Source organism: Condylostylus longicornis, unplaced genomic scaffold (assembly GCF_029603195.1).
Source record: "Condylostylus longicornis isolate FDR11 unplaced genomic scaffold, ASM2960319v2 ptg000004l, whole genome shotgun sequence".
Lineage (NCBI taxonomy): Eukaryota > Metazoa > Arthropoda > Insecta > Diptera > Dolichopodidae > Condylostylus > Condylostylus longicornis.
Window position 1 is genome coordinate 11,626 of NW_026577973.1, and position 288,358 is coordinate 299,983.

The window sequence follows — 288,358 nt, forward strand, 5'->3', positions numbered from 1 at the left end:
TGTCGGTCTGTGTGTGCACGCGTGTATCTCAAGTTCGGCTGAACCGATTTTGACGAAATTTTATATGTAAGTTTATTTCGACCATGGCACGGATTAGAATATGTTAGGCCGGGGGAACTGCACTTTTTAGCTGGCCTGTTTTACATTTTCACCATTTTGAAGAAAATATTCAACCGATTTACTTGAAATTTCATACATAAGCCGCGAAACCTCCTAACTTTTGGAAGAAATCAGGTGTCAGCAACTGGACGTTTACTACGGGCCAAATATACATTTTTGCGTATATAAAGAGAAATAACCAACCAATTTAAAATTTAACATTTAAATTGTTCGTATTAGAACAATAGACTTATAAATTTTTTGAAAAGATCAGACTCGAAAACTGATCTGCGGGCCAATTTTACATTTTTCACCATATCTGCGGAACGAATTGATGGAATTTCTTGAAATTTGATGTTTGAGTTCTGGTTGTTGCCCAAACTAACTGGCGAGCATTTCGCGGAATTCGGGTAGCACAAAGCAAAATTTTACTAAGAGCCAAATTTACATTTTTCTAGGTGTGTTACCTATGTGCTTATTAATGTCCTAAAAATTGGAAAGAAGTATTTAGCAGACACTTTTATAATATTCTGTAACACCTTCACTTAACTAGACAATACACATTGCGGTCGGTTATGTGCTGACCACATCAAATTTTTTACATTTAATTGTTGATCATGATGTTTGCCTTTAAATATAGGTTACAAAGAAGGGAAAAAAAGAAGCGGGTTAAGTTAGGATCATGGTATACAGGAAACAAAAAGGAATGTAAGAAAACAAAAGAGGAAACAAAAAAAATGTTTCTTTTCTTTTTCTTTTGGTTTTTATACCCTGCACTTCGTGAAGGGTATTTTCACTTTCATATGAAGTTTGTTACTACTTGAAGGAGTGGTCTCAGGTACGGACATATACGTTATATATATTCTTGCTCAGCCTAAGATTCTGCTATGATTTAGCCATGTCCGTCCGTCCGATCGCACGATAACTGAAAAACGAATAATGCAATCGACACCAAACTTTTAAAAGTTTTTTCTTTTGTGCCAACAACGACTGCAACTCAAAGAGGTTTTTATAAATATTTCAAAATAAAGATGTGTCCAATTACGTTCTAGATGTATTCTGAATATTTTAATGATTCGGGTAGCTGAAATACAACTCCGAAAGTTAATTTTAAATATTGGGAAAAATAATAGCAGTCGGTTTATACCGACTGAAACTTTTTACTTGTTCTCTTTTTTTTCTTTTGTATATTTGTTTAAGATGAAAATGAAATAACGTCGAAAATTTTTAATGGTTTCAAGATGAAGTTTTCTTAAAAAAGAACAAAAACAAAAATTCTTTGCAATTATATTTAAAAAAAAAAACCTTTAAATGATTATATACGACGAATACATATTTAGAGGTTTCATTAAAAAAAAATATTTCAAATAAATATAACCTAAATTTTGTAGTTAAATTCATTTTAGAAAATTTAAAAGTAAAGCCTCTTCCAAGTTTAATTTACAATTTATTATGTTGCCTTTATATTTTATGATTTTTTAAGAAATTTTTCTTAAAATTTAGGAAATACTGACTGCATGCTTATACTATAATACATATTATAAGTAAGTCTTCATTTCAATTAAATTTTTGAATTAAGAAAGAGAGCAAAAATGATAAATTAGAAAAAATCAAGTTGGGTCAAACCAATGGTTTGTATTGCAGCACTTTTCCCTTCAACAAGTGAAAATTCTGCTTTTAAATACAGCCTCTGTATACCAATCACAGTATTAAAATTATTTCACTCATATACAAAACTATTTCCAGGATTGCATATATTTAGAATGAACGATTTATGCAGTCTTTAAAATAAAGCAAAAATTAATATAAAATGCTCGATTTTAAGGGTTAATTGTGTGAGTTAAGAAAAATAATTATATGTCATGGAATTTACCGTTAGCTTTTTGCGTTTATAGAAATTTGAAAAAGCTTGCGGTTTCGGAAATATAAGGTGTCAAAAATCCAAATTTTACGAATTTCAAGAGGCGATAACTTGAGAGGGGGTAGAGATGGAAAAAAATTTGCTTCTAGCGAAATGAACTATTTTGTTAATGTCTAAAAGCCCCTTAAGTTTCAAGCTTCTACAGGCTGGGATCTAGAAGAAAAACGAAATCAAAAATTTGGAAAAAAAATACTTTAGATAACGGTAAATTTGAACGGCCATTTCGTTTTTCTAGAGTGTAACTATAATATACCGCGCTAGGAGAAGCAAGCCGCTGACTTTCTGCGTTTGCAAAATTTCAAAAATGCTTATGGTTTCATTGCAACAAATAGTTAAAAAAGTCCATTTTTAGGGTTTTGGGGGGGTATAACTACTATAGGGGGGAGATAGGTAAAAATTTTGTTCTACGGAAATAAGTTTCTAGTAAGTTGAGCTAACTTTTGAATTAAATCTAATATATTTGATTGAACTTCAAAAAAAATTCTAAGCAGATATTTTAAAAATAGTCAAGTTCCCACTTAAAGATAAAAAAAACACAAATATTTTCAGATTAAAATATTAATTTATACGATCCTTTTTATCGACCGTATTGTGTATACAATAGGTAGGTTATGTGATGGCAACAATTTTTGCATATCCGGTTTTCGGTTGGAATGTACTTCTTCATAGTAGGGAAATGTAAGTAAACTATTGCAACCTGTCAGTCTGTGTGTGCACGCGTGTATCTCAAGTTCGGCTAAACCGATTTCGACCATGGCACGAATTGATCAACTTTTGATATACATCAGTCCTCGGGCCTTGCGCTTTTTAGCGGGCCTATTTTACATTTTGACCATTTTAAAGAATATGTACAACCCATTTGCTTGAAATTTGGGTGAAATCAGATGCCAGCAACTGGACGTTTACTACGGGCCGAATTTACATTTTTGTGTATACGAGAAAAAATAAGAGAAAATAAAAGAGATTAGAAAGAAGAAAATTTTTCTCGTATAAAGAGAAAAAATGAACCGATTTCGTTGAAATTTAATATTTGAATTCCTCGTATTAAAACAATTAACATATAAATTTTTTGGAAAATCAGGGCTTGAAAACTAATCTGCGGGCCAATTTTACATTTTTCATCATATCTACGGAGCGAATTGATGGAATTTCTTCAAATTTGATATTTGAGTTAATGCCCTAAAAATTGAAAAGAAGTATTTAACATATATTTTTATAATATTCTGTAACATTTTCACTTAACTAGACAATACGCATTACGGTCGGTTATGTGCTGACCACATCAGATTTTTGTTTCTCTGAACGCATAAAATTTAAAATTTTAATTATCCAATTTTTTTGAAATTTTATATTTGAAATTGCTTGTGAATTTATTTTATGTTTTACTAAAATGTTTTATTAATTTTATGCAATAGTTGAAATTTGGTAGTTACTAGGAAAAATTTTGAATTAAAATTTATATATACACATAATATTTTTCTTAAAGGATCTAATTTATATTCGACCTAAATGATTGGAAATTAGTTTGTAATTGCAGGGAAATCATGGGCTTGTAAATTTTAAGGATATTGGAAGCCTAGTGGAACAACTTTGTACATTTGGTGAATTACTACATTTAATTTGGTGAATTACGGCATTTAATTTAAGTAATACAGAAGCTAGTTTCGATAAAATTTCAATCTATTAAAGAATTATTATTCTTAATTTGATCGTATAGTGTTTATTTAATATATATTACAAATTTTCAGTATAAATTTTGTTGGCTTACAGTGCGTGATTTAATGAACAGAAGAAAGTTATTATGTATTTTTTATTATTATTATTATTATGTTTTATTTATCTCAAAATGAGCCCAATCGCTCGAAAAGAGTGTATATACATATAACATTATTTACAAATTAATATTATAATTATTAAAATTCAAAAAAGTAACAGTTCAGTGCAAAAATAGAATAAAGAATTAAAAATATAAATACTAAAAAAAAAATACTATATTATCTGCCTTTCTGGTATTATAGGAATGTTGATTTTTGTTAAATTGTGGCACAATATTTGTGTTTATTTTATTTAACAACATTGTGTGTGTTTGGATCATTAGTTTGTGTTTTATATATAGATCAATTGGTAAAATCTTCTGCATTTTACTTTATGTGAACATGAGTTTAATTGAAGTTATATTTTATAATTCTAACATTCAATTGAATAATAAATAAATGATAAAATATAAGTTCAACGTATATTTCGCGTATCTTTAATTGATATAATATATCTATATAACAAAATTTGTTTTTATTAATTAACACAAATTCTAAGAAAAAAATTTAAATTTACTCAATTAAAAACTTAGAATGGGAATTAGTTTCTTTCAACTTAAAGCTAATATTACTTGCATTTAATTCTTTTATTATACCCGTACGAACGTATGTTCGAAGGGTATACTAAATTTGCCTTACCGTTTGTAACGCTAAGAAATAACGGTCTTAGATATAGACTCAAGTGTATGTTTTTGATCAGCGTCAAATTCTGAGTTGATTTAGCTTTGTCTGTCCGTCCGTCCGTCCGTCCGTCCGTCCGTCCCAACGATAACTCAAAAACTAATTGAGCTAAGTTCACCAAATTTTCACAAATGATTTATTGTAGTAAGTGCCAGAACCCTATTTAAATTGGACATGATCGGGGTACCGGTTCGGGTAGCTGCCATACAACTTCAAAATTTATTTGGCTATATCTCAGAAACTATAAAAGTTATGGTATTGAAATTTCACACAAACGAATATATTAGTAGGGCCAATATGCCCCATAAAATTCGTTGAAATTACTTGGCTCCTTCTGGTACCTGCCATACAACTTCAAAAGTTATTTGGCTATATCTCAGAAACTATAAAAGCTGTGATATTGAGATTTCACACAAGTGAATATATTAGTAGGGCCGATGTGTCTGGTAAAAGTCGTTGAAATTACTTGGCTCCTTCTGGTAACTGCCATACAACTTCAAAAGTTATTTGACTATATTTCAGAAACTATTAAAGCTATGGTATTGAAATTTCACACAAACGAATATATTAGTAGGGCCAATGTGTCTTATAAAAGTCGTTGAAATTACTTGGCTGCTTCTGGTACCTGCCATACAACTTCAAAAGTTATTTGGCTATATCTCAGAAACTATAAAAGCTGTGATATTGAGATTTCACACAAGTGAGTATATTAGTAAAATTTCTTGGCTCTTTCTGGTAGCTGCCATACAACATCAATAGTAGTTTGGCACAACCAGTATTTTGAATAACACATAGTACTGAAATTTTGCATAAATTAATATGGTAATACGGCAACTTAAAGTCATAGTCTACCCCATAGTTAGTTATGGCACATTAGTTATTCGCACATAGGATAACAAATTCGTACGGGTATCACAGAGTTGACAAGGTCAACTCTATTTTTTTTCTCGTTTTTTAATCAAATTCACTGTAGAAATTTGTATTTTCTACAAAAATATTACAATGGCAAAGACCTTTATTTTCCTCTTTCGTAATTATTGTAAAAACAATTTTAATTTTCTGCAGTGAGCATTTTCCTATAGTATACGTTATATCTACAATCATTTGGTCATGTAGCTGAATTATCTTTAAAAAATAACAATAATTTAGAAAAAGTATGGTGAAATTTTAAAACGTCCACAAAGTGCAATTTTCATAGTGAAAAGGTAACATGTTGACAAGTAAGAGGTGAAATGAATAAATCAGCTATATAATGTGTCTGATACCATAATAAATTACAGTATGTTTTCTATTTTTCTTCAACGAATGGTGAATTTTCCTTAATATAATATATATTTACATAAGAATATATGAACTTAATTTCATAATTCTCCATATTAATTCTTACATTGCATATGCAGAATAAACACTTTGTGCGCAGGATTTTTTTGTTCTCTTATTCAGCTCTCAAGTTTTATATTATAAATTTTTTTTTGTGTAATAGATTTACTATTGTTGTTATAATTATTGTTATTATTATCCTTTTTATTTTAAAGAGAAACATGCATACATGCAAATAAAACTTTAACATGTTGTATAGATATTGTTATGTGAGAATGTGGTGGAATTTTAGAAAAACATCTGTGTTGTTTATATAATATTGTAAATAAGGAATTTAAAATAATAATAATAATAAATTAATAAATATTAAAGTTGGAAATATTATGAATTTTTTTTTTATTCCTGATGAATGAAAAGTGAGGAGAAACAAGCAGCAAAAATTACAATAAAAAAAAAAAACAAACAAAAAAAATACACATAATATCATTCTATATAAAAACACAGACAATTATCATTATAGCTATATGAATGGGGTGATATACGAAAGTATTGTTGAAGAATCATAGAAAAATTTTTTAAAGAATTTATTTTTCAAGTAAATATATAAATATTACAGAACACATTACATATATTACACAATGAGTAAATTTGCGTGTATTTTAATAGGCAATTTACACACTTATATTAAATGCTTATATTACTTATAATTTGTACATACACACATACCATATGCATAACAATAAAAACAAATTTTCTTTTTTGGTACTTAAAAATGAATGAATTGAGGACAATTATTATTCTTTTAGAATTGTTTCATTGTGAATTGAGATTTGAAGAATAAAAAGAAATTTTTATAGGTTGATTATTAATACCATACATACATACATAAGTATATGTTAATGTGATATTACGACGTAGTAAATTTTATAAGTTTTTTTTAAAGTTTTTAAAAATTTTCAAGACTTTTTCTTTTCTTTATATTTAAAATTATTTACTATTTGAGATCTCTTTTGTGACTTATAGATACAGAGATGTACACATATAAACAAAAAAGTTTACGTACTTAATTTAATATATAATTTTATTTATTTATGTGTGTTTTCATGATTATTCATATATTTGCATTTCATACTATTGAAATAGTTTTTGTTTTTCTTTTCTTTTCATATATGTACGAATTATATTTTTAAGTATATAACATTTTACGAGTATGTTAAATCTTACGAGTTTTCTTTTTGTTATGTTTTTGCATTAAATAATGTTAAAATATTAACACAACCAGTGAATATTGTTATGAGAGTAGTTTGAAATTAGTTTTTGAGTATAATAAAAAAACAAAATGAAAAAAAACAGCAATGATTGCGAATTAAAAATAAAAAAATTAATTAAATAAAAAAGGATACACACACGCATTTTCATTTGTATATACGTACATATAAAAATATTTACCTCTTATTTTTAATAATATAAATATTCAAATTAGATTTAGAAGGTGTGAAAGGCGTTAAATTTTTTCATTGTAATTTATTTAAAATAAAAAAGTTTAAGAGCGAGTAAATTTTATTTTTAAAATAACAAGCACAATTCACAAGTATAGTGATGGTAAAGGGGTTAAATAAATATTGTGATAATTAATTGAAATATTTTTAAATGAAAAATTATTTAAAATTTTTTTTTTATTTTCTGAATTTGGAAAATTTAATTAGAATTTTGATTTTTTCTATTCCTAATTGACGATATAAATATACATTTATTTAGTTTTAAATAAAAATCAAAAATAAAGTCTATTATAAGTAACAAATATAATATTTCTGCATATATATTTGTGTTTTTGTACTTAAGATATGCGTTATAGTCAGATTCACACTACTATTGTGTCAAATAAATATTAAAAATTAAGTAAAAGTTATGAAAATTTAACAATACTGGTGTGCCTTTAGTATTGAATTAAAAATAACAGAAGTAATTTACCATGATGGTGGTTTTTTTCTTAATTTAACCAAATTGTCAAATCCTGATAAATTTTAAATGTCCATTCATAAATGTTTAACTAAGGTATTTAATTATAGCTACATGACGAACTATTAGTAAAAATGTGGCTATACACCAAAGTAAAAACAATTATTTAATAAAACGTGACTTAATATGCACATAATTTGCCTCAAGGGACACAATCTCAAAAAAAATAAATGTCAACGAGTATTTTGTTCATTTTCTTAATAAGTTTTTAGATTAACTTACCTTTGTTAAGGTTCCCTTAAATTTATTATGTTGTTAAATTCATTGTGTTGTTAAGTTTTTTTTGTAGAAACTTATTTATTTAAACCTCTTACGAAGAAGCTGTAAATTAAACACTTTGAATTGTCATTTATATTTTAGCCTGTGAAAATATAATATAAAATTTAAAATTTAAATGTTTTTTACCACATCTGTGCTTACTTTAGCTATCCTATGTATGTGTTGGTTGAAATTTTGCAGATTTACGATGACAATACGTGATTTGATAGTAAAATTGGATTAATAGTCGGCGATTGAATCCGTCTTTCGTAAGCATTAATAAAATCTAATAATTAACTCAATACGACCAAACTTTAATGTACCATTTCAGTACACGCACTTCTAAATATATAATATAGATTTATATTCATCTAATATTTATATTTATCTAATAATGTTACCGTATCACCCACTTAAAAATTTGTTTCCCATTTTTAGTCCATTCCCTTATGTTCTAATTTCCAATACCATATACTTATATGCCTGGTTTTTTTAAAAAGCAATTTTTTAGAAATATTTATTTATGGATTTAAAGTGAAGATATCAGAAAACAAATAAATAATTAGAACAAGTATGCTAATTAATAAAAAATTTAAAATGTTTAAAATCGTTTTCATTTTCAAATGTTCAGTACTTTAAAGAAAGTTGACATACATATATGACATATAGCACATTTCTGAGAACAATGACATAAGTCAAGTCTTTTAGCCTTCGTTTGTAATTTATACTCAGTTATTTCTAAATACTTTAAATTCCGGAAGTCTAAGTTATATTTTTGAGTTGTGTCGCTATGTTCCAATGTGCGACATGAATGTAATGAACTTGATTATTTATAATCACCAAATTTCTAACAAAATAAGTAGTTCTATAAGGATGTAAACATATATTCCAGTTTTTTAAACATTTTTCAGCTTAGACAGAAATATACTCGTAACAAGGAGATATTCGTCAATTTTATTAGATATTGCACTATGATGTATTTAGTGGTAAAAATCCAGAAATTATGGCAATATTAGTGTCATTTAATTTCGAACAATATTAATTAGCACAGATTGAATAGATCCTATTCAAAATCCAAATTTTACAAAAGATTTCGTAGAAGTTTTTGCATATTGCTTCTAATAAATTAACAAAATATTATTAAACTGAAACACCTTGTAAAATTTTGTTTTGTTAAAAAATATATTTTAATTATTAATACAGTATTCGTTTTTTTTTTTTGTGTTTTTAATTATTTGTTACAAATTTTAATTTTTTTTTTTCTTCAGTTAGTTTTTAATTTTTTTATTCAATATTTTATAAGTTTTAGTTTTTTTTTATATATAATATTATGTAAAATTATATAATTTGAAATTATATTACAAGAATACATTCATGATAATTTTATTTTTTTTTTTTTAGTTTTTTTTCTCCTTTTTATTTTATTTTCATAATTATTACATTTTTTTTTTTTTGTTTTTGTTCATTTATTTAAAATATTTAAGAGTAAATTTTGGCATTTTATTTGAATTTATAAATTTATATTTTTTATTAATATATATATATGGATGTGTGTATAATTAAGTTTTTATTTCAATGTATATATAAACACATTTATACATATACGTATATGTAATATGAATATACATATGTGATGTATTTGTAATTATATATTTATAAAGTTTATTAGCCAAAAAGAAGCACAGCAGAGTTATTTTAGTTTTTTAATTTTTGTTTTAACTACTAAAAATTTTTTCTGTTTTTTTTTTTTTACAAGTATGTATATGTATACTGAATTTTATTTTTATTTATATTTTTTTTTTTCTTTTTTTTTTAAATAATACCTAGGCTTTTAAAAATTCAATTTGTTTTTCAGTTTAAATTGATTTCAATAATTTTTTTTCGAATTATTTTTAAATTTAGTTTACAAAATATTTCACTTCTTTTTTTTCATATTTCTATATAATTCTTATAAATGTATGTACAAGTACATACTCACTTGTAGAAAATAAAACGAAAAAAGAAAAAACAAATAGTATAAAAAAGGATATTTGAATTTAATTATTTTCATTTCTTTGATATTCGGGTATCAATTGAAAATAACATAGCTAGTTAAGTTTTATATGTTGATTCGGATGATTTATAACAGAAATGTTAAAAATCTATATGTAGTTCAAAAATTGTTTGGCTACTGAATGGACGTACTTTTGTAAATATTTTTTCATTGATGTTTTTTTTTTTTTATAAAAAGTTTAATTTGTTTAAGCATTTCGTTTTTTTGTATGGAATTTTTTTTATTTTAAATAGTACTTTTGATGAAGTGTTTTTTTTCCAAATATATTAAAATTTTAATAGAACTTAATTTTAATTAAATAATTTTTATTTTTTTTATTAGCTTTGAAAAAATTATAATAAAAATTAAAAATAAGAAATGTTTGCATTTAATAAGTAAATATTTTTTAGAAATCCAACTTTGGTTAATAAAATTGAATTCCAAAATATAAGCTGTATAAAAAGGTAAAACGTAATGATGTTTGTATTGATGCCGATTTTTGTATTAATTAGGACAGTTAGTTAAAGGACATGGTTTTCTAAATTTGTTCTAAATAATTTTAGAACTGTAGTCAATTTATGAAATTTAAAAACTGGTTAAGCCGAGTATCGAATCGTTTATTCAAAATTACTTTCTTTTCAATTAGTTTAGGAGAATTATGTTTTCATAATTATTTTAAGATCCTTAAAAATATTTGCATAATAATATGAACCAGAGAAATCGTTTTGAAAAAAATTACTTAATACTTTTGTCATTGAAAAATGAGTGAAAAAAACCATATTACGTAAATATCGTCACTATATTACTATCGTACGAATAACTATATCGTATAAGTTTGTTGAATAATAATAAATATAACTCAAATTTATAGTAAATTTTTGTTATAATTTAAGAAATTCAATAAATATGTGAACCAAATGAAAAGCTGCATCTATGTATAATATGAATAAAAAGGGGCCAACTGTCCAATATTGTGAGAATAATCATTCCGACATCAAATTTAAATTTAACAAATTTTAAACGGAAATGTCAAATTACCGATTTTATCATTATAGTTATATAATATGATTATGTATTTTAAAAAATAAAAATTGGCTTGATTGGTAAATTTCCAATAAAAAAAAATATGTAGCCACATATACCTTTAATTTTGCATAGTTGTAGGCGAATCCATGCTTGGTTCTAAAAAATTTTTGTAATAGTAAATTAATGTGTAGTAGGTATACGATAATTTAATTTAATAAGTTGATATGATTTATGATATATTTTTTTTTTATTTTACTGTTATAAATTCGAATCAGAAAAAATATCTCCTTTATTTTATGTTTTCTTTTCATGTTTTTTTCTTTAAAGATCCAATAATTTTTAATCTCACATAATTTGTGTTTTTTTTTTGTATTTAAGTGTTGCCTTCAATTAATTAAATTTGTTTTCTATTTTATGTTTAATTTAATTTAAAAAATATATGTATATCATTTTACAGTAATATTTCAAAATTAATTTAAAATATAATTTAATTAAATTCTAACTAACTAAATTTTCTACATCTGATATCATAACTTCCAGATCAGATGGTGTTATTGAATTATCATTATTAATATTTTCATTGTTACCATTATTTTGTTTTAATGATGCTGATAATTTATTATTAAAGTTTTTATTATTACTAATATTAAGATTATTTTTTTGATCGTTGTAATTAGAATTATTTGTAGCGGTAGTGGTTGCAATTGTTGGTGTGGTAATTGAATTACTTATATTAAATTTGTTCTTATTATTAACATTTATATTATTTGTGTGGTTTGTAATATTGGTGGCTGTCGGAATTGAATTAGAGGGATTAATAGTGGAAATTGGCTGTAGTTGCTGTTGTTGTTGTGGTTGCAATAATTGTTGTTGTGATTTTGTCATAAAATTATTACTACTATGATGGTTAATAATATTATTTGACAGAATTGCTGCATTCGAAGCAATATTATTTGTATTATTTATACTATTACTACTATTACTACCATTACTGTTGCTAATGCTATTATTTCTACTGCTGTTACTGCTATTGTAACTGTTGCGATTACTATGGTTAACAGAAGTTGATGCTCCATGCTGTTGTATTTGCTGTTGATGTTGCAATGGTACACATGCATTGGTAAAATTTTTTGGCCATTCAAAAGGTGATGATTTGTGAAAATCATCACAACCGGCAGTATGTGGTTTATTTAAATTATTGTAATTAAAATTTGATAATTGATTTCCTAATGCATTATAATTAACATTAGGATTATGTGATTGTTGGCGTAATAATAAATTTCCGTTGTTTGTATTATTGATATTTGCACTTACTAAATTGTTCGTAGGTGGTGAGGGTGTTCTTTGTTTTGTTTGTTGTTGCTGAATATGATATGAATTATTACTGTTTATGTTACTTAAATTGTTTAACTGTTGGGATGCTCCAACTAAAAGCGCATGAGTATTTGCATTATTCGATAATGATGCTCTCGGTATATTTTTCATAGTTCCTTTAACACCATTCGATGATGATGATTTTAAAAGATTATTGGTACTGCCTTTTTGTTGTTGTGGCAACGCAATGTCAGCAATATCTGATCGACGTAAATTTGAAGAAGAATTTTCTCTTCGCAAATTTTGATTAGAACTGCTACGTCTTGCTGGTGCTAATCCGATTGGGCTTGTTATACCATCAGGCGTCAATGGTTTTTTAGAAATTGAGGGACGTTTTGTATCTGAAGATGAAACGCTGTTATTCTTTAAGTTAAGACTACTACGTTTTTTTGACTTTGATAAATTATTATGGCTGTTTGGTATAAGATTTTGGGTACTACCAAAATTTCGACTTAAATTTACTGAGGTATCACTAGCTTTACGCGAGGATGAAATTGGTCTTAGAGCGGCTGCTCCCGTATTGTGTGACACTGAGTTACTACGACTATAACTATGTGGCTGTTGATTTTTGTTCGTATTTGTTTCAGAACAATCTATATGTGAGTTACTAGCACTACGGTTAATTCGAAATACGTCGGGTGGCTTATTGTTTTTATTTGATGATTTGTGTAGGTTTGTAATATCTAAGGTATCAATTGATTTACTCAATTCTCTTAAATTTTCTGTACTATTGACTTGCATATTTTCATAAAGTGGGGTTTTGTCTGACATTTTATCTGGATGTTCCAATGTTTCGTAATTTGGTTCCGAATTTTCCATTAAGTTTAATTTTAATCCATCGGTTTTATCTGTTGATCTTACTAATAGTGCAGCTCTACGTCCACGTTCATCAGATGATTTACTACTAGCAATAGGTGCTACTCCAACTTTCTTTTTATCAATTCCAGTAGGTCTACTTTTACGTTTGGATTTCCCTAATCCACCACCAATTACGTGAGTTTTAACTGCCGAATTTTTTGATAATTTCAAAGAGAATTTAAATGGTGGTTTGTAAACGACTTGCAACTTCACTTTTTCATTACTTAAATTTCCAACAGATTTTGTTTTTTGTGGTGATTTTTGTATTAATCTGTCTGGTGTCGACTGTGATTTTGTCATTATATTACGAACTTTGGACGAATGTTCGATATGAGATAAAGGTTGAGCGACTATAGGAGAATCAAGAAGCCATTTTTGAACTTTTCCAAATGTGTTTGTATGTGCATTATTTGGACCGGCAATGCTTTTAGAATAATCTATAATTTCATTTTTCTTTTTTAATTTTTTACTTTTCTTAAAATCGCTTAACTTATTGCTAACTTTGTCGTCTAAACTAGTACGAATTTTTTTACGTGATACTTTTTTGAGTACTTCGCCAGATGAACGTTTGTTTAGTACAGTAGATGGTATTTTAGGTATAACAGTAGTTGTAGTGGCAGTAGGGGAATTTTTATTGGCACTAATTGAAGTTGTTGTAATGGCAGGTGATACAATATTTGAAGTCGATTGCGTGGGAGGAACACCACCACTACCACCCACAGGTGGAGGATTACCATTACCAACCTTTGTATTTGATTTCGAACTGATCTTTTGTTGGGTAGATTTTTTGGTTATTATTTTTGTCTTGTGACTTCTTTGACCCCGAACTTTCTTTTTGAATGGTACTTTTGTTCGGACTGCTGTATGTACTATCACACCGTTGTTGTCCTCCGGCAATCGAACTGTCTCTGTCGTTGCACTGTGTATTATTGTTACTGATTTCAGTTTCACATTTCGTTTGCCCAATAGTTTCGTGCTCAATATCTGCAAGTAATTTAGAAAAGGAAAATTATTTTATTGAGGTATAGAAAAATTTAAAAATGAGAGAATTATTGGTAAAAATATATTTATTAAGTTTTTACTTATATTAGCAGTAAAATCATTATTAAATTATTTGTTTAGCATATAATAATTATATAAATATATTATTGATTTAATAAAAATGAATACAATGTAATTAATTGAAATTTTCATTTTGTAATTTTGTTGGATTTTGGTTTTGTGATCCTAAAAAAGTTTTCAAAACTTTTCACTTAAATCGCTAAAATGTTGATATTTATCATTCATGTCGTTCAATATAAAACAGATATATATTATTGAATTGAGTTCGTTTAGTTTGTAACACAAGAATTTTGTACTCTTAGCTATACATGAGTATTAATCTGACCTTCTTTTAATTCAATGACTATAATAACTTAAAGTCTAATATTTTATTATCAGTTTAAATGACAATATTTATGTGGAATAACTCAGTTTACTTTATCAATTATCAAAATAAATTTAATTCAATATTTTCCATCAGAAAAAATTAAAAATGCTGTACAAAAAGTATAGTATTGGAAGATTAACGAGATCATATTATTTTCATCTTATTAAACATAAAACTGAAAATAATGATTAATAAATTTTTATACGTAAGAAAACAATAACTAGAGCTTATTTTTTCATTTTGGTTCAACCAACATTAACAGCATTTTCTTGTTTTATTATTTCAATTTTAAATTCCACTACAACTATTGTAAAAAATAATCTTATATTTTTCCCCTAATTTTATGAAAAGGACAATAATATTAGTATTTGCAACATACATTAAATCGTATTATATACTGACGAGAATATACAAAGGTTTGTATAAATATTGTGTTCTTGCATATTATGTCCACATTTTGAATGCAAGACACATAACATGTTAAGGAAAATTAAAAGGACTTTTCAAGGATATTCAGTTTATTCTTTGTCACAGAAAATGTTGTGTATTTTTTGGATTTATAATAAAAATGAATTCAACAATATTCTTTTATCTTAAATTCGCACATCTTGTTGTTGTTGTTGTCATTTCGTTTTATGTGTAAAGTTTTTTTATTTTTTTGTTTTTTTGTGAACATCTTTTCTTTATTATGGTAATAAAATTAAATTATAGTTTCCGTCTGCATTTTATGACACACAAGTAAAAATATCCTTATTTTTATATTTTCTTTTACTTTTACTACACCTCTTTTGTTTTCGTTTCTATTATTATTATTATGGCTTTGAAAAGAATATGCCATTTTGTTTGAGATGAAATTTAAGTAGTGATTATTTGATAATTTCAAAAAAAACCAACAAAAATAAAAAGTTCAAAAACTTCAGAAACATTTTTTCTTGTCAAAAGAAAAAAAAAATTCATACGACATAAAATGAAGAGTTTTTTTTCAAGATTCTAAAAATTGAAAATCATTCAATTTATTGGTTTGAAAGCCCTCAATATTGTAAAGTATAAGAATTTTTTATGTGCCTTATGATATTTGACCAAGTACAGACATTGAATAAAATGACTGTAAAGAGAATTGTTTTTTATATAAAAGTGCTGACAAAAATTTCCTAAAATGAAAAAAAAATAATGTACGTATGCATGTATATTTTCAATAGAGGTCTGTTAAATATGAATTTTATTACTGTTATTAAAAATGAATGAAAAATGTAAATTTTTATATGACATTGTAAAAAAAAAATTCAAATGTATGTATATTCTCCTAAAACTGATTAACAAGAAAAGAATATTTCAAATTTTGCATGAAAAATAAAGGACATTTTCTCTTTAAATAAGACCATAACTAACTTAATAAAACGAAAAACATTTTTGATTACATGAAAATTTGAATGTTGAAATGATTATCAGATGTACAAATTTTATGCATGGACTTAATAATTTTTAACATATTTAGCATATTTTGAGAACAGAACAATACAATCACAAGACCAAATATCTACATGTTATATAAGCAGAATAATTGTATAAGTACAGCATAGAGCTGGTATTTTATACAACAATAATTTGAAAAACTGAAATTCTAAATTTATAAAATTTTGCACATCTCTCATTCTGTCATTTATTGAGCGTTACAATGTAAAATATTGATTTTTACCCTACTTCCGCATAATTAGCAATATTTTGAGGAAAATATGGTTTATATATTATATACATTATGTGTATTATGTATACATGATATTAGATTTAGGCACAGTATTAGATGTAATACTAGATAATGAGTAAAAGAATATTACATTTTATTTTTATTAAAATGTAATTTCGATTAATATTTTTCTTGAGGATATTGTACAAGTATAAAAATTTAAACTGAGTCAGCAAGGTATATTGGGGTGCAAATTGGACTGCATTATTTGGAAAATTATTTAAAACTTTAACTTGAATGTTGTATGAAAAATTACGGGCAATTATATAAAAGAGCTTACAAAAATATTTAAAGTATTGTTATTCTTTTTACATAACACCAAAATATTTCACAAAAATATTGTTTAGTTATAACATTGGATTTAAAAAAAAATTAAAATGTTGTGTATATTTTAATGAAAGAAGAAATTCTTGATTCATAAACTATACAATAATGTGAAATATATTTAAAGAATTTATCTTATGAAGGAAAATCTTATGATTTTTATATAACAACATCCCATGAATAATTTCATTTCATTCCATTTCATTCCAATTTTATAATAAATGTTCTTTTCTGGAAAAACTCTCATTTGTTAATAAATTATATAACTGTATAAACAATTTACAATTATTTTATTTTGAAAAAAAAATGCTATTTAAATGAAGACATTTAAAAACATTGTCGCTATTCAGTCAGAAATTGTAAAATTTGTAAATTTATCAGAAAGCAATTATTCATTATTTTTGTAACATTATTCTAATTTCTAATTTTAAAATTTGTAATATTCATAAGTTATTTATTTTTCAAATTATAATCATTAAAAATATAATTTTTAATTAAGAAAATACTATCAATATAATATTACAATTTTATTTATATTTAAAAGAATGACTGCATTATATGAAAATTATATTTCGAATGACAAAAAAATAATGGAAAATCTAAAAAAAAATCTTATATTGACAACAAGTATAGCAATATCACTACATTCTTGTATACAAAAATAGCAATAGTGCATATTATGTAATTTGAAGAAGGATTTCTTCATACCTTCGATACCATTAAGGGCAGCATCCAACATAGAAGTCATCTTTCGAAATATCTTTTTTTGTTTTTTTTTTTAATTTTTTTTTATTTTGTTTGTTTATTTATTATTTAGAATTTCATTTGAGTTTTAATTAAAAATTATAAATATTAAAGATTTTTATTATAGGTATATAATGTATATAAATTTATATATACAAATATATTTAATATAAATGAATTTATGAGTGCAATATACACAATTAAAAATAAAATTCATTCGTTTTAATAGGTGCTATTGTGAAAATAAAAATTTATTACACAATATAAATATTGTATATTCTATATGAATATGGAAAGGTGAAATATAAATATTAAAAAGTATAGACATATTATATTATAATATTTATAAACGTATATACATTTTTTTATTAAAATATTAAAGGATTTTAATATTTATTTTAATTTAAGGAAAAATTTTAATTCATATTTTCTTTCGTATAAAATTTATTATCCTATTATCATGTTTTATAATAATTAAAATTATAATTGGACTAAAATTTTATGCTACGTATAAAAGGGCTAAATTCTATAAAAAAAAATAATGAATTTTTTAATTTCTTAATTTTATTTCTCGAATAATAATTTCAAGTTTTTGCTGAATTTTATTTTAATATACATATATATTAAAAATTTTGTGTTTACAGCAAATAACTTCGAATTAAATTTTATAAAAATTTTGCACTCAATGAAATAATCATTAGAAAAGAAAAAATTTTAGAAAGTTTTTTCGTGTTCGGATCAGTTTTCTTTTTGTTCTTCATTAAAATCAAATTCAGCAAAATATTTGATATTCCCCAGAAGAAACAACGAATTTTCAACTGTAGAACTAAAGTTCCCTTAACAAAAAAACTAATATGTCTTGACAATTTAAAAATTTGGAGAATAAAGACATAATAAAACTTGTCGAAATTCAACTAAAATCGGTAATTTTAAAGAAGAAAAACTATCAATTGCCAATATATTAAATTTTAATTGATTTAATAATGTTTTTTTTTAAATATTCGATTTCCAAAACTGTAACTTTAATCAAGTCAAAAAATTTTATTATTTATCATGCAAAAATTTCAAAGCTTTCAAGCAAATGTCTTAATTAAATACTTTTATTTGAAACTGCTGCATAACCCATATATCCCTTTTATTATAACTCAAACAACACTAATGTCACTTATCCAATTTCCTTAAATATTTGAAAATTGAGTTTTTACTCTTCATATACTTAGGTACATAAAATACAATATGCATCTACATATATCTAGTAAAAATGTTAAGGTTTTCTTTGTTAAATAAAAATAATATACAAAGCATTTTTCAATAATTTTTATGTGATTTTTATTTGCACTAAAATTCAATACAAAATTTTATATAATGTATATTCCTATGTACATTGTAAATATTCGAAAAATTTTTCTATAAAATATTTTTTCTGAAATTATGTTCTTTCTTGTTGTTATAATATTGTTAGATACCGGGGGATGATTTGATCGGTTCCGTATATTACGTAATTTATATAGAAATTTCTTTATTAATGTATAACATATTTGCAAAACTTTGAACTACATGACTGTGTATAATATTATTTTTAATGATGTTAGAAAATCTAGAAATTATACATCTATTCGAGTTTTATATTATAACAACGTATTAAAAAATATAGAGAAACCAACTTGTAATAATAGAATTGTGTACAAGAATAAATTCCAATTAAAAAATAATTAAGTATAATCTATAATTTTAAAAATTTTACAAGGTTCTTTTTCAATCATTATTTATATAATTTAAATTGGAAATGCAACTAGAAAAATCAAATGAGGAAAAGATCTTAGATACAAATTCGAATATTATTTTTTAATTTGCAGAACAGAAAATTATATACATACATACATGAATGCATGTACGTTAAAGCGTACTCAAACCTGGAAGAACGTAACGAAGGTAATATTTTCTAAACAAAAAATACATTTTATATGATTTTAGTGTATTTTATTCCTGCACTTCAAAATGTTCATTGAATTTGATTACATTTAGTTGGATTTTTTTTTATTAGCGAAAAATTTACATCAAACTAAAACTGAAGTATTTTGTGTACAAAAAATTTAATGTATTTCCTTTAATAATATCACATTTCGAAACCAACCAAAATATATGAGAGAAAATTTGCTGGAATTTGCAATACAAATAATTTTAATATAATCTTTCGTATAGAAAATTTTGAATTTATCTAAATGTAAGACATGTGTTCCTAAAATTTTTGGTATAAAAATTTTTCAGTTCAGAATCGACAAAAAGGAGTAGAAATTGCAATAAAAAGGAGTAAATATAAATAATATTTACTAATTTTTAAATTGCCTATCCTGCACCTCGCCGGCAGTCCTTAAGTAATCTTAAGTAAAATCTTAAGTAAAAGATGTGTTAAAATTAAAAATACATTAAAATTTTTGATTATTTATATTCAGTCGATTTTAACTGATGAAAATTACTGTACAGGAAAGATAGGTCCTGAATTAAAATCAATAGTTAGGGTTCACTTTTGACAATAGGAAATCAAAATTTAATTGAAAATTTCCAGAAAAGCTACTTCAAATAAATATTTGCTTAATATCACATTATCTGGTTTTATTTAAAGGTTTCCATATAATTTTCAAAATTCATAAACATGCACAAAACTTTTCTATCACCTAAAGCAAAATGATATTTTTCTTTTTTAACTCCAGTTTTCTTTTTAAATCTTAAAAAAATCGATAATATTGTCGAAAAGAATTTGTATATTTTATTATTTAATATATTTTATATTGATATATATGCGTACAAATATACATATATTTATGTACATATGTTACACTTAAATGAATTTGAAACTATTATATAAAATAATCTTACCAAAAGGACAATAACTCCAACAGCAGCTAATGCAACTGTATACCAATTCGATTGAATCCATTTTTTGAAAGAAGCAATACTCTCTTCAGATAGTAATAATTTTCTAAGAGTTGCCAATGGTCCAGATGGATCAACTTCTCGACATTTTTGGAAGACGTCACAGTATCTAGAAAAAGAAAAAATAAAAAATTTTATAAATATTTTAGAAGTATCTATATACATATATGTATGTATATGTTCACGTAAAGAAAATTTAAAAATAAACAAAATTTAAAAATAAAAATATTTGGTAGAAAATATAGAATTATTCTAAACTGAATTGAAAATATCAAATAATGGAAAATACATACACATATGTGAGTGGAATTTATTCATATAAGTATATATGTACGAGTACGTTTGTATGTAAGCAAATAATAAATATTAAAATATTAAAGAAAATATTCTTTTTTTGTTAAAATAATAAAATAAAAATAAATATTGAAATTTTTTTTAGTCAAATTTCGAAGGAAAAATGAATGACTTGTATTGTCGTTTTTGCTTTGTCTCCCTAAAATTATGCAATGTGAATATATTTTTTTTTATTTATTATTCATTATTCGAATTCGTATTTATTTGTCGATAAAATAATATTTGATATTTTCTATTTATTGAGTAAAAATTTCTTAAATAATAAATTGAAGAATAAATAAAATAATTTTTTTTATAGCTAGTTATAGATCATAAGGAATTTTTTAACAAAATTTGAATTAATAATGATAAAAGAATATTGTTAAAATGCGATATTTAAATAAAATAAAGTTATTATTTTTGACTGCAATGAAATATAGGCACAAGAGTAAATTGTAAGCCGAATTTTAGCGTTTTTTTAAAATTAAATTAATTTAGATTAAGAAATTGAAAGTTTTATAACAAATGTTTCAAAATTTTAGTCAGTTTTAATTCAAGAATAAATTAAGCAGAAAAGTGATTTTATTAGGTTCTTGTTGATTTTCACAAAATTGTTGATTTATTAACGACTCATTTGCAGTAATTCAATAATATTTTATTGCCATATACCTCAGAAAATATATCTAGAATATGTGAGTATGCTTTAGTGTTACATCGGTGACGAAATACGTCACATTTTTCATATTACAGGTATTACAAGTGTCACCAAAATATTAAAGAAAATATTAATTTATAAATACTTGTTGCGACCTTTTAAAAATTTGATAATGTTTTCAAAATTCTAAGAAATAAGAAATCAACTAAAACTTTAAGCAAATTAAAATTATAAAAAGGACTATATAAAATGAGGACTAAATCTTTTCATATTTAAATGAAATCTGATTCAAATCGCTCATATTTTAAAAATCAATAAAAAATCGTACACAAAAGAATTATCTTATTTATTAATTTTTTGGAATTTCAATTGATTATTGCTAGAAACGTATTCTCTTATCTTTGAATATAAATATGTACCGTATATATTAAATAAATTGTTTAAATGTCTAGATGGTGAAAAAAGCCACTTAATAAAATCGGTAAAATACTTTTGTGTTATTAAAACTTCAATTCTTTTATTTTCATATATTTTTAATTTTATTTTAGTCTACTTAAAATTTTCTGCTCATACATATTTATACTTATGTGAGTTGTTAACCGAATATTTATTATGCACACAAATGTGCATATATCGGAAATATTGTGTCAAGGATATTTGTAGAGTATAAATATATTCGTAAGTATAATTTAAAACATAAAATTTATTGCACAAAAAAAGTAAAAATAAAAAGAAAAGTGAAAATTTTTTTTTATTTTTATTTCTTCATTTCCATTTGCGAGAAAGTTGCAAAGTGACTCTTTAAATTGAACGTTAATATGTTTTCATTTTTATTTTTAATTTTTTGTTTTTATGATTTTTTATTACTACCACACTTTACTTTACTGCTTATTCTTGTGTGCTGGTTATAAAATGGTAAATGTTTCATGAATGATATAAAACATGAAGTAGGTACTTTTTAAAAATTAATACAAGAAAAAACGAAAAAAGAAACAACAAAAACAATGATAAGAATTTGAAGAAAAGAAAGAAAATGGAACACTTTTGGAAAATAAAATCAAATCAATTATCCTTGAAATACTTTTCTTTTTATACATATATGTAGGTATGTTTAAAATATGTGCTTTTCAGCCATTGATATTTTATGCTTATGGAATATGAAATTATAGATATAGACAATGCTAACAAAACAAGAAAAATAATGTATGAAAAACAGAAGCAAAAAAAAACTTTGATTTTGTTTTTTTTTTTGTTGCCCACACTATACCACAAAAATTTTTCTTTAATTCAACTGAAATTCCGTATTTTACTTAAAAAAAAAAATGAAGTTTATAAGCAAAATTAAAATTACAATGATATCAGAAAATGATAAGAAAGACAAAAGCAAAAAAAAAAAACTAAAGGAAAAAATTGGGATTAAAAAATAAGGTTTGTATAAGGATGAGAAAATTACAAAAGAAAAAAAAACAGGAATTTCGAATTTTTCACATTATCCTGGCTAACAAAAAAAAATAAAAGATTTGTTTTCTTTTTATGATTTTTGAATATTTTTTTTATGTATGTTAATGTTTTGTATTAATTTAAAATTTTTTGTTTTATTTGGTATTTAGAATATGCATAATACTCGTATATACAGTAGAGGATCAATTGTAAATTTCGCAGACCGAAGCCGAAATTAATTAAGAGCTACCGCATATCGTCTGATATAAGACGGTACCGCATATCGTCTGATAGGCTTAGTACAAACATTTATATAAATAATAAGAATACAACTACAAGATTCTTGAAAAGATTTTGGAATCTTCGGAAGAAATCGGAATATTTTCCCACGCATAAAATATTTAAGAAAATTGCTCAATTAAGTTCTACCAATTGTAGTTGAATTTAATTCCATATCTTTACGCTTTATTATTTACTAGTTCAGTTGTTGGAAGGAATTTCATCACGTAATAATTTTTGAATTAGGATAAATTAGCTGGTGTATCAAATTATTGAATAATATAATTGTTATAGGTAATTTTACTTTATCAATAAATTATCAATAAATCTTAATCAAAGACTCGTAACTTTTATGATCTTGAACTCTTATATATCTCAATTTGAACCCCGTGTTCAACAATACGAAGAGTTTAAATGTCCACCATTGTAAGTTCTTTCAGAAATTTGTTTAAATGTAAGTAAGTATGTGTGAAATAAAATTTTCATTTAAATTCTTTAATGCATTTTACTTTATTTTTTTATGTTTAATTTTCCTTTTTTTTTAGAGTTTTTTATTACTTTTTGTGTTATTATAACTTACAAAAAAAACCCTCAAAATGGTATCAGAATATTTTCATTTTTTTTTTCTTGTACATGAGTAGAAAAGTTTGTAGAGTTTTAGAGTGCATGAATATTAATGATAAAAGTATAAAGTTAAAAAAAAGCAAAGTAAGAAGCATATAATATTTCCTTTTGTTTTTGTAGTATTAAAAATTATTTGTGTTCTAACCAAATGTTGTTTTCTGACCACCTATTAAACTATCGTCTGTTTTTTTCTGGTATCTACACTTTTGAGAACATGACGGAAAAGTTTTCGAAAAAAACCATTTAAAATTTTTGATTCCATTTACATTAGTAACACAATATAATATTAGATCATGGATTCTAAGATGTTAGATCCCGACAAGGTAATAGAAAATGCTAGTTATTAGTTTAGTTAAGATTTTTGGTTCTCTTTGTTATTTGTGCCAGAAAATTTTCCTAATAATTATTTCCAATTTTTCAAAATCCTTAATACATTTGCAATTTTGTTGGAACATTTTATTTATATTATAGTTAAGTTTTTGTATATGTTATCCTAGCAAATTTAGTACGAGTATTTAAATTTTTTCCAAATTACACAATGTGATATAATTGTGAACACAATGTCGTTGTGAATAATAACATTATATTCTAAAACTTACCCGTTATAATCATTGCATGGTGTTCCTGGTTTAGCAAACATATCTGGTACATCGTATGGCTGTTCATTCCATTCAAATGAACTTTTACATGATTTACCTTCACCCGGTTCTTTACAACATAATTCACATGATTTTGTTTTTGGATCATTTGGACCAGGAAGACATTGACATGATTCTAAACCAAATGCTAAACATATTGAGCCAGTACATTCACCCATATAACATACGAATTCTTTATTACATATTGTTTTATTTGGTTTATTAACACTTGGTGGACATTGTGGTTGTCTACCATCACAGAAACTTGGATCACGGCAACCATTGTCATCTCTACATTTATCACCAAATTTTAAATTACATTGTGTTGTACAACATGGTCCCTGTGATGGACTACACATTGCTCTCGGTTGTAATGTACACGGTCTTTCATCAATACGTGGATGTCTTGACATTGGAAAACAACAAACATCATTACAATCTTCTTCCCAACCGCAATCACATTCTTCACCAGGTTCAACAACACCATTTCCACATATTGACGTTTGTGGTTCTGTAAAACAGCCTTTTGCACTGCGCGCTTTTGCATTTAATACTGGTTCAATTGATTTCAATGAACATGGTGAAAATTTATTGTTGTTTCGTTTATCACCGGATGTTGCACGAGCAAACATTATATAATTACCATCTTCACCACCTGGAGTGCATTGTTCAGGATCATGCTAAATATTTAAAATATATATTGAAAATGAAATTAGAAAAATTAAATTATTTAATGATTTTAGGAAATTTGAAAATTAAAATAAACATTTTATGTGAAATAAATTAATTTTGTTTATTTTTGTGGATATCAACAGACGAGATATATTGGATAAGTACATTATATGTATGTATATTTATATTGTAATAATACAGTTATACAAAAAATCTCATTGGATTAGCATTGACTTTAGTTTTCATTAGATTTTTCATGATTATTTCTAAAGATTTTCTTACTGATGCAGTAGGAAGAATTTTGACAACAGTTGCAATAAATCAAAATTTTTTATTCGTTTTCGATTTAGCACGCGGTTCTTCCTTTTTTGAAAAAGAAAATATTAATTCGAAACAATTGCAAATTTCAAACTAATTTTATAAACCAAAAAAAGAGAATATTTCGATTTACTTATGTCTAAAAATTCATAATAAACAGTAATAATTTTCAAATTAATTGATTACTGAACGCTTTCACAATTATTATGCGGTTAGATTACTGAATAAAAATTATATTTAATTTCCTAAGTGATAATTAACCGAAGTTTCCTTAAATAAATTTTTTCTTTTTTCATGGTTAATGAAAATAATTTTTCACTTTTCGCAAAATCACTATGAATTCCACCCAAATTTTAATGAACAGAATGGAATATCCTTTAATTAGCAAAAATTCTCCATATTTTTCCGATTTTTTTTTTGTTATATTTTCTTGCTTGTTCTTCTTATTTATTCAAAACTTTTCCCTTATAATCAATCATTTATTGTAAATTAACATAAAATATTAGAAAAATTATCCTTTTAATATTTTATTGCTAAAAATTATAATAAAAGTAGATTTTAATTATTTTAATCTTGTCATTATTTTTTTTTTTGCTTAAGAAATAAGAGAGAAACAAAAGTTATGAACAAAAGTTGGCCAGTCTATTTGAAAAATACTTTGTTTGTTTTTCTTTGTAATTTGGAAAAACATTAATTACACAATTTACAAATTTAAATACTTTTAAAGGATGGAAAAGTGTTCTTATTAAAGTGGGGTAAATTATGTTTTAAGATTTTCTAAGAAAAGGAAAATTATTTGAAATGAGAAACACAATATCAACTCATAGTAAGTATTGTTAGGTGATTTTATAGAATTATGTCATCACCTGCTTAATCAATAACTGCATGTGTTGAACAAAATTTTGTTGGTAAGAAAGGTGATAAAAGGAAGTTTTGAATTTACGATATTTTATATGATTAGAATATGTACACGCATTCAAAAATATTTTACTGGAAGTAGAATTTTCCAATTTAATTGATTTTATTATGTTAAATAATTAAGCAACAAACTATGATTATATCTGTCCTATGTCCTAATTTTTCGGCATTGTATACGAGATCATATTAATTTTCTGTATAATGGCTCTGCAATTCGATTTCCTTCTGATTTTATAAAATATTACGAATGAAATAACAAATTAATGTCGAAATTTTTTAATTAATTTTTGTTTTTTTTTTTTATGGATTTCAAATAAGAAGATAGGAACAAAATTTGTTTGAATAGGACTTTCAAAATGAGTCCCTAAAATTGTTGCAAAATACTTTATTATTCCTTCTTTTTTGTTTAATTATTGCTGAACGATTAAAAAAAAAACAAAATGAAACTTTTCTAATTTTGTTCAATTTTCGAAAATTAATAAAAAAAAAAACACTTGATTCGATGTTTTTAATTCAGAGCACGATTTTACTATGAGTTTTTATTTATTTTACTTTTTTAATGAAAAAAGGAAAAAAAAACACCCTTGTTTATTAAATTCTATAGCTACGAGTACTACTATATTCACTGGTATATACAGTGACATTTCACAATATATTTATACCTATAAGTGCGTGTTTATAAAATTTTAAGGATTAAATTTCGAGGTTAATTAATTTATCTTATAAAACAAAGAATTAAGAAAAAAATATTCTTTTTCTTCGTTCTTTTTCGCAAAATTTCAACTTATCAAAATGAGGAAACAAAATTTATTGTTGTTTTTTTTTTTAATGGAAGGACGGATATTAAATGAAAATTTATTCTTACGAAAAGTTATTAGAAAAGTTATAAAATTGCTCTAAATGGATTAAGTAAAAAAAAACTAAAAACAAAACAAAAATTAAACAAAAATAAAAATGCAAAAAAGAAAAGAGAAAATGAAATCAAATCATATTGGAGTTTGTTATGATTTGATTACGGTACTGGACATTTTCTGAGATGTAATCCGTCTTATTTTTTTTTCCCTAATTTTTTCATTACATTACTCTAACTCTTCGTTTTATTTATATAGGTATCCATAAAGATTCAAAATTTGAAAGATAAGAATTCCTTAAGGATGGATAAGAAAATTTATTTTTAATTTAAATTTTTTGAAAGACGTAAAAATATGTTGGTATTTTAGTAAAAATTTATTAAAAGACTTTTGAGAAGCCCATTATTCTTCATGGTTTAAGCATAAAATCTTATATTTTTTTTTAGATTTTAAAAATTTATGAAGTACCTAGCCTTATTTTGTTAGAATAGTTTTGAAAATTTGTGTACGGTGTAATAAATTTTTAGTAATCAGACTAATATGAACATTCAATTATATTTGAAAATGAAGGTTAATATAGTAGATTACAAAATTTAAATTGAAGTAGCTATTGGAACGGGATTTTGTTTCAATAATTTTAATATTCTATTGTGTTTGCTAAATATTTGATTTCATAGTGTTTCCTGAATACTTTGTACATTGAAGCGATAAATTAAAACTTATTTATTTAAGCTCTTTTTCGTGGACAATGCATTTTAGTCCTTTTATTTATTGTGTTTTTGTAAAACTCGTAAGTATTAAAGTAATTCTCGTACTCTATAATATCGAAAATCAAGTCATTAAAATAATATCAAAAAATTTTAATTTAGAATTGGAAAAACGAATAGAGTCCACTGAAGGAATTAATTCTAGAAAATAAGTGAAGTAATTTTGTCGAGTAAGAATTGTAAAACATCTTTGATCGGCTGAATCAGTTTTATTCACAAAAATTTAATGAATGAAAACGAAAGATTATAATTGAAAATTTACAACTTCATACTATGAGAATATTGTTATTGAAAACGACTTCCTTTTGCAGTTTTGTTCATGTCAAATATTATAATACAGAAACTTGAATTGGTTACGAAATATTATTACGATTTTACACAGTAATATTTTTTATGCATTTGATATTTTCTTACAAGGTTGGGAACAAAAATTGGTTGAAAAAAAACTGCACCTATAAGTATGAAAATTTATAACTTGTTTCAGAACAAATTATTAAATTTGTTTCAAAATTATCAAAATGTTTAAAAAGTATTTGACTAAAAAATTTAAAACTTAATCGGGAGAAAAATTCTGATTTACATTCTCCTTTAGCCTAAATACAATATTTTTGTGACTTAAAATAAAATATTTGGATAAAAAAGATTTTTCAAGATAACTATCGTGAGATTTTGCATGTAAAAGGTAAAAAAAAATAAATATAATATTTAAAACTAAATCTTCTTATGTTTTACAAAGCAAAGGATAAATTCTTTCAATAGTAATTTTATGCAAAAGCCGGTCACTAATATTCACTTCCTTTTATTATTGCCAAAAGAAAAGAACAACATTTTTAATAGTTTTACTTGTGTTGTGCTTTTGTGTATATGAAGATGGTTATGTTATGCTTGTAACACTACTTTATATAAAAACATTTTTAGAAAACCGGTTTTCAAATTCTTGTGTTCAAATATGAAAGGCTTTATAAATAAAAGAAAAAGCATTAGCAAAATATTGTACCTACTCTAAAATAAGAGTATATAAAAATTTTATTACAAAATTTTTTAATGGCTTATCTTCTATTTGTTCATACTTTTTTTCCTCTCGAAATTTATATATTACATACATACGAGTACAAAAGGATTATAGAGACAAGAACATGTAGCAAAATATGTGGATGTTATATAGGATTCTGAATGAAAACAAAACCTTGCGCGCAGCGTCTTCAAGATGTTAAGCTGCTTGCTTGTGGATGACGAGCTTCGAACAGAAACAAATTTAATTAATTTCTTACTACTTACAGAGAATTTTTGGAAACTGTGTATCCTAAATAAAAATTTCAGGAATTTTGTAATCTAGCGGAAATAAAATCATTAGTTTGACAAGACTTCAAAATTATTGTTTATTAAAGTTTTTACTAAAATATTTTTCAAAAATTTTAAACAAATAAGCAAATTTTATGCTTTTTAAGTAATATTTATGCTTTTATTAAGCATTTAAAGAGAATATTTTAAAAATAGTCAAAATATTGCATATTTTTGGGTCATTTCTGGTAAAATAGGCTTTTTTTTTTAATACGAGTATTAACGAAAGTAAAACTGAACAAAATTATCATTTTTGGGAAGAATGTCTTCCCAAAATCAAAATGAGTAAACATAGATAAATTAATGATTTTAGAAAATAAATAAATTATTTGCGAGATTTCTCATTTAATATCGTAAAAATAGAATTTTGGCATTACGTCGTGTTCAAAAATGTTTCTGGAAAGAATTTTATAAAACTCCCTGTTAAAAAAGCCTTAGTGCTTGATAATAAAAAATGTTTTTTTTTTCCTTTTTTTTAAATTGAATGTTAACTAGTTGTTTATGTCAGTATATTGCCTTAAAACATAAGTTTTATTATCCTTCAACGATTTTTCTATACGAGCTTCATTTTTTTTCTTATAAATAACAGTATTTTATTCTAAAGTCTGTTATTGTGCTACGTTTTTAAAATAAGAATTACTATGCGGTTCATGAGCTTGTGATTTTAAGCCTCTTTAACGAAGCAAAAAGCAAGTAAAATTTACATTTCTTTCAGTATTGCACGAACAGTAAATATTAATATTTTGAACAGATGCTCTTATTTGTTATGATATTGCAAAAGTTGTATTTCGCTAATGGTCCGAAATAAAAGAAATGGCGCAGAACAGAGTCAGATGACGAAGCTTTGTAGATGCCCTATGCTCCCAAAGGAAGTAAAAAATTAATTGTAAAAATTTCGCTAGAAAAAAATTTTCTTAGCGAAATTCAGAATATTTCGGTTTTAAAAAATTTTTCTTTAAATTTTAGAATACAAAAATCAAACACAAATATTGTATAAGGTTTTAAGTTTAAAAATGTTTTCAATTTATATTATTCATCAAAACCCATAATAAGAAATTGGAAAACTGTGTAAATAGAAGATCACACAGATGGTAGGCAATGTATTACAAATATTTGCGTATTGAAAAAAGTTTATTGACTTCACTTCTTCAATATGATTTTGTTATGTGAATATGCTTGACCTAAGAAAATTTCTGCACCAATATCGAAAAATATTAAAGGTTATTATCTCTTATTTTTTTTCTATGCTATGCACAGTTAGTCATTAAAAGTTATTTGTTCGTACATACGTGTATATAGTAGCTGAACAACAATCCTTTTGTCAGTATGATTTTGTATTACATTGAAAAATACACCATGCGTTTTGTTCTGAAGTCGCTAAAATGCTGTATAACAATATAAAAAAAAATCTGATGTGGTCAGCACATAACCGACCGCATTGTGTATTGTCTAGTTAAATGAAAGTGTTACAGAATATTATAAAAATGTCTGTTAAATACTTCGTTCCAATTTTTAGGACATTAGTAAGCTTATAGTTAACATACTTAGAAAAATGTAAATTTGGCTCTTAGTAGAGTTTTGCTTTGTGCTACCCGAATTCCCTGAAATGCTCGCCAGTTAGTTTCGGTAACAACCAGAACTCAAATATCAAATTTCAAGAAATTCCATAAATTTGTTCTGTGGATATGGTGAAAAATGTAAAATCGGCCCGCAAATCAGTTCTCGAGCCCTGATCTTTCCAAAAAAGTTATATGTTCATTGGTTTAATATGAGGAATTCATATATTAAATTTCAATGAAATCGGTTGATTATTTCTCTTTATATACACAAAAGTGTATGTTTGGCCCGTAGTAAACGTCTAGTTGCCGATGCCTGATCTTTCCAAAAAATTTACATGTTCATTGTTTTAATACGAGGAATTCATGTATTAAATTTCAATGAAATCGGTTGATTATTTCTCTTTATATACACAAAAATGTATATTTGGCCCGTAGTAAACGCCCAGTTGCTGACGCCTGATTTCTTCCAAAAGTTAGGAATTTTTGCGTATGATCGAGCAAAGCTTATATATGAAATTTCAAGTAAATCGGTTGAATACTTTCTTCAAAATGGTGAGAAATGTAAAATCGGCCCGCTAAAAAGTGCAGTTCCCGAGGCCTGATATATACCAAAAGTTGATCGATCCGTGCCATGGTGGAAACAAACTTACATATAAAATTTCATCAAAATCGGTTCAGCCGAACTTGAGATACACGCGTGCACACACAGACCGACAGACCGACAGACCGACAGACCGACAGACCGACAGACCGACAGGTTGCTAAAAATAGTTTATTTACACTTCCCTACTATGGAGAAGTACGCTCCCACCGAAAACTCGATATGCAAAATTTGTTGCCATCACATAACCTACCTATTGTTTACACAATACGGTCGGTAAAAAGATACAGTGGCGGGAACAAGATTTTCTTTTGTTTTCATTGCTTTCATTGTTCTTATATTTTTATTTTATTTTTTAGAATAAAAGTTTTTCTATTCAAAAACTAAAACAAAGTCAATTTAAATGGTTGAGTTTCCCTTTTATTCGCCTTTGACGTTTTCAATTTGTTTCAACATAACTGAGAAAAAAAATGGAAAGGAAAGACCTGCTTATAAAAAAGGCTTGTTGCTTTAAAACTTTCGTTTATACAATAAAGTTATATGAGGGTGATTAATGAAAAGAATTCGCTTTACGGGTGCTAAAGATCCGAGACTTTCAAACGAAAGTTGATAATGCACCATACTCATTTCACTGATGTTAAGCTTTTTTCATATTTTTTGCATTAAAAATGTTATTCAATCATGCAAACTTTAGAAATTTATTTATTTCTTGCAGTATACTTATAGAAATTGTAAAATGGTAAAGAAACTACACATTTTCATTTTAATTACAGAGGAGCAGCAAGGAATTGGTTTTCTAATTATTTGCTGTAATTATATTGTATTTAATTTGTGTGTATTTAATGAGTATTTTCTCAAGACTTTTGATGATAAAACTCTCAGAAACATTCTTAAATATGTCCGGTATGATAAAATATATTGAGTACGCAAACATAAATCTTTCTCCTGTACTCAATGGTCTTATTTAATAGAACGCTGGATAATAAAAGCTATCTAGAAGTTTAAAGTTTTTCCAAAATGCAGAATTCTTCTTTATACTATTTCATTAATTACTCTTTCTTTGACTTCCGAAAAATCAATATTAAATAAATGGTGTGCACAATATTTTAAACAATTTTTTTCACAAACTCTTATTTAATTTATGAAACTTTTATGAGAAAAATCAAAGGGAAAAATACCAAACTAAACTAAATTTAAAAACTTCTAAAGCATAAAATATGTTTATTACTTTATATTACGTTATTATATATATATATATATATTAAATATATATATATTTATAGTATCAAAGATATTATTATATTCAAAATCTATTTTTATAAATTATGCAAAATTTGAAAAGTTTGAATGAAAAGTGGCTTTAGTCATCCTTGAAAAGTTATAAAAACTTATCCTTTTATATATAAAAATATTTCTTAAATTATTGGCTTTCAAATAATATTCGTATATATTAAAATATTTAAGTGAATGAAGTTTATTTAATGTTCATAAACATTTTTAATTTTATGTTTGATAATTTTTTTCTTCAATAATGTTCTGTTATATTGTTCGCTATAAAATAAATTTTAAAAAATAATTTTATTATGAACTCACAGGTGATCCAAAATTATGTCCGATTTCATGAGCTAATGTAACATGCGACACAGCTGGTGGTACATGTTTTCCATAATTTAATAATGTTACAATTCCAGTGTTTAATGATTTTAATGAGCCACGATAGTGCTGCAAAAAATAAAAATAAAATTATTTATTAATATTAAGTATAACAATATGCAAATTTTATTTTATTGACTTTATTATATATTGGATATACTCGCGTTTGTAGATTTGTATGTATTATATTCATTATTAGACATAAAATAAATAATTTTAAACAAAAGGGTTAAGACCTTTAAATAAATAATATTTTATTTGAACGAATATTTGTACATAAATATATTAAAGTAATTTTACAAAGGAGCTTCGAAGTATTAAGGATAAAATATTTTTGTATAAAAGGAAAAAAATGCTTGCTTATATCATATACTTAGATTGAAATTTGGAATTCCCTGCTGGTAACTGTTGAATAATCAGAAAATAATCACAAAATATAATAATGTTGAACGTGTTTTTTTGTTTTTTATGGAGGTGGTCTTGTATAATAAAATTTTAGTTTTAGAAAAACAGTAAACTTGTATAAAGGTTTTTTTAATATAAATAAGAAAGAAATAGTTTTGACGCAAATTATATAAGAAAAATAATTGGGAATACAATGAAAGTGGCCATTGTTTCAGAGATTCCTGAAATATATATGTTAAAAGTATATGTAGAACATAATATGTTTTCTGTAGTCAATTAAAAGTTAGAACATTGCTAAAATTTTATTCATTGAACCAAATAAATAGCTTTATTGTATTATTATTTCGTTCTTTGACTTCCAAGAACTTATAATTTTACAAGAATTTCATTGAGTCAACATTTTCAACTTTTTTAAATCTGTTTTAAAGTGATTGGTTCTTATTTATCACTATTCGCTATCATTAATTTAAAATATTCATACTTCCCTTCTTATTTTTCTTATTCAAACTTAGTTCATTGATTTTATTTTTCTGCTTTACACATAACATTAAGTATATTTTGAATAAATTAAATAGAACGAAATAATTATTATTAATAAAATCGGAAATTAAAACTAATCTACATAATATGTAATAAACCTAATTATACATTTTCAATTTTTTTTTTCAGATTTAATAAAAGTAATAAAGCAAAAACTTATTAAAACGCCTATATACACACACTTGATTCAAATCTTATATAAACCACTTATTATTTAAATATTATATGAGTTAAGTATTATTTAATATCCGTTTCTAAATCTGAAATCATCTACATATTATTATGGTATAGTAAAAAATGTGTGTACTATATTTAATTGACCGGAAGTAAACTTTCATCTTAAAAATTTCTATTTATTTATAACATATAAGTGGGTTTATTATAATATATTATTACAGGGTCATTCTAAAGGTAAAATTATATACAATAGCATATTACTCGTATAGTCATAAAGAAAACGCATAAAAAAAGTGAAATATTTAACAAATATAGGAAATGAGCCTTATTTAATAATAAATATTAAATAATTATTTTCAGGAATTATTAAATTTAACACATTTAATTTTAAATGCATTTAGATATTTTTTGGTATATATACAATACTGGGAGTAAATAATATATAGCTAATAATGAATTTGAATACTAATAAATCCGATTGGAATTCACAATTTTTTATTGAAGCAAATATTTGTAGACAATAATAATAATTACTTAATGACTGAAGCAAAAATTAGAAGTTATTCCCTATACTTTTGAACACTTTCAATACAGAAAATGTAGTTTCATTGAATTGTTCTCAGGAAAATTATTATACAAATTAGTATAAAAACAATAAATGTTATCAAGCGCTTCGAAAGATTGATTTAAAATGTTTTAAAAAGTGTAGATAATCGACAAATGGAACTGGTCATGAAGGCACTTAAAGAACAAGAATAATTTTCTAAAGGAAGGAATTACTCGCTCTCAAAGAAATATTGAATATTATTCCACATTTTTCATTAGATAGCAGGGATCACAAAAATATATTGTTCTTTCATACAGACATAAGTGTGGGGACATTTGTTTCTTAAAGGAAATTATAAGGATTAATATGCAAAAAATCAATGAGAAATAAAAAAATTTTATATAATTTCAATTTTGTATTTGGATTTGTTTTTTTGGTTCTCAAGATTGAAATATCTGCTTTAATTATGGGAAGATAAAAAGGGTTTTAATTTTTCTATGTTCACTGTAAACAGAAATCGAAATAGTTTAGGAGAATCCAAAGCAATAACTCTATTTGAATTGAGTTAAATTAAGTATTTGCTAATTATTGATAAAAATTTTACTGAATCAAGAAATTTTTACTATATTAAAATATTTGTTCTTGCAATTTCTAATTTGATTTCATTTCATTCTCGCATTTCATGTCCAAATTACGTGTCTACCTATATGTTCCTAAATACAAACAAGAGTTAATATATAAAATTTACATGTAGATTCAAATATTAAAATTAATAAAAAAATTGTAAACTTTTTTCTTGAATTTGTTTTTATATAATATTTTTTGTGTCTACATAAGTCACACATTTTCCAGTATACAAATAAAATTTTTTAGTTCTGTCAATTTTATTTTATGCATCATTCATCTTCCTATCATACTTTTGCGGGCCCTCCTTATTACGATTTTAGTTGAATATGGTTTTTAATTTAGTTTATTTACAAAAGTATTCTGATATTAAACACATTAATATTATTATCATTTCAATGTTATGAAAATATAAAAGGATATATAGGCACTTATGTTTTAAAAAGAGGAAATAAGAAGGATTATTATATATAAAGACCCTATAATATATAATTTAATATTGGTATGAGTATCCCATTAAAACGGCCACATATTTATACGCTTCACATAAGATGTTTCCTTATATTATAAAAACGATAATTATACGCTTGAGAAAAACTTGAGGGAAATTTATATATAAAGAAGAATATCAATGTAAACTTTTTATACATGTATGTAAGTATCAGAGTCGCCGGCTCCATACATTAAAGAGAATAAGTGCTTCTCTTGGAGTTTGGGCAAAAAACCATTGAAAATATTTGAATTCTTCAAAAAATTTTATTTATTCTTCATTTTGTATAAAAATTTACCGAGCTCCTCGAATACTAATAAATTTTACTTTTAGCCACGTTTTTTACTTAGTTCAGAAAAGTCTGTTTATAGTTTAGGTTTCTAAGATATGAATAGTTTTTCAAAGGTAGCTAAAAGGCATAAACATTGGACAGTTCACATTTCCGTCTATATGAAGTGTCTAAAAACTTTTCTTTAATATAGAAAATTACTCTTTTTCATTTGTAATAATTTAAAATTTTTCATTTTTATTGCTTAGTTTAAAGCATGGAATGGTTTAATTTGGTTTAAATCTGCATAGTTGAGAAACTCAATGGATCTTTTTCTAATCTTCGTTAAAAAATTCATTTTACTTTCTTTATATAAAAAATGTGTGTTCCCTCTCAAAATTTCACGCCTCGTCACTGATATGTATATATGTTTGCACTTTATATATGAATATATGTATCCATATGTTTATAAATATAAGGGTATTAAATTATATATTATGGATACTCATGCAATTTAAGGGGCATATGCTCTCAACTTGTTTTTTTTTTCCGTATATATGTATAACTTCTATTTACCAATTTTATTTTCAGGTTGATGTTTTCAGAACATCTATTCCGTATAACAACATAATATGTATGTACGAAGATTTTTATGAACTTGTATATTTAGAAAGAATTTGAATTGAAAAAAAAATTAAAACGAGATTTCATTTTCCTTTCTATTTGTTTTTTTTTCCTATAAATGTGTTCAAAATCCAGTAGGAACTATGAAAGATCTTGTTTGTATAGGATTAATAGAAAGTATTATTGTACGTGGTTTTAAGAGGAGCGGCACATTATGACGAAATATTTCAATTGAATATATATTTGCATTTAATGTTTAATATAGACAAGGATTGGTAGAGATATGCATATTTAATTTAATGTACATAAATATTTGCATATGCCTTTATTGATTAAATAATGTTTGTCCATGTGCAGATATTATATAGGTTTGCAAGCATGCAAAGATGCAAACTGATGATAGAGTTGTGAAAATTTTAAAGTTGCATTTGAAAACAAAATTTATATAATTTAAATTGACATTTTATGTTATTGAATTTTAAGTTTGAAGTTTATTCTCCCAGAAATTTTTGCTTATTATAATCAAAAGTTACTTTGCGGATGAGAAAGAAGGCAAAATTTTCTCCGCCTCGCTCTAATATTGTGCTTTGTTAATTTCGTCTGTTACTGAGGAACAGTAACTTCGGTTATTTAGACGCAACTAAGGATAAATTACGATTACCAACTAACGATTAGTAATCAATGGAATTTTTAATTCTTAATGCTTGTCATTTTCACAAATAATTTCTTTTTTAAATTTCTCGATTCACCTTCGATTAAGAAATTTTTGTATTGAAATTGTTCTCAGTCAGCTATTTATTTCTTCGTTGTTTAAATAGTTTTTCGCTGTCACGTAACGTTATTGCAAGGACATTTCGGAAAAGTAGTAGTCCCTGGAGTGTGATCAAACGTGTTAACACATTTTTTTCATTAAAAGAAAAAACCTTAGATAAAATCAACAAAATTTTCAGATTTTCGATAATTTTTATTATTGTTGAAGGTCAAACAATGATTTTTATTTCCGTTTTAGTTTGTTACTGCAATTTTCTTATTTGTTTAAAGAATTATACATTCACTTAGCATATAAGGCCTTTTACAGCAATAAAATATTAAATTTATTTACTTATAGTATGTATTTTTCAAGAAAAGATGAAATATTAATAAAAAACGAAAACAATAAAGGAATGTTTTTGCAAAAAAAAATCATAGCAAAAAGCAAGAAAAATTTAAGCTGGGAAGGATTCGAAATCTTTTTCTCTTTTTAATCATACAGATCTTTCTTCAGAATTATTTCCTAAAAATTTAAAAGTTCATATTTGAAATTTCAGTAAGAGGCGGTCTAATATTGACCAGCTTGTTAATATTAATTTTATCGTAGCTTTACAATACCATCTTTTTTTAAAAAAACTTATAGTTGTTTCTAAACGAATTTTTAATTATGAAAGCAGAAAATTGTTAAAAACTTTTGTGTAACATTACTACAATAAGTGACAAAATCTTAGTGTCTTAAATAATAGTACAATCAAAAGACTCAATAGATATTAGAAAGTTACACATAATTCAAGAAATCAAATGGTTCTCGAAAATATCTTACTAAATCAAATGGAAAAATCATGCTTGTTAACAAGAATTTCTCCACAAAAAATTATGATTCTCACTGCCTGAATAAAATCACGTTTGTTCTAAATTAATTACTAATAGCTTTTCTCAAATTTACAACTAACTAATTTAATTAACAACAAAATTTCTACCAAATCGAATAAAATTTACTCTAGTGTACTGGAAATTCTACATAAGTTTCATGTAATTTACTTTCCATATTTTGGGTATAGTAATTCGTACTTGTTCCAGTGCATTATTAATTAAAATAAAATTGAAAATTGTATGCCAAATACTAATATAATTTTTTTATAATTTTAAATCCATATTCTTTTCTAATTGCCTTTATATTATGTGATTTTTAAAAATTTTTAAACAAAGAATTTGAAAACTTACAAAAACAAAAAACTAAGTGTTATTCAATCTTTTTAAAATTTTATTATTCTTCATTCAAAATTGTACACCAGATAGGAAATTTTCACTATATTTAACAAAATTTATTCTTCTACTTATCTCTCTCAAATAAATTTTAATATGAAAAAGGAAGTAGAAAAATAAGGAACAAAAAAAAAAAAAAATAAAAATAAAAACTTTGTCCATTATCTTTCACCTATTATAGCTGTTATTTTACCAAAGGACATCAAATAATTTGGAATTAATATAGATTTATATAAAATGTGTTTTGTATAATTACTATTATTTCGAATAACAAAATTTATTTTGTCTAGACCTATAGGCATCATTTAAATTATTATTTAAAGTATAACATACATACATATTTACATACAAATATATACGTATTTGAGCGAAAGATTTCTATTTCAGTTAAATAAAGAAAATGTTGGAGGGACGCCCTTGGTTAAATGAAGAAAAATTTTTACAAAAAAGAGAACAATATGAAAAGGAAAAATTAAGAATGGAAAATTAATTAAATTACGAATACGTAATAACTTCAGTGGATTACAAAAGAAAAATTATGAGGCGGAAAATGGAATAAGAAAATTCAGGGAAATAAATTAAGAAAAAATATAAAAAGTGATTCGTTTTAATTTTAATTTGGATGAAAAATACTTTTTCTTTTTTCAAGGATTCTTAAAATAAATTTGCAATGTATATATTTAAACTACTATAAGGTAGTTAATTAAATGTGGCTCTTTTACAGGAAAAAATTTCGGTAAGATTTTTTAAGAAAATTATTTAAAAATTTAAAACCAAAAATTAAGGACTCTTTTGATTTCAGTTTTAATTTGAAAGATTATATAAATTTAGGTCTGTACTATGTTATGAGAGAAAGAATGATTTTGGAAACTTTAGTTAATCGAAACTAGTTTAGTTTAGTTATAAGTAAACAAATAACTAAATATTAAAATTTTTAATAAAATCTTTGAATACCACTAACAAGTGAAATACATTGTAGTTTCAACATAGCAATCATACAAAAATATCTACAATCGTTTTAATATTAATCCACTTTAAAATAGTACAACAGTTTGCATAGTTCGAATGAAAATACTTCTTTATAATGACATGCCTATACAATTATACATAACATAGAAACGAAATAAAAAAATATAAAACAGTTTATACTACATAAATGTTTGACTGATATACGTGATTCTTAGGGATATTTGTGCTATATTTTGTGTAAAAAAATTCTTGGTAATATTATTAGTAATTCAAGGTTAAAGATGAAATAATGCACTCGAATTAAATAAATTTATTAACGAATTGCTCATATTTTTATTCATATTTATTAAATTAAATCTCTTATGAATTTAAAGAATCTGTAAGGTCTTCATTTTTATTTTACTTGTATCGAATTCTAAAGTTTTTGAACTGAAAGAGGTACATATATCTTACGAAGGGTTTCGATTTTAAAATCATCTTGTAAAAATCACATATATTCAAACTTAATTTACTTGAAGTCAGAACTGTTTAATACAATCCTCAGAATGCGATATGTTGATCAATTTATCATTTCAGTTTGTATGTAACGTAGAAGACAGAATTATTAACCGATTGTAATAAAAATAACGTACTTATTAATATGCCAATAATTGCGTTTGATTGGAAAATAAAATTAAAACGTTTTCATTAAAAATTAAAATTAATTTTTTTTTTTTAATTAATTTCCTTAAATCGATTTGCAACTACACTTTTTCGTTTTTCCATTTTATCTGAAAATTAAAGGATTTTCTTTAAAAAAAAAATAACAGTTTATTTTAAAAACATGTATAATTACAAACGTATTAAAATAAACGTTGCCTACACACATCCTTTGTACATGTTTAAAAGACTAAAAATAATATAGGCACTCTACAATATATCCTGGACATTTTGATTGTTATCCTGAGAATTAAATTTATTTATTATATTGAGAATTTTATATACATGGCTTAAATTGACTGTTTTTCCTTTCAATTTTGTTCGTTTATTTTTGTTGTAAAGGATTTGAATTTAACACGCACATCGTACAGAGTACACAAAAATCCAATTGAATTTGAAAAAGTAAACAAAAAGTACGTGTAACATGAAAAAAAAAAAACAAAAAGAGGAAAAAAAAAGACAACCAATATTTTTAACCATCGTACACCACTTTAAGGATAATAAAATTATTATATTAGGATACAAGTAAAATAACAGGCAGGATTCACTAAAAACACACATCACATTCAAATTAAAATCCATGTTTTCTAACCCATTTTAGCTTTTTTTTCTATATAAAATTATTTTTTGATAATTTTTATTGTCATTTTTTGTTATTTTTGTTTTTTTGGATAGTTGAGGGTTACTGTTTTGTGTTATGTTGTTTTCTCTTTGTGGGCGGAAAAATTGGGTAAATCCTTTTATTTATTTTTGATTTTTTTGTTTTTTTTTGTGTTTGTATTTTATATTTGCTATATATTTTGTATTAAACTCATTTGTATTTTTTTCTTATTTGTTTTTGCTTTTATACGATAATATGTAGATAAATTGTTGTTTAACAAAAATTGGAAAATTGGCATAAAATTTTGTATGTTGACATTTTATAGGTTTGCTATCAAAAATGACCACAATTTACCATATAACATACATATGTATATTGTATAATTTATATTATATGTCGCTTATATTTTATAGCTGTATGCATGTGTTCATGTTAAAAAATTATATATTTTAAGATTGCCAAATATTTAAAAAAAAAAAATTTTACAGAATATTCATTTTTTATTCAGAAAATGTGGTTAGCATACAATATGTAAAATCACTCAAACAGCACTTGAAAATATTAAATCGAATTCGAATTAAACTCGACTTTTAATTTCATTCGTATTTAACACTGCATAATTTAGAATAAAAGTGTGAGTGGATAATCTAATTGGTGTCCGCGTTAATATTTTAAAAATTCATTATTTTTTGAAATTTTATTGAAATCAAATTAAAGTTTAAAATTATTTTATAGCATTTTAATTTTAAAATAAATTTTCAATTTTTTGAAATGTTAGTGTTATAATTCTTATTTAAGTATGCTAGTAGACCTGCCCTAAACGATACCTTATATTCCAATTCATAAGAAGACTCGTGATTTTGTCTTATTTTGCGAGACGTGATCAAAAATATTAATATAAAATAAAGGTTTAAAAAAATTGTTAGCAATTGGAACGTATAAGATTTTTCACAATTATTCTGGTTTGTTAAAACTGGTCAAAACCTTAAGTTAACTAAAAATTGAATAGCTTAATTGAGGTTGTACCCTAGTATATTAATATTGACTTGCACTGTAAAAAAAAATCAAAATTAGAAAAAAAAAATATGTTTGTTTTTTTTCTTATTATTTGGAACGAACATATTTGACAACATTAAATTTTAAATTTCTTCTGACCTGTCAACTCTAAATGTATACACAATATTTATATTGGTTATCCTCCTCTTTTTAATACCGTTATTGTGTTGTTAAAAGTGTTAGAATTAGCATGACTTACATATACGAGTATAATGGATGTTGTGTTGTTTTTTATGTACTTTTGAATATTAGGTAACATTTTTTTTGTTATTGTTGTTGTTTGCTATTTCTTTTGGTCAAAATTGTTATTTTTCTTGTTAGGCCAAAAAAAAAAATGAAAATAAAATATAAAAAATTTCGGCAGGACTAGAAAAATTTGTTGTACATACAGTTAAAATTGCCTTTAAGGATATACAAATAAAATAAATAAACAAAATGTTTGCCTTTGTTTTTTTTTCTAATTTTTTTAATATTCGTTCTCTCTAAGTATGGTTGTGTTTGTTTAGAATTATTTTATTCATAAGTTTTTTTGTTTTGTTTATGCTATTGGTAAACTATTTCTTTGTTTTTTTTTCTATACATAAATATTTAATTAAATTAAATATAAAATTTTAGGTTATTCAATTAATAATAATATAAAATTTTTGAGAAAAAGAAAAAAAATCTGTGGATTCAACCCTTTTTGTATTTCGTTTTTATGCTTTATAATTTTAAAATACACAAAAAATGTGAATTAATATAAAAATTATTTTTTATCAGCACAAAACAAAAAAAAAATTCATAATTTTATAGATGTATAAGTGTTTATAATGTGGTACTTTGGGGAATGTAAATATTTTCTTTAATTGAAAAACTCAATGAAATTTATGTAATTGCAATATTTAAAATTAAGCCCTTGTAATTATATTTTTAGGTTCTTGAATAAATAGAGAGAAAAAAGATTTTTTTTTTGTAGGTAATTTTTTTTTTTTGTTTTTTTAATTTTACTAACCTTGAAAATTTACAATGAATTTTTTTTAATAATAATAAAAACAACATTTTTCTTTTAGATTTCAATTTGAATAAGAGTATGGTTGGCTTTATATTGGGTATGAATTTAAAACAGAATTTTAATAATGAGTGCTTAAGGTGTGGAACTATACAATAATAATGCAGCAAAGTAATTTGAAAATCAATCAAATCAATATTTTAACTATCCTATATAAATGTTTACATATGTATAGGTAATATTCTTGGAAAATCCCTAACTTAAAATATGAAAACAGAATAAAGCTTTACTTTCTGTAATTTACTAATTTTATTCTAGTCCTAATAGCTTTGGAGCTTTAATACCATTAAATAATAAAGCTGGAAACAAAGGATCACACATTATTAAAAATATTTTTGTTTAAAGCTTAACCTATAATTAAAGCATATTGTTTAATGTATTAGAAAGCAGTTTTCAAATTTTCTCTGTATATAGAAGGACCAATTAATATAAACATGGTAGAAAATGCTAAAAATTCTAGAAACATCACTCTACAAAAATAAATATTTTGTTTAAAAAATTGAATATTTTAAACCAACGCAATAATAAAAATTAAATTCAAAAATTGTTAACTTTTTTAAATTTTCCTTTTTGATTTAAATTTAAATTTTAATTTAAAAAAATAACCTGTCTGCAATGAATTTAATAAAAAATAATTTTTTATTTCAAATTTTTTTTTATTTCAGAAAACAAAATTCATTCTGCTTTTTGAACAAAATAAATGGAAACCTTTAATTTGTCCTTATTGCAATGTTTTTTAACCATCATTGTTTTGTATACATTTTTTTTCATTATATATGAAACTATTTTCTTTATTTAAGTAGATGGACAGAACCAAAATTAAAATTATTTTTACGGTACTTGATTATAAATTAATTTTCATTTGAAAAAGTCATTTTAAATATTTAAAAAAAAAAATTTTACAAATACATGTCCAACTATAATGTCAAAACATTCATGAAATACATACATATATCAAAACGAAAATGAGCTACATGTAGAGACAAGCATATTGTATAAAAGTAATTTTATTTGGATTAAAGGATTAAACAAAAATAATTTATTTGATTATAAGTTCTTTATCATTTTTATTTTCTTAATTTTATTTTGATTTTCCTTAACGACGAATTTTTTAACCCTGCGACTGTTATTATTTTATTTTCACCATTGCTTCTCTCTCCGGACATAACTTTATTTATTTATAAAAGAAAAAATAAAACGACAAGAAAAATATATATATACGAGTACATACATATACATCTTATACCTCCATGTTTGTTCTGCTTATCCCGGTTTCATTTCTTTTTCTATTCATTTTTCCTTTTCAATTTGTAATTAATTACCGTTACTGACCCTTCTACTGTTTTTCTCTGTTTATAATTTTTAGAACATTTTTTTTTTCAACAGTACACCTCATATACCTCATCTCATTTCTATTAAGTCAATTCACTAAATACCTATTCCATTAAATTTCGTTCTAAAACAAAACAAAACTACATCTCCGTTCATTCAGATTTTCAAAAAGTTAAAATGAAAGTATACAATGAGAATTTCTAGGGGGCCATAACACAAAGAAAGAGTATACGAAAAACAAAAAATCTGATGTGGTCAGTACATAACCGACCGCATTGTGTATTGTCTAGTTAAATGAAAGTGTTACAGAATATTATAAAAATGTCTGTTAAATACTTCTTTCCAATTTTTAGGATATTAGTAAGCTTATAGTTAACATACCTAGAAAAATGTAAATTTGGCTCTTAGTACAGTTTCGCTTCGTGCTATTCGAATTCCCTGAAATGCTTGCCAGTTAGTTTCGGTAACAACCAGAACTCAAATATCAAATTTCAAGAAATTTCATCAATTCGTTCCGTAGATATGGTGAAAAATGTAAAATCGGCCCGCAGATCAGTTTTCGAGCCCTGATCTTTCCAAAAAGTTTATATGTTCATTGTTTTAATACGAGAAATTCATATATTAAATTTCAATGAAATCGGTTGATTATTTCTCTTTATATACACAAAAGTGTATGTTTGGCCCGTAGTAAACGTTTAGTAGGCGATGTCTGATCTTTCCAAAAAATTTACATGTTCATTGTTTTAATACGAGAAATTCAAATATTAAATTTCAATGAAATCTGTTGATTATTTCTCTTTATATACACAAAAATGTATATTTGGCCCGTAGTAAACGTCCAGTTGCTGATGCCTGATTTGTTCCAAAAGCTAGGAATTTTCGCGGACGGTCGAGCTGAGCTTATATATAAAATTTCAAGTAAATCGGTTGAATATTTTCTTCAAAATGTTCAAAAATGTAAAACAGGCCCGCTAAAAAGTGCAGTTCCCGAGGCCTGATATATCCCAAAAGTTGATCAATCCGTGCCATGGTGGAAATAAACTTACATATAAAATTTCATCAAAATCGGTTCAGCCGAACTTGAGATACACGCGTGCACACACAGACCGACAGACCGACAGACCGACAGACCGACAGGTTGCTAAAAATAGTTTATTTACACTTCCCTAGTATGGGGAAGTACATTCCCACCGAAAACTGGATATGCAAAATTTGTTGCCATCACATAACCTACCTATTGTTTACACAATACGGTCGGTAAAAATAACAAAATGGACGAACCAACAGAAAAGGGGAAGGTGCAGAGAAATAAAAATAAGTTAACAGCAATTACTGTAATTAAGAAATCAACAAAACCAAAAAGAGAAAACAAAACAATCATAAAAATAAAAAAAAAAACAAAAACAAATTGAAATGAAAGGAATAAGGATAGAAAATATATAAAAGGATTTGTTGCAATACAAAAACATTCTTCAACAGTCAGTCAGCATAAATAAACACTGCAAAAACAAAAACAAACAAGAAGAGAAAGAACAAAACAAAATACGAAATGAATTTGAAAATTAAAAACAAAATGAAAATTCAAAAGAAGAATTGAAATGGCATATAAAAGAAAATAGAAGAAGAACGGAATGTGGGGTACAAGAAGTGAGAGAAAATGCAGAAAGCATATTACAAAATTCATTCATAACTTATAGAAGAACAGAACTCTCGAATGAAGTACAAAGTACTTATTTATACATTATAAGATCTGTGATCATTATAAGAGAATTTATTGGTTCAAATCCCTATAGAAAAAATAAGGGAAAGTGTGTTGGGTGTGTGTTGCATATATCACAGTAATAGAATAACCAGAATATTGTTTAGGGTTGAAAAAAAAATTGTAAAGTACTAGACGTCAATGTAAAATTTTAAAAATTTAAGTTTTACCTTCCAACCTTAAAGTTCCTTTATTTTCATATTTATTTGGTAATTCCATGTGTTGTAATTTCCATTTTAACAGTTTAGATATTTAATATATTTTTGAGGAATTATTTCACACTATGTGTAATTTATTTCTTCCAAAGTTTACTAAAATTCGCATAGGTTTTAAGGTTGAATTAAGAAAATCGCAATTCAAAAAGTGCTTATATATGCCACAAATTTTCAAAAAGTTGCTGACAATATTTGAACATTGGAAAATATTGAGAAAGATTAATCTAAAGAAATTTATGTGAGCGACAAACTATAAATTGTTTCATGAATAAAACATTGCGAAAATTTTTTTACCATTTTAAAAGAAGAAGTTCTAATTAAAATAAATATAAAAATTAGAAGAAAATTTCTTGGTGTTTAAGAAAATATTGTGTTTGGGAAAACTATTGGAAGAATAAAATAACTAAAATAACATATTGGGTATTACTCCGTAATATTTAATAAACCATAACAAAGGATAATTAATACTTTTCATAAAATTACTTCAAAACTACATAAATAATGAAAATTGTAAAGGATAATAGAATATAGTTTTTTTTATTTTGTATTCTGTACGTATGAAACATTCAAATACCTGAAGTAATCCTTAAGTATAATATTAATGAAGTATAAAAGTATACAATAGATGGAATATAGAAATAATTTAGCTGTATGTGTAGGACATATTACAAGATACGTACATTTGGAGAAAAATATCCTTTTGTTACAAAAATATTTATTTTCATTCTTCTGAAAAGAAATCTATAAATTTTTTTGGAATTGTATTAAGTCATATATGTGCATACACACACTGAACTATACAATGGACAAATACAACGATCATTATTCTTAAGTATGAAAGTATACCGTAAGAAATTCTGTAGAAACACTAAGCTTTAAATTATTTTTATGGTATAAAGGTAAAATAATAAAAATTTTACTTGTTCTGTTTAACTTTAATATTCAATATAGCGTTAAAATCATCATCTAAATAGAAAATCTAATAGTGATTTCAGAATATCACATGTATACCTTATATAATATACTGTCAGGAATACATAACCTTTGGAGAATAGAGAGTTGAATTAAAAGGACAAAGGATAACCGGACTAATAATATATCCAATTATACTCGTTTTACAGCATATAGACTCGTTTTCCGGAAAATGGTTCCATATTTTTCCTGCATATAAATAAATGTTTATATTTTGGAACCGTACAACGATAGAGTAATTATCGAGGGCTTATTTTTAGATAATTGATTGTTTTTTATTTTCTGTCTTACAATCAATTAGATTTGAGCCATAATTTTAGAGATAAAGATCGTCAAAGTCATAATTTTTGTTTTTTATTTGAAATTTTTTTTCGTAATTTCTCGAAAATTTGTGTTATTTTTTTTTTTCGATACGCCACAGTGGGAACTTATAGTTAACCCATATATCATTTTCCTCTATCTCTCATAGTTTTGCTAGTTTATATCTGAGTTACTATGGAGAGCAGTTTAAATAAAGGGAGGCGAAATGTTTTTAGGAATACAACACTTTGATAGCAATATGAAAAGCACTTTATAGACTTTAAAAAAAAAATTAAACCAAATTATCCATTAATGGGCTAAATTAAAGTTCAAGTACTCAAAATTGGTAAAAGGTTTAGTTTTGCAAATAAGTGCAATTTCAATTCTAGTTCAATTGCAATTTTTTTATTTCAAACTTAAATTAGGTTGCGGTGTTAGTTGTAAAATCCTGAGACTTCTTTATTCTCTTGCCTTTGTTTCTCGCACAACATGAATATTAAGCCATGTGACCAAAAAATTTCAAAAAAGCAAAAGTGGTTACGTTTGGTCCATTCGACCCAAAATGGCAACTCTGGTCACCGCTATATAGATAAAAGGGTATAACACTTATATAGGAAGAATTTATTGTCTGCTATATTGTGTAGTAAAATAATATGCTCACATGTATACTTGGAGAAATAAAAGTAAGAAAGAAGAGTACATTATGGGTTTATTGGTATATGGTATAGGTACATTTTATAATTCAATGTAATTCGGAATCAATGAATTATTCAAAGGATTCATTAAATGTTGATTGCTTTTCTTTGTCTTATTATATTGGAAGAGATTTTACAACAACAGGTAAAATAAGAAATAATATACATACGTGTGTATAGTTGTGTGTACAGTTACTTAATCAAAAGAAAACAAAAAAAAAAAAAACTAAAAATATTTTTTATTATTTACGGTTTTGTGTCTTGCTTTCTTGTTTTTATTGGATTTTTTTGGAAATATTGTGGAAATTCTAAAATTTATTACTTTTTTTTTTGGGAGCAGCTTCTTTATGTAAGTGAATCAAGGCATAATATCTTTATACATAAAATAAAATTTATACACAGAAACCAAAATGGTGCTATAAGATTATTTTTACATGTAAGTTAACATTTTAAAAATATTTTCGAAAATTTTTTTTAATTTTCTTTTGATTTTATTTTATAAAATAATTTTTAAGAATTTAATAGAATTGTTTTTTACGAGTATTAAAAATCAACCTTTCATCTGCAACTGTATGAAATAATTTAAGGAAGTTTAACCAGTTTGTTTACCCAAGACACAGTGAAATTCATAGTTAAACGCAATGCTCCCAATACGAGTAGCAGCTTCATTTAGATTTTAAATAAATTGTTATAATTTAATTAATTGTTTTTAGAATAGCGACAAAAATAAGCTCAATGATCAGCGTCATAAGAGAGATGGTTTTGAATAATAAAAACTGACTTTTTGATTTAAAAATGCCGTCTAAAAATTTTAACTCAATTAGTTTGTTGCAATTCAATCTTGCACACCGCTGAAATTCCCACTTAAACATGAACAAAGTGATATTCGCTGAAATTGAACTGATTACTATGTTGTGATGATGTTATTCGTAATTTAACACTTTGGATTTTTGCATTCTGGAATGAAATAAAAACTTAAACGTGATTTGTGTTAAAATGTTTGAAAATCACAACAACCTGCATCTTGGAACTATTGAGATGAAATACTGGGCAAGATATGCGATTCAAGAATTAAGAAATTAAAAATCTGTAGTTCTATCTGTAGTATATTAATTAATTTTCTAAAATAATTTTTGTTAAATTATTTGTAAAATTTATTTTGCTTGTTTTCTTTAAGTATAATCAATGTATAAATATCTATGTACAAAATCAGCAAAATCTGCTAAAAATAATTTCAAATTTTAATATAGTAAAATATTTTTATAACAACTTTACTTAGTTAGGCGATAAATATTTTTCAGAAATATGATGTGACATTAATTTTCTTTTTTTTTTTTTGTTTATCTTTTTTACTAAACTCATCAATTTTGATTTTATCATGAATTTTATGAAGAAGACTTAATAATTTAAAAAGTTAGTCGTAAGAAAAAAAGAAAACTTTTCAAAAACTTTATAAACTTTAAGAAAATGTCGAGAAGAACGTATAATTATTAAAGTAAACTTAATAAGTTGATCTACTTAATCATAGGAATAGGAGTTATTCTAGTGTTTACAGGTATACAATATGTTATTTAAAATTTGAGACACAAATACTTGAAGAATCGAGTTATTTGAGATAAAATATTATTAAGAAAGAAACTTTTATAATTTTCGGAAACTTCTTATAGGAAAATTTTTCAGAAATTTTCTTTAAAATTTTATTTACCTATTTGACTTAAATGTTAATTTGATTAACGACAGAAAACAATAACAGGGGATTGACCTGACCATATAAGCGATTATCAGCAATTTTAAATTTAAATTTAGAAATCACCCTTTTTTCCGAATTATTTACGCATTTTTAATAATTTCAGTAAATATAAAAACAAAAATTTTTAATAACTCAAATATTACGAATTGAATTTCTTTAAGTTCAATGAACGTTTCCATTTTTTTAACAAAATAAATTTGTTAAAATTTCAACTTTTTCATTATGATACAAATTTCTTTTATGCTATCAGACATACATACATATTATACTCAACATATTCAACATGTTTTTGTTTTGTTAAAGTGGGCTAATTTGTTCTTTGTTATGTACAATTACAACATACGCCATGTTGCCATAAACATGTTGAATATAGAAATATTTTTTTATGTATGTATATACATACATACATATATAGAAACAAGAAGAGCAAGAATAAACTTTTTTATTTTAAAGTCAACATACGCCACTTTTTAAAATTTCGAAAATTTTCTAAAGTCATGACTCAAAGCCAAGTTAGAAAATATGGAAAAAAGAAACAAAAAAAATCCATGCAATCATACAATCGGTATGAAAAAAAGTGAAGTAAAACAAAAAAAAAAAAAAAACAAAATCTAATAAAAGTTTTGTAATGAAAAATGAAGTAAAAAACTTAATGCTAATAAAACAAAAACAAAATAAAAAAAAAGTAAAAATTGTCCTTGCAAATCCTTTATAGCGCATTACAACATTTTGTTTTTTTTTACTGAACTTGTTTTGGTGGAACAAACTGCTGAAAAGTTTTCTTGTTGTTTTTTTTTTATCATCTAATATTTATTCGGAGTGTTTTCACAGCCCGTTTTTGTTTTGAGTTGTTTTTCTTTGCATTATTATTTTTATTACTGTTATTATGATTATTTTTCCTTCTTGGACCAGAATTTTAATAAATCGTTTTTTAATAATATTATAAAATTTTTATGCTCGTTCCGAATGCATATATGGACTTAACATTCGTATATACATAATATTAAACGTATATACATAATATATATGTATATAAATATATATAAATGTATATTTATTACCTATAATGTTTAACACACACATAATATTACATATATAAAAAGTTTTACGTGTAAATGAAAATAACCTTGTCCAAATCAGCCATTAAAAAAGTTTTATTGAAAAGAGAAAATAAAAGTAAACCAGAATAAAAAAAAAGTTTTTATTATTGTTAAAAAAAAAATTTATTTATAAAAATACCGTTTGTTAGTTATTTCACATCAATTTTAAAATTGTGACTGAAAAGTGCTGGAAAATGGTTGATAAATTATTTATGGCCCTTATGTTTACCTTAAAAAATAACATGCGATATAAATTTGTTTTTTAAATTTTTTAAAAATTTTACATATGAAATGTGACAAAAATATTTTTGTCATTTAATTAACAAAAATACTTATTATAGATGTTAATTGAGAATGACTGTCATTCCTGTTTTCATAAGAATATAAAATTATAATTAAGTTAACATGAAAAAATGAGTAATTTCTTGAGTCTGGCCTTAAAGAGAAATAAAATAAAAAAAAATTAAGATAACTTGTGTCTAATATTTTTATAATTTAAAGTTAAATTTTTATGTTAGTAAACCTGCATTAGTCTCGGCAATGGAACTCAACAAAAGCTTTGTATGGAAGCTTATATAGACTGACTCCATTATATTGTGTTTAGTTGTGCTAAGTTTCAAGAATTTATTGGAAACTCTTATAATAAGAATTAATTTTTTTTTATCGCAAACTAAAATTTATGATCCGTGCTTTTATGTTGTTTAGTACATTTTTCTTTTTGTTTGATTGATTTTTCATGTCATTTTTATGTTCGATACGTTATTGAATTATTCAATTTATTCGTGTTATACTACATTAGTAAAATAACAACAAGAAAAAAATGTATAAAAATAAAATATCGAATTTAATGGAAATGAATAATGGAAAACCATTTTCACATAGTAGCCATAAAAATTTTTCATTACTTATACACATATCCATACACTGGTATGGTAGGTTTTTAAAGGAAAATTTTACTTGGACAAGAAAATAAAATAGAAAATTATTTTTGTTGTGTAAGTGTAGGAGTGCAATTTCATTATTAATCTCTCTCTTCTTATACGTTTTTATATGGAATAATTCACTACAAATTTTTAAAATATTTACTTTTTTTTGTATATACATATACATTATAGGTACGGGTGGAGTTAATTCGTGCCACAGCACACACACAAATAAACTTTGAATTCTGAGCAAAAATTAAAGGTAATTTGCCCGATTATATGATACTGATAGTTTTAATTTTGCCATTGATAACAATTTATATTCAAGAACCACTGATATTCGATTTTGTTTTAGGAACAATTTCAGATTTATTTTGAGATTTCGACAGAAATATTGTGCGATTTCAAATAGCATCTCATCAAAAGTTTACACTCTCTCTTTTTCTGATTTAAGGGACTCAAAATTACCAAAATTAACTCCAAAATTTCACTGACCTGACATTAGAAATTTTCATATGTTACACAAATTTTTTACCCTAAAGGTCGGTTAGTTTTCTTTTTTTTTTTTTGATTTTTTAAATTATGAATTTTAAAAAGGTGAAATGAATAATTCATTAAAGTAAGTCTTTGTTTATTATACGTGTTTTTTTTCCAAAAAATAAAAACATTCTCCCATAACTTTTATTATGAATATGTAAAATATTTTTATAACATTTTGTTTTTTTCTCTTGCTGCTTTTAAAATATTATTATCACACTTATTCCTCTTGTGCATTTAATGTGCATTTATTTTTTCATATTTAGTTATTATTACTTATTTGCCTCATCTTGTACAATATGTACGTACGTACATAATTTATCCTATAAGTATGCAATGCTGTGTATATAGATTATATTAATGAAGAGAAAAAGAGCAGTAAAATAAAATTAAATTACATCATAAATGGTAAATTTGAATCCTTAAAATTCAGTGTACTAAAATAAAAAAAAATGTAAAATGTACAGGTGAAAATTTTTTATTATATTTAAGGTATTTTAATTCAGGTTAATGACATAATTTTATTCGACCTGTATTGGGAAAAAAATATTGTATGCAATAATATAATCATTGCTGTGAATAACGTTATTGGCATAAAGAATTTTAAGAGAATGTGTTAATATATAATTATGTATATTGTAAAACTGAAAAAAATTCAAGAGATTTTTTTTGTAATTTACATTAAAAACTAAATGGTTTCTGCAAATATAATAATTTCCTCAAATATAATAAAGAAAAATTAAATTAGATTCGGTGTAAATTTAGTTGAAATACCACATTCTTCAACCTTTGATTTTTCAGCTTAGGTTACTCAACCATTTGTAGTACTTATATTCTCACTATTTATATTGATGCTTTTAAGAAAGTCGGTGCCACGGTTAGAAAATCATTTTTATATTTTATAGGTTTGCATCGAGCTCTCGATAAAAAAATTTCGACTCAAATATTATATTCTCTGTTCTACTTTCAAAATTTTAAATATTATTGGATTTCTCTCTTACTTAAGAGCTAAAATTTTTGTGTTCGAGAGAAGATTGCGGAGGAGGTAAAATGTTAGCTTATATTTGCAAATTAAAACAATATACCCTTACACTATTGAATCGAATTGAGTTTATATGAGCGTATTATGTAAACCGATTTCATGTGCTTTAAATAAAGGGAAATATAGTTGCTTTATGGATGAATAAAAATATTTTATATAATATTTTTATTAAAAAAACAAAAATCTGCTTTTTTTATTATTTGGAAAGTTTTAAAAAATTTTTGAATAAATTTTTATCTATACTGAAATAGAATTGATGTTGATTAACGTCCTATAGTTGAATATGATTATAAAACCAAAAAAAAAATAAAACAAAAGTAAAAATATAAAAAAATTTAATAAAAAATATGAAATAAAAAATTTTTTTCGGTTTATCCAATTATTTGATATGAGGTCCAGTACCGAATAATTTTTCATTATATAAAAAATTCATGAAATCATATTATTTTCAATTAAAAATTTTTACAAGCTTAGAATTAAAGTTATTGAAAAACATTTTCTTTTGTTTGGTTTTTACGTACATATGTAAAATGCATTTTTTTAAACAAATAAAGAATGTATTCGGCAATATAGAGAATTATGGCAATCTTCAATACATGTACCGTAATTGATAACAGAAACACAATAATTGTATTGAGAATAAAAATCGACTTTTTATCAATTTTTTGCCTTTGTTTATATGCTTAACTTTACAATATGAACTGTCAGAGACGAGAAATGGTAGAGTGTCATTTGGGTTCTGTACTTTTGAAATTGCATTTTGTTGCTTATTTGTTTTTTATTAACATTCTTACGAAAAATGAATTTTTTCAGTACGAAAAAAATTGATATAAACCATAGAATTCCACAAAAAGAAAGGTTGTTTTCTTAGAACACAAAATCTTTCGTGGAAAGAACCCTTACAGTTTAAAAAATTTCAACTATTTTCATATTTTACAAAACCTCTAGTAAATTTTTGTAATTTTCTTTGAAAGATGAAAATATATAAGGATCAAGAATTTAAGAATCAACAGTAAGAATTTTTATGCTAAACAATTAAAAATTTTGCATATTTCTAGGTTCGTACGGCACCAAATGTATTTTGAGATTTTAAACAAAAATTCAAATTGTTCAAATGTTGAAATACATAAATTCTTAATTCACTTACTGCTTTGCTAAACTACAATTTATTACTAGGACACACTGTGCTTAAATAAAAATTTACTTATGACTGTTACATGGGCACGAATTTTTTCATGTGTGTAGAAAAATTGTAAATAAATTTTGATGAAAAAGTTTGGAAACAAAAAAAAATTTATGGAAAAAAAAAAGTTTTACAATTTTTATAAATAATATAAAAAATAAAAAAATTCTAAGCAAATTAAAAATAAAAGGAGCTTCTTATTAATTCAATGAAAGCATATAAAGATACTTGGAATTTTTCTCCATAAAACTAATTAAAATAAAAGTATTTAAACATAATTATATATAATTGTATATAAAGTTTATTTATATGGTAAAATATATGTGTGTGCTGCACTACATTAATAATGGCTAGAGTTGCTATGCAGAATACCCTTTCAAAGTTCTGATTGGCCTGAGATCAACGTAAATTTTCTGTACTTAATTTTTTTTTTAATTTTTTATTGATCTTTAAAATATTAAATAATTATAAAACTCAGTATTAAACTATAACAATTTTTGAAGTTATCAAGGTCCATTAGATTTTATTTTCATTTTACGCATATAAAGACTTATAGTGAAGTATTTTTTTTAATTATTAGAATAAAAATATATAGATAATATAAAATTAGTTACATTATTACCACTTACTTTTTGGCGTAGGTATAGAGAAAAAGAAAAGAAAATTATATTTTATTGAAAAAATGTTAAATGTAATGGAAATTTTCATCAAAAAACGCAGACGAAAAAACAATAATCTACAAAATTGAAAACATAATAAAATATATAGACCAAAATTTAGATAAAGAATACAAAAAAAGAGACCACAAGAGTTTGAGACCCTAATTTTGTAGAAAATTCTTATAAATTCAATGATATTTTCTTTTGTATTTACTGCTCACAATTCATCTAATTGGTGCAGACACCTTTAAAAAAAATACATAATTATCTTTTGGGATCAATTGAAGTGAAAATAAATGTATTGCATTTCACTCTCTCTCCTTTAAGTTCTTTTAATGGTCCTTTAAATTGAAGAGTCTAGAATTTGTTTGAACATTTTAAAATATTATAAATCAGTGTAAAATAATATTGTAAATAGAGCTCTATTTTATAAAAATCCTGCTAGATACGAGTTCATATACTAACTTATAAATTAAATAATTAAAATATTGAAAATTTTGTGTCTTACATTAATATTAAAATGTAAATTTTACAGAATAAATGTGCGTAAATATTCCTCTCATGCATTTTATATGCATTCCTGTACACAATTATATAACTGAGAGAGTTATACGTTTATAACCCTTTTAATGAAGCGCAGTAATAGGCCGCAAATTTATTCAATCTTAATAATGTGAAAAAAATATAAGACAGCATAAAATGAATAGTTTTGTATAAAATCGCATCAGAATCCAAAATTATTTTCTAATATTAAAATTTCAAATATGCTTTTGAGAAGTTTTTACTTAAATGAAAGAACTTTTTATTTTCTACTATTTCATAAATATTCACTAAATAGTTATTTAAAAAATTTCAAGAAATTAAATTAAATAGTGAAAAATAGAAAATATCGATCTAATGGTAAGGAAATAAATAATTTTCTTTTTTCAATACATAATCAATAAAAATTTGATTTGCAGTGGTAGCGAACAATTTTTCTACAGTTAGCATTCTCATTCCAATTATAAATACTTATTCCAAGTTTTTCGAAATATAAAAAAAGACAAAAAACAAAAAAAAATAATTCAATGAAAAAGTTTTTCCATTTGTACATTTAGTGTACAAAATTTTCTCATTTTCGCTAAATAAAAACCACATACAATCAGTAAATATTCGCCCTTAAATTGTGTTAACTACATTTTCATTTGAAATAATATAAATATGTATAGGCGACTAGATACAATTATACAATACGTTATGGAAAATTATTTTGTTATAAATATTAAGGATGTTTATGTATATTACATAAGTTTTGGGTTTTTTTAGCATTATAGAAGTTTTTCGATAAGAATTTTCTATGGAAAATGCAAAATATGTGCGAGTGTATAAAATATATATACAGTTGAACCAGAATAAAATATATTCCAAATAGAGAAGCTACTTGTTACACTTGGAGAGATAAGACTCTTATTTGTTAAAGCCTCAGTATCGAGAAATTTGTACCTATAAAGCTTTAGCCTAAATTTCTCTTACCATATTTCTCAATAAAATTATATAAGTGTGCATTAATCGAATACGCTTAATGAGTGAACCTAATATTAAATCTCATCTAAACCTAAATGTCACCTTAAATAAATAACATCTTCAATTTTTCAGTTCTCGAAGTCTATTGGGAAAGTGGAATGGAGATCATATACCATCAGTAAATTGAAGCGATCGGTTATCAATAAAAATATTTGGCATTCATAATCTCAGTAATTGGGGCACAAAAAATATGAGACATTAGTATAACTAAGGCCATATTTCGTTAATAATGTTAAAAAGGTTCTCCTCAGTTTAAGTTCCTTTTATTCTGATTTAACTGTATTCAGTTCAATAAAATATTTGTATAACATAAACTAATTTTTCACTATGTTGAATTCAGTGTGGATAGCATCTGCGAAAATTTGAAATTAAAATTCATTTTCTACTCAGCTTTTATGTTTTTCGCTTTTCATTTCTTTATAATTTTATTATAACTGTTTTTATTTTTTTTTTTTGTGCTCCACAGTACAGTGAAATGCGGAGTGAGTCATTTACAAGGTTTTTGGTTTTGTTCTAAATTTGAAAGTACAATTCACACGTTTACTTATTATTGGTAAATTTTGGTTTCATGGCTTGTGTGGCTAGAATGAGTTTATAATTTATAAAATTATATATAGAAAACGTATGCATAACGTATACAGATTTTACTTATAGTTTAATCAATTATAATGGGTATATAAAATAATATTGGAGCCATTCGTATTGATTTTGCAATAAGCATGAATATAGCAAATATCACGGTTTTTTGATACAAAAACATTTTAAATAATTAGAATATTGGTCTAAGAAATTCATGTGTTCCATGAATTTCTTAGACCAATAATTTGACCAACGAAAATTGTAAACTATTGATAATCAACAGGTTATATTTTTTTTTAGATAAATTTTAAAACTTATTCGATAGCCTTACTTTTATATTTAGCAGCAAATTCAAGTTTTATTATAGCCAGTGAAAACCCAATAGTAAATTGTTAAATGAATGAATATTCTTACATATTCTTACATACATAGTTTTACACATGTATATTTATAATTATTCTGTAATTCTGAACGAGTTAGGAGGCATATTGCATATATATATTGTATATATAGAAAACTATGAAATAGAATAATAAAAATAACCAAGAAAACAAGAATAATAATATTTTAGTACTTAATTTCCACGAATTCATCCTTTTGATATTTTCAATTTTTATTTTTGTTTCGGAGTTTTTTTTTTGTTTTTGCATCATTTCTATTTTTCCCCTTTTAAATGAAACTTTAATTTTGCAAAAATCCCTTCGAGTCAAATACTACTCATACAAACGTACATACACAATTTATTTGAAAACAAAAAGAGAAAAAGAAATAAGCAAAATATTTTTGTTGAATGAATGCGAGGGCAAAAATAAGTAAGTGAATAGAAAATTTATAATGAAAAAAAAAACAAGAAAAAAAAAGAAGAAAACAACATCACCATTTACGTTGCTCCCTAAAAAACAAAAAAATAAAGTCTTTAATGAGAAAAGAAATATATACGTACACAAGGAACAAATAGAAAAAAAGGACAAAATATAACAAAAAAAAAAAAAATTAAAATTCGAACAGAAAAAATATATTGAGATTTTTTTTTCTTGTTGTTAGGATAACAAAAAATTGTGTAAGAAAATTGTGTTTTAGTTCCATTTTGTTCCAATTTGTGTGTTTTTTTTTGTTCTTTTAAAATCCTTTGATTACAACAATGTGTAAGTTTAGGGGCGATATCCAGAATTACAATATATAGTACAACATCTATACATGAAACAAAGATAATCTAATTTGCGTTCTTCATACATAATATGCTTTTATACAAAGCTCTAAACGTACACTAATAAAATTCACTAACACTGTTCTTTACTGAAGCGTATGCATGTTTATATGAATAAAAAGGATATAAGTTAACGAATAGTGTGTCGCTAGAAATTTTATCCTTTTTTACCATAATTTCATAATATTTGCGATATACAAAATTATGCATTTGTACAAATATAATTATGTATGTATATATTTTATATAGTTACAACTACTTAATTTTTTTTTTTTGTTTGTAGCAAATATAAGAATTAAACTATACAAAATGGTGTTAAGAACCTTTTTTTGTTTCTATTTGGCATAATATGTATAGTGTTGAGAAAAAAAAAGGATTAGATTTCGGGATGAGATTGCATATATACAATATTATAATGATGAAAAATAAGAAAAAGAAACAAGAGAAAAATAACGAGGATAAAAGACAATCAGCAGACCGCATGTATAGCATATTAAATAGGGTACATAATAAGTACAGTTTTTGTAAATTAGTTGTCCTTGAACTTAACAGGAATTTCGTTTTTGATTATTAGAAATTCCCTTATGGATTTTGATGAATCTATTTTTCCTCTTCTCTTGTTGCATAATATCAAGGAAAATTTTTATTTGATTTATAAGAAGGTATTAAAAAAGCTGAAATTTATATTATTTCATTGGAAAAATAAACCTTTTTAGGTAAATATTTCATTCAATTAATGATGTTAGTGTAAGATATTACAGTTATTATTTTATAAAATTAGATATTGAAGTAATGATGCTTCTCAATTTGATTCGGGTTAGAATTAAATCATACTAAATTTTTTGTTTTTTATTTTTGAAATTGCCATTTTTAGAAGTTTCTATACAATTGTCATTTTGGAATAATGTGTAACTTATAGTTCGACATTTGCAGTGTAATTGATAGCTATATAATCAAGGAAAGAATAAAGGGAATTCAGAAACATATATTACATTTATATAGATAAATATTTATAAATGTTAAATATTATTAAATATATTTCGTGAAGTCAATTTTCAGCAAATTAATTAACAGAAGTTCTAGATTTTACACCAATTAAAGACCACCAATATAAAAATTTTACCAAATTTTTTAAGGACAAGTTGGATAAGTTTAATAAATTTTTCATAACAATCACATTCTAAACTTAAATTAATTTCATAAAGACATTATTTAATTATTTTATATTTTAGATATAAGTAAAGAAAGTGATATAGAGCTAAAAAAGAAACCAAAAAAAGAAAAATATTTTTAATAAAATGAAAGTATTATATTTTTTTATTTCTTTTGTATTCTGTGCTTAAGAAGCAACGAAAAATGAAACCGCCAAATAAAAACATGCCATACTGAAATTGTGCCAAACTTGTGAAAATTAAAATTAAAACAAAAAAAAAAAATAAGTAAATAAAAATGGCCAAGTATATTATGTAAAAACATTACCCTATTATTATTCTTACATAAATATATTTTGAACTGTAGAAACACATAATATACATATGTTTGTGTAATTATACACATTGTGCTCATTTATGTGGTAGATAACAAGTACTCTAACTGCTTATATATACATCCATATAATGTAAGATATTAATCCTTGAAGGGAGAGTTTTAATTAAATCTAATCTTGGGAAAAAATTTAATATTGGTTTTTAAAAGACATGATAATGTTTTGTTTCAAATTCAATTTGTTTCTATTTTTCATTTCATATCATTTCTATTTGTATATAAAACTTTTAAAGTTTGGTTGTATGTGGTTTTTACTATTACCCTTTTTATTCATCATGTTCTTTTAAAATATTTTCTGCGAAAAAAGGATAAAATGTAATTTTGCTATATAATATAAATGTAATTGTAAATATATAAGAAACCAAAAAAAAATATAGAAATGAACACATTAATAATCACCATTTTTAATATTATGTATTTAAAAAAACTGAAAAAAAAAAGGAAAATTTTTTCCCTTTTTTTATATTTTAATTATTATTAATATGAAAACGCGAATATTTTTAATTGAAAGTTGTGTTTTTTGTTTTTGGTTCTGTTCTCTTTTGTTTTGTATCTATATATACCCAAATAATTTGAATAAAAGTTTTGGTATAGAAATTTTTCTAATAAAATTTACCATTTCCCACATTACAATATTGTTGAAAAGTAATTTTAAATGTAATTTGAAAACAAAGAAAAAATATTATGTTTAAAGTTAATAATAATTGTTGATTATTCTGACTATTTATACCCGTACGAACGTATGTTCGAAGGGTATACTAAATTTGCCTTACCGTTTGTAACGTTGAGAAATAACGGTCTTAGATATAGACCTAATGTTTTTGATCAGCGTCGAATTCTGAGTTGATTTAGCTTTGTCTGTCCGTCCGTCCGTCCGTCCGACCGAACGATAACTAAAAACCAAATTTTCACAAATGATTTATTGTAGTAAGTGCCAGAACTCTATTTAAATTGGACATGATCAGGGTACCGGTTCGGGTAGCTGCCATACAACTTCAATAGAAGTTTGGCACACACAGTATTGTACTGAAATTTTGCATAAATTAATATACGGCAACATAAAGTCATAGTCTGTCCCATAGTCAGTTATGGCATCTTTATTCGCACATATGACAACAAATTCGTACGGGTATCACAGAGTTGACATGGTCAACTCTATTTTTTTGCTCGTTTTTAAATGAAAATGGCCCCTTGAATTAATTAAATAAATTGAATTAATTAAATTTTTAAATTAGTAATTAAATAATTTTTTCGAAAGGACATTGTACATATGTACAATCATAATGTTTTCAGGAATATAGACCTCAATCATAAGTGAAAATAAATATTTGAAATGTGGTTTTAATTTTATGAAAAATTAAAATAATTTTTTATTATTTCAAATTACTTAAATATCAAAATTTCATTTACAGAGTTCTAGTGTTTGTGCTGTGATATTTTATTTAATGCACAGGAAAAATTAATACTATATTTTTCAGATTTTTAAATAATATTTTAAATTAAATGAAATTATAAAGAAATTTATTTGATAGACGTGGTAAACTAAAATTTTTTCATCATAAATCTCTATGCGCTTATGTAATATACTTGTACATAATAATATCGCATTTATTTGGCTGTTCTTTGTAAATTGAGTTGCAGCTTCAGTACAATTTACTTTATTTATGATTGTATTAACTCTCATGTTAAATTTTACGGTTAACATTCGATTACATTTAATTATAATGAAGTTCATAATATTAGTTCTTATTAATTTGGTTTTTTCAATTTTACCAATATCATTAAAATAATAATTACGGTTTTTATTTGTTTTTTTAGCACTTTTCCAAAAAATTTTTGAAAAAAAAGTGGTTATTAGTTTCACTCTGTCCGTCCGTCCGTGGACACTTTTTTTTGTTTACAAAACTTCTACATTCTTGAAGATAGAAAGCTGAAATTTTATATGTAAATAGATCTTTACTAGAAACTTATTTCCGTAGAACAAAATTTTTACCTATCTTCCCCCCTCTAGAAGTTATACCCCCCTAAAAACTTAAAAGTGGCCTTTTTTAACTATTTGTTGCAATGAAACCATAAGCATTTTTGAAATTTTGCAAACGCAGAAAGGCAGCGGCTTGCTTTCCCTAGCGCGGTATATTATAGTTAAATTTTAGAAAAACAAAATGGCCGCTCAAATTTACCGTTATCTAAAGTCCGTTTTTTCCAAATTTTTGATATTGTTTTTCTTCTAGACCCCAGCCTGTAGAAGCTTGAAATTTTAGGGACTTTTAGACATTAACAAATAGCTCATTTCGTTAGAAGAAAATTTTTTTCCATCTCCACCCCCTCTCATGTTATCGCCCCTTGAAATTTGTAAAATTTGAATTTTTGACACCCTTTATTTTCGAAACCGCAAGCTCTTTCAAATTTCTATAAACGCAAAAAGTTAACGGTAAATTTCATGATAATAAAAAATATAATTATTTTTCTTAACTCACACAATTAAACCTTAAAATCGAGCATTATGTTAACCCCTCTTTATATTAATTTTTGCTTTATTTCAAAGACTGCATAAATCGGTCATCCTAAATATATGCAATTCTAGAAATAGTTTTGTATATGAATGAAAATAATTTTAATAGTGTGATAGGTATACATTGATTGTTTTGCAAAGTAGTATTTTCACTTGTTAAAGGGAAAACTGTTACAATACAAACCATTGGTTTGACCCAACTTTATTTTGTTTTATTTTCAATAAATATTAAAAAATTATAATTTTTTTTTTATTTCTGACGCCTTTTCGTAAAATATTGTTTTGTTTAATTAAAAATATATTTTATGATAAAATTAAATTTATTTATTCATATTGCAAGTCATTAATGGAAAACTGTAATAATTATTATATTTTGTTTTTATGAATTAAAAGAATTAAGGTAAGTGCTGGACTTAATTACCTCTATCAATACAAAATTGGAAAATAATATTGTAAGGGAAGTTAAACTAATTGTCTTAAATAGACTAAAGAATCGATATCTTCAGACTATAGAATCGATGGAAACATTCTTACAGTATCTTATAGTAGCATAAAGAAACAAAATCTGATGTAGTCGGCATATAAATCGACCTTGAGATGTATTGTTTAGTTTAACGAAAATGTAGCATAAGATTATGGAAATGTCCTTTCAAGACTTTTTTCAAATTTCAAGGAAACTAGTAAGTTTTTAGTGTACATATCTAGAAAAATGTAAACTTGACGTCTAGTAGGATTTCACTTTATGTCGTCCGGATGAGAAGTTGATTAATTACTTCCGGTAACAGACTGAATTTAAATATTAATTTTCACCGAATTAGTTCTTTATATAACATGGTAAAAAATGTAAAGCCGGTTCCGTGTTTGGTTTGCTAACCCTGATATTACCAAACATTTTACAAGTTAATGGTTTTATCACTCTGAATTCATATATTAAATTTTAAGCAAATTAGTTGATTACTTTTCTTTATTTGCACAAGAATGTAAATATGGCCCGTGGTACACGTCTAGTTGCTGGCACCTGATTTCGTTCAAAAGTTAAGCTTTGTTCCGTATACTGTCGGCTGAAGTTTATATATAAAATTACAAGTTAAAATGTTGAATATTTTCTTAAAAATGTAAAATCGACCTGTAAAAAGGTCCAGTTCTCGAAGACTGACTTATGACAAGAAGTAAACAATCCGTGCCATAGCCAAAGTAAGCTCATATATAAAATTTCATCAAACTTGGTTCAGCTATACTTGAGATACAATGGCGGATACACAGACCTTGTTGGATACATCTTGTTAAAAATATTTTATTTGCATTTCTCTACCATGGAGAGGTTGTATTTCCATTAAAAACTCGATATGTGAAACTTGGCGTGATCAGATAACCTCAATTATTGAAGTTAATGAGGCCGGTAAAAATCGTATTCCTTAATATATAACTGTTTAAATGAACTATGTAGTACGAAATACAACACTTTCGCCTGAAGATATGCAAATTTTTTATTGGAATACTGATATTTAAGAATTTGCTAAAACTAAATATTTCCAAAACCTTGTGATCGGAGATGTCGATTAAAATAGACGTATTTGTATATTTTTCTTATACAAACACGAAATATATTATTTTTGTTGATATTAAAATGTGGTGAGAATAATTTTTTCCCTTCTCGTGTTTTTTGTTTTTTTTTTTTTTGTATAAATTATCATAATGCATGCCTCACATAATTTTTATAATTACATAATTATAAAATTGGAATATTAATTCTTTAAATAAATGTTTTACATATGGTTGTGTTACAATTTTAAAGCTGTATTAATAAATTTCGTTTCTCCCTTTGTGTTTTTGGTTTGGTATTTTACTAAAAAAAAAGAATAAAATAATTTTTTATTTTTAAATCGCTTGAAAAATATTGTTTTTACTCAGGTGCTGGAAAAGAAGTGTTTTGACGTTTTTTAATTAAAGTACTTAAGCTCTTATATTTATTAAAATTTTTGATAGGTTCTTAAAACATCGTATTTTGTAAAGTATTATGTGTGTTTGCAGATCGAGGAAATAATTACATGATACAAGATTTTATTGCAAAAATTAATCGAAGAATTTCATAAAATTATTCAAACTCTTTTTTGCGATAAATTTAATATAAGTACAGGTACTTAAAAAATGTAATTAAAAAAATTCGCATATTATTCACACAGCAATTTAAAAACTGCTTAAGTTTAATATCTTAATAGGGCTTGAATTTTAATAGAAGAAATCTAGAAATGCGATTAACATTATAATAAAATATTAGCAGGAGAACTGTAGGAAAGTTTTTGTCAGAAATCATATAAATTTTTTAAAAGTATTTGTACGTGTATCACAAGGAATTTTATTGAATGTAGCATTTTCTGTGTTATACTCATTGTTATGTCCACGTTATCTTCCCATAGTCAGTGCAATATCAGATTAAAATTTTTATTATATTTTGCCTAAAATTTTCTATATGATACTATGTTTAAAGAAAATTATGTCCAAATTCAAATTAAATTTGATGAAATTGAATATTTTGATGTTACTAAGAATAACCTCATAAAAAAAACAAAGTTATATATTGGATAAACTCACTTTACATTGAAGACAAAAACATCCTTAAAGAATTTTACCTTAATATTTGATTACATTCATTTATTTTTGGTTTTCCAATAATGCCATATATGAAATAAAATATCAAAAAACTCTTCATAAAAATTTTTTATAACATTTTTTTTTTTTTTTTTTTTTTTTTTTTTTTTTTTTTTCCTTACTCCTCTTGGGAGCATAGGGCTTCCACTTGACATCTCCATCTCGTTCGATTCTTTGCTGTCTGCTTGATTTGACCCCATGTTAGACCCGATTTTGTTAGTTCTGACCTTATGGATCTGCGCCAAGTGTTTCTGGGGCGCCCGGGTCTTCTCGAACCTTGTGGGTTCCACTCCAAGCTCATCCTGGCGATGTTATTGGCGGGTTTTCTTAGAGTGTGCCCAATCCATCTCCACCTTCTTCTACTAATTTGCCTACCGATAGGTTTTTCGCCTGTTATTATCCAGAGGTCCTCGTTGCTTATCCAATTTGGCCAGAATATTCGGCATATTATTCTGAGGCATTTGTTGATAAATACCTGCAGTTTTTGGCCGAGGGACCTTGATGTTAGCCAGGTCTCGCTGCCGTACAATAGGACCGATTTTACACAGGCCCTGAATATTCTCAGCTTGGTTGTCCTGGATATCTGGCTGCTTCTCCATATCGGTTGCAGTCTGCCGAATGCTGCTCTTGCCTTCTTCAGTCTGTTGTCTATATCTTCTTGGGCCCCGCCCCCATGTGTTATGATGCTGCCCAAGTAGCAGAAGCTGTTGACGAACTCTATTGGTTGGTTGTTGAGTTCCAGACTGGCTGTGCTAGTGTTGTTTATTTTCATCGCCTTGGTTTTATCGATGTTTATTTCTAAGCCCACACGTCTGGCAAGTTGTTCAAGATGTTTTAATTTGCTCTGCATGTCACTGATCTTGTGGGAGAGAAGGCAGATGTCATCCGCATAATCCAGATCTTCTAGGTGTTGAGTCAGATTCCAGATTATACCCCTTCTTTGTGAGCAGGCGACTTGTAATATGTTGTCCAGCACGATTGTGAAGAGCATCGGCGACAGCGGGCAACCCTGCTTGACTCCTGATTGAGTGGTGAAAGACTCGCTTATTTTTCCTCGGTGTAGTACTGCGAGCTCGGCTTCTGCGTACAGCGCTTGGATCAGGCGGATAATTTTGTCTGGGGTTCCCCTGTCTTTGAGTGCTTTCCATATCGCATCGCGTCTGATTGTGTCGAAAGCCTTCTTGAAGTCCACGAAGAGCATGTATAGTGGTGTTCTGTATTCTATTGATTGCTCGACTATTATTCGGAGTGTGTTTGCTTGATCGACACAACTCCGATGCGGTCGGAACCCAGCCTGTTCTTCACGTATTGTATTTTCTAGTTTCTCTCTTAAGCGATTCTGGATAATTGTTGCCAAGACCTTGTATGATATGTTCAGTAGTGTAATGCCTCTCCAATTATCGCAGTGAGTCAAGTTGCCCTTCTTTGGTAGCTTGATGATTAGGCCCTTCTTCCATGACTGCGCAACACTTTCTTCACTCCAAGCTCGGGATATATGTGGTTCTAGCAGCTGGGCCGTAGTTTGTGCGTCCGCCTGAAGAAGTTCCGCTGTTATACCATCACTCCCTGCGGCCCTGTTATGTTTAAGTGCTCGTATGGCTGTCTTTATTTCACCGATGCTTGGGGGATCTTCAGAAATTCTTAAGTTTGCTTGTCTTCTGATTGGGTTGCTGTCATGTGTTTCTTCGCTGGATGAATATGTTATGTTGCTAATGGATTCGAAATGTTGTTTCCATACTTCCAGCTGGACCTCCTCATTTGTCACTAGGTTGCCATTTCGGTCTCTGACAGGGCGTGTTGTGTTTTCTTTTTGCCCGGTAAGATTGCCAATTATTCGGTGCAAGCTGCGCATGTTGTTCTGGTTGGCGTGCTGCTCCGCTTGGGACGCCATCTGCTCAAGGTATCTCCGTTTGTCCCTTCTAGCGGCCTTCTTAACTTGCTTTGCTAAGCTCTGATATTGTGGAGATCTGTTATTGTTTTCAGTGGTCGCTAGTTGCTTAGCATTTCTCCTTTTGTTGATGAGGTCCCAAGTCTCGTCAGAGATCCATTTTTTTCGTTGGCCCTGTTCTCTACCCAGTGTCTCTTTGGCAGTTTCTTGAATCTTCGTCACAATTTCTTCCCATGGGTGCTCCTGGTCAAGCGGCAGCCTTTCCCGCAGTCTACTGGCATATCTGTTAGCAGTTTGGGGGTTCTGGAGCTTCTGTGTGTTGTAGCGCTTGTTTCTGGTGTTATGTTGCCTTTTCCTTTCCATTTTTAGTCTGATATCGCCAGTCAGCAGTTCGTGGTCGGTGTCTATATCTGCTCCTCTTCTATTTTTCACATCCATCATGAATTTCCTCCATCTTCTGCTGATACATATGTGGTCAATTTGGTTTCTTGTTTTGCCATTTGGCGAGGACCATGTATATTTATGTATGTCTTTGTGGGGGAAGATGGTACCACAGATGCTAAGTTCGAAGGTCTGGCAAAGTTCTATCAGTCTTTCTCCATTGTTGTTTCTACGCCCTATGCCGTGTGTTCCCATAATTTTTTGTAGACCGCTGTTGTCGCTGCCAACTTTCGCGTTCAGGTCACCCATAAGTATGACTATGTCGCTTTTGTGAATTCCAAGCAGTGTGGCTGTGAGTTTGTCGTAGAAGTCGTCTTTCTTTTCGTCCTCGGCTTCTTCTGTTGGCGCATAGCATTGTATGACAGTGATGTGTCGGACTTTAGTGCGGAAACGAGCCTGGATAATCCGATCGGAGATTGGATCCCATTTTTCCAAAGCCGCCTTGAATTTTCTGCTGATGATTATGCCCACACCACTCTCACCCCCCTTATCTTTCCCACTATATACCAGGGTGTTGCCATTTGCCGTAATCGACTCGCCGTGACCATTCCACCTCATTTCACTAATACCCAGGATGTCAATTTTGTAGAGATTCATTTGTTGTTCTAGTTGTGCAAGCCTTGATGCTTCACGGAGGGTACGGACGTTCCATTGTGCTATTCTTGTCCTTGTATGCGTTCTGATGTTCGTTACCGTGAGATCGTTCTTATTTCCGAGGCTATGTCTAGTTTTGCGTTTAATCTATTTTGTACTGTCTAAGCAGGTGATTGGCCTACTGTAGAAGACCACTTTTTTCGTCGTGGTAAGACGTCGCCAGTTTTTTCCGCCAGATGTCGCTGTGGCTATACCCATTCCTGACGTTTAGATGTTGACGTTGACGTGGTGTTGTATGTCAGATGTCAGTGTCATTTTATTTTACATATGTTTATTATATTATTATATTATTTAGATAGGTTATATTTTGTATTATTTATTTGTTGCTGCTTGCATATTGGATATAGAATTATAGGTAATTATTTTATATTAATTTTATACTGATATTAGATATTATTTTTTTTAGCTATATTGGTACCGCTGTGGCGATAGAATGCATCATATAATTAATGCGGCACCCGTGGGATTTGAACCCACGCTCCCCCGGTTGGTTACATATCTACAATCGAGTGTTTTACCACTACACTGAGCGAAAAAATGCATTTTAGAATTAATTACGAACGTATTTGAAATAAAAATGTTGCATTATAAAACATTTTTTAAAACTTTTCACGAAACATTTTTAAATCAAAAATGAACATTTTTATAATAAAGTTGAAATATTTTAATTTCTTGATAGCATTTTCAATTCAAAAATGAAAACTTTGATATAAAAATGTCATTTTTGATTTTAGATTGCTGCAATTTTAAATTAAAAATGAACCTATTTGAATCTAAATTTATTATGTTTGGTATACATCCAAAAATTGTCAAAATAAAAAACATTTCGTTCATTTTCAATATAAAGTCGAACGTTTTTGATATTAAATTGAACGTTTTTGAAATTAAGTTGAACGTTTTTGAAATTAAGTTGAACGTTTTTGAAATTAAGTTAAACGTTTTTAGATTAAAATTGAAATATTTTGACATTACATTGTTTTGAAATGTACTGTTATTTTTTCATTTCTAATTGAGACTTTGTAAAGAGTTGAGGTGTTTACTTATTAGTGTATATAAAATTATAAAATTAATTACAAATTGAAAAATTAACTATTTAAAAAAAATAAAGTGTGGCAAAAGTTATTTATATTAAAATAAAGTTATTTATGTTAATTATATTAAAAGTGCAAAAACTATTAAAAGTAGAAAAAGGAATCCCAGCGGAAAATTGTACAGCAAGTACGTCAATGCCAGATCGAAGAGACCCAAAATTAATTTAATATCTCAATTAATTTTAAATAGCGGTGATGAGATGATAAATGAAGTTCCAGAAGTGGATGAATCAATTGCACAAGCACTAAAAACATCTTTGAGCAGGGATAGCTCTGATTGGAATGAAGTTTTAGATAAATGGGAAAAAACTTATAGCCTTCGTCAGCATGACCTTAAGCGCTTATCAAATACATCGTTTTTAAAAGACTGGCCCAAGTATTGTGATTCAAGAGCACCAGAATTAGTATGTTTTAAATTTAGCTAATATTCGACTTTTAATATTAAAAATCTAATTTTATTTTACCTTTCAGATCAATATTGACTTTAGAATCATGTACCCTGAAAAGGAACTTCTTTTATATTCGAAATGGAACATTTTTAAGGAAAAAATTAAAAATTATTATGAAATCAATATAACAAACGATTATTATAGGAAACTATTTTTAACTGCTAAATCTACCACAAATATAGGTAAAGCATTATTTAAGTCAGACATAAATTTTTATAAAGTAAATATTATATAGCTGTCATATGCAAATTTCAAATGATTATTTAATTAAATTGTTGCCCCATTTTTTAATTATTTTTAGATGCTGCAGACTATATTTTGACTACTTTATTGAATGCAGTTATCTTACCCACAGCAAGATTTAAGGACAAAACTGGAAAGAATAAGAAAAAAGTGACGATTAGTGACGCTCAAGAGAGTTTCGTCCTTCGTTTAACGTCAATCAATGATTACGAAAGGAAAATCAGCGAGCTGATAAATAAATATTATTCAATTGGACTTACAATTCAACCATTTATCATCGTTGAAGGGATATCCGATGAAGAAGTAAAAAGTTTTTAGATTTTTTTTGATAAAACCTTATATAAGTTTGAGTCATTTCTAGAAGCTTTAAATGTATGTTTCAAAATTTTTCAAGTGCTATCTTTAGAATATCCTCAAGCATGTAAATTACCGTGGCTATTTATACAAAAGTTTTTTTTTGATATTTCTACTATTTTTGATTTTAAATCACCAAGTATCACTTCTCTTTTAAATTATATGAACTGTTAAATCAAAAATGTATTTATGTTTTAAATGTTTAATAATAATGGAAAAACTTACATTAGAAATAAAAGCATATAATGTAAATAATAAGTAAATATATTTAATTGGAAGTTATATTATAAGAAATCTAATTAAGTATGTAACATTTTATAAAAAAATACAAGCTTTAAAATAAAAAAATTATTTTGTATTTTATTATTTCCATATGCAAAAACTTTTAAAAAAGTAGGACCCTTTTTACATAATTGAATTTGTTTTACAGCATTATTACAAATTTAATTTCGAAAAGTAAGTATACCTATTTTCAAATGAATATTAAGCATTTTTAAATCAAATACAAACATTCTTAAATCAAATACAAACGTTTTTAAATCAAATGCGAACATACTTAAATGGGATAAGAACATCCTTAAATCGAATACGAAGCTTATAAAATCAAATACCAGCATTTTTAAATCAAATACGAAATATTTTCAATTAAATACGAACATTTTTAAATCAAATACGAACATTTTTAAAACTATATCGTTTAATTTTTGAATTAAAATCCAACATTTTAGAAACAATGTTAAATCGTTTTCAAAATATTAATGTACCATCTTTAAATCTTTATGAAACTACTTTAATTCAAAGTTGTTTTTCAATGCAAATTTAGCATTTTAGAATCAAAGTTGTTCGTTTTTGAATTAAAAAAAAACGCGTTTACTCGGAAATCATATTGATTTCACTTTGATTCAAAGTTGTTTTTTTTGAATTTAGGTTGTTTTTTTGCTCAGTGGGCTACCGGGGCCACTTTTTATAACATTAATTTCTTCTTAATATATTCTATTTCCTGGTCTTTATAATTTAAGCTATTAGGTGGACAGGTGAAATACTTTAAATAATATTGAGGTGAATGAAAATTTTGATTTTCTTATATTCATCTTTAATTGGTTCCAAATTGCATTCACATTCAGGAATTATGTACCTTAAAAATCTTATGCCACTCTAAATTTTGATCCAAATTAAAATTTTTTTGATTAAAAAGATCTAAAATGACATGGAAAATTTTAAACAAGAAAATCCTATTCTTCTTTTATTTTTAAGTAAATTTCCGATTCATCAGGAGAAATAATGAAGAATATTATAATGAAATTGGTGATAATATAAAACTCATATTGCATTATACGGGGGCCATTTGATCTTTAAAAAAAATTTAAAGAAAAAACAAAATCAAGTAGAAATCTGGTACTTGAAGTGAAAAAAAAAATTCTTTGAATGCCATAAGTTTTTCATGTGTAGTATCTTCTGTTTCATATCATCTTTCGTTCTAAAAACAAAAAAAAAATAGAAAAAACTAAACAAAAATAATTTCTTTTTTTTTTCATTTTAGCTCTTGTAATTGAGACCACTAGAATTCATGACACGTTTCGGTCATCGATTTTATTTTATGTAGAATTTCGAAGCCAGAGGAATAAAAAAACAGAAAATTTTAAATAAAAGCAGAATATAAGAACAAAAAAAAATTATTCTATGAATTTTTGATTTTTTTTTTTCATATTTTCCATTTTGTGAAGAGCTCAAGGATAATTTTCGTGCCACTTTTCTATGATGATAATAATAACAGTATTAATAACAAGTAGAAAAGAATAATATTGAAAAAAAAAAGAAAAATGAAAGATACAAGTTTTGTTATAGCAATCAGCAACTCCCTTCAAAGTTAATTGTTCTTTATTGGTTATACCATAAATGATGGTTATTCCATAATAAAGAATATAGTAAGAATAGCAATTTAAACAGCTACATAAATAAAATTCGATAAATTAAACTTAAATTACTGTATATATAGATATGTATACAATTTTGTTTTTTTTTGGTTATTAGATCCTTTTTTGAATTTTAAATACATACCAAATAAATATGAATGTGCGCGCTACACAAAATCTATGTTAATAAAATAAAAAATGAACATTTAAAGAGATAATAATGTAGAATATTAAGTGATACTATTTTTAAATATTTTATGAAGGGAAAAAATTTAAGTGGATCACAAGTTTTCACATTTTTTTCTTATTTTTTTTGAACTTTCAATGTATAAAAAAAAAAAACAATGGGCAATCGAAGATTATAACAAGTTACTAAAAATATGATATACAAAATTTTTATTTTTAGGATGGAAAATAAGAGCAATAATTTGGGGTTTTCTTTTTAAACATATAAAAAAAATATTAAAAATCATGAATTTGATCAAAAATAAAAATTAATTCTAATTTTTAAATGAAACAATGTAAAACAAGTGTGGTTTGTAAGGATTTATTATTTTTGATTAATTTTTAAAGTAATTAAGGATCCTTCTAATTTATTGCTTCTATAAATAGTTAAGCGTTTAGATTTAAATATGCATTGCTTTTATTTAGCTTGTTTTGTATTTCTGTAAAGAAGGTTATGATTGAGCGTTATTAAAATAAAAAATTTCAACTGATTATGCATTAGTTTCTGTAGATTACAAAAAAAAATCTGAAATAATATGAGATTTCTATAAAAACAGTGATTATTTTTCAGATCTTGTTATCTTCAGATCTTTTAATATATTATTTCTTTAGAAATATAGTTTTATTAAGAAAATTAATCGGTAGCTGTTCTATTTTTTTTTGTATTTTATTAAATCACCTTAAACTAAATAAAATTTAAAAAAAAAGTAATTTTCAGATTAATTTATTCCAAAATTATTCTAAAAATTGCTGAAAGCTTCCAATAATTGTAATTTACCGATGTTAATATGAAATATTTGAAAAGAAATTAAATTAAAGAAAAATTCTAAAAAAATTATGCGGTTATACAATTTGTGTTTTTGAAAGCTGAATAGTGTAACTTGTTTCGTGAAGCACTTATGAAACTAGCTTTTATTTATACAAAAATAGAATATAACCATTCTCGAAATGAGTCATAGATGAATACAATGCTTGAAATTCACTTATATACCAGAAAAATTCATAAAATTAATCAAGTTTACTAACAGGCAAATTTTATCGCGTTTTTATCATTTGGTTAATTTTTATTATAAAAGTATATATTTTTTTATTGATCTTAGTGGGTATGATTACAAATATTAAAAATTACATAATCTATTACATATATTAAAAATTTTAAAGGGTAAATTCAATTCTTCCAGAACAATCTTAAGCCAAAATTCATTGAAACATTCTGCGGTTATAGCAAATTATTTTTGACTTTTGTTGTATTTGCCTGGTTATTGTTTTTGACATACACTTCTATCACACAGAAATTTTCATGGGTTTTCAATGTGGTTTGAAATTGACTTTGATGAAATCTGCGCTCTCCACACTATTAAAAGAATTCGTTTTCTTTTCTTCCAATTTTTATATTATTTTATATCTCCTTAATTCACTTCATCTTCACTTTTTATATTTTATCCTTGTTCTATACTTTTACCTCTTTCCATTCTGTTTTTTAAATATTTATTTCTCTTTCATTCCCATATATTATTCATGTATCCTTTTTTTAAATTAACGAGAAAAATGGAAGTTTTCAGTTCAATAAATTCTTACAACAAAAAAAAAAACATAAAATATTTTCTAGCCTATTTTCAAAAAGTTTCTAAGAGTGAGGAAGAGAAATAGGGGTAGAATTGAAGTTGAAAAAGAAAGTTAAAATGTGAGAAGAAATCTCGCAAAAATAATTCGAATTATTCCAAGTAAATAGGCAACTTTTTCTTCTTTTTCTTTTTATTTGTTATTTACTCTCTTTTTTTTTTCTTTTTTTTTCTTTTTTTGGAAGTTTATGTTTTAGTTACACTTGTTGTGTACAATTGCACGCATTTATGTAATATTGATGGTAGGGGGTGAACATTTTTTTTCTACTGTCATTATTCCCCTTTATAAAAAAAAGTTATTTTTTTTTCTTCCTTTATTTGTGACATTATTTCCGGCTTATTTTATACAACATAATATATATTAACTGAACTCGTTGTATAACATGACGTAAAGAAGTGAAACGCAATTTGAATGAAAATAACATTATATATTATGCTTGTATATTTATGTAAGTATATACAGATTTATATGTATGTATATATATTTATTTAGTATATTATATGAATGTATAAAAGATGTTGTTTGTTTTGTTACACGTACTTCAAGTTGATGCTAAAAACATTATACACTGTTTGAAATGTGGTATAGAAACTGGAAAATATACAAAATATAAACAAGGATATTTCAAGGACACTTTGTTTTTATGAATGACAATTGCTGTGCTTTGATTTTTTAGGTCATACAGAAGTGAGAAATCAGAAAAGCAAAAATAGAAGGAAAATAACAATGCATAAAAATTTTTTTAAAGAAGAGAGGAAGGGAGTGGAAAATGAAAACAAAATGATTTTTTTGATACAACAGGTGATTTTATTTCTCGCTATTTATGATTTTAACGTTGAAATTTTTATTATTTTTTAATGTTTTTGTGTTTTTTTACTTTAAAATTTTAGAAGAAATAATAATTGTGATCAAGTGTAGCTGCCGGTTCAGAAAGGGTTCTTAAAATTCAAAATAATTTCTCAATTTTTGAAAATATATTTATATGAAAAACTTTGAATTAAATTATCTAAAATTTATTTCTTCATATTTTAGTTTGATTTTCGTCTGTTCTGTTGATGCTATAAAAACGCGAAATATTTGATTGTTGCTACTACCGTTCAAAAATTAAATTGTGCAAATTTAATATGTTTAGGTTTTAAGTTTAATTTTCGAGTTATTCTGATTCTCATTTTGGATTTCAAAAAAAATTCTTCTATGCTGCTAATTAACTACTAGTTTCTTGTTGAAATGACTTTAAGAACAAATTTTAATATAATTCTTTTTTACAGTTTAAAAAAATTCATAAAAAAATTAAATTTTATAAAATAATTTTAATTAAAAGGAAATTGACTTTTGATTGACTCACATAAACAACATTTTCAAAAATTTCTGGTACGTCATCTTTTATATTGTAAATCGAAAATTAAATTTTACACGAGGAGGTCTTAAAGCTTTTATCCTTCTTATTTCACATTTAAATGAGAGAATTTTAAGTTTTAATATAGTAACAACTGTACTAAGTTTTGAAACAATATTTTTCATTATTAGCTTTACAAATCTAATACACCTCATTCCAATGGGAAGTCGGGTTCTAATATACAAATAATGGAAATGCAAAAATACTCACTCTTTTAGAAAATTCCTACAATAACAAACAATTTATTAAATAATTTTTGTACAGTCTGTATTCAAGATAAATTTCCATAATTATTTTATAAAGTAAAAAATAATGCTTCAACAATTTTTGCCTGCATATTATACTCGTAAAAACAAAATTATTTATTTTATTATAAAATAAGTAAAATATTCTGTCAAGTATCAATGGATATGAATATCTTAAAAAAAAATATGTATATGTGTGTGTGCAAGTGTAAATATATAAAACATAACATGTTGGTTAAGGATTGAAGATGGGGGACATAATTATATATTTTTTCCTTTTATTTCCATTCCTAAATTTCCATTTTTAGCTACGCTAAATTTAAAAGGTTTTTAACTAATTAAAAAGTTTTATTGTCTCATTATAGAATTAAATCCTATAAGTATATGTACGTGTTTATTTAGGGAAATATTTTTTTGAAAACGCGACACAAAGTGCTTCATTCTAATTATGAATTGATTTTGTTACATTGTTAAACATTGAAATCTTATTATTAAATTTTTGGTTAAAAACTTAAATAAAAATATGGAAGATATAATTATGGTGAAAATGGAACATTGATTGAGTTCAATACTCACCGATTAACATAAAATTAAAAACTTACTTTGTGTCATACCAATAAAATTTTAAAGGTCTAATTTTTTTCTCTGAACTTCCACAATATAGCAAAATAACTTTAACTTCTTCCAAAGGAGAAAATATCTAAGAGATTTGTATGGTCTAATTATATTTACAGATTAGACTCCTGTTATGTATTACATGCTGAATTTAACAAGAAAAAATATAAGCTCTCTCCGGCGAATGCAAAATGTTCAATTTTTATTTTCTTATCGATTCTAATCCAATTTTTAATTATTGTTTCATTTTTCGAACATTTCTAATATTACAATTAGATCATGATATTCTATTGAGGTAGTGTTCCAATATTATTAGCGTTTAAATTTTTTCAAAGTTTAAATCAACTCAATTTGATATGTTAACTTAAATCAATTTTCAGTAGAATTTTATTTTCCTTAAATTCTTCGTTGGAATATTTTTGTTAAACTACACCCTGTATATAAATGTAAATATATATAAAAAAATAATTAAATGCTTATGTAAAACTTGGTATGAGACACAAAATATATAAGATATTCTGTAGATTTTTCTGTCATTCTATTGAAAAGCAAAACTAAAACGGAAATAAAATTCTATAAGCCCAAAATAGTTATAAAATGAAAAAACAAAAAATTAAAAGCCTGAGGATAACACTTGCTATATATACTTCCAGAATATATACAAAATATATACGCACCGATACGCCAATGAATATTCATCCGTTTGTATTTAATAATGTTGGTTCTATATGTTGTTTTTGTATTTATATTTAAGCAACTAAACTGGAATGCCAAAACATTTCAAAGATATCAAATTGAATTTCATTATTTTATTACTTTGGTTTTATTCCTTAATCTATCATGTTTATTTTTGTTTTTCACTTTTCTCTTTCTTTGTTTTTGGTCATCATGAAAAAAAAAATAAAAAGCACAAAATAAAAGGAAAATCAAAAAAGGATATGATATCCTTGTATAATTTCTAGTTGATGTTATACAATAACTGATCAAATAATTTATATAAAAAAAAGAAAACAAAAAATGACAGATGAAAAGAAAATTTTACAATGGAAAAAATAAACTGGTGGTAGTGGTGAAATTTAAGGAGAGATTGGGCAAAAGCGAGCAAAAGGACGTAAGTAACTAGAAGGTACATTCAAGAATATTAATGTAGCACGAATCAATGGGGGGGCATAGATATAGAGGAGACAAAAAAAAATTGTTGAATTTATTTTTTCTTGTAAAGACATGGGTGGTTTTATTTAATGATGGTTTGGGTTCTATTTCTTTTGTCTTTTCTGTTTCTGAAGGGGGAAAGAAGGAAATTCTGTTATCGTTTTTATTAACAATAATTGAAAAAGAATTTAATTTTCTTGCTCATTTAGGTTAAAAATAAATTTTCTGGGTACCCATAAACATAATATGTAAATTGGAATTATAATTTTAAGAGATAAAAATTAAAAAAGGACGATATTTAGTTAATAAATTTATGAAAAATGTATAAAAAAAAATGTTTAAAGTAACTTTTTTTATTGTTCCCTTAGAAGTGGTTTTTTCTCAGATTTATTTTCGAAAAAGTTTCTATTGATTTTTTATATTTATTTGTCTTTTAAAATATTTTTATTAATTAGAAAATTATTGGTAAAATTAAAATTTTTTGTTTGGTAAGCATTGTACATTTTTCAGTTTTTGATCTTTTAGAAATAACAATTAGATAAGGGCCAACTTTATAATTCATGTTGTTATATTTCTATATTACTATTGAAAAATTAATAATTTTAAAAAAAATTTCAATAAAAGGCGGCTCTGAACAACAAAAATAGGGAACTAAATTTAAGAGAAACTGCTTTCTACTTCAATCGTAAAGCCATAGTAAAAACAACCGAATGCATCTGGTCGGTACTTAATTTCATGTTTTGGATATTTTAATTGACAGTTCAAAAAGTTGTACAATATTTTAATTGACAATCCAAATTTGCAGGAAGGCAGTGTTCGAATTAGGCGTAACAATGTACGTGGAATGTGCGCTTAAAAACTCAAATGTCTCAAAAGTATCTGAATTGAAATATTTTCTGGATAAGTTTGAAACTGATGTTTAAATTATTATTCATCGACTATTTATATAACTTGAATAGAGATGTTTTCAACAAATCTTTAATTGCCCTTTCGTACCGTGTTTTAGAATGTTCATGATTAATGTACAGAAATAATATTTTGTGCAGGGAATCGGAAATCATGTATTAAACGCAATTTTTGATTAATAATAATGTCACACTAAGCGTTTTAATAAAATCATATAATTTACAAATCAGTGAATATTTTATTAATACATTCTCCTTTATGTTGTTGCTTTCATTTAAATATCATCAATCAAACTACACTGACATAATCATTATGGAAACTTCGTGTATTAAGAAACGTTAATATGAAATCCTTTTTTCAAAAAATATTTTGTTTTAAATTATTTTGTTTTATTTTTTTTGTGTATTTCACTTAAGGTTTTTCCTTTTCCATACTTGTTTTTCTGAGTTTTAATTTGATGTACTTATTGTTGCATCTACACAAATCTTAGGTAATCATAACTGAAGGCAAAGTAGTGTGTTTTCTGGTTTAAGAAAAGTGTTGCACAAGATTATAAGTTCTTTGTAAGCATAAAAATGTTTTCTGAGGTCGTATAGTTTAGAAGATGTTCACTTTATGCTTTCCAAATTTTCTAACAAGCTCCTCAGTTGCGTCCGGTAGCAAGCAAAACTCAAATATTAACTTTCAAAAAACTTCATTAACTTCTAAAATCTCATACTGAATGTAGTAAAAGTCCAACTGCAGACACATGTCTTCCTTGAAATGATAAATGTTTTCTTGCATTGTCAGACAAGGCTTATATCACCTAAAAATATTTTAAGTTAATTTGTTCAATATTTTTTTGAAAATGATCAAAAACTTAAAATCAGCATATCGTAAACAAACCGTCGGTCTGTGTGTCAAAAACTCGACATGCGGAATTAGATGCCAACACACAACCTCTTATATTGTATGAAATGTGATCAGTAAAAATATTAAATTGATCAGAAACAAGATTGTTTCAAATTCGCTTCTCTGCAGAGTTAAAAGTAATGCTATATTTTTCCCAAAGATCTTGCAATCAGAAAAAAATGGTAATTGTGAAGTTTTAGCTCAATACATAAAACATACACACACACACACTATTCTTAAAGGTTTATTCAAAATAATTTATGGCCTAATTAAAAAGTTGAAATTATGTTGAAATAATTGTGTTTATATAAAGACCATCTTATAATATATTTATAAACAAATTTAACAGTCCCAATGTATTTTAATAAAATCATTACAATAAAATATCTAAATTAATTTACAATTTTATTATGTATTAAATTGTAAATTTGTATATGAAATTGTAAATTTTAATTTACAATTTAATACAGTGAACCTACTCAAAAATTGTTTTATATATGTACATACATACTCTTCGCTTCAAATTATTTCCCTTAAATTGTGGGCTATGAATAAATATCTAAAAATGTAATGAGCTATGTTCAAATGTACAGTTATGGAACTGTATTATTGAATATATGTATACAAATGAAATATAAATGTCATTGAAATATACGCCTACGTTCATGCGTGTATTTCTGTGTTTATTTAAAAGTAGATAAATATTATATTAAATATATTTTGTTAAAGGACAGATCCCAATTTTACTAGTTAAAATTTTTTATTTTAAAAATTTATTTGCGTTATATTTAATATTTTCCAAAGGCGAAAACAGTATTTAACTCTAAGCAATAGATTTGCTTCTAGAGCAAATGTGCCGATTGTACACGTATATTTACCTAATGTTTATTAAATTGGTTCCTATCTTTTGGCAATTTTCTTCGTTATTAGATTTTAAAATTAATTTGTTTGGAAATTTTGTTTAAATACCAAATTTTTCTATTATCTCCACATATTATATTTGTAAAATACAATAGAATTTTAAAAAATACCTAATAACTTTGCCTAAATGATCAGTATATTAAATCAAATTCGCCTGTGAAATATTTATTTTAAATTCTCATTGTACATGAATTCAGTTTTAAAAATTTGAAAAACTTTTTAATTTAGTAATATTTTCCGTTTTCTTAAAGTTTTGTGGTAGGATTCATAAATAAAATAATGTGAAATTTTCCTAAAGTCAACGAATATTCGGCATATTAAACTTGAACACCGATCTGCGAAACTTGCAATGCTTACTTTTTTGAGGTTACAGTACAGATACCTATAAGAAAATTTATCTTACAATTATTTTCTCAATTTTAGAAATAATTTTAATTAAAATTGTATTTGCAGACTACTGTCTGAGCACACCTCGATATTTTTTGTCAATTAAATTTTTAAAGTAATGAAGATAAAATTATTTAAAGAATTTTAAATATAAACTACCTATTGTTCTAATATAAATTCGAATTTATCGAGTTGTTACATTTACGTAATGCGTAAGCTTAAGTATGTATGTAAAGCAATAAAAGTATATAAAATGTATACAATTTTTATGTTATAAAAGTTCCTACAGTGCTTGTGTATTTGTATTTATATTTGCGTTGCGAATAACATCTATATTAATATAGAAAATAAATAAAACAAATAAATTTAATACATGAAATGCAAATAACTATACAAATGCATTACAAATTCAACCATTGTGTATAATGTTTACAAACTTTCTATAAATATAAAATATATTATGTATTTACATAAAAGTACAATGCAATGTCAATTTTATGAATTGCGGATACATTGAGAGTTAATTTTTTCAGAGAACAAGTACACTTATTTTTGTATTTGCATTCAATTTCCATTTGCTTTTCCATATTTTAAAATTAATCAAACAAAAAAAAAAAAGATCTAAAAGTATCCATGTTTTCGACTCTGCTCACCAAACTATGTAATCATCATACACTTTTGAGTGCAAAAAATTAAAACATAACGCAAAAAAAAATAATAAAATCCGTATGCTTTCAACATAATTCCTCTTTTTTAGCATACTACCAAAAAAAAATTTAAAAAAAATGTTCATACTCGTATTTCTTTAATTTTGTTTGTCTGTCGGGTCATTCTGTTACAAAATTTTTATGCCATTACAGCTAGAAAACAAAGATTTTTCGGTTAGTAAATTTTAGCGAGTACTTTATTTTGGTTAAACAAAATTTTTATATATTCGCCCTTCTATAAAAGTTGTATCTCTTAAGAATAGCTTTTAATTATAGCTAAATATTTGTTCTGTGCATACTTGAATTGTAAATAGAAATGTGCTATTTTACAAGTCAAGGATTTCATGAACTACTTTGCTTTATATACATTTATATTTTAAATAATTTATATTAGTTTATAAAAATTCCAGAGCTTTCTCGGTTTTAAACTGGGAACAAAAAATAGGGAAAAAATAAAAAAAAAACAAAAATATTTAAAATATTACCCGTTATTATTTTGTTAATATAAGATTTTTTTTTGTTTTTTATTCAACAAATGTCCTCGATTGCACGAACAAAAAGGATTAAGGAACAAAAATTGTTATGATTTTAATAAAATTTAAAAATTTTAATAAAAAATAAGGAAATGAAAAAAAAGACATTAATAATTTAAGTAATAAAAAATTAAAGTAAATTTAACAATTTTCGAATTAATTTAAATATTCTAATGAGAATTTTGCTTAATTTCATTTGGCACTACAATTTATTGGAGTCCAGATTTTTTTGTATGAAATTAATTCATCATAATCAATTTTCCTTTAGCATAACAATATATACGCGCCCTTCTTGTTACTATGAATTTATTTGTGTGAGAGTAATTCTGTTTGATATATGTTGCATGATAGTATGTTGTTTGATGTTATGGTGCACATATTTCATAAATTTTGATAATAGAAGAAATTTTCATGAAATATTGTTGTTCACATGTAAAAAAATATATTCTTTGCTTAAGCAATTTATAAAAATTATGAAATGAGTAGCCAAAATAAATAATTAGTTACTAATTGAAACTAATTGAAAATTAGTTACTAATTTTCTTATTTTCTGGTTTATTCATGAAAAATAAACTCTAATAAGTTGGTAATAACGGTAATGTTGGTAATAACGGTAATATTCTCTTTTTCCAAAAAATTTTCTTAATTCTAATTTTTAAAAAGTTTTCAAATAAATCGCTTAGCCTTACATTTTAAATCATTAATTTTTATTTCAAATATAAGAGACAACAATGTTGTTACGCCTAAAGCATTTAATAGAAGAACTTTCAAATTAACTCTTATGAGAAAGAATATCTTCCTATCATAATTAGATTTAGAATAAATTAATTAATTGTTAGAAAATATACAATTGAATGATAATTTGTAAAAGATTTTTCGTATCATTTAATGTGCGAGAATATAACAATTCTCACACTACAAAATTTATGCTTTCCATTAAATTTATGCTTTGTTATAATGGAAAATATACTTAGTTTGAAAACAAATTTTTAAATAAACATTTATTTAGAGTGTTTTCACTAAGAAATTCCTAATAACTTCAATATTAGATAATTTATACTATACATACATAGTCAGTCTTCAAAATCATTCAAATATTTTAAATATATTGTTATATACTTAAGCATAATAATAAAAATTTTTTTTCTTTGCAGATTATTTAATATAACGATGAATACAGGAAAATTTAAAAACAAGGATTATGGTGATTCCGTTTTTCGAGATACAAAAAGAAAAAAATTACCATGAAGCTACGTAATTTACTGATAAATTGAAATTATGATAATATTATAACATTTTCCTTAATGAATATCCTTTTCCCCCTCCTTTTTAACTCATCTCATTATATTGATTTCTTTTTTGATTTTTACTCTTTTACATGGTAGTATCAATGATTTTCACATTATTAAATGATTTTTAAGTATAAAATTTCAAAATATTTTTTCTATATATAGAGAAAGGAAATTTGAAATGATCAAAAAAACAAAAAAGAAATTATGAGGCAAAGCGTATAAAAAATTATGCTATACTTATTCATAAATTTTTGATTCTCTTCATATTGGCATAAAGTAAATTTATATTGGTACAGTTTGAAAGTTACATAATAAAATTGATTAATAATTGAGTAAATTAATTTGAAAACTTCAAGTTATGTATATATGTATGTAACAAAAATGTCCTACTTATTTCTAATATGTTCATTGTTTAACACTCTATACTGTATACTCTATACTGCATTGTTTATTCTATCCTACCCAAAAAAATATTGACTTAAAATAACTTAAACAATTTATGGGCAAAGAAACATTTCTTCTTCGCCCATTGCAGTAAGCTCCGGTTTATTGCAGCCCTACCATATCTAACCTATATTGTCCTAAGTAAATACCCAAACATATCTCCCAAGGAGATTCTGAAAACTTAAAAAATCTCGCCGAAACCATCACTGTGATTGTCGCAGCCGAACAACTATGTCCAAAATATGTATGGCCGTTTCCTCATCGTGCCAGTTTGGGTAAATGATTATGTTGAAAGTTGGAGAATATTTTATTATATTTTTCGAAATTTAAAATAAAAAATCATCCTGCATATTTTACAAAATGATTTAAAGGTATATTAAACTTTAGGATATTTTTTAAGAGAAATCAATGTTTTTATCTGAAATTCACATATTTTTATGTTAGATTTTTTTAAAAAAAAAAACTAAATTTCATAAAGATCGTACCATACTTATAATAAGATATTCTATAAAAAAAAAATTATGCATTCTATATCTAATAATAAAAACAGGGGAGTTTTTTTTTCTTTTCTTTAAACCTGTTTGTATTTGGAAAAGATAAAAAGAAAAATATATAAAAATAAAATGAAAACTCCCTTGAGATCCATTAGGAAACATTTTATAAACATATACAGCATATTAATATGATTATTTTTTATTATTAAAGGACTTCGGCTACTGTTTCATGGTTCATTAAGAATGAATAATAAATGTATAAATATATAATAAAATAAAAACAGAAAAAAACAAAAACAAATATGTCGATATCGAAATCCCCTAATACAAATTTCATATGAGGTTCGACCTTTTTTTCCCCTATACACATACATATATTTATTTTTTAGAATAGAATATGTGAAAAAGTTAAAATTTTCCGATAAATTCATATAACAATAATAAAAGACATTAGGAAATTCTAAAGAGAGCAAATGAATGTGTTAAAAGGAATATAAACGGATATATCCCTTTATGTACACATATATTTACATAATATATATATGTATTTAATTTTCCTTTTGATGAAGATACGTTAAGGAGTTTTAAGTATGGGAAAATAAAAGAAAAGATAACTAAAATGACTGCCTAAACTATGCCGAAATCGAGGAAAAACGAATTTTAAATGCAATAATTGTAATATGATTCCGTTTTATGTAGTATCACAGAAGGTTTTTTTCTCACATTTTTCCGTACATATACATATATAATATTGCAATAGTTATTATTTCTTTGTTCTTTGGATCATCTCATAAATAAACTATATAAATTATTCAAAAGCAAAAGGAAAACATTATATAAATATATATTATAAAAAGAGAAAAATGTTGTAATATTCAATTGCTTTTAATAAGACATACCTTGTACAGCAGAGACTCAAAAATCTAAAGAGTCAGAAAGAGTTTTTTTTTTCAAAAATGAAACAAAGTGAGATTCAAGTTGATAATATCATAATAATTAATGTGACATTTTGGTTTTGTCCCTTAAATAGTTAAAGTATACACATTTTTATGTACGCTGTGTATTTGAACATATTTTTGTGTATAATATGTTAATAGATATTATGTGTTTATGCAAAAAGGGCAGCAATCTCATTGATTATTTTTAATTTTTAACATAATTATAGGTCTCACTCTAATTTAAACCTTAAATATTTACAAGAATCACTTAGGTTTTCGATAAATTAATTTTATAAATAATCAAAGAAATTAAATTCTATAATAATTATTTTTTCTATAGACAATCTATAAATGAACTTATCGAAATTGAATGCTTTTGAAAATAAATAAAATTCTAAGCTATTCCAAAATGAAGAAGGATTCTTCCCGCTACTCCAAAATGAAAACTTCAGCTTGTACTTTTAATATGAAATCGAAATATTTTATAACATTTAAAAGCGAAACAAAAGGATCTCGGTAATATTTATACTATCCAAAATACAGAAAATTGTTCATATATAAATTAAAGATTTATATATGTACAAAATATTTATACACAATTGAATTATAATGGAATTTAACTAAATCAAAAGTCATAAACTATTAAGTTTGAATCCTTGAAAATGTAATTTTTCAATAACGATCGATAAAAGAATATTTTTTTTTAGAAATAACATGTCTTTGAATAATACCCGAAAACGTTTTCCAAAACCATTAACCAAGGTTCTTATGAAAAAAAAAAAAAAACAACTTGAAAATGCATTTTCTAAGTTGAGTGTTGTTAACCTTACATCGAATATTGAATTTACAAAGACAGAAAAAAAATTTCTCTTAAAAAAGGATATTTGTTGTATTTTTGCTAAAATTACAAAATCTAAGAGAAATTAAGAAGGATCAAATAAATACTTTGTAAACAAGGACATTTTCTTATAATATAATTTTTTAAAGAATTTTTTCACCGATTACATTACACAAAATGGCATCATATGGCGATCAAATGGCATCTCGAGTTTTTTTATGAAAGGTATGGCGATCTGTTGTTCTGTCCATCTTCAGATCTCAATTAGGACTAAACCGATTTTGGGATAATTTACATCTGAGTTGACTTTGACTATTATTTATCAATTTTTGGAGATGTATCAGGTGTTGCGAACCTATCCTATGGGTTGATTTCACATATTTAATAATTTTCAATAAACATTAAACAGATTCACACTCTTGCACATATATAGAAAAATTATCAACTGATTCTTTGAAATTTAATATTTAAAATACTGTTGTTAAGCATAAACTAATAAATTTTTCTGGAAAAGTAAGGAATCGGTTGATCTAGAATCGTAAATGGAAGAAAAGGATTCTAATTTCAAATTTCACTAAGGGCCCGATGATGCTAAAAAATGTGAAGAAAAAAACTGGCTCAATAATATTTTTATTAACAAATTCTTGTATTTTATCTTAGTTAAATTTGTGTGTGCTCTTTTACGGTAGCAGAGTCTTAATTTCTGCGTTAGCGAAGTTTAAAAATTGTTTGTAGTTTGAGCAAAATATGTTATTAAAAAAAAATGCTGCTTCAAGACTTTAAGTAACTATAGCTTCTAGAGGCTGGAAAATGTGTAATAATTTTCTTATAGTAAATTGGAAAATGCAGAGTAATACGAAATTAAAAAATACAGATGCACGTACGGAATTAATAACTGGAAAATAATTTTACCAATAATTTTAGAAATATGCTAACAAATAAAGGATAAATTTAGTTAAACGAAAGTGTAGCATTTCTAATCCAAAAATTTATTAGTGCATGTATCTTTATCAATAATCAGAGTGTGTTGTGATAAGTGAAGGACATTGTCATCAATCTTTTTGTACATTTACACATATACCATCACACAACTACGTATAGAAATTTTCTGTACACACAAAAAGATTTTATAGAAAAAAAAAATACACTTTCTTGAAAATGTCCTTAAAATATTTGACGTTTATTTTTATTGTTCTCGGGGTTTTCCTTTACTCTATTTTAATGATGACACTAGTAAAAAGAAAAAGGAAAAGCAAAATAATGTTGTGTGTGTCAATGAAATATACTCAAAAATTCATTTTTAAAATATATTTTTAAAATGTCCAAAAATGTTTGATTCTATTCATTCTTTATCAGATATCGATCAAAATGAACAATGAAAAGAAAAAAAATTTGGTATATATATATATTTAATGACGATGTTACTGACAATCATCAATCTTGTCATCTGCTATTGTTGTTACATTGTTCTAGCACATCAACTGATTTGATTTTAATAAAAAAAAAAAAAAGAAAAAATAAAAATGTTTTTCTACCCAGTTTCATCTTCATAGATGACTAGCTGAGTAAAAAGAAATTTTCACAGTAAAACTAATCAAATTTTCAATTTATTGTACTTTAATGTAGAGGAAGCATATCGAAAAATAGAAGCTTCATACATATTATAGCATACATATCTGAATTAATGCTTATAAAATGGATTTTGTTTACGTAGATGTTATTATGTCCGATGTAGGTGTCTTGTTAATGTTATATTTTCCGGAAAATTTGTTTTAATAGCAAAATATGCACATATATAGAGCATCGTTGAAAGGTGTTAATAAGTTTAAGTGATATTTCAACTTGAAATTTATTAGTGAAATACAAAATTGGAAATATTTTTCCGAGTAAGAAGCTGCGTTTAAATTGTTTTTGTAATACGAATCAATTATCGTCATTATGTACTTGCACATACATACTTTCATGTTTCATAAAATGTACTTTGCCATAAAATATACTTCAGTCACAATTATTTAGGCACGAGTTATATAATTTCAATGTAGTATAGAATTCCTGAGAGGTTTTGATTTAAAAATATGGAGGCAAAGTATTTTACAACATTTGAATATTTTTGTCATCGAATCTAACATAGATATATGCCATAGTTTAAGTTGTTTTTCTTCATCAAGTAGTTACTGTATTCTGTGGTATCAAACTTCGTTGTATTAATTTTGGGTAAATTCAAAAATAATAAAACTTACCCCATTTTTTTCGCAAACACCCCCAGCATTTTTTAAATCACCAGTCCATGCTAAACCTAATGTTCCCATTTCAAAGTCTCTATAAGTGAACATGTAAGCCAAACAGAATGCGTCATAGTCTTCCTCTGAAAAAACAAAAAAAAAAAATTATTCATAATTTAAAAAAAGAAAATAGCTGTCTTTAATTAAAGCTTAAATCGGGATCCTGTGCTTCTTTGTTGCTATAATATGCGGCATAATAAATATATATATATATATATATAGATGGAATCAACGTATTTAGTCAATCAACGCTGATTTCATTTTACTTACCAGAAAAAAGTTCTAAGAATTTCTCGACACCATAATTTCCAGGAAAACGATATGAAGGATCTTTTACTGCATTAGCGTTATGTACTTTAATTCTTTTGATCATAAACGTTATATTGTCAGGTTTTCCATCGTTATTAAAATCTGAAATCAAGTAAGAAAAATTAGAACGTCTGTTAAAAATTAATTTTCTTCAAATTTTGTCTATATTTCTTCGGTTAACAGTTCTATTTCATTAAAGTTAATTAGAATATATTATTTGAAAATAATTTTGTACTTTTGATTTCTTTCCTCATCAAACCACTTTCTTCAGCATACTTAATTAATTTTTAAACTTCGTGCTTAAAAAAGTGAACTTATTTTTACAGAAACGAAAAACAAAAATTAGTTTTAATTTTTCCAATTTTGTCTCCTACTGTTTTATGTAATTCTCTAGAACAAATAAATTCCCATTAAAGGTAAAAATTGCCTATCAACAAAATTTAATTTAAATTTCTAAATAAATTAAATTAAAGCGGAACGAAATACTAACTTTGTTTTTAAAATTAAAATTTTTATCATATTGATTTGGAAATTATTTTGTAGGAAAGAAAATATCATTTACTCAAGGATTTTTCTGGAGCTGATTTTCTCGAGATTAATACAGAAAGTAAAAGGTATGTGCAGGCATTGTTTTTATTATTCTTGTAATGTTATTTGGCATACTATTCAATTTAATTGCTAAGAGTGAGCTCATCATTTCATTACTTAAAATAAACTCTGAAATTATGTTGAACGCATCCAAAATGTTAAATAAAAATGAAAATTTTTTTTTATGATAATTAATTTAAAATGTTAACGTATAAATCCAATGGGCTAATAAAAATGTTAAAATAACTGCATGCATTTCGATTCTATGCGGAAAATTTGATCTCAAAGTAAACATAGAGAAGACACTTCAATTGTGCCAATACCCAATATTTATACTAAATAGTGAACAACTTGTAATAGGTGAGCTTTTCAATTCAATATGAAATTGTTCATAGTTGTTTACGTGAATCTTTAATATAAAACGAATTTAAGGTAGAATTTGTAAACGCGATAAGAAATTTTATTAATTTTTTATTTCAAGAATCTCTGAAATTTTAATTAATTTTTTAAATTTTAATTAGAATTCCAGAGCTTCTAACATCTTCAGTTATTTCAATACACGATAAAAATAACTTATTTCAAAATTTAAAACCTTTTGACCTTTAATATTAATCATGTTCTTAAGGAATTTCGTAGGAGGAAGAGCACAGGAAAAGCTTTTTAATATTTAAAAATAAATATTTTCCGTTTTGGAATTTTGAAGTTATTATTAAAAATTTTAGGAATAAGTTTTTAAAGACGAAAAGTTAACTAATTAAAACATTACAAAAATAAACATATTTCAAAATTATGCCAAGAAGATTTTAAATCAAAATATTTGAAGTATGAAGCTGAAAATTCTTTTCCTACGATTTTGTTTCTTTTTATAAAATTTTGAAGAATTTTTCGTTTGAGAAATGTGTGTCTTACCCCCGCTCTTAAGTTTTTTCAAAAATTTTAGTATTTTCCTTAAACATTGGAATATTTATAAAATTTTTTATAAAATCTTGTTTTGATTATAATCAAAGCTTGTCGAAAAACGGTTGCTTGTAGGGATTCAAATAAATTAAATAGAGTTTACAAACTTTGTTTTGAAAAAATTCACTTTGATTTTATAAATTCAAATTCAAAACATTTTTTAGAGATCTTGCAATTATCAGCTTGAAAAATAATTAACGACACTTACGAGTATAACTCATATCCAAATATTTTACGAGCTTGGCCTTTGAGGAAGTTGGTTTATTATTTTTGTCGTAGACATTTAGTTCTTTGGAGTCATAAACTAACCAAAATTTTTTTAATAATATTCGCCGAAGAAACTATTCAGTAAAGGAAAATTCATTGTATTCGATGTACATATATACACATATTTCTTAATATAGATTTAAAATTTTAGCATGATAAAATGGTCTTTAATTGAAACAAATATGGAAAGAATATTCAGCGATTATATGTAGATTATTGTATTTGAAACTGAATCTGATCATATGAAAATTTGAAAGAACACTTGAATTTTAATTAAATTTTTTATTTAAATAAATAAATAAAATATGTTTGTCGAAATGTGTGTGAAGGGCAAAAAAAAATATAATTTTAATTTCTTTATCCTTATATTCTTTTTGTGTCGGAAATGGAAATGCAATTAACTTTTTTTTTTACTTTTACTTCGTGCATATTTTATTATATTTGTTTTTGTAGGTGTAGGTCGTCATGGTTATTGATTATCATACAAAATTCATTTTACATATTTTATAATTTACGCTTGTATACCGGAATTAATTTTCATGCATTGCCGTGTAAGTAATAATATTAAAATAATCATGTACAATCTGTACCTTAATGGATTGATCATTGAACCATGCTACTTTTATATTTGTTCAATTGTATATTTGTTCATTTTTAAAAAATATAAAAATCTTTAACAATCTTATTTGGAAGTAAACGCAGAAATAAGGATTAAACCAAATTGATTTTTTTTTCATGATTACTGGCGGATAATTTTGCCAATAATTACTTTTCAGGTGAGACTGAGTTAATAATGAGCATAGTACCAAGCGACATTCGTATATTTTAAAGAAAATTTTATGATAAAAAAGTGTCGGTCATTAAAATTGAAAAAATTGAAAATTTTAATTGCCGACACTTTCTTATAACTTAAAAATTGAAAGAGCTAGTTTAATTTTTATATAACTTCACCTTCATAATTTAATTAGTGCAATAGGCACAATCCTATAAATATATATGTTCTTGTTATTGTGTGTTTCAATAGTAGATTGTATGTAGCAATCAATGTAAACAAAACAAATACTTAGTAATGTAGAGAACATTTCGTCGGCAATTTCTTCATGCCTCTGTAGCTCAGTTGGTAGAGCGTCCGCCTAGAAAGCGGTAGGTCACTGGTTCGAGTCCAGTTCGAGGAGAAAAACTTTTTTAATGAATTTTTCTGCCTTTAACTCGTTCCTTTGATTACGTCATCCATCTGTTCTGCAGTTGCATGAAGAAATTTCCATTAAGATAAATTAGTAGTGTAATAAGCACATTCTTATTAATTCCGCAACTATGATGTTGTATTAGTAAAATTCATAATTCATGTATTGTTTTAATAATCATTAATCATCAACCACACTTAGTCATGTAAGGACACCCAAAATCTCAAAATTAAAAGACTAACGTTAAAGCTCATCAAAAAGTGAATAAGGAAGTGTAAATAAACTATTTTTAGCAACCTGTCGGTCTGTCGGTATGTCGGTCTGTCGGTCTGTCCGTCTGTCGGTCTGTCGGTCTGTCGGTTTGTCGGTCTGTGTGTGCACGCGTGTATCTTAAGTTCGGCTGAACCGATTTTGATGAAATTTTATATGTAAGTTTGTTTCCACCATGGCACGGATCGATCAACTTTTGGTATATATCAGGCCTCGGGAACTGCACTTTTTAGCGGGCCTGTTTTACATTTTTGAACATTTTGAAGAAAATATTCAACCGATTTACTTGAAATTTTATATATAAGCTCAACTCGACCGTCAGCAAAAATTCGTATGTTTTGGAAGGCATCGGCAACTAGACGTTTACTACGGGCCAAATATACATTTTTGTGTATATAAAGAGAAATAATCAACCGATTTCATTGAAATTTAATATATGAACTCCTCGTATTAAAACAATGAACATATAAATTTTTTGGAAAGATCAGGGCTCGAAAACGGATTTGCGGGCCGATTTTACATTTTTCACCATTTTGAAGAAAGTATTCAACCGATTTACTTGAAATTTCATATATAAGCTTTGCTCGATCATGCGCAAAAATTTCTAACTTTTGGAAGAAATCAGGCATCAGCAACTGGGCGTTTACTACGGGCCAAATATACATTTTTGTGTATATAAAGAGAAATAATCAACCGATTTCATTGAAATTTAATATATGAATTCCCCGTATTAAAACAATGAACATGTAAATTTTTTGGAAAGATCAGGCATCGGCAACTAGACGTTTACTACGGGCCAAACATACACTTTTGTGTATATAGAAATAATCAACCGATTTCATTGAAATTTGATATATGAATTCCTCATATTAAAGCATTGGACATATAACTTTTTTGGAAAGATCAGGGCTCGAGAACTGATTTGCGGGCCGATTTTACATTTTTGACCATATCCACAGAACAAATTGATGGAATTTCTTGAAATTTGATATTTGAGTTCTGGTTGTTACCGAAACTAACTGGCGATCATTTCAGGGAATTCGGGTAGCACAAAGCGAAACTCTACTAAGAGCCAAATTTACATTTTTCTAAGTATGTTAACTATAAGCTTACTAATGTCCTAAAAATTGGAAAGAAGTATTTAACAGACATTTTTATAATATTCTGTAACACTTTCATTTAACTAGACAATACACAATGCGGTCGTTTATGTGCTGACCACATCAGATTTTTTTTGTTATATTTATCGACCGTATTGTGTATACAACAGGTAGATTATTTGATGGCAACAAATTTTGCATATCGAGTTTTCGGTGGGAATAAACTTCTCCATAGTAGGGAGATGAAAATAAACTATTTTTAGCAACCTGTCGGTCTATCGGTCTGTGGGTGCACGCGTGTATCTCAAGTTCGGCTGGACCGATTTTGATTAAATTTTATACGTAAGTTTATTTCGACCATGGCGCGGATTGCTCAACTTTTGGGATGTATCATATAAATGTAAATCACATTTTCAAGTTTTGATTGTATATAGATACAAATTAAAAATAAAATTTACTCTATCTTTCTCATTATGCTTTCTTATTATGAAGTAATCGAGACTGCATATAATATTAAAAAATTTTTGTAATTTCTTATTAAATTTTTGGTAATACTTGGTAAATTCTTGGTAATTTGGTAATAAACTTCGCTTAAATTTATTAATAAAACCTTCATTATTTATAAAACGTTTAATAAATTTCGATATTTTTAAATTTCATTTCGAAATTTTAAGCTTGATAAAATGTATTGGATTTATATCGGATTGGAATTTTAATTAAAGCGAAAATTTAATTAAAAATAACTCCAAAATTTGTTTCCTAACTTTTTTCCCTTCAATCTCATGCACCTTTTGTATATACACTTAATAATAAAATTAATACACGGTATAATTAAAAAAATTCTATTTCAATTTAATATCAAACCTTATACTTCTTTATACTCTTTATTGCATGATAATTTGCTTTCATCTAAAATACTCTCTTCTATTAGGAGAAACCGTCATTTGCATATATACATACAATAAATATGTTTATTTAGAAATTCTATGTAATTATTAAAGAATAAATAAAAATTTCAAAGTCTAGGAAATTATTACATAGAAGAAGACATAAAAAATTTTATTTATTTAGAATTCTTTCGAATTATGTAGATGAGTTAAAAATATGTTTTATGTGGTTGAAATAGGTACCTTATTATTTCAAAATAAAACGCGAATGTCAAAATTTTGTACAAGAAAAACTTAAAATATTCTAATTTTCTTTTATATTAAAAATGATAACCAAGAATTCGTCAAATTCAATCTAAAAATTATAATTATCATACATGAAAAATATATTTTGTGTAATAAACATATACATTGAGAATATAATAACATGTGTATGTGCCCATTTTAATGAGTGTTCCAAGAAGGATATTAAAAATTTTCAAATAAAAATTTAATTTAAAAAAGTTTTTTTAATGTAGTTTAATTTTCAATATACTATAATTACATATACCAAAATTGTTTGAGATGAACGTGCATAACGTATCAGAATATTATAAGAGTTAGTTTAAAATCTTGTTAAAGAATGTAAGCTAGAATTATAAACTTAACTAAAACTTTCGGAGAATTAGCAACTCCTTAACAAAATGGCCAACAACATTTACTGTACCTCTATGCATTACGCAACATTAATCGCAAGTATGCACCTCTTAATCTTAAAATTTTATTGATTTGGAGAAATATTTGAAAATTAACAAAATGAGACCATGCTTTAGGCGACCAAGATATGTTAACTGTTGATTGAGATTTGAAAGTATTCTGTAGAGAATTTCAATTTATCGAAAAATCAAACAATTGACTGAAAATCAAGCAATTTTCAATGTTATGAAATCTGTAAAATACAAAATTGATAATTAAATCTCAAAATTGAAATTCTTCTTTGAAAAATCATAGAATTCAACGCTGCTGCATCCCTGTTCTACGTACATTATAAATGCTATATGTTATGTACTCATATTTATGTACTCATATTACATATGGTATGTACTCATTTAATAATATTGGTGTAATAATAAGTACTATAATAATGAATTGTGTTTTCAGAAAAGGAGAGGAAGAAATATTATTATATTTTTGAATATTTTTAATAATATAGAATTTGAAAAGAAATTTCACAGGAATTATAATGAATGAGATGTTGAACGTTTTATTCTGTACACATACATACATATATTTCTCTTCCGTTTTATTAAATAATTTCTAATAATATAGCTATTCAGTTCAGCGCTTGTATAGGTTATAATTGAATTTTCAATTGAATTTTCATTTCTATAACTTAAAAGTAGAAATAGAAATTCATTTCCAGGTGACATATAAAAATTTTTTTTTCCTAATTATTGTCATATAAAAATCTCGCTAAAAGTTATACATACTTGTTTCTTTGAAATAATTTTATATCACAATATGAATTATGATGATATTTTTTATGATTTGAATTGATTTTTGCAATATGATTTAAAGGAACCGGTAATTATATGTGTATATGTACTCATATGAGATTTTTGTATTCATATTCATAACAATTGCTTTCAAAGAACATTGTGTTTAGATTGAATTTTTAAACTTTATATAATGTTATTATATTAAAATATAGGATTCTTTTATGTGGAACACTATTTTTAAATAAGATAAAGTTTATGCAATTGCCAACATAGTGATCTAAATTTTATTGTTTTTTGTATGATAAAAGTTTTATTATAATAGAATGGAATTTTATAGGATAACGGAAGGAAAATTGAATTGCTTAATAACTGAAATTGTAAAACTAAATAACAGTTTAGGTACATGTAAATATGTATATCAGTGAAATTATTAAGTATCACTTAAATTATTAGATTTCATTTTGATATTTACACGAAATTTAGGTTAACACAATTAAAATACATAGTTTGAAATTAGATTTTAGTAATTTACAGAAATAATAAAATCTTTTTACCGTTGTTTCACTAAATTTCAGAGGTCGAGTTTTCGGTGGGAACGAATTTCTCCATGGCATGGAAGCATAAATAAACAATTTTTAGAGAAACGCGGATCTGTCTGTCTGGCGACCTGTCTCTCTTTTGGTCTGTATGTGCACGTGTATATCTGAAGCAATATGTAAGTTAATTTTGGTTATATCCAGATTGATAAAGTTTTGGGAAATGCCAGATCTCTAAATCAATGAAATTTCATATTTAAATTCGGTGCTAAATTAATGAACCTGTAATTTTTTTATTTAAGTTCTTGTTGTTACCGAAACTAATTGGTTAACTTTTCGGAGAATTCCGATGGCAAAAAACGGAACTTGACTAAGAGCCAAATTTATATTATTTTTCGAGAAATGTTAACTATAAGCTTAATAGCATCCTAAAAATTGTAAAGAAAACGCATTTACGTGATGACCACATCAGATTTTTTTAAATCGCGCGTATAAAAATGATTTAACAAAATTGTTAAAAGCGAGAAGTAGAAACGCACTGGTTAAATGGTAAAATTACTAAATAAATTTAAAGTATAGCTCATGCTACACGCCAAGAAAAAATTTTATATTATACTTAAAACTTTAAAAGTGTAAATTGGGTATGACTTTTGTTAAAATCTTAAAAGTGAAAACGAATTTTCTGGCGAGAAACATAAATTAAAATTAGGTAAATTAATTGAATAAATATTACTAGAAATTTATGAATATTATAGTTCTAATGAACAAAATATCTAAAAAAAATGATATTAATTGAATAACATGTTAATTATAACTTACCTGTATTTTTATATATTGTATTAGCTCTTTGAACATGCCGTGTTATAGCTTCAATACTGGCCTCGTCTGAACCCATTTTTTGAAAAAATGTATGATCAGCTTGTAAATATAACATACATGTGCTTTTTCTATCATATAACGATGGTCTGGCACTTGTTGATGATGACAATGATGAATCCAATTCATTACGAATATTTAAATTTAAATGACTATTTATTTTACTATTACCATTTTTTGTATTTGTTAAATAAACATCTGGATTATAATTATTACCAATAATATTTGGTCTTTTCGTTGCACCATTACGTGTTATAATTTCAACATGAGTTTTATGGCTTGGACTGCTATTACCGCCGCCATTTAAATTAAAATTATTATTGTTATTGTTAATTATATCAAAGTTTGTATTGAAAATAGTCCGAATTTTTGTATTTGAATTAAAATTACTATTATCACCATTATAACTATTACCTATTATATTTCTATGATTATTATTATAATTATTTTGTCTTCCATTATTACTGATATTACTATAATAATTATTATTATTATTATTGTTATTATTATTTATATTATTTGTAAAATCACTATTTGGATTATTTGGACTATATTGATTCACTAGGATATTACGATTTCGATTATTTTTTAAATAAATTCCATTTCCTGTTATAATATCACCACTGTTGCTATTACTGTTACTATTACTGTTACTAAAACTATTACCATTTCCTCCTCCATTTCCACTAAAATTTTCAATATTTCGTATATCTACATTTCTATTACCACTATTTTGATTGGTTGTAGGACTTCTACCTATACCAATTACTAAATTTTCTTTACTATTTGTTCGAATTGTTCCAGTTCCTGAAGATGTTGATGTACTAGCATTACCTTTGCTATTATTAGTACTGCTAGCACTACTACTTCTACCGTTACTACCGCTACTATTATTGATCACTTTACCATTATTACGAAGATTTGTATTGCTATTACGTTCAAATAAACTAAATTCATCATTGTATGGAACATCCAAATCAAGAGGAAGTGGTGGATCTCTATTATCCGATAACTGTAAATAAAAAAAAATTAAACTTTAATTAAAAATTTCATTATAAATTTTACAAAAAAAGGAGAATTAACAGATAATTTTTTTTGAGCGTTGAATGAAATTATTTCTATACTGATATAGGAAGGGAATTGCAAAATTATTTTAGTTTAGGCTTACCGAAATTGTGAAAAATTTGAATAAAATTACAATAAAGATAATACAATTTTTAAGGCCCTTATAAAACACTATTTTTCAATGTGATTTAACGTACAAAATTTGCAAAAAGAAAAAATAAAACCACATTAAACGCACATATTCATTAAATAAAAATTGGGTCAAACAAATGTATTTCAAAGTAGCACTTTTCCTTTCAACGACTATAAAAGCTACTTTTAAAAACAATCTGCTAAATTATTAAAATTATTTTCATATATAAAGGAAATTATTCCATAGATTTCAATGATTCCATCCAAATAAGGTGAAAAAAAAAAAAAATTGAAAGAGGCGTTTATATAATGTTCGAATTTAAAGATTAATATTTAAGGATTAAGTTGTTAATTTAAAAAAAAATATTTGTAGTTTCATTGCAATAAATAATCAAAAATGTCGTTTTTTCGCAAATATAAAAATTGTATACGGAAATAAGCTTTCAGTGGAGATTAATTTTTATTTAAAATATCAACCGTTCATCTTAAAGGGTGTAGACATAATGTAAATGATTTCACGGACTAACTATCGTATGAAACTGACTGTCCAGAGTGAAACTAATAAACACTTTTTTTCAAACATTTTTTTGGATTGCTTCAACTACACATGGAAAAAGATTTCATCTACATTGATTTTTTGCTCGATTTTCGAATTTAAAATTTTCAATTGAAAAATAATTTACAAATTAAGTATAAAGGATTTTCGAAATACAATAAAAAAATATTATATACATAATATATAATAGCCAAACCATTATCCTAATAAAAAGCGTAATAACATGAAGTTGTCATGTAAATGCAATGTAAGTTCATTTATATTAGTGCCCTATAACATATGTACAAAATTTTTTAAACAATTCGAATTACATTCCAAACTAACTATTGTTTTATTAAATTATACACACATTTTTTTTCTGTTTTATTGGAATTCAATATACCTATTTAGATTTGAAAGGATTTTTTATTTCAGAAATTTTTAATTCCATTTTTTGTCTACGTACACTTTTCACATAGATTACTTTCGAAATAAAGACCATTTAATAAAATGTGGTTATCTATCTACTGTGGCACGTATACATTTTTTTTTTTCATTTATAGAATAAAAGAGTTGATGCAATTCGTTGTAACCTCGATTTATAATGAATGAATAAAATTGTTTTAAAAAACCAATTCATGAATAAGGGAAATTTTTGAATTTCCACTTCAAGTACTTTAATAATTTTAAAATTTTCATATTGCACTACTTTTTTCGGTAGGTAACATTAATGTTGAATTAAGTACAATATACTCGTATATTTATCATCATTTTGTGATTAAAAGAAAATATTGAATTTGTAGTACATCAAATAGCTTAATTATTTTTATTTATTTTATAATATATGTATATACATACATAAATACATATTTCATTTATTAATTTTTGAAATGAGCTTAATATTGTTATTGATTTCCATTCGACCAATATTTCACATACATTATTCAAAGTAATGTATGTACACAATATTACCTATTTATTAATTATTTCTTCCAAAACATCCTCTTAGATTTTTAATATTTATTATTTACTGTTGAATTTAATGCAATTCACATGAAGATTCTAGTTAAGTATAAGCTCTGTAGTATAGAATGTAATAACTTGCGATGTTGATATTAAATTTATTTACATAAAATTAAAGCTTTTGTTAATTTAATATGAAAAAGTATAGAAGATTTCTAAAATTCGGTTCGAGGTTGGTAAATCCAAAAAAAATTGTTTAAGCTTGCGTGAAAAATTTTCTCGTAATTAATTCAGAAGAACTGTTTAAAATTAATAGAACTTACAACATTATACGAATTCATGTTATGAAGTTAACATCGACAGTGTTATCAAAATAATTTATGAATCAAGATCAAGTTTTTAAAGTTTCGGTATAGTTTTTGAATTCAGTTGATTTCCCACAAAATATTTCAACAATAAATTGGTTTGTTTTTTTTCTTTCAAAATATCATTTTGAAAGATATTCGGCAAATGGAAATGTTAAAAAACAACAGCTAAAAATGAATAATTTTCAAATAAGGTTCCAATATAGAATTCTTTTCAATTTTATCTGGTGCGAGATCGCAATAGCGGAAGAAGAGGTACATTATCTTTGGTTTTTTTTTTTTTCAATTTTTTGAAAACTCCTTATTATGGATAATTTTAATGCATGTTTTCTTTCATTCATGCTCGGTTGTATTTTTAATATCGTTACAAAAAAAATTGCATTTTCCTATATAAATATACTAATTTTTAGCTTTTTTCCAACCAAATTAGAAGATTCCAACCAGTTGTTTTACTCTGATCGAAGCTATGGTAGATAAAAGTAGGAGATGGTTTCTACTACCGCAGTATTATAGTACCTAATTTAGTTTACTTTATTAGAAAAACAATGGTTTACCACCTTTCTACCATTCCAAATTATCGCCGTTCGAAATTAGTCGAAATTGAATTATCAACGACTTATATTTGATCCTGCAAGTTTTTCCAAACTTCTATAAAAACAAAAAGTTTAAGATGAAAGACTTGATATCAAAAAATCTAATTATTTTAATTATCTCACTTACTTAACTTTTCAATTCAACCGTTATGTTAACGCTTCTTTAAATTTTTTCCCCATCCTATATTTATGCAATAATTTTTGTTATATTAATAAAAATAATTTAAATTAAAAATTCCTTTTCAAAGGACATTACTCTTTCAAAGAAAAAAATTCACTACCATTGATTTGGTCTCAATTTATTTAAAATTTACATTATTTTTGTTGAAAATAATTTTAATTTAAGAGATAATTTTTATATCCTTGTATAACAGAGTTATATAATTAGAAATTTTTAAAACATTTCAGCATTATTCTCTTTTATTTAAAGTAATTTTAAATTTAATTATGTAAATATATAAAAATTTAACCAAAATTAAGCTAAATGCATTCACAGAATTTTAATATTATTCACAATGTATATATATATGAAAACCAAACCTAATAAAATTTATACTTATACAAATCTTATATTTGTAAATTAAAGTCAAGGGGAAAAAATTTTTAATGTGTTCATATTGCATACAATTTAACGCTAATTTAATGCTATAATGCGATTAGAGCTCTTTTATCCATTTGATAAATAAAAGAAGAGCTACAGACTTATTATTAATAACACGATTTCATAAATATATATCTAAACATATACAATTTTATACATAATTATAGCACATGTACACATAACAACATATAGCACATAACAACGCACACATCCATACATATTTTCACCTGTAAAGAAATTAAATCAATAATGAAAATCACAATATCTCATGCATATAAAAATTTTAACTTCAAAAATGCTTATTTTTTTTTCCCTTTTTATTAATGTTATACATATACATATACATAGCTCTTATATGAGCTATGTATATGCAAATATAAGAGAGATGTGAATGTGCACATATAATAATTAAAGATGGAGGGGGGATGGGGTGAAATCTTGTAATCAACTTTGTCACTTGTATCTGTCTATCTATCCGTACATTCATTTAAGATCTATACAAACAAATACAGAATGCTTTTAATGTTAATATAGATATGTTACGTGTATGATATTAACGTTTTACAGCGTCAACTTGCAGTTTTTTAGATTTTTATAAATTTATTATATGCCATTAACGATGTTTTCAATTGGATGTGAACAGACTTGTATGGCACATATTATGCTTGTAGAGCATAAACTAATTATTATATATTTAACTCAATTTATGTTTAAGGAGGTAGCTTCACGTTTAATATCAAAATCTAGTTAAGTAACAAAATGATTGAAATTATATTGTGTATGGATGACCGGTGAATTTCTAATAAAGACAAAAAATTTGTTGTTCTCTAGTTATTCCAAATACGCTTCAATATATTTATGCTCGAAGATGTAAAAAGTTTTTCCATTGTATTGGCATAAGTATTATTCTAATCAATAAAAATTAAATTCTAAATTAAATTACACATTTCCAATTTTTCAGGCCCGATTTTACATTTCTTAATCAACATGAAATTTTTGGATTACGTAACCCTATTTTGAAAACTAATAAAAATAGTTATATTAGAATTTCGTTATGTGCTAACCACATCAAACCTTTATAATTTTATATGTTAAATATTTTCAATACAAAAAAAAACCTTATTTCTTACTCTTTTACATTTTTGTTGAACCTCTTTCTCTATTTCTTTCTCTATTGAGCCTCCTTTTTACTTATATAATATTACATATACCCGTATTTGGTTATACACATGTTTTCTTATATTTTGAAAGGGTTAAGTACTAAGTAAGCTCTCAAATACATTTTAATGGGTATATCATTTCATTTTGACACTTTGTGTTTTGATATTATGGTAAATATAACATACATAGATGTTTACTACATGAAAGAGAGTAAAGAAAAAACGAATATGAATACAAAATGAAAGAAAAAATGATAAAAAGGATTTTTCAAATTAGTCTTGATGATGTAAGTGACATTTATTCACTAAATTTGGTTAATATTAATATAGTAATATGTTTGACAAAGTTCACAAGGATCTCTTATGGTTGTTTTTTTTTTTTATTAATGTAAAGGTACATTGGTACGAAATTATATTCAGGTTTGTTAAATTTATAATATTTATTTTAAACATTATGTGTAAATATAATATTAAAGAATATGTGTACTATACCGAGTATTCCATTACAATAAGTACTACACAGTAATTTCCGAATAATTTGGACAGTGTATACTGCGAAAATTCTACTTTTCTTTTTTTCAATTATGTTATTATTGTATTTTCCATTGAAATACTTTAATTGAGTGTTTAATAGCAAAAGCTCCGCTTCACATCTGTGTTGCGGTTACACGGTTCTCATAAGAGCAGTTTTTTTTCGCTTCAGTAAAAAATTTAATTCTTTCAGTTTTTGGTATGCTTTTTGTATTTACAAAATATGTCGAAGGTAGAAATTTACAAAAATCTTATTCTATTTGCATTATAAAATATTCTTATAAAATTATGTAGGAATAAATTATAACCTCTTCAAAGCCCGACTTAATTAATTAACCAGGAGACTTTCCGGCCTTTAAACTAGTATGCATCGTTTTCCAAAAAATTTGCATAAATTGTTCTAGGTCAGATATACACCTTTGTTTCGAAAGAGCATGGCTTAAAATAATCTAGTACGATGAACTTTAATAGTTAACTTCTCAATATCGCCAACATTTTTGTCGAGAGGAAAATTACATATATATGTCGTATAAAAATACTTTAATTCTCTATTAAACTGAATTGAAAAATATATTGTAATGGAATGTAGTAACGTATAAATAGCACACCTTGTTTAATAATTTCAGTTTTTATGTGTCATGTTTTGAAGGAACTCAAATTTTTGTTTTCTTTATGTTAAAAACTAATTACGAAAATTTGTTTTAATTATGTACTCAAATTTATATATGTACTATATTATAATGTAATGTATTATGTAAAATGGTTACATTTATAATTCTACACAGAACTTTATGTTATTACAAAGAAGACACTCTAATATCGAGTTTATTTTATATGCGTATAGAAATATATAAACTGTAGAGTAAATAAGTAAATTTTGATGTTGTAAATGATAAATAAATAAATTTAGGAAAAAATTAAATATTGTTATACTAATACAATAAGAGATTTGTAATCAAAGTTCTTCCAATTTTTAATAGTATTGCTTAAGCAAAACTGAATTTGTACTTTAATGAACTGATAAAGAGAAATGAAGTTGAAGTTATCGAAATTTACTGTTTAGAATTAGCCAATTAACATTTTGCTAAGTCTTAAAACTACCTTTTCATTTCGTTGAACTAATGAATAAGTTATACAGGAATTAGATTTTGAGTCACGAGAAAGTTGTAAATTTTGGAAAATTGTAGAATATATACTTATCAATTTTTGTTAATTGCTTGTATTGTCGTACAACGAGTAGTATTACTTATAATTTCTAAACAAACATGTAAACCAATTTTTCGTGTAGCTGCGTTATTCGAGTACGGACCGGGCCGGTTTTATATTTTTGATCATTTTGGAGAAAATATTCAACAGATTAACTTGAAATTTTACACATATACAATTAGCTTGATAGTACGAGGAACCACCTAACTTTTTGAAGAAATCGGGTGCCAGCAAACGTTGAACGTTTACACCGTGCCAAATATACATTCTTGCGCATACAAGGAGAAATAGTCCAATTAATATATGAATTCAGGGTGTTATAAAATTTTTGGAGTCAGAGGTCGGCATTCGAATTAAATGCCGATTTTACACTTTTTACCCTATTTAAGGAACTAACTAACGAAATTTGTTGAAATTTAAAACTTGAGTTAATTATGCTACCGTAAATTGAATTGGAAATCCAAAGGCATAAAGTGAAACTCTACCCTGAACCAAATTTCCATTTTATTAGGAATGTTAACTAAAAGCTTTCTTAAAAGTGCTTTTAAAATTTAAAAGAAGTATTTAAAGGGCATTTTCAAATTTTATCCAACATTTTCGCTAAACTAAACATCTTGCAGTCGTTTATATGCTGACCACACCAGATTTTTATGTTATTGTGACACGACAGTTTTAAGTATTTTTTCTTAGAAAGAAATGCTAATAAAAAATTTTCAGTGTTGTTTAAATAGATTTTATAATAATGTAGATAATTATATTTGTTTTATTTCCATATAAAATAGGATAAAACACATGCGAGTAGAACTACATAATATGATCTTAAATTTTTTTGAAAGATGGTTATCGAGAAGTTAATTAAATTAATATTTTTTTCGTTATATCTACATCAGTAAATGTGTTTTATACATATTTTGCATAATATGTAGACAATTTAAAATTTTACCCCGACGAATCTTAATATTTTAAGTGAAAGTTCAAACATAAAATAATTGGGGTCATTAGAGATAAAGTCATCTTTATTCAAACGAAAATGTTTATAATTTTAAACAAAAACGCTTTCTTTCAACATTATTCTTTTCCAAAAGAGTTGCAAATTCTGGAACATTATGCAATGAAATCTCTTTTTTTCACTTCGAAATTCTTTTATACAGAATTAGAATTTTTCTAAAAGAACCAAATAATGTGTACAAATTAAGCTGTATTTGGCCACGAAATATTAGCAATAATTTGGTATTACATAATATACTTTGCTAAAATTATGTATGGTATTTGCCTCATAAACTTTGCTATAATTATGTATGGGTGTGTGTACACAAATATAAATTGCGTTATAAGCACTTACTTATTACAATATCTGTAAAAAACTTGAAAATATTACTTTTAAATCATAGTAATGTGGCTGTAATTTTGTCATGTAGGACAAAAAATTAAGGAATACAAAATGTATATGTTCATAAACGGACACAAAATACATACGAATTATAAAATTACCCAACAAATATAGATTTGACATCATTATAATAGTTTATTCTTATTTTTCCAACAAAAAATTTATCATAGTTGGTATTTATTTTTAATTTCATTCCATTAAATTGTCAATAACAACAAATCCTAAAAAGTAATCCTTATTTAATCAGACTGACATATTTCAAATACATATTATAATCGTGTTCTTGACATAAATGTAGATAACAATATTTTAAAAAGAATATGTTTTTAGTACTATTTGAGTTAAAATAAAATTTATTACTAGTTTTTATAAAGATTTTAGCAAAAACTTCTCATAACTTACCTCATCTGGAAGCCATCGTTTTCTTCTTTTACTTCGACTTGGATTTACATCATAGCTATTTTTCGATAGTGATATATTTACATCAATTCTATTGCTAGTCACATCGCTGCTGCGATCCATTTTAAGATTTTCATTTAAAATTTTCTTACTAAAAATATCATCAATGTCAATAATATTATAATTATTAATTGATTTGATGGAATTAATTATTTGATTATCATGAAAATTGACAGTCTCATCATCTTTTTGAATGTCACTAGCATCATATTTGAGATTATTTTGACTTTTGTTTGTCAAAAATGTCATTTTATTTGACATTTTCTGACGTTTTGAATTTTTATTTTCTATATCATTATTTTCATCATTATTATTAGTTGCTGTCTTACTATTTAAATTATTATTATTAATAACTAAGCTAAAACTACTGTTGTTTATTTTTTTAATATTCGATTTTTTATTACTGTCACTACTGCTGTTATTTCTAATATTTTTATTTTCATTATTCCTAATTGTATCACTATTTATGATATTGTTGTTACTATCACTATCATCATAATTTTTATAATTTTTTATTTTATCATTATTTTTACTATTAAAATTATTATTATTTTTATTATTTAATTTTTTATCATTACTATTATTGGCAAGAGGAGCTAATTTTAATGAATTTGATGGAAATGATAATAATTGCATATTATTATCATTTTTATTATTTTCATTATTATAAAAAATGCTATTTAAATATAAAGGACTTATTGATAATGATGATTTTCTTCTTCTTTTAAAATCTTTTGTCTTTCGTTGCGCTTCTAATTTTTTACGTAAATTTTCACTAGCACAATGATGTTGTGGCGATTCAATTGTCATAATTGGTGTTCTACTAAAATCATTATTTAAATAATTTGAAATAGTAAATGATGGCTTTTTATTATTCATTTTAACATCACTTAATTTATATACGATTGTATGTATACCAGAATTAATTAAATCATTTGAATATCGTTCTGCTGGTTCAATGTAATATTGTTCGGTTTTTGTTGATATTGTCCCATCAATTAAATTATTTTTTGTAAGGACGGCATGTACATGAGAATTTTCATCATCTAAAATAAAAAGAAAACAATTAATATGTATATGTATGTCTATGTTGTAGTTAAATTGATATAAATATGAAATGATTTATTTTACTTTCAATTATATGTAATTTTTATAATAAGTTTATTTAAACATTATAAAAATAAAATGGTCATACATTAAAAAAATAATGACTTAAAATTCAATGCTTGTAATGTTTTTTAGTTAATAAAATACTTGTAAAATTAAAATTAATTTTTTTTTGATTACCATTTGTAATTGTCTCAATTTAATTTTTTTTCATTTAGGACTAAAATTTTGGTAATTTACAAATTTATTGGATATACATGCAGCTGCGGTTAAAGCGCAGTAACAAACCCTTAAAAAATCTAACAGTGTAAATTTTTTCAAGATATATTTTTTGCATTTTGGGAATAACACAAGGTTTTTACAACAGTTCTATTGAAAAATACTTATTGGTAATGCTTAGATATGCAAAAACGCAGTTTTGCTCCAGAAAGAAATGTTATTTAAAATATTTATTCTTTAGAAATTATGTAAATTGTTTGGAAACGGTTGGGCCCCTTTAATTTTTTTAATCAATCAGAGTATTAAATTTAATACTAACAACGCGTTGCCACAAACAATGATTAAATGTGTCCATATTTCGCTATGTGACTTATTCATGTAGAATTGTGTTTGCATACATAATATGTACATATGTATTAAATATTTTTTGTCCAGACAAAAGTTGATGAATAGGTAATTAATTTCAAATTTAATTTATTTTTTATCAATTTTTATGTGTTATTTTATTACCTATGCAGATAAGAGTACTTTTAAATCTTATAACAAGTTATAAATCATTTTGAATTTATATAAATCTATAGTTAATATTTGATAACGGTTTTTTACGACCTTTCAAACTACAATAATATTTTTTTTTTGTTCACAAATTAAAATCGTATATTATGGTCGCATAATTGTGTCTTTTTTAGATCTTATCGAAATATTTGAAAATTGTCATTAGCTGTACAGAAATTCGTATTCCATGATTTATTTCACTTGAAATAAATCATGGGATACAACTATAATTAATTATTTTTTATTTCATTTAAAACAAATAAAATAAAAATATTTGACCATTTCCTTTGCATATTTTTTTAGTTAACTGATGAATGAAAAAAATTTTTTCCAATATAAAAGCGTAATAATAACGAGTATAAGTGTATATACATATAAAATTGATTCAGTTAACTGTGGGATACCTGCCTGCATTGATTAGAATGCAAATCAATTTTGACTTCGAACAACATCATACTAACTTTAGATTCTATAGAATATGAAATTTTTATAAAAAATTATTCGCCTAATCTAATGATTATTCGCCTTCATTTTTAGATTTTCTTTCCAGTTTCTCCAATAGTTATAGCTCTTAGTATATTCACACATATTATTTCATTAATTTTAAAAAAGTACTTGAAATAAAAACCGCATTTAACAAAAGTCTAAAATCTGTCTTTAGGTCTTAACGTTACAAATAGAAAAAGGAATTCAATATACGATTTTTCTTATGTATACAGAAAAAATAATATATTTACGCTATAAAATAAGACAGTATTCAATTACAAACACGCTCAGGTTGTTGTACAGATTTGTATAGGTAAATGTGTATGTATTTATTTGAATCATCAATAAGTACCTGTCTGTCAGTAATGATAAAATGAGGATTTTTATTATTTTTTTTTTTTTCATTGATAATATTTCAATTATAATGAAAATTTTTCGATTTTTATATGTTTTTTATACCATTTGAAAATAGACATAAAAATACTTGATTTTCGATAAGAATTATTGCCGTACGAAATATTGCATATACAGTCGAATACACATTTATAAGTAAGATTTCTTAATATGCAAAATTCTCCATACCAAATGTATTCATACCGCTTAACTGTAGCACTCTTGATATCACTTAACTTTTATAAGCATGAAAATTATTGACAGTTTTCTCATTTTTATATACAAGTATATATTTTCCCTTATTAACACAAATTTTTGCTTATACTTTAGAATAGCTTGTCATAAGACATAAAAAATGATAGATTAATAGAATATTGAATGTAACACATCTCTAATGTGTACACACGCACACATCCCTATTATAAAGTTGAAAAAAAAAATTTAATTTTTCCATTGAGAAAAAAATTTTGCCGAAAAGAGTACAAATAAGCGTGTTCGACTGTATGTAAAAGGACTGAAGGTGAAAAAAATGAAAAAAATTGGATATTTGCCGTATTACATAATATATTTTTATAAAACAAATCCTATAACAGAAAGGAAATTGCTTTTATTATCCTTTTTAATGTTATAAAAATTAGTTTTCGTGTATATAAATAAATTTTCATATTTTTAATAATGTCCTCTTCGGTACTATTTACTAATATATTAAAAATTTCCTATTAACTACACAAAGAGATTTAAATTATAATAATAACAATTTGTAAAAATTGTGCAATTCAGAACTTCTTGGAAAACTTTTTCTGTAACATAAGTAAGCTATATTAGGATAAGAAAATTTAATCTTCAATAAATACCTCCAAAATTTCAATAATGCTTTTACAAAAGAAGTATAAAGATTTTCATTCTTTTCCTTTATTATTTGGCGTAACAAGAATCCTTTTAAATGTTTTAAATCGGAAATTTAGAAATTTTTTAGAAATAAAGTTATATAATATTTTTCTATAATTAGATCAAAGTTATGGTTCTGCTATCGTTCTTCTGCTTTTTAAACAAAATAATTCTGGTAAGGTATGAGAAAAATAATTTCAATGAACATCCAACACGTTTAAATTTTATTTTCCCACATTACTAAAATAAAAATCTATAATAAAGGGAACCTATTTCAAAAGCTATAGAAAATTAATATTATTCGCTTCTTTTATTTTATAAAAATAAAAGCAAAAGAGTTTTATAAAGCGAATTTTTGTAGTGCCTTTTAAAAACTATTGTAAAACACTTAAATTATTTAAAAAAAAAATATTAATTTTAAAAATAATAAAAAACAATAAGACAAACACCTTGTTTACGTGTGCTGGAATACATGTGTACATACACTACATATTTTCAAATCAAAATGCACTTCATGCAAGTTATTCCTTTATGTTTATAGGAAAATTAAATTTGCATAATTGATTTCCAAAGGTGTATAAACGACCAACAATTTTAGGGTGTCAAAACATATATTTAAAACCGCCCTACATTGGTGAATATTTTACAAAATGTTGTGTTTAATACTAAAGGTTGTTTTTTTGTACACCTTTTCGTATATGTAGTATGTATTTTATGTATAGAAAGTGTTTGCTTTTTAATTTTTGGAATTTATAATTATGGCGAGAGAAAAAGCAACAAAAAATATTAAAATATTTTTAATTTAGAATAAATGGTACCTGTATATAGGTACATAAGTTTTTCACATTTTATTATGCTAAAATTTTCATATTATGCTAAACATGGCGTTTATATCATACTATATTTTAGTATTAGACTAATTAAATTTTGTTTTATAAATTAATTTAATATGAAATTAATGCTTGACTTTTTATCATTGCTCATCTTCCTTTGTGCAATGTTCTTAATAATTATCTCTATATAATTATCTCAAAATCTCTAGTTTCTTAGTCGTATTCTTTTCTATTGCAACAAAATAGCATCTACAATAAAATGAAAAAATTTGTATTTAATGAGTCTAGATTTTTAATTAAGAAATAGAATTAGATACAATTAATTTTTCGGTAATGATTCTATATCGTATTAAAAGAACATGTTACCAAATATATAAGATCTTACATAACCACACATCTCATTATTCTTTAAATTGAATAATATATCTATTTTGCATTTTGATGTTAAGGAGACCAAACCCGTAAGCGTACACAATATGTTTTTGAATTAAATTCGTAAATGATTTTCTTTGTTCTTCGTACATTTATAAAACCCAGGATAAAATTTAGGATCTCATATTTTTTGCCTTTGTGTTGCGCATTTTACTCTGTAATATATATCTACGAGCATATATCTATATTATACGTATAAAATTTAATATAATTTAATATATTATATTGTAGAAATAAATTTTTATTATTATTACTACATAATATTATTACTATTATAAGAAAAATCTTTAATTTCGAATTCTCTATTCGAGTAAATAATATGAGCTCGCCTGTAAGATATAATTTCTTTACTATTATCATTATTATTATTATTATTCTTATTAATTTTATACCTATACCAACCGCATATTACGATTACAAACATACCATAATAATTTTCATATTATGCATGTATGAATGTGTTAAGTTGAAACAGGATTAAATGCAATAATAATGTATTTGAAATATGTATGTAAGTGTGTAAGTGATGTCGTCGTTTTAAGAAAAGAAAAGTACGAAAAATACGAAAATAAGGAAGAAACGGAGCATGTATTACGCAAAGCAGTAATAAAACTAATCATAGGAGCATATTTTTAAGGAAGAAAAATAATTTTTTTTTTTATGATCTTATTGTTATTATTTTTTTTTGTCTTTACTTTAATTCTGTTATGATATTTTGCTCCTATTTTTTAATGTGGATGGCATCAGGATATTCTTTAGTATAAGAGAACAGTAAAAGAAATTTTTCTCTAGGGGAAGATAAAATGAGAACAAGTTCTTAATATCCTGATATTTTTTTTTTTTTGGTTTTTTCATTTATTTGTTATTTTAGTTATTTTTCTGATATTCGTTTTTGCGAAAATTGTTATTTTCTTTTTGTTTTTCGGTTTTTATTGCTTCTGTGTGTGCGATATAAACTTTTCTTATTGTTTCTGATATTGTTGGTATCTTTAATTTTCAGGAAAAGAAAAGCATTTTCATTTACTCTTCTCTTATTTTTTTCGTTTTCGTATTTTTCTGTGTTTTCCTTCGAAAAAGAAAAGATAATAATGGATTCTTCGTTTTTTTTTTAATATCAGAGTTTCTTTAAAAAAGTAAATATTATAGTTCATTGAGCTTGAAACAAAGAGCAGAAGAATATTATAGAATAGAAAAAACAGAACAAGAAAGGAAGAAAGAATTTTTTTCTTGTTCATACAATTTTTATAGTTTTAAAGAAAGCAGATTTTTCTTCTCATTTTAAAATTTGCTTGAAGAAGAAAAATAAATTATCGTTTTTTTTTTAAACTTTTATTAAAAATTTTAAGAGAATTTAAAAAAGAAAAATAATTTTTTTAAAAATAGTCCAAAATCTGTTCTTTTTGATTATTCATAAGCCACTAGTGTTAAAAAGTTGACTATATTCACTGTTACTTTAAAAAACTGCACTATTTTTTAATTATACTTAGTGAGGTGGGAAAATTGTTTTAAGATGAAGTTGCCATGTGTGCATATTTTTTTTCTTTTTTTTTTTTAGTGATTATTAATAAAGTTAGAGTTCTTTAATAAGAATATTTATAGACACGCATTATTATTCTTATTTCTTTTTGGAAAAGTTGTTGTTTTTCTGTTTTAAAAGAAAAAGGAAAATTAGAAAAAAAAAGTTTTGTCACAATTTACGATACTTGTTTTATTTTTTTGGTGGAAATTGTGATAAATCGTGGTAAAAAAGTAATTTATTTTGTTCATTGAACTTACGATCTTATAAGTAAAATTTAGAAATATTTTCACAAAGTTCTAAAATTTTATATTTTTTATCTTTTTCTTAAATAATTGTTATACCCATCCAATTATACGAGCATTTCAGGACTTCAAAATTTCAGGTATTCGCTTTGTGAATCTTTATTATTTTTGTTAGGAAAATAATAAATTTTTTTTTTCAGCACTTTAATATAGAGAACTTTAAGAACAATAGGAAAGCCCTTTTTTTTGCAAAAATAGTTGAAAATTTCTAATTTTTTTCATTTCTAATTCTCGTTTTTTACTATGATATTTAGAGTTTAGTATTTAGTTACTGTTCATTTTTTCCAAAAGTATTTTGCAAAATACTGAAACTTGGTCAAATCATAATCGCAATTTGTTAAAAAACTCAAGATCCACTCAACAAAACTCACTTTAATTTTAAGAAAAGCGATTTAAGGTATAAACATAATCGAATACTGCATGTGATATGCGAAATGAAATTTTCATTTTATCATACTTGGCTCATGTAAACTTAAGAAAAAAATCAGTAATTTTAGTAATTATTGTGAATGAAATTTCGAAATCTTATATATGCGACAGTGATTTATCTATATAAGACAATATAAAACTTTAGCACTAACTACATATTCTGTTTGTTAATCAATGCAAAATTAATATCAGGCAAGTAAAAAATATTCTAATTATTGTTAAAAGTAAAATAATTATTATTTACTTTACCAGGGTATGAATAATTAAAATACAAAAGAATGATAGAATTTTCTATATCCTTCTTTCTTTCTCTATCTCCCTTAATGTCAGAATATTTCTCAAAGAATAGTTTTTCTTTAGTAAAAAAGATTTACTGCGGAGGAAATTATTTAAAGCAAAATTATTTTTGTTTTAAGATGAAATAATACACTTGATATACATAATATACTTGTATATACAAATATATTTTAAGAAGTACATACATACTTAATAATAATTTTCAAGAGTAGAAATAATTTTCCGGAGATTTTCCATCAGATTATAATTTTCTTTCGTTTAGATGAAAAATCCTTAATAAGACTATTTTACAGATTACCTTGATATAAGGGATGATTGGTTTTTTTTTTTTCATTATTATAAGTAATGAAAAATTGTACAAATACGAACTAATATTCAATTTTTTTGTCTTATTTTTTGGATTTCTTTTTTCAAGTTTGGACAGCTATTTTTGTACAAAACGTAATTTAAAAGTTATTTTAGGACAAAGAGAAAAATATTAAAACAATAAGAATATAACCTCAACCTTTCATATGGTAAGGATTTGTTACTTTTGATCCTGTAGTAAAAAATAATTATTTTATTATCAAGAAAAGCAAAATGAATGAAAAATAAAATTACAATGTGGTTTACGTCAAAAAAAAAACAAAGAAGAAAACCTTTAAAATAAATGTATAAATCTCCTCTTTTCTCTCCCTAATTTATACAAAAAGAAAGCTCAATATGATCTTACTCTTGTATTTTGTGGCGTACAAGTTCCATCTGCTCTGCTTTTTTCATTCGTTTTTTCCTATAATATTATTGTGATTTGTTGTGACACATTACCAAAATGGGAATACACAGAAAAATGTTTTGAAATACTAAAAATATATGAGAAAAGAGTCAAGAAAAAAAAAAACAAATAAATAAATTGTGGAATCAAACCAACAAAATCCCATTTGATTCGTTTAAATTGTCTGTTTCAGCATAAATTGTACATTAACTTCAATCCCCTTATGGATCTTGAGTTTTCTAATACAACAATATTTTATGTGTTGTTTTCTTATAGACACATATGCATGTACATATTCTTCAACGTACTTATATCTAAAACATGTTACAAAATGTCTTAATAGAAGATTGTTCCTATTCATTGACTGACTTGAGAAATCAATTTAAGTAGTTTACAACCATAAAAAATTGAAGCAGTGGCAAAGAAAAAAAAATAAAAAATTCTCATAATGTTGTCAAAAATTTTAATTGGAAATATTTGAACATTAAATAAAATTTGAGTTCAAAGTACAATTGAATAATTTTACGAAAATGAAATGTGGTGAATACAAATGACTTTAAGAGATGAGAAAAATTTGGATTAAATTCTATTAGTATGAAGTTAGTATGGAAAGTTTAGCATTTTTTTTTTTTTAATTTCAACCATTTGCTTCTAATAGTGGCAACTTTTCCAACTACTTATATCAAATTCTATAATTTTTTTAACAAATTTAATATCTAATTCACTATTATATGAGTATGTACATATATACATAATATGTACATAGATCTAGATCTGTTCTATTCCAGCTAAGCTTATTGTTATCACGAAACGATAATGGAAGAATCATACGAGTAATTGACAATATATTTTGTATTTATAAGAGATATGTCAACTGTAAGGTATAATATAAAATTGTTATACGAGTATTAATTCTTTTTTATAAAATAGGTGGAACAAAATTTTAGTTCATATTTCTAGTATGAATTATGATCTATAAAATTTTTTATTTTAAATTACTCTAATTACTTTTTCTTGTATAGAATTTTATTTCCATCAAATATTTTGTCATTAACTAGAGCATTTTTATTCAAAATATTTATTTGAATAATGTATATAACATTAAGTATTCGTTCATATTTAAAAAACAAAGTAAACAAATAGAAATAAAATATGTATATGGGACAATATTTTTTTAAATGTGGCCTAATTCCATTGTTTAAAACCATGCCAAAATATGTATTCAATGCCAAAATATGAGATATGCAATGACCGTGTATGTAAAATTTATGTAGGATTTTACAATTTATAAAATATTTTAAGTTTTTTTTTTCAAAATCGTTTTAAAATTTTAATTTTTATTCATATATTAATGTATTATTTATGTATGCAATATAGATTTTGTTTCACTCTAAAATTAAAATTCTAAAAAACATTTCATCCTTTTTAGGCTATTACTACAGCTAATAGACCGTAATGATAGCATAATGAGAAAAAAAATACTGACCCGCCTTAAATAATAATTTCAGTTTAATAATATTATACAAAAATTTTTTATTTTACCATTTTAAAGTTGAAGCTGAAAATTCAATAATCAATATTGCAACCTCTGTAAAATTAAAAAAAAAGTTCTCCGCATATTTATTTTTTCCTAACATATGACAAAGTCTATATGATATTAGAAAATATTTTTCACGCTCCTTAATAAAAACCAGTTTCTTTGTACAGCTGATGATGCTTTACTTTTGTTATATCATTTAATTTTTTTTTTTCCTCATGCCAAAATGATATTGCGGCTTCATGTGAGACCAATTTTTTTAAGTGTATTGCTTAGAATTTTTTATTTTTATTTATATCTAAGGACATTTTCCATAAAAGTATTTATGAATGCGGTATGTCCATATTATATTCTTGTGTAATGGTATGTAACAAGAAAACGTTTAAAAATTATAAGCAGGCCGCTTTTATTATTCAAACGTCACGATTGAAACCACATTGCACACATTATTATAATATGAAAAAAAAAAACAAATTTAGGTCATTACCATTGTATGTAAACTCAAAAGGAATTTTCTCTTTTATGAATATTTGAGCTACATAAAAGAGCACACAAAAAATCATCTTTTTATTTTTAATACTTATTTTTTTTTCTATATATGTATATAAAATGAATAGTAACATATGTAAATATTTGTAAGTATTTTAGAAAAAGAGCAAAAAAAAAGTTCAAAAAAAAAAAAATTACAAAAAAATAATAATGTTAATCCTCTGTTAAAACATTTTTACTGCTTAAAAATTTAAATCTTTAAAATATTTGTGAAATCATTTAAAATAAATGTTACGAAATTTGATTGTTAAGGTGCAGGCATAATGAATTTGCTTCTCCAACTGAAACATATCTAAAGTTAAAAATTTTTCAAAGTCATTGTACTAAAATAAAAACCGTATAATCTTATATAAGAACCGTATAAAGTTCATACAGTGTTTTGGCTAAAGTTAAATGAGACAACGACAAAAGAGTCAAACAGAATTCTCTTTCCTATTTTCGACAAATTCTGTTGTAACATAACCACCATTTGTGGGTTCAAATTACTAATCCAATTGCAATACGAGTTCCGATATTCCTGCTCTTTAAGTATGCTAATGCAAATTTAGAATTTTCAAAATTTCAAAAGCACATTCCTTAAATAAATATCTTACAGTTGGCAGAGCATATTAATATTTTTTTTTCTTTTCTTTTTATTACTTTCCAGATGGAACAATCGAGTGAATTTGTATAAAAATTTTATATTTTAATTTTACAAGGACAATAAAAAGGACCATTTGATCTTGATTTAAATAAGAGCAAGAGAAAAAAAAAGCATATTACGTATTACAATTTGTGTTAGTAGAAAAAACCGCAAAAGAATAAAAAATATTTTTACTGTTTTATAAAAAGAGAATTCTAGTTATTTTTTCTAACTTTAATGATATTCTTGTAATATCTAAGCGAAACCATAACTAGATATTAAAACATTCAGCTATGGAGAACATTTTTTAATTATTTTACAAAAGATAAAATGGATAAGAACTAGATTTCTGCAGTTTACCTTGTTAAGGTAAAATAACGTTCATAACGCACTCATTGCGATTATTGTCTATAATAATTTCACGTCAGAAGACGCAATTAGCTATTTTTTTTTCAAAGAAAATTATTCCAAAAGGTCTTAGGGGCTTAACCTTTAAATGGTAAGAAAAAGCTTTAACTTTTCCTCTAAACAAAAAATTTTTTTAGCTAGATAAAAATGTGTACGAAATTCACTAATTGCAAACAAATGCGTGAGAGCTATAAAAAAGTAATTCTGTAAATTTAATATACAAAATTAAAGGTCCATTAGATTTTCGACAACCTCTCTACTAAGTGAACATTAAATTGACCCTGGTGTTTATTTACTTATTGTGTTTATTTGTTTTTACATTCAGAATCTATAAATTAGAAATTATTCTACAATTCTTCATCGCAGAATTGCAGAACACATTGACATTTTAGAGTAAAAGAGGTTATTCAGTTAAATTTTTATAAATAAAAGTCAAGTCGTACACATGGACGCCCATTCTATAAAAGTATGTCCCTATTCTTCGAAAATATTTAATCAGGTTATAAAATAAAAGTCTAGGCTTTCGTTGTCAATAAAAGAATTCTTGATTAATAAGGATTTAAAATGTTATAGAACTCAAAATTATTTCAATTTATATTTTCGATGAAATTCAATAAAAAATGCACACAATAATTGGTACTTATATAGACTTTATCTTTAGAAACTGTTTTCGTTTTATTTGCTCTAAAAAAAAAAAGGAATTTCATATCAAGAACATTTTCCAATCGAATTTTTTTTTTATTTATTAACTGTCAACTGTTATCTAAGTACGTTTTTACAGCAAATTTATTAAATACCAAATCAATAATGTAGTAGATAAGTGATTATTTCTGCTCAAATAAAGTGTGCTTTAGTTTTTTAGTTACAAAAAAAATTAAAAAAAAAATTTAGAATTATTACAAATTTTAGCTTCGAAATCTTGGCACTGTCAAACACAAACCACCTTCTTAATCATTTACTTTATAATATAGCCAACAAAAAAAAAAAAAAAAATAAGGATTACTTTATTTCAAGTAGGTGATTAAATTTTCTTCTTTTTCCCTGTTTGTTCGTATGATTTATATAGGTAAAATTTTTATATATGTTTTTTTTAAATTACAATTATAATGGAAAGTAAATGGGTTTTATACAACTATGTAACATGCAAACATATTGAAAAAGGTAATACACATGTTTTTCATTTCTATATTCAAGTATACATATGAGTGTGTGCATATACTAAACATATTGTAGACAGAATATTTCCACTTCAATTTTCATTATTTAAAAATCAATTTCTTTACTTGATATAAGAGAAAGGAATAAAAGTGAAAAAAAAAAAACAGAAAACTCTCTGCAATTCACTCTGAAATCGGTTTAAAGAATTTCAAATAAAAATCAAGGCTTTCTGTTTGATAGGGGCTTAAAAGGACTTTTGAAAATCAATTTTTAAATAATGATTTCTAACTTTAATTTCTGCTTTATTTTTTCTTGTTTTGATTTTTCTTTTACAATTTTATACAAAAACCAAAGACTTATTTTCCTTCTGAGTAGATGCTTGAACAGGACTGATTTTCGGTTCAAAAAGAATTCAACATAAATCTTTTTTTCATGATTTGTTTTCTTTTATGCTTGGAAGAAATGGTTATTTTCCTCCATCCTTTTTCAAAAAAAAAAAAAAAAAATGTGAATTTCTGCCTTTTATTTTTGTTTTTACAGTTTTGAATTGTGGCAAAAAAAAAATGTATTTTTTTTTAATCTACTCAAGTTAAAAAACAAAATTATAAAAAAATAAAGGAGAAACAAGAAAAACTTAAATCCAAGAATAAAGTAAAAAAATAAGAAAAAAATATAAAAAATCTGTACGATATGCCTACATCCTGTCTTATTTCGTTGGGTTATTTGTTAAGTGATTTCCTTCTATAAGGGATAAGGAAATTGTATATGATGGCGTGAAATTAAAAAAAAAGCAGAATAATATAAACAGAAAAAGAAAAAAAACCAAAACTTGTTGGTAAAAATTGAATTTTTTGGCAACCATTTTGGTAAACATTTTATAACGAAAAACATGAAGTATTTGAAATATTTAAATCGATCCGACAAATAATTCTAAACCGAAACCAAAACAACAAAAAATAAAATCAATATTGTTTAACTGATATTATAAAGATTAAATTAAGCATGTCTTAGGATTAAAATTTTATATCAATTCACAAAAATTAAATGGCTTAAGCAAAGACAAATTTAATGATTTGCTGAAGTTAACATTAATACAGGCAGTCTATAATAGCGTACTCAAAAATTCGTACTTTGAACATTAATAAACAATAAAATTATTCATAAACGACCTCAATCAAAAAACTATCCATAACGAAATTATCAATATTTTTTTAATCAATAAAATCTAAAATCAGCCTGAGCACTTTGAGCTCAAATATTAAATATAGCAATTTTATGGCTATAATCAGAACTGGAGTTGTTGAGCGGTGTCTATAAACTTTGTTTTTCATATTTATGTTATCTATGTTGTCTGTAAGACAGTTAATGCTCGAATGTTGCATTAAATTTCTGATATTTGTAATATAAAATGAGACTAACGTAGTTTTAATATAATTCCTAAACTCATAAAAATTCTCAAAAAACAACGTAATTGGCGACCTCAGAAGGAAAAAAGAATTAATATAGTAAATGCATTGAAAAGTACAGGCTCTGGTCCGAAAAGGAAATGAAATATTTCTGAAGCAAACCATTTAAGGAAAATAGGAAACTGTAAATTAAATAGAACGATAAAATAAATATAAATTGAATCGGGGAATATTATAACCGCAGTTAATGCATATTGTTTAATATTTTAAGTATCCTTATTCCCATTTTGCATAAAATCTACCTTGAGGAGTAAAGAGTGATTGCAAAATTCGATGTACAACACAGATATGTTAGTTATAAAAGATTTTATAGAATTAATTAAAAATTTTTCTTAAAAATTCATATTTTTTCAAAGTTCTTTATGAATCACAATTTAATTAAAGCTTTGAAACGTTGTCAATACTAAACAATAATTCTAACTAATTAATTCAAATGAAAATGAATGGCAACGGTAACTCTAACATCCAAAATTAAATTACACATATACTAGAAATTTATTTATGTTAAATTTAGAAATTGTCCATCATTTAGAGTCAAGTCCATCAAAATATCTGAACAATATTTATTTTATATAATATCCTTGTTCTATTTTTATTATTTTTATAATATAAATAAAAATCACGAACTTACACATAATATATCATTTTTTGTATTTTAACAGCACAAAAACAAAAAAATAGAGAATGAGATTTTTATGTGGACTTCCCACATAGACATAACGTCATCCTTAATGTTTAGTAATGTCTCTGTTGCGTGACTCAATATGTTACTGCCTCTATCTATTATGAACTGAAATTGATTAATTTTATGAAATTAAGAGTATAGAGAGAGGAAAGTAAAAAGAGAATAGGGTGAAGAAATAAAACAACAATGTGAAGGAAGAAAAAACGGAAATTTATCACCAATCCTAGGAAAAAGGAAATTTTCAAACATATATATACATTAAATAATAAAACAGAAAAACCAAAAAAAAAAAAAACAAAAAACAAAATAAAAACAACAACAAAATATTTATTTAGGAAACCAAGTATAAGGCTTATACATATTTACACTTTTGAAATGGTATGAAAATTTTTTAAAGAGCTTATTAAGAGCAAATATGTACGTATATGACTATGTTTGTACCCTATAAAAGAAAAAAGTATGCGTTTCAAAAAGTTTAGGCGGGACAGCCAAAATCGCTTTCAAGTTGGTTTTAAATTATACTTATTTTTTAAGAAAAATTTTATATACATAAAAGCAATGAAAAGTCAAAATTGACTTTTGCCACAAATTGGGTTCGGGTTACCTAACAAATTATTGCGTTATAAGTCAGCGCCAGAGACTGAATATTATCATTATGATCGAATGACACTATTCGGTTATTATCTGCTATAAGGGGCTTAACTTTAATGTTAACCTCTATGCTTTTGTAAACCAATTAAGAATAGTTTTTTTTGTATTATAGAGATGAGTAGAAGTATGTAAAAATTTCTGTTTAGTGCTTTATTTTGTAGATTGACAAATTTAGTTGTGATTTTTCAATTTTAACAATGATGAGCAAAAACGAAAAACTGCAAATGGTGGCATAAAATGAGAATTCCAACTTTAAAAGTGACTCAAAAAGTTGACTAGAAAAACAAGATACAGAATTAGTCCCACATTCGATATTAATATAAGAATAATATGGTTACTTTTATTATGATTCATTAAAGTAATTTCCTATTTTAGTATAGCATTCTGTATTCATTTTCATGTTAATGTCCTTACTAAAATAAAATTTCCACAAAAAAAGTATGGGCATTAGAAAAACAATAATCAAGAGAGAAAAAAAAATAAAACATGAAATGAGATTTAATTTAAAAACAAAAAAAAAACATAAAGTAGGAAAAAAGAGGGAAACAGAAACATAAAGCAGATTTGTGAAAAAAAAAATGAGCATAAAATTAAAATGTATTAAATTTATGCAAATTAATATGCATGAAGAAACATACACACATATACACACATGTACGGATATTACATGCATACCATCTGTAGATTTTTATACGTATGTATAATGTGTATTTGAATATATTATATATTTTATACATAATATTACGTGCATGTTTATAAGCACATAGTCGTAATATATTTCTATGTGCAAAAGGATAACTTCTATGTAGTACATGGAGTTTTTACTCCATATATGATTATTGAAACTCATGAAGTAATTACGAGGTACCACACCATACACAGACTTTATTTCTTATTTAATATGCAAATTAAAATATAAATTTTGTCAATTTTATTTTGTTTTTTAGCACTTTTCCAAAAAATTTTTTGAAAAAAGTGCTTATTAGTTTCACTCTGTCCGTCCGTCCGTCCGTCCGTCCGTCCGTCCGTCCGTCCGTCCGTCTGTCCGTGTGTCTGTTTACAAAACTTCTACACCTTTGAAGATAGAAAGCTGAAATTTAATACGTAAATAGATCTTCACTAGAAACTTATTTCCGTAGAACAAAATTTTTACCTATCTTCCCCCCTCTAGGAGTTATACCCCCCCAAACCACTAAAAATAGCCTATTTTAACTAATTGTTGCAATGAAACCATAAGCATTTTTGAAATTTTGCAAACGCAGAAAGGCAGTGGCTTGCTTCCCCTACCGCGGTATACTATAGTTAAACTTTAGAAAAACAAAATGGCCGTTCAAATTTACCGTTATCTAAAGTTCTTTTTTTCCAAATTTTTGATGTCGTTTTTCTTCTAGACCCCAGTGAAATTTTAGAGACTTTTAGACACTAATAAAAGCTTCATTTCGTTAGAAGAAAATTTTTTTCCATCTCCACCCCCTCTCAAGTTATGGCCTCTTGAAATTTGTAAAATTTGAATTTTTGACACCTTATATTTCCGAAACCGCAAGCTTTTTCAAATTTCTATAAACGCAAAAAGTTAACGGTAAATTCCATGACATTAAAAAATATAATTATTTTTCTTAACTCACACAATTAAACCTTAAAATCGAGCATTATGTTAACCCCTCTTTATATTAATTTTTGCTTTATTTCAAAGACTGCATGTATGTATCATCCTAAATATATGCAATCCTAGAAAGAGTTTTGTATATGAATGAAAATAATTTTTAGAATGTGTGATAGGTATACATAGACTGTATTTAAAAGCAGAATTTTCACTTGCTGAAGGGAAAAGTGCTACAATACAAACCATTGGTTTGACCCAACTTTATTTTTTTTTGAGGTAATCTATCATTATAAAGTTATTTATTCCATTTTATAAACAAAATTAGGTTATTAAAGAAAAAAACTCATGTAATTATAAATGTAAATGTTATAAGGGGAGTCGGAAAATAACTAAAATAATAAAAAAGTTTTGAGTTTTTTAAAACTTGTAATAGTTTCAATGAGAATTTTTATTTTTGAATGAATATTTTTGATTGAAAATTAAAAAGAAAAATGTGAGACTGAAATTTATGATCCTGGCACACTATTAAGTTAAATTTTTAACCTAAAGTTTGTACTCTATTCTTCCATTCATTTAAAATATTTAAAAGAATATTTAAAAGAAGACTGCTCTGAAAAATATTTGGTCCAAAATTAAATGAAAATGGGGAATATGAAATAAGATCCAATCGGGAACTAGATCTAATTGATGGCAAAAATATCGTCAAATATATTAAGGGACACAGACTAAGATGAGCAGGACACGTATCTCGAATGCATCGAGTGCAGAAAAAAATTCTAGACGCAAGACCATACAACACAAGGGCAAGAGGTAGGCCTAGATCTAGATGGCTCGATGGTATAGAGACTGATTGTAGAAGAATTGGGGTCCATGACTGGAGGACTGGCAGCTGCCCAGAACCGTGAAGTTTGGCGGAAAATTGTGAACAAGGTCAAGGCTCAGCCGGAGCTGTAGAACCAAAAGATGATGATGAATTTCATATTTCTGCGGCACTTTCCGTATATTTTATTAAATGAAATTATTATTAATATGGGCGTGCAATTTTAAAATTTCAAGTGTATTTAAAGATGAGACCAAATCTATTTGTGGGCTAGTAAAGTAAAACAGACTTTACATATGTGTATGATTTTTTCTTAATTTTAATTTGCAAACGTTCAAAAATTTAACTTAAATTTGTGATTTTATGCAATTAAGATGATGATCGCAAAATTGAATCTTTGCAATATTTTTACATTTTCCTTATCTAAACCGCAAGCATTGTAATTTGGTCGAATGGATTTGCTTAGTTTAATTGTACGCTTTATTTACTTCGTTTAAGATAATTTCATTTTACTTGAATCCTAATTCAGAAAATTATAGATAATTGATGTTATCAAAAATAGATACGATTTTTTAATCTTTAAAATCTGCGCCGATACTTGCTTTATTTCAATTTTCTAAAACACTGGTTTTTTTAGAAATTCTATTCATATATTAAATTATCTATAGCTTTTGCACGAATTCATCCGCTTACATAATTTCATTGAATTATTTAGCAAGATTTCATATATTTTTAAATAAATTATAAGATTATAAAAGTAAAATTATTAAAATTCTAAGAATAAAGCAGATAAAAATTTGTAAAAACTTTTATATACGAAAAATATAAGACTAATATGCATACTTACACGACATTATTTCAACAATGTTTAGATATTATAACAAAAGAAACTTAAGAACAATTTAAAAATTCCATTAAAAATTCTTGATAAATACAAGGTTCTTTGGTGTTTTTCCGAGAGATTGCTAAAACAGGTTTACAGAGATTCTATTATACAAAAATTGATGAATTGAAATTCCTTAATTTTAAAAAAACGTGCTCTGTTGAATAAATCTGTAAATTGATAATTGAGAAAGCTCCTTTTTATTTTCATAAATACTTAAAATTATTAAGATTAAGCATTTAATTATTTTTTGCTTAAATTCAAACTTTTATTTATTTTTTATGTCATGCAATAAATCGAAGCAATTTATAGGTTAATATTGTACCTATACAAAAAAAAACAATGAATATTTTTATTTAGATTCTGCCAAAAATAAATTTCAATTAACAAAATGTTGTTCGAAAAGCCATTGAATGAACAACAACACTATTGTCAATGGTATGTTGGCACGTTCTAATTTAATATTTGATACAATGTAACTGTATAGTTTTTATAAAAAAAAGAGACCCTCCGAGTTTACAATGTACATGTCGTGTACAGCATCATAAAATATTTGTACAAAAAAAAAATAATAAAGAACAATAAAAGAGAAAAAATATTAAAAATATTTTACAGAAATAGTTTTATTGTTCTGATTAAATTTTTAGTTATTGTTGTCTTTTTTGTGTTTTCGCAGCTTTTTGTAGTTTTGTTTTATTTATGTATGTTGCTTTCAAAACAATTTTTCATTGAAAAAAAAAAAAAATACCAAAAATATCTCAACTATTTTTTATAGGTTTTTTTTTTTTTTTTTTTAATAAAAACGCAATACTTTGCTATGCTGGAATAAAAATCTCTTAGACAGTTAGGTTTCACAAAAAATTTTTCAAATTATCTCGCCGGGAATTTTCTTTGTTTGAAAAAATTTTTCTAAGAACGCATACCTACAAAAAATTTTGAAAGTTTGAAAATATAAGAAAAAGCTTATTATCCTTAGTAAAAGCTTATTCCTTAACATTCTTTGCTTTAATTTCCTATAGTAAATAAATACTGAAAAAAAATGCTTTTAATAATTAGGGGTGTCAACGTAAGTTTTAGATTGGTTATCGAATCAAAGTTGGCCAAAATATTCACCGATAGTTCATTATGCTAGGTTTGCTATTAGTGTTAAATTGGGCACGTGAATATTAATTTAATAATACGAATAATATTTTTCTGACTTGATTTCAATTATCAAAATCAGATTCGGCGAAAATTAAATACGAGATGGTACAAGCGTGAGAAATAGGGTAAAATTCACATTTTACTAGTATTTTGCTAATTAAATATTTGATTGAAAAATAACTTGATGGCTTGTTTTTAGTCCTTTTATTAGACTAATCAGATTTGTTTCACCGCATTCTGTAAAAATGCATAGTAAATAAAACAATGACAAAAAATATATTAAAAAACTTTGTTTAGCTGCAATAAGAACGAATTCACTTCTATATAAAAGCTCAGCAGTGAGATTAAAACTTTATAGTTTGCGAATATTGTAAAAATTTTCATAAAATAAAAAATTCGTTTTTTATACCATGCGAAATTTTAAAATTGTGACCCATAATCTTAAAAAATAAATTCTACACAACATCTAGAAAAAAATAAAGTTGGGTCAAACCAATGGTTTGTATTGTAGCACTTTTCCCTTCAACAAGTGAAAATTCTGCTTTTAAATACAGTCTATGTATACCTATCACACTATTAAAATTATTTTCATTCATATACGAAACTATTTCTAGGATTGCATATATTTAGGATGACGCATTGTATATGCAGTCTTTGAAATAAAGCAAAAATTAATATAAAAAGGGGTTAACACAATGCTCGATTTTAAGGGTTAATTGTGTGAGTTAAGAAAAATAATTATATTTTTTAATTTCATGGAATTTACCGTTAGCTTTTTGCGTTTATAAAAATTTGGAAAAGCTTGCGGTTTCGGAAATATAAGGTGTCAAAAATTCAAATTTTACGAATTTCAAGAGGTGATAACTTGAGAGGGGATGGAGATGGAAAAAAATTTTCTTCTAACAAAATGAACTATTTGCTAATATCTAAAAGCTCCTAAAATTTCAAGCTTCTACAATCTGGGGTCTAGAAGAAAAACGACATCAAAAATTTGGAAAAAAAGGACTTTAGATAACGGTAAATTTGAGCGGCCATTTTGTTTTTCTAAAGTTTAACTATAGCATACCGCGCAAGGGGAAGCAAGCCACTGCCTTTCTGCGTTTGCAAAATTTCAAAAATGCTTATGGTTTTATTGCAACAAATATTTAAAAAAGGCCATTTTTAGGGTTTTGGGGGGGTATAACTTCTAGAGGGGGGAGATAGGTAAAAATTTTGTTCTACGAAAATAAGTTTCTAGTGAAGATCTATGTACGTATTAAATTTCAGCTTTCTATCTTCAAAGGTGTAGAAGTTTTGTAAACAAAAAAAGTGTCCACGGACGGAGGGACGAACGGACGGACGGACGGACGGACAGAGTGAAACTAATAAGCACTTTTTTCAAAAAATTTTTTGGAAAAGTGCTAAAAAACAGCCAACCAGAATAGAGTACTTAAAAATTAATATTTTGTTCTTATTTTATTCTTCTGTTCTATAAATGAATAATGTGCTCTTGGATGAATATTTTTTAAGAGAATTTTTTAGTAAATTAAAAAAAAGGAAATCTCATATCATTTTTTGTTTATGAATTTTACGTATAAGAAAAGAAACTCTTTTAAATATTTTAGTAAAAAGACTACTTTTGCTCTTATAGAATATTTATGACTCTTTGTAAAAAGAATTCCTTTTTTTCTTTTCATGGAATGTTCACTATCCAGTAAACAGGTAAATTCTTAAAACTAGTCTTTATATATAGGTGCATATGTATGCACTTTACATACTTATATTAAACTTATTCATGTATAAATATTTTATGTTTGCTGGTAGTGGGTAAACTGATATGAGCGAAGGGGTGGTGTTTACATATTATCTAATCTGTAATAAATTCTGAATCTATGTAAAAATTTGTAGAATTTTAACAAAGAGGAGAACATAACTCGATTATTAAAGTATGCATATTTTTTTTATGAATTGAAAAAATTTTCTAAAAATATTTCTCTGAAACTTATTAAATTTTCATAAAATATTTGATGTCAAAATTTGATGTGAATTTGTTTAATGAATAAAATTCAGTAATTTTTACAAAATACAAAATTATTAAAGTAATACAATAATTATTAAATCGTTTAAGGAGTTTGTTGCAGAAAATTATGATAAAACTAATAGAGTTAATTTCTAAATTTTGAGAATACGAATGATTGGGTTTATTTTATAAAGAAGTTCTGCGCTTAAATTGTATTATAATAAAATAGAATAGTTATAGATATAAAATAAACACAACTTTCTCCCTTGCAGCTAAAATTTTGTCCTCATAAATATATTTAACTGATTTTACCGCCTACATGAGCTCACTCAAAGCGCCATTTTATTAATATTTGCAACATCTTTCGTATCAAATTACACAAAAAATTTTTTCATAAGAACGAAATTTGATAAAATAAATTTCATAAAATTCTTGTTCTATAAGAAAACATGGTCAAAATGACAATAGCTAAACTAAATTACTAAAATGATGATGATTTAAAATTAATTTTCGACAACTTTAAAATTATTTCTAGCTTTATCTCTGGAAATACTTTTAAATAATTAGTTTCAGTTCTTATTTTTTGCTGTGTCGAATATATACACATACTAATATTTGTAAAATGGATTATTAAAGTAAATGTTACGGAGAAAATCTAACTAAATCTATTTTCTATTTTAAAATCTGATTATTTTTGCATTATAAAATTAACTTTTTAGAATATATGGTATTTTCGTATTTGAACCACAAAGATCACCATTGATTTTTCTAAAATTGTGTGAGCAATAATTATTGTGACTAATCAGCATATTACTATATGTATACATAGATATGCAAATACATGAAATATTTATACAAATGCAAATTTATATAAAATTTTTTACAAAAAAAAAAAACAAACTAGCTACAACTTCCAAAATATATTTTTAAAATCAAAACAAAAAATGAAATTTTACAAAATTCTTAAATAACTTAAAATATTTTGAATATTTCTGTACATTCATTTGAACATGACTGAATTTCCTTATTTACAAATCAGATTAGGTATATATATTGTACAGAAAGACGACTTAACATAACCGAATTTTCCTGTTATGTTATACATACTACATATTTTTTGAAATGCAAATACATAATTTAATTTCTCTTTTTATTTTTCTTTATACACATGCATACCTATATACATATTTATATAAAAATACATAATTTGATTTATAAATGGCGCGTATAATATCAGAGAAGCACATGAGAATCTCATTTACAATTTTTGTTTTTATTTTTTTTTTTTGTGGTGGGTGATTCAAAAATAAAATCATAACTAAACATAAAAAATATAAATCTACCTAATAGCTATATTATACAAAAGGTTGTTTTTAACGTTTTTAAGGATAACAGTAGATAACATTCTTATAATATTTTATAAGTAAATATTATACATATGTACGAGTATGTAAGTAATTTTCCATGTTTTATTTCTATAGCAAGAAATGAATTTTGTTAAAAAAGAAAAGAAGCGAGTCCCTTAAAGTATGCAATGCCTTCCTGTAATGAATATTTGTGTGTGGAAAATATTATAACTAATAATATAATTTATATTTATGGCAATAATTTTGTCGGAAGATTCCTACACTTAAATTATTTGCAATTTATTTTTAATTTTGAAGTCTAAACGTGTGGCGTACTATTTAATTCGGAAATACTGAATATTTAATATAGCTAAAATGAAAAATAGAAAAACTAAAATGAGAATAATTTTCCAAAATATTTTTGAGTAGTTCATACACGAGTTTTGTTTCTTATTTTATAATTCTTTCTGCAGTTTTACGAATTTTATGAACGGTTGTGATCCCATATTACAATTTGGATTCATTTTGTGAATTGAAAGTTTTGCAATTGAATCTTTAAATTGATTAACAAACTTAAAAATTTAACAACTTCTTCAAATTGTTACATAGCGTAACAGATCCGATTAATTTATCATATTTTCTTATTTCAACGTCTTCTTCAAAAATTTTAAGTTAAAATTTTCGGGAAATAAACTTTATTTGACGGAAAAATTTCATTATTATTACATTATGTAACTTTAACAATCTCAGCCTATTTTCACAATATTGAAGACATTTTGGTATTTTGATAACTATAAGAAGTATATGTGGTAAAAGCAAAAAGACATATAAAAATAAAAACAAAAAAATTGAATAATAATAAGAAAAAAATGCTGGATTATGGCGTGAATCTACAGAGAGGATAACTTGTAAAAGGAAAAACGCAAAAATAGGAATTTGCATTGATAAAAAAAAAGTTTTTATTTGTTGGTTTTCTTTTGTTTTTGTTCGAGGCTCGCTAAAAAAAAAATTTCTTCTCATTCAAAGTAATAAAATGTTCCTTTGGGTAACTGTTAAATCTCTGACATCTATAAAAAAAGATTCGGATATCATCTACATGCATGCATATTTGTGTTACACGTGCTCATACAAGTTTATATTTTAACCTTAATTTCATTTCATCTGGAAAATTTTTTTTGCAAAATTTCTTTTAAGTCAAAGGAAAAAAATTTTCACATTATACTCGTCGTAATACAAAATTTTCTTTTGTAATAATTCTATACTTTGGGTTAGATTTTCTTTCTTAATAGCGTATGCATCATAAATATAACAGTATGTATGTAAGTACTCTAAATGAATAGAATTGAAGTTTATCTATTTAAAATATTCTGTAGTAAAAATTTAAACTAGAATATATTCTCAAATGTGAAATAATTATTCAATAATATTTGAACTCATATTATTTTTTTGTAAAATCTTGTAATGGAAAATGCTATTGATGGTACATAAAATTCTCTGCTTAGATAAAAATTTGAAAAAATGTAAAACTTGTGGAAATATCCAATTTTTTCTAATTAGAGAGCATTTTTAATAAAATTATTATAATAATATTTGAATTTATTATTTTGTTCTGGTAATTGCAGTGATTTTCATAAAAAATACCTACAGTTGTCACACACTTAAAAGTTTTCAAATTAAGAAAGAATTTATGTCAGAAATGTGTTAACATCAAATAATCACTGGCAACTCATACAATTTCTTCTTAAATAACTTTTTGTATTCATTCATTATTTTTCACATAACGGAAATTAAACAAAAACAAAATGTACACACATAGAAAATCTACATAATGAGGTTTAGATAACATTATATGTACGTATATATATGCGGCATACGTAACATAATATGTTATTATACATATTCAAATTAATTTATTTCCATATAAACAGTTTTTTTTCTGTTTTTATTCCAATTTTTGTCTTATTACGAAAAATTGTAATAAATGTGCTTATATATAGGGTCTAACATCTAAACCGCACAAAATCCAATTATCTTTAAGACACTCACATATTATAAGGATATGAGCTGAAAAATAAACGAAACGAATGTATGATTTTGTCATATACATACATACATATGTCTGTGCGTATACCCATTCCATGTATGTATGAAGGAGTGTATATTTACATTTATGACATTCCAAGGTTAAAGAAAAGCAAAAGATCAAAATATAAAATTGAGAAAAACATTAATTTTTCTTTTTGTTTTGTTTTGGTTATCTGTAAAAATATAAAAAGTAAAGACATGCTTAAAAGTAAAGAAATTAAGGATGGAATCATGAAACTCTAGGAGCATTACTTTCGTCGATTAATTTAAACTTCAATTTCACATAGTTTGTTATTTGGTTAAATTTGAAAGTTATTAGAAAATTCGGTCACATTTGAGACCAAATAAAATTTAGGCCATACTCCGAGGCGTATACCTCTAGTACCGAGGTTGGTGCTATAATTAAAACATTACATTCCTAATATACCCTTATAATTTTTACTAATAGGGACGCAATAACAAATTTAAAATTTTCTTCAAATATGGAGTTTTCTCCTGGGCTTTTGCTTCAGCCAATTTTATTTGCCTAGAATTTGCTTATACGGACGTCAAACTAAATCGATTTAGAATTTGACACTGAGTAAAAGTATATCTATATTTACATGTTTATATCTTAGTCCTTTATTTTTTAGAGTTACAAACGAATTGATAAGTTTATTATATCTTTCGAACACATATTTTATATAAGGCTGTAAAAATTATGTTTAAGCAATGGTAGTGAAAATTATAAGGTTAAAGGCATTTGGTATTATTTTGATTCTTTTTGGCTGTTGTTATTATTTTGTGATTGTCAACTTCTCCTTGTTTAAAAAATATTTTTTTGACAACTCTAAGACAACAAAAGTCATATTTTCTTATGTTTTTCAATTTTCTTAAGCTTGTTTTTATTTTATTATTTGTGAATTAATGAAATTCCTTGTTGCATAGATTTTTTGAGATTTTTTCGATTTGCCTTGATTTTTACTAAGAAAATTAAAAGAAAATGGTATGAAAAAAATTCTTTTAAAAGTTGTAAAAAATTTTGTTTTTATTTAAAACGTAAATATTTGTACTCAAATGACATTATTGTCATATAAAAATAAAATATTGAACTTAATTTCTTAAGAGAAATATTTACCAATAAACAGTATTGATTTCTTGACCGCTTTGGAATAAGGCAGAAATATCGTTGCTTGTGCATTCGTTTATCTCATTTTTTGTTTGTTATATTTTGATTATTCTGAATTTTTTTGGAGTATGCCGGTATCAGGAACAAGAATATATTGAAATAAAGTGCTTGACTTCTTAAAAATGATAAATTATTAATATTATTTTCATTCATATAATTATTTTCATTCATATTAAAAGCTATTTCTAGGATTGCATATATTTAGGATGATGCATATATGCAGTTTTAGAAATAAAGCAAAAATTAATATAATGAGGGGTTAACATAATGCTCGATTTTAAGGGTTAATTGTGTGAGTTAAGAAAAATAATTATATTTTACATTTATTAGTGTCTAAAAGTCCCTAAAATTTCAAGCTTCTACAGGCTGGGGTCTAGAAGAAAAACGACATCAAAAATTTGGAAATAAAGGACTTTAGATAACGGTAAATTTGAACGGCCATTTAGTTTTTCTAAAGTTTAACTATAGTATGCCGCGGTAGGGGAAGCAAGCCACTGCCTTTTTGCGTTTGCAAAATTTCAAAAATGCTTATGGTTTCATTGCAACAATTAGTTAAAATAGGATATTTTTAGTAGTTTGGGGGGGTATAACTTCTAAAGGGGGGGAGATAGGTAAAAATTTTGTTCTACAAAAATAAGTTTCTAGTAAATATCTATGTACATATTAAATTTCAGCTTTCTATCTTTAAGAATGTAGAAGTTTTGTAAACAGACACACGGACAGACGGACGGACGGACAGACGGACGGACGGACAGAGTGAAACTAATAAGCACTTTTTTTCAAAAAATTTTTGGAAAAGTGCTAAAAATGAGCAAAAGGAAACTTCATACACTATTTCAATTTTGGAATAGGCAAAAAAAAAATGAAATTATTAATAACAACAAGAAAATGTTGAACCAAAAAAACTCGCTATACGGTTAACTTTTTCTGGTATACAAAATTCTAATATATATATATATATATAACGTATATATAAATAAATGTCTAAACAAAAATGTCTTCGTATTTATAAAAAGCAAAACAGAAAGAAGTTTTTGTAACTTTAGGCAATTTTCGCTTATGTTTTTAATTTATAAGAGAAATTATATTATTAATAAGCACATAAATAAAATATGTATACGTATATATAAAAAATTATAATATGTTTTTATGTACATATTATATAAATATCAAATAAATTTGTACTAAAGGACATAAATTAATTTCCCAAATCACTTAAAATTCCTGCCAAAATCTTTTAGAATAATTATAACAATTATATAACAATATATATAAAGACATAAGTATGTGCTAAATATATCATAATATAATAATATAATATTGTATATATATATCTATATATATATATATGTGTGTGAGTGAATAAACTTCAAAACTTTTTTCTTTTTTATATAAAGAAAATGTACTGCAACTGTTCTATACCCCTTATCATGAACACGAACCGGCAAAAGTACATAAAATCGTATAAAATGAAGGAAACATAAGCAAAAGTTATTATCCTAAAATTTATTTATAAAAAACCTGGAAACCTTAAGCGGAAATTTTTATTTATTATTTTATATATACAACATGTATACCTATATTATGTTTTAACAAGAAGTGAATAAAATTCTGCTGAAGGCTTATTAGGTAGTTAGGTAGGTGTATTACTTTGATTTTCTTTTTCATTCCTATACTTGTACATATAACGTATGTACATGTCGGTATATCCTCTTGTGCTTGTATACATGAAAAAAGAAAATAAATGTATATATAATAAACAATTTCATGTATCCTCGATAGTTTTTATGTGTACGTACAAATGTATGTTATTGTGCCCTGCAGATAAAATTTTTTTTTGTACTTAGTGCATTCATTTCTATTGTTATTTTGTATAGTAGTTATGCAATGCCAAATAACTGAAGAAAAATTCAAATTCACAAAAAAAAAAAACATAAAATTCTTCCACGGAAGCTTAAAAAGTATAAAATATCAGACTGTTAAAACGATATAATTGGAATATTCTTGCATACCTTTATGAAAATTATCTTAAAACGGAAGGATAATAAAATTATTTATATTTTTCAATTATATGCTTCAACTGAAATTTCTAACTGTATTATACCGTAATAATTAATTTAATTTTTGTCTTATTTTTGAAAATAATATTTTTTGAATTATTATTTGAATTCAAATTAAAAGATTTATAAGATTAATTGCAAAAATATTGTAATAAATTTTCACTTACAATAAACTTATTCACAATTTATGTATCTAAAAATTAACAAATAAGTGAATAAAAGTAATTTGTATATGTATATATTTTCCTATATTATGTACGTAGAATATTTTAGCTAGAAAGGCAATAAAACAATTAAAATCTGCTCTATTAATGTGAAATATTAAATTTATAACCAAAACATTATTATTCTTCTCTTTTAAATTACATATTTAATTTTTGCAAAAAACTTTATTTAAAATTTATGGAAATGTATACGATCTTTTGAAAAAAGGACCACATGTATGGTTATCATATTTTAAAATTTTCTTAAATTTTTAATTCAAAAATAAAATTATGTATTTATGTATACAGTTTATTAAAAAAGCATTATTTCAACATTTTATACTCGTATGAGCTATTTTGTATGATATTTTGAATTTATCGCTCCATTTATGATGTTAAGGGAAAAAAGGTTCGATATTATAGCGATAACTAACAAATTATTTAATTATAAGTTCACCCAGATTTCATGAACTTTTCTGTAATAATTAATACGAGAATATCTTCCTCATATAGATCGGATCGTATTATCAGACTTTAAAAATTTTGAAGATTTTGAAACAAAATGAAGAATAAAATGCAAATCGTATTAGATGCTTTCAAATCGTTGCCCTGCTTTCAAAGGAATAAATATTATTTAAACTAATTAATCAATGTTGTTTGCCAGAAAATAATCGAGTGTAATGGATTTAAGGAATCGGAAATATGGTTTATGTCACTTTGTACCTTTAAAATCGAATATTGGTTTGGAAATCAGAGTCCTTTGAGAGTCCTTTCTCTTATTAAAAGTGGTTTTAATTTTGCAGTCAAAAGTATTTTAATTTTACAACTTCCTAATAATTTTAACTTAGTGGAAATTTCTTTATACAACTGCAGAACAGATAACGTAATCAAAGGAACGAGTTAACTGCAGAAAAATTAAAAAATTTTTCTCTTCCAACTGGACTCGAACCAGTGACCTACCGGTTTCTAGTTGGACATTACTTATTAATTTCACAACTACAATGTTGTACTAGTAAATTCATAATTTACAACTTGTGTTTCACAAAATTTACTTGTCTGGTGATATCTTGCTTCACAATGTTTTAAACAAATTTGTTTCTGTTGAAGTAAATTAAACTGAGCCATTTGCTTTAGTACTATAACTCATTTGTTCGTTAGCACGTAATATAATAATAATTGTATACATTTACTCTTACGTTCTGTTCATTCTCTACAATAAAGTCTTATTAACAATTTGAAATAGAATAAACTTGTACATGAGGAAAATTTAATAAATATTAGAATTTCAAATAACGAGCAAATTTATCAATAGTCGAAAAATTTTTCTTGTTCAGTAATTAAAAATTTATTTTGCAAAATTCCTTGAAAAACTCAAATACCATAATAAATTTTAATTAAAAACAATTATAATAAATTATTTTTAGCACATTTTGTAAATTATTAATTTTTACTCTTTGAAAACTGTTCAATTATTTGAAATTTAATATATACGCGCTCTGCTCCATATTTTAAAGTTCTTCTTATACTAAGAACATAAATTTTTTCATAATACTTTTGAAATTCAGGCAGTTATTGTTTATTTTCATTGGAGTATATATATAAATATTATTGATTCTTATATAATAATGGAGGCATATCTGAAATTAAGTTATCTTTCTATGAGAACTTTTTTTTATTTTTTTAAAGAGCCGAAACTTTAATTTTATTTTATTATCATTATATTAATATCATTAAAAATAAAATGTTAGAATATTTTTTTTTGTTTTGTGCCTAATCAAATATGTATCAATTCATCTGTTATCTTTAAATACATATGTACATAAATATATGCATTTGATATGTACAAATTAACATTGGAGCTCTCTAAAAAGAATGGAAAAAGTATATTTTATGTAGAAGAAACAACAATCGTAAATTGTATATTATGTTAAATTGATAAAGGATCCAAACACACATGAAACCAAAAGAAAACAAAAAGTAATACAACCGTAGAATATAGGAGAAACATAAATTTTCATTGAAAAGTAATAATAAATAGGGAAAACTTAAATCGACTTTTATTAGAAAGACGTGATAACGGTGGGTTAAGATATTTTATTTTTATGTTTTTTTTTTTCGAAAACTTTCCTTTTCCATTTCAAGTTTCGTGTATCGAACTCAAACCACAAATGAATGAACACACATATAACATTGTACTCGTATTTGCATTTTTACAAAAAAAAAAACTTGTATGTATTTTAAAATTCTTATAAATTTTGTATTGTTAAAGATAAGAATTCTAACAGAGAAAATAAATATTTTCATTAAACAGTTTGTTAGGGACGGTTCAAAATCCTAACCAAAAGGTTGCTTTGTGTAAGATGTTTTTGTTTCTAATATAATTTTCTTTTAATAAGTTTATTTTTATCGAAAATATCAAATTTTGGAAAACCAAACAACAAAATTTAATGATTATTGTTAATGCAATAAAATTGTGCTAAGAGTAGGTGCCTTTTGTCTATACCTTAATGTTTTTAAATGAATTTTATTATAATTATTGGGCTACTTGTTTCAAGGTAGTAATTCGATGATAAAAATATTCAAATTAAAGGATAAAAAATAATAGTTTGTTTATTTTAAAAATTGTTTGTTTATTTTAAATCTCTAAATTCCTATTTAATTAATGCATTTCAACGTTTTCGTTTTACTCTAGAATGACAGTAATTGATTTAAAAAAATTATTGAAATTGTTGCATAGTTCGAAAATATTATATAAGACCTGCAATTTTATAAAAAAAAATGCATAAGTAAGTGATTGCTTCTGCAATAACAACTTTATTAAATTTGAAATATTGAAAAAAATTGCATATATTCAGGGGCATTCTATGAATTTATTGAAAATTATTGGTAAATTAATAGGAAAATTTGCAAATAATCACAGCAGTAGCTTTTAAAACTTTTTTTTCTTCCATATGTTTCAATTTCATCATTATAATTCATGAAAATTCGAATTCAATTTCGAAAAATCTCAAATCATAAAAAAATTTTCTTACTATCATACCTATTAATTTACATACCTATTAATTTTTGTTATAAATTCTTAAAGTTGGTAACCCCATTTCATTTAATGAAAATGAATAAATGTTTCGTTATTAGAGAAACATGTTATATGAAAAATAAAATCATGAAAAAAAAGCAGAATAAAAATGTAAAAATGGGAAAACATGTTGAAGTCATAAACGATTTTATATGAAATGGTTTTAGTCCCAAATACTTAGAAACAATAAAATATCACGCACAGCAGAACGTGAACCTTAAGAGAAAATGGCTGCATTTATTATTACGTATAATATATAGGTATGTGAATGTTAAATAAAAGTAAAGAAACATTATTATAATAACTCAAAACGTGTTCACTTATTTAGATAATCTGCGACTCTTTTGTGTATATCCTGTTGCGAGAATGCAATATAAACTGTACGTAGCTGTTTTCGTCTTTTTTTATTTTTATTATATTTTATTTTCTTTTGAAATTTTTCAATATAAACAATTATTTGTAAATAATAAATTAAATAAATTCCAAACTGGTATAAAATAGAGAAACGGAAGAATGTATTCTACCTAAATTGGTTCATTTCTTTATGAAACCACAAAAAAGTGATATGAAAATGTTAGTTTTCATTTCAAATAGAGAAAATTCAAATGAAAATTATTAAAAGTGATAATTTTGATTTGGCAATAATTATTTGTAACAATATCTGGTTAAATTTAAAAAATAAGTGGTGACACTGTGATGTGATTAATAAATAGATGAAAAATTTTCCAAATTTCAGAAGTATGATTCCTACTCGAACAACGAGTACAAAAAAAAATTGAACAAAATATTTAAAAAAAAAAACTACGTAGGTTTCAAATATTCTAAACTTAAAATTAAATTTTTAAATTTAAATAACTCAAAACTATTAATGCCAACTTAGGAAATTTGAATTTACCATAGACATTTATTTTGAGACACCGGGGTCATAAAGAACATGTAAACATTGAATATTAAATATTGATATTTTCTGTTCAATTTATTGCGACCTTGGTGTCGTACAAAAATTTCAAAATTATAAAAATTTAAAATTTCAATTTTTTACTTTATGTTATTGACTCTTTGACCCAAATGTGATCATATTAAAAGCGTATCGTTTGTTTGCAAAAATTCTACATAGCCCAATTAATTTTTTTTATCCTTTTGGTTGTAGCTTGACATTATTTCTCCATTTTTCTCATTTATAAATTGTTTTCAGCACTTTTCCAAAAAATTTTTTGAAAAAAGTGCTTATTAGTTTCACTCTGTCCGTCCGTCCGTCCGTCCGTCCGTCCGTCCGTCCGTCCGTCCGTCCGTCCGTCTGTCCGTCCGTCCGTCCGTCCGTCCGTCCGTCCGCCCGTCCGTCTGTCCGTGTGTCTGTTTACAAAACTTCTACACCTTTGAAGATAGAAAGCTGAAATTTAATACGTACATAGATTTTCACTAGAAATTCATTTCCGTAGAACAACATTTTTTCCTAGTGGCTTGCTTCCCCTTGCGCGGTATACTATAGTTCAAAGTCCTTTTTTTCCTAATTTTTGACGTCGTTTTTCTTCTAGACTCCAGACTGTAGAAGCTTGAAATTTTAAGAGCTTTTAGATATTAATAAATAGTTCATTTTGTTAGAAGAAAATTTTTTTCCATCTCCACCCCCTCTCAAGTTATCACCTCTTGAAATTCGTAAAATTTGAATTTTTGACACCTTATATTTCCGCAACCGCAAGCTTTTCCAAATTTTTATAAACGCAAAAAGCTAACGGTAAATTCTATGAAATTAAAAAATATAATTATTTTTCTTAACTCACACAATTAACCCTTAAAATCGAGCATTATGTTAACCCCTTTTTATATTAATTTTTGCTTTATTTCAAAGACTGCATATATGCGTCATCCTAAATATATGCAATCCTAGAAATAGTTTTGTATATGAATGAAAATAATTTTAATAGTGTGATACTCATAGACTGTATTTAATAGCAGAATTTTCACTTGTTGAAGGGAAAAGTGCTACAATACAAACCATTGGTTTGACCCAACTTTATTATGTTTAATTTGGGATTTTCTTTAGCTTAATTTAATTTAGTTAAAATTTATTATAGCTATATAACCTTAATAAAATTGTTTCAAACAGCTTTGAAAAACTATTTTCGCTTAAATGACTTTAGTTGTTAAAGAGTAAACTGACTCTGAAAAAGAAATATCGAAGTATTCTTTGTATCCTCCTGTACTTGTAAATTTTTTTTTTTTGAAATAACAATTTGCGATTTAATTGATTAAGAAAAAATGCTTATTAGGAATAATTGTACGAATTTTTGAAATTACAACGAGATGATTCTGTTATATGATTTCTTTGGGTATAAAACAATTGAACTTTGGTAAAATTTCCATTTTGTATTCTGTGTAATTCATTAATTATTTGTGATGGTAAGTTCTCTACTTTATAGATTTTCGAAAGTATAATATTTTCATTTCGTTTTTAAGTTCTTCAAATAGATTATAAATCGTGTCCGTAGTTATAAATTCGTCAAAGACATAATTAATCAGAGTTTATTTGTAATGCTACACAAAAGATATTAATTAATATTCGAAGTTTCTCAAAATCACGATGATTTTAATAAAAGCAATGAAAACAGAAATTAATATTTTCATTAATGTATTTCAATCGATTTCAAAGAGTTTATCTACGAGTTAATTATCACTAATTTTTTAAAAAAAGGCTTTTTTCCCTTTCATTATTGCGATAAACGTTCAAAGTTAATTTTTAAAATGATGTAACTAAATATAGTACATATAAAATAATGATAGGAATGAAAAGGCATACGGTTTAATAAATTTCTAGATATAGACATAATTGGAATAATCAAAAGGTTGAGACTAACATAATTTTGAAAATAACCTATTAACCTGGATTTCAGATATAAAAAATCAAAAACTATCATTCGCATTTCATTTTTTTTTTATGAAGTACGCGTAAATAAATATTAATATGAATGTATGTAAAAATAATTTTGTACTGGTATGTTTGGATTAATATATTAATTTTAAAAAGTCCCTTCTTCCATGAAATTTATGTCATCAGTCTCTTTGTGTAAATATTTGCTTGGCTTTAGGTTCAATTTTTTTTTCAATGTTTTTATAATTTTTATTTTCTTCTTTTTTATGTTGTTTGTATTTCAAATATTTATGCATATGTATGTGTGTGTTATGTGTATATGTAATTTTCACAACATATCCTTCCGTTTTTTGTAAAATTCTTAGAAGTTTTACAAAATAAACAAGAGACAAGAATTCTTTGAAAAGGAAAAGAGAAATTATTGAGAAAAAATATTTCCCGTAGGGAAAGTCAACGAATATGAATTTTTTATTTGTAAGGATCATAAATACACACATATACATTAATAATGTATATTCATGAATATGTTCATATCGAGCTTTTTCTTTTTCAATGATTTCAAATATTTTTTTATGAATAACCCTATGTTGCGTTTTCATAAAATTATTTTTTTGTTTTATGAGGTTTTTTTAGGGGTTATTTGAAAAATATAAAAATATATCAAAGACTATTTGATGAGCAAGGAATTTAACAGTGGTACTAAAAATATTAATCTAAAATTTAAATGAGTATTTTGAAAAAATTTAGAAAAAAGTTGCCAGTAAAAATTTGTAATATCAAATGTAAATTTATTGTAAACTTTGACAAATGTTAATCTGTCATTTGCTTAAATTTCCGCTTAGAAATTTTAAAATAATTCAAGAATATAAAATTAGTTTTTTTGGTAACTGGAGGCAAGTTGAGTTTGATTTATCATATTTGTAGGCCCTTTTTGTTTGGTAGAGTAGAAAATTTCATTTACAAATTCTTTGGTTACTCATTTTGGGAATATATAGTTCAGAAATAGGATGTTATTGATTATTAAGATGTAGAACCATGTCACAAACGTTTAATAAAAAAATAAAGTTTACCCATCACATAAAATAACAGTCAATGTTCAATTATAAGGGCATTTTTCATTTCCAGTTAATTTTATTTAAAATATTCATTAGTATTAAATTATTTAAAACTTTAATTAAAGTAAATACGAAAAATTATGCTTATGAATATAGGGAAAAATTGAAAGAAAAAAATATTTATGTACATATGACCTTTTAGTTAAATTTTCTTTTCAACTGTTAATTAAATTAATATAATTTTATTTATTAAAATAAAATCCAAAAATAAAAAATTTTCTAAAATTAAATTTTCCCTCATACATCTAACGTATTATATATTTAATTTTACATACTAAAGTTTATTCACAAAAATTCTGGAAAATTGTGCGATGAAGAGCAGCAATTTTTCGATTATTAAATATTTTATTTCACATTTTAATTAAATAGTGGCAAAATAAATAGAATCTTTAAACTTAACTTAATTTTAATTTTTAATGGAAATTAGTATTAATTACAATATTATTTATAGTAACACCAACGTGGTCCTTATCCAAATTATAATTTTTTTTTGTTTAATAGTGATTATTTATATTCATTTTCTCCTTCATTCAGTTTTATTAAAATCCAGTTTTTCAGTTGACAAATAATTTTATGCCCACATATTTTTGATCACTTTTTTATACAATGATATATTTATGAATTAAATGAGATGACCTTTAAAAAATAAAAGAAACTAAAGAACCTTAAGTGAAATACCAACAAATTTATTGTACCATACCGTGCCCATTTTCTGATTCACAAACTTTTTTAAAATTTAAAACTCTTAAAAGGATACGATAAAGAAAATTACTTTTTTGAAAAATTCGAAAATAATGAACTAAAAAGAAATATTAATTTTCTCTCCGATAAATTAGGGAAAAATTTTCTCTTTAAAAAATATTTCGTTTTCGCCTTTCTTTCATTTTCTTTTTCTTTTTTTTTTGTTGTTTTTGTTATTAAAGTGTGCAACACGCGTTGGGAAAATAAATTTTTTTTTATATAAGATTGATTAGAGGTAAAGGACTTGATTTTATAAAGGTTAAAAATTGATTACTTTATTAATTATTAATTGAAGCGATTTAATTTTATTTTTATTTACGAAAAATTTATATTTCATATTTCTTAGCACGTTTTATTTCTTAGCATATTTTCTTGTTATGTACTTGCATATATTATACATAACGTACATACTTAAAATGTTATGCTAATTATATCTTTTTTTAGTAGTATTTTAGTATATTTACGCACAAAATTGGAAAAAAATTTGCTACTTAGTTTCAATCTATCCGTGCGCCCATTATAACATGACAATGTCTGAAAAGCCATTACGATTGGGAGTATAAAAAACTTTTTCCATTTCCAAAAAATGTGTTTTTATCAGAAAATTTAACTTAAAAAATTAGACGCAAAAAAGCCGTGTAGAATACAATTTAAAAAAAAATAATTTTCATTTCGAAATGTGCTGCCTTACAACATCTTGGTTTGATTTCATATTATTTAATATTAGTTCCTGTTCAAATAAATTATTAATTAACAATTAGTGAACCAAAAATCAAATAAAAAAAAATTGTAAATTTTTGATTTTATAATAATGCAATAATAAATAAATTAAAATTAAAAATTAATCAAATTTTTATAATGGTAAAAGAAAAATATATTTTCAAGGTTTGAGAACAATTTTTGTTTTGCTTTTGGTATTCAAAAATATTGATGCAATATTTGAGTTGATGAGAAAATTATGAGGGTCTTAATTTTGATTTGATATCAAACTCAAGGCAAAAATCCGAAACAATTTTGGAAATAAATCATTATTTGCGTTATTTAGTTTTTAAATTTAGCAATTTAAATTAATTTTCAACGAGCACTCGTTAACAAAATATTGTTCTGTGCTGGGTTAAATGCTGCGTAAAAATAGGGTATTTAAAATTGGTCTATTGCTTTTTACAGAAAAAACTTATACAAAAATAATTAAACAGAAATAAACAAAAGACAGAGTTTTCGTTGGAAAAACGGTACTCCTTTTTAAAAAAAGACACTTTTAAGCAATTTTATGGGAACATTTTCCATTTTGAACTTGTTGTGCTTTTTTTTATCTTACTTTTTACAAAATTCTTGGTAGGACACTAATAACATAATTTTTTGAACAATTTTAAAGTAAAACGACCCATTCCTGGCCATAATTGATATTCTAACAAATTCAACAAAGAAATATATTTTTCAAAAGAAAATCATATTACGGCACAATTAATTATGAAATATAAGAAGTAATTTTGTAAAACAATGTAAAACAATTTTCGTTTTTGCTTTCTAAATTTAATGCATTCTATGCAAAACCAGTTTAAGTATTTTTGCGGAAAATGTAAATTGTTTTGAGAGGAGTCCCAGTAAAATGGCGCAAAAATAAAAAATTACAGCTGATTAAATTGTAGTTGTTTAGGAATGTAAAAATTAATTTTATATTTAAAAAACAATAATTTACAAAACAAAATATACTTAAATTTTTTTGACATTATTTAAAGATAATTGCATGAAAACTCAACTCGATGACTTATTCGATTGAATAACCTTAGAAAGTCGTCTCAAAGCAGCTATATTATAAACTATGCTATTGTATACCTATTTTGAAATTTTTTGCACTCCTTTTACATGCAAGTACTTTCAAAAATATAATATATAAAATATAAACTCGGACAGTACCACCATATTTCCAATAAACGAATAAAGTAAAAATGTTCTAATATTTTTTTCAATTTGACAATACAAAAAATTTGCTTCATTAGTGACAAGGATTCTATTTGCTACCATTATTTGGTATCATTATTATTTTACCAAATGGAAACAAATTAGTAAAAAAGTAATGAAGAGTAGAAATTATTTTTTTTTTTTAAATCTATTTTGAAGGACAGAATTTACATTTTAATGTATTTAATTTTGTGTATACCTTCTTAATTACACCTTATTAAAGTACATTAACTCCATAATTAATATACCAATTTAATAATATGCTTTAACCAGATTATTTGCATTTAAAAGGTTTAGAAAAATATTTAAAAGGATATTAAACAAAAATTTGTTATATAACTTTACCTAAACCGTATTCACATACATATTTCTAGTATATTTTGATGTCCTCTTTTAATATATTCAACTCTAAATAGCATCAGTAAATTTTATCAGAATTTTTAACTTTATATCAGATTAATTAAATTATTTACATACAAAATATTTTTAAAAAATGACCTTACCTTCCATATTAAATGTATTAAGTTAACTTAACATTAAAATTAAGTAATCAAAAGTTTGTTAGGTAAAACAAGAATAATAACAGTAATGAAAATAAAAAAAAAAATACTGGATAAAAAAAAATTAAGTTTATTTTATTTTTCATTTTTTTTTATCCCTCTCATATATCATCATTACCACATACATGCATATCAAGATTAATAAAATAAACATCACACACACTTTTATTTTATATTAATGTTATTTTTATTTCATTTTACTTTATTTTCCCACATATACATTTATTTATATTAGCCTGACCATATCAGGATAACAAGGATAAACAGTTTTATTTACATATAGGTACTCCTTATTACATCCATTCCGCAATGAGTAAGTGTGTATATGTATATATTTTCTCTCTCCTAAAAACTAATAGTATAGAAACAAATTAAATTCTCAAGTCTTGAAAAATTTTATCATTTTGTTTTTGTTTTACTTTTTTATTATCTTAGGATAAAACAAATGAGTGTTTTGCGGAGATAATTTTAGTGATTCCAACAAATATACGAATATGAATTTTTTTGTTCTGTTGTTTTTTCATCAAAAAGTTTAATCTGACCAAAAGGAAAGAATAAATTTTCCCTTAAAAAAAGTATAGAGAACATAAAATGAGGAAAAAAAAGAAAAATATTAAGAGAATTTTTTTTTTCCTTTAATTTTCTTGTTGCATATTTAGTTAACGAATATATTTTTGGCTAAAGTCAAAAGAAATAAATCTGAATATGATGGTATAACCGACTATGCTTGTATATGGTGTATAATAACTCATGATAAATCCCAAAAGGAACAAACTATAAATAAATTTTCATAAAAAGAAAAAACAATTCCCAAAAAAAAAAAATAGGATTTGTTTGTGTCCTGAGAGGAAAAATATATAACAAAAAAGAAATAGGGGAAAGAAATAACAAAATTAGAAAGAGAAAGAAAAATCATATTTACTGAAATATTTTAAAAATTTTCTTCCTTTCTGTTATTTTTCAATTTTGAAAAGTTTAAACAAAAATACTTTTAAATATTGAAATATTTAGCTAAAATGGTTCAAGTTCAGTACATTAATATTTTGAAGAATCAACCCTGAATTTCTGAATCATTTATAAAAATTCTGAATTTTTTAGAAATAGTGACGTGCTATTAAGGGATAACTTTAAGATGCAACAGCTATACTAATTTTTTTAATAATAAGTTACCCAAAATGAATTCAGAAGTTTTAAAGGCTCACTAAATGAAACTCGCGAAATTCTTAATATTTTATTAATATTGTTAGTTTAATTCTTTAAAAGAGAAGGGAATAATTTTCTTGATTATTGAAATTCTTATTAACATTAGTACAAGACTACAAGTATATAATATGAATCCATCCGAATTTCGTAAAATTTCAATTTTTGTCACCACATTTTTCCAAATTTTTGGAAAAGCAAAATAACTGCTTGAATTATATTTTGTGATAGCCTTAACTGACATAATAAGCCAGTAAATACGTTGTACAACCATTTAATCAATGCTTGTTTTATATTTCTTCTCATCCTGAAAGTATACAATCTTTGTAATAAGATATTTGGGTTTTATAATAAGAAAATATAATTTTCAATTGCTGAAGAAGAAAGTGATTCTTAATATGATCATGTGATTTATTTGATTTATTTCCTGTTTACCTAAAATCTAGAGTTAACGTCACGGATTTGTGTTTCATTTGAGCCTTAAGGTTAGTAAAATTTATTTATTTTAGAAAATTTTTATTTTTTTTAACATTTCTTCCTTGCATACCTACATCCCTTGTTTATAAATAGCTACCTATACAACTTCCCACTTTTATTTTAAAATTTTTCAATTTTTTAACGTTTACGTAGGCAATATTAATATCAAATTTTGTCCTCTTAAAGTCCTTGGCATTCATAACACAATCAAATTTTATGTTATTTTTATACCTATATACCAGATAAGTAGGAAAGCAGTCAATAACAAGAACCGAAAAAGAAATAACCATAAAAATATGAAAAACAATAGAAAAAAAGAATACAAAATTGCATACACTTTTCGTAAAATTTATTTTTGTACTTCTAACTTATGCGTTGGCATTAGAAAGGTATCCGCGATGCTGTACGTAAAAAGCAGCGAAAAAAAAACATAGGAATACAAACTTTTTTCTGGGACAAAAAAAAATGATTTGTGTGAGCCCAACAGGTTAAGAGATAAGTCTGTAAGTAAGAATGTAAGAGAGCAAGTATGAAAGTTGTTATATAGAAAGTGAGAAGGGCACACAAGGAATTTGATGGTAATAAAATCTAAAAAAAAACAAAAAAAATGTTTTCATTATACACTCATACTAGTGTATACATTTCACAAGGATAAAAAGGATCCTTTCATCGTGCATTCAAAATAGACCAAAAAAAAAGGAATTCTCAGATGAATAAAATTTTTAAAGAAGAAAAAATAACGGTGAACAATTCAATATACAAACACACGTGTATATTTTGTGTTGTGATTGTATGGTTGTTATGGAGTGTGTATGGTTGCTATTGCATGGTTGTTATGGACTTATTCATAAACATAATTTGTTTATCCATAACATATCCATATTAAAATTTAGGTCTATGTGATGACGCAGTTACAAAAAATTTTCAATGCGTAAAAATTTTACCTTTTTATACCCCAAGTGGCGTATTGAAAGATTTTTCTGCATTTTATAATGAAGGTAAAGATTTTTATTTTTTCATTCTATAACTTTGCAATATTTTTCAGTTTGGGCATTATTTTTCATTTAGCTTTTGCGCTGTAATGGAATTATCAACAATACAATAATATGTAAACCTTATAAAACATTTTTAACATAAGAAAAAGTATAAAATTTGATTGCTTCTCTTGATATTTCTTTCTAAAATAGGTTCCATAAACACAAGACCTAAAATAGACTTTTACATAAAAATTTCTTATTTCAATTAAATTGATAAATTTTAAATTGGCGTTAGAAATTAAATTTATTTAAATGAATCACAATCTACTCATAATAATGAAACTAAAATAATGCGGTTTATACATCCGAAATTAATAAACATAAATTGGTACTTCATATTTTTTTATCAAATTTAATTTCATATGGGTGCAAAGAATTAAATCCTTTGATATTCACTTTTTAAAAACCGTGTAGAAGGAGCAAATTGCACCACAAAAATTAATTTAATTATTTGTAATTGAAATATTTAATTACTCTTCATCTTAAAAATATTTAATTACATTAAAATGGTGAGACTTGTTAAAACTTAATTTAATAATATCGTAAAATTTATAAAAACTTTTTAATAATTTAAAAAGAGAAATAAGAAGTTGTGGTAAAATAAAATGAGATTTTTTATAATTTTATTAAGTTTAAACAACAATTTTAACACAATAAAAAATTGAAATTTACTTATGAATTTATTACAATTAAGTTTCTCGTTCTAAGGTATTAATATTAAAACTTTATGATGCAGTTTAACCACGTATTTTCTATAAAATGTACATTATATAGATTTATAATAAAGTTCAAGTAATTTTGTAAAATTTCTCTTATATTTTCATAGTCTAAATATATGGAGCTGCAGATTTCAAGAAATTTCAAATTGTATTTTGATAATGCACCTATAACAAATCTTGAATTTGATAAAAAAAGAACATGTCCCTATAATTAGAATTATTTTAGTCTATTATTTTAGTAAGTTCACATGTTCTAACAAATGAAAAATGAAATGAATTTGAAATGGAAATCATTAATAAACAGTCTTATCTAAGAATATGACAATTTTTATAAAATTATAAACATACTACTAGAATTTGAACTTAAAGATTTTTGAAACTAAAATTGTTCCATAGCATCTTCCTAAAGTGTGCAAATCGTGAACAGTACAGACGCAAATTATGAAAGAGTAATGGAATTATTAAAAAAAAAAATATTTATTTTAATTTTATTTACTGGTTACTAGAGCAAAAACTTATAACTTTTCTTTTATACTACATACTAAAAAATTTTTCAAATAATAAAATTGAAAAACTAAAAAATTCAAAAAAAAAAAAAAAAACAATTTTTCGAAATCTTTTAATACACCATTCAACTCTCAACTTTCATTTTGAACTTTAATCCTTTAATATTAAACTTTCTAAAGCAATTACATAAAATTTTATTTTAAAATTTACCGAGCGTGTTAAATTGCAGTAATCTTTTACAAATAAGAAAAGGAGACAACTATACATATAATACAGTGTATGTGTATGTTTATGTATAAAATACATACTAGTGCAAAAAGGTTATATTCTATAATATAAGAATAAACTTTTCATATTGTTACCAAATAAAATAAAAATTAAGTCAACTTGAAGTTAAAAAAACAAAAACAAAAAATAGTTAAAATTCATTCACTTTTACACTTTTGTACTTTTCTTAGGAACTTGAATTTTATTTCATCCTTTTCTCATCATACTATAATTTTAATCCAGGTTGTGAAAAATTTTTTCTAAAAAATTATGCTTAACTTTTATTTGTGCTAGTTTTACAACTGTTTGGTGTTTATGGTTTGAAATATGAATGTTTTTCATACGAAAAAAAATAAAAAATAGCATAGAGAAACAAAACTCAGAGAAATTTTAAAAAATTTTTATGCATTTTTAAAAACATATTGAGGACACACATGCACGTGGAATGAAAATAAAAAAATAGGTGTTTCCTATATTCCTTATGTTGCCTTAAATGCTCGAATTTATTTTGATCTCTCAAGTGATAGAAGTTGATAATGCAAAATATTTAGAAAAAATTAAAAACCAAAAACAATATTTTTAATTTTTTTGCATTTAAAGGAAAGGTCATTAATATTGCATACATTTAGGGAGAATCTTAAGGTGACAAAGAGTTCTAATAGATCAAATTGAGTTGGGATATAGAATTCAATGGATTTCTAATTAGTTTAAGTATTTTATCAAATTCTACTTTTGGGGACAAGTAAATTATTATATACCATTGTATATTATGGCTCACTCTTTTAGAGTTTTTGAAGGCGTTTATAATAGGAGGAGCAAATTGAAAGAGATTGCTGAAATTTGATATTTGCGAATAAGATCAACTGAACTGATTAAGGATAACCGTTTTTATAAAAATCCAATCAGAAACCTAACGTTTGGATGTGATTGTTTTACGTTTTTAAAATTAGCAAATCATCTATGGTTTGAACGCGGTAAAAAACATTTGAAAGACGTATAGCTTGAGGATATAACTGCTGTATAGAGAAATAAGCATACCTCTTTTTGCCTACAATATTTCAGTTTTCTGCCTTAAAGGAAGCTTTCTTTAGAAGTTTCTAGACAGAGAGACAGGTTGGAAATAATAAAAAAACTTTCTTCAAAAATTAGTTGTGTTATGTGAGAACTTTCTTTAGAAGATTTTAATTAAATTTTAAATTTAATTACCAAGTTGTTAAAAGTATCAAAAATGCAAAGAATATTTGTAATTTCTTCGGAATACTTCTCTTTTTTAAGAAGAAACTGTTTTTATATCGATCGAATTCAAAAAACCTTCATAAAAGATTAATGTAGATATTTATAGCTACCATAATATCCTTTGGAAAAAAATTTCTTAGTATTGAAGTTAATTTTCAGACTAATTTAACATTGAAATTCTTAATATAAATAAAATATTTTAAAATTTAATATGTTTTTGAGGAATAGAAAGGAATGACCACAATATCTACAGTAAAAATCATTGAATAGAAATTTTCTCATTTTAAATTAAAGTAAAACAAAGAAAAGCATATTAAACTCGAAATTTGTCAAATTATTTTCTTTCTTTATTATATTCCTTTCTTATGACGTAATCTACGAGTAAATTTTTAATAACTTCATTGTATTTTCCAAGTTATACAAGTATAAAATATTATTTTAAATATCTTTGACGCAAGTCTAACATAAATACGAATATTTTTATTTTTAAGAGATATAGGAAAATTTTTAGTAAAAAATCTTTACCTTTACTGATTTATACAATCACATAAACATAATGATGTTGTAAATATATAGGTGTATAAATATATATATACAATATATACTTTTTTTATATAAAATAATATAACTACAATTTAATAAAGTATTCACTTACTTTTTACCTTTTTTATATAAGAAAGTATATAGGGATGATAAAAAAGAATGATTTATTGGAACATACCTGGAAAAATAAAGGAAAAACAAAGATATAATATAAATTAGTCAAAATGGAGATTAAATTAAAATATTTATGAGATGTGAAAATAAAATAAAATGAAAATATATAAGTAACATTTTGTCTTCATTACATTTTTTAATGTCCTTCTATTTCAATTATGAATATTATTGAAACCATAATTTTATATGCAGTGCCGGATTTTCTTGGGCAGACATTGAGAGTTAAGTTGAGTCCCAAGGTTCAAGAGAAGAGACTCGAAATTGAATCACTCATGAATTATGAATACAAAATTCACTTGCTGCTTTAGTAATTTGTTTAGAATTATTTTTTATTTATATTATTTCTTTAATATGTGCCTCAAGTTTTACTCAACTTAGGCAGTAAATCCGGTTCTGTTTATTTGTATATTACATAATTACAAAATGTAGCGTTCTTGAATTTTAATGTGTACACAAGCAACATTCAAAATATTTAAGTCATGCTCTTTTTATAATATAATTTAATTTTATGTTTTTTGTAAAATATTGTTATGAGGAAGGAAAGTCTAACATGTTGTAATATCCTTTAATTTTGTCGGAAAAACTTCCTTACGCATATATTTATATTAAAGCCATTGTTCTACTTTTATTATATAAAATTTTTATTTTATGTATAATAATATAATAATGAAAACAATATGGAATAATTATTATAATTTATTGTGTATTTTTATTAAAAGAAAGTTTGTTATCTCACAAATACAATAAAAAGAATGATTTTCGTGAGCGGTATAATTTTAGTCAAGTTTCACTTATAAACTTATTAAAAGTCCAATTTTATGGATAAGTAAGTATATAGAAAATATTTTTATAAAAGTACTGAATTTTTTTTTTAAGGGATGATTTATTTTAATAGTGAAATTGTCCAGCTTTTCATATTAAAATTTAATTTTGATATGAAATGAATTTTAATATGAAGGAGAATATTTAGATAAAGTTTACCGTGTCAGCTCTGTGACACCCATACTAATGAATGATTTTAAGTGCAGCTTTTCGATTACCACACTCTTCCATACATACTCCTGGTTTTTATTCGATTATACAAAATTTCAGCACTGTAATTGCAATAGTTTCCATAATATAAGGCCAAATGACTTTCGTCAACTATTCACCACAAATCCAGAATTTTTAACTAGTTTAGCCAAATAACTTTTGAAGTTTCATGGTAGCTATCATAAGATTAAAATTTTTCTAATTTTATTTAAAAACTGAAGTTTAATATTGTAAAATTTTTAAAAACTAATACAAAAATATGCCAGAACTATGCTTTTTATGCTATACTGTTCCATTTCTTTTTTAACGAAAATATTAATAATATTTTAATTAAAAATATGACCTTAGCAAACCAAAGTACTTAATTATAAATTTCATAATTAGAACCTCAATTATTTTTTATTAGAAATATCTAATGATTATTATTATAATTATACAAGCTACAGTATCTATAATAGCCTTGACGAAAAAATTCTATGAACATCATTTATGATAGTTCATATATAATATCAACGTATTCTTCTTGAATATAATAGTAGATTAACTTCCAAGTTTATAAATTACCAGATACTTGATAGCTTAAGTTTCCAAATATTATGTAAAAATTTTGATAAACCGTAGGTATTAGGCGCCACAGTAGTTGTATGAAACTTTAAACAACTATAATTTTTTGTGTTGCCACAATAATAATTGCAGCATCATCACATAATGTTATAGCTTATCATATGCTCTGTTGTAAGAATGTCACAGTTTTACTCTCTCTCTCTCTAAACTGCCATTATCCTGCGCAGGATGTAAGCGATCACATGTCAATTATCAAGTAATCCTTGATAATATATTGGAGAATTCGTTCCTATCTGTAGCGGTGTGAAACAATTCTTGAGCCGTTCTTATTCCAGTCCAGTTTTTAATATTTCGAAGCCAGGACATTTGTTTTCTACCGACACCTCGTCTGCCTTCAATTTTACCTTGCATGATGAGCTGAAGGAGTTCATACTTTGACCCTCGCATTACATGGCCGAAATAAGACGTCTTTCTGTATTTGATGTTTTGAAGAAGTTGTCTTTCTGTATGCATCCGTCTCAAAACTTCCTCATTTGATACATGGTCTGTCCACGATATTCGCAACAATCTTCTATATATCCACATTTCAAAAGCTTCAATTTTGTTCATATGCCTTACTTTAAGTGTCCAAGATTCAGTACCATATAACAAAACAGACCAAACATAGCACTTAATAAACCTGAGACGAAGATACAAACTTATGCTTCTGTTGCACAAAATGTTTTTGAATTTTAAAAAAGCATTTCGGCCCATTTCAATGCGGCATTTTATCTCTTTACTACAGTTCCAGTCTTCCTCTAGCCAGCATCCAAGATATTTAAAACTGGAAACCCGTTCAATTGCCATATTATCTACTAGAATTGCAGCATTGTTGTAACTCGTTCTGTTTCGGCTTACAATCATAAATTTAGTCTTGGCGATATTAATTTTTAGATCGTACATTTTACTATGCTGGTGTACTTTATTGACTATATGTTGCAGATCTGCAAGGCTATCAGCTAATAAAGTGGTGTCGTCTGCGTAACGAATATTGTTGATGTATGTGCCATTAACTTTTATACCTTTATCTAAATTATACACCGCCTCTAAAAATATAGCTTCTGCATATATATTGAACAGCAGTGGTGACAAAATACATCCTTGACGGACTCCTCTTTGTATCTGTATTTCGCTGGTGATACCATCGTTGATTCGGATTTGAGCAGATTGATGCCAGTATAAATTTTGAATGCACCTAATATCCTTTTCATCTATACCCGTTTTCTCTAAGACTTCCATTAGTTTGTCATGCTGAACCTTATCAAAAGCCTTTTCATAATCAATGAAGCACAAGAATACGTCTTTTTTAACATCACAGCAATTCTGTATTAGTACGTTAATACTAAATAGAGCTTCTCGGGTGCCTGTTCCGTCTCTAAAACCAAATTGCGTTCTTCCCATGTAATGCTCGCACTTCTTATATATTCGACTATGAATTATTTTAAGAAATATTTTTAGACTATGACTCATCAAACTAATAAGTCTGTGATTATCGCAAGTTTTTGCATTGGTGGTTTTTGGTATTGCGATGAAAGTCGATTTCAGCCAGTCTTCTGAGAGATTTCCAGTGTTGTAGATATAGTTAAAGCATTTTTCAAGTAGTTCCAAATTTTCATCATCAATTAGCTTTATTATTTCAGCTGGTAACTCGTCGGGCCCTGGCGCTTTTTTGTTCTTTGATAGGCCAATAGCTCTGCGGATCTCGTCTTTAGTAATAGATGGTCCCGTCAGCTGGCTATTTTCCAAATTTACGTTTACAGCTGATGTCCTACTTGGGTCTGAGAATAAATTTTGAATATAGTTTTCCCAACACCTTTTCCTTTCTTCTGGTTCGATGATTATTTGGTTATGTTGATTGACTAAAACTGTGGGAATCGTTTTGCGAAATATTCCAGATGTTTCTTTAATTTTTCTATGCATATTGAAATCATCGTGGCATCGCTGCAGTCTTTCGATTTCATTGCATTCATGATCTATCCAATTTTGTTTGGCTATTCTACATTTTGATACAATTTCTCGATGCAGCCGCTTGTATTCTGAATGGTTTTTATTACGATGTTTTCTTCTTTCATCCATTAATAAAAGTATTTCGGCAGTCATCCATTTCTGCTTGGCCAAAGATTTCTTAGTTCCCAGCACTCTTTTCGACACATCCTTCAGCACTTCTTTTGTTTCATTCCACAGGGCACCAGCGTTCACATTTTCTCTGTCGATACACCTTAGTTGTCTATTGATTTCAGTAGATAGTGTCGATTTAACCGTTTCGTTGTTAAGTCTTTCAATATCTATCCGTGGTGATCGATGTGACCTTCTAATTTTAGCCAGTTTGATTTTAATTTTTGCTAAAAGCAGATTGTGATTTGATGGGACGTCTGCACCTGGGTAGGTCGAAGCCTTCATAACAGATGTGGCGAATCTCTTGTTAATCAAGATATAGTCAATCTGATTTCTCACTACTCTTTCAATATTGTCTTGCGGCGATATCCAAGTGTATAACCTTCGAGGTGGTAAGCAAAACCAAGTATTGGTCACCTTAAAATTTTCCTCTTGGCAGAATTCAATTAAACGATCACCTCTTTCATTTCTGTCGCCTAGACCAAAGCTTCCAACTATGTCGTTGAGTTTTTCAGATCCAACTTTAGCGTTGAAATCTCCCATAATCAGGTTTATGTCATGCGGTTTTGTTAGTTTCAGCATCTCTTTGATATCGCAGTAGAATTGTTCGACTTCGTTATCATCTTTTTCTGCCGTTGGTGCATAAACCTGAATTATGTTTAGCGCTACAGGTTTGGCATTAATTTTTAAAAGTATTACCCTATCCGAGTGCGGTACGAATGCAGTAACACATTCAATAATATCCTTCGCTATTATTACCCCTACACCATTTCTGTGATTTTTCGTTTCATTGCCAGAGTAATAAAGTTTGGCTCCTTCTGTAGCACATTCACCAGAACTTGGCCACCAAGTTTCACTCACTCCTAGGATTTCGATCTTAAGTCTCTTCATTTCCTTGATAGTGTTTGCTAATTTCGATGTTTCATACAGGCCAGTTACATTCCAAGTTCCTATATTTAGTTTCTGCTTATTTTTGTTTTTACCTCCGGGGATTCTTAGCACCCTCGTGTTGCCGGAGACTGAGGGCCATAGGTTTATGTTGTTTTCCATGTGATTTTTTCTAGGGAACGGTACTTCAGTGGTTTCCCCTTGCCTTCTGAAGGGTATAAGTTTTCCTTCTTATGAAACTGCCGCCCCTTTGGGGTCAGACGCAGACCAGGGAGCCGCCCATTCTGGGTCAGACGCTTCTGGATTTCGCAGTTGCTTCGGGAAGAAAATCTACACGAGGGAGTCTAGATAGCTATGCTATCAGGCCCACTATCCAGTTTCCATCCCTACTCCCTGCACGGTCTATCTATTGGCCTGTGTTACCAGTTTCCAGGGAGAACCACGAGGAGGTTGATAGATCCGGTTTTTCCCCCCACAGTTTTACTATAAACATAATATGGTCGAAGATAAAACTTTGAACCTTGTGTAATTGATTCGATATTGAAGATTTGTTACTTATTATTATGCTTTTATTGAGTTCGTGTTTGAGAGCATTTATGAATATTCGAGCCGTTCCATAATGGCTTACTTGAAAGAAAAAGCAATTGTAAGGGTTGGTGGAGCATTATCGTATGTAAACTATTAATTGAAACCTTTCTGGTCAAATTTGTCCTGCCAGGCTATTTTATTTTCAAAAGCTGCTATAAATATATGATACGTCGATGAAAAAGTTCAAATTATAGAAATATGTTTGTTTTCCATTACTTGCATAAAAATTTGATTTGCTAGATTTGGTTCCAGAAAATGATAGCTCCAGATATACTGGTTTTTAACCTTCAGCCTGTTGAAAAAAGAGGTACCAAATTGTTCATGCATATATCTAAATAAATGCTTATAACTTCGAAACCATGCGACATAGAGTAATCATCAGGCTTGTTTTTACAGACGATTGATTGTTATTTACTTTCTTTCGGTTCTTTATTTTCTTGAAAATTTTTGTTTTTTTTTTTTTTGTTAACGAAACGCTACAATGAGACCTGAAAATTAACCCATTTAATATTTTCCTGTATCTGTCATATTTTTGCAAGAAGACCGAGTTAAATGTGGTTAAAAAAAGTTCATCGTTCAGTGTGTTTGCATTATTCGTTTTCTAGTTATCGGACGGACGAACGAGCAATCATGTTTTATTCAACGCAAAATTTTACGCTGAGTAAGATACTAATATAAGTGATTACAAACTCCATAATCAAATTAATATATTTTTCACGAAGGTGCAGGACATAATAAATACTTGGCACAAAACTCATGAATGTGTGAATTTTTACACAAAAAATTAAATAATATTTTTAACAAAAAGCTATTTTTAAATAACTGAAATAAATTGGGAATTTCCTAACATTTTTAAGAAACAATAGATTTTTATTTTTTCTGTAATAAATTGTGAGTATTCAATATTATTAATTTGCACATGTGTCGTCAATAAATACAATCGAAATGATTTTAATGATTCTAAAATAAATTCCTCATGGCTTCTTAAATATTGTAAATGAATATTAAAAATATTCATATGCATGTATGCGTAATATATGTATATATGTAAAATTTAGTCTGTTTTGTCTGTCTGAAATAAATTGGTACATTTATATCTATATACATTTATATCTATATCTATTCAGAATTGATGGTACTGCATAAAGTATAGTCTTTAAAATATAAATTATCGAAGACTTTTATACTAAATCTCTTCAAAGAATATTTTGAAGCTAGTATATGTAATTTAAATTTTATTTTCTTCTTTTGTTTATTTTATTCGAAATGGATGTAAAAAAAAATTCAAGGGCAAGTATACCAATTTAAAATATATGTATAATATGTACAAGATGGTGACGGCAAATTGTCTACAGATTTTTTTTTGTTTTTTTTGGCTTAAAAAGGAAAAATATTATGAAAAATGAATAGTAATGAATTGAAATTTGATTATAAAAAAAAAGGACATAATAAAAAAATATAAAAATAAATTTTCTTTTTATTTGAACCATGACAATACAGTTAACCTTGAATTTTTTAAATGACCTTGACAAAACTTATTATAATAAAAATATATAGGTACATATGTATGTACTTCTCTCAGATTAGTATGTATGTACATTTATTGGAAGCACTACAATTTAATTTAAAAAAATTCTTAAAGAAGGGAAAATTGAATTTCATTATGTTATGGGAAAATGGCTGTTAAAATTTTAAAAATAAAAATGAAAAGTGAAAAAAACAACAAAAAATTTTTTTTCCTTTATACCTATTCTTAAACTAAATTTATAAATTTTATAGAAAGTTTTTCCAATATGGAGCCATATAACTTGTAATGAAAATATTTGAAGAATTCGAATTTTTCTCAAGAATATTACAAAATCTATATAAAATTTTATTTTGTCCCTTCTAAAACTTTAACTTTTAGATTATAAAATAAAAAACTGGGCACTTTAAGAAAATTTCAATTTCATTACTACTATAAACACTTTTTTTTGTAATCTGAATAAAGCAATTTCATATCATAAAATGGCAATGGAAAGATTAATGAAGCGAATAAATTCAACTGATTTTCATTTCAATTTTTATTACATTATATTATAGAAGTACCGATGGTGTGTGGTAAAACCTGAAATCATAAAATTAATTGGATTTAAAACCTAAAATAACTAGAAATTATGTGATAGGGAGAAGATTTTTTTACATTATAGAATTTTGCCGATAGGATAAAGAAAAAATAATTTAGAAACTTTAATTACACTTTAAATATTGAACTCAAGAATTTTAATTCATTCAGGATTTGAAACAAGTACATATAATAATTAAAAACAATGTTAAAGCACTTGAATATGTGAGTTGAATTGCCTTAATATTTTATAATTATAACACTTAAAACTTTACATTTCAGAGTTAATTTAGAAATTCAAATCGAAATTCTTGAAATATAATTGTTCCTGCAAATAGAAAAGGTTATTAAAGGTACATATCTGGTTGGAAAATAAGTTTACAATGCCAAAATTAGTCGTTTTCTTAATTTCTAAACAAACGCATTTAATTATTTTGGTTCCAATAATTTTTATTCGAATACCATGAAAATAAGCTGAGCGGTTTTGTTCATACATTCAAAAAGACTCTTTCAAAAAGAATATTTAGCTGTTACAATTAAAGTTCCGTAACAACCGGAAGGTTTGGTTCCTTAGTACAACTTACTGTTTAAAGAAATTTTATTATAAATATGTTCTGCACAATTTTCATTTATTTTATTTTTAGTGTATAATATCCATTTCATGGAAAATGTCCTTATTCTCTCAAAACACTTTTCAAATAAAAAATTAAACTATTATTACAGTATTGATTAGATTTTACTTCCAGTATGAAATTTTTAAAATATAATTTTTAAATATTACTTCTTATAATAGTGATCGTCTTATAAAAATTGCATATATATTTGTAGTACCATTCATCCTAAACGAGTGGGAGTTACAAAAAAAAAAAAAACCAAAAATCGATCCCTTAGCAATCAACATTAAAATAAAAAACTAAATATAACGACATACAAAATGTTTTTAACACAAATTACAAGAATTTTTAAAATTTAAAAAAATAAAATAAAAAAAATGGAATTTTCTTATTGTTATTCCCTCAAATGTTTCTATTTTCTTCTATAATATTAATATATAGGTATGTATATAAAATGTGTTATATAACAGCAGGTATAGTTATTTTATGACACATTTTCTATGACACACCTACAGAATTTTGTATACTTCAATACTCAAATGCAACATAACACCTATATATACTTATATATACATAGTATGTACAATATTGCAGACAATTTAGGATAAGAACGTGTTTACTTAAATTAAAACAGTAAATGAAAACAAAAAGAATATAATAAGAAATAATTTAAATGGAAAACACTTGAACATAGTCAAGTTGAATCACAATAATATCGAGAGAAAAATAGAGAGGGAGAGACTATAAGATACATGTGTAACAATATAAAGTAACACGTAAATAACAAAAAATAAAAATAGTAAAAAATAACAACAATGCTAAAACAAAAATATAACACAAATCTTGAAATTTATTATAAACCGCCGCAATCTTTTTTATTACCACGTTCATATGAACTTATATCAAGATATATATGCATATATTATATATATAACATTATATTTGTTATGTAAAATTTTTATACTACAAGATGCCTATATCACATAAAACTGAATGACACTTTAGAAAATGTTACCGTGACACAATATACACAAATAACTGTGAATAAGATGTCTAAGAGCGAAAAGGGTTTACATGTCTAATTTGAATAACGATACCACTTTAATGGTAAATGATGATCTACAAATAAGAGGTAACCAATCGGGTTCTTTCATTTACAAAATTGTCTGCTTTATTAATGCATTACGAGAGTTATAGTTTATAAAACCAAAATTGTCGAAAAACTGTTATATTAAGATTGCTTTTGCAGCGCTGATTAATAATGCAATTATATTTTTGAAAAACAGGGTATTGCAACGATCGTATAGTATTATATAAAATATTTAAAAAAAATAATAATTAAAATTAAAGGATAATTAGAAAAAATATAAGAAGTTTTGTCATATCCAATAAAATGCTGTAAACACCTTGTATAAATACGGAAAATAGTACGATAAGGTACAATAGGGATAAATTTATACATATGAGGACAATTTTTTATTTTTAACAGAATCCTTATTAAGTCCTCAATGGATTTTAAATTGTTCTGACGCTTCTTTTTCTGTTTGTTTCGTACAATTGTATACTTTTGTTATTTTATTTTATATAATGCTTTCGTTGCTAACTTGTTTATGGTTGTGTTTTTTTCCGATTATTTCTCTTTCTATTCATTTTTGGTACGAATCCCCTTTAGATTGCCGAATAGAAAACTTATATATATTTGTACATGTATATTGTAAGAGTATATCGTATGCTTATGCCAAGATATATTGTAAGTATGAAAAGTTGTTTCTGAAAGATGTGCTGATCAAGCTTAAATAAACATATGTTTAAGTGCTTCCGAATTCGAAGGTTTACATATTGTACTTTATACATATAACGGTAATATTTCGTCGCAATTTGATTTCTTTTTGTAGATTTAGGTTTCTAACATAGTCTACAAAATCAAAAAGAGAAGAGAAAGGGAAGTAAAAACAATTTCAATAAAGTTGGGTCAAACCAATGGTTTGTATTGTAGCACTTTTCCCTTCAACAAGTGAAAATTCTGCTTTTAAATACAGTCTATGTATACCTATGAAACTATTAAAATTATTTTCATTCATATTCAAAACTATTTCTAGAATTGCATATATTTAGGATGACGCATATATGCAGTCTTTGAAATAAAGCAAAAATTAATATAAAAAGGGGTTAACATAATGCTCGATTTTAAGGGTTAATTGCGTGAGTTAAGAAAAATAATTATATTTTTTAATTTCATGGAATTTACCGTTAGCTTTTTGCGTTTATAAATATTTGGAAAAGCTTCCGGTTTCGGAAATATAAGGTGTCAAAAATTCAAATTTTACGAATTTCAAGAGGTGATAACTTGAGATGGAAAAAAATTTTCTTCTAACGAAATGAACTATTTGTTAATGTCTAAAAGCTCCTAAAATTTCAAGCTTCTACAGGCTGGGGTCTAGAAGAAAAATGACATCAAAAATTTGGAAAAAAAGGACTTTAGATAACGGTAAATTTGAACGGCCATTTTGTTTTTCTAAAGTTTATCTATAGTATATTGCGCTAGGGGAAGCAAGCCACTGCCTTTCTGCGTTTGCAAAATTTCAAAAATGCTTATGGTTTCATTGCAACAAATATTTAAAGAGGCCATTTTTAGGGTTTTGGGGGGGTATAACTTCTAGAGGGGGGGGACATAGGTAAAAATTTTGTTCTACGGAGATAAGTTTCTAGTGAAGATCTATGTACGTATGAAATTTCAACTTTCTATCTTAAAGGGTGTAGAAGTTTTGTAAACAAAAAAAGTGTCCACGGACGGACGGACGGACAGAGTGAAACTAATAAGCACTTTTTTCAAAAATTTTTTTGGAAAAGTGCTAAAAAGGAAAAAAATTAAAACGAAGAAAAGTTGGAAAAGGCAAATAAAAATAAAAGAAAATTCATTTTCTAGACGATTTGTTTAAGAAATTTTATTGTTTTAACATCCTATGATATTAGAATTTTATACACATACATACAAAACCAAAAATCATTCAAATTTTATAAATTTAAATTTTAATTGTCAAACTAAGACAGAAATTTTTAAAGCACGTGTACGTAGCTAATTGGAAAAGGTTTACTTAAAAATTTTATTAAAATTTAAAAAGTCAAAGCGTTTTAAATCGTTTTTACTTTAAAGGTCTTTTTTTTGGAATTTCCGTAGGAAAAAAAATTAAATAAAGAGTTTCATGCTGTATCTCATTATTTCGCTTACAAAACGACAGAGTCAGTAAGTATTCATACACTCATATAATAAAATTTTTAATGGCAAGGCAATTATTTGCAAGATTGAAAAATATAAAGACCTTAATTAAAAATGAAACTTTTGGTGGAATAAATGAGACCTCTTATTTCAGAATTAACATTGATTCGAAGCGAAAAATAAACAAGTAAAATACGGAATGACTACCTAGGTAAATTTGTTTTTAGTTTCACAAAAGTATGATTCCAGCCTAAGCGAAGTCAGGCCTTCACAGATTCAAGCCTAGGTTTAATACAAGTTTCTCATAATTTTAATGTTAACTTCATTGTGTGTAATAATTGATCATATTCAGAAGGGAAGCAATGAACCAGAATGGTCAATGACTCCTTTAAAAAATAATGCGAAATTTAAAATAGTACAAAAAGTTTTCAAAAGACACATTGCGTGTAAAATATTTAAAATAGAATAGAAAAGTCTACATTCTGGGAAGCCATACAATGATTTATATTTTTATGAAGGTTAAAAGGTTAAAATTTTCTTTAGTATGTATGATCATATATGAATATGATAGTTTACGATTTGTATACTATTTTTGCAAGAAGGATGATCTTATTATTATTCAAAATTTTTTGTTGTTTCTATAAAACTAATAATGAACTTTTCTAATTATAGAAAATTTATTTGATATGGTAAATCAAATATATTTAACTATACATACACGTAAATACAATAAACACCATTAAAGATTTCATATAATGTCTATATAGAAAAGCTGAATAAATTTTAGTGTTAAAATATAGAACATAAAATTAGTTACTCTTTAATTAGCATTTTCTGTTTAAGAGCAAAAAAAATAAACGAGTGAATAAATTAATGCTCAACAAAATAACATTCGTTTTTGCTCTTTTTTCTCTTTTTGTATATACTCTCAACTTTTAATGTAATCCAAAATAACTTATAATTAATAAAACGATACAATAGAAGAATGATGTGCTCATGCTATGACAAAAGTGCAAAAGTTTTAATTTAGTATAAAAGTTTTAGTTAGTAAACTTTCGAAATAAAGTAAAAAATGTTAAAAAAAAAAATTTGATTATTTTGAATAATAAATTGTTCTAATTAAGATTATATTGTGTGTATAAATTTGTTTGTCGTGTGATGCTTTAAAAACCCAATGCCTTTAGAAAATGGAAAAAAAAAATTCTTAATTATTAATCTAATTTTAATTCAACTTTTAAACAATATTTAATAACTATTTTGGCTATAGAGTTTTAAGAATTTATTGTTTATAAATTTTTAAAAAAGTTTTCAAAATTTGAACAGAGGTTTCTCAAATAAGTCAAAAGGAAAGTTTATATTTAATAAAAAGAAAGCTTTGCTCAGTTTGTTGTTACTTTTATCTATACAACTTTTTAACTAAATCTGCCCCTTTAAGCACATTATGCATTTTTTTGTGATTATAATTAAAAGTGAAAAAAACGGAAACCTATTAAAATTTGCAGTTATTCGCATAATCGAGGAATTCTTTGAAAAAAAGTTATGGCTTCTTAAATTCATAAACAAGTAAAAAGGAAATTTAAATAAAGTTGAGTCAAACCAATGGTTCGTATTGTAGCAGTTTTCCCTTCAACAAGTGAAAATACAGCTTTTAAATACAGTCTATGTATACCTACTACACTATTAAAATTATTTTCATTCATACATAAAACTATTTCTAGTATTGTATATACTTAGGATGAACGATTTATGCAGTCTTTGAAATAAAGCAAAAATTAATTTAAAGGGGGGTTAGCATAATGCTCCATTTTAAGGTTTAATTGTGTGAGTCAAGAAAAATAATTATATTTTTTAATGGCATTTAATTTACCGTTAGCTTTCTGCGTTTATAGAAATTTGAAAAAGCTTATTCTTTTCAGCTTCGAGGAGCGGTTTCGCACATCTAAGGTGCCAAATATTCAAATTTAACGAATTTCGAGGGGCGATAACTTGAAAGGGGGTAGAAGTTGAAAAAATTTTCTTCTGAGGAAATGAACTATTTGTTAGTGTCTAAAAGCTGCCAAAGTTTCAGATTTCCACAACCTAGACGACTTAAAAAATTTGGAAAAACGGATTTTAGGTAACGGTGAATTTTAAAATTTTATCAATTATTTGCTATTTTGTTTTTTTAAAGTTGAACTACAATATGCCGTAGATCTATGTACATATTAAATTATAGAATGTTAATAATTTCGATTCAAGAATTTAGCAACCTTAACCATAAACTTTGCTTAATAAACTTAAATTCGCATTTAAATTCCTTTCAACATCTAATAGACAATATTGAAATTCTTTAATATTCGACTTGATATTCCAAGAGAACTTCAATTATTTTGCGGTTCTTAATTGTTAAATTCTTCCATGTACTTATTCTATTGGCATAAAGGACATTTTCATATTATTTTTTTCATTGTAATTTTTAATTTTAGAAAAGTAATTTTATTTTTCATTATACAGTTAAATAGTATTCAAACGGGAATTAAGGTTAACCTATAAATACGTAAAAAAAAAATTTTTAATGGAAAAGAAAAACTGGTCGCTGTCTTTTACTTTTTTACGCTTACCAAATATTTTTAATTAAAAAGGTCGTGAATAAACTTTCTCACTTTTGAACTTCATCTTTATGTGTGTGTGTGTGTCAATTTTTTACCTTTATTTTGGTGGTAACCTAAGGAAATTCATTAAAAATTTAAGACAAGGGTAATATAAAAAATGTCTCAAAGTCAATTATTGTGGTGAAATATTTTTTCCTAAAAATTTCCCTAATATACCTACTTGAATATTCACTTAAATGAAAAATAACAACTTAAAAGAAAAAACCGCAATCAAAATTAGTTTAAAATTGCTACACCTTTTGTTGAACCAAAGAAAGAAACTTTTTTGAAAATTGAATTAATTAAAAAAAATCTTTTTTGTTTTTATAAAATTTTGTATGCAAGACGGTATTTATTTTTCAAAAACAAAATCTGGGGCATAAAAAAGTTACGAAAATAAATTAACATTTTATAAATAGTGAATATTGTCGGGACATCGTCGGTTAATGGCAGTTTGTCAGAAATAGTTGTGTAGCTATTGAAAACCGCGTCCTTAGATAGGTATGTAGCCATTATATAATTTGAGAAATGGTAACTTTAATATGAATGTAGGTAAAATTTCATTCCTTTTGTTTTTTTTCGATTCGAATAATAAATTATTTTTAGAGACTCGTGATTTTTGAAGTGATTTTAATAATCAAATGTGATATAGATTCTTCAAAGATATTTCTCGTAACCCACATTTGATAAATATTATTATTTTAAAGGAAAATTTGAGATTATCTGCGGAAATATGAAATAATATCCTGTTCCGGTAAAGTGCCCTGTAAAATTATGAGTATAATTTAGGAGTACGAAGGAAAAAGCGACATAGGTATCTTATTGAATATATTGAATTTTAAATTAAACAGGTATTTTGTATTAAGAATTTCTTATTTTCCAAGTAAATTAAGGTATTCTTACAAACAGACATAAAATTATAATAAATTCAATTGCTCAACAATGAATTTTATACTTTATTCTCAATGATTTACAATAAATTTTCAAATTTATAAAATTAATCAATTTATTTATACCACAATATTTTAGACTTTTAAGAAATTTTAGCCCGTAATAATCATAGTCACGCAGAAAAATTTTTATATCACGACTTATTTTATAAATATCACTTGGTATTTCATAAATTTTTATTATCACAAATACCATAATTTTGTTAATTTTTCCCAAAAATTAATGAGTATCAAAATTATGACAACAAAATTCGTGACAATTTTACAAAAAAGAGTTGAAAATTTTTCAAAATTTAATTTAAAATGACTGAAAACCAGAATTCATTCACCTATGGAAAATCATTCAACTATATAATGTATATACACTTATATTAATTCAACTATTATAGTTTCACTTTAAAAATTATAAACTCCATTTTCAAGTTATGGCAACGAAAATTCTAATTTTCTTCTTATTTTTCTCCTCACATTCTCCTGATCTTTGTAATTTTAATATTAACAATTCAACATAGACGTCTAGTCTCGCCCATTATAATAAACCTAAATTTTATATATTTTTCTATCCCATTCTCTATTGTATTCTAAATTAGAAAATTTTCAAAAAATAAAACAAAAAGAAAAAAAAACGGACAAAAGAATATCGAAGGCAGAAAAAAAAAACAAAAACACAAAAATGTAGAATATTCTTAATCCTTAAATTCACAGTATCCGAACAGGTAAATTTTTCTTAAATAATTTCTTTTTTTTTTATTATTTTTGTTCTTTAATGAATGTAAAGTTTTGATTGAATTTTTAATAAGATTTCTACAAGATATAATGATAATAATGGTAATAAGAAAAAAGGATATTATAGGAAGGAAATTATATTTCAGTCATCATTATTAAATTCCTGGTGCAAAAGAAAAATCAGTTATCAAACATAAAAGGAATAAGATTAGAAAATTTGAAAATAAATTCGAAACTGCTATTGCTTGTAAACCTTTATATACCTTATTATATTAAAAAACAAATATGTATGTAAGAATATTTTTTGAAATATTTGTAAAACAAACATAAAAAATGTTTAAGTACATACACTTAGCATGGGATAAATTGATGAAATAATTCTAACCTATTTGAAAATACAAGCATAGAAAAAGGGAGAAGTAGTTTGCATTTAATCTTACCGGGAACCTTCGAAAATAAAATCTGTTAGAAATCTAGGATATAATTTTTCATACAACGCGTTTCGTGGCTTTTTGAAATCTATAGGTTAATAAATTTTATATAAGTTTTTGGCATCTAACCACGATGTAATGTAAGCAGTGAATATCTCACAGGCTACTCCAATGGAATGAACTTCCACCATTCGCCTATTGAAAGTAAAAAAAAAAATGAGTTTGCTATTTGGCAGTGGTCAAAATCAATTTTTGAATCTTTTATGTTTTGAATGGGAAATATTGCGTTGTTTTGAACTAAAAAAGGATATAAGTATATTATAAGTCCAATTTTAATAGTGTATAAACACAGAAACGAACTCTCGTTTTTCGAATTTCATATAATATTATTATCTCTCAAATTTCTTAAATACTTACAGAATTAATTTTTGAATGTAACCTAATCGGACGCAACTAATTTTTTAGTTTTAATCCTTTTGAGAGCAACCATTATTAATGGAAGTGAACCACTTGAAATGGTACCACGTCAAGCTCGTTTATTTTTTATTTTTTCTAAGATATTTTTGGAAAAGAAGGAAAAGTTTATATCATAATCTTTGATAGTGTTCATATTTCATCTCTTTAATATACTTTCCTAGTAGCCATCTTCTTAGCAATATTAAAAGGCAAAATTTTAGTTCAGTGTGCATGTGTAACTTATTACTTGCAGCTGAATACAATACAATAAGTTCAGCAATGTACTCTGTACCTCACTAAAACACTTTGCATTTATACATCTGCTTTCCAAATGGTATAAAAATTGCATTTATGGAAAAATGATTTTTCAATATACACTTTTCCAAACAGAATACAGGATCTCTTTAATATATCAGGATTATTAAGATATTTTCAATTTAAGCGAAATTCTTCACTTAAAATAACAATTAAGTATTCCAATTCCAACTCTATATAACACTCTACGTTTTTTTCAAGGGAATATTTAAAATATATTTTTTGTGCTCCTACTTTACATAATTTATACAAAAACCATCAAGCAAAAAAATTGATATTTAAATTTATGAAAGCAAAAAACCATTTTTATTTTTTCATTATTTAAAATGTATGAATCTTTGATAGAAGCTTTCTTTCGTAGGTATTCTAATCTATTAGTAAAAAAACACAAAAACAAATCTTTTTTGCAACTTATTCATTATTATTCTTATATCTATGTTAAATTAAAGGTGTAAAACAGGAATAAAAACGGAAGACCAACAACAAAAACAAGAAAAACAATGAAAAAAAAACGAAAATGGTTTTCTTTTGTATTTTCGCATTATTACTCAAATCAGGATTTTCTATAATCTTCTTATATTATTTGCTCAAATATAAATATATATTATGTACTGTAGACAATTCTTATTTTTCCTATATATATTATACAAAAAGTGTTCAAGATAAAGAATCTCTAAATTAAATTTCTACTATACCTGAAAGTAAAGTACGTACTGTACTACTGTATGAACGTTGTTTATAGAGATCAAACAGATTTCACATTCCAATAATGGTACATGTTGAAGAGGAGCTAATAATTTCCTAATTAGAAGATTTGGTGCCAAAAGAAAAAAACGAGAAAACTGAATAAATCGGAAATTCCAGGAACTATTACAGCAGACTATTACATATTGTATGAAAAAATTCATACATACATACATATGTAATCGTCTACAAAATGTTATAGTGGCAAGATATTTTTAAATACTTCACTAACCGTGGAACATATAAATTATGTTTACGCTTATTATTGCAATAGCTTCTAAAGATGAAGTACATGAAAATTTTCTGAAATATGCATAACATTAAAAAATGTGTAGGAATGAATATGAACTTATATAATGAAAGTGTAACTTTTAATTTAGGAATTACATTTTTCTTCTTAAGTGAAATTAATTCAAGTCTTATAAACAAATTTTTGCATTACTTAATTACTGTTGAATTCAGTTTTATTTCATTGTTTTTGTGCCATGATATCGATTTAATATTGCATTACGTGAACTGTAAACTTAGATAGAAATGTTATTGAATTCGTTTTATTAATAAAGATTATAATAATATATTTGAATACCCTGTTCTTTTTAAATGAAAAATTAAGAGAGCGTTTTTGTGATTTAGCGAGGAAATAATGTAACTTCGAAATATCCTTCAAAAATGTAGCTGAAATATTGCTAAAATCAAAGTTAAAAATTAAAATTGTTAACGCAATTTGACATTTGAATAAATAAGTAAGTTTGCTTTGTTCTCTTAAAGTATAAAATTACGAAAATTAATAATTTCGTTTTGTTTTCATCATAATAATTCATCATAGATTCGCGTATTTTTAATCAGTAACTAATGTAAAATTGTTTCAATCGTCATAACCGTCATAATAACCTTAATAATTTTATAATTTATTTACAAAGCCCTTCTCAATTCTTCAAGTTAAATATTAAGCAGCTATTTTGAAATTTATTTTTAAATTGCAAAAAATTGCATATACTTAGGCGAAGAAGAAGCTTGATTTTTACTCAAATCAAATGAACAATAAAAATATTTTGAAAATTATTACTTTTCCTAGAAGGATTCAATTATTCTGTATTCTATTATATATTTTCCTACAAGGATTTAATTATTTTGTAGGGAAACATAATATTTTCTATTCTACATAATTTATTAAATTTATATTAAATTGTTAAATTGCTAAGATTTCCAATATTTCTACGAATAACTAAAAGAATAGCCTTGTTTTAGTCTACACTTACTTTGTAGACATTTTTAAGAATCAAAATAGTAAAGCAGACATCTGCTATACACAATAATACAGACATCTACACATATGTGAATATATGATTACTGATTATTTTATGAATATTTTGTTATTCATTTATAAATTAAATGTTAATGAATCATAAGGAGTAATAGTTTGTTATAGAAACTATGAAATTTCATATTGCTATATGATGAATAGAATATGAGACTTATAAAACTTTGATATGGTTTTCAAAAAAAAAAAACAAAAATTGTTAGCTGCATAAAGAAACTTTTTATTAATAAGTTTGTAGTTTCTAATTATACAAAAAAATTATATGAAAACACAAAACTACTTTGTCACATAAGGTCTTTACTTATTATATTTAATGATAGATGTATCAGGTTTCTATTATAATGTTTTGTTATTCTCATATGTATATAATATATTTACATTCTTAAAAAACATGTAAGTGTGTGTATTGCTGAGCTTATAAATACTATAAAAAATAAAACACTATAGGAGAAAGAAAATCTGTTTTTGTTGTTTAATGTCATATTTAATATTTGCAATTATACAGCTGTAAGCTGTAATCCTATTACAAAACTTATTTAACCACATTTTATGTCATCATAATCATTATCATTGTTGTCATTATTAACATCATTATAATCATTATCAATGACATCAAAATTTTTAGTTGTAATGTGTAAAAGTATTATTAGAAATTCTGATGAAAATTTTGAATTTTGTATAAGAAGAAAATATAGATGAAAAATTAATTTTGTTTTGTATTTTTCAATATTCATACATACATACCTACACGCCACTTGAAACTATTTTTTGTTTTTTTTATAATAATAAATTGTATGAGACAAAGAAATTTTCTGCGCTTCTATTGTTTTTAATTATTTTATGTAGTGGTTTTCCAGTTTGATGTATATACAAAAATTTGAAGTTGAACTGAGTAATTTTTAGTGTTTTGTCTAACTATTGAGTATTGACAAAATTTTGCTCAAATATAAGATACTAAGTCGAAAAAAGTGTCAAATTATCTGAAGTGGGTAATTGAAATGGAATTCTGAAATCATTAATAAAGTTTTTGTAGACGCGTTTCTACTAAAATCAAAAAAATATGCCAACAACTTATGGATTTAAAATAATTACTTAATTTTTAATTGTGTCCCGGCATTTTATAATTTTTAATACTATTTACGTTTATAAAATTGTGATCTCAATTTCATATTTAATTATAATTTTGTTTTTAATTAATCACAAATAAGATAATTTTACTGGTTCTTTGCCACAAATCGTTTTTTTTGCAAACAAAGTTTTCAAAGAAAAAACCAAAGCAAAAATTCCAGTGTTTGGTAGGTTTATTTGAAGATAATTATTAATGAAACCAGGTCAAATTTTATATGAGCTGCGTATTTTCTTGTTCTAAATTCATTTAACATTAGATTTTATATTTTTCTTTGAATTTCTTCATATTACAAATAGAAATTCCATTGAGATAATGTTGCAATATTCTATTTTATATTCATTTACTATAAAAGTTATTAAAATAATGAAATTTATATAATTGCTAAAAGAAGTTCAAGTGAACACCGTACAGCACTTTGTAACATATTTAATCACAATAATTATTAATAACAAAGAATAGTGTTCTTACATTGCTTCAGGATCAACTATAAAATTATAAAATACCAAAGAGCGAATAAGTAACATTAAAATAATTAAATATTCGTAAACACTTAATATTAATGATTCCAGTGAATTAGTTTTAAACGTTAAAAGCAACATTCTTTTGTTATTCTGTAAAAGCACAGATTCAAAAATTTAAAATTTTCACACAATTTGAAAAAAGTACAATATCAGTCAAATTCAATTATCTAGTTCCATTTTTATATTTTTCACGACTGTACATAGAAAAAAAAATTAAGGGTTGAACAAAGAAATATTATATATGTATTGCGAGAATATAGTGATGATAACACTATTAAATGATATTGATGTTTTTCATGGTAATGCTATGTTTTTTAAAAAGAAAACTAAACCATATAGTACGCTTTTGCATTCTTAATAAATCACAAAGAGCCTTAAAGAGCACATATACACAAACTTATTATATGATGACACGATTACAATTTACGTAAATGCACAATTCTGCATACATATATAAAATACTTAAAGGGAATCCAAAGTTATACGGTTTACCGACTATTAGAAATTAAAAGAAAAAAATAAATAAAAAAAAAATGTACAAAAATGATATACTGAAAAATTCAAGCCGCGACATACTTATGCATAATATGTATACGTACATATACGTATATATATACGTATATATACGTATATGTTCATACGTATATGAATATTTAAACTTTTTTTCCCCTTACTCTTTAATTTTTGTTTTGTTATTTGGTTTATAAAAAGTTTGGGTTTAATTTCTTTTTAATAAGAACAATAACTGTAGGCATCACTTTGCCTTAAATTTTCATTATACTAGATTAGTCATAGTAAAAAAATAACTACGTACGTACATGATGATGTGTTTATAGCATTTATGAGGTACATTTGTTTATGTGCATTTATATATGCTATTGTGCCATCAGGATATAAAAAGAGCTTCTAAAAAGTTTAAATTTTATAATTTTCCATTTCTCATATATAGTTTATATTAGAGTTAGGTTAATTTCTGCGCTCTTTCTTAATCGTTTAAAAAAAACATTGAATTTTTATTAATATTTTTTTTACAAGAAAAGAATGTTATTACATTTGGTATGGAAAAATTATTTTCCTGAATAACAAAGTTTATATAAGGTCTTAGGGGCTTGTCTTTGATCTAGATAATTTCATATCAAATTTTTTTTTACCCAAAATGATCATATATAAATTAATTTCACTTTTATATTTAAGATTTCCTCGAATATTAAAGAGTTTTTAGAGAGAATGCAAAAAGGATATTTAAAAAATCTTTGCCCTTAAGATTATTCTAATTTAGAACAAATTTTAAAAACTTTTTAAATTTTATAATCAAATGTTAGCTTTTCCAATTCCGTCCTAAAATTAAATATTTTTAGGGTATAAATTCTGTAAAAAAAATTTAAGATCTAGTTCAGTTATTTGTTTTATATGAATTATCCTTAAACAAGGAGTCTTTCGAAATTTATACCTTATCTTAAAAGGAAAATTAAATAGTAAATATTGAGCTAATCTAAAAGCTTAGGTAATGCACATGTTGTCGAACTTTTGCACATTTTTGAATTTTTAATAATAAACTTCTAGTAATTTAAATTGCCTGATTAGAAAAATCAATTTGGAATTATTCTCAAGAGCCATTGAACAATTTGATAAAAACCTAGCTGTCTGCATAACTATTTTATAATTTACTTAGTTTTGGTCTAGTTTCTTCTACATCTTATGATTTCTGAAAATACTTTGTGTGTATTGCTTATCAATTTTCATGTTTTTTCTACAAGTTTTATAATATGCTCCCTTATTTTCAAATGTGTGTATTTTAACCTTTTATTCTAAACATCCTAGACTTTATTGTTAGAAAATGTTGTTATTTAAGTATAGAATTTTCTATTAATTTTTTTTTTGGATTAAATTTTTAATATCTAACATAAAATTCTTTTCTTTGTCACAAAAATTTCAAAGGGAAAAACACGTCATAATGGTAAAGGGTTTTTTGTTTAAAATTCGTATGAACACGTGCGCTTTGTAAAAACTATAATAATAGCAGAAAAAGTTTGTTGACGACAGAAGTTTTAGGAAAAAATTTTATGGAGGTTTCAACATTTTACAAAAAAAAAGATGTCCTTGTTTTGCTTTTTTGAAATTATTAGAAAGCTCAAAACTAAAAAATGCGATACATTCAATATTTCTTTTTTAACTTGTAAACTAAATTTATAAAATAAAGGAAAAATAATAGGGTACCTCCATCTTGTGGGTATAAGATTAAATTCATTCATTTATTAGTTTTCCTCGCTATTGCTGAATTTTTTTTTTTTGGCATATTTCGTAATGTTGTTAGGACGTGTCAGTAATAAATTAAGTCCACATTATAACTGTAATTGACGGTATTGTTCATACAGTTGTGTGATGCAGTTGTGCATTTTTAATTTTAAAAACTCATTTTAATATTAAATTTGTAATCTTTACATTATGAACAAGGCATTATATGAAATTTTGAATATTTGTTACATATAGAATGAGTTTTATACTACTATTTACAAAATAAATTCTGCTTACCTTCTAGTGAACCGGTGTATATTCTTGATATATCATAATCGACAGGTCCCAATGTATTTTCGATTTCTACGTCTGGAGCAAAAACAGATAGCGGATTTTGATATAATACTAATCGGAACTCCCTGGAAAAATTTAAAAATTAAAAATATTTAATAAAAATATGATGAAAATATGATGCAAATAAAAGATTAAAATATAAAATGAAATTTGTAATGCTTTGCTCCCATTTACGGGTTTTTTTATTTAAGAAAATTATAAAGGAGATCACAATGAATATTATTACTAATAAAATTTCTTTATACAACTGCAGGACAACTGGATTGCGTAATTAAAAGAACGAGTCAAGGCAGAAAAATTAAAAATTTTTTCTCTTCGAATTGGACGGTATTATTGGCTTACCGCTTTCTAGGCGAACGCTCTACCAACTGAACTATAGAGATATGAAGAAATTACGAGGAAATTGTTCTTCACATTTTTAATTTTTGTGCCTTGACTCGCTGCTTTACTTGCTTCATCCATTTTATCTCGAATTATGTAAAGAAATTTTCATTAGTGTTATTCTTAACACAATCAGTGTTATTCAACGATATTATTGTAAAACAATCGGATGATTTAAAATATGAAAAGAGCATCAACTTCATTTCTCTCATAAAAGAAACGAAAATTGACCCACCCTAAATATTGAAAATTTTATGCTTTTCAACAAAAATGTTTTATTCAAGATTCTTTTACAATAACGAGAATAATAAGATTTTCATATTTTAATTTTTCCTTAAATATTTTTAGCTTTGTATTTTTTTGTTTTTGATTTTTTTTTTATAAATTTTGGGTCACTATATTATAAATTTTTTTTTCGTTTTTTTAATAGTTTTAATGGTCTTTTTATTCCAACTTAATACTTTAAGAATGAAATAGTTTTAATTTTGGATTTAAGAATAAAAACATTAAAAATAAAAGAATTTTTTGTGTTCAACATTGAAAATAATATCGAAGGATTCTTATTTTTTCGGATCATTTTGTAAAAATTTAGGTCAAAATATTTAAAAGAAAAAAATAACTATGTTATGTATATATGTATGTTATGTATATATGCAAATGTAGAAAGAAGAAAAAAGGAAACCTAAATACAAAAATTCTTCTTTAAATCTAAAAAAATGAATTATTTTTCATAGAAACGAAACTCAATTCTTAAGGGATCATTTAATATGTTTCATTCGACTTTTATGTACATGTATATGTATTAGAGGATGGTATTAAGGGATATTAAAGAAAAAAAAAGAAATACGAATACATTGAACTTTTCTTTGTTGTTTTCTTAGGTTTCGAGTTTTTAAAGCGAAAATAATTTTCTATGTATGTATATATTAAGTGTTAAACAAAACTAAAACTTTTCAATGCATTAAAGACAATATTTATTGTTTAGACATACAAAATAGCTTTTAATGCAAGTTTCCAATAGATATTTCTAATACTATTGCAACAATAGATAAATTTAAAATTAGCGTTAAAAAATATTTCTTTCATCTTGGGTTTTCATACAAGATGAGAGAAAAATTTTTCAAACAGTAAATAATTCAATGAAATTGCAAGTTACACACGCAGCTGTGTACGAAAATATAAATCACAATTATTTTGGTATCATGTAATTTTTTAATCAAAAAAGAACTAGGTTCATTTCGCCGACTCAAACTTATAATAGTTAGTGCTAAATAAACCCTAAAATTCAGATTAAATGAATTTATTATATTTATTTCAATTTATTTAACAATTATCAACCCGGGACTCTGACACTGGGATCAGGTAGACCCCAACAGAATTTAAAGTTAATGTAAATAATTCGAGAAGTTTATGTCATTTTTTTTTAATTTTTAGTCTGCGACAAATGTTGAGCGGCAAGAATCTTTTCATGAAAATACCTAAAAAATAGGCTCGAAATAGTTTTGGTGTCTGGGAGAGCCCAGTGTGTATAAAGTGTACAAGATTTGGATTTTTTAGTTTTTCTTTGTTGGAAACTTATAAAGGAAGATAAAAAATTTTGTTTTCGTTTTAGAAAAGACGATTAAAAAATTTCCTTCTTGTGCAAATTGTTCTTTTCAGCCATATTAAATTTTTACAGAGTACCTACTGGCTCTGATAAATTATGAATTAAATACGAGTAATAGCTTTAAATAACAAATAAGATTAATAATGCAGGCTGGGTTTAATTTTATTAAGGAATTAAAGGTGTGAGGAAAAAGAAAAATATAATTTGAATTCGCCAAATGAAGGCCTTTTTTAGTTTTTTTATTTTTTTCTTATTTGATTCAATTTAATGAATTCCGAACTAATAATTTTGTTTTTGTTAATAGTATTTATATAAAATGAATTGCTTATGTTTTCTAATATGTATTTGTGAAGATAAAAATGATTAAAATAAAAGAAACAACTCAAATTATCAGAAAATTATTTATTTTTCATAATATTTTCACGTTACTACATATTGGGTCTGGTAGAAATTGTGCCATAAAAATAAGAGTGAGTGGAGACGGTAAATATGTCATATGACAGCTAGAAAATAGGAACCTGATAATTTTTACTTATTTTTTTTTTAAAAGGATGACCATATATTATTAAACGCGTAAAAACAAAATTTTATACTCGAAAATTAAATATTTGGAATGAGAGCTTTTTACTAAAATTCATCTTAAATTATGGAATTAAATTAGAATAATAAGAAATGTATATAATAAAAAATTAAATGTATAATAGTATTTTCGGAATTTAAATTTTTAATTTTAAAATTTAATATTTAATTATTCCATAATTTTTAGGATTTTACATAATATTATGAATTATGAAAATGTATAACAAAATAAACGTGCATTGGTAGTTCGTTAAGCGATATGTAACCATGGCGTATAAAAATTGATTTTATTTACTAAGGTTTAATTTGTTCAAATGTGTGTATTATGTATATGTATTTTCCAACGTACTTATAAATTATTAAAAAAAATTCGGTGCATATAATTCTAATTGAATATAACAAGAATTTAAAAAAAATTTAATTAACTTTTAAATACAATAATATTGCATTATTGTGAAACAAAACTCCAAATTATTATTTTCTTATGGTTTATATTTTTATTATGGGCACCGTACATACACACATAATAATAATATAATAACTATAACTAATAAATATTTAATTTTTTTATTATTTTGCTACAAAATTTCACAATAACGTTGTGCATATCCTTTTTTTTTCATAATTATGTGAAAAAATTCGATATTTATAAAAACCATATAAGATTAAATTAGTAATTTATTTGTGAACCTGCCTGACTACACGTATATTGTATATGAATTTTTTTCAGAACATAATTTTATGTTGTTATACAAATTAACTCAAATTTATGCCCCAATTTATTTAACATAGAATATATTCAAACTTTAACAAAAATACCATAATATTAGAATATAATATGTATGAAATTTGTTTTATTACTGCTCTATAATTATGCAATATATTATTATTTTCATAATTCAGAAATAAAAAAATTACATATTTGCTCAAAACATTTATAATTCGAGTTCATATTATGCTAATTAGAAAACCTAAAAATTTCAAAATAAAATCAATTTTATGCAATTATTTATTTACATCTGAACGTGTAATTTCGTATTTACATCCCTATAGAAATACACGCATAATATTATATTTAATTCCTATTTTCCTATATACTTTCCTATACATATAAAAATAATATTAAAGTAAATTGTGCAACTGAAAATTATTTATTCATTTATTTTTGATTATATTATACAAAAATCGTTTTTAAAATTATGATTGCACATAGCATTAAAGTATGACAATTTCAACAACAATAAAATTATTCCAACGGAAAATTGGTGGAAATTGTAATAAGTACAAATAACAACAAAAAAAGAAAAAAATTATTATAGGTAAATTCTATTTTAAATTCTTATGTAAAATTTTCACAATTATTTCATACATGAACATCAAAGCATTTTAATGAAAATCAAAAATTAAATTGATAAAGTCATTTCTCTCCCTTTTCCTGTTATTTTTTTTTTGTATATCTTTCTATATTTTATTCTTTCTGTTCAGATTTTTCGTACTCGCTTTTTCACCATATTAATTCCAATTGATTTCACGAAATAGAAGTATATAAAAAAAAACAAAAATCACATAATTATTATTACTTTGATCAAAAGCACTGTTCCGCAATACGGTATATATGAGAAACAAAATTCTTTCATGCATTCACCCACAATATTATTGGAAATAACATAATGAACATGTCGTCATTACCCACCACCACCTTATTGTCGTCATATTTTTATTTTAATAATATACATGTAGCATAATACTAATATATACGTTTATATATTTCATAAGATATGTTTGTAAGGTTGTTGAGCATAAATAACGAGAAATATAATATTTAGTTAATTTCTTTGATTTTCCACACAGTATTAAACAAAATACCTTCAAAAATGATAAAGAAAAAAATAGGGAAATTGTAAAATATAAAAAGCAATGAATAGCTTATTTACCTGTAAAAAAATATTTGTCCAAGCTCAGGGTAAGCTATTTCTGTACTATATGAGCATGTACATAATTCATTGAAAAATTTAAGTATATCTACATACTTATGTTATACAAAATATTTTTGAAGAGAAATGAGAAATGCGTATGTCATTAACAAAGTTTTTTTTTTCAATATCGCAATATTACAAATAAAGTTCAAGGCATCACATTAAAAACATAAAGAATCAATTTAATTTTTACAGTGTGTACAAAGCAAATACATTGAATTTATATTATTTATATAATTTCACAATATTATAGCGATTTTCCAAAAAAAAAAATCATTATATAGCTATAAAACAAAAAAAAATTTCAGAAATTTTAATGAAACTACCTTTTACGGCTCAGATAAACTTTCAATTTTTAAAAATTGAAATATCTTCCCAATCTGTTTTTATATGCATTTGTCACATCTCACATTTGTATCATACAGACAAGAGTGAAAAGCATGTATGCTGTTTGAGGATTTTGAATTTAATAAATAGTTTCCGAAATATCTAATTTCTAGAAAATAGTTTTGTTTTTTTAAATTATTTTTTATTCGAATGTTTGTAATTAAACAAAATTTATAGCGATTTTTGCTAACAGACAATTAGACTTATTATGAAATTTGTTTTCTAGTTTGACGCGCATATTTGAACAAAGAAAGGAACCGTAACTGACAAAAAAAATATTGAAGTAGCAAAATGTAAAAATTGTTGGGGTTATTGAAATTTTTGTATTAGGCGTTTCATTTTTTTTGTTCATACAGAAAGATAGAAAATAAGAGTTACATATCCAATTTTCATTCTTACTTCGATTTTATTTATTTTGCCAATTATTTTTGGCTAGAAGAAGATGCACAGTGGAAACCATACAATAGTTTTATTTACATATTATTTACATATTTGCATCGTATATATATTTATACATACTGTCGATATATTATTTCTTAACAGTAAAATGTTTAAACTCAAATAATTGGAATAAGCTAATTGAAGGATTTTAAAATTTATTAAATTTAAACGGTTTTGCTTAAACAAGTAAAAATCGAATAAATTTACACAATATTGTGTAATTGTAGAACTCAAATATTTTCTTTTCCAACTTTATTTTTTAAGTTTCATATTTTCAACTTAACTTCAATATTTTCTTATTAAAAATTATGAAATTTCTAATTTTAGTTAAATATTTTTCCATAGAATTTCTTGAATTTGAAACAATAACCTTATTTTAAATTAAAATAATAAAACCTGCAGAAGCTATGCAAATATTTACCATATCTTTTATTCAGAATAATAGAGTTTGTTTCTCATTTTTAAATCAACGCTTTTTTTTGCTTTTTGTGGAAAATTATTTTATTTTTACTTTATTCTCCCTGCTTTGTAAATACAAAATATAAGCAGCAATACCAGTTTATTATAATATTTTAATATAACTGTAAACAAGGAATTATTTTTTCTAAAAACATGACCTTGGCAAAGACTTTAAAATTAGGTATGTACAAAAGAAAATAGAATGGTTTTTCTTTTTGTTTTCTCTTTCGCAAGTTGAAAGAATTTTATTTGATTTTCTGTTTTTTTTTTCTTTTTTTTGAATTCTTTTAAGAGAATTTTCGCAAAAGAAAGAAAAGAAAATGAATGAAATTCTTTTAGTATTAAAGGCCATGATGTAAATTTACAGTTTCCTTTTTTTTGTTTTTTTTTTGTTCATTTCATCATGACATTCATTTACCTTTCATATCGTTAAGATGTCGTTTACTCTTTTGACAACTACATAGTTCTCTATACCTTTGATATTGATATTGAGACTTACAAAATAATATTAAAGAAAATGAAATTTATAATGTAAAAACATAAAACAAAAAAAATGGAATTAAGAGAGAAATTCTCATTTCAAATTCTCTTCTCTTCAAAACATAACAAAAAAAAAGAAACAAAAATAAGAAAATTTAATTGGATTAAAATGAAACAAGGTGAATTTTATATTTTGCAACAAATAGGAGTCTTTGACATAAGGCGAAAATTATAATATTAATTTTTAAATTTGTTTTCATTCAAAATAAAATCATATTGTGATTATTTTCATAAGACATGGAAGTCTCTTAGGAATAAAATCTTCTTATAAAAGGAAAAACACTACATTATACAATTTTTATTTAAATATTTTAATTTTGACTTATATAAAAAGAATATGAAATGAAAATTTATTCATAAACTTCTTTGAAAAGGTAATTTATGAAAATGATACTTATATAGGTAGGTACAAGGTCATAAAAAGATGAATGACGTCATTATGACAAGGAGAAAATGTTGTACGATTTTAAATTGGATGTTATAAATATTTTAACAAGATTGAGAAATAAAAAAATTTTTAATTTATACCCAACGTGTAGGATTAAAAATTTACTATGATTGTTGGTAAATTCATTTTGAAATTTCTAAAGTTAAACGCTTCATATCCAACTGGTTTCATAGTAAGACATTTTTAAAAGATATTGTCTTATTATTTTTAAATAATATTGTTTAATATTATAAAACATTCAGATGCTGCATATTTTTAGGGGAACAATTGCTGTCAAAACCATTGACGTAATCAAAAAAATTATACGGTTAATCAGGTTAGTTAGAACACATCAGAGTTGTAGTTAATTTCTTTGCTTTCGTAAGCATTTCGTTAGCATAAATGTGATACCACATGTTACTAGCATTTTATAGAATGTTATAAAATCTTATGATCATTCTATGAGGCGAAAATTCAGTGCGAGAGAATGGAGTAGTAGACAAAATTAAATTGTAAAATTAAAATTAAAAAGTAAAATTAAATTGAAACTTGCCACTAAATTTAAATCATTCGAACCCTTATAAACTTACAAATTTTCGTTTCCATATAATTTTTAGTTTTTGAGCACTTTTGCATGGTCTTGTATTGGTAACTTTTATGTATAGATATCGTTTTTTTTGCGGTTCGGGTATTCCAGTAATTAAAATAATTTAATAAATAAATAAAATGTTATAATAAAATGAAATGGTCTATAAAAATATTAAAATTATTGTGCAATCAATTAAGAAAACCTAGCTTATTTAAAATCTTTTATTTATATTAATTTAATGATGCCTATAATTTTATCATATCTATATATTTCCCGTATATAATTAATTAATGATTTACATCAGAAAAAAGAACATTAAAAATTTTTCCTCCTGAAAATAAACTTCTTACTTTCACTATAGTTTTTTTTATTACACATTCTTCATAAAAATAATATATTTATAGGTACAGATTTATTTAGATGCAAGGCAGTATCCTTCAAGTCAGTACCCTTATATAATGAAATTTATAAGAAAATATTACTGCTACACTCTCTTCAATGTTTGTATATAAAATATAGCATTAGCAAATCTGTTTAAGTTGAATTAATATTTATACATTCATGTACGTGTATATCACTTTTTTGTGATGCATAGAGAAATAGTGATAATTAGTACTTGGACCGAAGAAAAAAATAAATTTAATGAAACTGTAATTGTTTACTCCAATTAAATTCTCATTTTGTATTTATAAACTACTTTACTTAGTTTTTTGCTTGATTAATTGCTTATTAATGAAAAATTAGAAAGGCGTAATAATTTTTGCTTTGAATGGAAAATGAAGTCAGATTCATATTGAATAAAAAATGGAATATAAAAGCCAAGAATAAACAATAATGCATAGATTTACTAATGCTGAAAGTACATAGTTACAATATCCTCGAAAAGTATTAATATTTTAAGAAGAATAAAAAAAATTTTCACTAAAAGGCTTCACTAAAATTTCCCTAAAAATTGCACATACTACCAGTTAATTATAAATTACAAAATGACTGATATCCACTAACAATCTTATAAACTATTACAAAAATTTTACAATTCTCTCAAAAGTTTCTCAAAAGATCTTTGCCATCCTTTTAATCAAAACAAAATAATGGCAAGAAATATGTCTACATTGAAGTTATTTTAAATAAAATAATGTTATTGGCAGTAATCTAAGAAAAAAATAATCGAAATATCTTATAATTATTGTGATATATCGTATAACTTACTAAAGGCAAGATTCAAGTAAAAAGATAATATTAAATAAGCTTTGAATTTTCACAATATTAAATTATAAGACTTCAATATTAAAAAAAAATGCATAAAAATCTAATTTTATACACAAAAAAAAGTAAAATATAAAATTTTCTTGTTTCAAGATTGTTGTGAAGGCAAATACGATATCATTTTACGTTATATGAAGATGTTCCAGTATTTTTATATAAATATCATTGAATTAAGCCGGAAATTAAATTTTCATTCAGACTACTTAACTATTTAAAAAAAAAAAATAACCTTTACTTTAAAAATAATAAAATATAAAAAAAAATTCTCGAATAATAATTGGATACTATTTTGCTTCTTATAACAAGGTTGTTACACAATACAACTTGATATAACAATGTCGACTAACAAGTGAAAAATGAACAAGAAAGAGCAAAATAAATTCTTCAGAGTTGAATTATATTTCAGAAAAATGAAAAAAATGAAAAGCTTAACTTTTCAATAATAATTTTAGATATATTTTTAAACTTCATCTTATTTTCCATAAGTTTATTCTTCCATAGTAATATTGTTATAGTTTATAATATTATACGAGTACACACATAAGACGTAGTTTAGTTTCATTTCTAATAATGACAATACCTTTCCTTTAATCGTAAAAGGATGCTATCGAATATCGTTTAGTAACTGTTATCAACATTTTTTTCTCGTTTTGTCATGGGTTTTTTTTTTACTAAAATGCGATTATTATCGCAATTTTTTTCTTTTTAAAAACAAATAATCTATCGTTTTAGTAATTTAATGTAAATTGGATTGAATAAAAATACCAAAAAGGACTTTGTTTTCAGCAAGATATGATACCTTTAAAAATGTGTATATAGAATCTGGAAGTGAATAATACAATACCTAAAATATTGTTGAAGTATATAAGCCGATAAGAAATTTATAATAGTGTAAGTACCTTATTTCAGCAGAAGATCCAATTATATAAAATAAAATAAAATTATTATTTTCTAATACATATATTTCATATCATATTTTATAATTTATTAAACTTATATAATAGATGTGCTCCTATGTACATAATTTAAAATTTTATGTAGAGTAATTCTTGTTTTTTAACTTTTTTTATTCCGAAATATTATATGTAAAATTTATTTATACAAAATATGAAACTTTGTATTAATATTGTGAAGCAATATTTTAAAATAAATTCTTAAGTGCATAAATAGCCTTCTCTACCTTATTGATATTTCTTATTAGAACGAGGATGGCATAAAATTAATTCTAATAATTTTGAAGCATAGAAAATAATAAAATATTTGCTTCCTAAAAGAAAAATTGACTAAATAAAAACCCTTTTATTCTTTTACTTTCTTTTCTCATTTTTAAAAAAAATATTTCTGAAATTTCCAAATCATAATAGCGACACTCAATTATATGGAAATGTTTTCAAAAAATCAAATATTCAGATAAAATATTATAAACATCACAAAATTGTCATATCATCCAAATAGATCGTTTTTCTATGAACTGAACAAAATTACTAACTGAAATCTTCTACAAATTTTAAATTAGATTCCTGGTTATCAAAATAGAAAAAACAAATTATTTCAAATGTTGATAATAATAGATAGAATGCTATCTACGCTTATTTTAGTTACATAGGATTAAGAAAGATTTGTATTGTAAAACATAAACATGGACAGTATAACAATTTCTTTGTTTTGTTATTTCGAACAAAGAATACAATAAATTCTAGAAAAACAATAAATTTTTGGAATTTATGAAGCAACATTTAAATGTAATTAAAATAATTTTAATTAAATTGAAAAAAAATGTTTGATATTTCTTTTATATTTTCTTGTTATTTTTCAGTTTCATGAGTATTATACTGGGGTTATACCTAAAATATCAAATAAATAAAATAAATTAATTACGTCAAAAATGATTTTGACTATTTCAAGAAATTTGATAAGAAAATTGCCTGAAATTAGTATAAGCACATATAATAATATTACTGTATACCAGTTGAATATAGCGTATAGTATATCCCTTTAATGGGGAACTCATTATTTCAATCTGTTAAATTTTGAGTATGGAGTAAAAAATTTTAATGTACATATTATTTTATTTTGTCTCGAATTCCAATGTCTAAATTCTAAATTCTCTTTTAATTTAATTTTGTTCTATTTAAATTTTGTTTTTTTTTTTTTTTTAATTTGGAAATTTTCAATTAACAACCCCATTTGAATAATATTTTAAATTTTATTTTATTTTAATATTAATTTCTTATTTTTTTATTGTTGTTTTTTTATTTTTATTATTTTTTTTTTAATTCTATTGTTTAAAATTCCTATTATAAAATTACGAACGTTTTATTTTAAATACCATCATTTTATTAATTGCTAATGAAGGAATTTCGTATAAAATTCTTTTGCCCTATTTAATTTCACATTACAAACATAATACATACATACATATAAATGTACAATATTATACAATGTTATGAAGTTTTTTTTTAATTTTATACTTGTTCCATTATAAAGTAAAAATTTCTTTTATTAAATAAACCAATACATATTATATGTATCCCTACACAATATTTACAATCACATATACAAAAATATTCAAAAAAATCGCACCTTTTTGTTTAATATTATTAATTGGTTACCTCCATTTAAATAACATACATTAATAAAATTCCACATTATTACAATGAAATTTTTAAACAATTATTATTAGCCTTAAAAATAGCACATATCCTTTCTCTCATTGAATATCTTTTTCTCTCATTTTTATACATACTCTTATATAACATATTATGTCAATATATTCAAAGGCCCTAAATTCTTTTAAATTCTTTTATAAACCGCATTGCCTATATTCCTATATGTATATCATAATTATTTTTAATATGTATATATTTGTATAAATGCTAAATAAACTATATCAGTGTATGTAAATATCTGTATATTCAAATAGTATGTATGTATATGAATATAATTATAATTAAACAAATTTGAAAATGGTTCTCACCATTTTGTGTTTATTTACATAACCCTTTTTGAAATTTTTTTTTTACATTTTTTTACATACATGTTAACCCCCCCCTCTGCCCCGCATAACCTGTTCATTTATTTGCAAAAAAAAATTTCTAAATATATAGGCAGAAAGTACTATAAAATACTAAATGAGAAATAAGGGAAAAATTGAAAAATCATATGAATCATCTTGAGATCACACGATTATAAATTCTTCTTAATATTAAACTACATACACGTAGTATTTTATAATTTAAAAGGATAAAAAGGAAGAAAAACAGAGAGAAAAATTAACATCATTTTGGAATGAAAATAACATGATTCAAAATTCAAAAAGGTATGGAATTGTTTTTTTTTTTTGTTTTGTAAGTAATAAGGGTTGTTGCTGTTGTTGTATTGTAGAATTTAAGACAGAAAAGCAATCTCATCAATTCATTTAATATCACTTTTACTGCAATGTTATGAGCTTTAGTTTAACATACAATTTTTCTTTCATTTTCTTATTATGAATTTTTATGTTATTTCGTTTTTTTTGTGTATTTTTTTCTGCTTTCCCAGAGGATTTGTACAGAGATTTACGTTAAAGAGAACAGCAAAAGCAAGAGAAATTAATTTTCTATAAAAATTATATGCCTTTCGTACATTGACATATGGTTGTATCATACACATAGAATAAAAATCAGCCACATAATTCAGTCTTTAATGTTATTTTGTACTTAACTTAACTATACAAGGTAAATATATAACATGAATTTAATGTTATACAAAAGTACTATGTTTTTAGTTATTTATGTATACATAATACAAATTAGTAAATATAGAGCTTGCCAGTATATAGGTATAATTGTAGAATATAGGTATAATAAAATGTATATATATGTATTCATATGAATCTGATTAATGAAAAGGTAGGCAATCCAATGTTTTTGGTACGCTAATTTACCGTAAAATTAATTCTATAGAGGATCAAATATAAATTGATTTAAATTAATTTAAAGATATGCTTCAGAATTAATAAAAAAAAATACAGACGGTGCAAAATATTGTATTAAATGTATAGTTGAATATTATAAAGTATGTTTGAAATAATTTGGTAATGTAATTTGTTTGAAAAACAATATTATGTAAATTTTCTGTGTATAATTTTCTGTGAGTTCATAACCTAAATTATGAATTTCAAAAATATATTTTGTTTAAATTTTAGAAAAAAATAAGAAAATAAAAAAAACATTATTAAGTATTATTATTGAGTATAGAAATTAATTGCATACTTCTGGGGAAGCCGAATACAATCACATTTTATGAAATAATGAAATTAATATCTATAAGGAATTTTATACTATATGAAGGAAGAAGAAAGGAACATATAATTCATTTGAAGGATAATGAGGTATAAAAAACGAACAAAATTATACTGAGATTTGTTGTAGAAAGAAGGATGGTTGAAATTGCAATATTTTAAAGCACAAAACGGTACAGAGTAATTAAGATTGATTTATATATGTACACTCAAATATATATATATATATTATATTGTAAAAAAATTCAATCTTAATTTGCATGCATAAATTTAATTTTTTACAATAATTGTTAGTTATTAGAGTCTCAATTACTTTAAACTTTAGTGGCCCGAATACTGAATGTTTCGAAATACTGATTACATATTATTTCAACGATTCATACAGTTTTATGTACACAAATTTATTACTTTATAATCCACATACATATATACGCCATATATACAAAAAATAATAACAATTTTATTTATTTAAGATTGAATCCATGGCAACATTAGAAAACGAAAAAAAATTTCCTTACTGCAATTCGTTCTTACATAATACACATTTATACCTACAATCAAATTTACAAAAATAAAAAGAAAAAATTTAAGTTTCCATTTCGTTTCCAACAAAAATAATAATAATAAAAATAAAAAAAGAATATCTATACTTTTTTGTATCGATTTTCTTTCTAATATTATTTACCTTTCTAGTCGTTTTTCTTCTTCCTCACGATTATATTACCGTGCATACATTTATACATACATTATAAGTGTGAGAGATATAACATACAACGTTATGTTTAAACACATACACATATTATAAACACCAAAACACACTCATATTGTTGATATAAATTTTTGCTTTGTAAAGTAAAACTCAATGATTTCTTTCTTTTACTTTATTTTGCCTCATTTAACCGATATTTCATCCGAAAATACCTTTAGATTTTTACAAAAATTCTCATTGAATCCTTACAATAATAGTAATAATAATAATCCTTAAAAAATAACCAAAATAAATATACTCCTATAATAAAAGAACAACAACAAAAGAGGAAAAGAATAAAAGCGAAAAAGAAACGTTATCCTTAAATTTTGGTTTGCAGGAAAATAAAATGAAAAAAAAAAAATAAATATAAAAAAATTATCTAGAAAATTACAATTGTACACGGGGGTAGGTATTGGAACAAAATAAAAAAGAAACGCACATGTTTGACTAAATAAAAAGAGAAAGAAAATTTTTTTGATATTCAGGACGAAATTCCTAAAATGTCACACGCTTCTCTCAAAAAGGGAAAACTTTTTAATATTATTTTATTTTTATTTTATTTTTTGGAAAGGTTTTTGACCGGTTTTATTTCATTTTTTTTGCTCTATAATTTTTTACTTTTTTATTTATCGTTTTTCATCGTTTTCCAATTTTAAAGTAAGTTGTTTAAGGACGAGAGTAATCACAAAAAAAAACAAAAAATAAAGTAAGATTTGGGGGTCAGGTTATCAGAGAAAAGGATAATCTTTTTTATGTACGCGTTCATACACATACCAGCACAGATGCATGCATAACTTATAAGTAGAAAATACTCGTAAAAGTCTAGAAAATTTTTCTACATCCTTTTTTTCCCATTTTTTCTTTATTTTTATTATTTATTCTGCTGTTTCGGGTGATGAAATTTATAACTTGGAATTTATGAATTTCTGCGATGAAATTTTTCTTTGCTTTTTTTTATTTTTGTTTTCGGATTTACTTTTTTATTTATTATTGTGATTTTTTTTTTGGTTTCGATATAAATTTTGTATAAATGTATGTGTGAAAAAGAAAAGGTATAACGCAAGTTATTACGAAAAATATCCTTTAAGGCAGTTTTCATAAACTTTAAAATAAAAAGTTTTCTGTTGATTTTAAATGCTTGGATAAGTTAAAAAAATCGTATTTCACCATATATGAAATAAAATATTTAATGTAAGAATGTGTGTTCATATATTTTATAAGAAAAATTTAAATGGAAATGTTTACCTATAAATTTCAGTTTTGGGATTTCATAAGAATATTTGCGAAGATGTTAAAAGTATTAACGAAACAATAAAGAAGCATTTTAAATTTTAATCAATTTTCTGAGAAAAAAAACTCGGTTTGGATTTCATATCAAATCAAATTGACCTTAATGAATCGGTATTGCAAAATTAATATCTATACAACAGTTCTTGGGAAATAAAAATATTCTTGACCCTCTATCCTAACATTTTCCAGCTGACATCAGTATTAGCTTGCATTTGAATAAGAAGATTGTGAGAATTTTATTATTTTAGTAAAAAAAATGAAAGTTTCGTTGGTTTTTAACAATATGAAAGTTATAAAATCAAAACATTCTAAGTAATAAATACCTGAGGGATCTCTATATAAATTGTAATTAATATACAAAAGTAGTTTGCAATATTATTGTTAAATGAGAACATTTTGGACCATGTTTTATGTTTTAATATTTTGTCAACGATTTTTGTACATTTTCACGATCCACTACTATTAATTCTGATTGTATAAACATTTTTAACACAGGTTATTGAGATAGAAATATGAACACATAATAGCACATAGTTAAACAGAATTTTTATAAATAAATTTTAAAATAAAATTTCAGAGGATGATATTTAGGTACTAATTTCAAATAAACGAAGTTTAATAGTTTAAAATCACATTCTGGAAAGAACCAAGAAATCTGAATTACATGAATTTCGTAAGATTTGGCGAATACTTTTATTAAAATATTTCTGATTTCGTTTGGCGTGCTGTCTCTTTCCACATATCTGTGACTGAAAGAATCTCAGATTTACATGTTAATTATTGTTGTCTTAACTAAGAGTATTTTATGAAATATGAGGAGTTCAGATTTTCGCAAAAGAAACAAATATATTTTGCAATACGTTCATATTGAAACAAACCTAAATGGCTACGCCTAATTACAGGCAATTTTTTATAACTTCTAAAAAGTTGAAATTTATTCCCACTTATGTATGTACGGTTTAATAACAAAGAGAATGATCAAAATCATTCTATCTTTTTCCGAAAACTATTTTAGCAATATCTGTATTTGTTTTTCTTATAATAATTTGACTATCATGGTATTTGTGAATTAAATTTAATTTTTCTGGATTATATATGTAGATTTAGATGCAGAAACCTGCAGGTATTCATATTTACATATATTTGGTACTAAACCAAGTGTACAATTTAGCGTTTTCTAAACAACCAATCTTAAGCAGGCGAAAAACTTCAAATAGATGCAAATAGTTATTATAAACTAAACATTTTTCTAGAAGAGAAGCGCATGTTTTTTCATCTTGATAATAATTAACTTGGATACATGAAAAATTATTGATGGTTAATTTTTATAATTATAAAATCTAATATACAAAGAATTTCTTTAAGTTGTAACTCTTTAAATATTAGCAACGTTTTCGTTTACTTTGAAATTAAGTTTATAGATTCGTCTAAAATTTATACTGATTATTTTTAAATACAAGTTCTACTTTTCCCAAATTTATATTGATTTTGCAAATACATATATGTATACGAAATATATACAGATATATATGTATATATATTTTTTATCAAAAAGTAAAAATATAACAATAAAATCAACTATATTTAATAATGAATACGTTTTTGTATTCAAAACTATGCCTAGGTTTAATATCAAAGAATTGTATTCAATAAAGAAAAATGCCGCTTTTTTGTATAAAAATTTAAATTTTTGATAATCTAGGTCAGACACAATTTAATAACATACCGTTAAATACAACACGTGTATATAATATTCTTGTATATTATAATAACATTATACATATATATAACAATATGTGAAACTTACCTAAAATATTGTTTTCACTGCATAAATAATTTTTATACGCAGTACTATTTAATTTAAATGTCATTTAGACAAATTCTAATAACACGTACATTCATACGTACTAATGGAGAACTACAATATATTTAATATGCTATGTATATTTTTAGTACAAAAATATCCTTTGTTGACTTATATTTATATAAGACTTAAATTGTAAATTGTATGTTCGGTTACCGTACTACTTTCGTGACAGAATATTACCAACTTAAAATATTGATACTTAAAGTATATATTGTTGTTTAAATAGAATTCTAAATTCAATTTTCTTAAAGCTTCCACTATGGAAAATTTGCACAAAAGGAAAAAACAAAAATGTGTACTCACTGCGGTCTCTTAAATATAGTCATAACTATACACACACATATATTTTCTATAAACATTTATTTTAAGGATAAAATTAAATATAAATTCTATTTACCTTTATTTGCATTATAGCATCTATATTATGTACATATATGTTATTAAGTTTATATAATGGTTTATGTACATTTATGGTTATGGTGCTTTGACTAATTTATTGTCATTTTGTTATTTTGCATATATAAAATGTCGAGATCATATGTACATATATTATGTATATGTATATATTATGTGTTTTTGCAGATACGGTCGATATCTACACCTTGTTTACCTTCATTTTAAACTTTTTCATTATGCATTATATGTATATACATACTTACATATTATAAATAAGTACATAATAATCCTTTGCTTTAAACAATATACGTTTGTATTGTTATTTCAAAGTCATTTAGTACTTTCTATTCGAAAATTTTCCGCTTTTGTTTAATTTAAGTTTTCTCAACTTGAATATTATAATCCTTAATACTTTTAGCTTGTTAAAGAAAATTGAACGACTTTTTTTCCTTTTCCTTTTTTTTCTTTTTTGCCTTACTTTACCTTATAATGCATAAGTTGCCCTTTTTTGTTTTCTTAATCATTATATACTCGAGAAAATTCCAATTTAGTACAAAGTTTTTTTTTTCATTTGTCGATTGTGAGAAAACAATTTCACTGCTTTCATTCCACATACATAAATATCTTTTATATAATGTGGTATCTATAATGGTTTCAAAAGTATATAGGATTTATATTGGACTACAACTCTGAAATGACAAAGAACGGAAAAGAAACGAGAAACAGAATAAAGCAAAAGAGAAATCAAAAAAAAAAAAAACAAAAAGAAATGAAAATCGATTTCGATTAGAAATTATGTCACGTGTCGACAGGACCAAAGTAAACAAAAATTAAGAAAATAATAAAATATAAAAAAGGAGGTCGTATGTTAGTATTAAAAGAGGCATGTGAATGAATGAATTTAATATAAAAGTTCTTCTCATTCATTTCATACTGCGATTATATATATATATAAACATTTACCAACATCCCCATCATTTTAACCAGCATTTTCACTATACTCTATATCAAAATCACCCTATCCCTTATACAAATAAATTCAAATATAATAAGTATACCTACTAGTTTATATTGATGTTAAAAACTGAATAATGCAAGTTTGACAAGAGAAAAAGGTGTTAGTAAGGAGAAGGAGTAGGACTGTCTTATAATATTGTTTTATAGGATATGTAAATATGGAATAAGAATAAAGTACCTTGGTTGTCACTTAATTTTGTGGTTATTTTTGTTATTTTTTTTCTTCTCTCCCTCTCTTTTTCTCTTAATATAACATTAAATTTTATGAAGGAGGTTTTTTTTCCTTTTTCATGTGCAAATACTTAAATATGGTACAATATAGAGGGGTTGGTAATATTTCATGAAAAGTAAGTCAGTACATAGAGAAATTGTATGAAGCTTTGTTTGAATGACTTGTTCTTGATCTTTTCTCTACCAAAATGGGTTAAGTATGATTTCTATACATACTTGTACATATATATATGTATATATATAAATTTCTGCTTTGAGTCAAACATGTTTGTATAATTGTGTATTTCCTTTACATGTTCAATATTCTAAAATAGCTTGCATAATAAAGAAAATATAAGGGTAGGATTTTTTTTTCTTTTATACTTGATTCATAGTTGTTAAACAAGTAACTGTTGTTCTTCTTATTATTGTGGTTGTTATAAGAAATTTAGAACGTGCTGCTTGAACTTGTTTTATAACTTTGTAAAAAAAAAAATAAATTTTCTTTTTGTTTTAAACCATACATAGTTAAAGGATATGAGAAAAAAAAATAAACAAACTAGGTTTTCTATTTTTTTTCAACTCGATTAGAAAATTTAGTGTTTTATACATTATGATTACTACCCATTGGCATATTCATACATAAATTTACAGTACCATTCTTGACAGGAAAAATTACATGTTCTGCAAATAGTCTAAAGAGTTTGCTTTGTTTAGCTTTATGCATTATACAATTTTAAATTCAGTATTATACTCAAGATTGCTTGTATAAAATAAAAATATGTGCACATACACACATAAAAGATAAGTTTTCCAATATAAGATAATTACGTACATATGTATAATATGTATGTGTATCGTTTGTACTCATACATGTATTTTGTATCCGTAAATTTTCGTAAAAAGACACTTAACATGACTATTGAATTTAGTTTTAAATAAAATACTGAGATTTGTGTAGAATAAATTTTTTTTTCTATATTATGCTCATTCATATTTATTTCATATTTTAGGTCTACTTCATCTGACCAGAATAAATAAGTATCAGATGCATGCATTTATCAAAATTCATGGTATGTACACATTAAATGCTTAAGAAAATAGTAATTGTTGGATAAATGTGAATATTATTTGAAAATCATAAAAAAAACTGAATTTTCCATTCGTAATTTATTCCTGGTATAGGTTTGTTCTTGGTATTTTACAAAAGAAAATATAAGTGAAGAAAAATAATATACTTATATAAAAATTATTTAAAAAAATTAGATGATTTATGTGCAGGGATGACGTTACGGTATATGGGCCCTACACTTGAAACGAATAACGATTTTCATGTAGAGAATAAGTTTTTTTATTTAAAATTACAAAATCAATATTTTTTATTCATTATAATTTCCCTGTATTTTTTAGTATATAAGCGGATAAGAGAAAATTAAGAATTAGAAATCACAATCTTTCAATTTGATCTTTAATTTTTCAATCAGATTTCTCATTTTTGCATCATTCAAATACTTTAATATGATACCAACTAAATTTACCTTCTAAAACAGATTCATTAGAATTTTGTTCTTGCTTAATGATATTATGATACCAATCCAGTTATTAGAGAAATGAAATACTGAATAAGGCTCTAAAATTCGTATATTTTAGTCAAAAATTGACGAAAGCATAAAATATGAAAAGTGAATAATTTGCTTTCAACATCAAAAATTTGTTACTGGCTTTAGCATTCAGAAAACCTGAATGCGAATTGTCAAATTTTCTTAATTTTGAATAAAGTGAGCAGAAGTTTTTATAAAGTTGTTGGTTTAATAAAAATTGCATATTTATAGGATCACATTATTGCTTAATTTTCCCTTTTTTTAACTAAATCACTATTATCCATTTAATTTCATTCTAGTAGAATTTGTAACCAATATTAATATTTTATAGGCTTTTTATAACTTTGTAACTTCGCAACAAATATTAAAAATTCGTTAAAAACGGAAAATTTTTAATTGGCACAATTTAATAAAAATCAAACAGAACGTTGTTTTTTATAACACCATCAAACATACATAAAAATAGTAATCATTTTTTTATACAAACAACCATACATTTTTTGATGAATTAACAATTGCGATTTTTCAAACTATTTTAAAATTCTAAAAAACTGTTATAAAATGAGGTTAAGCAATGTGTGCAATTAATTTTTCAATTTAAAAATCTTGAGTATAAAAAAAAAAATTTTTTAACGCTGAACTAAATTTAAAAAAAAAATTATTTTAATTTCAAATTTTTCGCATTTTTATTTATTATGTGACAAAAAAAAAAAACTTAGTTCTAAACATTTGGCAATTCAACACTTTCTAATAAACTAGAAAAATAAAATGAATTTTTTTGAACTCATAGTTTTTTATACAGAAATCCGTCATTAAAACCAAAATTTGGAATTTTTGCATTAAATCAAAATTTGTTTTAAACGAATTACAAATAAAAATATATTCCCAAATTAACGTAGATAAAAGGTCTATGATACTGACACATAATCCATCATAAAAGCACTTAGAACCTCAGCCATCTGAACTACTTATATAATTTTATGTTTCAATAAATCGAAGTTAATTTTTTGCTTGAGAGTCACTTAAAAGGAGGTATTACTGTATTGTGTACTATATGCAAAATATATAGCCAGTCCCATGTACATACTTTTACGTATATATTTTATAGTCAAAATATAATTGCGATAGAGAAAAACTTATTTGGATATAACGAATAAATTTTATATAAGGATTGCAAAATAGAACGTGTAATTATTCAGAAAAATTCTAAAAGCGGTCAAGGAACTTATAAGTTGCTTTAAAAACTAAAAAGTTTTTATGATTATATTCCATTACTTATTAAGCTCTAAATTAGCTCTTAATAAGTAAGGGAAGTCTCTATTGCTTAGATATATTTCCTAGTTAATTGAATTTTTAACTCTTATTCAACTTCCACAAGTTTAACTGATTTTGTAATTTTATGTAAGGTACTCTGTATAAATTGGCCCGAAAATATTTCTTGTTATATTTTTTATTTTTAATATGATTTGGAATTATTTTCAACTAGATCGAAAACATCTCAATACTCTCAAAATTATTCCTTAAAAATATTTTTAATGTTAAATTAAATGTTACAAATATTTTACAGCTTAACAGCTGGTTCCGAATTACAAAGACTCCCAAGTTTGAGGGAAAGCCAATCATAACTCTTTTTGGATTAATTTTTGAAATTTTAAGTAAAAATTTATTTATATGTCAGAAAGACTCATGATTAAATATGAATTTCATTTCAGTTTTCCATAATTTTAGCAGAACTGACAGCTCTGTTAACTGAGCACCATTTTGGTAAATCAATAATCTTTCTAACTGTTATGGTCATTTCCTACAAGTTTTCTATCTGTTATTGTGAGAAAAAAAGTGCAATGTTTTTTATACCAAATTTTTTTACTTCAATGACCTAAAAAAGTTTACAACAACCGTTAAAAATGCTGTACGAGTATTTTTCTCTATTTTTTACATACACCTTTATATTTGTCATGCATGTTTCTGTATTTTATTTTTATTCCTTAGATTATTTTACAAGCAGGTGTGTATCACATCATGTTTCTAATAATTTACGACAAAAACCAATAATATTGTATATGTGCACTATGTCTGTCCCCTTTATTCTTCAGTACTTTTACGTGGGATAAAAATTAGAAAAAAGAAACATGAAAACTTCTCGAGTTAAAACATTTTAGTTTGATATCATGGAAATTTTAGGAGAGCAGAGATAATGTTAACACGTTATGTAAACAAAATATTGTATTCACAAAATAACAAATTCATAAATCAAATTTACATGAGCAAGTAAATTATATATTTAAAGAGAAGATAAAATACATGAATTCAAGGATATTGACGCTGTTAATGTCCTAATTTTTCATTGACAATGCTTTTTCTTTGTTCTATCAAAGAGGTATACCCACAATATATTTATATACAAAACTAAATATCTTTGGGGTAAATTTATTAAAAAAAAAATCCATTATGATGCATGAAAGTTAATAAATTTTTACTGCTAATCACGTCCATGAATATTTTAAAACTTAAAGGTGATAAATTAATAATGTACGTCTTGTATGTGATACTGATTTAATATGAAATATGTATATACTTTTTTAATAACAAAATCATTTATGTACCCAGCAGTAAATTTAACAAAAAAAAAGAGCATTTATGTTTAATTTAAACGCTTTCTTTAAAAAAATTCAAAATTATTTTTAAAAAAAGGACGAACATAAACAAAAAGTACTTATATAATATATATATATGCATGTACAATGTACGTGTATACGAAAAAAATTTAAAGTTCATCACACATTGAATTACAACTGCTGATGAAAACACAAAAAAAAAAAAAATTGTATATATGTATAAGGGATGAAAAGCCATATTGAAATTATTACATTTTTGTCCTTGAATGTAGGTTACATGTACATAATAAATGGTGAATATATGTATGTATATTTATATATGTCTATAAAAATTTATATATATACATTTATGGTAGATAATTTACAATATATAAAAATGTTTGCATATTGATATGGGATTCATTGAACAAACCATAGTCTTATGCATTATTGGAATATTTTTTATATTAAAAATTTCCTTCAATCTCATTTCACAATTAATATACAAAAAAGCATTGTTAAAACGTAAATTCTTTTAAAATTTTATAAAATTCCATAACTACAGTGCGTAGTTTTATAATTGCTGAAGTTTAAACTTCATGAATTCACTGTCACACTGCTAGGTTTGATTGGTTTTTTTTTTCATTAAAATTTTACAATTTTTAATATGAACTTATATAGATCTACAAAATTTAAGAGTTTTCTATGCTACTACAATTTAAGCATAATTTTTGTGTACTGGGATTACTTTGTCAATAGTTTTAAAACTATTATGTTTACTGAAATATTCAAAAATTGAATGTTGCATCATAAATACTTAGATAAATCATTCAGGTTTATGTTTCAAACGGGCGGACAGACCGACGGTTGGGTTAATGAATAGCCGAATATAGTTAAATCAATAAGTACTTTTCCCAGTTTTGTTAAAAAATTATTAAAAAAAGTTTGTGGAAGTAAAATGTTAGCGCTCAAACACTTGGGTTTAAAATTAGATTTTAATAAATCTGTTTAAAAAATTTACGATTATGCTACAAGTTGGTTTCGAAATGTTAGTGAATCATCATGCATTCTTACTTCTTTACTTATTTTTTAAAATCATTTTTTATCGTGATGAAAAATCTTAAGCCCATAACAATTGCAAATTCTTTTTTATCAAAATCTTAAATTTTTTATTCGAAATTTTCCTCTATATTATCTACATTCTATATTATTATTCATTCCTTTTACATAACGAAGCATTTCTTAAGCTAGCTTTTAACAGCACTTCCAAACTCAAAATTTGGTTTAGTTGAATTTCTTAATTAACACAATAATAATCAAATTATTATTAGATAAAATTTAATATCTACCCAAATATTATCTTATAATTTTAAATTAAAAAAAAAAAAACAAATCCGAAAAGTATATAGATACATAAATTGATTGACATGACATTCCGAAAAAATTTCCTAAAAACTTTATTATTTGATAACCTAGGCGTACCAATACAGAATAACAAAATTAAATCCACATAAAATAAATCTTTAATAAATTTTTAGTTTTCATTCTAGAAAAGTAAAAATAACAAGGAATAAAAATAATATTGACTCACGTTTGTAAAAATTTTGCCTTATTTTTGTTTTTTTTTTTGGTTTCATTTTTTGTTTTATTTCGTTTTTTATATTCGTTTTTATTTGCCTATTTACAAATACATAGAAGAAGAAACTTTCTTATTTCTTACACAATGCTTTTCCTTTTTTTTCTATTCTTCTAAAAATTCAACCAGAAATGCTGAGTTCTCAAACCAAAAAACATTCAATAGAGGAGAAAACAAAATGATAAAAAAAAAGTTAGGAAAAAGAACAAAAAAGAAAAATTATACCATCACATCAATAAATTTACTTCCTTGCTATCTGTCCTTAATTCATCTTCCATTTACTTAAAAAACAAAAAAAAAGGATAAAAGAAATCTATATAAGAATAAAAAAAATGTAGAACAAAAAAAGCAAAGAATGGCACAAAAAGAATATAAACTTTTGAAATTATCCATCACACCAAATCTACGTCCATAAATGTTGATATATGTATGTATAAAATAATATAAAGTTGGTGTCCTTAAGAAAAAGTGAAACAATTTTTATTTTTCTCTTTTTCTCTTTTTCAAATCTTATCGAATACAATTTGTCTCAGAATGGATAGTGAATGGCAATAGGTTATCGGGAATATAACAAAATCCTGAATGTGAAAAGTTTCAGTTACTAATTAACCAATTCCAAGCCTCCATAATTGAAGAGCAGATCAATGATTATAAATACTGAAAAATTATTTCAATTTATGTAAGTAAACTCAATTATTACAGAAGTATTGAGAAAATGATGAAAATTTTTCTTCTACAATACATAGCTGAAGTTTTCCAAATTTGAAGTCAAAAGTATTATTTTTCCGACATCAAAACTGCATTAGTCAAGACAAATTATAAGTAAATTTAGAATGATGTGATGGTGGTTTTTAAATCAGCAGATTCCAATTAAAAATTTGATTATTTGCAACTGCAATATTCGAAATGAAAAATAATTCTTAAAAATAGACAAAAATCCATTTCTATACTAAGACACTCCCTGTATAATATATGCTTTCAGTAGAAAAGTAAAATAACCCAAAAAGTAGTAAAATAAACAAGAATAAGAATAGCTGAAGCTTTGCTTAGAAAATGAACAAAAAAAAAAGTTATTTTTCCCTTTTCTGCTTTTCTTTTTTTTAATGTTTACTTTCGATAAATTTCTTGATCACTTGAATCAGCAGGACCCTAGGATTAATGGCAGAATAAGATAGAATATAGTATTACATTAAAATAAATATAAATAAAGTAAGAGAGAAAAAAAAGTTTGTTCACTGAATTATATGGGATGGTTGGTTATACGTAAATTGAGTAATAAATTTTAGTATAACGGTTTAAATTATTATTATTTTTTTTGTGATAAAAATGTAAAATAAATGGCCATTTTCTAAACAACATGATTTACATTACATCCCGCGAAATTTTATTATTTTTATAAATTTTGTATTTCTGTATATTATTAAATTTGTACACGAGTATTCGAGAAAATTACATGAAAATTTAAATAATAGCGTATAATATTATAGTAGAAGAAAATTTTCGAACTAGAAGGTTATATAACATTCTTTTCTTCTCATTTTTTTTTATTTTTATTTAAAAATCCAACTACTATGAAATGACTAAATCATTGAGATATTAATGGAAAGTGGTATTTTTTTTTTAAATAAATCACATAATTAGATTTAAAATAAAGCTTAGAACTACTGTGGTACAAAATAAAAAAAAATTTATAATTTAATCGTACATGTTATATGAATATAATATTATAAAAGCATGTGTGGGAAATTTTTAAAAACCGCTGGTTTCTAATTTATTTTTCATAATTTACAAAGAGCTGATCAAAAGTAGTGAATAGATAAAATTTTTAATTGTTAAAAAATGGGATTACAAATAAAATCTTTTAGACCGATTGCAAAATTATGAATTTATTAAATACTAATTTAAAATAAAATTAATTCGAAAAAGATTTCTGAAAAGTGTTCACTATATTATAAATCATGTTCAAAATTGCAATATTTCCTATTCGACTAGAATTGTGCCTTTCTTTCGCTCATAATTTATATTTAATTGATATACTGGAATAAAATGTGTAATTACGAATAATTTTTAACTCATTTTAGCTTGTTCTAACTCTTTGATTAGTTCTGCCATATATGAAGTTTGCTTGCTATTAATTTGTATAAGAACGATATCAGCGGTGGGCTTATTTCATGTTATATTTACCATTATCTCATTTTTGCCATATCTTGCATTCAATTGCCACAAAAAATTAATCCTGTATTCCGATACTTAATTTCTAAATTATATTTTGATATTATAAAAGAAAAAAGAGCTCGATTGAAATTTTTATTTTCAAAATTAATATTAGAATAGAAAAATGCTCACAAAATAAATAAAAACTTAAAACTAAAACTATAAAGAAAAGTAAAAAGAAAAGTCTAAAAATAATATATCAAGTGCAAGCCATATTGTTTCAATATTATTGTATTATGTATAACCTTATATAAACTAAATATGATGAAGAATACATACTACGTACATAATACTTAAATACATACGTACTCAATGTTGAGCAAAGTTTATTTGGCACATTTATCAGCCTCCCCCTGTCCCCTTCCGACTCATCCAACAATAAACATACATTTTGACCAGCACATAATTTTCTTCAACTGTTTCAACTGGCTACTATTTATTGTAAATTGTATCGATAGTATCATCAAAAGTGCCACATTCTGTCATAGTATAAAATGTTTGACCAAAATGAATTATTGCACAGCATAAATATTGTATTTTTTTGTCATATTTCTTCTTTTTCATTTTTTATATACTTGTATAAAATTTTCTTTATTTATTCTGTTCTATAAAAAAATTTAGCGTATGTATTTTGCACATAGATTGTCCTTGTGTTATATCGTTATCGTTGTAGTTTCGTTGTTGTAGTTTGTTGAAGACCATAGTATATTAAATTGCTTTGAAATGCAGAATGTTTTACAAACCCATATTTAAATTTATATAATAGAAAATATAATTTATACATACATTGTATTTACATACACTCATATACACATTTGTTTTAGTTGAATTATTGCCCTTCTTTTTTTTTGCTACAAATTTTGTAGCAATTTAAATCTATTGCTCAATTTTTATACATTTTCCCTATCCTTGTGTATTCTTTGTATTTCCCGTATTATTCCCTAAATATATTTTATGTTTCTACTATACTACAAATTATTTGATCCAAGTTTTTTGGCATTAGTTTTTGGTTTTCTTTTTTTTTGTTTTGGTCAGTATATAATAATGGTGGTTATTAGGATTGGCGAATGAAATTTTTGAAAATGATTTACTGCCGCAATTTTTCCATTATTATCCTTAATTTTCTTGTCTTTTTTGTTCTTGTTTGTTTTTTTAACATCCTTTCCTTTATAATTTTTATTTTTGTTAGTATCTTTTTATATAGGTTTTAGTTTATTGTGTATTGAACTTTTATCTTTGCATTTTGGAATATAACAGTTAAAGCATTTGCTTTTGAGTTAAAATTAAAGAATAACCAATATGAATAAAACAAAAATGTCAATAAGATAAGGGATAAAATGAGAGAAAAGGATACAAAAAAAACGGAAATTAACTTGCATTGAATTATAGAAATCCTTACATTTAATGGTAGGATTATAATATTCAAAAAATGACAAATAAAATGGAAAAACAGGACAAGGCTCATAATAATGTAGATCGTAGAAGATTTTTCAAAAAACATGATATTTTATATCTTTTTTCTGCTCCGTTTTAAATTTGATTTATAAAATTTATATTAAAATAATGGTCAATGTAAACGGTATACTGGTGAAATTAGTTATTTCAAATTTATTCTAAATGTAAGCAAAAACACATTATTTAGGTGCAGTGGTGAAATGTGAACAATTTTTCATCCGACCCATTCAAAATAAAATGTAAAGCAAAATAAAAAAAAGCAAGAGTCCCTCATTTTCCGCCTTTTTTTTCGTAATCGAAGAGATAAGACTGTTCTATTAATTAGTATAATATACAATATTATATTATTGTTCTATTAATTAGTATAATATACAATATTATTATTATTAATTAGTATAATATACAATATTATACTATTTAATATTGTAGAATTAATAGAACAGTGTAGCCCAAATCTTAAACAGAGTAATTTACAAAAAGTTTTAGGAAAAGCTAAGCCAAATTTTGAAATTGTTTTAAAACTATAAATAACGAAACAGAGAAAGTTCTTATGAAAATAAAGTTCTAAACTAACGATATAGGAAATTTACTGATTACAAAAAAGTCTAGCACTTGTATTTTGGGAAGTTTGGAATATTATAATATCACTTTCAAAATACGATAAGTTTAATAATTAAATTATTAGTTAATTGAACAGCTATACAACAAAGAAAAAATTAATGCAGTACATATACATATATGTGCAAATTAATAATGTAAAACAAAAATTTAAAAAACCTTTACAGAACTACATCATAATTAAGAGTCGAACCAATAAAATTGAACCGATGTCAACTAATTGAATTCCACCACTGCATAACACAATATACATATTGTTATATTGTATAGCATATTTCATAGGAAAAATTATCTATGAATGTGACATGAAAATGAAAAATAGGTTAAATATTTCCAGTTGTATAGTTGGTGGATGAAAAATATTTTTTTAATTTTAAATAACATACTAATATTTTTATGTAAAACTATTCTTATTTCAAAATATTTACGTTAAGTAGGACACAATATGATTATGCAATAAATTTTATGTTATAAATGAATGAATTATGTATTTTTAGCATATGTAAAATTGTTGAACGACTCAATATTATTAAAAATAAATTTCATAATTTCCAGAACATAGGTTTTGTTTCTGTATTGTAGTTGTAAATTAAATATGGCAATTTTAAAGAAATTGAAAAATTTCATACCATCGATTCATAAGTATCTAATGAATAATTGTAAAATGCTTATGAATGATCAAAAAATAATAAAAAAATCAAATATTTTATATTATATTTTATAAATGTGCACATTTTTTGCATATTTAAAAGAAATATTCGTTTAATTTTTGTACAGTGCAATTCTTTTATGCACAATACAAGAATTGAATGATTACTTTGCAATGTAATAAAATTTGTGGTGTAACAATGAAACTTAAAAGTTTTGAACTATGTTTTTACTGGCCACACTGAACGTGTTAAATGAAATTGGTATTTGATTCAATTACATTCACAAAAAACTTAAAATCTAACCAAAACTTAAGTATTGGAAAAATAGAAAAATTGCATAATTATAGGAGTAGTATATCTTATATTTCACAATTAAATATTTTATATATAATATTACAATTCTTGTTACATTTGTTCTCGCTAAGAAGAATTTTATTAAATTTATGAAATATTTACAAATGGAATCTGCTGTGAAAATCTTCTAAATATTTTTTACTATGATTGGGAAATTAACCTTTTCAAATTGTTCACATATACATACAAACATCTGCTTATTCAACAACCATAAGTTTACTAAATTTGAGATGAAACTGAAATCTGATTAAAATTGAGAAAACCCACTTCTATTTGAAAAATCATCTCAAAATCTTATTTTAAACCCTTTGAATTTTAGTAACATACAAAAACAGGTAGCTAAACTTTTAAACAAAAATGCCCGAAATTAAAATTTTTAGTTATGTTTTAAAATATAGTATGGAAAGAACTGATACATCCTTTATATTGCAATCAATCAAAATATTTTATTAAGTTCAAAAATTATTATCGTCAATAAGTCATAATTTAAGAGAAAAACAATAATAAGATAACAATTTTTTAATATGATACTTACGAAATAAAAATTATACAATATAATAGTTCTTATATACATTAATTTATCTTTATTAACATTACATTACTTGGTCTTCTGTTGTTGGATATGTTCATAACATAAAAAAATATTGTAATAATCAAATCTCTTACACCCTACCATAATGGAAAAATTTTCAAAAATACTTAGAAAAAAATGTATTTGGATTATATGGAAAAATAAAGCAATAACGGAATTAAGTTGAACGCAACCTATAAATGCAATAGCAAATTTTAAACCAAAGTTTAATATCGCAACCGCGTTTTATCATATGTAACTTATCGGTATTTTTCCATCGTCTTCGAATATTATATTACTTTTTACATGCTTTAAGATCGGATATTATACAAAATTTAAAATATTGACATAACCCATCCCAATCTGTTACGAACCTATTGGTAGTGGGCATTTAAGAATTTCAAAAATATTATTTACTTTAGGGTATAAATTAATCAATAAAAATATTTCAAAACATACATACATTTTTGTTGTCTATTAAATTTACAAGTACATGTGTGTATGTGTGTAGCAATCATATCTGTGTTTTTAATATTGAACCAGGATACAATAAAAATGATGATTATTAATCTTATTATTATTATAAACTTTAATAGATTTCTACTTAATTTCACACATTCACTCTCATTTGAGAGGAATAATAAAAAAAAATCATTTTTTATTTGATTTTATTGTATTACTTGTAAGGAAAATACAAGAATGAGATGAAAAAAAAATTGACCAAAAATTCTTACGTAGGAAACAAAAACCTTTTTCTTTCTATTTCGAATAAAATATATTTTTTTTTACTCACTCAATTTCATAGAAAATACAGTGATTCTAGTACAGTGACTCTACAATGAAATTCGCAGATAAATTCTTCGATATTTCTTAAAGGATTCGATTATTACTTTTACGTCTTTGTAAAATATGTATGCTGAATGTGTATTAATTATAAAATGTGTATGCTGAAATAGTATTTATTTATTATAATTTCATATTATAATACCTATGGTTTTCATATTATTACGATATTAAGATATTCTTGTATTTCTGTCTATCTATTAATGAGACTTAGCACCACAAATATGAGAAATGTAAAACTAGAACAGTTTTGCATATTATATTGATATTTGTATTTTAAAATAGAAATTTTAAACAAAATTAATTTGAGTGATTTTTTTAGTATTTAGTAATAATCTAATTACATTTTCAGAGTTCTACTCGATTATATTCAAATACTACACAAAAACAAAATAAAATTCTTAGGGCTACTTGAACACTGTTTGAGTTAAATTTTGTTTACGCATCTTAGTCGAAGCTTGTTAAACTTTTTATTATAAAGCACTGTGACCGTATATATCTGGTTTTTAATACAAGGATGTTTATTACGCACACATTATCATAAAATAAACTTCTTAAGTATATAAGTTTTTTATTTTTATTTCGGATCCTTAGAGATTTTTATATTTATTTTCTTATGCGTATACAAGACAATACCCAAATGCAATTTAAAATATTATATTTCATTTTTTATTAAAAGTTATTAGAAAAGAAAAAAGAGAGAAAGTGTACAAAACCAAAAAAAACAACATATAATAGGTTTTTCTATTATAACAATTTAATATTTGAACTTGTATTCTTTTTCTCTATGCTGTATATAGTAAATGAATATTATACATAATTCAAGGACATTATAATATGTCCTTGATATCAATGATTCTTTAAAAAAAAAACTTGTTTATTTTTGTTGCCTTCTCTTGATGAACGTATACCCTATATTCCCTAATTTGTTCTTATTTTTTTTTTTATTATTACAATATGAATTTGATGCCATAGGGAAAATATGTTAAATAGTATTTTCCTCTTAACATTTCAGTCAAGGTAATTTGATAATTTCTAAATTTAATAGAGAAAAAGTCGTAATTTTTATGATCTCTCTTGAATTTTATTAAATAAGAGCATATAGAATATCTTTTGGATTTCTTATTTAAATTTTTTTTGTAAATTTTTTTTTCTCTAATTGAATTTGAAATATAATTGAATTTGAAATATATAATATTATTATAAAATAGGAAGCTCTAAATTCTATAACGCAGAACAAGGAATATATGTTAAACAATTCATAGTCCAATTATTTTATTGAATATTGTACAATTATTTTATTAAGTCTATGTAAAACAAATAATATACAAGCATCTTAAAAACTAGGGCATTAAATATTAAAATATTTTTAGTTTGATTGTTGACGAGTAAATAAGTACAAAATTATGATTGGCTAATTGTAGCGAAAAATTGTAAGAATTCGTAACAATCCGATGTAACTATTTTTAATTTGAAAAATTGATTTTGAAATTCAAAATATAATTAATAAAAATTTAAAATTTTAAAACATGATTTCAAATCAAATGTATACGTATTGCAAGTAAATAATCAAAAAGTACAAAAAGTGGAAAATTTATGATATAATACGATTTCTAAATAAAGTCAGTTAGTGGTTAAACTGAATCGAATTTGAAAACATTAGCTATTACTCAAATGTGAAACGGTGAAAAATGTAAAATATTAAAAATTTTGAGATTCTGCTTATGAATGCAAATTGTTGAATCGGACAATAAAGAAACTTTGTTTGGAAAAAAATATTATGGTATGAAATGAATATTTTCATTTATGAAAATTATAAAAAAACAAAACCATGAAAAATTTGAAACCCCTCAAAATTTTACGAAGAATCGATAGACTTTTCAATATTTAAATGCCTAGTGTTTAATTTGTCACTTTGTTACTAATACAAGTACGTCTTCATAATTGTAGTCTTTAATGACACAATATATATAATTGTATATAGGTATAGTCAATTACACTCAAAGTTTACAACGTGCCTTCACAAGCATTATAGCCGCAAATATACAAAGTAGATTCAACTGTAATTTCAATATTCAGTATGACGATTTTAACATTCACACAAAAAAATACCATACGCCTCACAAAATTCTTACAATATCAAATTTCTTCTGTATACATAAAGTAAAAGTTTTTTTGCTAAAGAAACAAAAATTATTTCCTTATTTACAAATCCTTTTAATTTTAAATATTAATTTATTTTCCTTTGTATTTTTAAGAATTTCATATGCATAAAAATAACAATATTTTTCTTTTTCCAAAACTTTTTCTTATAATATACAATTAGACCGAGACTTTTAACAAGAAATAAATTTGTTCCCCAGTACATAAAATATTTATCTAAATACAAATAACAGTTGTGTATGTTTGTATTCCTAGAAAAAGAAAAAGAAATTTCAATAAATTTGGCAAATTTGATTTCTCTGATAGATGGAAACTATTCCCAATAGAAATCATCCTTTTAGAGTATAGGAAATTTTTTTTTTTTATTTTTTTGTATATATCTACCTATATATACTTTTTATTTGTAATACGAGAACTTAAATCAGATAATGGAATGCATTCCTTTTTATTTTTGTAACAATCAACAGAAATGATAATAAAAGAATCGGAAATACAATAACTATAAATATACACACCTTTCTATTAAAAGGAAGTGAAAGCAAAAGAAAAACTTAAAGATATTTAAGAATCCTTAAATTTATACAAATGGAAGCGAAAATGAAGATGAAACTTTATCATATAGGATAAAAAAAAATAAAATTGTATTAAAAAAAATTAGGAATAACAGAAAGAAAAAAAGAAAATTTTATTTTAGGAAACTTCTTTCATAAAGAATAAAATAAGAAAAATAAACAAAAAAAAAATTAATATCCGCCCAACTTTCTTTTTAGCTCTTCAATATTTAAGACTTGTTTTCTTTCACCTTATTCCACTTTCTTTGATATTATTATAGTAGCACTATATATTTTCATAGAAACTTTGAAACTGGAAAAGCTTTATACATCTTTATTTCCCATGAGATCATAATCAAAAGTAAAGAACTTACAAAATAAGGATAATAAAAAAAACATAGAAAAATAAAAAAAGAAAAAATTGCCTATATGAAATTTTAATTCTATTGATTGTACAAATGAATAATAATTTGTATACGCTTTTCTAGTTGTACTAAATTATAATTTTTTAACATAAACTTATTTTAATATTCTTACATTTTTAATTTGTTAATAAATATGTACACTGTACGCATAAAGTATCTATTAGAAAAACACATTTTCATAAATTTTCAAGAGAATTTAACCTTAGCCATTTACATAGCAAATTTCTTTATCAATTCTTGAGTTTTTAATTAATTTACAGGGATTAGAAAGTTTTCCTATATAAAATAGAATTAATTCGGTAAGTGCTATTTAATTAAGTTTTCTAAATTTTCTTGTTTAGGCTTAAACATTCGATTATGTTTAATTTCACGTATATAGACCTAACAAGTTATAAATTTAGTTGATAAATTGGAAGTGAAAAATGTTTTCACAATAACGAGTGAGCACAGAGACTCGTAATAATTTAAACATGGAAAATAGGAAATGGTAATTATTATGTTTGTTGTTAATTATTATTAAACTTATATGATACTAAAAAGGCAGGTTGCAAATATTTCATTTAAAAGAATTTCAATCGAACCTTTTGAATTAAGAATTAAAAATCGTAGCATATTTCTATTAGATCCAATTCATTATTTCGTGCTTAAATTTGAAAAGGTTAACACATTAGCAACTTAAAATAGAGTTCCATCGTAAATTTAAATATTTCATATATCACAACAATGCTTCAAATTACTATATTTCAACTCTTCCAAAAATTCTGATGAACCGAACATTATTTTGCAAATAAGATGGTATGTGCGTGTGTATATGTTTTGTGGAGAATATGAAACCAATTGAGAGACTTTGTTTACTCAGTCTATTCTTGCAAAATAATGAAATAAGTGAAATAATAAAAGTGATGATGATTATAGATTATATAAGTTCATAGATATTGAAAATTTCTTTATAATATTTTATAAAATGATTAAATATAAAAGGGCTTTCTATTCTTTTTTTTTTCTTTTTTTTATACTATATATATATTATATGACTAGGGTAAAAGGATTTCTGATTAATTTTCTTAACATAAATAAATAAAGAAGAAAACAAAAAATGAAATCTTCAAATACAAATCTCTTGATTCTCTTAAGTAAATGAAAATAGAATATTAAAACGACCTTCAATTTATAAACATACAGTATATTTGTATACGTAAATATATTCTGTAAATATGTAAGTATATTAACATTTCTGATATAATAATTATATTATATATTCATGAAATTCAAGCTTAATGACCATAAAAAGTTAAGAAAACAAAATAAAAACAAAAATCCAATAAAGAAGAAAAAATTTTGACTAATATTTTAATACTATTATAGAGAGAGAGAATCTATTATTAGATTATTATTATTTTAATTAGAATTAGAAAAGGAGTGAGAGAGTTGAATGCTTCAGAAAACTCTATATTTTATTGAAAATAATAAAATAAAATTTGAGCCTAATAGAACCTTGTATATTGTATAGTAATTTTCTTTGCTTGTGCTACTTCAACCTTGTTTATTTAATGTATAAGCTTACTCGTTATATCTTTAAAGATATTATACTGCTTAATATTTTAGTTTTCAGTAAAGCTTCTTAAGCGTAACTTAGTGTTTTTCAAATTTTTGTGCATTATTCTCTTAGTTCAAATTTAAATATATTACTTTACTCGTTTTAATCAGTTATTGTTACAAATTGTAAAAAATTATTAAGGAGAACAATTTATATAATTAATTTATTTGGAAGTGGTACCAAAGAATATTGGCATTTATAATTGAAACTATTTTAATTTTAAAAATTTCCAAATGCAAGTTTAACCACGAGCAAATATTAGAACGAAATGACATATGAAAAATGACGACAGTGATTTTATATCGTGAAGGTAATAATTAATTGTGAAGGCAATTATTATTTAAGAATTTAAAAGAGTAGTTTAAAATATCATTACGTGTTTTCTCTTTTCAAGTGATTATTATATTCTATATTGCTCCCTTTTTAATAATAATTAATAATCAATTAAAAATAATGCACTCTTATCTCTACGAACTACTAACTTAACAATATTGAATTTAAATATATATATATATATATATATATATATATATGCTTTTAAGACATTACCCACTGGTCTGTGAGTAGAAACTAGCTTCTATCAATACTAGTACAAAATCTTTAATTTGAAAAATATATTTAATTAAAACTATGTAAGTTTCAGTTGTAACAAATTTAAGACTAAAATAAATTAAAATAAATGAACTTTGATAATTATGAAAGATGTTTAGTACACAAAAAAAAACAATTTAATAATAAATTAAGCAACAAGTTACTAAGTTTATTACACAACCGTTACATAAACAAAAACCTCCTTGAATTCACTATACACCGCATATTATTAAATTAAAATTAAAAAAAAATCTTATATACTTTTTTGCTGGTTTCATTCAACGAAATCAAAACTTTGTTGAAAAAGAAATTTTCTTTTATTTTACTCTTTAAATACGTATTATATACTTCGCATTATGTGTGTATGTATGTATCTCGATTCATTCACATTACAATATTCGTATATAACATAAAAGTAAATCTCTTATTTCTTTTTAATCTTTCAATACTTGCATATAATATATCAAAGAACATTAATCAGTTTATGTTGGGAGTAAAGAAAAATATTAAATCCTGTTGCATACACATAAGAACCTTTCATTTTATTACCGACCGTATTGTATAAACAATAGGTAGGTTATGTGATGGCAACAAATTTTGCATATCGAGTTTTCGGTGGGAACGTACTTCTCCATAGTAGGGAAGTGTAAATAAACTATTTTTAGCAACCTGTCGGTCTGTCGGTCTGTCGGTCTGTCGGTCTGTCGGTCTGTCCGTCTGTCGGTCTGTGTGTGCACGCGTGTATCTCAAGTTCGGCTGAACCGATTTGGATGAAATTTTATATGTAAGTTTGTTTCCACCATGGCACGGATCGATCAACTTTTGGTATATATCAGGCCTCGGGAACTGCACTTTTTAGCGGGCCTGTTTTACATTTTTGAACATTTTGAAGAAAATATTCAACCGATTTACTTGAAATTTTATATATAAGCTCAGCTCGACCGTCCGCAAAAATTCGTATGTTTTGGAAGAAATCAGGCATTGGCAACTAGACGTTTACTACGGGCCAAATGTACATTTTTGTGTATATAAAAAGAAATAATCAACCGATTTCATTGAAATTTAATATATGAACTCCTCGTATTAAAACAATGAACATATAAATTTTTTGGAAAGATCAGGGCTCGAAAATGGATTTGCGGGCCGATTTAACATTTTTCACCATTTTGAAGAAAGTATTCAACCAATTTACTTGAAATTTCATATATAAGCTTTGCTCGATCATACGCAAAAATTCCTAACTTTTGGAAGAAATCAGGCATCAGCAACTGGGCGTTTACTACGGGCCAAATATACATTTTTGTGTATATAAAGAGAAATAATCAACCGATTTCATTGAAATTTAATATATGAATTCCTCATATTAAAACAATGAACATATAAATTTTTTGGAAAGATCAGGGCTCGAGAACTGATTTGCGGGCCGATTTTAAATTTTTCACCATATCCACAGAACAAATTGATGGAATTTCTTGAAATTTGATATTTGAGTTCTGGTTGTTACCGAAACTAACTGGCGAGCATTTCAGGGAATTCGGGTAGCACAAAGCGAAACTCTACTAAGAGCCAAATTTACATTTTTCTAAGTATGTTAACTATAAGCTTACTAATGTCCTAAAAATTGGAAAGAAGTATTTAACAGACATTTTTATAATATTCTGTAACACTTTCATTTAACTAGACAATACACAATGCGGTCGGTTATGTGCTGACCACATCAGATTTTTTTTTTTTGTATTTTCCTTCATACATAGCTACAACCTGTTATTCTCATTTCATTTTCTCAACGAAAAAATTGTCATAAAATTGTCATCATCCATAAATTTTGTTATACATTTTGCAAAAAATACTATAATATAGAGAGTTGCAATGAAGTGCATATATAGATACTTGCTTTATAATATTATTATGTAAGTATTTATTTTGAAAAATTGTTTTTGATTTTTTAGTGCGCATTCAGTAGCAAAGAATGATTTTAAAGAAATTGTTGTCGTTTCTTTAAACTTATATATAGAAAATATTATCTTTTGAAGCTATAAGATACAAATAATTGAATTAGATAAAGTAATCATTTTTATATTAATGTAAGGAGCTCTTTGTTACTTTACATAAACAGTTGTATATGGTTGTATATAAGAGCATTTACTATGCATACATAATATAAAATAAACAACGGATATGTATGTATACATATGATATCATCATCATCATCATATTATTATTAAATTGAGTTGCTACAATTCATCGAATTGAATTCATATAGATGAGCATACATCAAAGTCTTAACATCTTCTTTTCTTAGAATTATTTTATAGTGTTATTAAACAAGATTGTAAAATAGGTAATCTTTAAAGTTATCAATTTAACTTGTGAAGAGCTGAAGAAATTGTTTTTTAGCTATTGTTTTTTAGTTTTCTGAATAAATAAAGGCATAATTGCTATAATTCTGTAATAGTATTTTGATACCATGTTGAATTTAATCTTTGAATAAAATATTTTACAAATTTATTAATATTTTTAAGGTGATTATGAGATCAATATTATATTATTTATTAATTTCACCAATCATTTGAAATATTTTCTGAAAATATTTATCGACAAATTAGAATAATTAGAATTTTACATATTTTTTATGATTATGATTTTAAGATTTTTGCATGTCTAGCTCCCAACTAATATGAGCGATGTATTTTGATATCATAAATTCTGATAGATAAATAGAACCTACGAGCTTGTGGAAGCGGTTCAAATTACTTGGACCGATAGAAAAACAAGTATAGAAAATTTTATTAATGTATAAGATTTTCTATATATAAAAAAATTTATTTATTTAGAAGTGTGGCGAAATTTTATTGCTTTATAACAACATTGTTTTTAAATTTACAAGTAAAATATTTATTGAGAACTCAACATCATTTTTCGAAAGAATAAATATGAGAATTCTCTTGTTATTTAACGTTACAACACCATATTCACCACATAGCATTATTTCTCTCACGATTCTATATTGTATAATGTATATAATAATTAAGTTAGACTTAGCAATGTTACCAAAGAATAAAGACTCAAATAAAATTATAGTCTTCTAATAATTTGTTTCTAACCAAGGATTCCTTCATAAGAAGTTTTTGTAAAATTGTTGCGTTTCATATATTATTAATTTGCTTTAGTTAAGTTATTCGTATAATTGAATAAATTAAAATTTAATATTAAATAGAAGATTAACTATTTCACAATAGCTGAGGTTTTATTTTACAATAGCTTTTCAGTAAAAATTGCATTCAGTACTAATAATTTGTATAATAAAATCAAATTTCTTATTTAAATTTTTACTCAAAGAAATTCTTTAAGCAGTAGAAATATTAAACTATAAAAATATCCTTGAAATAACAACAACAAAATTCATAAACCTGTATATACTTTTTTTTGAACGAAACGCCTGTTAATTTATTAAAACTAATTTTATTTTTAACTCAATAAGCACTAAACTTAATTCATTCTGACGTTAAAAACATAGCATAAGAGCTACTTCTATAACTTTGTGTTTAAAAATTCATTTATGGGCGTACTCGAACATAAAAAATAGATACAAAATGAAGTAGTTAAAAAGTTTTTACTTTTTTTTTTTGTTTTTAATAAATCTTATTTTTAAAATAGACAAACAACGATAAAATTAGATAGGAAGGCATACAAAAAAAAAAAACAAAAAAATGGAATAATAGTGAAAAACTTTTTGAACTTAATTAACTTCAACTTAGTTTTTCTATTTCTCCCCATACTTGAATTTCTACATTTGTTGTCTCTTGCACTAAAAAAAAACATAATCATAGTTTACAACACTAATTTGGTAGTCAATCTGTATTTCATATTCATTAATTTTGTTTTTGTTTTTTTTTTTATTTTTGTCCTTCAATTTGATTTGAAACTTTGACTAAGTTATCTATATTTTCAGAGCTTAATATGTATGAGGTAGTTCTTCATATGCATATACATATACGGTATACATGTGGAGGGTAAGTACAAGTTTATAAAAATCATGGATTTTATTCTACATGGTAAAGATTTTTGTATTTTTTTTTTTTTTGTTATAAAACTTAAAATAACATTAACAGAAAACAAGCAAATCAACCTATGACAGCACTTTATAAAAATTAAATAAAGTTGTATTTTTCTTTTTTGTATTATTTTATGGTTTTGATATGTGCACATCTCATCTACCCAAAGGATATATTTCATTACTTTACAAAACTAAAAAAAAAGACAAGAAAAATCTTCTGTAAATACAAAAATAATGCAAACGTATGTACAAAAATACAAACATATTACGATACATATTATGAATGTCAGTTTAAGGACTTACAAGTCACAAGACTATGAATACATATATACATATAAGCACATATAAGCATATTATGCATTCGTATGTGGTGTATTCAAAAAGGCCTTCATAGCTTGTTATAAGTAAAGTTTCCCATGATTACAAACAGATTTCTATTAACATGTATATGTATATGTATATAAATATGAAAGCACTATAGTAGTATGTATGTAATTACATAATACGGTATATGTTTTTGCTTTCATCACTTTTTTTTTCCTTTCTTATCCAAACATGAAGAAAAACAAAAAAAAAATTGTCTTTTTTTTATACAAAAAAAAAAATGAAAGCAGCAAATGAGGTACTTCAGATCAGGATAAACAGGATAAGTAAAAGTAATGTTCATTTCATATATACATTATATAGACATGCAAAGTATCCTATAACTTTGACAGGAGACATAATTGTTGGATTTAAAAATATAAAATAATTTCAAACAATTATTGTTAAAACAGTAAATTATAAGGTATAAATCATATAGGTACAAGATAGTTGAAATTATAAAAATATTAGGAATTGAATTATAAGTATATATAATTAAGAATTTTATTCGAACAAAAATTAGGTACCGCTATTAGAGTAATAGAAAGTATTCATCATTTTGAATATCTTTTGCATAAAAACAGTATGTCATGGCATTCTAATTGGCGTGCAGGCCAAACTACTTAACAGATTTTTTTAAATTCTTACTTTGAGTAAAATGAGCTTCAATGTGTTTATGGTTGATTACAGTTGTTGTTTCTGTGTTAAATGATACAAATGAATGACAAAACAATTTCTTTTATAAGATTGGTAAATTTGTTAGAAATAAGAAGCATTAACAAATGAAAAATAGTGTAACACAAAGCAAAGGAATTCTATTACTTTATTTTATGAACAGAACTTAGTCGAATCATTCAAATCATATTTCATTCAAAACGCTATTATAAATTAAATCTGCTACCATACATGCTAAAATACTCAACCTTCCTCTGTTCTATACTTAAAAAGTTTTATAATGTTTAATTATGATTCGATTTCTAGAATTCTTAATATTTTTATATTAAACTATTTTATTTCATATTTTAATTTTTTCGAAATTTTAACTAAATGTTATAATCTCCATACATATTCGAAAGCCACGCCTTTAGGCTAAACTTTAGGAAGGACAAAAATAAACAACAAAATTTTTAATTCTTTAAATAAATTTGCTCTCATTATTATTATGAAAAACAAATTTCTCAATATGAAATCATTTTTAATTACATACTTTTAGGCAAATATCCTTGAATTTTTCTCATAAATGTTATAATAATTTATTTTTGTACAAACAAAAATTACATCAACAGAAAACATAAATTGTGTACCCGAACGAAATTTCAATTCTATGATGACTTCATCAATAAGAAAAGTGACGTTATTAATATCAAAATTTATTATGTCATGGGATTAAGTGGGGAATTAAAAATGTTTCCTTTTTATTTTTTCAATTTATTTTTCTTTTTTGCACTTTTTTTTATTTATTCTATTTGTTGGTTGATTATTATTGATGAAAACGTTGACTGGCACATAATTCAATATCATCATCGTCTGATAAAATTTTTATTCTTCTTCTTTTAATTCTATCGCCTGAAGGACAATAAATTTTATAAAACACAAATGAATTACTCACATGTCTATGTCGATACGTATGAAATATCATTCATATAATATTATTACACATATATGAATGATGTGTATGTTCAAATATAAAAAAAAACAGAAAGAACAATTTAAATATGGATTTAATAATAGTTCAATGATTTCAATAAAAACTTTCAAGTATGGAGAAGAACATTTTATATGAAAGCATAATAAGAGAAAAATGTTTTGTTTTCTTTCCCTGTATACCATTTTTTAATGGTACATGTATGGATGCTTGTTCCTTTTTTTTAATTAGTATTTCATTACTATAAAATTATACAACAAATTTTTCAATTCATGCATAGACATTTTATTATTTAGTTTTATAAAAATAATTGGAAAATATGAAAGAATATTGATAATGTAGTAAAAAAATAATAAATGTAAGCCCATAGAACATATGCATTTTCAACAATATTACATAATAAATGTACACGCACATATTATATTAAATAAGCACTTACATAAATATATACATATATATTTACAAATTATTAATGTTATTGCTCGCATATTTTTGCTTTAAATGTAAAATAATAAGGAAAATTATAAATTTTAATCTCATTTATTTTTAATAGGAACAATAAAATTGTTAAAAAGGATATCAATAAAATTTAATTATAATTTCAATTCAATTATTATTTCAATTAAGAACAAGAGAATTTGTTAGATTTACTTACTGTTTTTTTCAATAAAACTTGCATTATCGCACATAGTGTGCTTATACACATATACATATGAATACATATGTGTTTTTAATATTGTAATAAAATATTTTACAACACTTTGACTCTTAAAGCTCCTTGTGCACATTTTGATTTAAATCATAATTCAATATTTTTTTATTTTATTTGTAAATAGGGTAAGTAGATTATCAAATATAATAATTATAACAAACTTAAAGTAATTATGACTATGATTAATTTGTTATTTCAATTAGTATACACATATTGTTGGTCAAACAGCAGTCATTATATTTTAAATAAAGTAAAAAATTCTAAATAAATCCAATAAAACAAATAACCATTTTCACCAGAAGGTTACTATTTGTAAATAAAATTTGAAATATCAAGTTATAGAAAAATTTTCAACAAATTTACATTTATAAAATTTCGACTAAATTTATTTTTCTCCAAAAAAATTAAAATTTTTACTTGAATAACAAATATGCTATTTTTGATGCAATTACACATTGATATTTAAGCTTTATATCAAATTGTGTTAAAGATTGAGTCAAAACAATATTAAATAATTATTTCTACATATATATATTAATATTATGTGGATAATATTAGAGATACACTTTTATTTCATAGTCAGTTCTATTCAATTAACTTGAAAATTACAAAAAACACAAATGGATTCATGGAAATTTTATTATCTTTTATTTTTTAATTTTCATTTTCAATTCATTCTTGTGGGAAATCTGCGGTTTATTTTCATTTTTAAAGAAAATTATTTTTGGTTAAGAAAGAGATTTCTATTTCAACAAAAAAAAAAGAAGCAAAACCACAATTCATTTAATTCTATAAATTCATTTTATTTGTTTTTATAAGCTGTATTAGATTGATTCTTGAAATTAATTATTTAAAAGGTTTTACTTTTTACAGGCTTTACTTTCTATATGGAATAATAAAAATTTTAAATCTTTCAACCTATAATATTTAAGCTTTTTTTAAGTATTTTAGTCTATTTTAGAGGTACGTACTGAAAATTCGTATTGAATTTTAACAAATGGTAGTCGGAATGTGTTTAGTATAAAAAATTCATAGCAAAAAAGCTGTACTATAAATTTAAAATATTCACACTAATTTCAATAAAATAATAAAAAAATATTTGAAATTCTTTATGTGCATGGGTCTAAACACAATAATGCGTTAAAGCTATAATATTGCTTATATATGGTAAAAAAAGCTATTCATTCAATTTATTGAATGTGCAAGGAAATAAAAAATAAAACAGAATTTATCATCCAATTTTTACTTGATATATTTTTCCTCTGGAAATTTTTAATATTGTATTAAAAAAAATTCCAAGAGAAAAACAATTAAACTTGTCAAACTTTTATCAACATTTTTAAATTGAAAACTTTGCTTATTGAAAACGAAAAAAAAAAATAAAAATTTTCTAGATTTTATTTTTTGTCTTCTTCATAATTATAGTGAAAGGTCTACTACCTTGATAATGCCTTACTATTTAAGTCTAATTCTTATTTTAAAACTATCATATTTAAAGGAATTTTTATTTTGGAAACTATTTGTGTTATACTTTTATATTCTCAATTTAAATCCAATCAAAACGATAATAATCTCAAGAAAATTGAAAAACTTTCCAATATAGACTACTTGCATTGCAAAAAGAATTTATTGCAAAAATTTAGTTCACAATTTGAATTTCTTAGTAGTTGTTGTAGTTTAATTTTCCCAAAAGACATCTATTTTAATTTAAACATTAAATAATGAAAGAAATTGTCTTCCCCTATTATAATAAATTACCCCTAAAATATAATTATATAAGCAGTAAATAATAAAATGTTAAAAATTCGAAAGTTTTATTTATTTTGGATATTTTTAAGTTCCTGCTGTAGTATAAACATTAAATTTTAGGATTAGATAATTTAGAACTTATTCCTAAAGAGGAAAAACTTTTAAAATTAAATAAGTAATAGACAGTTTGTTAGTCTTAATTTTCATAAAAAAATATACTGCAAAATATTATTTTCAATAATCCTTAGAGGTTGATTAAGAGTGTAGAAATTTTAAAATACCTTTTTTATAATTTCAAACTCTTTTTTTAAAAAATGTTTTTCTTTTCTCAAATTTCTAGTTTCTCACATTTTAACTCTTACTCTTCACAGTCACACAATATCTCATCTTTCATTCAATATTTCCTTTTTGTATATGTATATATAATATTGAAAATATCTTTATAAGATCTCTAAGGATTTAATGCCAATAATAAAAAAAAGGACAAATAATAAAATATTAAAATAAAAGAAGAATTTTTTAGTGTTGAAGCAGAAGTAACAGAACATAATAAAAATAATAATAGGAAAAAAACATGGGGAAAAATATCGAAAAAACAAAATGCTGTCAAAAAGATATTCCCATAGGAGTTTATTAAAAACGAAAAAGAAAAACAAAGAAAAAATGAACAGTGAAAGACAAACATTTGATTTTTTTCGTCTTGTTAGTGCACATATTATAGAAAATTCCTTGTGTATACAAAATTAAAAAAGAAAATTTTTTATCAGGAGAACGAAAAAAAAACCTTCGTGAACAAAACTAAAAGGCTAAAGGAGCACAACTAGAAATAAAAAGAAAAATACTTTAAAAAGAAAGAAATAAGCGCAAAAGGAAAAAAAGGACACCTTACCGCTGTGTGAAAATTCATTTTATTATTTTAATTTTTTTTTTATATTTTCAAATTTTCTTTTTATTGTTTTTGTTTGTTTTAAGTTTATGGAAGAAAAAATATTTAATATTGTCAATATATTTTGCGATTTTTGTTTTTACTTGAAAAAGGATCATTTTTTCTTCACAACATTTTGTATAACAAATATTATTTTGTACAGTACAAGACTGGTAGACAGAACCAAAGTAATACACTGTAAATTAATGTTGATTTTTTTTGTTAAAAAATTAACATTATGCATTATATTTCGAATTAGAAAAATATATAGAATTTTAGGAAGTTAATATTTAAGTTTTAAACTATTCATATCAGAATCTAAAACGTTACCATACACTAAATTTTGTGTAAATAAAATTGTACTGTGGATTGTGATGTAGCTTATAATTAAAAATCTGATGTAATCGCATAGTAAGCTTTGAGTTAACATAGCTAGAAAAATGTAATTCTAATATTAGTTTCAAAAGCAAACAGAACTCGAATATTAAATTTCAAGAAATTATGACAATTAGTACCGTAGATATGATAACAAATGTAAAATCAATCCCTAGGCTGATCTGTTAAATCTAATTTCCTGCATAAATTTATCAGTATAATTAAAAATTTAAAAGAACCCAGTAGCTAAAATAAATTCACATAAAAAAATTTTAACAAAATCGCTTCAGTCGACAGACCGACAAATCGACAGACCGGCGGACCGGCAGACCGGCAGACCGACAAATCGGCAGTCCGGCAAACCGGCAGACCGACAGACCAGCAGACCGTCAGACCGGCAGAGCAACAGACCGATAAACTGAAAGGAATAGTTTATATACCCTTCCCTTCTATAGAGAAATGTGTTTCCATCAAAAACTCGTTATGGAAAATTTAATGCTAATCACATGACCTCATGCAATCCATATGCAATGCGGTTGGAAAATTTGAAGGTTTTCAAGTTTTTTCGTATCCCCTCCCTCTATTCCAAATATTTTAATGTAATTCAAATGACCAAATTCAATTAACATTAAATAAGTTTTTTAGATGTAAATTTAAAATTTCTTAGAAGCAATAAGACACACAGTTTCTATACTGCAAAAACTGATCTAAGTGTTCTATTTTAAACAATTTTAATAAACTGCAATTAATTTACAAAATGTTGAAATAAAACTGTACCATTGAATAAAAAAAAAATGTTATATTAGTGATATATATTAAACAGAATTTTCCAAAAGAAGAAAAAAACCAAAAAGAAAAAGAGGAAAGAAGAAAATAGGTGAAGTGAGAAAGGACACAGAAAACCATTAAAGGACATAAAGAGGCGTAATAGACTAAATTTTAATTTTATTTATATAAAAAAAAACAAAACACAAAAATAAAAAATAACATCGTCCTTTTTTTTTCTACTTCAGATTCCTTTTTCTTTAGCAATATTTTATTTTCATATAGAAAGATTCAAAAAAAAAAATATAAGAGTTGAAACAAACGAAATAACAAAAAAAAAGATGAACAAAAAAAACGAAAAGTATGCAAAAAAAAATTGCGATTTTTTTCATTTCCTTTTTTCTGACTCCTTTTTAACTGTACTAAAAATAAAGGATAATAACACTTTTGATATTATCACAGGTTTATATATCGGAGGGGCTTTAATCCTGATGCTATCTAAAAAATGTTTTTTTTTTTTTTTCTCTGGCTTTTAGGTACGTATATATGTATACATGTCGTACATATATATTTTTTAGAAAAAAATGTACGCCCACTATAATAATTGCAGTTAAGTTTTTTGTTATAAACGTATATTTGTGTGCGTGTGTGTGTTTCTGTGATTAAGGTAAGCGTCCTTTTTTTCCTTCTCTTTTTTGTTTTTATTGTCCACTTGTCAACTGCTGATATTTGGTTCCTACTACAAATTTGTTTATCTTATTTTCATTTAATATTTTTTATTTTTATTTCCAGTGTTTTTATTGTGTTATATTTTTATCTATGTATATTATTTACCATTCTGTAATAATATTAAATTTATTAGAATGAGAATAAAAATTTTCGCCTTATTAAATTTGCATAACGTTTAATTAAAAACGGAAATTAAAAAATAAAACAGAAAATAAAAATGATTAAACATTCAAAAAGATGAACATGAAAATAAAAACACAAAACTATATATATACAAATTTATATATATATATATTATATATAAATATAAGTGTATATTACGTATTTGTGAAGCGGCAACAAAAATAGCCGGAGATCTTGGGAAATGAAATTTTCTTTCATTTAATTTAATTTTAATTTATTTTCGTGTTGGTTTTTTCATGTAATAACCATTTTATATAATTGTTTTCATTTTACATTTCATTTTCAAAATACAGTTACACAAAAAATACAGTTCTTTTCCATATTATGATACCAATGTATTAAATTTTATATAAATAAGGTCACGTCAAAGCAACGGTTTGTAATGTAGAACTATTATTTTGAACAAGTGAAAATACTCTTTTTTGAGAAACAATCCACTAGTTACATGTTTAAATTATTTTTACTCATGTAGAAAAATAAATCAATTTATTGCATTCATTTGGGATCAGCAAAAGAAAACAAATTGAAGAAGCTTTAACATAAAGGTTGAATATTGAGTTAAGATAAATAATTACAATTTTTTGCCAGTAGATCAGGTCAGATTTTATACATAGTCGGAACTTTGAGTGACGAAAGCAGCCGAAAATTCAAATTTTACAAATTTCTAGAGGAGAAAACAAAAAATTTTCTTCTAAGAAAAAAAGTTATTTAATATTGCCTAAAAACTGCCGCTTATATCGGGCTTCGATAACTTACGATTTAGACGAAAAACGATATCAAAAATTTATTATTATAGGAAGTTGCTGTTTTTCAGCGTTTGCAGAATTTCAAATTATTTTGTGTTTCGAATTATGAGGACCTTGGGGGTTTACATTTAAGCACGTTCAATTATATGTGTGTGTTCATTTAATTAAAATATAAAGTATAAGTTCCGGCACAATTGTATTAGAAAATATTCAAATGAACTCGCAATTGTCGCAAAATAAAATCTTCTAATTTTTAGTTAAATCAAAAACACCTTTTAATTGATTTATATCCGAAACTGTAGTTCAAAGAAAAAAAGAAAACATAAACATGTCTGTAAGGGTTTGTTCGCAATCAAATTGCAATACATGTTGATAATTTGATTTTCCTTAAATGTACTGAAAAATATTCTTTTTATACATTTTTTTTGTTGGTTTTTTCGGAACATATTTATATTAAAAATATATAACTGTTTATTTAAACTTACCTATCATGAGCTGAGAATTTTAATTTAATTGTATGAGCTGGACCATTTTCATAATTATTATTTAAATCACGTTTCCGACGGCGATTTTGTTGTTCCAGATGCTTTTGATGTGCTTGCTCTAAAGTATTACGATCAAAATGAGCTGGCTCCCAATGTAAAATGAATGGATTTATATGGTGGTGTTGTCCTAAAAGTATTCAAGTTGAAAAAAAAACATGAATAATCAAATATTTTTAAATAAATTTAAAAGAAAAATGTTAGCAGAAAAAAATGGAAAATGTGAACTACATAACAAACTGTTTGATTAAAAATTAAATAATAAGCACAAATGTTTACGTATTTTAATGAAAAAGTATGTGTACGAACTTAATTATAATCAAACGATTTCAGTATTTTATTTCATTTAAATTTAAAATATTTAATTAATTCTGTACATGAGTATGTATATTATTTATTCTTTTAAAATTTGTGAAGATTAATTGATGAGGAGAAGGTAAGGTATGTTGTCTAGACTTTTAAGGAATAAAAATGGTACAACGCAGAAATTTTTAATTTTATAAATTTATAAATTCTTAAAGGTATTCACAAATTATGTGTTTGTCCGTGTAATATTTCTTATTATTTGTTATATAGAGTCACGCGGGCTTAAATCCAATTTTGTTTTGGTAAAATTATAAAGTGACAATCATTTTCTTGCACATGGACTCTTACAACTAACATACAAAAAATAATTTGTTTTAATGTAATTTTAGTCGGATTGGTATTCACTGATCTTCTTGGATCAGTGATATTTATTTCCTGTTTTATCACATTATTAATCATCACCAAAATCCTTTGACTTTTCTAAAATTTTTGATATTTATCAGTTCCCCATAATATGACTTAATGGATTTAACAAATTTGTGATTTAATAATATTAATGCGACCTACATATGCTTCTTTGCTTCTGAGCCCCTAATGATATCCAATCAACATTTTGAAAACAAAGTTATGCCATCTTTAAAAAGTTAATAATTATACTAATGTTACTGAAATCAGTTAATAATATAATCATTCTAATATTTAATTTTTATATTGGAATTGTTTTGGAAGGTTTATATTGAAAATGGCCTAGTTACATTTGCAATTTCCGAACTCTTTTAGCAACGATATTTACAATTGTTGGATCCTAGTTAAAACTTATAGTTTAATAACAAAATAAACAAAAGAAAATAAAATAAACCAAAACAATTAAAAAAAATATCTAGTTTCTAATTACATTGAAACCAGCAATGCTGAATTTTTATTTGAAACGGACTTTGGAATAAAACAAAGCACCCGTTTAATTTTTTAAATTAAAGACTCTTTCTTTTCAATTTCAAATTTTTTAAATTAAGATTAATAAAAATAAATAACTGAGATTTTCGCAAACACTATTGTATAAATAGTTTAACTTTTTAAGCAACGAAATCTTAATTTAACTTAAGAACGTAAAGTGCTATACAATATTAAAAGTTTATTTCCGAACATGTTCTACATTTGAAACAATTCATAATATAGGAAGTTATTGGAATAACTCCATATCCTTTTGAATTTTAAATTATTGCTTTTTTTCGGAATGATTTTAATAAAAGAATGCTGAAATTATTTTTCTCTTAATTAAACACTCAATTATTAAAACAAAAAGAACAAAAGAAAATTGCATAAGTTGACACATGCACGCATGGTTTACCATTGAGATTCAATTGAACTTTTTTCTGAAAATGAAATTTTAATGTTTATACTAAGAATTTTATTTTTAATTTAAATTTATACATTTTGCTTTAAAGGCACTTCCACAGCTGCAATGGCATTTTTATAGCTAATATACAATGGCATTTTTATAGGATGAATTTAGTATAGTGATAATTTTATAAAAAATCTACTGTCGGGAGCCAAAAAGTTAAGTATTGTATAAATAGTGGACAAAATTGCATAGAAATCAGTAAAATCTAATTGCCTACCTTAAGTCTTATAATTGTATATGGAAATTAAAAGTTGTTAGGTATTTGTCAATATTATAGAGTTTAAATCTCTATGGCATAATATCGAAGGCATGTAATATGATTAATTCAGTTCAGCGATTAATGTTCAACTGGAAATTTTCTTAAAACTCTTAATGTAAACAGAAAAAGTCAAAAAGTATAAAAAAAAATTTTTTTGAGACATACAAAATCGTAAATTAAAAAAATATTATGATTATTATTTTCACCTATGTACAAGTGACAGAGTAATTAACAAAGATTTAATTGTTTTTTTTTTTGCACATAGAACTTCATTTATATAGTTTCATGAAAAGAAACTTGATTACACAAAATTAAAAACAAAAAATGAAAAACCTAATTTAATGTAAACCTAAAATCTTCCGCCTTTTTTATAGATTTGACATATCATATAGAAAAGAAACTACAAAAAATAAAGCTCTAAATGAGTCTTTACACTTGACAATAAAAAAAAACAAATGGCATGATTAAATTCTGCAGCATATACACTTACAGTTTAGGTTTTATATTTTCACATTAATTGTTAATTTCTATACACTGACTATAAAGGTTCCCTTACAAGTTTCTCTACACATACGTACATATATATGTATAAGAATATTACACATTTAATGTGACGTACAAATCATAATAGCTTAGACTGCCTATCAGAATTTATTTCTTAGATACTACATACATATTTGAGATCAAGGTTTATTATGTCGGATTGTAATTATGATTGTGAAGCTAACTTTTATATAGGAACTTATACTTATACATATGTTTACATTTACATATGCAATTTTATTGAGTTATATTAGATTATAAGAGAAACTAAATTATGAATAGCATCAACAGAAAAAAAAATCTCTTCTAAACTAATTATGATTCACACTATTTTATTTAGGCTCATGTGAAAGGGTACTAGTACAATGTCATTAAAGAAAATTAGTCTTATTAAATCACTATGCAAAATATCATGAGGAAATTACGTAACGGGAAGAAAAAACTGTGTGAAAAATCAATTATACATTTGAAACATAATATTGTGTTGGTAGAAGTAAGCTTATTCACTGTCCTACATACACTTTCCTAAGGTAAATTATATAGGATTTATGGTTGTTTTTGTATGCGAAAATAATTAGTACCTTTCCTGCTCCTTTTATATAACTATGGCAAATACGTACACATCTACATACATACTAATGATATATGAGAACCATCCTACTCACTACCTATTGCTTATTATTGGTTGATCATAGTTTTGGACATAATTATCACTGTGATTCTAATGTAGATAGATTATGTTTTGAAAAACCACATTTTAATTTATTTTTAACTCTATTCACATGCATTTTTCGTATTTGGGAATTTAAAATAATGAAACTTTATCAAAAGTATCTAATAAATCTGCAAAAGTAACTAAATTATAAAGTTTTATGTTTGTGGTTTTAAATTGAAACCATATTAGTAGTCTAAGGTTTTACAATTTTTTTTAATTTACTTTTTATTTAACTAGGTAAAGTAATAAAATTCAGATAGCTTCCACTTTCTAGCATAAGTTATAGAAAAGATATTTTATTAAAAATTTTAATATTGTTTTATCTTCTAATTGAATTTAGCTCAGTTGAACATCACATAAGTTTAATTCTTATTAGAAAACTATTTTCCATAGTTTATGTTGTAACTATTTTTATTTCGTTTGGTTTTTACAACATTGTAGCCCTAATTTTGTTTACACATCAGCAAAAATATGTGAATGGGATGATTTATAAAGGTATTAGTTACAACATCAAAAATAGGTAAAACTTCTATTTCGAAATTTTACTGGTTTTCCGCAAAATTTATGTTAAATCAAAAGTAATTTAAATAATTAGGAGTTTTTTTTTTGAAAAACATTACGAGTATTTTCATTAGTTCAAAGAAAAAGTGCGCTACTTTACAAAGCATTAATTGTACCCAAATTTGTTAAGCCTTAAAAATCTTGAAATTAAAATGGTGTTTCTGTTAAACTCTTTTACCAAGATTGAGGAATGGATTACCAAGGTTTTAAGATTGAGGAATGTGAAAAAAGTCTGTATAAAAATTTTTGAAATTTCCGAATATTTCATATAAAATTTTCGTGGCAGGGAAAATTAAACAAAAAAGCGAAAAAATAGATTTTCCAAAAATAGAATGCTGGGTATTCCGAAAGTACATAAATAGAAAGTTAAGTCTTTTATTGATTTCAAGCCTTTCAAATGCTATTTGTTTGAAGCTTCTATCTTTTTCGTAGTGTTAGTTAAAAAATCTGACCAATTAGGAATTGTTGTAGTAAATCGATAAAATCATTGTATCTCGGAAAACCTTGAGATTTGGCACCCTATCGTTCTTTAAAAAAATGTTCTTATTTTTGATCCTCTTTTTGATAAGATTTATTTAATTTATGTGTGGAATATTTTTTACTGTTCTTGACTATAATAGAAATTTGAAACCTGAACCATTAATTTAATCGATTGTTAAATAAAGTAAGTACATAATTTTCAAGTGAAAAACTAAAATGTGTCTATTTCATGCATCACGTAAACAGAATTCAAAAGAAAAAAAAAATTGAATTCCACTAGTTATTAAAGACTTTGATTTTAGCATGCGTCAAAATAACCTTGACCCAACATTGAAAAAAAAAACCGGAGCGTGAATAAACGTGGAGACTTGTAGCCGACTGTTTTTTATTTCTTTCTCTTATTTATTTCATTTCTTTCCTGTTTTATTTTCTGCATTTCCTATTCTTTTTTTTTTATAATTGTGTTGAAAAGAGAAAGATAACAAAAGTCAAGTTTTTCAAATTTTTTCCGTGGATTATGCTGAAATTGATATTTTTTGGTTTTATTTTTACTTTGCAATTTCCTTATTTCTCAATTCTCATTACCTTAAAAGGTTTCTTTTAGTGCGATTTAATTTTCATGGTATTCCATAGAAAATATTTGAATGTACAATGAGTACATGTATTTTAAGGTGTGTTTTTTACTTACATTTTGAACATATACAAACAATGTGATTTATCTTTGCTTAATATTATAAAATTTATTTTAAAAAGTTACACAAAAAAAATTCAAATTTAGTAAAATTTAAATATTACTTAATATAGGCTTTTGTAACGCTAATATTACAGAATTTTAAAAGCCAAGCAAGATTTAAAAAATAATACATTTTACATTTTATGTACACATATGAGAACATATGTCCGTATGTCGTTGTAATAATTACAGAGATTCAGGTTAAATTAAAAAACTCTATTGAAATGATTTTCTTATTAGTTTATAATTTTGCATACATTTAGGATTAAATTCCTAATGAATATTTTATTTCAGAAAAATTATTCAGAAAATGCATTTATAAAAAGTAAAGTCACCTACATACTCTTGTCTAGTTTAACACGAGTTCTGTAATTACATTATTAATTAAAATAGAAAGCTTCATTTTGTGTTTATATCAAAAATTTCGGTTATACACTCAATTTACTTACATAACAAATTTAAAGTTATTTTGTCGGACGTGTTGAAATTCTTAGTCGCTAATTGCTAGTACGTGAAATATTCACATAGTAAAATTAATTTAAATAACTCACGAAAAATAAAAATAATATACATTTTGTGTACATCAATAATCATGAATAAGTATGTTTCTATTAAATTATGTGCTTGCTTAATATGGATAGATGAAATAACATTTACTCTATCTAGTTGAATAATTAATTCAACTAACTAAGACTTTTGTATAAAGTTTTCAAGCGATGTTTTCAGTATAACATTAAAGGTAATGGCTTCAAGCTATAGTCATTTCAAATATGTTACATTTTGTTAAGAAATGTACTTTCCCCCATTTTTTGCTCAATTTCTATAAGAAATTTCCTTAAAACAATAAAATTTTGGATCCAACATTTAGGTATATTTAAATATAATAATATGCTCATATCTATTGCATATTATACAACGTTTATACTCGTATATCTAGTAATATTTTAAGTAATATTACTTAAGAAAATTTTTAATTTTCCTGTGAAGCAACTAAATGCAGGAATGATGGGCATATTGTCCAAATAATTATAACGAGTAAGCAATAAATTTAAATAAAACTCTTTCAAACCAATTTATTTCTACAAAATTGGAAACTAAAGAAGCAAAGTTTATCACTTTCCCTTCTTTATATTATTTACAACCATTCATTGTTAGTGATAAAATATTCTTTAAACATTAAAATTAAAAATACGAAGGGCAATTATTGAAGTATACATGTAACGTACATACATGTATGCATATAGTTTTTAAATAGGTATAGCTAGGAACATAAACAAAAAAAAAGGGTTTAATTTGTGCAAATAAACCAAGTTAAGTGTCATTTAATTTGATATAGCTCGACTAAAAATTTTATTCCACGATGATGTTATGCAGTGTTACCTACGCAATATACTGAAATATTAATTGGCTTCTATATGCAACCATTGTTGTTATTTTTGAAAAGTATTTCGTATTTTTTTAATTTTTTTTTTGTTTTGTTTTTTTGAATTTTTGTTTGAATGATTTCAAAAAATTATAAAAGAAAAGCAAAAAAGAAGAAAATTACGCGCTCTGGTTACGACTAATAATTGCTCTTTTCATATACATTTTTGTGTAGCAATATTGCTTTTCAAATGCCATTATGATATTACGAATCAGTAGGTTTTGAGGTGTTCATATAAAAAAAAAAAAAAAATATTTTTATTTTTATTATTCCATTTTCTAGTATAAATACCTATACACATACATACTTACATTGCATTTGAAATTTTAATTTTTTTTTCTTTTATTTTATTTTATTACTTTTTACTCAATGTAGTAAAATAAAAGCATACGTTATTTGAATGAGCACAGAAAATAAAATATCTGTTATATAATATGCAATTAAAATTTTCAAAAATCTATTGCCTGCGTGCCGAAAAAATATAGCTCTAAAAAGTTTGACTGTTAAAGGTAAAAGATTTTACTACAAAAACACTTATAATGCTTAAATAATTAAGTTAAGCTTCACAATATTTAGAAAAATAAAGCGGCAAGTATATGAAGTGTTTAAACAGGTAGTATAATTTCTCCAATATACAACAGCGTCTTTTTCTTGTTTCATAGAACTAGATACATTTTTATTTCAGAATTATTATTTTGCTTTTATTTTTATTTTTTACACATAACCACACCACTTTCCAATCACAGTATATGCGCTTATATATTACATACATATACATATACTCGTATAAACAATAATTGAAAAATTATAAATTTTTCAATCCTATATGCAAGATCCAAAATCTCAACTAGATTGTTAAAACAAAGTTTTCTGAAACTAAAAATAATTTTGAGTTTGTTTAAAAATCACAAACGGACTATGCTTTACAAGTAGTTTGTAAACCTCTGCAATGTGATATTGTAACGTACAAATTGCAAAATCTACACATTCAATGGTTATATCAGACCAAAAATACGTTATACATACCTATAAAAATTTATCTGTTCTAATAATAATTGACTTCAAATAGCTTGTATACGTATATCGATGGTATATAACCTATTCATGTACATTATTACATTATGTGTGTATTCAATACAAGTATAAACTGCGAATGACATAAAGAAAATGTAAGCTATTGTTATAATTGCATATTTTCTTTTCGACTTTTGTGTAATACTAGATTGAACTTGAATGTTGCCTATTGTTAGCCTTCTAACTAACAATATTATACACATTTCTATTTTTCTACATTATCAGTTGGCACTCATGTTGAGAATTTGAATGTTACGAAATGGTTATTCAAAGTACTTTTAATTGAATTTAGATTTCAATTCGATCCAGTTTTTGTTTTTTCTTTTTTTCTCGCAGTTCTTTATTATTTTATTTTCTTTTTTTTTTAACGAATAGAATTCCAACTATATTATTCAGAATTCAAAATTTTCAATGCAAAATGTTATTTGTTATATCTAGGCTTTATATGTGTATATATATAAAGTACAAGAACAAGTTATTTTTGGCCTCTAGAAACTCTGCATATGAATTCACTAATTGGTATCAGTATCACTTTATTGTAAGTGCTGTACTTTTTATTTTAATTCAATATGAGAGTTATGTTACATAATGGTTGGAAAGTTCAAGAGTTTTATATTTTTCTAATTTTGGTATGTACACACTGTTAAATGAGTTTTTTTTTTGTACCTAAATATATTTTCTGTGTATAACTGATGCTGCGTTTTGATGATATTTCAAGTATTGATTGTTATTTTATAATAATTAGGAATGTACATATATTATGTATGGTAATTTTACAAAAATGTGTATTTATTCTTAAATATTTGTTATGACATTTTGTACGTAACCATGTTTAAATGCATCCCAAACAAAAGTATGCATTGTAAAAAATAAAGTTGGGTCAAACCAATGGTTTGTATTGTAGCACTTTTCCCTTCAGCAAGTGAAAATTCTGCTTTTAAATACAGTCTATGTATACCTATCACACATTCTAAAAATTATTTTCATTCATATACAAAGCTCTTTCTAGGATTGCATATATTTAGGATCAACGATTTATGCAGTCTTTGAAATAAAGCAAAAATTAATATAAAGTGGGGTTAACATAATGCTCGATTTTAAGGTTTAATTATGTGAGTAAAATAATTATATTTTTTAATGTCATGGAATTTACCGTTAGCTTTTTGTGTTTATAGAAATTTGAAAAAGCTTGCGGTTTCGGAAATATAAGGTGTCAAAAATTCAAATTTTACAAATTTCAAGAGGCAATAACTTGAGAGGGGAAGGAGATGGAGAAAAATTTTCTTCCAACGAAATGAACTATTTGTTAATGTCTAAAAGCCCATAAAATTTCAAGCTTCTACAGGTTGGGGTCTAGAAAATAAACGACATCAAAAATTTGAGCGGCCATTTTGTTTTTCTAAAGTTAACCTTTAGTATACCCCGCTAGGGGAAGCAAGCCACTGCCTTTCTGCGTTTGCAAAATTTGAAAAATCCTTATGGTTTCATTGCACTAAATAGTTAAAGAATGGCATTTTTAGGGTTTCGGGGGGGGGGTATAATTTCTAAAGGGGGGGAGATAGATAAAAATTTTGTTCTACGAAAATAAGTTTCTAGTAAAACGCTATGTACGTACGAAATTTCAGCTTTCTATCTTCAAGGGTGTAGAAGTTTTGTAAACAGACACACGGACAGACGGACGGACGGACGGACGGACGGACGGACGGACAGAGTGAAACTAATAAGCACTTTTTTTCAAAAATTTTTTGGAAAAGTGCTAAAAATAGAAGTAATTACAACTAATCATTGAATAATTGAATCGTTTTCTTGTGATGAATGAATACGCCTGTAGTCATTCTCTAGCACTGATAGTATTTAATAAGAATGCAATATTTTTCAAATAAAATGTTGGTGCTTTCATTTAATAAACGAGAGTAAGAGTACTAAATAGAATCCTGCATATTTATGTTTAAGTAAATTGTGATTATATTTTTTGAATTCTTCTCCCTGTAATTATGCTTGAGAACATTCAATTAATTTAAATTAGGGAAAATATTTATTCTGCACTTATTTTGTTTTGAGTATTTCTTATAGAAGAACGTAATAGTTTCTAGAACGACAAAGTGTGTACATAATTAAAGAATAAAACAAAACAGCTCATCAATTGTTATACTGTTATTGATAAAAAAAGGGCTAAATTTAGTGTGTTAAATCAAGTTTAAATTATTAAGGCTTTCCTAAAAAATTATGCTTAAATAAAAAGTTCAAGTGTTTTTTTTTTATAATTTCTGTTAACTGGCTTTACAATGAAATTTTTACGGCAATCAAGAAAAATCTTTTCTCAGCAATGAAGTTTTTAAGTATCATGAATTATAGATCAAAAATATCAAAAAGATAGACAAAAGAATATCATGTGGTCGTAGTCATAATATTAATTATAACCGTCCTTGTTCATAATCCTTTTTTTCAAAGATTAATAATAATAATTCGTTGTTAAATTAAGCTTCGATTTACGAATATTTCTGCACAGACAAAATTGTCGAATCAAAGGTAGATCAAACAATGAATTTTTTCAATCTAAAAACGAACACACACAAGCAAAAGCATATACTGATTATTTCAAATTATTTTACTTCTATGTAAAAAATACGTGCATATTTTACTTATCATAACAATCAATATTTTATATTGCAAAAACAGCATCCACCAAATTTTTGTTCAATAAATAAATAAAGTTGGGTCAAACCAATGGTTTGTATTGTAGCACTTTTCCCTTCAACAGAAGAAAATGCTGTTTTTAAAAACAATCTACGTATACCCACTACACTATCATGATTATTTTCATTCATATACGAAACTGTTTCTAGGATTGCATATATTTAGGATTAACGATTTATGCAGTCTGAAATAAAGCAAAAATTAATCTAAAGAGGTAAAATCGATGTAAGAAAAATTATTATATTTTTTAATGTTATGGAATTTACCGTTAGCTTTTTGCGTTAATAGAAATTAAGAAAAACTTGTGGTTCCAGAAATATAAGGCGTCAAACTTCAAATTTTACAAATTTCATGAGGCGATAACTCGAGAAGGGTCGGAGATAGAAAAAAAAATTTTCTTCTATCGAAATGAACTATTTATTAGTGCCTAATAGGTACTAAACTTTCAGGCGCCCACAACCTGGAGTTTAGAAGAAAAGCAAGATAAAAAATAAACAGATTTTATATAACGGTAAATTTTAACCGCCACTTTGTTTTTTTAAAGTTCAAGTACAGTATTCCGGGATAGAAGAAGCAACCCACTGCTTTTCTGCGTTTGCAAAATTTGCAAAATGCATATGATGGTATTTTTAGGGTTTTGGTGGAGTACAACTTTTAGAGGGGGAGAGATAGGTAAAAACTATGTTCTACGAAAATTAGTTTCTAGTAAAGATCTATGTAAATATAAAATTTCAACTTTCTATCTTCAAGGGTGTAGAAGTTTTGGAAACAGACACACGGACAGACGAACGAATGGACAGACGGACGGACGGACGGACGCCGACAAAGTGAAAATAATAAGAACTGTTTTTCAAAATTTTTTTTGGAAATGTGCTAAAAAATACTAAAGAAAAAGCCAAAAATCAACAAACGCCAAAGAAAAATTATGCATTTTGATTTTTTTTTATTATAAAATTTTTGAACTCAAATAATTTCAAATAATTGAAAGAACAATGATTTGAACAAAATCAAGCAAATCAATGCCAGAAAAATGTTTAATTAAAAGCCATAGAATTTAGGGAGGTTATAAAATTTTTTATTTTTATCGAACGTTATGGAGAAAAAATTCTTTTTAAAATAATAATGGCCGAAATAAAACTTATATACCTACTCTAAACATTTTCAAATGAAAAGATTTTCCATTATAATGCAAATGAACTGAATAGGAAGAGTACTATTTGTTACGTCAGTCATAATGAGATGAAAAATGTAAATGTTTTGCTTTTTGGTTTGCAGTATTTTGGAATTTTTCCTTAGCTATAATTGGAAAATGTAATTTCTTTTACTCAAATCGAAATCTTCCTGAATATTTTCAAGTTAATCAAAATGTAATCTTTTTTTTTTCAATTTTAAGAAAATTTAGAAAAATTTGAAATAGTTGCAAAGTCTTGCATGGTTTCTATTGTACAAATATAAATTTCAGCACATCAATTAAATCATAACTTGTCTAAGCCCCCGTAATTTTAAATATACATCAAATGTGACTGTAATTATAGCAGATGATGACTACATAAAGCTTCGTATATCTTCCGAATTTGTAGAATTAATTTTTTTTACTATTATTGGATATAAAGAAATAGTGGATTATAATAAAAACAATGTAATTTCCAAATTTTTTATATTTTAAATCAAAAGTGTTTGTGCAATTTTCATACAGGAATGTCTACTAACCAAATCAATCAAAATATTAATAACGTCAATAAAATTTTCTTCAGAATAACCACTAATATGTAAAAAATTTAAGTTTTAAATATGACAATATGAGGGGGTGCCACTATACGTGCAAGACAATTCAATGACATTTTGTTTTTTTTTCATTTTGGTAATAAAAAAGTCGGATGCATTAATAGCATGTATTTGAAATGTTGGCTACCCAAGCATTATTGTATGTTTTCCTTTTGTTTTGTTTTTTGCCTTTTAAAAAAACTTTTGAAAATTTTTATTAAAAATTCCTTGAATTTATTTTATCTCAGCTCTCTTTTTCTATAATCTTATTTAGTAAAAAAATAAAATAAATAAAAATGACTAAAATAAAAAAAAAAACTTCTAGTTTCACTCCAATTGCTTTGTTTTATTGTAAAGAAGCAAAGTAAAATTTTTTGTCTCAACACAATACAACGTTCATTTCAGGGATGTATACTTTAAGGGATTGGTCAATTTTCGAAAAAAAAAATTCGCTATCAAGCACTAAAAATTCACTAAGCACAATTTTTAGATTATTAGAATTCACTCATATATGCATCGTATTAGTGTAAATCATTAAGTATCGCTCAATGTTAAATTAAACTAAATTTAACTTCACATAATTCAAGTATAGTGATTCAGTTTAATTAATTTGTGATAAAATTAAAAAATATTGAACTGGATTTGCAAAGTATTCGCTTTCTTATTCTAAAGTGTTCTACAGAAATATTTATAAAAAAATGCAATAAAATTAGATCTTTAATCAATTTTTCATTTCAATTTCTGGATTTGACAAAAACTCTAAAAGTTCAACATTGATTGTTTAATATAATTTCCATTTTTACAACTAATGATTGAAGCACTGAACTCGGAATAATTATAATAACATTAAAAATTTAAAACTATTGCTTCATCACTGAAATTTACATGAAAAAGGTAATATTCAAATCATATAGAACACAAAAATGTTTATAATAAAATGAAAATCTGCATGTGATTTCTGTAAAATTGCATAACATTCATATTAAAATTGTAAAGTAAGTCAGTGACGTGGCTGTAAAATATAAATATATATATATATATAAACAAACCAACAAAAAAAAAAATATATAGGAATAAAGGAAGAAAAAAAAAATGTTATAAGAAATGCAAAATCTTGCAATTTCAGAATTTTAATAAGAAAATTCCTTTCAAACATCAGACGCAATACAATGGTAGCAGTTTCAGACGCATTATGAGAAATATGTATATAAGTGAATAAAAAACAAAAAAACAATATTTTTCAGTTATTTATAAATAATACAGTGAAGAAAAAGGAATTTTTTTCATTTTTTTTTTTTTTGGAGAAAAGACAAGCGAAAATTTTTTCACTTTGAAAATTTTATTTCAACTTTTTTATTCTACCATGGAAATATGCAGAATTCTTCATATTATTAATAATTCCGTTTTTATTATTTGTATATTGTAGCTGTAATGATAACAAGGATAACAAAGGATGTTTACAAAGTCAAAAAAAAAAACAAAAAGAAGTAAAATAATTTTTTTTTAAAATTTGCTTAAATAAAGTAATTCTTAATAAAAATAATTTTTTAAGTTTAACATCTTTAATATAATTCCGCTAAATTTTCTACTAGATAGATATAGCTTAAAACGCTTACCTATGGAAGCTTCAAAAGAATCCACAATAGAATTTTAAAAGTATTGCTGTTATGAAACATCAACAAAAGTTTTTGATTTTATTTAACAAAAAATTATGTATCGAAAGCTAAGTTAACTTCAAACGACTTTATGGCAATACCAACCCTGTAATATCTTTGCGAATATATAATTTTAAGAAAAAGTTATATAAGAAGTGCTGTATTAGTTAATACAACCTTTCGTTTCGTTAATGATTAGTTTCAGCGCTGTAGGTTTTGTTAAAATGATTAAATAATGCTTTTTACATTATAAAGTTGTTACCCTAACTGTTTCTCTAATCACACCTAATTTGAACAAGGGTCTAGTATATATTATAGGGAAACTATTCGTAAAATTTTAATAAAATAGTTCAAATATTGCTGAACTTAATTCAATTTGGTTTTGAGTTATCGTTTGTATAGCTTACACATACTTAAAAGCATATTTTCAATATTAAAGTTCTGGAGTAATTAATAATAAATGATGTGATCAGAAATAATTACTGGCTATGAACAAACAAAAACTTTAATAATGCAAAGTTTAAATAAATTCATTAAATTATTTATATAAAATTTTTAACTCAAAAAACTTAACCTACTTACGTGCAAAATTTTTCCAAAATAAAAAATTCAACGAACCTGAAAAAAAAGAAAGAATTTTTAATAAAGCTTATCGAATTAATAAGTAGTACAATTAAATATTCAATAAATTACGAAAGGTACTTATTATAAAATAGTTTTTAACAAAAATGGGCTTAAATTTTGTAGCAACTTGCAATAAACATAAAATAATATAAATTTTATATAACCATTATAAAAAGAACAGGAAGAGGTGCTTTCTTCCTGGGTTAAAATAAGAATTGGCATTGTAATAAAAATAAAAGTAAAATATTATGCTTGTGTCAAAAATTTCAAATTGCCTTTGCATTATCTCGAACTATTTTATTAAGTCCAAAACTTCTAAATTTTATATCCTTTAAGATAGAAAACAGAAATTTTAAATTCTAGTGAGTCTTTGCGAGAAACCTACTTTCTGTCTCTGTCAAAACACTGTCAAAACGGAAAATTTATAACTTCTGCAAACGCTATAAAATAAGACTTGTTACTGCTACCTAGAATGGGCAAGTACACATAAACAAGAGAAAATTGCGATTAAAAGTGATTAAAATTTTCAAGTAGTCTTTTCCCAACTTCCGGTATGATTGAATGTATCAATAATTTTAACTTTCGATTGTGTGCTCAGATGGTAAGTTGCAGAAACCTAACAATTTAACTGTTTATAGAAGTAGAGAAATGGTTTATATTTTGTAAATTCTAGTCGTTATTGTTCTGAAATTGTAAGGTTTTAAATAAAAGGAAAACGTTTTCTACAAAAGTAAAATTTCTGTAAAAGCAAAGCCTAATAGTAAAAGTCTTGCTGCCATGAACTAAGATAATTAATTATTTACAATCACTTGAACCGTCGAATTTAAACCAATTTGTTAATGTTTTATGGTAATGTAGTGTTCTAATATAATTTACTTGTACAAATACACAGATAAAACCAGGTGTGCAATGTACATCAAGAAGTGTTACAGTGAAAGCATATTTGCCTTTCTTTTCCTGCATATATAAAATTACAGCAAATTATAAAATTACTGCGCGCATATAAAATTTTGCCTGCAAGTAGTTTTAACTGCTTTTCCATATCTATCGTATAAAGTAAACTTATTTTGCGCTAACAATAATATTTAAAGCTGAAGTTTGTTTTCCTTAAAAATAATTTTATTGAGCGAGATGTACTGCTTTGCAAACCATTGATTTGGCCCGAATCTTACTGCTTCTTTTTTTATACTTCTTCTCTATCCAATTTTTATAAAATTTTATTTTGAATAAAATGAATTGAAATTAAGTAAGCATATAAAATAGAAAAAGAGCTGCATATATCTGACAATGTCAGTATAAAAATCTACATAAAAAATATTTTTTGAAATGACCAACTATCTTAAGGATGAAAGTATTTTCAACAAAGAAAAATTTGGAAAAAAAAAACAATTTAGCAAAACACAAACTAAAAGTGTGTAAAGGGCAGAATAAAAATTGTTTTACAAAGTTTCACAAATTTTCATTTTAAAAATATTTTTGCAATAACTTACACAAATATTTTCACTTGCGTCTTCAACTACTGTTTAAGATTACCATATACTTAAATTTGATACAAGATAAAGAAACCCCTAGAGATCTTCTAGGAAAGTGTGATGGCCTGGCACGCAGGAGGAAGAAAATTTTAAAGTCAAAAAAACATCCAGATTAAAGTACAAATAATGCACTCTAAAACAGTTGGTTCTTGAATTTTCTATAAGGGAAAAATTTTACGTTATCTCAAAGACTATAAAGTATGCATTCAGAAGAGAAAAGCCAACTTAGGCACATACTCCCTAAAGAATATTGTGACACTAACTTAAAAACATAATATGAAGTAAACATTCTTATTTAAATTTAATTTCTCAATAAATTTTATTCTAACTTTCGGAAAATTATTAAATTTTATTTTAGCCATAAGAACCAAATTCTGTTAATTATAAAATATTAGACAAAAATTATAAAATTTTAGACAAAATCCGATTTGAATAAAATCGAAAAATATTCTACTTATTGCAAAAGTAAGGAAATCAATTAAAAATATTTGTTAGAACTTCATTTACATTTCAAATATAACTATACTCTATGGCTTTAATTATAATTCATACCGGTAAAACAATTTGGTATTTCACGTATATAAGTATGTATACAAACATTCATTTATTTTGGCAAATGAATGCAATTTAGTTTATTTTTTATACCAAAAATGAAAAAGCTAATAAAAAAAATTAAATATAGAAAAAAAGTATTTTTGTTTTATTAAATAAAAGTTTTTCTATATACAAGAACAAAATATACAGAAAAATTGCATAAATATAAAAAAATATTCTAAATAATAAGAAATGTGGTTACAAAATGGTTTATTTTTTATTATTTTTATTCCAGAAAATATAATAAAACAACATGATATTTTGGATTTCATTTTATTTATAACATATCTACATAGTTTTGTGTGATCATTTTATATCTTAGTACCTCACTAAAAGCATATTATTGAGGCCACAAGTAATAAATATAATATATATAATGTGTACATCTGAACATATGAATGCTCTATAACATAAAAGGACATTATATATGTATATATGTATGCGAATTGTGTTAACTATAACTGTATCTTCAATATTTCATCTTACCCATTTCTTAATTTCATTTGCAAATTCTCTATGGTAGGGCACTTATTTGAAATAAAATCAACTTATTCATTTTGAATTATGAAAAAAAGGAAGTTATAATAAAACAGAGAATCGTACCTATAATTTCCTTTTTATTAATATTTTTATGAAGTTACATTTCTATTTATTATAGCCCAGCAGGGCCATATTGCCTTTCAAAAAATTGATGAATTTTAGAAATTGCTAAAAAAATTTAATTCGCCTATAAAAATATAATGGGTACGAAAATATAATCTATAAGCATTGTACGGTTCTACCATTTGATATGCGTTGACCAGAATATAATCTATTCCGCAAAATACACCAACCCTGAGCTATTTATTTTAATTCGAAACGTAGGCTCTATGCAATATCCTATATAAAAAATGTAGCGGATCCGTGAGTTCCATAATTTTTGAATGCGGTTTTTAAATTCTATTCAAGAGTTTGCGTTTAAGATAAATCCACCGAATTTTATTAGATCTATACGACAGTCGTATAATAAAGTAATAAAGTTTAATAATTTTGAAAAAAAACTAAAATTAAAACAAACAGCCTCGTTATGGAATAATTTTATTACAAAATATGCAATTTTTAAAACATTTTCAAAGAAATGTTTAGTGATCAAATTTAGCAAATGAAAATTAAAATATTTTTTTTTAAACTTTTTGAAGTATAGACTATAGTAATAAATTCAGTCTAGAAATATTAGAAAAAATGTGTTTGTTCAACTTTGATATTACAATTTCGCCATTATTTCAACACCTCATTTTTTCATCTTCAAGAGTTTCTTGTCTATACCTTATTTTGCTCATCTTCCTTAAATATATCTTACTAAATTCATAAAAACTTTTTAAATCGATATCACAAATATATTTGTACCTGCACGAAAGTATGTTCGAAAAGTATAATAAATTTACCTTACCGTTTGTAACGATAAGAAATAATGGCCTAAAATATAGTGTCAAGTATATGCCTTTGATCACTGTCGAATTCTGTGTCGATTTATTCATGTCTGTCTGTCCGTAATTGAGCTAAGAGTTTCCAAAGTTTCACAAATGATTTATTGTAGTAAATTCCGGAACCATATTGATATTGGATATGATCTGGGTGCTGGTCCGGGTCCAGCGCATAGTTTTGAAAATTTATTGAACTTTCTTGACTGCTTGTCGAAGCTGCCACATGAATAAACTAGCAGTAGACATATAAAAAGCAAGAAGTTGTATGAAACTGTATATTAATAAATTATCTCCGACATTTAAAATTTATTCGAACGAATATCACAGAGTTGACACGGTCAACTGTACAACTGTATCCATTTTCGTTTTCTATAGTTTCCCTATATTACATTCTTGATAACATTGGTAGAAATTTTCTTTTCAAAATTTTCTAAAAATTTCGAAATTTATTTTCCCTAAAACTAAATACAAAAATGTTTAACACATAAATATTTCGAACAAATTTAATTATTTTTAGTAAAACATTACTTAAATTTTTACAAATAATTTAATTCTTAAAATAAAAGTTTAATTAAATTGATAAAATCACTTTCTTTTTTCTTTTTGTTTATAGTTTAAAGTACATTTAATTCCATGGCTGTATAATATTGGAGATCAACAATAAAAAGGCCTACAGCAAAATTTAATAACATTAATAAATTAAATTTAATCCACGCACTTCATATACTGAAGTATGCACATACAAAATATAAATTTATATAGAATATGTACATGCATACGTACATACAATTCTCAAATTTGTTTTTCCAGTTCTGCTATAAAAATTAAATTCAAAACAATATGTTTAAAGTTTGCCAACGCTTTTAATTTAATTAAAGTCACCCTTTATTTTGACAATAGGTTTTTTTTTTCAATATAATTATATAAGTTTGGTCCCAAGAGACCTTATGATATTTTTTAATATGACTTTTTTTTCTCATACCATCATGAAAATTGCGTTTCGCATCACTTAACCAACCATTCCCCTTTACAAATTTTCTTGAAATTCACTACAGTAAATTTTTTATTATTACAAAATATTTATATAGCTATATACAGTTTAAAAGTCCAATTTTCAAAATTTATTTTTATTTCAGTAACAAAGACAGAGCTCGTATCTTTTCAATTTTCAAACACAATTTAGTTTTTCCACTAATTTCACAAAATAACTCATTGCATTCGTCTATCTATACAAAACAAAAAAGAAAAGGGAATTGTTTCTTTCATTGCCAGTTAATATTATCCTTTATATGGTATTTTAAATTTAAGAAAAGAATGAAACGCAAGAATAGAACACATCAGTGCGCGATTAATAAAAAAACCAACAAAAAAATAAAAATAAAAAACAATTTCAGTCTTATTCCTTTCTTTTCTTTCTTATTCTTTATTGTCTATTTTTCTTGTAAATTTCCTCATCATCATTTTTATATGCTCACTGGGTTAATCCTTTATAAATTTCATCAAAATTGGAATGAGAAAAGTTTTAGCTTAAAGAAAAAAAAAATATGTATGTAAAGGGAAAATAAAAATATTCACAAAGAAGAAAATTTTCTTTTTATTCGTATGAGACAAAAGAAAAGTCATTTCTCTTTAACCTTCACTATACTAAATATAATGACAAATAAATATCCTAAAAGGTAAACGAACATACACACAATTGTGAATAAGCTTGTCTTGCTCAATACTTTTACAAAAGTTTTCATTCCATTTAAAAGCCATACGTAAGAAAAATGTGTATACCGTACATGTGTGCTTGTGAAAATTTTTAAGTAAAAAACCAAGGGAGTGAAAAAATTTTATAAGAAAATAATCTAAAGAAAGTTAAATTTATATGTGTTTTTATTATCCTTTTCGTTAAACAAAGAAAAAATATAAACAATTTCTTTGATAGGAGAAAAACAAAAAAGCAAATAAATTTCATGAGAATATTATGGGGGAGAAAAGAAAAGCACATTATATAGAAAGTAATAAAATATTAGTTAAAAGATCCCTGTGGGATTTTTTCAAAAGTTTGTACGAAATACCACGTAATTATTGACCAATTCGTTGAAAAGACGCTTTTATCACGCGATTTTGGGATAAATATAAAAGATTAAAGAAGGATAGGAAATATTTTTAATTCTTTATAATTCTCAATATTTTACCTATTTGTATGTACTTTTTAAGTATAAGAGTAAATATTTAAAAGACGTGTAATAATCCCCAATCTCTCAGAAGGGAGAATTACAAAATCACAAGATTGGAAAACTATTTGCGTTTTGAACCACAACAATTATGATAAAATATTAATAATAACAAGTATTAAAATCCTCTAAATTCTCTAATGCGCATATATTCTTGGTGAACTTATAATCTGATTACAAATTAGAATGCTTCTTATTGCAGTTTTAAAGAATTTAAATGTTATAGGCATTATAAATGCGTTTTTTAAAGAATTGGGCAAGGTATCGTCTGTGCTTGAAAGAGGATTAGATGAAAGAGCATCTGCTATGTTAGTGTGAGATTGTGGCACGGTTAAAGTTCAAGTGCTTCGGAAGGGGTTTTGTGACTTCTTCGGAGGTCTCACAGCTCCAGGTGGACGTAATACTAATATTTGTTAGGCACCTAGAAATAGTGCGCATGTAACTGGATCGCGAAACACAAAATATTTTATATGGGTCTAGGTGAGAAGGGCCACGAGGGTTCCGGACCCCCTTACCAAAAAAAAATAAATATATACATTTTTATTACATTATTATATGGTACATTTGTAATAATAATGGTATTTTGTGTTAAATAGAAACGCTTACATCTTACATCAAGTTTGCTGACGTAGCCATTAATTTCAATTTTTTTACTTACGAATTGCATACAAAAATTGATTTTCATTAAAAATTATGCTTGTTTTTCAATACTTTAACCCTACAATTCATATTTTAAATTAAGGTTAGAATAAAATAAATAAACTTCATTAATTATTTTAAAGTAACCTGCAAAGGAACTCAGTAGTTAATAATTAATATTATTAAAAGAAAATTTTATGATTTATAATATAATATTGCAGTAATTCCTAAGGGTAGCAGTTAGTAGTGTATTCCAGCTCTAATTAAAAAAAATATAAAATGCATTAAAGAAAGAAAATTTTATAAATTTTTAAAAATAATTTCTTACAACTTCTCTTAACCCAATTATTTTATACTAAAGAGCTGCTATTTTTGGAATAACATACACTATTATATTTCATATTTTTGTGTTAAATACACCTGAAAATTCTGTTTCTCATGAAAAGATTTCTAGAGCAGGTGTACAATTATACATACATATACAGATTATGTGTAGTTACTTCATTTTTAAAAAGTTTAAAAAATTCTTTTATTAAAGTTCTTTCAAAAGACGTTAAAAAAATTTCATTAAAGAAATCGTTTTTACTTTTCCTTTTTTTCTAAAGGGTATAGTTAAAAAAAATGAGGGCGACCTAATTTTCATTTTGAAATATTAGATCGTCCAGATCTTGGAATTTTTTTTTTACTTTTGTTTTTTTCTTTCTGTACTTATAATAAATTTTAAAGTCTTCTTTTTCTTTATTTTTATGCTTTTAGTTTGAGAAATAAACAACTTGAGGCTTAAAATTGCCTACTTAGTAACTTTTAAAATTAAATAAAAAGTAAAAGATATAAACACCTTTAAAAATAAATTGAATTTTTAAAATTACTTTCCTCATATATAAAAATGAAATCTTCAAATCAAGGGAAAAATATTTAAAAAGGAGTTAATAAGTTGGCAATAAAGAACTTTTATAATATGGATAAATCGAATTTGTAATATCAAAAGTTGTGCGGTTCCTTTTATATTTTAAATATATTGTTTAAATATTCTTAGATAAAAAGTAGGTTGCTTATTCATTGAATAAAAATTCATAATTCAAAAGTTTTTAATTACAAAGTGACAATTTTAGCCAAAGGATAAATCTAAAAACAAAAACTTTATTTTAACACGATATTTTTGTTTTTATAATCTTTAAATCTAAATGAAGCTAAATTTTATGTCTAGATTAAATTTGTCAGTATTTTTCAGTTTATAATTTTTATATCATTGTAATTAATAAATCTCTATTATATAGAAGATATTTAAATCTATTATAAATTATTGTAATTTCTTCATAATAGTTTTTTGTTTTTAAATAATGCTGCTGTAAAAAATTTTAAATTAAAATATTCTGCATATTATAGCCGAAATCCAAAGTTTTATATATTATAAAAAAGGGTCCCGTGAGCCAATTTTTCTTTCTGATTCTGATTGATTTGCTTACATACAAAATGTGTCGTGAATTTTTTATTTTACATCTTTTAAATTATTTTATTATCAAGCAAATAGACAATAGCACTTTTATGTTTCTTAGATTTACTGATCTGATCTAATTTAACCTTTTGAGTGTATATGATGCTCCACTTTTGTCCAGCAATATTTTAAAAATCAGATCGTTTGTAAATTATCTAATTAGTTTACTTTCAACTCTCAAGAGCGAATGCAAGAAATTTGAGAATAACTATAAGTGTTTTGAATAATAAAAAATAAAAAATTTAAGCTCTTTTTTTGCAAATTTAAGGACAAGAGACAAAAGTGATATATGTGTGCACTCAACGTCCCCAAAAAATAAGTGCGCACTCAAAAGGTTAATACAATTTAAATTTTAGAAATAAATTCAAGCATTTTTTTAATTTTCATGTCTTGTTTTCTAATGTTTGGATATGAGTTCCATTCTTTTACAGCAATTTGAATTTAAAAGCTCCGTCTTTTACCAAACATATTACTATGTATTGAATATAAAGATATTTATGAATATACCAAACAGTATTCCTAAAATTTTTCGTTATATTCTTGGAAAATTAGCTTGTTTTGAAAATCTATTTGGATTTCTATTTTGGTACTCTAAAAATATATATGTATTTTAATTTTAAGGGGATCATGATTACAATGATGTATAAACATTTTTTGAGAACACATACTTGTAAATCCTATTAAATTTGCCAGTTGGATTATGATTCATATAATGTGTACGATTCATTGAGTGTTTAACTAGCGCAACTTTATTATTAATTGAATTCAAACTAGAAATTTTCTTTTTTTTTTACCTAGAGGAAGGGTGAAAAATCTCGAAAGACACTGCTAGACGAAAAGCAGTAGTGTGGAACTTTAATCCACTAAAAAACACTCTCCTCAAAATACACTATAAAACTAGTCGGAAATGACTAACCATTAATTTTGCTTTAACCTTTTTGATTATTTACAAGCTTTTGATCTGCACAAAAGTACTCATTGTACTATTGTACTACAAAAGTACTCAAATCAGCGTACTTAGTACTCATTGTTCCAAACTAGAAATGTTATGTATTTAAAAAATAATTCTTTTTTGTAGAAATCGACTTATATTATAATTTTAAGCGCAAATAAATTGTCCCCGCTTTTACTTGTTTGCTTAATGAATTTATGTGTGCATAAATTACATAAACTTTTAAGAACAAAATTTATCTCCTTTGCATTTTTAAAATAAATGCTATACCGGAAGTTCGGGAAATTAGAGAATTCATAGTACTTTTTATAAACACATTATTATATACAGGTAATATATGCAATACTGTGAAAAATGCAAAAGAACTTAGCGAACTGAACTTCAGTTAAAGTTATTGACAATGCTGTTATAAAGAACGTAAAATATCAATTCTGTCTCTAACTTAAATTGAACAATTCTAAGATATCGTGCCTTTGATTTAAGCACGTCAAATTACTTAGAATTCTTGGGCAATTTTATTAACAGCAATAAAAATACAAAACAGCAAGTTACTAAAAGAAAAGTAGAACATGTAACAAAAAAAAAGAAGCTTTCTTTTATTGAAATTTCATGCTATAATGAAAAAATTATTTTTAGAGTTTTCTAAGAAAATAACTTTTCTTTTTTCCGGTTTAAAAAATTTAATGTTCTCTTTCACTATGCTTTTATTTTCTCTTCTTCTATTTATGTTTGTTTTCTACCCTTTGTTTAATATCCATTTAGTGAATTTCCTTTCTTGTCATTTGACTTTTTCAAAATTTGATTGAGCCACCTGTCCTTTTATTTTTAATTTTATTTTATTTTTTTGTTTTTTTATTCGTTTTTACGATAATGCTGTTTGTAGAACAACATGAATTTCTTTTTTACTTTTTATTATCTATAATATTATTTTATTATGATGGGATTTTTATAAAATTGAATTTAAAAAAATTTTCTTCTATTTTGTTTCCTGCTCAACTAATTCAAAACATAAACGACAAGAAAAAAAAATATAAATAAGAAACGAAAAGGGCATTTACAAGAATTTAAAAAGGATTTTTATTTTATTTGCATGAAATTGCAATTTTATTAAATTATACAAAGTATATAAGAATATAAAAGAAAAAAAGGAATTTCAGTTTATTTTGATGATTTTTAATGATTCTAGTTCATTTGGCTAATGAAAATTAAATGTTAAATAAAATATGTGATATTTTCGATGTTAGAGCAAAAAAGACATTTTAGAACATCATGTGAGTCATATAATTATAAGTGACCATTAAATTTACAACAAAGATATGTCTAATAATATTACCAAACCTACAAAGGTTCTTTATAACTTATGGCATTTTGAAAACAACTTTTATGTTTGTATAAAAATTTTGTATGAAACAAGAACGTTGTGTGAATATCAACAGGAATAGCATGATTGTATAGTAAATGGGTATATATTCGGAAACGTATAAGTTTTATAAAAAATTTTTAGTGGATTAATCTAGATAGCAAGCACAATTTAAGTAAAATTACTCGATGAGTAATTTTACTTAAATGCGAATATTTGCATGAAATTTGATAAAAATTTAAAATTAAATTTGATATTTATTTAAAATAAATATTTGATAAAATTATTCTATAAATTTCAAATTTTTTCAACACAATTTATTCATTTTAGTAATATTATGTTTTTTTTCTAATAAAATTCCTAGTTGTCAGTGATAATTTCAATTACTTGTCTATAGTTTCACCAAATAGTCAAATAATATGTTCTCACTAAATAGCGTTAAATTCATTCTTGTATAGATACCATAGAAAAAGTAATATATATATATATATTATATGTTAAAAGTGCAAATACAATTTATGAAATAGTTTTGCTTATTCTATAACTAAACAATTACTAAATAACTAAAATATTGTGAGTATACTCAAATATAATAATTACACTACTTTATATAAATACGAACGTATTATTTCTTATAAAAACTAGGAAATTTTAATCTTAATTAAAATATCATTCAAAACAAATTTCATATAATTTGCTCTTAAAATTTTTAATAATATTTTCATAATATTTGTATATGTGTATAATTCGTAATATGCTTCCTTTAATTAAAATTTCTTTATTACTGTACAGAAAATTTGCAATATTTATATTGACTTTGTGTAACATATCCTTTCAAATTAATTTCAAATAAATAAGTATGTGTACTGCGCTTTGTCATAAAGTAATATACGCGTAAGGATAATGTTAATATCAATAATGTAATACGTTGTTGCAATAATTGCTTACAATATGATTTTATTCAACATTTTAATGGGGAGCACTTTAATAAATTAATATTTTATAGTACCAATTTTAAAGGACCATTATTTTCAAATAAACAACAATGTAACAATATATTTTAAAATATTCCATAGAAAAAAGATAATCAAGTAAATATGTATAGATAAACCTACATATTTGTACAAGCACATCAGGAATATTTGTAAAAAGAAAATGAAATTGAAAATAAAATAAAAAATAAGGTAAAATTATTTAGCGTAGTGAAAATTTTTATACAATGTACTCGTATGTAGATAAAATTCAAAATTAATTAATATTTTGCAGCTGAAAAATGCATTAGTTATTGTCGCGAATCTCACCTACTGGTTGCTATTCAATTAAAATTAGCAAATTTCAACAATCGACTTCGAAAACAAACATTAAACTGTTTGTGATTTTTCAATTTTATTGAGATTTCGTGTCAATCGGGTTTTAGTTGTTGAGAGTTTCAAATCATTAAAACAACCCAGTGGTAGTTGATACTTCCGACACTGATTTCAGTTTAAATCGAACTGTACAATTAGAATTTCAACTAAAACCAGTTGAGATACGCGGCAGCACCTATTGTTAATTTAAGTATTTGAAATAAATTTCGATAGCGTCCCCCATATCTTTTAACCTCTGCTATTTCTTCCTGCTTAAAAACCAGCTTGTTATTATTAATAAACTTTTATAAATGCTGAAATTCATTTTATTTCAAAATGAGGATAATTTTCCAAAAAATTACCAAGTCATATTAATTAAGATCAATTTTTTTTTGTAACATGTACTGAAAAATTAAACCATTTAAACGTATAAATATAGCTTTTAGCTAGGAAACTCTTGCGTTCTTGGCATATCTCAGAAATTTTAATAATCTATATAAATCGGCGAAAATATCTTTAAAAAATTTTCCTTTAATCTTTAAACAAGTAGATCAATGCAATAGTGTTATGTAAGATTTCCCTCTACTAATTTGTGTGTATGTACTGAAAAAACTAACAATATTTTATATAGAACCATGTAAAACTTTTAAAACTTTATTAAAAGAAGTAAAACGAAACCTCCTCAATCTTTTATATTTTATTTTATTACAATTGCAAGTCTATTTTTCATTTTAATCGTATCCAGGTAAAACTTTTCTACAAAATAATAATTTTATTTCCTTCTGGTCATGCATTTTCTGTGGATGACGTGATATGACTTACAATAAATTTTTTTAATTTTTACATGTTACATGAAAACGGTGAAATATACAAGTTTTCTTTTTAGTTTAAAAGTAAAACAACGAAAAAAGTATAATAATTAAAAATGTCTGCTGATGAAAACTATATTATTTTTATTACAAAGCTTTAACTAAAAATCACATATGCCAACAATATAAAGGAAAAAAAAATCCATTTCCAATATTGTTAACCTTGTTATATGACATGATTATACCCGTACGAACGTATGTTCGAAGGGTATACTAAATTTGCCTTACCGTTTGTAACGCTAAGAAATAACGGTGTTAGATATAGACTCAAGTGTATGTTTTTGATCAGCGTCAAATTCTGAGTTGATTTAGCTTTGTCTGTCCGTCCGTCCGTCCGTCCGTCCGTCCGAACGATAACTCAAAAACTAATTGAGCTAAGTTCACCAAATTTTCACAAATGATTTATTGTAGTAAGTGCCAGAACCCTATTTAAATTGGACGTGATCGGGGTACCGGTTCGGGTAGCTGCCATACAACTTCAAAATTTATTTGGCTATATCTCAGAAACTATAAAAGTTGTGGTATTGAAATTTCACACAAACGAATATATTAGTAGGGCCAATGTGTCTCATAAAAGTCGTTGAAATTACTTGGCTCCTTCTGGTACCTGCCATACAACTTCAAAAGTTATTTGACTATATTTCAGAAACTATTAAAGCTATGGTATTGAAATTTCACACGAACGAATATATTAGTAGGGCCAATGTGTCTCATAAAAGTCGTTGAAATTACTTGGCTCCTTCTGGTACCTGCCATACAACGTCAAAAGTTATTTGGCTATATCTCAGAATCTATAAAAGTTGTGGTATTGAAATTTCACACAAACGAATATATTAGTAGGGCCAATGTGTCTCATAAAAGTCGTTGAAATTACTTGGCTCCTTCTGGTACCTGCCATACAACTTCAAAAGTTATTTGGCTATATCTCAGGAACTATAAAAGCTGTGATATTGAGATTTCACACAAGTGAATATATTAGTAGGGCCGATGTGCTTGATAAAATTCGCTAAAATTTCTTGGCTCTTTCTGGTAGCTGCCATACAACTTCAATAGTAGTTTGGCACAACCAGTATTTTGAAAAACACATAGTACTGAAATTTTGCATAAATTAATACGGCAACTTAAAGTCATAGTCTGCCCCAGAGTTAGTTATGGCACATTAGTTATTCGCACATAAGATAACAAATTCGTACGGGTATCACAGAGTTGACAAAGTCAACTCTACTTTTTTTCTCGTTTTTATTTAATACTCCTCTACTTTTAATTACTTCTAGTTTAGCGTGTTTAGTCAAATAGTTTTTGTATTTTTACTAAGTTTTCAAAGTTTTTCGCATAAGATATTGCTATTTGATATAAAAATGTAATTAGAAAAAACTCATTTCTAATATTCTAATAATCAGCTAAATATTACAAAATCAATAATAAATCAACATGAACATATAATATCGTAGATTGCTATAGCAACATTAGTAAGCCTTCCAAAAATTTTAGTAATAAACTATATTAAATAAAACCTCTAGATCATATGCAAATATTACAGATTCACCAGCATTATGATTATGAAGTATTCCAAAATTCTGTATCTGGTTGATACTCAATGTGCGTTGCTACTAAACATTTTAATTTATAAATAACTAATTCTTCCTTACAAATAGACTCTATTCACTTTCCTTTATAAATAAATTAGACTAAATTAAACTGAGTCACTGCAAGTCAATACACTGAACACAAGATTCTAGCTATAAAACTGGTTTCACAAATCAATAATCCGTAAAAAGGAAAAAAGTATATAAAGATTCATATTATGTATTCTTTACGATTAAAATTCATAGACATTAGAGCTCGTGTGTTCGGCACTTACTTCGTTTTCTTATTTTTCTTTTTTTAGCACAGTAAAATTTGCACAAAAGGCCTTTTACGAGCTTTAAATTTTTTAGCTCTGATTTGTACGTCAAACTCAATATGCAAATTTTTTTCCTAAGTAATTTTGGTTTTCATGAGTTGTACGGAAATTTCAAGATAATTTTTTTTTTTGCCTTTTAAATTACCCATAATTTTAGTTTCTTCTGTTTAAAAAATATTATTAAAATTCAGTCAACATTGTCAATCGCTAAAAATTTCAAAACTCGTAAATGGAAAAATAAAAATAAAGACAAAAATGAATAACTTTTTAAAAGGTCCATTTAAGAATTGGAAAAAATCGAATATTTATTTTTATAATGCTTTATTAGATCTTCTAATTTAATAAATTCATTCAACCCAAGGTAAAAATAAAATAAATATTATTTTAAAATTTTATAAAAAGTAAATAGAAACTTTTTTCTCTATATATTGGTATAGGTACACATTTTTTTCAAATCCGCATTGAATTGTTACCAATTGCATATATTGAGGGGTGTATATTGTTCTTACATTAAATTTCATATGCCCAAAATTAAATGTAAGAATAAATGGAACTGCGAGAACTCTTTCGGTCTATCCATCTACATATAGAAGTTTAGAACTTAGTAGACCTTCGTTTGTGGTTATGATGATATTAATAAACTTATTAGTTATGTGTGTAGGATCGTATAATAGTAGATTTTCAAAGTTAGTAAGATATTTTTGACCCTGCTTAAGAAAACAATTTTTATTCAACGGATTTAATTTTTGAAACTCTTATATCAAATTCGCTTAGACAATAAGTATTGCATACACTGATTAAATTTTTCAGTAAAACCATATGTCAGCAGGAAGATCTTTAAGAACGCTAATTCTACGGATAATATATTTGATGTTTAAACAGATTAAAAATTCTCTTGAAATTACAAATAAAACTGTATGAGTTATAAAACTCTCCATAAACTCTTACGGTTAGATTTGTCAATTTTATTTCTATTTGAAAAATATAACATGTGCCTGTTACGTTTTGGTAACATCATTGGTTTTTTAATGTTTTTTGCTTTTCTTTTTTTGCAACATAATAATATTATGTCATAGATGGTACGTTTAAAAAAAAAATTTTTTTTTTTGGTTTTTATTTAATTTACATAAATTTGTTATTTTTCTTAACCAATTTTTCAATACAAAATGGGGTCAACTCGTTTTATATTCGAACTTTAAATTATTTTCATACCTAGTATGCATATTCAGCGACATCTATGCTCAACTATAATAAAATAATCATAAAAATTCAGAATTGTTTTATGTACACTGGGTTTGTACCACAGTGAACGCGATAGGCAAAAGTAGGTATACACTGTTAAATACATATATAATTTTTTTGTACATATTTTAAGCTCTAAAAAATAATTTAATTAAATTTTATATACCTACATGTTATTATAATACTAGATGTAATCAAATACATACAAGTATACTTAAGTAAATAAAATATTATGTACGTGTATGCGTCACAAAAAACTTACTGACCATAAAAAAATATATTTATACTTCTTTACTCTATTTTTTATATTTATTCATAAAAATTTCATAGCTAGTTCAGGTTATTTATTATAAAAAAAAAATAAACTGGAAACTTCAACGAAAAAATGCATGCATGAAATTAAAATTGCATCCTTTATTAAAATATCATAGTTATCACAACCCACAATTTCATACTAAAAATTTTTAATATTTTAACAAAAATGTACATTTTAACAAAATTTTTTCAGGATGCACCGATAAATAAAGTGGAACAGCAGAAATATTTTCGGTAATATCCTTTAGAAACACATAGGCACTGAGGTTATCAACAAAGATTCAATTTAAAACTCTTAAAATCTTTGCCGTTAAGATTTTTTAAAACATTGCAAAATCCAGTAACAATATAGATTAAATTGTTCGAACGTAAACGTTATGAACTCTTCACACTCCAAATAAGAACTAATCGTTCTAACTTTGAAAAAGAATTAATCCTCCGACACATTTATGTCATAAGACGAAAATAGCGACCATATTTCTGTCATAAACTCTTTTACTTATTCCAGAATCTGCCTTATAACAAAATCACTCTTACCGGAATGTCATTAATAAAAACAAAATCTAACTGGAACTGAAGTGAAGAGTAGAAAGAGTAATAAAGCCGCAATATTCGTAATAAAGCAAGTTCAGTTCATACTGTATAAAAAGAGTTTCTTAAAAAATTCGCAAATTTTTCAAAAAAAATAGTTGTAGAAATGTGCATAAAAAGTGTAAATGTGCCTAAACTAACCTATACGGTATTTAGAGCTTTTTTATACGAGGTTGGTTTCTTTCAAAACATTTTCAGGAACCTAAGCGCAGGCAATATTTTGACTTCTAATGAAAAAAAAGCAGTTGTCAAATTAAATATTATTATACCCTGCACTTCGTGAAGGGTATATTAACTTTGGTATGGAGTTTGTAACTACTTGAAGGAGTCATCTGCGGTATGGACATATATATATATTCTTGCTCAGCGTAAAATTCTGCGTTGATTTAGACATGTCCGTCCGTCCGTCCGTCCGTCCGTCCGTCCGTCCGTCCGTCCGTCCGTCCGATCGCACGATAACTCAAAAACGAATAATGCAATCGACACCAAACTTTCACAAGTTGCTTCTTTTGTGCCAAGGACGAACCCTATTGTTATTGGACCAATTCGGACAACGGGTTCGGGTAGCTGCTATACAACTCAAAGAGTTTATTTTAATTATTTCAAAAACTAGTAAAGGTACAAATATAAAATTTTGTATACATGTGTCCAATTATATTCTACACATGCTCTAAAAATTTTAATGAGATAGCTGCACCGGTTCGGGTGGCTGCCATACAACTCCAAAAGCAAATTTTTTATATTCGCCAAAATAATAAAGTCAGATTCATGAAACTTGGCAGTCATGTGTCCAATTATAGGTCAAATATATTTCTGAAGTTTTACAGGAATTGCTTGACAGGTTCGGGTACCTGCCGTACAACTCCAGAAGCTAATTTGAAATATTTGGAAAAATAATAAAGTCAGTTTCATGAAACTTGGCAGTTGTTTGGCGAGTTATAGGTCAGATATATTTCTGAAGTTTTGGTGGAATTGCTTGACAGGTTCGAGTAGCTCCCATACAAGTCCAAAAGCTTATTTTAAATATTTGGAAAAATAATAAAGTCAGATTCATGAGACTTGGCAGTTGTGTGTCCAATTATAGGTCAGACATATTTCTAAAGTTTTGGTGGAATTGCTTGACAGGTTCGAGTAGCCCCCATACAAGTCCTAAAGCTTACTTTAAATATTTGAAAAAATAAAAAAATTAGATTCATGAAACTTGGCAGTTGTGTGTCCAATTATAGATCAGATATACCTGCGAAGTTTTAGTGGAATTGCTTGACAGGTTCGGGTACCTGCCATACAACTCCAAAAACTAATTTTAAATATTTAAAAAAATAATAAAGTCAAATTCATGAAACTTGGCAGTTGTGTGTCCAATTATAGGTCAAAGATATTTCTGAAGTTTTGGTGGAATTGCTTGACAGGTTCGAGTGGCTCCCATACAAGTCCAAAAGCTTATTTTAAATATTTGGAAAAATAATAAAGTCAGATTCATGAAACTAGGCAGTTGTGTGTCCAATTATAGGTCAAAGATATTTCTGAAGTTTTGGTGGAATTGCTTGACAGGTTCGAGTGGCTCCCATACAAGTCCAAAAGCTTATTTTAAATATTTGGAAAAATAATAAAGTCAGATTCATGAAACTTGGCAGTTGTGTGTCCAATTATAAGTCAAAGATATTTCTGAAGTTTTGGTGGAATTGCTTGACAGGTTCGAGTGGCCCCATACAAGTCCAAAAGCTTATTTTAAATATTTGGAAAAGTAATAAAGTTAGATTCATGAAACTTGGCAGTTGTGTGTCCAATTATAGGTCAGATATATTAGCGAAGTTTTAGTGGAATTGCTTGGCAGGTTCGGGTACCTGCCATACAACTCCAAAAGCTAATTTTAAATATTTGGAAAAATAATAAAGTCAGATTCATGAAACTTGGTAGTTGTGTGTTCAGTTATAGGTCATACATATCCGTGAAGTTTCTATAGAATGGTTTCACAGGTTTGAGTAATTGCTATACAACAATGAAAGGTGCAGGGTATAATTCAATCGGTTCATACCGACTGAAACGTTTTTACTTGTTTTAAAATTATTCAATTCACAGCTTATTAAAAATTATTTATTAAAATTTAATCAAAATTCATACAAATTTAATTATAAATTATTTAAAATTAAAATAACTTTGTTTATAATTTTTGAAAACTTCTAAAATTAAAAGAAATTTGTTATTGTAGGAAGTGTGCAAATTGTGCAGTCATTAGTTTATCACCGTATATTTTATTTATTTTAAAAAATTGAATTTTCAGAATATTTTTGTTAAAAATTTGTATGTATCACTACTGATTTAATGTTATTCACATAATAAAGAGAACACAAAATACTTCAAAAAATATTTTTTGACTAAATTTCATAAAATTATAAATAAATTTTTTTAAATATTTTTATAAAGAATTTTACTCAGTTATTTTATAAATTGTTCTATTTCATATTTATTATACCCGTACGAACGTATGTTCGAAGGGTATACTAAATTTGCCTTACCGTTTGTAACGCTAAGAAATAACGGTCTTAGACATAGACTCAAGTGTATGTTTTTGATCAGCGTCAAATTCTGAGTTAATTTAGCTTTGTCTGTCCGTCCGTCCGTCCGTCCGTCCCAACGATAACTCAAAAACTAATTGAGCTAAGTTCACCAAATTTTCACAAATGATTTATTGTAGTAAGTGCCAGAACCCTATTTAAATTGGACATGATCGGGGTACCGGTTCGGGTAGCTGCCATAAAACTTCAAAATTTATTTGGTTATATCTCAGAAACTATATAAGCTATGGTATTGAAATTTCACACAAACGAATATACTAGTAGGGCCAATGTGCTTGAAAAAAGTCATTAAAATTGCTTGGCTCCTTCTGGTACCTGCCATACAACTTCAAAATTTATTTGGCTACATCTCAGAAACTATAAAAGGTGTGGTATTGAAATTTCACACAAACGAATATATTAGTAGGGCCAATGTGTATAATAAAAGTTGTTGAAATTACTTGGCTCCTTCTGGTACCTGCCAAACAACTTCAAAAGTTATTTGGTTATATCTCAGAAACTATATAAGCTATGGTATTGAAATTTCACACAAACTAGTAGGGCCAATGTGCTTGATAAAAGTCATTAAAATTGCTTGGCTCCTTCTGGTACCTGCCATACAACTTCAAAATTTATTTGGCTACATCTCAGAAACTATAAAAGGTGTGGTATTGAAATTTCCTACAAACGAATATATTAGTAGGGCCAATGTGTTTGATAAAATTTGTTAAAATTTCTTAGCTCTTTCTGGTAGCTGCCATACAACTTAAATAGTAGTTTGGCACACACAGTATTTTGAAAAACACACAGTACTGAAATTTTGCATAAATTAATATGGTAATACGGCAACTTAAAGTCATGGTCTGTCCCATGGTCAGTTATGGCATCTTTATTTGCACATAGGATAACAAATTCGTACGGGTATCACAGAGTTGACAAGGTCAACTCTATTTTTTTTCTCGTTTTTTATAAATATACACATAAGCATATACACACATCAGTATACGTATATTTAGAATATTACGATTTTTTTAATAATATTTTTTATCGTTTATAATAGAGAAAGTATGAAGAAAGCTGATTGAATTTAAAAGTGCGCAAATAATGTGTTATACATGTGTACACAAGAATGAGAAAAACAAAAAGAAAAAAATAAATAAATAATAAAATAATAAAATGTTTAAAAAGGATAAATTTTATAAAAATGACATTTTTTTTTTGTTTTTATTTAATTTAAATCCTTTTCTTTTTTATTCCTCGCTTTATTATTATTTTTATTATTATTATGATTTTCGTCCTTTCTTATCAAAATAATTCGTGCGTATAATAATTGTGCTTTTAACTCAATTCGCAACATAATTTAAAACAAGTAAGAGAAAAAAATAGAAAGAAAAAAATTTATTTTTTTTTGTTTTCACTTTTCTTTTTCTAAAAAAAAATAAAATTCTGTTTAAATCAAAAATTGAAAAACAAGTCCTACTCATATTTCTTATAGTTAGCAAAACGAAAAAAATTCAAAAAAAAAGGATCATAAAAACAAAAATAAAAAAAATGAATGCTCTGATTTTGAATAATTTTCCCTATACAACATTTTAGGTATAAGGTACAAAGTTATAAAAAAAAGCAAAAACAACAATTATTATGATAAAAATAAAAGTATTAAAATTTCATATTTTTTAAGGCTTGAATAAATTCTAAAAATAATATAAGAAAACAAGAAAAAATATAAGAAATCCTTAAAATAGTTTCGTTGCTTTTATACTCGTATAAAATGCCCTAAATAGTTGAAATTATATTAAAAATATTACGCCTTAGGTGCTCGTTAAAGAATTCATATAGTTGAACAAAAAATACAACAAAATGATAGTAAAGCACATGGAATTAGACTGAATAAAATAAAAAACAAAAATTTTATTTTAGTAAAACAGAAGTAGATACGTAGGTACCTATTTTTTTTTTTAATTTAAAATAAGAACTACAACATTTTTAAGATTTGGTAGGGAAAAATACAGTTATATAACTAACAAATAAATTTTTGTGTGGGCAAAAGTAAAAAATTGCATCTTTTGCAAATCTCACCCACAAGCGCTAATAACATATATTATATATTTATACATTCACGGACACATTTAAAAATATTTTTGAAAAAATAGTCGACCTTGTTAAATAATTTTCATTCTGATAATAAATCGATTCCAGTTTTTATAGCACAATATTAAAATAACCATAATTTCCCTTTAGGTTGAGAAGTTACATAATTTAGTACCTATAGTTATAGCTGAATAAATCTACATCTTTAATTGTCTTTAAATTTCAGATTTGCTCTGAATGCTTCATTTCAATTCCCATGTGAATTTAATTTAGGAATTTCAAATTCACATAACAGAGTTCTTTATTGGCGCTTTTCAAGTGACTTTACCCTTATATATGTACTTTAAAACTTTCAATTACAAGTTAAAAAAAGCTAATGTAATAAGTAAATAACTGACCCCAATGTATATATTAGACCAGCGATCGCAGTGAAAGTTTTGGAGAAGATTTACAAAACGCGTTTTAAATACTTCCATATAATTCTAAGGACACTAGTGAAGTTTTAATTAATATTTTCCGAAAAATGTAAATTTGGCTCTTACTAGAGTTTCGACTATTTTATTATTTAGTTACAAAAAGATTAATGAAAGCTAGTTGTTCGAAATCGCTTGTTATCGGCAAAAATTATCATAGCTGCCATTTCTCATACATATATATTTTTTTGGTATACCTTAACTTTAATTTATAAGAAACACTAATTAATTATAGCCTCAAGAACTTATTTAAAAATTGGAATATTGTGTATGCCCAATAATTTTCAAAAACACTGTTGTAATAATGCCATTACTCATAAAATGTAATGTTATATTATAAAAATTTTATACAACAAAAATTTTTGGGAGATATTTTAACTTTGAAAAGTAAGAGAAAAATTTACAGAAAGAATGCAATAATGAAAGAAAGAAAGAAAATTGATCTCCTTGTTGTTTTGTTTTCTTTCAAAATGAATATGCCTTTTTCTTGGAAATTCATAAATTTTACATTGCTCATACTACGAGAAAAATCATAAAAAAATAGACAAACGGATATAAATAGCGCTTTTCACTTCTTTTCTCATAAATTTGAGGAAAAATTATTAAACCAAAAATATTTATATAAAGCTTGTGCCTTATAAATACCAACCTTAATATAGAAATCATATGTTTCCCAAGAAAAAAAGAAGAAGATATTTTGTTTTTATCATAATATTTTTGTTTTTTTCTCCTTTTTTTTTTTGAAAAAGGTAAAAATTTTTAGTTCAGTTAACCCATAATTGTAAAAATTGTAACCTTTTATTTTCAACTTGACATTTTCTTACCTTAATTTAAAAAAAAAAGTAAGAAAAAAATGAAAGGCAAAAACTGAATTCGTAATAATTTTCTTTTTAAGTTATGACGACAAGAAAAGCACAAATAATATAAAAATTTGGCAAAAAAAAAGAAAAATATTGGAAAAACAAAACGGAAAATTCTGTAAATTTCGTTAATGTGCAAAATTTTTCATTAAAATTGTAACCTTGCATTAAAATGGAATGAAACAAACGAAGGAATGGAAAATGGTAGCATATTTTTTTTATTTTCCATGAATTTTTTTTTTTAATAAACTTTCCTTCCCTTTTTTATTTTCGTTTTTGTTTTTCTTCTTGAAAGACAAGAATTTTCGGAAAAAGGAATGTAAAGTGTACTTTATGAAAAAAAAAACATACCCATATTTTAATTTGAAAGAAAATTTTGTTTTTTTTTCTTCTTTACTTTTGTGCTTGTTTAAATCAAAAATATGAATGTCATCTTGAAATTTAATTAATAAACATAAAAAAAATTTTTTTTTTAATATTTTCCTGGTAACTTTTCCTTTTAATGTAAAAAAGAGAAAGAAATCAAGGTAACCGAAAGTTACAAAAATATTTTTAATCATGTATTTTTCGCTCAAGAGTCAAATTAAAAGAAAACTTCAGTTTCCCTTTTAATAAACAAATAATTTAAAGTTGATTTTTTTTTTCTACACGTGCTCATATGTTATCTCAAAATTATTATTTAAAAATTGACAATAATAAAATTAAGAGAAATTCTATGTTTAGAATGCCCTTACTGATAATTAATATTGTATTTGGTGAGAACAACGAAATTGTATTAAGCTTTTTTGACTATAACTTCCGTTCCGAAAAAGATAGGGGCTTCAAATAAACAGTTTCTGAAAGGTATAGTAAAGAGCTTAAAATAAACCCCTTACTTGATTATGTGTTTTGTGTACTTTCGAAATACCAATCATTCGAACTTTAGCAAAAATCAAATTTTTCTCTTTTTTATTTTTTTAGTTTTTTCTAACCAGGTAATTTCGTTCGAAATTTTTTGAAACTTTCAAATTTTTTTTTACAGAATTTTGGCCACTTTCTCAAACCTTAATTTTAGTTACTAAGTGTTGAAAAATATTTTATGGTACAGAATATATAGCACGAAAACCATTTCTATTTATTGATTTTCAAAGCTGTATTTATCATCTACTATTGATTTTTTATTGAAATATCATTCTAATAACATTCTTACGAACTGTTAATTTGATAAAAATCTGAATTTTAATATTTTTATTGAAATACGTCAATTTTAGAAAAAATTCCCCATGGTTTTATTATTTTGCAATTTTTTGCTACAAATACTCAATTGCTCAAGCTGTTCAGGGACTCCCCTATCTTTTTTGGAACGGAAGTTATAATCAAAAAAGCTTAGATAACTAGAAATTTCGTGAAAATTCGTTAAAATCCCTGTATCTCGAAAACCCTTGAGATTTCGCACCTACTCCAGAACAAAAGTTTTACCCATTTTCGACCCTCTAACCAATGGTACATGTTGTTGTATACCTTTCTGAATCATCCTGTATAAATATTTCGATGTAAATTTTACTTCTACAAGGATTGTTATTTTCAATAAATTGAAACAAACTATAAAAACTTTTATCCTTCTATTTATACCTTTGATTGGTTTTGCAAAATGGCCGTTCAAATTTACAGTTATCTAAAGTCCTTTTTTCAAATTTTTGATGCCGTTTTTCTTCTAGACCCCAGCCTGCAGAAGCTTGATATTTTAGGGGCTTTTAGACACTAATAAATGCTTCATTTCGTTGGAAGAAAATTGTTTTCCATCTCCACCCCCTCTCAAGTTATCCTTTCTTGAAATTTGTAAAATTTGAATTTTTGTCAACTTATATTTCCGAAACCGCAAGCTTTTTCAAATTTCTATAAACGCAAAAAGCTAACAGTAAACTCCATGACATTCAAAAACATAATTATTTTCCTTAACTCACACAATTAACCCTTAAAATCGAGCATTATGTTAACCCCTCTTCATATTAATTTTTGCTTTATTTCAAAGACTGCATAAATCGTTCATCCTAAATATATGCAATCCTAGAAATAGTTTCGTTTATGAATGAAAATAATTTAAATGGTGTGGTGGATATACATAGACTGTATTTAAAAGCAGAATTTTCACTTGCTGAAGAGAAAAGTGCTACAATACAAACCATTGGTTTGACTCAACATTATTTGAAATTAATTTCATAATGCTGAATAAAATATTGAAAACAATAAATAAATTCATATTCAGATTTTTGTTGAAATTTAAAAATTGTTTAAAATTGAAAAAATGAACTATGATTTTGAGAATAACAAGTTGTACTGAAATTCATTTTAATTTTTTTAGAGTTTTTAAATAAGCGAATTGATTTTTTTTTAATAAATTCAAGCAAGTTATATCCCAACTGAAATGATTGTTATTAATTTTATAATACTTGGAGATTTTAACATCGCGTGAGCTAAATTCCAACTTAATCTTAATTTTTAAAACTAATTTACTTATTCTATCGATAATACCATTTATTTGCAAAATTTCTCAATTTTTCAAAAACTAAACCAAAATAATTTTCTAGTTCAATCTTACAAATTTAAAAACTCAATTTTTCAAAAATTCCCATAAATTTTCGATATTTAACAAATTAAATTATTTTTGTTTTCTAGTAGTTCTGCACAAAAAGAAAATAAACTAGGTCACTTAATTAAAAATTTCTATAATTTAATCTTTTACATGAATTCAAAAATAATTCTTACATAAGAAATATTGCCAACTCATAGCAACAACTTGTTGAATTCCCCAATTTTTTCTTTAGTTTTTAATAAAACTTCTTCAAATTGCCTACTCAATTTAGCATGTCTTTATATATACATATACATAATTTAGTTTATATATTCATTTAGCATATCTTAATAGATCGGAATAAAAATGTATACCTATGTAAATCCTTAATAATCGAAAAACAAATTAAGCAAAAAGGAGTTCTTTGAATGAAAATAGAAGTGAATGAATTCCTAAGAAAATTAATCAAAAAATCAGAATAGAATCAAAAATTATAAAAGTAAAGGTAATATGCTATTATTAGATAAAAGTCCTTTATATCAATATATCTATGTAGAAAATAATAAAATCTGTAACACAAACATTTATATACACAATATACATTCATACATATATTTATAAATTCAACTAATAATTTTTTTTTCGGAAAATACCATGTCAATCTCGGTATTCTAAACCTGATACATACATATATTAAATCACTTTCTGATTAAATTGACAAAAAAATATGAGTAGGTACGGTACGTTTAGAACAAGATTATATATACAAAATAATATAAGGATAGCCGGAAATTTATATGAAAAAAAATACGTGTATGTACACATGAATATATACATTACATATAAATTATATGTAAGTAGATTGTAAAGGCGTTTCTATATACATCTTCATATATACTTACATAATATATGTATATAAATTGTTCCCATATGGTGCATTATTTATGGGTGTGTAGTTGAATGTGTATGTTAAAAAATAAACTTAAAAAATAATTTTCAATTTGAATGATTTATTTATTACTTTTTCCTTTTATTTTTACTTTCTTCTTTTTATGTTCGTTTTAATAAATTAGCCGAATATACTATTTGCCTATATACTTACATATACATATATACATAATACATATTCGTCGGTTCAATTTTCTGTGGTGTCTCAAAGAGAAATAAACCACAAATTTTTCACTTTAATTTTTTTTATTTTTTTTTTATGTTTTCATTCTTTGGTTGTTTTTTTTTGTCCTTTACATTATTATTTAAAATCATACAAGCATTTTAGTATATACATTTATATATTATATAATAATAATGTATACAAACATAAAGCGTTTTCACTGAATTACAAAAATTTTACCGCAATTCTAAGTACAAATTTCTGTGTTCCTTTTTAAGTTTTTTAAATTCCAATTAATTGAATTACTTGTATATTATTGTGAATAATCAAATTCTTGAGAAGTCTTCAAATATACGAATAAATTCGTAAATCGTTTCAATAATTTCCTATTACCGAGAAAAAATAATTATTATTAAAAATTAAAATAATTAAGAATTTAATTAATTTTGAAAATAAATTTCCCGATGTCTCGTACATCTAAAATATAACGTTTAATATGATATTAAACTATGACTTTTAATAAGGGGGTAATTTGTTCTATCTATAATGAAAAAAATTTTAACAATTCAAAACATAAGTAACAAATTTTGCATGATATGTTTGGAGCAAAGTTATTATTTTAATATTTTAATAATAGCAAAATATTCGAACAAAATGGCTAAGAAAAAATTTACTTAATTCTAAAAGTTGTTTACTCTCTCAATGATATCGATAAATAGTATTGAACTTTACAGCTAAATTAAATTAGAACAGTTTGTGTTTGTCGTAACAGTTTAAAATCAACTATGTAAGAATTTATTTTTTTTTATTACTAATAGACATAATTGAAACAGACTAGCTAACAGACAGATCGGAATATCATTTAGTTTATTTTTTATTAAAGCAGACGCTTTAATACTCGTATGTAAGTACTTGATGTATATTTCTTAAAATATACCTACGTAAATTCATAACGAAAGAAAAAAATAACTCCCATTAAAAAGGAAAAAACAGTATATAAAATGTTTACCCCCTATAACTTTGTTTTCCATCAAATTGCACAATCATGACATAAATTTGGTTGTTTTTATTAATACAAATAAATATATATATATATATATGTACATATACATACATATAGACACACATAATACATACATATAGACTTTAGCGTATACAAAAATTCTTCATATCAAGTTTATTAGCAAAGTAAAGTAAGTAAGTAGGTAGATGAAGTCAAGCCTATATTTTTTTTTCTATTAAACTTACCCTTTTTTTTTCTTTTTCTACTCCAAATAGTCGAAAAAAAAGAAATGAAAAAAAAAAGACAGAAAAAAAAACAATGAGAATACAAAAATAACAACAAAACTGAATTTTTTTTTTCGAAGAAAAAATAAAAAAAATAAAAATATCCATATTTCAATCTAAAAATTATGTACTGTAGTGTAGGGAAATTTCATTTAGTCACAGTGGAAATTCACAAACAAAAAAATGTATCTAGCACGTCATGAGTTTTCCTATTTCTTTTTTTCTTCTTTTCTGTTTTTGTATTTTCATTCAGGATTTCCCTTTTCTGTTGAATATAAAAAAGAAGAAAAACAAAAACAAACAAACAATAATTATTAAAAGAACAGTGAAAAAAAAAAATTTAAAGGATAACAAAATAACTTTTCCTCTACCTATATAAATACTTGTGTACATAATGAATATATGTGTGTATATATATGGGAACAGCAAAGGGGGCTGATAGTAAAATGGAATATTTCACTCGTATAATACAATCTTAGCTAGCAAATAATATTTTTTAGTAGATCATGACAGCGCGCAGCAAACAATAAAACAAAGATAACAGTTGTACAGCACATACACTTATTTTATTATACTTATACATAAGAATAAATCATATGCTTTAACTTATGTATAAGTTGGCAGAAATAATTTATTTGACAGAAAATAGTAATTTTTTGACGGTTTAACTTAATTCTATTCGTTATAAATGTATGTTATATAAAATTATGTATATGTTTACGTATATAGTAATGTTAGAAAAAACATAAAACGCTGACATTGTTAAACAAGAAAAAGGAGTTTCAAATGTACATACATATATAGAGAAACAAACTTCTTCTTTGTTTTTTCACTTAGATAATTATTTTGTTATAGTAAAAGGGATCGAGGGGCAACTATTTGTTACTTCTTCATCTTCTTCTGAATATTTTATTTTGTTTTCACTTGCATTAAAATTGTTTATTTTTTAAACTCATCAAATCATTTTATTGTTTTGTATGTATATACATCCATACATATATAATGATTATGTTACCGGCTAAGAGAGTAAATGAGCAATTTTGTAAAAATATGAGAAAACCTTAATTTTAAATTTAAACTTATAAAGTGTCTCAAAAGCTAATATAGTTAAATTAGATTGGAGTAATTTTGTCCTTTGATTGATTTAAATTTTTTTAAAATAATTTCTGAAATATAAATGAACGAGTTGAAAATTGAATTGGGAATATTGCTGATCGAATGAATACGGATTGTAACAATGTGGTTCGTATGCAAAATACAATTAAGTATATTATACACTTTCAAATTACTATTATAATTTGATATTCGGATACCTACCCCTATGGTACCTATTTGATTTATATGAATTTTACTTAAAATAACGTTCCAAGAGATTGTTTCATAATTTAGAAACACTTATCCAAATATTTTACGGAATAAGTTTAACGGTATATTATGACGATTCAAAGAAAGATTTTTTATAATAAAGCAGTTTTCATAACAAAATTTTGTAATTTAAATAATAATAAATAGCATTAAAAATCGTAGAGATTGCCTGTAACATAATTTCTAATAAAACATAATATAGAAGTAATATGTTTCGTTTTTTGTGTCATAAAAATTTAAAGAGAAAAAAAATTATCTACCAAATCTAGAAATTTTGATGATATTCATATCTAGATTAAGAATATAAATTTTTTTTTTTCAACTAAAAATTGAAAAGAAAATTTAAATAAAATTTTGTATAAAAGTGAAATAAAATATGGAGTTCATATTATCCTCTCAAATAATAATGGTAATTATGTTAGAGCATTTTCTAAATTAATAAAAAAGTTTGTCGCACTTGCCGTTGAATTTTTAACAGCTTGAAATGACTTTATTGTTGCTCTAGGAGTCTGTGGTAACGGGAGTGTAGGGCTACGCTGATGATGTTGCCTTTGACGTCCGTTGAAAATTTGAGAGCATGATTTCTGACCTTCTACAACAGAACTTAAATGTTGTGGAGGAATGGTGCAAAGGATGATCGCCTCTCCTGGAATACTCATATAGACAAGGTCATTGAAAAAGAAACGACGACCTTGTGGACGTTTAGGAGTTTTGTTGGCAAGAGTTGCGGCATTAGTCCTGGGGTGGTACTTTGGTTATACACGGTGCTTGGTAGTACTGTGTCGTTAACACAGTAACGCGCATTTGGGTGGCATAGCGGGTACGAAGGCAACCAGATTGCTGACGGGTTGGGGCAGAGGGATCTGTGGTTCCTTTAGTTTGGCTCGTCCCTTTCTCTGGACTTTCGGTGTCGGTCATTGGGGCATAGGCGCTGTGCTAGGAGTTGGATCGAACCTTCGCTGGGACGCTAATGACGGAACTCATCTTGCGAAGCTGTTCCTTCCATCTTGCTCAAGTAAGTTCCTCTCAGCGCTGCCTGGGATGGCCCGGAATCGGGTTGGTACTATTACTCGCTTCTTCTCCGGACATTGTCTGATATGGAGAAGATATGGGAGGACTAGAATAAACCGTCGTTTACTGCGGTGGCTGAAAGGGAGGAATTTCTTTGCCTATATTTTTCTTCAATAATCTACGATCTATAATGTATGTATATGTAAAATTTTATCAAAAATTTTACCAAATTCTATAAAAATTGTAATATAAATAATATTACTTAGAGTTTTATTTTATAAATTCTCACTTATAACCTTAATATTTACTCATTATTATTACTATATTTCTTAATATTTCGTGCTAGCCTTATGCGCCCACATTATAAGAAAATTCAGCACTCTGTATACATTTTTTTTTTTGAAATTTTGTAATTTCATATTTTAAATATAATATAAAAATAATTTACAAATCAATATAAAAACTATAATAAATCAATATTGATAATATCATATTTAATAAAAAAATATTATTTGATCGTTATTTTATTTACGAGGAAATAAAAAATAACAAGGATATATATTGGCAAAACATGCAAACAAGCTGTTATTCAACAATATAGTACTATAATATCAATGTATAATTGTAAAATCGGCATAACAAGAATTGATTGACGTTACAGATGAAGAGCAAAAAGAAATTTTTATTATAGTTACTTTTTTTTCTATCAATCATAATATATGAAGAATTAAGCAAATAGAAAATAATAAGAAGCTTCTATTCACATTGTATTCAATTGAATACAATGTCAATAGAAGCTTTAATTACGAAGCTAAAATACTGTCATTTAGTTTTCAAAAGTTTGGCAATTTTGTTTAATAAACCGAAAATCTTAACAAATATTTGAAAAATATTTTTTTCTTAATTTTTTAGTTTACAAAATAGCATGCTATATTTTATAAAATTTCAAATACAAAATTAAAAAAAAAATACCATTTGAGTCATAAAAAAAATATTTTCTATAAAGTGAATGAATATTTTTCTGTAGCAACAATGAAGACAATATTATTTTAATTGAATTTTATGTCATACTTTAAAATTTTAAAGGATAATGGTAAAATATGCATTTGTTTTACACCTACAATTCAAACTACTTAATTATTTCGATATACTTTGACTGTTATTTGCTACATTATTTTATTGAATATCCTGTTTGTGCCAGTCTCGTTTACATTTTTTTTTTATTGTTTTTAAAAAATAATTATCTTTTTCCTTTATTTCATTTTATTTTCATAATTCTTTTTATATTTAAACGAAAATAAGCATAATAAAGTACTTTTATACATTATTAATTATTTCTGTTTCAGTATTAATGAAAAAAAGGACATAATAAATTTCTTATCATGATATACAATTAATTTTGCATTATTTTTTTCCCCTTTTACTCTTTATATCCTTATATTATGTACAAAGTAAGTATATACAATACATAATTACATAAATACTTAATTCTTTTCTTTTTTTTAATAGTGTTTTTTTCCAGGAAACATAATAAAAGTTTCAATAAATTGTTTTTAGGTATATATACACACATACAATACTATTATAGTATACAATGAGTAATAAAATGAAAAAAAAAAGAATTTAAGAAAAATTTCATAAGGTTACCATCATTCGGCCTCATAAAAACTGTAAAACACACTATTTCCTTCCGTTCTATAAAATGAATTTCATTAAAAAACTTTAAGGATACTTTTGTTACTTTTTGCTATTTTGCATCTTTTACTCTCTTTTTAGCGTTATTTTTTCTTTCTGTTTTGAAAGACTTAAGTATTTATAATTTTCTTTATTTATACATACATATATTAAGTGTATGCAGTTTAAAAATATGTAAACGCTATATACAAATACCAAGGTAAAACCCCATCAGATTGTTGTCTTTTTAGTTGAATTTTTGACTTTTATTAATTTTTACTTTTTAAATATACGATTTTATTATGTAAATGTATTGTATGTATAAGATTATTATATTTTTACATTTCTAGTTAGTTTCAGGTTAACTATTCTATTCTATTAATTTGTTATAATGTTGTGCAACTTATGTTCAGTAACACTTTGCCAGCTAAAGTTATGTACCTTTAACTTTTCAAAAATTAAAAAAAAAGCTGCTAGAATCACACATATCTATGAACATATATTAATATTTTTAAAAATAAAATCAATAATTATAAATTGTAATCGAATGAGAATCAAAACTGAAAAAATTAAATAAGAAAATTGTAAAAATACACAATGATACTTGCTAGATTAACTAATATGGTAAATTTAACTTATTTATAAATTTATTAAACTTTTCTTTTATGTAACAATTGTAACTGAAAGAAAATAATTGATAATCAAAAAATAATAAGACGAATCTTAATATTGCAGCAAATTCCGGCCTTCATGAACATGAATCAATTGAATACATAATTGACACATCTTACTTTTTCAAATTTTAAGAGCATAGCAAAAGGTTTTTTAATAATGCAAACAATTTTTTTTGGTGCTTTTTAATAAAATCTTTTAAAGGTTGCATTTCTTACAAATATATATTCTAATTAATTTCACATGTTTTTCCACATACCGAAACAACAATCACTCTCATATCGAAAAAATACTGTGGTTCCAAAATAACAATTTTAAAATTTTCGTAGTAAATGGAAACTTTTTCAGAAATTTAATTTTTTCCATTGGAAGAACAAAAACAGAGTTACGCCGTTTGATTTACCTAAAATTTATAACCAATTAATTTGTGTGAAAGAAGAATTTTACTACATTTTGAAATATAAATATTTGATACATTTTGGGACGAACATCGAAATTAAAAGAAAAAATTCCGTGTCTGGACGGGGCCAGACTGGACACGTGTGCTAGAGCAAATATGGCGGGGCTAGACATAATATCGAAAGAATAGCATCGGAGATAGATTCCTCCAAAGAACCGGGAGGCTTAAGTAAGCCGTCTGAAATTGTGCGCTCATTCACGGCTTGAGGAACACGAGGTGGTGTAAGCAAAACGGCACATTAGTGCTAATTGGGGTGCAGTGGACCTACTACCCCGACCACATCAATCAAAAAATGTAGTTGTATCTTTACATGACAAAAATATAAAAGGTTTAATAAAAATAAAATTTTTACACCAAGAAGTATGCAATATTTTTGGAAAACTTTGACAATAGTTGGCTCTTCATGCAATATTAAATTTTCTTTTTGTTGAACATTTTTACATAATTTTTTGTTAATTTTTCGTTTTCAAATTTTGTTGCTGCCCATTTAGTTGTAATTTCGTTTATATTTTTATAAAAAATACAAAATTTGATAAAAATTTCTTTTGGAAAACTAATATTACCAATTTTCTTTACTTTTCTTTACTTAACTGTTGTTCTTGTTTTTTTTTTATTTTAAAATAAGCTAAATTATGCATGAGCAGGACAGCAGTTACTACGTTCTTGCTTTTTTTCAATTTTCTTTGTTTTTGTTTTTTATGATATAATTTTCTTTGTATTTTTAATTATTTTTGTAATTATTTTTTAATTACCATAATTGCATGAATTCAGTTAATGAAATAAAAAAAAATGCAAATGAAACTGCCAATAACAAACACACGCACAAGAATAGCGCAACGAAGAGAAAACATAAGGCGATCGTTATTCTGTTTCAGAGAATAAAAAGAAAATTATATTTTGTTTTTATTTTCAGTTTTTTTTTTAATCTCAATAAAATTAATATATTACGAGTATGTGAAAATGTTTAATTATTTAAAAATATACAAGATATATGCTTGCTGGAATCTGGAACATGTTCATGCACAAATATAATAGCGGTTCACTTATAAATTATCCATTCATTTAAATAAAATTTTAATGAACAATTATGAGATTTAATATTATCGATTTATTTGCTGCAGTAATCAATTACTAGATTTAAACGAAAACAATCTTAAGCACACGAGGCTTAAGTTATGTAAAAAGCATATTTTCTTATATAAAAAAAAAATCAATTTCGACAATTTCATTTGAAAAATCAAATTTTAAAATAATTTTCCAAATGAAATTTTCGAAACTGTGTAAAAATTGTAAAAAAATTGTGAAGACAAGCACAATATCTCTTTCTGTTATAAAAAAGGATCCTATATTTCTATTATATTCTTGATGAGATTCGCGCTTCAACCTAACATTTTGATTAAAACAAAATAATGTTGTGTAAAAATTTTGAATTTTTACAGCTAGACTATAAATAAAAAATTTAAAGTAAAAAATTTTTACGCAAGACTCGAATTAAAAGGTTTTTGTGAATAAATTACCCAGCAAATGCAAAAGTTTCTTCTCTACATTTTCTTAAGATGAAGACAATATTTAAAACATGATATTGTTTGATGTGTTTCAACAATTTCAAAGGCTTGTTTTGCAATACACATATTTTGATGTCCTTTACCGTCGTGAAATGTGTAATAAACTACCGTATTTTTCAATATCCATTTTGCATCTACAACAGACATTATATTGTACATAAGAAAAATATGTTGAATTTCTTGAAAAATTTTCTGTATTTTAAATTCCAGATTTTACAAAGATAATTCGAATATGGTATAGTGTAAACTGTCAACTAAATTGGATACTTGTTTATTAAATATGTAATTTTAAAAGATTAATATAAATATATTTTCTTTCATCATTATTTATGTTATAATTGATTTTCATTTAAGTTGATTTATGTTTTAATACTATAAAAATTCCTTTTTGAACAGGTGATGAAGGTGGCATTTGCATCTTATTTACTTATGTTTTAATGGATGGTTTATATAATATACTTTACTTTCCGAATTCCATAAATTAATGCATCAGAACATGATTTAAAGCAATATGGTTTAAATCATGTTCTATGAGTAAAGAAAATAAAAGTACAGCATAATGCATTAAAATAAAAATGCAAATTACAAAATTAATGAAAATTTATGCGAAAAAGGAAAAAAAAAAATTTTATTCCAGCATGTCCTCAACCATTAAAACACAAAAAATTTATTAGTAATTTAGTAATTTTTAAGAATTTGATTTTATTAATTTTCTTTTACGTTTTCACAGTAGTGTTAAAGAATTTAAAATGATAATTTGGAAAAATATGATTTTTTATTCAAATAAAATATAAATTAATGAAAATTGTTCCGAAAAATTACTGTTTGCTTAAAAAAATATATCGTCTTATTTCGTAAAATTTTATTAAAAAAAAAACAACAATTTTCTTCAAATTCACGGATTTTCCATAGAGAGCTGGCGGTATTTTAATTGTATTGATCCTTTTTTTTTTGTTAACAACAACAAAATTTCATTGTTTTTCTACAATTTGTTTTTTCTGTTACTTAATATTTTTTTCCACGAAAACCTTTATTGAAATTGAAAACAGAAATTTTTATAAACCAACATTAAAATATTGCAAAGTTTGTATTTTGTAGCGGTTGTATTCCTTGTTTTTCAATGTAAAACGAAATTATTTTCTTACATTGTTATTTTTATTGTTGCTATTATAAGTGATTTTTTTCTGAATTCTTATATTTATCATTTCTCTTTAATCTTGAATATTGAAATAAAAAAGTCATAAAAGAGAAGACAGGAAAAGAACCTTACAATTTGGATATCAATTACAAAAATTTTAAGATTCTTTTCCTGTAATTTTCAATTTTTATTTTGAATTTTCCACTTTATTGCAAATTTTCAATTTTTAAAACTAAAAATTTTCTTTCAATATCATTTTAGCTTTTATATGTAATAGTGTATTACTATTTTTAACGAAATCTTATATGGTTTAATGTCAGCATACACACATATTTCCTTATATCTTAAGTCCACTAAGATGAAAAAAATAAAGCTGGTGAAAATTTAAATTTCTTATCTGAAATGTCCTTATATTATCCTTATATTACTTCAAAAAGGAAATTACTTTTTAAGTTGTTTTCTTTTCTTTTTCCTTTTTTGTTTTTTTTTTTTTGAATAAATTGAAATTGCTTACTATAAGTCTTTTATATATTGAGGATATAAAAGTATCCATTAAACGCAATGACATTTTAAAATATTTAGAAATGTTTAAAAATGTGATTTTTTAGATAGAATAAAAAATGTTATTTTTTTTTATCAATCAAGAATGTTTATAGCAGTTAAATAAAATTTCAATATTCTATTAAATTGTTTCAAGATTAATTTTTCAAAGTAGTGTATGGTTAGAGTACCCTTTTGAATTGCTTAAATGTTTAAAAAAATATATTGCGATATTTAAAATGGTTCAAATCCGGAATATTATTTTATTTTTAGTATTAAAATGGATATTGGACGAAAATATTTTTCAAAAAAAAAAAATAAATTTCAAACTAATCTTAAAGTTTGTATTATAATAATTTTAATTTTTCAGTTGTCAAATTGGTTAAGAAAATAATAAATTAAAATTTATACTGAAATTTATAAATAATAAGAAAATAAGTAGAGTTGGGTGTGCCAGGTCTTTTACATTCATTTGAAAGAGATATTCTTAGGGATGCATTACATCTACAAAACGAATTTATCCACCACATTTTGCCTCTTTAAATAATGATTTCGCTTATTAAAATAGTTCATAATATTAAGTTAGAGCATTATGATTTAAAAATTTGAAGTCAAATACATATTTGATTTCGTAAAATTATGGAAAATGCAAAATATCCTTATTGTTCAATCTATATTCATCGAAAAACTTAAAAAAGTGAACTCAGTCTTTGAATTCTGCTTTTCAAGAAATTCCTATTAGAGCAATAAAATCAATAAAAAAATGCAATCTGTTATCAATGCTTCTTTTTCATTTTCATTCGTAATGTATGCAATTATCATAATAGAATTTAATATATAAATGAGAATAATATAAATAAAGGTACTTTTTTCAAAGGTACTGCTTGACCTGTCCAAGAGAAATGTTCTATTTTATAAATTGCTGATTTTATTTTAATTCATTTTAAGGGTGTTATGTTAGATTTTGACATTATCATCAAAAAAACATAAAAAATACAAAATTTCTGAATATAAAAATTTTCTTCTCTACATTAAAATTTTATTTTAATTTTGAAAATCAAAAAAAAATATTTTTTTTTGCCGCTTATAGCTGAAAATATCATGTTATATGCACTATATTCACAATTTTTGATAACTTAATTAATGTTTTTAATTAAAGTCGGCGTAAACCCCCTTCATTTATTGAATATTTAAATTTATTAAACTCATATCAAAACTTTTCTGTAAATTTACAATTTATTTTGAATATTCCTTTATTAAACCCAAAATATGTAAAATACCAAAAATTGAAAAAATGTCGCAATTCCCAACCCATTACCTTAAATATAAATTTAACTTCCGGTTTATAATATTATAAAATGCTGCCATTGTTAGAAAAGCATATATAATGTTTACAAAAATAACATGTAAAAAAAAATAATTTAAATAATTTACTAATCATATCATATGTATGATTTGGTTACAATTATTTAAATAAAATTTATTTTCAATTCTTTAAATTGTATAAAAGAAAACAAAAATTGTAAAATCAGTAAGTCAATAAGGGGATATGTCAGAAAAGTTGATAAGAAAGAAATTGTCTTTCTGTTCAGTGTAAATACATAAAGAAAAATAAAATATGAAAAATAAAAAATAATTCTGTTTGAAACTATATTGGCCTCGATTTTAACAAAGGAAAACAAATTGCATACTGTTTTTCTTTTATTTTCTAAATCGAATTCATGTTGATATTTCCATTTTCCATTATCAATTTTCATTTTTATCATTTAAGGGTAATATAACAAAAGAGAATCAATAACAAATATAAAAAGTGGAAAAAAATAAATAAATAAATAAATAAATAAAAGCACCATCTCTCTAACTCATTCTCTAAGAATGGAAGATGTCACATAAATTTTATATAAACATTACACAAAAACACATACACATGTTTACAATAAGTTGCTTTTTTCTTGTATTTCTGTTTTTTTTTGTTTAAATAATATTCAACAATATGATTTTAGGGTTTCCCTAAAGCTTCTTCGAAAAACAGAAAAGACAACTTAAGTGCACATGTGCTGTGAATTGGCAATCAGTCCCTATGGATGATTGAGAATAAAAATAACAAAATACAAACAATAAAAAACAGAATTTTCTTCATTTTCTTTTCTTATTTTTATTTTTTAGTATTTTACTTATATCCTGTTTAGCATTTCAATGTTTGCATATTCAATGGGAAATAAAATGTTTTCAGAATGTGTTTTGTATATTTTTCGGCAAATAAACAAAAATTATAACAAAACAAACTTAAAAATATAAAAAAGAAAACAAAAAATTATAACAAGCTGACTTCAAACTCCTTAAACTACAAAATTCACAAAAAAAAAACAAAAAAAACCCCGAATTTTATCCTTTTTCTTGTTTTTGACTTTGACATTATTATTATTAAAATAAGAATACCGTTAAAAAGAAGACACTTCCGAAATACAAAAATATATTAAAGGCATAGTAAAAATTTTTAAATCAAAAAGGGGAAAAAAATTTAGTTTACCATTATTAAAATTCAGAATAATTTAAGTATTAAGGGATTCGAAGGAAATTTATTTCATTTGTTACACACGTTCTATTGTGAATACAACGGAAACGACTGTGCACTCACTGAAATTTTAATAATAATTGCTATTAGCTACTGAAGTTGGCATCAATTCGTGTTATATAGAAAAAAAAATTTCAAACAAATTAATTCAGCTATAAATTTTTAAAACTTAACAAAAAATTTACTTGATGTTATAATAAAAATCAAAGTTCTTTAAAATATTCTTAGATGTGTGACAGTAAAATAACTCGGTTAGTAGTGAATGAGAAAAATTTTAGCTTTAATAAGAGTTAAACCTTGAAATTCGAATTTGATTTTCCATATTCGATATAATATTATAATAGAGAAAAAAGAATTTTTTTAAATTTGGCATAGAATTTTCTGTCTCTTAATAGATCATTGTGTTTCGGAACTTCTAGAACTGTACAAAAGATTTGATATAACTGAAGGGAAACATAGTACCTATTTCCTGCATAAAACAATTGGTGAAAAAAATTGTTAAGTTAGGAATTAAAAGCTCTTTGTCGGCATTTGCTTTCTAAAAATTCGTTGAACATCTTAAACTTTTATTCGTTTTCTACAACTTCAAATCAAAAACCGAATAAAATTTTATTCTTAATTTTTATGTTGAGAGCCTAATTCTTTTCGAAATATTATTTTAAAATTTGGTGCGCTTCAAACAAATTTTTCAATAAATCAATGGCAAATCAAATTTTAACTCTTGAGAAAAATTTTATTTAATTTTACTCTCGTTTAATATTATTATTTATGTCTAAATTTAAAGTCGGTTCAATTTTAAAAAAATGATATTGAACCGACTCTGAATATCTTGTTCTGGTAACAACAGCAACAGTAAAGAATTTTAAAGCAACCACTTACACAAATTTAAATTTGAGACATAACTTTTCTTTAAACTCAACCAAAAGAGAGAAACATTATTTCTCTATAAATAATTACCATTTTTTATGCAAAAAGGATGGAGAAAAAAAATTAGGTATTAAATTAATTTTGCGCAGTTAATATCCAACAAAAAAATGTTGTTTCCCTTTAAGGAATCCTATAAATGTCAACACAATATGTTGTACGAATGTACGATGCGAGGACGATTTTTAAAGCTATTGAAACAAAAAAATTTGTAATTTTTTTTTTTCATTCTAAAAAAAAGGAGTAAAAAGGACAAAAAGATTGGAATCAATATTATTTTATATTTCATTTTCCTTATTTTCGTGTTCTTATTGAGTCTTTCGTCTTGCCTCCTGCATCATAACTATTGTATTTCTCTTTTAACACCCAAAATAAAGAATATTTACAGTTATTTTTTAGTAAACAGTTACAATTTTTTCTTTTTTTTTTCAAATAAATGCGTGTAGTTTTTTTATGGAGAATTCCAATGATTAAAAGAAGAAAAAAAAAGAGAAAAAAAATTAAAATAAGAAAGAAAAACCTTTTTTCTTATTGACTGAATTTTCTATGTCTTTCTCTTTCTCTTTTGTTTTCGTACATCCTTCAAAAAATTATTTGCTTTTTTACAAAAGACAAAAAGCATAAAAGAATGAATCAAAAAAAAAATCTATCGCACTGAATGAAAAGATAGCTATAAAATTTTATGTACAAGCGATTGCCAGCAGATGGCGCAGCATAATATTATTCAAATTGTTTTGTTCTTTGTTGAATTTATTTTTTAAGGTGAAAAGGAAACAAAAATCAGAATATTTTTAATATCTTTTGAATTTAGTCTGTCTGCTATTTCGCAAAAAACGATTCTGGAATCACTTTGGTGAGATATCAAAAATTTAAAAAAAACTTCCTTAATGAATCAGTAAAATCATTTGATTATAGCGTAAAGTATGAATTCTATTCCGGGAACCTTACTTTTTTTCAAAAAGGAAAGTGTAAAGTTATTTTTCTAAAATAGTTTTAAATTTTATGGAATTTTATGTCACAATTTTAATGTAAAAATCATATGTCACTTTACTATAATAAATTATAATGAAGTAAAATGATGTAGTAGAAGTATTTTATTCAGTCACTGTACAAGAATTTATACTATTAAACAGTGCATATTGATTTTCTTAATTTGATTTGTTGACAGTTCGATGTGGTCTGTCCATTTTGTTTGACGGAACATATAGAATTTCATTTAATTCTACCCAAAACTCCATTTGTACAATCTACAATCTAAAATTTTCCTCAAAAATCTACGAAGAAAATGATTGAAATTTGAGGTTGAGGTTTTAACACTACCTTAAATTTCTAAAAAATCATCAAAGTATATAATTATCTAGTGACATTAGCACATCTTTTCATGCTATAGTATATTTGTAGGCATTTTCATAGATAATAATTTTTAATTAAATTACATTCGTAAGGGACCAAGTTTATAAGGGCCACCAAAGTAAAACGTATATAATTCAATATCATGCACAAAATTAGCTTTAAAAATATTAATTCGTGCCTTTATATATATTATAACATACGTCAAAACTTTAACTGAGGTCATGATATTATAAATACAAACTATTATGTAAATTTTGAATATTTAATCTAAATTATAACAGTATATATTATTATACGTAATATATTATGCGTAAATATCATGACTTTGTTGATGAAAACATTACATTTACCTTCCCATATATAAACCTACCTCAAAAATAATTGAATTTTAAGGTAAATGTATTATTTAGAATAATATATACGAAATTTAGAATGCATACACATACAAGCAGATACTTATAATATTGTGTACAGGATAAAGTATTTTTGACGAAAATTAATGAAATCTGATAAGCGTGTCACGTGATATAAAGATTTTATAGAGTATAGTAAAGATCAGAAAAATTTAATTTTGTATATTTCTATTTATTTATTATATTTAGCTAAAATCCGAAATATTGTCGAGCATCTAGTTAAAAGCACATTTCTTTACCAAAAAAACCTAAAAATTTTTTCTTCATAAAAAACGCAGTACTTTTCACACAGAACCTAATTTCAAACTTAGATTCCATTTACACATCAGACTAAATTTACGAATAAATCTGAAGAGCATTTCCAAATGTCAAACTTTTAAAAACTTATTGTTTTTAAAAATCCGTCAGATTTCAGAGTCTGTTCGTGCATCTCGTTATTTTACTCGCCAAGTGAGGAGAAAGTCAATAAACTAACAGAAATTTTTTCACTTGGTTTTTGTAAGAGAAACGTTCAGTCGATAATTTGAGAAAAAATACAAATATCAATTGAAAAAATTAGATACTAGAGTAGGCTCTTAATGTCAGACTACGATTATGCATGAAATTTTAATCAGATTCAAATATAATCTAAGATTTAATCTGATGTAAAAAAAGCAATTTTAAAGTGACAATAAGTGTGATCGAAGAATAACAAAAATTTTAAGAAAGTCACTTCTTTGATGTAAAATTTGAAAAATACACTATTTTCTCGCTAAAATTAACTCAAATAACTTTATAAAATTCTATGATTTTCTTTAAACAATTATTAATGAATTTGATGTAAATATTTGATATATTTTAAATGAGTTTGTATTCGTGAGTGAAACGAATTAAAACGAATTCGCATGCATAGTTGTAAAACCAAACTTGACAAATAAGGAAAAGTTTTCTGTAGGTCTTTTTGTTTTACTTTATTAAATTCCTACAAGATTTATAAAAAAAGTGTGATAATATTCTAAAAGTAATTTGAAATATTCTATTACTTTAATACTAATTTCCTTATTTCATTCTCTTTTTTTTTCCTCAAATTTATAAGCAAGTAATTTAATGTGATACATTTTCGATTTCTACTTTGTTTAATGATTGAAAATTTCGAACCCAAGAATTAAATATTAAGGATTTTCACCATTTGTTTTTATTCTATATATAATTTCTTTTTTTATTTTCATTTTATTTTTCTATTGAAGCAAAAAGAAAAGTAGAAAAAAACATAGAAACTCTCATTATATTGATTGTCTGAGGATATTTTTAGACAAAAAATTTAAGCTCTAGTTCTCTAATTCTCTTCTATACACACACTAAAATGTACTTTTTCTGTACAATTATATATATATATATATATACATATAACAAAAAATACATAAATTATGTATTAAAAATAAAATTTTCGATTATTTGCGAAGATAATGGGAAGTGATTTTGAGAAGGCAAGAAAAATAAAACAGAATAAAAAATAAAATATAATATACGAGTAGATCGAAAGTCAAATAAAAATTTAGATTTTCTTATTTTTTTCAAGTATATGTTAAAGCGAAGATATGAATAATAAAAATATTGAAAGAAAAATGAGTTGATATTAAGGGTATTCCAAATATATATATATACATATATATGTATATATATATATATATATATATATATATATATATATATATATATATATATATATATATATATATATATATATAATATATTAATAAATGTATATGTAAATGTACATGTTTATATCTGCAACATTTTATATTGTTTTTGTTTTTTAAGAAAATTTATGCTGAAGCCATTATATAAATTACAAAAAAAAATAATGTCTATTAGGATAGAAAGTTCATATAAATCTGTTTTTTGTCAATATTTAAAACCCATAGTATTGTACCACACCTTAAATGTACAGAAAAAAAAAATAAAAATTTCATTGCTTTTTTTCTAAGGAGTTTCGAAATTTAGAATAATAAATTTGATTTGAATGCTCAATATGTTCTTAATGGCGTTCCTTAGTATAATGAATTTAGCCATATATAAATATTGATGTTCACAAAATGTAAAATATTTAAAAATAAGTTTATTTCAAATTTTACAAGATCATTATTGTAATTTTTCAAGCCGTCAAAAATTTTATTGAACTTATTATTTTTTAAATTCACATATACAATTCAATTTAATTTTTTTATATGATGTAATGTCTAGGTAGTAGATTACAGGGTATTAAATTCCGGTCTTCTTACCGATAATTGTACTTGTCTTTTCTTTTTCAATTGAGGGATTAATAGTAGAATAAATTTTATTCAAAATTATCAACTTAAAGTTTTCTTACATTATATTTGTTCTTTCGATCAAATCAGAACAATTTATTAATTTATATACATTTCAATTAATTTCTCATTAGGTGTGATAAGAATATTAAAGAATACATATGTGTATAGGAATTATAAAAATATTAAGTTCTAAAATTTTATTAAGGATAAACGGAAATATTATTAATTTTAATAATTTAAACCTTTAGAAAATTCTTATTCAATAATAATCAAGAATATTGTCCAGTCTTTTTGAAAATTCTGCGTTTTATAAACAAAAATTATCTTCAATTTAATTCCTCCAAAAAGTTATCAAAAAAATATAATCAAGTCTTATATTCTTTGTTCTCTTAAATTCTAAATTAACAATGCACTGTGATCGTAACAAAAATTGAGAATATTAACGTATTTACATATCTTAACATCATCTTTTACAAAATAAAAATTTATATAAATAAAAAGAGAAAACGATAGAGAACAAAATGTTTCATGCCTGTAAGTAGGCAATAAATTTATATATATAATATGTATTCCTTCATTATGTAGCTATATAAAACTCAAAGTTTAAATTTAAATTATTGCAATTTTATGGTTTATAACTTAAGAAATATAAACGAAAAATTATTTAAAAAGTATTTATATTACGGCTTACTTCCGAACACAAAACGAAGAATTTCAATAATAATAACAATAATATCAAAAAAAAGGAATTCCTGTAATAAAAATAAAATAAACATAGCTATAGCCCTAGCTATGTATCATAAAACAAAGTAAAGGCAACAAAAAGAAAGACGAAATTTTAATAAATGAATACTTTTGAATTGACAACCCCCATTTTAGATATATCAGGAATTTTAAGTTCGTGTATTTGATAGCATATTTATATAGCGTCATAAAATCATCCCTTATTCTCTTTTAACTCAATTTTCTTTCGACAAAAATCTATAGAATGACAGTTCGATTTTCCGTCTTTAATGTTCATTATACAAATTTTAAATATTACAAATTCAAAATTTTCAATAAAATTTTCATATTGCTTAAACCTCAAATTTTTCTAATATTTTGCATCTATATGAATCTTTTTAAATAAAATTATGAAATTAAAACTTTTCATAAGAAATATGTTAAATTAATCAAATTCACATTAAAATTTACCAAATACTTGCTCAAAACTCAATTAGATCTTAAATATATTCAATTAAGAATAACGTATATTAAGAAGTTTGTTACATTTTTCCTAAACTCAAATAATTTTGGCATTAATCTTACATAAGTAATTTAAAGCGATCTGATCTTTTGACATTAATCTAATATAAATAACGTAATGTAATCTGACTTAAGTCTATATTATCCTAAAATTAACAGGAAATATTAGTATACTTTTTATCAATTTCAAAATAAACCTTAAATTTATTGGTATGGGTAAATAATAACTTATTTTTATATATTTATAAATTTCTTTTTGTGCTTTCAATGCAAAATTTTTTATGGCTATAATATAAGGATGGAAAAATTAAAACAAATTTTGAGTTTTAAAGAATTTTTCAATTTTTATGTAGCATACTTTGAAAGTTATATCATACGATTAAACATGTTAATGTCGATTACATATTTGCAGGCGCATTTAAAATAAATCAATATAGAAACACATATTACAGGTACGTGAATATAAAAAATTAAGAGATTTATTCTTTTACTTATAATTTTTGACTTGTCATTGTGTGTGTTGTTGTATTTCTAATATTTAAATACTTTTCTCTTAATTTTCGTGAATTTGAAAAAGTTTTGAATTATATTTGATTAATTGTCACAAATATTCCAAAATGTTTTTCTATATTTAAGTACATTATTATAGAATCCGTAAATTATATAGTAATGTAACTGAATTTATACATAATTTCAAAATGATAAATTTTGAGAGATTTCGGAAGTAAATCACAGTAGATGCGTTAATGTCTGTTTTACCATGAAATATTAAGAGAACCGGGCTTTCAAAATTTCAAAAATATACCAAATTTCCTTGTACTTGAACTTAATTGTAAGTTTAGAAATAAATATAATAAAAGCAAAGAAAAAATGAAAATGAATGGAAGGCTCTTTTGTAAAATGCCATTTTTACTTTACCAATTCAAGGCTGGTGCGAATTATTTTCTCATTTGTAGTGTTTTATAACCATATAAAATTTTTCGTTTATAAAATTATTCTTGAATTCTTCTGAAATAAAAAATAAAACTTGTAAAGTTATTCAGTTACGTTATATAATTTCCTATTAAGATCAAAAGAATTAAATAATTATACAAAGTACATTTGAATTTCCAATATTTTTCTTCGTAAGCAAAACAAAATGAAAAATCTTTTACTTCTAAATAAATAAAAACGACGAAACATCAAAAGTTTGTATTCAAAGTTTTTTCTTTATACAAAAGTTTTATATGAAATTCTGTATATACATACATTTATGTATGTATATGAATTCAGGTAAATTTTTATTTAATTAAAAGTATTTTCATATATTAAAGCAAACAAATATTTATTTTGGTTCGAAATTTCTGCTGATTCTTAAGTAAAAAAAAAAATACTTTCAATTTCAAAAGTTCATAAAAATGTGTACGTTTTTGTTTTTTTTTTTTTTTGTTGTATATCACCTTTTTTAAAAATCGTAATTTCTTAATATTTTGCTCTTGTTGCTGTTTATTATATTTATATGTCAATATGATTACACGTACCGTTTTCAAACCAAACTAATTTTCTTTTAACAATGTAAAATTCATGTGTATATCAGATACAGAAGATACGATACATAGCCACGTGTATATACGTATATGAATAAGGTAATAATGTATAAAAGTAATGTGAATTATTTGTGTGTTCATATATATGTAGCGAATATAAATAAAAATAATATTGACTCACACAAATGTATGTATACAGCACAAAAAATCTTTTATATCGTGAAATTGTTTGCTTTATTTTTATATACAGTAGAACCCTTATAAGTTGAACAGTTAAGGGCGAAAGAAAAACGGTTACCATATAGAGGTTGTCCAATTATGGAGAAAAAAAAATTTTCCTGTATTGGAAAATTTATGCCAATACTGTGTACTAACACAGTAAAATAAAATATTTATAATAGACCAATCGATTCTTGAAATTTCAGCTGTAAGATTATAGTTTTCAACTACAATTTATAGCTGAAAATTTCAAAATTTGCATTCCTAATTCAAAAGAAATGTTATTAAATTATAGACCATCCTATCACTAAGCTATTTGTTTTAAAAGAAAATAGCAAACACAGAATACACAGGAAACTAAAAACGGAGCACGCAAGGAAAGATGAAAGCAAAAATAACAATTTTTTCCAATGGTCCATGTAAATAACAGAAAGTAGTGGTCAACTTAAGGAATAAATGGTGGTGTCGTTCTAGAGGGGAAAATACTCGGAGATTTTACTGTAAATTATTGTTTTGCCGTTTTAATAAAAAGAAAAATTACAGCAACAATGGAACATAACAAAAATAAAACAAAAAGCGAAACACGAAATAAACAATTTCATTTTTTTGTTGTTTTAATTTTTTTTCTTCCAAATTCATAAGAAAAATGAAAAATAAAAACAACAGTAACAGGATCAACACAACAAAAACAATGAAAAATATTTAAGGAAAATGAAAAAAAAAAAAACATTTTTTATGACTAAATCATAAACTTTTTAAACATTTCAATCCTTAAAAATAAAAAAATAAAAAAACAAAAAACATTTCATTTAAAAAAACAAAATACAGAAATTCACAAATATGTTGGTTTTTTTTTTATATATTTTTAGTCGATTTTATTTTTCCTTCTGATTGTTATTATCCTTTTGTTTTCCTTTATGATTTTTATATTTTATTAAAATGTGTTATGGGTTTTCGTCTGTTTTGTGTTTGTTTTTCCTTTTTCTTTGTATGTTTTTTTTTCTCTTCTTTTCATATATCCTAATAAAAAGCCAAAAGATTAAATACAAATATATGTGGGCATACCGTTATATAAACACATACGCATATGTATGTTTACATATTCGCTCATTCAAATTTATACAAAAATATGTGAAAAATAAAGAAAAAAAAAAATATTATAAATTATATGGAATCACCCGCCAGCAGACTTTAATTTTTAATTCCCTTCAAGAATTTTTCAGAAAAAGGTTCTTGTTTGCGTGTTTCAAAAATTAAAATAATATAAAAACAAAAAAAAAAAAAGAGAAAAATCAAGAACACAACAGTAAGTTACTAAAAATATAAAACAACACTACCATAATAATGAATGAATGTGCAACAAAATATTTTATTTGAAGAAAAAGATTATATAACAGATAAAAGAGGGAAAATTACAGGAATAAACGATTTATTTATATAAATATGAAAAGGATTTAATATAAAAATTTTGTGAAGTAAAATAGAACATAATTCAAGAAAATTTGTAATTTTCAAATTAATATTATTATACAAAATAAGGCGATAATGAAACTTAATTTATGACATAAAATACTTTTTTAAGAATATTTTAAGAGATTTTAAAGAGAAATCTATAATACAATAAATAAGATAATTTAGATTATTCTTTAAATTTGAAGTCTTATATATACGGATTAAGATAAAAGCATTTCGGTAATAATTCATAAAGCAGGGTTTTGTTGCAGCAACCATTTTTACTTTAATTTTTATTTTTTAAGTTTTAAAACAAAATTTTTTCCCGGCTCATATGAGTTCCGACTTCTGGCGTAATAGAAACTTTGCGAATTTTTTGTTTAATTGAATAGCATAAAAAAATTGTTGCAATTAATGTAATTCTTGCAATTGTTACATTCATTGACGGATTCTTTTAATTAACATTTTTGATTTTTTTGTTCATCACGTTTCGTGAAAATAAATCGCCCCCTATTTCCATCAACTGTAAATGTAAATTTCATTACAGTAGAAAATAAACTTCCCAGGGAAGTTTTTCAATTAGTACCGTTCACATTCAAAACTCAAATAATGAAATTTCGTCGATTAGTTCCTTGATATGGATAAAAATTTAAAATTGTTTCTTGCTAAGATAATCGAAAAGCTAGGTGGCTTGCGGTTTTTTTCATGAAAATTTGTTCACTATCAGTTCAGCGCCGAAATTGAGATACACGACTGCACACACAACAAAAAAATAGATCGACATTTCGCTAAAAATAGCTTTTTACATTGTAACAGACTCTTTTACGCAGAAATACAGAACATTATAAATTTTAGGGCAATCAGATAAACTCCCTTATTATATGTAATGCGCAACTTGTATAAATTACCCTTAGGATTAAAATATTTGTGCTCTCTTTTCAGCTTAATTAACAGAAAATTTGCTATAAAAGATATGCAGAAGCAATATCTGCAAAAAAGTATAAACGAATAAAAATTGGATTTATATAATGTCACTCCATTTTTCGTTCTGATATTCCTAAACAAAACAAAAGTTGAGAAGAGTATAAAAATTAAGGAACTCATTTAGATTAAAAAGTTCCTTTTATTTTTATGTGACTTTAATTTCTATTTTTTATTAAAAAATATAAAAATTGTATAATTTACATTTTTCCATCAGTCCCTCTCTTTAAATACAAAGAATAATATGTATACACTAAACATAAAACTTTAGTCGTAATGTTATCAGGAATGGTGAACTAAAAAACTTAAAAATGTCCTTTTTATTGTTTTGCCATAGCTATTAAAAATTAAATTAAAAATAGAAATAAAATTACAATTTGAATGCATTTATTCCGTTGTATAATTTTGTAGAAATGAGTTCATTAAAAACCTCAAGACATTAACATTTTCTTAGAAATTTAATGACTATCGAAAAAAAAGCAAAATGAAAAAACTTTTAATAAATTCAATGAACCATTATAAAAATGTCAGCACTTATTTTTGTTCCAAATTTCAATAAATTATTTTTTGCTATCAAATAAATTTTTCCCTTTTGCGTTTAAATTCCTGCTTTATTTACTTTTATAAAGTATTTCTTTGAGAATCGCGAGGTTTTAAATTGAAATGTACATATACATAAATTATATAATACTCGTATATGCAAAAATGTTTAATTATTTTTACAGCAGATATGTATCGCAGGCCCATTCCATTATTGTCATACTATAATAAATTATTTATTTTTAAGATAAGATTCTAAGTGGAAATGGTATAAAAACATTATACCATATTTTTTTTTTGTCAAAAATCTTTAAAGCTCTTAGGAGTACGTATATACATTATCGTGTTAATCTCAAATATTTTTAATACTTCAGTGATATTAAGCCTTCTAATTTCAAATTTTAGAGTTTTTGTCATATTTTCTGAATTTTGAATAATTTAAAAAACAAATAATATATAATTTAAATACACGATACAAACCCAATTATCGAATTGCCTATGCAATAAAAGAGGATTAACTCAAAAAGTGAAACACGCCAAATGTGATACATAACGATGGCGTGGACAAGATGGTATAGGAAGAAACGGTCCTAATTAGGGCATAAATTAAAAAGCTGCGCCATTATATCCCAGTTTTTTTTACCCATTACATTTTTTGGCTTATACAAAAATATTTTATATCAGTTTTCTCGAAACGGATTTTCTTTGACTTAATACATTTCTGTCGTAGGCGTTACGATATGTAAATTATGTATAAAGTAATTCTTTTTTCAATGGTTAATGTCACCTTCAGGAAACTATGAAACAGCAATATGTTTTTTTTATATATGTACAGTGTTTTGATTACAGTAGTTTCTTTATTACTTTAGTATTTATTTCTTCTGAAATTCATTTAGTCATTGTAAATTCACATATTATACACGCAAATAACATTAACGCTTACAAAATCTATTGTTATACAAGATTTTAAAAATAATATTAAAATTCACTTTAATTAAATGTTAAATTTACACAACTAATTGCAATTTCTAGTTGAAAAAAGACATAATAAATAATAAACAATTTATTACAAAAAAAAAAAAATTTTAAGTGAACCCGAAATTCAATTCAAAACGAAGAGTACAACAACTCTCTAATATTACAATTTGAAATACAATTACAATAATGTGATTATGTAACATCTTCATTGTAATGAACGTAGGGAATATTATACATATGTATATTATAATAGATACATGAGCATGCATTATTAATTTCATAAAATATAGGTCAGAATACAATAAATAATGGAAAAATAATGAATGATGAAAGAAAAACATTAACCATATTAAGATGGCTTAAGATTTTTTTAAACGAAATATGAAATAATA

The 288,358-nt window shown here is 24.8% G+C and overlaps 1 protein-coding gene across 1 annotated transcript; it reads right to left on the reverse strand.

The window, feature by feature from the left end:
- Window positions 1-9,595: 9,595 nt before the first annotated feature.
- Window positions 9,596-238,556, reverse strand: LOC129612138 (putative uncharacterized protein DDB_G0282133). The gene is made up of 12 exons (XM_055525656.1): window positions 238,397-238,556; window positions 237,552-237,584; window positions 223,301-223,487; window positions 174,183-174,304; window positions 106,130-107,232; window positions 97,130-98,198; window positions 89,005-89,145; window positions 88,693-88,817; window positions 33,167-33,295; window positions 24,508-25,226; window positions 20,521-20,686; window positions 9,596-14,386 (listed from the first exon to the last, which is right to left on the reverse strand). Exons 1-12 carry the CDS (start codon window positions 238,554-238,556, stop codon window positions 11,669-11,671), a joined length of 6,672 nt encoding a protein of 2,223 aa, XP_055381631.1. The 3' UTR covers window positions 9,596-11,668.
- Window positions 238,557-288,358: the final 49,802 nt, after the last annotated feature.

Coding starts and splice junctions, on each gene's coding strand:
- LOC129612138 (XM_055525656.1), bottom strand. CDS start 238,556: ATGCAGGAAAAGAAAGGCAAATATGCTTTCACTGTAACACTTCTTGAT. Junction 107,233..174,182: donor ATACACCGGTTCACTAGAAG/GTAAGCAGAATT, acceptor TTTTTATTTTAG/ATGATGAAAATTCTCATGTA. Junction 14,387..20,520: donor TTGGAGTTATTGTCCTTTTG/GTAAGATTATTT, acceptor AATTACTTGCAG/ATATTGAGCACGAAACTATT.